At 40.7% G+C, this 288358-nt stretch overlaps 1 protein-coding gene across 3 annotated transcripts; it reads left to right on the top strand.

Annotated features, from left to right (window-relative positions):
- Positions 1-76242: 76242 nt before the first annotated feature.
- LOC126235712 (protein tramtrack, alpha isoform-like) lies at positions 76243-237598 on the top strand. 3 transcript variants are annotated; one of them, XM_049944475.1, is made up of 5 exons: positions 76243-76324; positions 76942-77908; positions 112840-112900; positions 174638-174703; positions 236527-237598. In XM_049944475.1, exons 2-5 carry the CDS (start codon positions 76997-76999, stop codon positions 237015-237017), a joined length of 1530 nt encoding a protein of 509 aa, XP_049800432.1. In that variant the 5' UTR covers positions 76243-76324; positions 76942-76996; the 3' UTR covers positions 237018-237598. The 3 variants fall into 3 exon arrangements, with proteins under 3 accessions (XP_049800432.1, XP_049800430.1, XP_049800431.1); XM_049944473.1 differs by lacking the exon at positions 236527-237598 and adding an exon at positions 195797-200799; XM_049944474.1 differs by lacking the exons at positions 76243-76324; positions 236527-237598 and adding exons at positions 76680-76723; positions 195797-200799.
- Positions 237599-288358: the final 50760 nt, after the last annotated feature.

The following is a 288358-nucleotide window of genomic DNA, read 5'->3' as shown; positions in this document are numbered from 1 at the left end:
TGTGTGTGTGTGTGTGTGTGTGCGCGCGCGCGCGCGCTGTGCACCAGACTCACAACGATGAGCTTATGTTCTTCACCCAGAACTATTAACTGCAGTCTTATAAATGAAGCGTAATTTCACGCAATTGAACGATCTGATGAGGTAAACAACTTTCATTTAATCATACCAACACCCTCCCCCCCCTCCCCGAGAGGCAAAACCTTCCTACCGGTTAACACTGGCATGTCACTTTTATGGGCAGCGTGCTGCTTTTCTACGTCCATGTAACGTATTATACTGCACTTTACGATATTACAGTGCCTGTCGGACTGGACACTGCATTGTTCTTAACATCATATGCATTGCAGTATCCTATATATCCGCCGATACCGGGCAGCGATTTACAATTAAAATGCCCTCCCCAGTACAGGAATTACGTAATGTGTGTACGAGGCACAGCTGTGACGCAGAACGACGGCATATGGAAGTTCGGATCTGGCTGTGAGTCTTCACGGTTAGCTAAAACAGTTACGGCAACCACTAGCGTTAAGACGGCAAATCCGGGTTCGAGTCCAGGTTGGCCACAAATTTACATCGAATCTCAGTTGATCCACCGTGGCCAGGGGACATCGGCTGGTTAAGTAATTGTCAATGTCAATAAATTCACCAACAGCCGTGCACTTTAAGGTATTATTTTATTCTGAAGGCAACCAGTTTCGGCAATTCATTATGCCATCTTCAGGCCCCATATGCTTCTATCCGAATAAACGAACTTCTCGTTCAGCGCCATAAATCACTGGATATCGTGAATTCAATAGTTATACAATTGCTTCAATCGAGGACGTGACAGCAACAGAGCTGTATTGTATAACGATTGAATTCACGATATGCACTGATTTATGGCACTATACGAATGCTGAAGATTAGATGGGTAGATCACATAACTAATGAGGAGGTATTGAATAGAATTGGGGAGAAGAGGAGTTTGTGGCACAACTTGACAAGAAGAAGGGACCGGTTGGTAGGACATGTTCTGAGGCATCAAGGGATCACATATTTATCATTGGAGGACAGCGTGGAGGGTAAAAATCGTAAAGGGAGACCAAGAGATGAATACACTAAGCAGATTCAGAAGGATGTGGGTTGCAGTAGGTACTGGGAGATGAAGAAGCTTGCACAGTATAGAGTAGCATGGAGAGCTGCATCAAACCAGTCTCAGGACTGAAGACCACAACAACAACGACGACGACAAGTTCGTTTATTTGGATAGAAGCAGATGGGGCCTGTAGATGGCATAATGGATTGCCGAAACTGGTTGCCTTCAGAAAAAAAAATAAAATAATACCTTAAAATACACGGCTGTTGGTAAATTTATTGACATTGACAACAAATTTATATTGTCATTCCCTTATATAGTTTATGGTTGTTCGTATCCGCAAATGCGAAGACGTCATGTATTATACATGACATTAATTGTGGCCAGGGCCAATATACTGTTTTTAATCCTGATGGTTTTAGTTATCTGTGCCACGTATGTTTAGAAACAACACAATGTATTTACATAAGAAAGAAAATACGTAGGTTGAAACAGCGCTATTATTGTCAGTAATATTAGTTGTCAAAACAAGCACCATTTTGGAAAATTAATTTACTTATTAAGCAGCTTTTGACCAGGAACGAAGCTGTGTCATCATGAGGAATGGCCAGTAATTGACAAAACACTGCACTCATATTCAGCAGCCTTTTTTTAGTCATCATTATGACTGTTTTGATATGTCAGTGTTTTTCATATGTTCTTTTTCCGCCGACTGTGCGGAGAACCACCTCATTCCTTACCTTATCACTCAATCCTTCTGTAGCACCACATCAGAAATGCGTCAATTTTCTTCTGTCGCGGTTTTCCCACAGGCCATGATTTACCACCATACGATGCTGTACTTCAAATGTACATTCCCACAAGTATCTTCCTCAAACTGATACCTACTTTTTTAATAGTACACTTCTCTTACTTGGCCAGGAATGTCCTCCTTTGCCTGTGCTAGTCTGCTTTTTGTGGCATCCTAACTCCGTCCGTCATAGGCTATTGTTCTTCCAAGGCAGCAGAATTTCTTTTCTTCTATTTCATGATCAGTAGCTTTGATGTTAAGTTTCTTGTGCGACGTGTCGGTTGATATGTTTAGATTATCCTTAAGATGCTGTAAGTTTAATCCGCTGTGAAATACAGTGAACGGAATCTCCCCATAAGATCACGAAATTTAAGAGAAATTATATTGCGCAAAGGACATTTTATTGAATGAAAATTACTAGGGGTGCCCCCATTAAGCATGAAAGTGCCACATCCCACTCCGATGTCTCAATGAAGAGGCTCGTCTAACTACAAAATGAAAGTAGCAGTCACTGTAACGTTACTACACGTATGTCTACCGTGTGTCCTGTTGGACATATGACAAGTGAAAATTTGTGCCAGGTCGGGATTCGAACCCGGATTTCCTGCTTCCCGCGAGCGGACGCCTGAAGAGCGTGAGCTATCCAGACACACTTCCCATCATGCCCACATTCTCAGCTTGTCACAAGTTAGTAGCGTCCACTGCCCATTCACACCTTTGTTCGCAGTTTTTGGCAGAGACCCGCAAGAGTTCGGGCGTAGTGTGCATACCCACAAAAATTACCGTGAGCCGTGTTATGCACACGTATATTACTATAAACAAGTGTAGTGCTTGTTCTGTCAGACACGCCAGATTGTCTAATTTTGCCCTTATGGTCATTACCTGAGCTAGAATAATCAGTGCGTTGCTTGGCTCCTAGTGGAACACTGCTGTCGTACAGCACGACTGTCAAAATTCTGAGAAGCTGAGTGTCAGTGAGCACTGTGCAACACATGTCGATCTAATTTCGACATCACTTCTGGAGTCGCATTACACTTGGGATAATTGTGCTTGTTGTCTCCAAGGCTACCCCCCCGCGTCCAGCCCGCCAAGGGATGCTGTGCCCTGCCCTACACTGCCATGCCCACAGAGTGTTGGCAGTGATATGAGGTACAGTCAAGATCGCCCTCCCCCAACCAATCTCGAATAATACGAAGGCTTGAAAAAGGAAGGAAAAACCTGGGCCAATAGGAATTAAGTTCCCCCTCCCCTGCCCTTTATTAAAAATAACCCATTGAGTGAGCTCCGTCATTTGAGGTCTGTACACCACAGTGAAAGGATCAGTATTTGTCCACCAATTATTATTATTTCTTTCTTTTCTCAGACGTTATGTCTGGTCAAAAATGGAAAGTGACGCGGACCTTGATCAAGCGTGACTTCCTTTTAACTGTACGGTATATGTTATATTGCATTTAGGAACTTTCGGGTAATTGAACATGTATCAATAATTACGGATTTATGTAGTTGTATATATAAGTTTGAATGTAGCTGTATTGCATTGATGTACTGGTGGATATTGTGTGGTATGACTCCTATAGTTGATTGTACAGGGTGATTCAAAAAGAATACCACAACTTTAAAAATGTGTATTTAATGAAAGAAACATAATATAACCTTCTGTTATACATCAGTACAAAGAGTATTTAAAAAGGTTTTTTTTCACTCAAAAACATGTTCAGAGATGTTCAATATGGCCCCCTCCAGACACACGAGCAATATCAACCCGATACTCCAACTCGTTCCACACTCTCTGTAGCATATCAGGCGTAACAGTTTGGATAGCTGCTGTTATTTCTCGTTTCAAATCATCAATGGTGGCTGGGAAAGGTGGCCGAAACACCATATCCTTAACATACCCCCATAAGAAAAAATCGCAGGGGGTAAGATCAGGGCTTCTTGGAGGCCAGTGATGAAGTGCTCTGTCACGGGCTGCCTGGCGGCCGATCCCTCGTCTCGGGTAGTTGACGTTCAGGTTTCATAACTAACCTTTTTCGTAGGACTCTCCATACAGTTGATTGTGGAATTTGCAGCTCTCTGCTAGCTCTGCGAGTCGATTTTCCTGGGCTGCGAACAAATGCTTGCTGGATGCGTGCTACATTTTCATCACTCGTTCTCGGCCGTCCAGAACTTTTCCCCTTGCACAAACACCCATTCTCTGTAAACTGTTTATACCAACGTTTAATACACCACCTATCAGGAGGTTTAACACCATACTTCGTTCGAAATGCACGCTGGACAACTGTCGTCGATTCACTTATGCCGTACTCAATAACACAAAAAGCTTTCTGTTGAGCGGTCGCCATATTAGCATCAACTGACGCTAACGCCTAGTCAACAGCGCCTCAAGCGAACAAATGTACAACTAAATGAAACTTTATAGCTCCCTTAATTCGCCGACAGATAGTGCTTAGCTCTGCCTTTTGTCGTTGCAGAGTTTTAAATTCCTAAAGTTGTGGTATTCTTTTTGAATCACCCTGTATAATTGGTATAATGTCAACTTTATCCTGATGCCACATGTCCTTGACTTCCTCAGCCAGTTGGATGTATTTTTCAATTTTTTCTCCTCTTTCCTTTTGTATATTCGTTGTATTGGGTATGGATATTTCGATTAGCTGTGTTAATTTCTTCTTTTTATTGGTGAGTATGATGTCAGGTTTGTTATGTGTTGTTGTTTTATCTATTATAATGGTTCTGTTCCAGTATAATTTGTATTCATCATTCTCCAGTACATTTTGTGGTGCATACTTGTATGTGGGAACGTGTTGTTTTATAAGTTTATGTTGTAAGGCAAGCTGTTGATGTATTATTTTTGCTACATTGTCTTGTCTTCTGGGGTATTCTGTATTTGCTAGTATTGTACATCCGCTTGTGATGTAATCTACTGTTTCTATTTGTTGTTTGCAAAGTCTGCATTTATCTGTTGTGGTATTGGGATCTTTAATAATATGCTTGCTGTAATATCTGGTGTTTATTGTTTGATCCTGTATTGCAATCATGAATCCTTCCGTCTCATTGTATATATTGCCTTTTCTTAGCCATGTGTTGGATGCGTCTTGATCGATGTGTGGCTGTGTTACATGATACGGGTGCTTGCCATGTAGTGTTTTCTTTTTCCAATTTACTTTCTTCGTATCTGTTGATGTTATGTGATCTAAAGGGTTGTAGAAGTGGTTATGAAATTGCAGTGGTGTAGCTGATGTATTTATATGAATGATTGCTTTGTGTATTTTGCTAGTTTCTGCTCGTTCTAGAAAGAATTTTCTTAAATTCTCTACCTGTTCATAATGTAGGTTTTTTATATCGATAAATCCCCTTCCTCTTTCCTTTCTGCTTAATGTGAATCTTTCAGTTGCTGAATGTATGTGATGTATTCTATATTTGTGGCATTGTGATCGTGTAAGTGTATTGAGTGCTTCTAGGTCTGTGTTACTCCATTTCACTACTCCAAATGAGTAGGTCAATATTGGTATAACATAAGTATTTATAGCTTTTGTCTTGTTTCTTGCTGTCAATTCTGTTTTGAGTATTTTTGTTAGTCTTTGTCTATATTTTTCTTTTAGTTCTTCTTTAATATTTGTATTATCTATTCCTATTTTTTGTCTGTATCCTAGATATTTATAGGCATCTGTTTTTTCCATCCCTTCCATGCAGTCGCTGTGGTTATCCAATATGTAATCTTCTTGTTCAGTGTGTTTTCCCTTGACTATGCTATTTTTCTTACATTTGTCTGTTCCAAAAGCCATATTTATATCATTGCTGAATACTTCTGTTATCTTTAGTAATTGGTTGAGTTGTTGATTTGTTGCTGCCAGTAGTTTTAGATCATCCATGTATAGCAGATGTGTGATTTTGTGTGGGTATGTTCCAATAATATTGTATCCATAATTTGTATTATTTAGCATGTTGGATAGTGGGTTCAGAGCAAGGCAGAACCAGAAAGGACTTAATGAGTCTCCTTGGTATATTCCATGCTTAATCTGTATTGGCTGTGATGTGATATTATTTGAATTTGTTTGGATATTGTGATTTTCCAATTTTTCATTACTATGTTTAGGAACTGTATCAATTTAGGATCTACTTTATACATTTCTAATATTTGTAGCAACCATGAGTGGGGCACACTATCAAAAGCTTTTTGGTAATCAATGTATGGGTAGTGTAGCGACCTTTGTTTAGTTTGAGCTTGGTATGTCACCTCTGCATCTATTATCAGTTGCTCTTTACATCCTCGTGCTCCTTTGCAACAGCCTTTTTGTTCTTCATTTATAATTTTGTTCTGTGTTGTATGTGTCATTAATTTCTGAAGTTAATATTTTGTATATTGTTGGTAGGCATGTTATGGGACGATATTTAGCTGGGTTTGGTGTGTCTGCTTGATCTTTAGGTTTCAGATAAGTTATTCCATGTGTAAGTGTATCAGGGAATGTGTATGGGTCTGCAATGTAACTGTTAAATAATTTAGTTAGATGTGAATGTGTTGAGGTGAACTTCTTTAGCCAGAAATTTGCTATTTTATCTTTTCCAGGGGCTTTCCAATTGTGAGTAGAATTAATTGCTTGGGTGACTTCATGTTGCAAAATTATCACTTCAGGCATTTGTGGTATCATCTTGTATGTGTCTGTTTCTGCTTGTATCCACCGTGCATGCCTGTTATGTTGTACTGGGTTTGACCATATGTTGCTCCAGAAGTGTTCCGTGTCTGTTATGTTTGGTGGATTGTCTATTTTAATGTGTGTGTTATCTATTGTCTGGTAAAATTTCTTTTGGTTTGTGTTGAATGTTTGGTTTTGTTTCCTTCTATTTTCACTTTTTTTGTATCTTCTAAGTCGTTTGGCCAATGCTTGTAATTTCTGCTTCTTTTCATCTAATTGCTCTATCGCTTCTTGTTGTGAGATTTTACCTAACCTTTTTCGTTTTCTTTCTGACATTTCATTTCTTATAAATTGTGTTAGCTGTCCGATGTCTTTTCTCAGTTTTTCTATTCTGATCTGTAGCCTGTGTTGCCATGCTGGTTTTGTGGGTTTCTTCTGTGTGTTGGTTGGTTCTGATCTCTGCCTAGTGTGTATATTTAGTGTAGTGAGTGCTCCTATATAAACCAGTAGTTGTAACTCTTCCATAGTTGTGTTTTCATTTATTTTGTTGTGTATGATTGTGTTGATAGTTTTTATTGTTGTTTCGACTTGTGGGTTATTTGGCGGTCTATGTAAGAATGGTCTAATGTCTGTATTTGTGTCTTTTTTATTCTATATATGTCAGCTGAAATTTATCTTCTATATCTAACATGTGTGTCACTTCGTGTTCTATTTGTGCTTGTTCTGGTGGCTGTCTTAAGATTTCGTTTTCCTCTGATTGTTTAATTAATGCTTGTTGTTCTTTGTTTGTTTGCTCTAGGATGTTTTAGTCCATTACTGTATTTTCTTCTTCTTCTGATTGCACATTATTTTGTTCAAGTATTTGTTGTACTTGTTGTTTGATGTTTTATAATTCTGACTGGGGTATCCTGATATTTTTGATTATTACACGGATCTGATCAGCTAGTCGTTGTTCTGTTAAGAATTTTAATTCTGGGTATCTGGTAATAAATGTTGTGTATACTTGTGATCTGTATCCAGTTGTGTTGGTTCCTAGGTTTGTTGCTTGGTAATAACAAAACATGAGGTCATGTCTCGATCCCCCAGTCAACAGATGGGGACGTTTGCAAGACAACAACCACATGCACGAACAGTTCGACGACGTTTGCAGCAGCATGGACTATCAGCTCGGAGACCATGGCTGCGGTTACCCTTGACGCTGCATCACAGACAAGAACGCCTGCCATGGTGTACTCAACGACGAACCTGGGCGCACGAATGGCGAAACGACATTTATTTCGGATGAATGCAGGTTCTGTTCACAGCATCATGATGGTCGCATCCGTGTTTGGCGACATCGCGGTGAACGCACATTGGAAGCGTGTATTCGTCATCGCCGTACTGGCGTATCACCCGGCGTGATGGTATGGGGTGCCATTGGTTACACGTCTCGGTCACCTCTTGTTCGCATTGACGGCACTTTGAACAGTGGACGTTACGTTTCAGATGTCTTACGACCCTTGGCTCTACCCTTCATTCGATCCCTGCGAAACCCTACATTTCAGCAGGATAATTCACGACCGCATGTTGCAATTCCTGTACGGGTTTTCTGGATACAGAAAATGTTCGACTGCTTCCCTGGCCAGCACATTCTCCAGATCTCTCACCAACTGAAAACGTCTGGTCAATGGTGGCTGAGCAACTGGCTCGTCACAATACGCCAGTCACTACTCTTGATACACTGTGGTATCGTGTTGAAGCTGCATGGGCAGCTGTACCTTTACACGCCATCCAAGCTCTGTTTGACTCAATGCCCAAGCGTATCAAGGCCGTTATTAAGGCCAGAGGTGGTTGTACTGGGTACTGATTTCTCAGGATCTATGCAACCAAACTACGTGAAAATGTAATTACTTGTCAGTTCTAGTATAATATATTTGTCCAATAAATACCCGTTTATCATCTGCATTTCTTCTTCGTGTAGCAGTTTTAATGGCCAGTAGTGTATTATTCATTTATTAATATATTCGTTTACACTTACATTTTGTGTTTATTTTCCAGCAACAAAATGTGGTCCTGAGGTGATACTAGCAGAACTGCTGGACTATGACATGCAGTCGTTCAACCTACTATTGTCTGCACCAATAGTACCCTATAGACAGATTTATCGGACTATTCTGTACCGTCACCACAGCCACAGAAGCAGTCGTCAATACTTCCTGGACTCACCGACCTTCAGTTAAGTGCCACGAGAATACTGCAGTTCGCCAGTACATATAATGTCACTGATAATAGATCTAAATGTGTCAGTGTAGGCCTAGGACCTGACAGTGACTTTGATGTTGTAATTGAAATTCAGAACGTTCAGCTTGTTAGTGCTAGGGAGCAGTATACACAGTACGAATGGGACTAATTGTGCATCATTGTGGACTACATATAGGAGGACATGACGACCCATACCATACACCTATTGATGTCCATATGTTTGGAAGGAAGGTGCCCATAATAGAGAAGCAACCCTGGAATTAACTTCTGGGGACACATGAATTTATGTAAAACATACAAGTGTTGCTAATTTACCTGATCTATACAGAGCATTAATGATCGCTACAGACAGGTTGAGCGGCCACCATCAAAATATTAGAGGTACATTCTGTGGCTTTGGGAACGATTTGTGCAAGCATAGTGTAAATATGCATCAGTTACAACAGCACACAAATGCTTGTGTTCATCTATTGGAATAGTCTACAAAAGTTCAGCCTAAAGTACAGAATTTGAAGCCATTTTGACTATTTTTCGAGCGTGACTGTCTCAAGAAATATGTAAAGGTATTTTTTTTAAAATTACCACTACCAGTAACAAATTTTGTTAACTATTGTATTACTTATTTATTTAGTGATATGTTTCGAGGGAATCCCTCATCTTCAGGCTAACCACAGCATTTATGAAAAGACTGTTTAACATCAGCATGACCTTATTGTAAACTTGTTTCTGTAATGCTATTTAGAGGGATGAAGATGAGGGGATTCCCTCGAAACATGTCGCTAAATAAATAAGTAATACAATAGTTAACAAAGTTTGTGACTGGTAGCGGTAATTAAAAAAAAACTCTACTAAAGTACAGAGTCGGCAAAAGCTGAATTTATAATCGGTACTACAGTATGTAGATGCTCCCACAGGGCTGAATGCTACACAGGCCGGATTAAAAACATATAGCAAAAAATATATATGTAAAATGTCGGAGAACAGAATGACTGTAAAAAATTGTGACAATGTACGTATACTTAGATATTTCCTACAAAATTATTCGTACTTTCATCCCTATCCCGTCACTCAAATGTTTTATAGGCATAACTCAATGGAAAGCAATGCTACTGATTTTGTCCAAAGGTGCACGTCTAACAGTTGACATACAAACTATTGCTGCTTACCAAGTGTCAGTGCTCATGCACAAGTCTCCAGCCTCTGCCGACGACTAGAATGCTGAAGTCATCATCGACGTCTCTCCAGCTCCCGGCCGCAGAAAAAAGGTGCAGCCACACCCATGTCGAGAGCCGCCTGTATGCATACCTTCGTAATGCTCTAATGGCCAAGCTCACCTCACACATGAGAGAGAGAGAGAGAGAGAGAGAGAGAGAGAGAGAGAGAGAGAGAGAGAGAGAGAGACGCACACTGCATCCTACTCTAATAACAGTAAGGATTCAAATGTGACTTGAGAGTTGATGGATACTCGTAGTTGGTGATGCTTACAGCTGGACTCAGAAATAAGCACATCACTCTTAAACTTAAACACATGGGGTAACTACTCACAGAGAGCTCTGACGTTAGCACCAGCAGCTACTGAGCGCTACGTTTTGTTTTGAATATGTTGCAGTATTTTTCAAAATTTCCAAATTGTGTCTGTTTAATACTGATGTTAAAAATATCATGCTTTCTTGTTTTTTATTCATTTAATGTATTGTGTGATTTAAAACTTACAAGGGAACCTCCCCATCGCACCCCCCTCAGATTTAGTTATAAGTTGGCACATTGGATAGACCTTGAGAAACTGAACACAGATCAATCGAGAAAACAGGAAGAAGTTCTGTGGAACTATGAAAAAAATTAGAAAATATACAAACTTAGTAGTCCACGCGAAGATGGACAACATCAAGGACAGTGGGAGCCTAGGTGCGCCGTGGTTCTGTGGCTAGCGAGAGCAGCTACGGAACGAGAGGTTCTAGGTTCAAATCTTCCTTCGACTGAAAATTTTAATTTTTTATTTTCAGTTTATGTGACAAACTCATATGTTTTCATCACTATTTTGGGAGTGATTATCACATCTACAAGAAAACCTCAATCGGGCAAGGTAGAAGAATCGTTTTACCCATTCGCTAAGTGTACAAGTTAGGTGGGTCGGCAACATATTCCTGTCATGTGACACACATGCCGTCACCAGTGTCGTATAGAATATATCAGACGTGTTTTCCCGTGGAGGATTCGGTTGACCTATGACCTTGCGATCAAATGTTTTCGGTTCCCAGTGGAGAGGCACGTCCTTTCGTCTACTAATCGCACGGTTTTGCGGTGCGGTCGCGAAACACAGACACTAAAATTATTGCAGTAAACAGAAACGTCAATGAACGGACGAACAGATCATAACTTTGCAAAAATAAAGAAAGTAAAATTTTCAGTCGAGGGAAGACTTGAACCCAGGACCTCTCGTTCAGCAGCTACTCACGCTAACCACGGGACCACGGCGCTGCTGCGCTCGCATTCTTCTTGATGTTGCATACCTATCGTACATATGGACTACTCAGAATATTTTACTAATTTTTTTCACGGTTCCACAGAACTTCTTCTTGTTTTCTCGATTGATCTGTGTTCAGTTTTTCAAGGCCTATCCACTGTGCCAACTTGTAACTAAATCTGAGGGGGGTGCGATGGGGAGGTTCCCTTGTTAGTATGTGTCTGTGGGGTGTTTACATTCTAGCGTTAGCGTCAGAGAGCCATTACTTGGTGTTTGGATACATTGTAGTGATTTTCATAATTTCCTGATAGTGTTGGTTTAAGATCATTGTTAAAAAATAGCGTACTTCTTAGATTTAATTCATTTCATGTCTTCTGCTACCTAAAGCTTACGTTCATCTAATATCTATGTCATGTTGACTTTCTCATGTTTTACATTTTAGTTGTGCAGGTAAGTTTTCGCTAATTCTTACTTTATTACAGTTTGAAGTGTTTGTCAGCGCTTTTTTGTTTATGTTAAAAGTTATTTATTATGGGTCAAATACGTTAGGACTGTGGCTGGTATTTCACTGAGGTGATTGTAGAGGGGCAAGCCAATAGAGTACCAGATGAGACTCCCCCCATGAAGTTGCGGATTATTTAGTCCAGCCAAGAGAATCGTGGAACGGGGAAGACAGTTTTGTGCCCTTCAGGTAGAATTTGGAAAGGCTTATTCTGTATTAGACATGGAATAGCGCAGTGGTGACTGGCATGTGACCCTAAACGAAAATAAATCTAGGAGTAACCACCTGGAGTGACCTAAATCGGAATAGTCACAACAAACTAACTGTAGGAAACGTTGATGCCAGGATTTCATTGGAAGAAAAGGAAATGTAATTCATAAATGGAAGAACGAGCTTATATGTTCGACCGATTCTTTAGTATTTTTGATCATTCTGTGAGATCTTTAACAGGAAAAGAGAGAGATTCAACGAAGAAGGGGGTTTTGTCACTAGATCGTTTAGCAAATACGAATGTGTTACGAAGATGTTCCACGAATTCCAAAGGCAATTGCTACAGGAGAACCGTTGTGAATCACAGAGAAATTTACTGTCAAAATCTTGAGAGCTTACGTTCCAAAAAGAGCTGTGCAACACATTAATTCCAGGCACATATGTCTCACGAAATGACCACGACGAGCAATTGTAGAAATTAGGGTCTACACGGAGGTTCATCGACTGTCGTCCTTCCCTGAACTATTCCCGGAAAAAAAGGGGGTGATAGTGGTACTATAAGTTCCTTTGGCTACACAACATAATGTGCCCTGTGGAGTGTAGATTAAGGTGTGTGTTATGGTGTAGATATAGATTCAGATGCAGATTTAGTTCCTTATCAGGGTTGTGAGCCATATACTACATGAAGCAAGTCATTCGTGACAATATATGTTGTTATAATTCAGTTACACAATAGAAACTGTGAGTACGCAACTTTTTTTAGTATATCTGCTATGTATTTTTCTGTAAGGTTCTTTTCCCCGCAGAATTCTGTCAAAATAAGAGAATGCGGAAACTTGAGCAGTGTATTTACACCAATTTTCAAAGCGAACAATGGATTACACCTATGACTGGAAAGAACGCTGTACTACACCTGCCTCTCCTTGAAGCTGGAGAAGCTATGAGTGTTGACTTCTTTGCGAATGTAAGACGCACTGCAGATTCCAGGTAAGACCGGATTGTTTTCTTGGTACTTCTATTCACATTCTGACTGCTATTCACCTGAATTACCTAATGAAAATGTTGATACCATAGCTGACATCCATTAAACATAATTCGTAAATTATTGGAGTAAGCCTTACGACTACCCACCGAAAAAAGTCGTTGAAACTCGAAATGTTTAGTTGGCTCTCTTAGTCGACATCTGCAGTTCCTGGGTTTTCCACGCGACGTGAAAACTATACTTCTAGAGATAATTATTAATTATTCCTAAACGCCAACGTAAGTGAACAGTGCAGGCTTAATGAGTATCACACCAGTGTCCAGAAGCTTCTTTTCCCATGTACCACTATTATCTCATCTCTGGAAGATTGCTTGTAAGAGGACAAGGGCAGACATTAATGATTTAAAAAACTTAACAACGTGCTTCATAAGAGTATTTTCTTTCCATAAAGAAAACCAGTATAATGAATGCTCTGTGCAGGTTTGTAATGTTTAGACATTCTATAACCTCCAATGTTAAAGATGCCTGTTCTCTACTCTTCTGTAAGATTTGTGTGACAGGGGTAGTCTACGCAAAACGTGAACTTCTGCTAGTATCCTATGAAGCATACGTTTACAAGAAGTCACAGGACAGGAAGTGAGTTGATTACCAGGTCACTTAATATATATTCATGACAAATATATTAGTAAGTCCTATCACTTTCTAGTCACTGTAATTTGAATGTTAGCAGAAGATTTTGTTATCCCATCACCTTCCTACATTACCCATAGGGCTTTGTAATATACGTCAAGAAATAGTTCTAAGCCCAAACTTTTTAAGTATTATAGGCAGGTGTTAATGATCTAATATCGGCTTCAAAAGAAAAGTAGCCGTAGTGCCTAAGCAAGGTCAGATGACCGTATTCACTAAGCGTAGGATAATTCCATTACAAATCAATATCCCTGAGTATGTCTACATTTTTGTCTCTCTTGAGCCGTGACTTTCTTCACAGAGGCACATTAAAGAACTCAACTCTAAAATCCTCAGGGACATAATATCTTAGAAAGTGCAGTTTTTCCTGATTGGAAATCACTTCTTAAGGCTCCTTACACACCTCAAGGTGGAAGATGGATGCATCCTGTGTGACTCCACCTCTTTTCTTCTGACCAAAGTGATATCTGGAGTTACCCAAAGAAGTGTTAAAGACGTTTTGCTGTTATTCGTCTACATAAATGATTTAAGAGATAATCTGAGCAGCCCTCATAGATGGTTTTCAGATGATGCTGTCATTTACCGTCTGATAAAGGATCAGAAGATCAAAACTAACTGCAAAATGATTTAGACAAGATATCTGACTTCCACGTTCCCCAGACCTTAATCCACTATATTTTTATTTGCGGGGACACTTAAAGGAACAAGTTTGTACTACTCCACCCACGGATGTACACGACCTAACAGCTCGCGGACATCCCGCTTCGGCAATCGTAAATTTGTGAATTGCAAAGGGTTCAGCAAAGTATGATCCAGCGAGTGACGAAGTACTTGCAAATCCATGGTGGTCGCTCTGAACGTCTTCTCTAAAGAACACGTTGCTAGTACGTGTACGCAGCGGCTCTAAGATGAGCCTCGACGTCAAGGGTACAGAGTGGAATTATTTTGCATAGCATAATGTGCAATCTAGTGTAGCCTATCTACTGTGTCTTTTGTACCTCTCTGAATGCAGACGATGGGCTTGTATCCACTTTTATTTTCTATTGGCTTTGTGTCCTGGACGAACAATGTGGTCGCTTACGTCTGTCAGTAGGTCGTGTTACATCTTAATGTTCAAATGAAAGTAGCAGTAACAGAAAGAAATACATAAGATACCGCATTGTGGAGGTGTAAATTGGATACAGTTCGATGCTTTAAGTGGAAGAAAAAAGTTTGGCGGGAACATGGCTCGAACAGCGGCGAGTCTGCATATCCGTTGCCTCGTCTCAGTGAGTTAATGGGACAACTCCGGCACTGTTGTGGATTGGCAGGAGACCAACCCACTAAATTGAGAGGAAGCCGAAAGGCACGCGTTTAAGCTCACGCAGGCTGGCGTGAGGTCTGGAACAGGACAAGGAAATGAGAACTTAGAAAAACGGACGCAGATGGTGGAATACTTAACTTTAATCCATTAATGTTGGACGTAGCTCTTGTCTGTACATTCTTTACAATATCAATAGCAACTGATAATGGCGCCTTGCTAGGTCGTAGCAGATGACGTAGCTGAAGGCTATGCTAACTATCGTCTCGGCAAATGAGAGAGTATTTTGTCAGTGAACCATCGCTAGCAAAGTCGGTTGTACAACTGGGCGAGTGCTAGGAAGTCTCTCTAGACCTGCCGTGTGGTGGCGCTCGGTCTGCAATCACTGATAGTGGCGACACGCGGGTCCGACGTATACTAACGGACCGCGGCCGATTTAAAGGCTACCACCTAGCAAGTGTGGTGTCTGGCGGTGACACCACAGGCACAGTGCTAAGAGTTCACGCTGCCTTTTCTTGGCCACACGGCACGCAGTTAAGCGTTGCCAAAGCCTTGTTTTTTTAAAATGGCATTTCCGTTAAACCTGTTGGTGGGAGTACGTATTGCTAGATACTCTTTTGAATTGGGATAAGGATTTGCATAATCACCGCCAAGTGCGCAATTTTTTTCTTCGCCCTTTTTACAGGAAGGCAATATTCTTAACTATTGTGTGAGTTTTCAAAGAAATGCTAATCGTTTGCATAACCAAGCACGGAAGTATCTCACAGTGCACACTTATTTCACCTTTGTTGACTTCTTGGTGTTGCAATTTTAATGTCCAATGGCGTATTACTTACCAGTCACCATTTTAAAATTAGGAATATTAATTATTTTTATGTCTTACGTTTAGTAGTGTTAAACTCGACTGAGATTATTCTCGTTCAGAGGTAATTTTGTCAGTCAGTCAGGAACCACTGCTATAATAATTCAAGAATCTCAAGCCAAACTAAACTAAATTACATTACTGTTGAAATTACTGGCACAGAGTGTTTACGAGTGTTACATAAATAACAGCCTCTCATCTTTGGTGGGCTAGTTGAGCAGGAGCAAACCTTCTTGCTACTTGTAGAAACATCCGTTCTGCCAAATGAGGTACTTGCTGTTTAATACCGCACACTCAGTGGAGCAGTTACAAAAGTCTACAGGGTCCTTAATTACACTGAACTCGTATGCGAACTACTGTCTCTTAGGAGGACATCGTTGGGGAGAACTGTATATCAACTGGCGAAGGGAACTTTGGGGAACCATAACGGATCGAACGCTCATGATACACTGTGGAGCCAAAAATCATTGGATAGCGATATGTACATATACATATGGCGGCAGTATCTCGTACACAAGGTACAAAAGGCAGTGGTTTGGCGAAGCTGTCATTTGCACTCACATGATTTATGGGAAAATGTTTCCGGCGTGATTACGGCCGTTGTTGTTGTTGTCGTTGTTGTTGTGGTCTTCAGTCCCGAGACTGGTTTGATGCAGCACTCCATGCTACTCTATCCTGTGCAAGCTTCATCTCCCAGTACCTACTGCAACCTACATCCTTCTGAATCTGCTTAGTGTATTCATCTCTTGGTCTCCCTCTACGAGTTTTACCCTCCATGCTGCCCTCCAATACTAAATTGGTGATCCCTCGATGCCTCACAATATGTCCTACCAACCGATCCCTTCTTCTAGTCAAGTTGTGCCACAAACTCCTCTTCTCCCCAATTCTATTCAATACCTCTTTATTAGTTATGTGATCTACCCATCTAACCTTCAGCATTCTTCTGTAGCACCGCATTTCGAAAGCTTCTACTCTCTTCTTGTCCAAACTACGAGGGCGGTTCAGAAAGTAACCTCCGATTGGTCACAGTGCGGGTTGTGGGGGGAGTAGCGACGCCATCTGTGCGTTCACGCACTCAACAGGTCAGTCGGCATCAAGTCGTGGTCGAGTGAACGTCGTACCTGCGCTAGTTTAGTTTTTGTGGCAGTTTGAAATGTGTGCTGCAATAGAAAACCCCGCCAAATGTGAAGTGCGTGCTGTCATAAGGTTTTTTACAGCCAAAGGATATTCTGCAGCAGCTATTCATCGTGAGCTTTGTGCCGTGTACGGACCAAGAGTTATGAGTGAAGGAGTTGTCCGTGAATGGGTACGTTTATTTAAAAGTGGACGAGAAAACGTTCATGATGAAGAGAGGAGTGGTAGACCATCATTGGTGACTGACGAACTCGTTCAGACAGTTGATGCAAAAGTTCGTGAAAATCGACGTTTCTCAATGTCGGAGTTGTCTACTGGTTTTACACAGATTTCTAAGACTCTTTTGTACGAGATAGTGACAACGAGATTGGGTTACCGCAAGTTCTGTGCACGATGGGTGCCCAAAATTCTTACCGACCACCACAAAACTCAAAGAATGGCCTCTGCATTAGACTTTCTGTCACGTTATGAGGACGAAGGAGAACCATTGTTAAACAGAATCGTGACCGGTGACGAAACCTGGATTAAGTACGTGAACCCTGAGACAAAAGAACAATCAAAGATGTGGGTACATTCAAATTCGCCTACCAAACCAAGAAAAGCCTCGCAAGATTTTTCTGCCAGAAAACTGATGGCAACGGTGTTTTGGGATGCCAAAGGGGTGTTGTTGGTTGAATTCATGGAACGTGGTACGACCATTAATCAAGACGTGTACTGTGAAACAATAAAAAAGTTACGACGGACTATACAGAACAAACGCCGTGGTATGCTGACTTCCGGTATCGTTTTTTTGCACGATAACGCCCGTCCTCACTCTGCTCGCAGAACAACGGCCCTTCTTGAGTCCTTCAAGTGGGACGTTATCAACCATCCACCTTACAGCCCAGACCTGGCGCCAAGTGATTATCACCTCTTCATGCATTTGAAGAAATGGCTCGGGTCACAGCGGTTTGATGACGACGAAGAGCTCAAAGATGCGGTCACAGGCTGGCTCCAGGCACAAGCGGGTGATTTTTATGCAGAAGGAATTTCAAAGCTTGTGAAGAGATACGATAAGTGCCTCAATCGCTATGGAGACTATGTAGAAAAATAGTGCAAAGATGTAGTTGTAAGATGTATATATTAAAATATTTTTATTTAACTTGGTGTATTTTTTTGAATCAACCGGAGGTTACTTTCTGAACGGCCCTCGTATTTATCGTCCATGTTTCACTTCCATACATGGTTACACTCCATACAAATACTTTCAGAAACGACTTCCTGACACTTAAATCTATACTTGATGTTAACAAATTTCTCTTCTTCACAAACGCTTTCTTGCCATTGCCAGTCTATATTTTGTATGTACAATGGGAATTAAGACTTTGAGCGCGGAATGGTAGTTAGAGCTAGAGGCATGGGACATTACATTCCGCAACTCGTTAGGGAATTAAATATTCCGAGATCCACAGTGTAAAGATTGTGCCTACAATACCACATTTCAGACATTACTTGTCACCACAGACAACGCAGTGGCCGACGGCCTTCACATAACAGAGCTGCGGCATTTGCGTAGACTTACTACTGCTAACAGATGAGCAACACTGCGTGAAATAAAGTAGAAATGAATGTGGAATGTACGATTGACGTATCCGTTAGGACAGTGCGGCGAAACATGGCGTTAATGGGCTGTGGCAGCAGACGACTGACGCGGGTGCCTTTGTTAACAGCACGACATCGCGTCCAGCGCTTCTCCTGGGTTCGTGACCATCTCAGTTGGACCCTAGACGACTGGAGAACGTTGGCCTGGTCAAACTAGTCCCGTTTTCAGTTGGTAAGAGCTCATGGTAGAGTTCGAGTGTGGCTCAGACCCCCAGGAAGCCATGGACCATGTTGTCAACAAGGCACTGTGCAAAGCTGGTGGTGGCCACATAATGGAGTGGACTGTGTTTACATGGAATGGACTGGATCCTCTGGTTCAAGTGAATAGAATATTGATTGGTAATGGTTATGTTTGGCTACTTGGAGACCACTTGCAGCCATTCATGGAGTTCGTGTTCTGAAACAACGATGGAATTTTTATGGACAACAATGTGCCATGTCACTGGGCCACAATTTTTCACAATTGGTTTAAGGATATTCTGGACTATTCGAGCGAATGATTTGGCCACCCGTTGAAGATTTATGGGGCATAATCGAGAGGTTAGTTCGTGCACACAAACTTTCACCGGCTACACTTTCGCGATTATGAACGGCCTTAGAGACACTATGGCTTAGTATTTCTGCAGGAGACTTCCAACGACTCCACGCCAAGTCGAATTGCTGTACTACCCCGGGCAAAAGGAGGTCCGACACGGTTTCAGAAAGTATCTCATGACTTTTGCCAACTCAGCTTATATCATTCCCTTTCCTGTGGGTAGCCGACCGCATCAACATGAGTGGCAACGGAGTGGCTGATCAATTTGCTAAATAAAAAAATTTTAAAAAAACGGCTGCAGTACCACATCATTACTTAAGCAAGCTGCTTCCGGGCTATTCGTCAACTCGTATTTCACCCGAGAGCGTTAATTGTGGCCTATAGCGGAAAATTGTGTCACCATTAACAAGTTAAGAGCAAGTGGCGAACAGGGACTGAACAAGAATATGAAAACACCGCGACAAATGTGTGCTTGAACATACATTACGATGCTAGCCGCGACTGCTGTTAGTGCTGTAGTACTGCTTCTATGCAGTGTCTTCAATACGTTCATAGTGTCAGTCGTGGTCGATACAGCGTTCTGTGTAGTTTTGATTACAATATTGTTACGACTTTTGCACCACTTGTTAACAGCAGACACAGTGGCTGCACCAAAGACTGAGACGGCGTGGAGTTTCAAAATTATTTATTGAACTTTCTTTACAATTTCTCCCTCGTCGTCGCTGCCCAGCCCTGCGGATCCCTCCGCCTGGCTGCTGCTGCTGTGTAGATTCTCCGACAATGCGGGCAACGCGCGCCGCTGATCGCACTCGCGAGCCTCAGGCCACCAGTGATCCCCTGAAGCCAGGATGCCCTGTGGTTGACATGAACTCGCCGCCGCTCGGCGCCCCAGTACGGGCACGCCCACACAGCCGCGTCGCCGTGAGGTCAGCTGCCGACGACTGCTGCACCGGTGGCTGGGAAGCCCTCAGTCGCGATGTCCGCGAGCTCCCGTCACGGACGGACCACGCGCCGTGGGGCCGGGTTGCCGTGAAGTCCGGGCGTCAGTCCCCGGCGGTGCCTGTGACCGAGACCGCGCTGCGGCCGGTCCTGCTGGAAGTTCTCGCTGTAGGTAGTCAGCCGTGGTGCCAACCGAACTCGGGCCGACCTCCAGAACTGAAGTTGACGTCTGGCGGTGAACAGATGACTCCTGCGAGCTGGAAAAGACTTCCGGAATCGGCACCTACGAAGATTGAACATTCGGACACTGACCACGTCCGTCCTCAGATCTGAACTGCTTCCTAATGGCTTCTGTCTGTTACTGCCTGCGCTCCACTATTTATATCCGGCAGGAGAACGTTTTTCACCCTCAGTGGTAGCTTTTTGTTATTACTCCCACAGTATATTGCAGTGTAACTTAGCGTGCTGGCCTCACTTCCCCTTACTCAGCACTCTCCAGGCTTCGCTCGGCGCTCGGTCTGTGTGCGTCCTTGCGTCAGCATGTCGGTAGACTGCTGCTGTCAGCAAGGCTATCTGTGCCGCATTTACTTCGCAGCGCCTCGGTCGCCGGCGTGGCTCTGTTTTGCCATTCTCCACTGCGTGAAGCAACACTTACTACATGTGGCCGCAACAGTATGTTTGAGCAAAGTGAGTTCTAACGTGGGCAAATTGAAGGTGCTCCTATGGTGGATGCTTCCGTAACTACGATAGTCGAAGTCTTTGGTGTTTTGAGAGACACTGTATCAAAGATTTATACTGCATGCAGTAAAACTGAAAAAACATCACCTGCGAAGTGTATGTTGAGTGATCGTGAGAGGTGGTTGTCGAAGAGGATTGTGACTAAAACTAAGAGGACGATAGCTGCGAAAGTTGCTTCAGAACCGAATGTCGCATCCGTGAACCCTGTCGGCACAACAGGAAGGGAGCTCCATAAGCAGAGAACTGCAGGGCGAGCTGGAATTTCAAAACCGCTCGCTAGTGATGCAGATAACCCCCAATAAGAAGAAGTGCTGCCAAAACCATAAAACTCGAACTACGGACAAGTGGAAGAAAGTCATCTGGTCGGGGGAGTCTCGTTGCACACTGTTAGCAACTTCTGGCCGAGTTTACGTACCGAGAGCGAAACATAGCGGGGGTCTGGTGGTGATGCGGGCAGCCATATCGTGGTATTCCATGGACCCGAAGGGTGTTCTGCAAGGTCTCATTATTATCAAGGATTATGTGACCATTTTAGCTAATGATGTCCATCGCATGGTACAATACTTACTTCCCAATGATGGTACTGTGTTCAGAGATTACAGGGCCCTTGTTCACGCAAGTCCCATCGTCCACGAGTGATTGGTTTTGCGAGCACGAGGATGAATTGTCGCGCCTCCACCACAGCCACCAGGTGTCAGTATTATTGAGCCTCTGTGGTCTACTTTGGAGAAATGGGCGCGTGATCGTTATCCACCTCTGTCATCGTTAAGATCTCGCCACTATTCTGTAGGAAGAATGATGCAGTATTCCCGTGAAAACCATGCGGAACCTGTATTTATCCATTCCGAGATGACAGGAAGATGTTCTGAATACCAACGACTTTTATACGCCGTATTAGATATGGTAAAGTGTAGTATTTGTGGTATATCCATATTTCTGACCACTCCCTATAGTTACTAAAAAAATAAATCACATGTTAAAGTTCATACCCTCTCAGATATGCAAAAAAATATTCTCTTGGAGAGGATGTCTTGCATTTTTGGGGATTGTGTTGTAATACACCACTTTCCAGTCCACTGAAACAATGGTTCGGAAAAAAATTGTCTCGTTCGGGTTTTAATAGGAGCAAAAGTTGTATCAAGTTTATTCCGCATACTCGTAATAGAGGGCTGTGCTATGTGGACTTACTAGTTCACTTATTAATGTGGTTTCTTCTTAACACACAAAGTGTATATACGAGGCGTGTTTTTTTTAAAGTAAGTACCGTTTTGAAATAAAAAACAGACGTGCTAAGATATCTCAATAACTTTATTTTTACATGAAAGCCTGTACCTTAATCTACGCACTGACGCTATTACAGTCTGATTCTTCCATGTTTACGTTGTGTACTGAGTGTTTAAGATGCCTCCGATAATCGTGAGTCACGCCGACTGTGAAGTACGGGCTATTATAAGATTTAGTGCTAAAGGCCTAAAAGCGATCGATATTCATCGTGAGATATGTGCAATTTACGGAGAAAACATTGAGTGATTGAATGCTAAGAAAGTGGGTGAGAGCATTTAAAGATAGCCGCACAAATGTGCATGGTGAACAACGGAGTGGGCGTCCTTCGGTCGTTAATGAAAGTTTGGTGCAGGAAGCGGACAATAAGGTGAGAGAAAACAGACGCTTTACGATTTCCTCCTTGCCGGATGACGTTCCTAATGTTTCTCTTAGTGTTTTGTATGGCATTGTGACCGAGCACTTCAATTACCGAAAATTGTGCGCACATTTGGTACCGAAAATGTTGGCGGATGTGCACAAAACCAAATGTTTAGACAGTGCATCGACTTTCCTTGAGCGGTACCACAACGACGATGATGATTTCTTAAGCCAAATTGTTACGGGCGATGAAACATGGGTGGCCTACGTCACACCAGAATCAAAGCAACAGTCCATGGAAGTTCAGCAAGGGCATTGTTTTGCTGCAAGACAATGCCCGTCCGCATGTGGCGAATCAGACCAAAGATCTCATCACATCTTTTCGATGGGGAACTCCAGATCATCATCCGTACAGCCCCGATCTTGCGCCCAGTGACTACCATCTGTTCCTGCACTTGAAGAAACACATGGGAGGTCAGCGTCTTCAAGACGATGACGAAGTCAAAACAGTGGTGATGCAGTGGTTAACAGGTCAGGCAGCAGACTTCTGTGACGAGGGTATTCAAAAACTGGTACAACGTTATGACAAGAGCCTCAATATTGACGGAAAGTATGTAGAAAAGTAGATTAAGGTACAGGCTTTCAGGTAAAAATAGAATTATTGAGATATCTTAGCATGTCTTTTTTTAATTTCAAAACGGCACTTAATTAAAAAAACACGCCTCGTATCTCCTAGGGAAAAAAACAATAATTACTGAGTTATGTGGTCGGTTCCCACCAGGCTGGGCTAAGTGTTAGGAACTTTCTCATGGCGTCAGGCAATTTTCTAGCACCTTTCAAGTTCCAAATATACTTAAAAGAACTCCGGATTGGAAGTAGTACATCCTAAAGGAGTGCTATTAATGAAAGGTACGACCAGCGAGAGTACATGCCTTCTGCCAGTTGTGCTTACTGGCTGAAAGACGTGAATCTTCAAACAGTTTTGGAAATTACTGAGAGCTCTAAACGTAGGATAGGCGACAGACAGCCCTTGGGATTATACCGCGCAAGACGTGGACCCTCCAGGGCAGAGGTGCTGCTTGATAGCATTACTGGTCTCTGACTCCGAAACTAAGCGATCCACAGTGATCGACACACTTACGGAAAAGTTATAAGAATTTGCAAGAATGTCCCCACGCACGAGTCTGGTATTCTTACTAGTTTTCTCCGGGGTTTTAGCCGAGTGTTGCAGCTTGGTCGCATAATTGGTCGGAAAAATTTGATTGCGAAGTAGTGGCACTGTTACCAGACGAAGGTGCTGTTCGTGGAAGAGACAAACTTGGCAATCCATGCAAACGTGAGTATTGTGAATTCGAGTGGTTTTCGACCTGCTTAACTTTCAGCTGTTACTATGTTACCGTTTTTGAGGACATTACCACCTAAGTTGAAAGAAGCCAGTTAAGATGCGGCGTGTTGTCTGTTAGCTGTGTAAGATATCCAGCTCGACGGTTGGATCTCGAAAAAATCTTTGTGATTGTTGTTAGATTGCATTTATCAGTGGTATTCTATCAAAGACTACTCTAACCATATCTGGCCGGCCATAGGTAGCTTGGCAACCCTTGTACAGCTACACTACTGGCCATTAAAATTGCTACACCAAGAAGAAATGCAGATGATAAACGTGTATTCATTGGACAAATTTATTATACTAGAACTGACATGTGACTACATTTTCACGCAATTTGGGTGCCTAGATCCTGAGAAATCAGTACACAGAACAACCACCTCTGGCCGTAATAACGGCCTTGATACTCCTGGGCATTGAGTCAAACCGAACCTGGGTGGCGTGTACAGGTACAGCTGCCCATTGCAGCTTCAACACGATACCACAGTTCATCAAGAGTAGTGACTGGCGTATTGTGACGAGCCACTTACTCGGCCACCATTGACCAGATGTTTCCAAGTGGTGAGAGATCTGGAGAATCTGCTGGCCAGGGCAGCAAGTGGAACATTTTCTGTATCCAGAACGGCCCGTACAGGACCTGCAACATGCGGTCGTGCATTGTCCTGCTGAAATGTAGGGTTCCGCAGGAATCGAATGAAGGGTAGAGCCACGGGTCGTAACACATCTGAAAAGTAACGTCCACTGTTCAAAGTGCCGTCAATGTGAACAAGAGGTGACAGAGTCGTGTAACCAATAGCACCCCATACCATCACGCCGGGTGATACGCCAGTATGGCAATGACGAATACACGCTTCCAATGTGCGTTCACCGCGATGTCGCCGAACACTGATGCGACCATCATGATGTAAACAGAACCTGGATTCATCCGAAAAAACGACGTTTCGCCATTCGTGCACCCAGGTACGTCGTTGAGTACACCATCGTAGGCGCTCCTGTCTGTGATGCAGCGTCAAGGGTAACCGCAGCCATGGTCTCCGAGCTGATAGTCCATGCTGTTGTAAACGTCGTCGAACTGTTCGTGCAGAAGGTTGTTGTCTTGCAAACGTCCCCATCTGTTGACTCCGGGATCGAGACGTGGCTGCACGATCTGTTACAGCCATGCCTGTCATCTCGACTGCTAGTGATACGAGGCCGTTGGGATCCAGCACGGCGTTCCGTATTACCCTCCTGAACCCACCGATTCCATATTCTGCTAACAGTCATTGGATCTCGACCTAAGCGAGCAGCAATGTCGCGATACGATAAACCGCAATCGCGATAGGCTACAATCCGACCTTTATCGAATTCGGAAACGTGATGGTACGAATTTCTACTCCTTACACGAGGCATCACAACAACGTTTCACCAGGCAACGCCGGTCAAGTGCTGTTTGTGTATGAGAAATCGGTTGGAAACTTTCCTCATGTCAGCACGTTGTAGGTGTCGCCACCGGCGCCAACCTTGTTTGAATGCTCTGAAAAGCTAATCATTTGCATATCACAGCATCTTCTTCCTGTTGGTTAAATTTCGCGTCTGTAGCACGTAATCTTCGTGGTGTAGCAATTTTAATGGCCAGTAGTGTATTTCAAAAGTGTACCAGAAGCGAGAATTGACCCGCGTGCGCTTATGTACGCTTCTTTGTGAATCATCGGTGTTACACACCTCGTAATCAGTTCGGCGCGTCGCACATCGGTAGGAGCGCGTTTTTCCGGCTGCGACCGGGAGTGGGCGTCATACCACGGCATATCAGCGGACCAAGCAAAGGAGTCTTTGTGTGTAAGGTCCATAGTACAAAACCGCTGCTCAATGTTACGGAAAATTGTGATGCACCACGGAAAAGAGCAGTACAAGTGTGTTTATCTCAAGACGGTCACAAGCATTACTGCAAGATTGACAAACATACATGATCAAGCACTGTGTGCAAGCATACTTGGCGCCCGTAGCGTAATTTTACGCAAGCACTATCACTGTTCAAGCTACCTGACGCTTGATCGGTTTTCAGTCAAGTAGACTTGTGAAAGTAAACCAAAGTGCATATGCTTCAGGGAGCGTATCGACAATGTGCAGGGTTGTGCAAGCAAACGCCAGTTGTGAGGCAGTCTTCGTAGAGGTCTTAGGTCGAGCGACACGACCCAAAACAGTAAGAAATTGCTGAATAGACATATTAAGGTGTACAAAAACACTCATTGTTTCAACAGCATTAAATCAAGAACCTATCATGGTAAGGCAAAAAGATATGTTGTGCGTTATAGGCCTACTTTTAACAAAATACAAAACCGTTGACCCTGTCAAAAACAAACGTCATTAACCACAAATTCTCGAAGAACCAATTATATGACGTATTTGTTTTCCCAGCCCCTTCAGTACATAAGGAATAGCAATACTGGTTTTAATATTCCGTGTGGTGCCACACTTTCTCTCGAGATTTTATCCTGCCTCTTAATTGCAGATGTTGTGAGTAGATCAAAAGGAGCTCCAAATACGGTTCTCTATTAATTTTTATATCAATCGTGTAGATTTATCTTCATCCAAGAATAACATAATATGAGAATACGTTTGTCGTTTCATTAACCAGTCTTTACTCAACATATCGCCTGTTTTTCTCTCATTTTTTTCTGTGTCACAAAGGCTGAGTTGGCCGAAACTAGCTAATCGTCTTCGTTCGAGTTCCATAAAGTCGAATCACACATTGTGTTTGTACAAGCATGCTTCGACTATGTGGGGACGAAGGGTACCTGTACACGCTTGCACGAAACGCTTGACCGTGCGTGCTAGTCAAGCTTACAGTAACGTGTGCGCCCACCTTCAGACATTTTGTCGACTATCTCAGTAACCACTACGTAAGAGCTTTGATATCGAGATTAAGAACTTGCACGCGTGACTCATTCGATTTTGTTACGTAATTTAGCACGACGCCCTGACCAAAATTAGGCTGTTGTGTGTTAACACATCCACAGATCGTGATATAAAACTAATAATTGCAGATAGCGATTCCATTAAAGATACTATGAAGGTTTTTTTATCCTACCGTTTACAACAAACTCACGCTGAAGTGCATCATATTTCCACAAGTTAATTTTTTCGTATGAATTGCTGCAGTTGAAAGCGCCAGAGTGACATTACTTAACAATTTTATTTATTTGGCCTTCGGCTCTGCTGCGACATGCGTCCATAATTTGAGTTTACGTCAGTGTTTCAAAAAACAACTGGGCGAGAAACTCTGGCAACTGAAGTAGGCATGAAAATAAATGAAACGAATTGGGTGGAGTTTGACGAACTGGAGTAATAAATCCCCGCAGTTCAAGTACATAACTGAGGTAAGACTCAGAATAATAAACATAGCAGGTTATCAGAGAGCGCTAATGCAGTGCTTCCTGGACTCGGGTAGGCGCGTCGGCCCCGGATCGAATCTGCCTGGCGGACTAACGACGTGGGCCGGTGTGCCGGTCAGCCTGGATGTGGTTTTTAGGCTATTTTCCACATCCTACTAGGTGAATACCAGGCTGGTCCCCACATCCCACCTCAATTATACGTCTCACAGACATTTGAAACACGGTCGCACTATTTCATGGTTTACACTAGATGCAGACAGTTGAGGTACACCGATTCCGTCCTAGGGGGTATGGGGTGGCGGCAGGAAGGACATCTAGCCACCCCTTTACATTAACCATGCCAAATCCGTTGTAACCACGCCGACCCTGCGGCAACTGCGGGACAAAGGCGCAAGCGAAAGAAGAAATCCTTTTAGGTTAATCAGTGAAGGTGATAATACTAACAAACACCAGGTAAAAAAAAAATATTGTTCTCATTTTATTTTGAACGACGTACCATTATGGCACAATTACATTATTTATATCGTGCTTTAAGATAATAGTTTCAGTCGTGATACGTAAAATTGCATTATGAGGGCTAGGTGTAAATATCTCGGTCTGCAGTGAAAGCGTCTTTCGTAGAAAAATGCTTTTATTTTTTAGACTTCGTTCCTTTCTAAATTAATGCACTTTGTAAATAGTTTTCTAGTAAATAGATACCATCCCTGAAGCACTGTTCTGGAAGATCTGAGAAATAAATCTCATCTACAAATGCCATTATCTCTTTGTTGCATTTTCTATTAATGACCTCAGGTGCTGAGGACCATAAGGGTGCAAAGCACATCGTTGTGGATCACACACACACATTTAAGTGAATATCAGAGAAACCAGTCGGACAGCTTTTCGTGAATGTTCATATATACAATGTGGGCCTGCAGCACTGATAAACCTGACTTATCATAAGATCAACAGATTCAGATACATGAAGAAATACTACAGTCTCACAATCGACGATGATGTGCTTTAGGCCCTTATGATTCTCAGCGCCTCAATTAATTTGGAAGTCAGAAAGTGGCAATTTAGGTAACACAGTAACTGTTACAACGATCCGTTCTTGATGTGTTTACTCATACCAAGATCAGTTTTGTGGGTAAGTGCATTGAATACATCAATAACTTCGTAGGTTGATTCTTACAAAGAATAAGACAGCAACCAGCCACTATTAATAATGCTATTTATTTAAGTAAATAGTGCCGTAACCTGTTTCAAACTGACAAGTTCATCATCAGACGGCTGTTCACAAGATTCAAAAGATGCACTTTACATAATCGTCAGTTTTCGATTTTTATTCTCCCACTGTAGCGAATATTCTTGGTGTGTTGGTACCATTGAAAATTCCGCGAAGTTTTGTTGCGAAGTTGAAGGATTGTATTTTTGAAATATTGCAAAGTATATGCAGCACTTACATGATTTGCATATCACCATATTGTGCAAAGCAACACGCGCGCGTGCGCGCGCGCACACACACACACACACACACACACACACACACACACACACACACACACACACACACACACACACACACACACACCAAAAAGTATTCGCCACATGTGAAGTTGACACAAAAGGCCTTTTGTGGTAAATACTTTTTGGTGTGTGTGTGTGTGTGTGTGTGTGTGTGTGTGTGTGTGTGTGTGTGTGTGTGCCCAATCTTCAGCATTTTCCTGTAGCACCACACTTCACGCGCTTCTATTCCCATCTTGTTTGAACTGCTTATCATACTCAAATCACTTCCGTAGAAGACGAAATCTTCCAGAAAAAAATCTTCCTAATAATTACACTTATATTATATTTGGGAATTATATATTTCTCTTTCTTGAGAAATGGCCTGTTGGTACTGCAAGTTTGCATTTTTATCTCTATACCAATGAAGAAGATTCAGGTGCATAGAAATTGTACTGTATTTAGAGGCGATAGGAAGCCTTATATATTTGTACCGAACATCAAGGCCTGAGATTGCTTTCGCCACAAATATTGTAAGCAGATTCTGCAAAAGCCCAAGAGAGAAACACTGAAGAGCCGTTAAAAGAATATTTAGATATCTAAAGTGAACAACAGACTGCTAACGAAGATATAGTTGAAAGGGAAATATAAAACTCGAGGGCTACACTGATGCTGATTGGGGAAGTAAGTTGGAGCGTAGACACTCCATTTCCAAGCAAGCTCATACTGTAACTTGGAACCATCCAGTGTGTATATAACCTTATACGTTTTATTATTAACATCATAAAGAGCTGTTTTGTCTCTTATAATATGCACTGATGCTCCTGACTCTAAAGCCATTCTGATTCTCTATTACTCGTTGCTCCAAAAGAGTAAGAAATAGAGATTGCCTTACGTTGATCAGCAGTTCTCCTCCGTGGACTATTTGCATCATACCATCTTTTTCCCTTTGTACGTGGCCTTTGGCAGCATTTTGATTAGATGTTATGCTTCCACGGCAAATGCCGATGTAGCGTAGTTCTCGCGAACTACAATTGCGCCACTCATCTTCACAATTACTTTTACTGGTAGTAAAGGCAGTATTAAACTACGCCACAATCGGCTCTTCCCGATAGCTTTCACTATACACTTCCAAGACTATTTAGATGGTATTTCCTTCGATATGCCAGAATGCTTATTGCGAAGGTATTCACTTGTGCCTGGGCCCATAACCCGTTCGAACCAGCTCAGCGAAAGGAGTAATTCTGAATTGGAAAAAAGCAGGAATAATACAAGCTATATTGTAACATCCATAGTTACATAGAACAGCGCATTGTTGTTGTTGTTGTTGTTGTGGTGTTCAGTCCTGAGACTGGTTTGATTCAGCTCTCCATGCTACTCTATCCTGTGCAAGCTTCTTCATCTCCAAGTACTTACTGCAGCCTACATCCTTCTGAATCTGCTTAGTGTATTCATCTCTTGGTCTCCCTCTACGATTTTTCCCCTTCATACTGCCCTCCAATGCTAAATTGGTGATCCCTTGATGCCTCAGAACATGTCCTACTAACCAGTCCCTCCTTTTTGTCAAGTTGTGCCACATACTCCTCTTCTCCCCAATTCTATTCAATACTTCATCATTAGTTATGTGATCTACCCATCTAACATTCAGCATTCTTCTGTAGCACCACGTTTCGAAAGCTTCTATTCTCTTCTTGTCCAAACTATTTATTGTCCATGTTTCACTTCCATACATGGCTACACTCCATACAAATACTTTCAGAAACGACTTCCTAACACTTAAATCTATACTCGATGTTAACAAATTTCTCTTCTCCAGAAACGCTTTCCTTGCCATTGCCAGTCTACATTTTATATCCCATCTACTTCGACCATCATCAGTTATTTTGCTCCCCAAATAGCAAAACTTTACTACTTTAAGTGTCTCATTTCCTAATCTAATTCCGTCAGCATCACCAGACTTACATCGACTACATTCCATTATCCTCGTTTTGCTTTTGTTGATGTTCATCTTATATCCTCCTTTCAAGACACTGTCCATTCCGTTCAACTGCTCTTCCAAGTCCTTTGCTGTCTCTGACAGAATTACAATGTCATCGGCGAACCTCAAAGTTTTTATTTCTTCTCCATGGATTTTAATACCTACTCCGAATTTTTCTTTTGTTTCCTTTACTGCTTGCTCAATATACAGATTTAATAACATCGGGGAGAGACTACTACCTTGTCTCACTCCCTTCCCAACCGCTGCTTCCCTTTCATGCCCCTCGACTCTTTATAACTGCCACCTGGTTTCTGTACAAATTGTAAATAGCCTTCGCTCCCTGTATTTTTACCCCTGCCACCTTTAGAATTAGAAAGAGAGTATTCCAGTTAACATTGTCAAAAGCTTTCTATAAGTCTACAAATGCTACAAACGTAGGTTTGCCTTTCCTTAATCTATTTTCTAAGATAAGTCGTAGGCTCAGTATTGCCTCACGTGTTCCAACATTTCTACGGAATCCAAACTGATCTTCCCCGAGGTCGGCTTCTACATTACAGTCCGTAATTAAAGTAATGCCACAGAGTACACAAAGCTCAGTCATAGATGTCTGTTGCATTGTGCAGAACACTTTGCCGCACACACAATCACATACGAAATATATAGTTGATATATCCCCAACAGTTCCTCTGAACTTGCTCAGTAGTGTTTCGCCTAAAGTACGTAGTCTTCCCTCCAGGGCTTCCCATTTGAGTTCACGGAGCAGTTGCTTAATACTCGGGTGTTGGTCGAACCTATTCATAACAAATCTTGCAGCACGTCTCAAAATTTCTTTGATGTTTTCCTTTAATCCGACATGGTGGGGACTCCATACACTCGAGCAGTAATCAAGGCTGGGTCGCACAAGTGTTTTGTAAGCGGTCTGCTTTGCAGATGAACCACACATCCCTAGAATTCTCCCATTTGCTTTCCCTACTACCAACCTGATGTGCTCCTTCCATTTCACATCGTTTTGCAATGTTGTCCTAGATATTTTCTCAATGTGACTGTGTAAAATAGCACATCACTGATACTGTATTCGAAAATTGTAAGAATTGTTTTCCCTACTCATCTGCATTAACTTAATTTTTTTTTTTTTACTTGTAAAGGAAAGTTCCATTCATTGCACCGAACAGAAGTATGACACTTTCCTGGCGCACTCATGTTACCCTTCTCCAGCCAATCAGATATCTGAGAACCTACGTTGTATACTAGTCCATTTTTTAAGTCCGCCTTGGGGCAGTGTGTAAAACTTTTTGGAAATCTACGAATGTGGACTCTACCTCTTGTTCTTCCGTGGTTCGGAAGATATCGTGTAAAAAAAAAAGGCAAGCTGAGTTTCGCGCTATCGATTCTTTCTAAATCCGTTCTGATTTGTGGTCAGAAGCTTTTGTGTCGCAAGGAAATTTATTGCATATTCGAACTCAGAAACTCCAGGCTGTGATGGCTTCGGTTACACAGCTTGAGGCTGCAGTGGATGGGCACCACTGTTGTGGGCTTTCTGAAATGCTTTCACAAAAGTCGAAGAAGTAAATATTCCAGAATTCGAATCAAGAACAGCTGCCAACGTAAGTAACGTAGAAGTAAATATCCTCGGAGAAGTGAAGCAACTTAAATCACTTAATAAAAGTAAGTCTTCTGTTCCAGACTGTGCTCCAATTAGGTCCCTTTCAGAGGATTAGCTCCAATCATATACAAACATTCGTTCGACGAAAGGTCCATACCCAAAGACTGGAAAGTTTCACAGGTCACACCAGCATTCAATAGTAGGAGTAATCCACAAAATTACAGACCCATATCATTAACGTCGATATGCAGCAGGATTCTGGAACATATATTATGTTTGAACATCATGAATTACCTAGAAGGAAATGATCTATTGGCACACAGTCAACATCGATTTAGAAAACATCGTTCTTGTGAAACACAACTAGCTCTTTACTCGCATGAAGTGTTGAGTGCTATTGACAAAGCATTTCAGATTGATTCCGTATTTATGGATTTCCGGAAGGCCTTTGACACTGTACCACCCAAGCGGATTGTAGTGAAATTGCGTGCTTATGGAATATCGTCTCAGCTATGTGACTGGATTTCTGATTTCCTCTCAGAGGGGTCACAGTTCGTAGTAATTAACGGAAAGTGATCGAGTAAAACAGATGTGATTTCTGGCGCTCAACAAGGTAGTGTTATAGGCCCTTTGCTGTTCCTTATCCATATAAACGATTTTTGGAGACAATCTGAGCAGGTCTTCGGTTGTTTGCAGATGACGCTGTCGTTTCTCGACTAATAAAGTAATCAGAAGATCAAAACAAATTGCAAAACGATTTAGAAAAGATATCTGAATGGTGCGAAAATTGGCAGTCGACCCTAAATAACTAAAAGTGTGAGGTCATCCACATGAGTGTTAAAAGGAATCCGTTAAACTTCGGTTACACGATAAATCAGTCAAATCCAAAGGCCACAAATTCAACTAAATACCTAGCAATTACAATTAGGAACAACTTAAATTGGAAGGAACGCATAGAAAATGTTATGGGGAAGGCTAGCCAAAGGCTGCTTGGCAGGACACTTAGAAAATGTAACAGACCTACTAAGGGGACTGCCTACACTACGCTTGTCGTCCCCTTTTATACTGCTATACGGTGTGGGATCGTTACCAGATAGGATTGAATGTGTACGTCGAAAAAGTTCAAAGAAGGGCAGCACGTTTTGTATTATCGCGAAATATGGGAGAGAGTGTCACTGAAATTATACTGGATTTGAGCTGGACTTCATTAAAAGAAAGGTGTTTTTACTTGTGACGGAATCGTTTCACAGAATTTCAATCACCAACTGTCTCCTCCGAATGCGAAAATATTTTGTTGACACCGACCTACATAGGGAGTAACGATTACCACGATAAAATAAAGGAAATCTGAGCCCGTACGGAAAGATATAGGTCTTCGTTGTTTCCACGCGCTATACGAGATTGGAATAATAGAGTTTGAAGGTGGTTCGATGAATCCTCTGCTAGTCACTTAAATGTGATTTGCAGAATATCCATGTAGATGTAGATGTTTGTATACAGACAGTTCATCCATTCCGGGAATCGAGTATCTCGACGATTTTTGCCTGTTATCAACATTGATACTAACAAGATATTGATCCCAGGGATTACAAGACTTTCGAGGTGTATTAATTTCGAGTATGAAGTCGTATAGCAGAAGACAAAAGTAATATTGTTTCGTGTGATGGAATTACTAAAAATTTTCTGTTTGTTTTTTCTTTTCTTTTTTTCCGCTTTACTTCTACTGTGAAATCTTTCCTCTTGCCAGATTTGATGCTTCTAGACCAATAGAAAGTACGATGAAGGTTTTGATGTGTGTGTGTGTGTGTGTGTGTGTGTGTGTGTGTGTGTGTGTGTGTGTGTGAGAGAGAGAGAGAGAGAGAGAGAGAGAGAGAGAGAGAGAGAGAGAGAGATCTTATGGGACTTAACTGTTACGGTCATCAGTCCCTAAGCTTACACACTACTTAATCTAAATTATCCTAAGGACACACACACACACACACACACACACACACACACACACACGCACGCACGCCCGAGGGAAGACTCGAACCTTCGCCGGGACCAGCCGCACAGTCCATGACTGCAGCGCCCCAGACCGCTCAGCTAATCCCGCGCGGCTTTTGATTAAGTTTGTATCAAAATAGGTGATATAAACGGCCGTATCGTTTTATTACATTGACTTCGAAGCTTCGCTTTCTTACACGGCCAAGGGACCGTAGACTTCAATATACGACATAAATTTCAACTTGATATATCTCCCCGTTCCTGACAAGGGAACCTCCCCATCGAACCCGCCTCAGATTTAGTTATAAGTTGGCACAGTGGATAGGCCTTGAAAAACTGAATCCAGATCAATCGAGAAAACAGGAAGAAGTTGTGTGGAACTATGAAAAAATAAGCAAAATATACAAACTGAGTAGTCAATGTGCAACATAGGCAACATCAAGGACAATATGAGCTCAAGAGCGCCGTGGTCCCGTGGTGAGCGTGAGCGGCTGCGGAACGAGAGGCCGTTGGTTCAAGCCGTCCATCGACTGAAGAGTTTAATTTTTTATTTTCAGACAATTATTATCTGTCCGTCCGTCCGTCCGATGCGAGGTAACTGCGCCGTAATATGGGGACGCCACACCTAAACAAACATCGAAACACAAGTCGTCAGTCGACTACAGCGCACGGAAGAGAGAGTATTCCTGCTAACGAGGCTCCCTGGCTGGCAGTTGACTGTTCACTACTTTGGACGAGAGTGCATTAAATACGTGAGATATATTCCGTGGGCAATATGAATCCAGCAAATATAGCTCGCGACTTCAATAACAATCGCACGGTTTTGCGGTGCGGTCGCAAAACACAGGCGCTAAACTTATTATAGTGAACAGAGACGTCAATGAACGAACGGACAGATCATAACTTTGCGAAAATAAAGCAAGTAAAATTTTCACTCGAGGGACGACTTGAACCAACGACCTCTAGTTCCACCACGGCCCACGCTAACCACGGGACCACGGCGCTCCTAAGCTCACATTGTCCTTGATGTTACCTATCTTGCACATGGACTACTCAGTTTGTATATTTTGCTTACTTTTTTCATAGTTCCACACAACTTCTTCTTGTTTTCTCGATTGATCTGTGTTCAGTTTTTCAAGGCCTATCCACTGTGCCAACTTATAACTAAATCTGAGGGGGGTGCGATGGGGAGGTTCCCTTGTGAGAAAAAGGGTTTTGAACAGACGGACGGACAGACAAGAAAGTGATCGTAAGGTTCCGTTTATACCGGCTGAGGTACGGAGCCCTAAAAAAATAGTGAAGTATGGAAAATTAATCATTTTACCTTGTTCTGACAGTTCTGTACTTTTTATTTCCGTCAGTTTACTTCCGTCAGTTTATTTCCTGTATAATCCTGAGCGCAAAGAAAAAAATTGTTGCTGGAACTGTTAGTATTCTATGAAAAGCTCTCAGATTTCCAGCCCTGGTGGCAGTGTTTTATATTTTCTAAAAATTGTGACTTAGTGGGAAAACGGGAACTTCAGAACGTTAAAACTACAGAAACAAATTAACAGAAAAAATGTCCTTGCTTTCCACGTGCGTAGTAATAACACCAGGTCGCTGTAGGGCGTATTTCACTGGTACATGAACGGTGACACTCTTAACTTTGTCTCCTGGGCCAAGGAGAGGCTAGCAGCCTTTGCTAACAACATTTTGAAAGAGCAACAGTGCCAAGAATTGCCTACAAAGGCGTGTCCGTTAATCAACGTTGTAATACGTCGCATTTGACTCGTGCGTCGTCCATCAATAGCAGTGTGTGTGGCACGTCAAATCGAGCAAAATTTTCCGCATACCCGAAGGCGTAAGTAAATTCACCGTTTTGGAGATACCGCCATATAAGACAGCCAATCAGCTGACGCGTATGGTATTGTGTACATTTAAACTAACTGCTCTACCTAATACATTTTATGCCACAGACCGCAGTCAATAATGAAATTAATGAAGGAAGTGGTTTCATCTGAACAGAGCTGGTTAAGATAACACAGAATTTTCTGTGATTTTTTACTGAGTAGGGCATGACTACTGAATCAGTTTTGCTAGAAGTACAGTAATACATTACTCTGATAATTTATGCTGCAGAAACAGCACAGCAGTAAGATACTCGACATGTGGTACAGAAATGCGCAGTGTTGTTAATAATGAAACATCAAAGCCACATGTTGTAATTTTTGCTAATATGCAGAGAACATGTAGTTTTTTATACTAACAAGTGCAATAGATCATTAAAAGCGGATCAAGACAACAGGGAGAAATAAAACAGAAATTAAATTTTAAATACTCTTCGTTTCTCAAATCACATTTTTTTGCGATAAATGCTCGAAATTACTGCTCTTACCAGCGCTACAAAATTAGCAAGTGCTGGGAAAACAATCGCTACAGCATAACACAGCAGCAGATTAGCCCAACAAAATCACACCGCAAGACACATCCAAACACATTCGTTTACTGGACAAGTTTGGGCGCTATGGTCGCTGATCGGTTGTCGTATTGTGGCCCTAACACCATATCGCTGCATTTGCGATCTGTGTGTATCTGCTCGATCCATCGTCATCTACCCTGCTCTCACCGTATCAGATTCTTTTTCTTCACCCAATATGTCAGCGAGATTGATTTTAGTTGGCACCTTTAGGATACATGTGATGATTTACCACACTCATGAATCGATTTTTTAGGAAGTGTTAAGTTTCATGATGTTTTAAACTAGTACCCTCACATACAGGGGTGTTAAGTAGTACGCTGAAAACTTCTGGGAAATAGATAGAGGAATTAAAGAGAAACAAACAAATTCATGTATACATAGGTCTTTTTTTTATTTTCTTAGTTACAGACTCTTCTTTGATGTCACAAGGTTCCTCTGTTTCTCTCCTTTTGTCTTCAGATTTCCAGCTTGCTTCTACAGCTATTTTCACTTCTCAAATGTTACTTTTTCGGGGAAGCGTTAAGTCAAAGCCGTCTTAATCTTATGTTGACCTTGCCATGGTACTAGCAAATAACCAAATTCATTTAGTACTGAGATATCACCTAAAACTAAATAAATTAAGTAATTAATTTTATGAAATAAATTATTGTTAATGGTGAACATCAACCAGCCACAAATTGGTTTTAGGTTACTTCATTCAAAAAGTACCGTTACCAGTTTAGATTTTATACAATTCATCAGATTGCTTCCATACTTTCGTCAAAACATAATATGATACCCTAGTTTAGTGGTAGGATCCTATGAATTGTCCATCTGGAGCATTTGATTTTGCAGTTTTCTTTCAACGAATTTTATTTGCAAAGATGTTTGTATTTTCACATCACATGCTTCGGTTTGCGTTATAAAACACTTCCGTTTGTTAGTTTAGGTTAGTAGCTTTCACCTCATGTTCTGGCTCACAACAGAAGTTGGAAATTTGTTTTGTGACTGAAAGAGTGTGTTTCATAATGCAAACATTTTTATGGATATAATTCGTTAGAAGAAAACTGCGAAAACAAATGCTCCGGATGGATGTTTCTGACAAAAGCATGAAAGCAATCTGATAATGAATTGTATAAATCCGAAACCGAAACAGTACTTTTTGAGCAAAGTAACCTAAAACCGATTTTAGTCTGTTTGTTGTACACCATCAACAGTTTATTTCGCATAACAGACATAATCGCCAACCATGTCTTTATCTGACAAAATTGCATGAAATAATTTTAGTGTTGAGAATGCAATTGGACTCTCGTACAGTTTGAAATGAACATTCGTCCGCCACCAGGAATCGAAACGGCTATTTCCAATAGGGGCGCTATCGAACTTGAATGCATTAGCGACTTGAGCTGGAGGGTGGTGTGTTGTGCATGACTTACAGTCAAGGCGTGACATCTGCTCGACCGTATTCATATTGAACTAGTGTGTACTGTACATTTATGGCTAAATGTAGTCTAATTAGCAAATTGCTGACATGCAACTGATCTATGGACTTGCAAACTACAATGCATCTGAAGGCAGAAATATGTATGCTGAGAGATTCCCCAATACACGTTTACCAAACAACAAGACCGTTCGTCCGCAGCTCGTGGTCTCGCGGTCGCGTTCTCACTTCCCAGGGTCCCCGGTTCGATTCCCGGCGGGGTCAGGGATTTACACCTGCCTCGGGATGACTGGGTGTTTGTTTGGGTTGTCCTCATCATTTCATCATCATTCATTCATGGACCGAGCAAAGGTTGGGAATTTGTATGGGCGCTGATAACCGCGCAGTTGAGCGTCCCACAAACCAATAATAATAATAATAATAATAATAATAATAATAAACCCCGTGGAGGCCCGGGAAAAGAATAGGTCTCCGGTATGTTCTGCCAGTCGTAAAAGGCGACGAAAAGAACAAACCACTAATAGGGCTAACCCCCCTTTTAGTGTGATTACTTGGTTCAGGACAGAACTAAAGAAGCCTCGGACAAGCGCCGTCATGGTCGGGGACGGCGCTTGAACCCTATGCCCGCCCACAATGGTAATGACACTGCTAGCCAACTGGAAAATGATTTAAATCCAAATAGAGGTGTTTTGCAGGATATGCTTCCTGCAACCACCCTAGAAGGAAAACAAAGACAGAGGATGAGATGGTCAGATGAAGTTAATCGACACCTCATGCTCTGTTATTACCAAGCAACAAACCTAGGAACCAACACAACTGGATACAGATCACAAGTATACACAACATTTATTACCAGATACCCAGAATTAAATTTTTTAACAGAACAACGTCTAGCTGATCAGATCCGTGTAATAATAAAAAATAACAGGATACCCCAGTCAGAATTAGAAAACATCAAACAACAAGTACAACAAATACTGGAACAAAATAATGTGCAATTAGAAGAAGAAGAAGAAAATACAGTAATGGACTCAAACATCCCAGAGCAAACAAACAAAGAACACGCATCAATTAAACAATCAGAGGAAAATGAAATTTTAAGACAGCCACCAGCACAAGCACAAATAGAACACGAAGTGACACACATGTTAGATATAGAAGAAAAATTTCAGTTGACATATATAGAATACAAAGACACAAATACAGACATTAGACCATTCTTGCATAGACCACCAAATAGCCCACAAGTCGAAACAACAATAAAAACTATCAACACAATCATACACAACAAAATAAATGAATACACAACTATGGAAGAGTTACAACTACTGGTTTATGTAGGAGCACTCACTACACTAAATATACACACTAGGCAGAGATCAGAACCAACCAACACACAGAAGAAACCCACAAAACCAGCATGGCAACACAGGCTACAGATCAGAATAGAAAAAATGAGAAAAGACATCGGACAGTTAACACAATTTATAAGAAATGAAATATCAGACAAAAAACGAAAAAGGTTAAGTAAAGTCTCACAACAAGAAGCAATAGAGCAATTAGATGAAAAGAAGCAAAAATTACAAGCTTTGGCGAAACGACTTAGAAGATACAAAAAAAGTGAAAATAGAAGGAAACAAAACCAAACATTCAACACAAACCAAAAGAAATTTTACCAGACAATAGATAACACGCACATTAAAATAGGCAATCCACCAAACATAACAGACATGGAACACTTCTGGAGCAACATATGGTCAAACCCGGTACAACATAACAGGCATGCACGGTGGATACAAGCAGAAACAGACTCATACAATATGATACCACAAATGCCTGAAGTGATAATTTTGCAACATGAAGTCACCCGAGCAATTAATTCCACTCACAATTGGAAAGCCCCTGGAAAAGATAAAATAGCAAATTTCTGGCTAAAGAAGTTCACCTCAACACATTCACATCTAACTAAATTATTTAACAGTTACATTGCAGACCCATACACATTCCCTGATACACTTACACATGGAATAACCTATCTGAAACCTAAAGATCAAGCAGACACAGCAAACCCAGCTAAATATCGCCCCATAACATGCCTACCAACAATCTACAAAATATTAACTTCAGTCATTACACAGAAATTAATGACACATACAACACAGAACAAAATTATAAATGAAGAACAAAAAGGCTGCTGCAAAGGAGCGCGAGGATGTAAAGAGCAACTGATAATAGATGCAGAGGTGACATATCAAGCTAAAACTAAACAAAGGTCTCTACACTACGCATACATTGATTACCAAAAAGCTTTTGATAGTGTACCCCACTCATGGTTAATACAAATATTGGAAATATACAAAGTAGATCCTAAATTGATACAGTTCCTAAACATAGTAATGAAAAATTGGAAAACCACACTTAATATCCAAACAAATTCAGATAATATCACATCACAGCCAATACAGATTAAGCGTGGAATATACCAAGGAGACTCATTAAGTCCTTTCTGGTTCTGCCTTGCTCTGAACCCACTATCCAACATGCTAAATAATACAAATTATGGATACAATATTACTGGAACATACCCACACAAAATCACACATTTGCTATACATGGATGATCTAAAACTACTGGCAGCAACAAATCAACAACTCAACCAATTACTAAAGATAACAGAAGTATTCAGCAATGATATAAGTATGGCGTTTGGAACAGACAAATGTAAGAAAAATAGCATAGTCAAGGGAAAACACACTAAACAAGAAGATTACATATTGGATAACCACAGCGACTGCATAGAAGCGATGGAAAAAACGGATGCCTATAAATATCTAGGATACAGACAAAAAATAGGAATAGATAATACAAATATTAAAGAAGAACTAAAAGAAAAATATAGACAAAGACTAACAAAAATACTGAAAACAGAATTGACAGCAAGAAACAAGACAAAAGCTATAAATACTTATGCCATACCAATATTGACCTACTCATTTGGAGTAGTGAAATGGAGTAACACAGACCTAGAAGCACTCAATACACTTACACGATCACAATGCCATAAATATAGAATACATCACATACATTCAGCAACAGAAAGATTCACATTAAGCAGAAAGGAAGGAGGAAGGGGATTTATCGACATAAAAAACCTACATTATGGACAGGTAGACAATTTAAGAAAATTCTTTATAGAACGAGCAGAAACTAGCAAAATACACAAAGCAATCACCCATATAAATACATCGGCTACACCACTACAATTTCATAACCACCTCTACAACCCGTTAGACCACATAACATCAACAGATACGAAGAAAGTAAATTGGAAAAAGAAAACACTTCATGGCAAGCACCCGTATCATCTAACACAGCCACACATCGATCAAGACGCATCCAACACATGGCTAAGAAAAGGCAATATATACAGTGAGACAGAAGGATTCATGATTGCAATACAGGATCAAACAATAAACACCAGGTATTACAGCAAGCATATTATTAAAGATCCCAATACCACAACAGATAAATGCAGACTTTGTAAACAACAAATAGAAACAGTAGATCACATCACAAGCGGATGTACAATACTAGCAAATACAGAATACCCCAGAAGACATGACAATGTCGCAAAAATAATACATCAACAGCTTGCCTTACAACATAAACTTTTAAAACAACAAGTTCCTACATACAAGTATGCATCACAAAATGTACTGGAGAATGATGAATACAAATTATACTGGAACAGAACCATTATAACAGATAAAACAACGCCACATAACAAACCTGACATCATACTCACCAATAAAAAGAAGAAATTAACACAACTAATCGAAATATCCATACCCAATACAACAAATATACAAAAGAAAACAGGAGAAAAAATTGAAAAATACATCCAACTGGCTGAGGAAGTCAAAGACATGTGGCATCAGGATAAAGTTGACATCATACCAATTATACTATCAACTACAGGAGTCATACCACACAATATCCACCAGTACATCAATGCAATAGAGCTACATCCAAACGTATATATACAACTACAGAAATCAGTAATTATTGATACATGTTCAATTACCCGAAAGTTCCTAAATGCAATATAACACATACCATACAGTTAAAAGGAAGTGACGCCTGATCAAGGTCCACGTCATTTTTCATTTTTTAACCAGACTTAACGTCTGAGAAAGTAAAGAATAATAATAATAATCATCAATAAGAAGGTTCAGAGAATATGTGAATGTCTTGCGGAGACAGGCTGAGAAAAGGTCATTTCGTTGTGGAAGACTAAATAGTGCTGGAACACCTGATTTAGAAGGTGGAGTACTTCATCATATTGATGACAATAATGGCACCAGTTCCAGAGAAACAGCAGAAACTGAGAACGTGTCATGTGACAGTGTAATAAGAGAGCAACGCCTTTAAGAGTGCAGGGTGTTACTGAATCACAATTCAATCCAAGAAAGCTTTTTGCACTTGCTTACTGCGGAAGTGTGCTCAGGACCAACACTTCCTATCAACCATACTATTCACCGATGAAGCAAAATTTGTCAGGAACGTTGTGTAGAATTTTCACAATACTCACGTATAGGAGGATAAGAATGCTTTTGTAGCTTTGGGAACAGGACATTAACAGCAGTTTAGCATTAATGTATGGGACGTTATTATTGGGGAAGGTTTAACTGGATCTTTCACTTTCCATGGAAAACTGACTAGAGCATTTTGCTGAAAAACGGTCCAATAGACTTATTTGAGAACTTGTGGTTCATGCGTGATGGGACACCGCCTCATCTTGCTCTGTAAGCAAGAACAATTTTAAATCAGAGTTTCCCAAATAAATTGCTAGCCAATAACATTTTGGTCTGCTCGATATCCTGATCTCGGTCCATAAATAATGTATTCACGGTCTATTGCGCATACTGACATAATTTGCCAGCGTATTCAAGGAGGATCTCAGCAGACATCTTGAGTATGGGAACGAGTAGCAGGATCCATGATGCAGCGTTTAGAAGCTTATATTAGAGTTAATGGTAGTATTTTAGCACTTCATTTAGCTATCACTAGACAACATTTGAAAAAAGAACTGTAGAATCAACCTGTAAATTTGAAAAAAAAAAACAGAAACGAAGCAGTCAAGAAACAAAAAGTGTCTGTAACTAAAAAAATAAAAAATGGGCTTATGAATGTTAGAACTTCTTTGCTTCTTTTTAAATCCTCTATTTATTCCCTAGAGACTTCCCACATATTAGTTAACATCCGGTATTAGGCTTTCACGCACAAACTGATTTTAGTAGTGGAATAGGCCGTCTGTTCGATTGTATTTGATGGCCAAATCTTCTGGATTAGTCTTCATAATTCAGGCAAATTGACACTCACATACAACAAATAAATTCACCCACAATACTAATTCCGATTGTCTGTTGTTGCTCTTTTTACACTTGACGGTGCTGGACTGATTCCATTAGTAAAGGGCCGCCCAGTTCCTTCCTCCAGTACGCGAAAAACTGAACCATTTGCAACGTCGTTGTTGTAGGAGAAAAAAGACAGTGGGTGTACAAACAACAAAAAAGAATTTAGCTAATAAAATGGGGAATTAGGTTTCTGCTTCCAAAGTAACTTTTCTCTTGTCAGCCAGCATCGGGTCCGATAGTCGCAATGTTAAACACAACTTGAGCTCATTGACAGTGCGTCATTGGTCAAAGCCATTCTTTCTTCTGCTTCACGAAAGCACTAAATTTAATAACACATCGACGCCCGTAAAGATGGATGTTTTCCTATGAAACGATTGCCGCGTCTATAATTGAATTTGTTTGTTGTGGTCTTCAGTCCTGAGACTGGTTTGATGCAGCTCTCCATGCTAATCTATCCTGTGCAAGATTCTTCATCTCCCAGAACCTACTGCAACCTACATCCTTCTGAATCTGCTTAGTGTATTCATCTCTTGGTCTCCCTCTACGATTTTTACCCTACACGCTGCCCTCCAATACTAAACTGGTGATCCCTTGATGCCTCAGAATATGTCCTACCAACCGATCCCTTCTTCTGGTCAAGTTGTGCCACAAACTCCTCTTCTCCCCAATCCTATTCAGTACCTCCTCATTAGTTATGTGATCTACCCATCTAATCTTCAGCATTCTTCTGTAGCACCACATTTCGAAAGCTTCTATTCTCTTCTTGTCCAAACTATTTACCGTCCATGTTTCACTTCCATACATGGCTACACTCCATACAAATACTTTCAGAAATGACTTCCTGACACTTAAATCTATTCTCGATGTTAACAAATTTCTCTTCTTCAGAAACGCTTTCCTTGCCATTGCCAGTCTACATTTTGTATCCTCTCTACTTCGACCACCATCAGTTCTTTTGCTCCCCAAATAGCAAAACTCCTTTACTACTTTAAGTGTCTCATTTCCTAATCTGATACCCTCAGCGTCACCCGACTTAATTCGACTACATTCCATTATCCTCGTTTTGCTTTTGTTGATGTTCATCTTATATCCTCCCTTCAAGACACCATCCATTCCGTTCAACTGCTCTTCCAAGTCCTTTGCTGTCTCTGACAGAATTACAATGTCATCGGCGAACCTCAAAGTTTTTATTTCTTCTCCATGGATTTTAATACCCACTCCGAATTTTTCATTTGTTTCCTTTACTGCTTGCTCAATATACAGATTTAATAACATCGGGGAGAGGCTACAACCCTGTCTTACTCCCTTCCCAACCACTGCTTCCCTTTCATGTCCCTTGACTCTTATAACCGCCATCTGGTTTCTGTACAAATTGTAAATAGCCTTTCGCTCCCTGTATTTTACCCCTGCCACCTTCAGAATTTGAAAGAGAGTATTCCAGTCAACATTGTCAAAAGCTTTCTCTAAGTCTACAAATGCTAGAAACGTAGGTTTGCCTTTCCTTAATCTTTCTTCTAAGATAAGTCGTAAGGTCAGTATTGCCTCACGTGTTCCAGTATTTCTACGGAATCCAAACTGATCGTCCCCGAGGTCGGCTTCTACTAGTTTTTCCATTCGTCTGTAAAGAATTCGCGTTAGTATTTTGCAGCTGTGGCTTATTAAACTGATTGTTCGGTAATTCTCACATCTGTCAACACCTGCTTTCTTTGGGATTGGAATTATTATATTCTTCTTGAAGTCTGAGGGTATTTCGCCTGTCTCATACATCTTGCTCACCAGATGGTAGAGTTTTGTCAGGACTGGCTCTCCCAAGGCTGTCAGTAATTCTAATAGAATGTTGTCTACTCCCGGGGACTTGTTTCGACTCAGGTCTTTCAGTGCTCTGTCAGACTCTTCACGCAGTATTGGATCTCCCATTTCATCTTCATCTACATCCTCTTCCATTTCCATAATATTGTCCTCAAGTACATCGCCCTTGTATAGACCCTCTATATACTCCTTTCACCTTTCTGCTGTCCCTTCTTTGCTTAGAACTGGGTTTCCATCTGAGCTCTTGATATTCATACAAGTGGTTCTCTTTTCTCCAAAGGTCTCTTTAATTTTCCTGTAGGCAGTATCTATCTTACCCCTAGTGAGATAAGCCTGTACATCCTTACATTTGTCCTCTAGCCATCCCTGCTTAGCCATTCTGCACTTCCTGTCGATCTCATTTTTGAGACGTTTGTATTCGTTTTTGACTGCTTCATTTACTGCATTTTTATATTTTCTCCTTTCATCAATTAAATTCAATATTTCTTTTGTTACCCAAGGATTTCTACTAGCCCTCGTCTTTTTACCTACTTGATCCTCTGCTGCCTTCACTACTTCATCCCTCAAAGCTACCCATTCTTCTTCTACTGTATTTCTTTCCCCCATTCTTGTCGATTGTTCCCTTATGCTCTCCCTGAAACTCTGTACAACCTCTGGTTCTTTCAGTTTATCCAGATCCCATCTCCTTAAATTCCCACCTTTTTGCAGTTTCTTCAGTTTTAATCTACAGGTCATAACCAATAGATTGTGGTCAGAGTCCACATCTGCCCCTGGAAATGTCTTACAATTTAAAACCTGGTTCCTAAATCTCTGTCTTACCATTATATAATCTATCTGATACCTTTTAGTATCTCCAGGGTTCTTCCATGTATACAACCTTCTATCATGATTCTTAAACCAAGTGTTAGCTATGATTAAGTTGTGCTCTGTGCAAAATTCTACCAGGCGGCTTCCTCTTTCATTTCTTAGCCCCAATCCATATTCTCCTACTACGTTTCCTTCTCTCCCTTTTCCTACACTCGAATTCCAGTCACCCATGACTATTAAATTTTCGTCTCCCTTCACTATCTGAATAATTTCTTTTATTTCATTATACATTTCTTCAATTTCTTCGTCATCTGCAGAGCTAGTTGGCATATAAACTTGTACTACTGTAGTAGGTGTGGGCTTCGTATCTATCTTGGCCACAATAATGCGTTCACTAAGTTGTTTGTAGTAGCTTACCCGCGTTCCTATTTTCCTGTTCATTATTAAACCTAATCAATACACTAAGCAGATTCAGAAGGATGTAGGTTGCAGTAGGTACTAGGAGATGAAGAAGCTTGCACAGGATAGAGTAGCATGGAGAGCTGCATCAAACCAGTCTCAGGACTGAAGACCACAACAACAACAACATATTAAACCTACTCCTGCATTACCCCTATTTGACTTTGTGTTTATAACCCTGTAGTCACCTGACCAGAAGTCTTGTTTCTCCTGCCACCGAACTCCACTAATTCCCACTATATCTAAATTTAACCTATCCATTTCCCTTTTCAAATTTTCTAACCTACCTGCCCGATTAAGGGACCTGACATTCCACGCTCCGATCCGTTGAACGCCAGTTTTCTTTCTCCTGATAACGACATCCTTTTGAGTAGTCCCCGCCCGGAGATCCGAATGGGGGACTATTTTACCTCCGGAATATTTTACCCAAGAGGACGCCATCATCATTTAATCATACAGTAAAGCTGCATGCCCTCGGGAAAAATTACGGCCGTAGTTTCCCCTTGCTTTCAGCCGTTCGCAGTACCAGCACAGCAAGGCCGTTTTGGTTATTGTTACAAGGCCAGATCAGTCAATCATCCAGACTGTTGCCCTTGCAACTACTGGAAAGGCTGCTGCCCCTCTTCAGGAACCACACGTTTGTCTGGCCTCTCAACAGATACCCCTCTGTTGTGGTTGCACCTAAGGTACGGCTATCTGTATCGCTGAGGCACGCAAGCCTCCCCACCAACGGCAAGGTCCATGGTTCATGGGGGGGGGGGGAGGGGGGGAGAATTTATAGTTTTATAAATGGCCCCACATTCTCCTGAACATTGATATACTTACAGGAAGTTTAAAGTGTATCTAGTACCACTAGTTTTCATCTTCTGTTGTAATGATTAAGCAGTTAGCGTTAGTAATAAAACTATAGTTCTGCTGCTCAAAGTTCGTAAGTCTTCACAACAGTGTATCACCTTTTCTTCTGCGTAAATGTATCACCCACAAAAAATTTTATACGCTATAACGGTTGAGTGATAAAGTATGAAGACAATTACACATTTATACTCACAGTTTTCACTGCTGGTACAAGCTATGCTCCTCATTTGCATTCATCGAAAATAATGTGATTTCGTAGTCCTCATTTGCGGTGTCCGTATCTTGTATGACGTCTACATCAACATGAATACTCTGCAAATCACATTTAAGTGCCTGGCAGAGCGTTGATCGAACCACCTTCACAATTCTCTATTATTCCGATCTCGTATAGCGCGCGGAAAGAATGAACATCTATATCTTTCCGTACGAGCTCTGATTTCCCTTATTTTATCGTGGTGATCGTTCCTCCCTATGTAGGTCGGTGTCAACAAAATATTTTCGGAGGAGAAAGTTGGTTATTGGAATTTCGTGAGAAGATTCCGTCGCAACGAAAAACACCTTTCTTTCAATGATTTCCAGCCCAAATCATGTATCATTTCTGAGACACTATCTCCCATATTTCGCGATAATACAAAACGTGCCGCCTTTCTTTGAACTTTTTCGATGTACTCCGTCAGTCGTATCTGGTAAGGATCCCATACTGCGCAACAGTATTCTAAAAGAGGACGGACAAGCGTAGTGTAGGCAGTCTCCGTAGTAGGTCTGTTACATTTTCTAAGTGTCCTGCCAATAAAACGCAGTCTTTGGTTAGCCTTCCCCACAACATTTTCTGTGTGTCCTTTCCAATTTAAGTTGTTCGTAATTGTAATACCTAGGTATTTAGTTGAATTTACGGCTTTTAGATTAGACTGAATTGTCGTGTAACCTAAGTTTGAGTTCCTTTTAGCAGTCATGTGGGTGACCTCTCACTTTTCGTTATTTAGGGTCACTGCCAATTTTTCACTATTCAGATATTTCTTCTAAATCGTTTTGCGATTTGTTTTGATCTTCTGATGACTTTATTAGTCGATAAACGACAGCGTCAACTGGAAACAACCGAAGACGGCTGCTCAGATTGTCTCCCAAATCGTTTATAGAGATAAGGAACAGCATAGGGCCTATAACACTACTTTGGGGAACGTCAGAAATCACTTCTGTTTTACTCGATGACTTTCCGTCAGTTACTACTAGATGACTAGATGAAACGCTACGCACACCGACAGGTAGCACGGACTGTCACGGATTTATGAGGCCGACAACAGCACCACCAGAATTCCGAATAATATGAAGGGGGAGATACCTATTAAAGACAGAGTATCTAGCGAGTAATTAGTTAAAAGTTCTCATCTGTCCACCCGGCCATTCACTCTCGTGTTCACTGTTCCCCATCACATGAAGGGGAACATTCAGGGGTGCGGAACGAATCAAGACAAACCATTTTCATTGTGAAATACACTCCTGGAAATTGAAATAAGAACACCGTAAATTCATTGTCCCAGGAAGGGGAAACTTTATTGACACATTCCTGGGGTCAGATACATCACATGATCACACTGACAGAACCACAGGCACATAGACACAGGCAACAGAGCATGCACAATGTCGGCACTAGTACAGTGTATATCCACCTTTCGCAGCAATGCAGGCTGCTATTCTCCCATGGAGACGATCGTAGAGATGCTGGATGTAGTCCTGTGGAACGGCTTGCCATGCCATTTCCACCTGGCGCCTCAGTTGGACCAGCGTTCGTGCTGGACGTGCAGACCGCGTGAGACGACGCTTCATCCAGTCCCAAACATGCTCAATGGGGGACAGATCCGGAGATCTTGCTGGCCAGGGTAGTTGACTTACACCTTCTAGAGCACGTTGGGTGGCACGGGATACATGCGGACGTGCATTGTCCTGTTGGAACAGCAAGTTCCCTTGCCGGTCTAGGAATGGTAGAACGATGGGTTCGATGACGGTTTGGATGTACCGTGCACTATTCAGTGGCCCCTCGACGATCACCAGTGGTGTACGGCCAGTGTAGGAGATCGCTCCCCACACCATGATGCCGGGTGTTGGCCCTGTGTGCCTCGGTCGTATGCAGTCCTGATTGTGGCGCTCACCTGCACGGCGCCAAACACGCATACGACCATCATTGGCACCAAGGCAGAAGCGACTCTCATCGCTGAAGACGACACGTCTCCATTCGTCCCTCCATTCACGCCTGTCGCGACACCACTGGAGGCGGGCTGCACGATGTTGGGGCGTGAGTGGAAGACGGCCTAACGGTGTGCGGGACCGTAGCCCAGCTTCATGGAGACGGTTGCGAATGGTCCTCGCCGATACCCCAGGAGCAACAGTGTCCCTAATTTGCTGGGAAGTGGCGGTGCGGTCCCCTACGGCACTGCGTAGGATCCTACGGTCTTGGCGTGCATCCGTGCGTCGCTGCGGTCCGGTCCCAGGTCGACGGGCACGTGCACCTTCCGCCGACCACTGGCGACAACATCGATGTACTGTGGAGACCTCACGACCCACGTGTTGAGCAATTCGGCGGTACGTCCACCCGGCCTCCCGCATGCCCACTATACGCCCTCGCTCAAAGTCCGTCAACTGCACATACGGTTCACGTCCACGCTGTCGCGGCATGCTACCAGTCTTAAAGACTGCGATGGAGCTCCGTATGCCACGGCAAACTGGCTGACACTGACGGCGGCGGTGCACAAATGCTGCGCAGCTAGCGCCATTCGACGGCCAACACCGCGGTTCCTGGTGTGTCCGCTGTGCCGTGCGTGTGATCATTGCTTGTACAGCCCTCTCGCAGTGTCCGGAGCAAGTATGGTGGGTCTGACACACCGGTGTCAATGTGTTCTTTTTTCCATTTCCATGAGTGTATAAGAACGTTTTTCTCAAATATAGTTGTCGTAGGTATCGTAAAGATAACAGAGGATTAGAGGCGTAGAGCGGTTATTCCTCCAGAGCTCTGTGCCTCAGTGTCATCTGGTCGTGTAGCATTATGTATTCATGTGCAAATGAAAGTTGGTAGACGGAACACGTCTGTCACCGCCCAAATGGAGTGTTTAGTTGAGACAAATAACACGGATGTCATCCGTTCGTGCACTGGTGGCCGGGGTGACAGGCCGGCCGCAAGACGGGCAGCTTGTGCGATAGCGGCCACATAGCGGACAGCTGACGCGTGAGCCACTCCGCCTCTGATGTCACGCCGTCACGCGAGTTCTCACGTACCACCTTGTAAAGAGCGTTCTGTGACTACCTCACACTGGCGAAAACTGCGGCCTCCAGTGCCGAAAACTGCGGGCAAACAACATGACTTACTCGGCGTAAACTATCGCTCGTTGTGACAGTAGATGGACGAGCCATAGTGCAGCTAATCTAGATCTGCATCTACATTAAGGCCAGGTTCTCATTGAAACAAGGAAAAAAATAATTTTTTTTTCATAATGCGGGGCCACAGTCATAATATATTTCTTTAAAGTAACTACCGCCGGCCGCGGTGGCCGAGCGGTTCTAGGCGTTTGTCTGGATCCGTGTTTCTGCTACGGTCGCAGGTTCGAATCCTGCCTCGGGCATGGATGTGTGTGATGTCCTTAGGTTAGTTAGGTTTAACTAGTTCTAAGTTGTAGGGGACTGATTACCTCAGAAATTAAGTCCCATAGTGCTCAGAGCCATTTGAACCATTTGAAAGTCAGTACCGCCATTAGATTGTTGTTTATCTACAGTGTTACATTTACGGTTACACAATCATGATTTCGTCTTCAAAGTGCCATTATCAAGTGTTTTAAGTGTTATAAATTGCCTCAGATGGCATACTGTCGTATTAATAGTGTATTCTAATACAACAGTATGCCATCTTAGGCAATTTGTAACACTTAAAACACTTCATAATGGTGTAAGTAGGCTGTTTAAATATTTTATGTGGGTAACGCCACGTAGCGCTCTATATGAAAATCACTGACTGTGCTGTGAGCAGTCTGTGGCTGGTTGGCATTGTTGGAATATTCGCTATTGTAGTGTTGGGCAGTTTGATGTGAACAGCGCGTAGCGTTGCGCAGTTGGTGAGCCACCAGCAGTGGTGGATGTGGGGAGAGAGATGGCAGAGTTTTGAGAGCGGATGATCTGGACGTGTGTCCATCAGAGACACTAAATTTGTAAGACTGGATGTCATGAACTGACATATATATATTATGACTTTTGAACTCTATTAAGGTAAATACATTGTTTGTTCTCTATCAATATCTTTCACTTGCTAACTACGCCTATCAGTAGTTAGTGCCTTCAGTAGTTAGAATCTTTTATTTAGCTGGCAATTTGGCGCTCGCTGTATTGCAGTAGTTCGAGTAACGAAGATTTTTCTGAGGTAAGTGATTCATGAAAGGTATAGGTTATTGTTAGTTAGGGCCATTCTTTTGTAGGGATTCGGCCGGTGTGGCCGTGCGGTTAAAGGCGCTTCAGTCTGGAACCGCGTGACCGCTACGGTCGCAGGTTCGAATCCTGCCTCGGGCATGGATGTGTGTGTTGTCCTTAGGTTAGTTAGGTTTAAGTAGTTCTAAGTTCTAGGGGACTTATGACCACAGATGTTGATTCCCATAGTGCTCAGAGCCATTTTTTTTTGTAGGGATTATTGAAATTCAGATTGCGTTACGCTAAAAATATTGTGTGTCAGTTTAGTGTTTATCAGAATAAGAAAAGAGAGAAATGTCTGAGTACGTTCAGTTCTGCTCAGCTGTTTGAAAATCAAATAACGTGAGGTGTTAACCAGCACAGTAATTTAAAATTTGTCCAAGGGGATGTTTCAATGTCACTTTGAAGCCGAAATCATGATTGTGTAAATGTAATTCTAAATAAACGACAGTCTAATGGCGCTACTGACTTTAAAGAAGCCAAAAATAGGCAAACTTCGGAATTTTTCTGAGACAATGAAAAGACATACAAAGGATCTGTTTGGGGATTACGAGTTATCATATTTTAAAATTTATTTCAGATTTTCCGTGCAAAAAACGAAGTGGCGCATGTAACTGTGGTTTGATGAAGGGCCTGCGAGTTTGAAGTACGCAAACCGCATGCAATGTAGCCCCTGGGGAGTTACCTGATACCAAAAATGTATAACGACAGTAGACACTACATTCAGTATATGGCTTTGTGTACCTAACCACAATGAAATAACCTTAAATTTAACGTTATGGTTTCAACTTTAACTTTTGTGTTGTTGTTGTTGTTGTTGTGGTCTTCACTCCTGAGACTGGTTTGATGCAGCTCTCCATGCTACTCTATCCTGTGCAGGCTTCTTCATCTCCCAGTACCTACTGCAACCTACATCCTTCTGAATCTGCTTAGTGTATGCATCTCTTGGTCTCCCCCTACGATTTTTACCCTCCACGCTGCCCTCCAATACTAAATTGGTGATCCCTTGATGCCTCAGAACATGTCCTACCAACCGATCCCTTCCTCTAGTCAAGTTGTGCCACAAACTCCTCTTCTCCCCAATTCTATTCAATACCTCCTCATTAGTTATGTGATCTACCCATCTAATCCTCAGCATTCTTCTGTAGCACCACATTTCGAAAGCTTCTATTCTCTTCTTGTCCAAACTATTTATCGTCCATGTTTCACTTCCATACATGGCTACACTCCATACAAATACTTTCAGAAAAGACTTCCTGACACTTAAATCTATACTCGATGTTAACAAATTTCTCTTCTTCAGAAACGCTTTCCTTGCCATTGCCAGTCTACATTTTATATCCTCTCTACTTCGACCATCATCAGTTATTTTGCTCCCCAAATAGCAAAACTCCTTTACTACTTTAAGTGTCTCATTTCCTAATCTAATACCCTCAACATCACCCGACTTAATTCGACTACATTCCATTATCCTCGTTTTGCTTTTGTTGATGTTCATCTTATATCCTCCTTTCAAGACACCATCCATTCCGTTCAACTGCTCTTTCAAGTCCTTTGCTGTCTCTGACAGAATCACAATGTCATCGGCGAACCTCAAAGTTTTTATTTCTTCACCATGGATTTTAATACCTACTCCGAATTTTTCTTTTGTTTCCTTCACTGCTTGCTCAATATACAGATTGAATAACATCGGGGAGAGGCTACAACCCTGTCTTACTCCCTTCCCAACCACTGCTTGCCTTTCATGTCCCTCGACTCTTATAACTGCCATCTGGTTTCTGTACAAATTGTAAATAGCCTTTCGCTCCCTGTATTTTACCCCTGCCACCTTCAGAATTTGAAAGAGAGTATTCCAGTCAACATTGTCAAAAGCTTTCTCTAAGTCTACAAATGCTAGAAACGTAGGTTTGCCTTTTCTTAATCTTTCTTCTAAGATAAGTCGTAAGGTCAGTATTGCCTCACGTGTTCCAACATTTCTACGGAATCCAAACTGATCTTTCCCGAGGTCGGCTTCTACTAGTTTTTCCATTCGTCTGTAAAGAATTTTACAGACGACTTTTGTGTTAGACTTTTTTTTTTTTTTTTTTTTTTTTTCTTCACTCGCACTGAAGCGCCAAAGAAACAGGTATGGGTATGCGTATTTAAATACAGATACACGTAAACAGGCAGAATACGGCGCTGCGGTTGGCAACGCCAGTCTAAGACAATAAGTGTCTGGCGCAGTTGTCAGATCCGTTACCGCTGCTACAATGGCAGCTTATCAAGATTTAAGTGAGTTTGGACGTGATGGTATAGGCGGTGCACGAGCGGAGAGACACACCATCTCCGTTACAGCAATGAAGTGGGGATTTTCCCGTACGACCATTTCACGAGTGTACCGTGAATATCAGGAACACTGTAAAACATGAAATCCCCGACATCGCTGCGGCCGGAAAAAGATCCTCCAAGAACGGGACCAACGACGACTGAAGAGAATCGTTCAACGTGACAGAAGTGCAACCCTTCCGCAGATTGCTGCAGATTTCAATGCTGGGTCATCAGAAAGTTTCAGCGTACGAACCATTCAACGAAACATCAACGCTATGGACTTCCGGAGCCAAAGGCTCACTCGTGTACCCGTGATGACTGCACGACACAAAACCTTACGCCTCACCTGGGCCCGGCAACACCGACATTGGACTGTTGATGAGTGGAAACGTGTTGCTTCGTCGGACGAGTTTCGTTTCAAATTGTATCTAGCGGATGGACGTGTACAGGCATGGAGACAACCTCATGAATCGATGGACCCCGCATGTCAGCAGTGGACTGTTCAAGCTGCTGGAGACACTGTAATGGTGTGGGGCCTGGGCAGTTGCAGTGATATGGTATCCCTCTGATACGACTGAAAGGTGACAAGTACGTAAGCATCCTGTCTGGTCACGTGGATCCATTCATGTACATTGTGCATTGCGACGGACTTGGGCAATTCCAGTAGGACAATGCGAACCCCATACGTCCAGAATTGCTACAAAGTTGCTTCAGGAACACTCTTCCGAGTTTAAACACTTTTGCTGGCCACCCAACTCCCCAGACATGAACATTATTGAGCATATGAGGGATGCGTTGCAACGTGCTGTTTAGAAGAGCTCTCGACACCCTCTTACTCTTACGGATTTATGGACAGCCCTGCAAGATTCATAGTGTCACTCCCCTCCAGCACTACTTCCGACATCAGTCGAGTACATGCGACGTCGTGTTGCGGCACTTATGTGTGTTGGCGGGGGCCCTACACGATATTAGGCAGGTGTGCCAGTTTCTTTGGCTCTTCAGTGTATTATAGGTATAAGTTCCCAAGAAAAGTGTTCACTATTCGGGGGTTCAAAGGTAGAAGTTAATAGGTTGAATCATTTTTTTATGCTGCACGCAGTTCTGAAAAATCGTTCCTGCAGGAAAAGCTATTTAGGGTTTAGGGAAAATGTTTTATATGTATTATTACCTCAATCTGCATAAAAACTACATGTTATATATTTTGATGTTGCTGAACACATATTCGGAGTTAGATTTTCAAAATTGAAAATGGATAAGCCAATAAGGCGGACCAGAAATTATATTTTGATCAATTGTGACCAAAATTTCAGCAGAAAAAACTATTTTCGTTACTTACGTTTAATATGCAATTCCAGGACCGAATGTCAACCCTTCCTCTAACTCGAATTGTTCCTGGAGAAAAATTCCCTCGTTCTTCCTGGCTAGAAAAGCCGAAATGGGGAAGCTGGATATGCTGCATTCGGCAGCCTGCACACGCTGTTCGTCAGCTTTGTCGGCGAATATGTTTGCCTGCACACTGCAATATAAATAATTTTGTGAACGTGGGCGACGGTACGACGAGTTTTCTATTTAGCCGGGCGTCTTCGGCTGTGAGCGTCCCACGGCGGCCGTGACACACACACACACACACACACACACACACACACACACACACACACACACACACACACACACACACACACACACCTTTCAAAAATGCAATAAAAAATCGCATTTTCGACCGTTTTGAATGAGAACGTGACCTTAATACTCACAAGGGAACCTCCCCATCGCACCCCCCTCAGATTTAGTTATAAGTTGGCACGGTGGATACGCCTTGAAAAACTGAACACAGATCAATCGAGAAAAACTATGAAAAAAATAAGCAAAATATACAAATTGAGTAGTTGATGTGCAACATAAGCCACATCAAGGACAATGTGATCTGAGGAGCGCCGTGGGCTCGTGGTTAGCGTAAGCAAGTGCGGGACGGGAGGACCTTGGTTCAAGTCTTCCCTAGAGTAAAAATTTTAACTTTTTTATTTTCTAGCAATTGACGTGTGTCAATTATCAAAGTTCAGGCACTCACACAATCAACTTCGCTCTCGAAAATTCCAGGACATGTTCAGATTTGCCTGGACATATGCGGGATTTGACGGTCTACACACGGAAAAAATTGGAAAACGTTAAAAACATATGTTTTGACAGAGCACAGGGAAATCTGTGTGACTGTGAAACTGTTGCATTCATTTGTTGCAGTTTATGTGACAAACTCTTATGTTTTCATCACTTTTTTGGGAGTTATTACCGCATTCACAAGAAAACCTAAATCGGGCAAGGTAGAAGAATCTTTTTACCCATTCGCCAAGTGTGCAAGTTAGGTGGGTCGACAACATATCCCTGTCATGTGACGCACATGCCGTCACCAGTGTCGTATAGAATATATCAGACGTGTTTTCCTGTGGAGGAATCGGTTGACCTATGACCTTGCGATCAAATGTTTTCGGTTCCCATTGGAGAGGATCGTACTTTCGTCTACTAATCGCACGGTTTTGCGGTGCGGTCGCAAAACACAGACACTAAACTTATTACAGTGAACACAGACGTCAATGAACGAACTGACAGATCATAACTTTGCGAAAATAAATAAAGTAAAATTTTCACCTGAGGGAAGACTTGAACCAAGAACCTCTCGTTCCGCAGTTGTTCACGCTAACCACGGGACCACGGCGCTCCTGAAGTGACAATATGCTTGATGTTGCTTATCTTGCACATGGACTACTCAGTTTGTATATTTTACTTATTTTTTCCATAGTTCCACACAACTTCTTCCTGTTTTCTCGATTGATCTGTGTTCAGTTTTTCAAGGCCTGTCCACTGTGCCAACTTATAACTAAATCTGAGGGGGGTGCGATGGGGAGGTTCCCTTGTCAGCAAGCCACGTTATGGGGGTGTCGCAGCAGGTACTTCCCCTTTTTTTCTAGTTTTTAGATTTGGTCTCACCCTTTTCGCCTTTTACTGTTTGTGTTTAATGTTCATTATTTTGTAATTTGTCTCCCCTTACTGGATCCGTCCACTTTCAGCGGACCCTCTTTCTTCTGTGACCAACTTCGGAATCGCGGGACTGATGACCATGGCGTTTGGTCCCATAACTCCTCTCAATTAATCCATCAGTCAAGCGTCTCTTCGTAAAGTATGCATGGGAGGAAGCAATATGTTGGCTGACTCTTCTGGGGACGTACACTCTAAGAACTTTAACGGTAAACCGAATTGTGATGGACAGTGCCTATATTTAGCAGTGGCGTACATCGTTCCAGTCTCTCACACACGGGAAGAAGTGACTTTAAGGCCACTGAGAATAGAGCACTGTCGTCTGAATGTTCAAATGTGTATTAATTCCTAAGGGACCAAACTGCTGAGGTCATCGGTCCCTAGACTTACACATTACGAGGTGCATTCAAGTTCTAAGGCCTCCGATTTTTTTTTCTAATTAACTACTCACCCGAAATCGATGAAACTAGCGTTACTTCTCGACGTAATCGCCCTGCAGACGTACACATTTTTCACAACGCCGACGCCATGATTCCATGGCAGCGGCGAAGGCTTCTTTAGGAGTCTGTTTTGACCACTGGAAAATCGCTGAGGCAATAGCCACGGAGAGTGTCTTTCATTGTTGGATAAAGCCAAAAGTCACTAGGAGCCAGGTCAGGTGAGTAGGGAGCATGAGGAATCACTTCAAAATTGTTATCACGAAGAAACTGTTGCGTAACGTTAGCTCGATGTGCGGGTGCGTTGTCTTGATGAAACAGCACACGCGCAACCCTTCCCGGACGTTTTTGTTGCAGTACAGGAAGGAATTTGTTCTTCAAAACATTTTCGTAGGATGCACCTGTTACCGTAGTGCCCTTTGGAACGCAATGGGTAAGGATTACGCCCTCGCTGTCCCAGAACATGGACACCATCATTTTTTCAGCACTGGCGGTTACCCGAAATTTTTTTGGTGGCGGTGAATCTGTGTGCTTCCATTGAGCTGACTGGCGCTTTGTTTCTGGATTGAAAAATGGCATCCACGTCTCATCCATTGTCACAACCGACGAAAAGAAAGTCCCATTCATGCTGTCGTTGCGCGTCAACATTGCTTGGAAACATGCCACACGGACAGCCATGTGGTCCTCCGTCAGCATTCGTGGCACCCTCCTGGATGACACTTTTCGCATTTTCAGGTCGTCATGCAGGATTGTGTGCACAGAACCCACAGAAATGCCAACTCTGGAGGCGAACTGTTCAACAGTCATTCGGCGATCCCCCAAAACAATTCTCTCCACTTTCTCTCTCATGTCGTCAGACCGGCTTGTACGAGCCTGAGGTTATTTCGGTTTGTTGTCACACGATGTTCTGCCTTTATTAAACTGTCGCACCCACGAAAGCACTTTCGACACATCCATAACTCCATCACCACATCTCTCCTTCAACTTTCGATGAATTTCAATTGGTTTCACACCACGCAAATTCAGAAAACGAATGATTGCACGCTGTTCAAGTAAGGAAAACGTCGCCATTTTAAGTATTTAAAACAGTTCTCACTCTCGCCGCTGGCGGTAAAATTCCATCTGCCATACGGTGCTGCCATCTCTGGGACGTATTGGCAATGAACGCGGCCTCATTTTAAAACAATGCGCATGTTTCTATCTCTTTCCAGTCCGGAGAAAAAAAATCTGAGGCCTTAGAACTTGAATGCACCTCGTACTTAAAATAACTTATGCTAAAACAATACTCACACCCATGCCCGAGGGATGGCTCGAACCTCCGGCGAGAGGGGCCGCGCAATCCGCGACAGGGCGCCTCAAACCGCACGGCCACTGTCGTCTGACACACAGGCATGCCGTCCATACGGCGGACGCGCCAGTGTGCTGCGCTTGTGGCTGACCAGTCTCTTCAGCCACATCTTACGCACTTTGTATTCTGAAAAGAGGACCGGTATTTTTCTTCATCATGATTTCCCAGCTGTTTTAAATGGCAGTGACATGGGGTATGGAAGAGATTTTAATATCTTGAATGAGATTTTCACTCTGCAGCGGAGTGTGCGCTGATATGAAACTTCCTGACCGATTAATACTGTGTGCTGGACCGAGACTCGAATTCGGGACCTTTGTCTTTCGCGGGCAATTGCTCTACCAGCTGAGCTACCCAAGCACGACTCACGCCCCGTCCTCACAGCTTTACTTCTGCCAATACTTCGTCTCCTACCTTCAAAACTTTACAGAAGCTCTCCTAGAGCACTTCCCAGCGAAAGGCAAAGGTCCCGAGTTCGAGTCTCGGTCCAGCACACAGTTTTAATCTGCTAGGAAGTTTTTAATATCTTGTTTGTTGCGAGGGATCCTGTCCAAATTATATGCTAGGTGTACCCTCAAATGACGAGAGGTGGAAACTTGTAATGCACTCACGAACGTTGTTTAACATGATAGTTTTGGTGGTCCAGGTGTTACGGTGTGGGGAGGCAGAACGTTTCATGGGCGTAAATCTTTGAACACCGTACACATGCCTATTCTGACACTGTACTCCTTCCGTAAGTACAGTGGTGCATTCAGCCTTGACTTCATTTTTATGGATGACAATGTGCGGCCACATCGAACAACGCATGTGGTGCAGCTCAGAGGATATTTGGCGAATACGAGGTAGACTTACCCGCCCGTTCCCGCGACTTACATCCCATCGAGCATCAGTGGGGTGAGTTGGGGAGAGTTGGGGAGGCGCACTGCAGCACGTGCGCATGCACCGATGACCACTCAGCGGCGGTCAGTTGCGACTATGGAGGAACTGATAGCCCTACCACAACAACCCCTTACCTACCAGCCTTCTGCCCAGCACGGGGACACGTTGCAGATCATGCACTGCCGTCTATTGTCATCACACACCCCACTGAGAACAATATCCCGCCTTTGGTAATGCCCACGGGAGCATAATGAATCGCGATGACTTCACTGTCTTTCAATGAAAGTGTCATTTCTTTTCGTCTCATTGCGCATTTCTTTCAGTTACCTTCTGCACTAGACCGTAGCCGTTCTTTCTGCGTATGGTCCAAGTTTATCGAGCTATGATAGTTGGCAGTACACAACTGTTATTCAACATTTATTTGTTCTCGCAGTGGCTGGTACTTCCCTTTTTTATTGTTTGTTTGTTTTTATTTTTTTACCGTTCCTTGAGTTGGTTTGTTTTGTTTAGCATTTAAGTCACAAATTCAAATAACCGTCAGGATCAGACATGAACGTGACTTTACTATCCGTTTTAATACACTGCTGGCCACCGTAAATGCAACACCCTGAAGGAAGCATCCGAATCAAGTGAAATTTACACCATGGGTTTGCAGCGATGAGATATGCAACTGATTAGAATTTCAGCGCAGACGCACATCACGCGCGCCTGTGGCGCCACCTCATAGCGCCATTTAAGGCTTGGCGATTTCGACGAGTGTACGTTCGGCACGTGTGTTTACCTTGTGGTTGTTTCACAAGACGATCAGTTATGCCTCGTAGACAACAGCGAACATCTTTTGATCAAGTATCCGAGTTCGACAGAGGAAGGATAGTGGCTTACCGAGATTGTGGATTATCATACAGAGAAATCGCTAGTCGTGTTGGACGAAACCAAACAACTGTAATGCGGATATGTGACCGTTGGATGCAGGAGGGTACGACGGACCGACGTGGTCGATCGCATTCACCTCGGTGCACCACTGCACGTGCTGATAGGCAAATTGTGCGCATGGCAGTGACGGATCGCTCAGTGACATCCCGAACCATAGCACAGCACTTTGCGTCTGTAACGCATCATCCAGTGTCTGCGCGTACCATTCGACGCCGTTTACAGCAGAGTGGTCTGTCCGCAAGACGTCCATTGCTTCGTCTACCATTGACTTAGAACCACAGACGTGGCCGTCGCCAATGGTGTGATGACAGACGGATGTGGACGGCAGAATGGAATGACGTTGTCTTTACTGACGAGGCACGCTTCTGTCTGCAGCACCACGATGGTCGGATTCGAGTGTGGAGACACCGTGGAGAGAGGATGCTGGACAGCTGCATTATGCACCGCCACACTGGTCTTGCACCGGGTATTATGGTATGGGGCGGTATTGGATATTACTCTCGCACGCCTCTAGTACGCATTGCCGGTACTTTAAATAGCCCGCGCTACATATCCGAGGTGCTGGAGCCAGTTGTCCTTCCTTACCTTCAGGGCTCGGCCACAGGCATATTTCAACAGGATAATGCGCGACCACACGTGGCACGCATTGTCCAAAGGTTCTTCGTCAATAACCAGATTGAACTGCTTCCCTGGCCGGCTCGCTCTCCGGATCTTTCGCCGATAGAAAACATGTGGTCCATGGTTGCTCAACGAGTGACCCAGATTACATCCCCAGCTGCCACACCAGATGATCTTTGGAAACGTGTGGAAGCTGCTTGGGCTGCTGTACCCCAGGAACACATCCAACGTCTCTTTGACTCAATGCCGAGACGTGTGGCAGCGGTGATCTCCAACAATGGCGGCTACTCTGGCTACTGATTCTGGCAGGAACCATATGTCACAGACGTCTGTAAACGTAATCATTTGATACTTGGTGAACATGTTATCTACAAAATAAATTTTGTTGTGCTACCTCTTGTCTTTCTTGGTGTCGCATTTACGGTGGCCAGCAGTGTATGTTGATAAGCATCTATGGTGTCCGTGATCATTGACAGATACTCCTTCAAGTGCGTAATATACATAAGACAATGCGTCACTATTACAAGAAAACTACTTGTGAGGAAATATTTTATTTTCAGTAAGAATTAAATTTGTATTCTGGAAGGGCGCCTGCAACCATGCTGTTGAGCGTCCTGAAACCAATGTCGTCATCATCATCCTGCGTGGGTGGATTATACATATTGAGGGTTCTTCCAATAAATCGCACACTCAGGCTGGCATCTGCCTTACCTACTATTACTTACTGCTTCCACTGACTGCTCGACAGTCCTATAAGGATAGAATAGGTCTTTCCGGCTATTTATGTGCACTGCGTCACGTTTGTTTATGTTGAAGGTCAACTGACAATCCCTACACGAAGAATCCATCTCCTACAGGTTTTCCTTCATTTGGCTTCCATTTCCTAGCGTTGTGACTTCTCTATATAAAACAGCATCATCCGCAAACACTCTCGTCTGTCTTCCGACATGATGTACAAGGTTATTTACGTATATTGTGAACAATGGTCCTATAACATATCCTTGGGATACGTTCCAAGTTACTTCTGCATCCGAAGTTTTCTCTCCGATAAGAATGACACGCCGTGTTCTATTTGCAAGAAAATTATCAGTCCGGTCGCTCAACAATGAAGTACTGTTCAGCAATAACCAGTGAGGAAGCATACCGTAGGTTAGCACAAGGGCAGGCCGGCCGCGGTGGCCGAGCGGTTCTAGGCGCTCAGTCCGGAAGCGCGCGACTGCTACGGTCGCAGGTTCGAATCCTGCCTCGGGCATGCATGTGTGTGATGTCCTTCGGTTAGTTAGGTTTAAGCAGTTCTAAGTTCTAGGGGACTGATGACCATAGATGTTAAGTCCCATAGTGCTCAGAGCCGTGTGAACCATTTGAGCAGGAGTACAGCCATTGGGTATTTCGAGCATTGAAAATGTCACATCGACTGATGAATGAAAGTACATAAGGTATACAGAATGAGATTTTCACTCTGCAGCGGAGTGTGCGCTGATATGAAACTTAACATGTTTCGATCTACCATCCACTTTATGTCAGTGCTACTCGCTAAAGAAGGTATTTTTATGTGGATAGGCCACGTTCCTGTCACAACTAGAATCCGCAGATATCGCTGTGGGCTTCGACAAATTCAGGAACTGGAATGAAATGATTAGAAGCTTGTACTTTTGACGATCCAGTAGAAAGACACCATCAGTTACAAATCAACATCGCAGTACTGATAAGAACCAAATTACTTCGGAAACAGATACGGAGCTTCTTCTAATCAGAATGCTTCTCTTGCAAGTAAGCTGGTCAAGAAATAGAAACTTTCATAAAGTATTAATTACTGTTTACAAGACTGGTAATTGTTGATAAAGCGAGTACGTCAGGCTGGTGAAAGCTACAGCTGTAAGCAAACATGCTGTTCCTGCATATTTTCTGACAATGAAATACGGAACCTATCAGATACGTGATTCAAACGAAATCTAACACCTGAACGTAACGGAGAATACGGAAAAGAAAACTTGCGCAACGCCAGAGTCTGATATTATCAGCTATCAGATAGCATTTTCGATACGTATTCGTTTATCTTAAAACATGTTACTACAAAGCAAATACGGAAAGCCATAACAGAATCTCTTCTGGGACGACAAGTCGTGATGCAGTATGACTGTGATTAAGAACTGTGCCAAAATTATTATTTTGCTTCTTCCGGACAACTTTAACTTCTCGCGTGAGCGGTAACGGAAACAAAGCGTAAATTGACCAATACAGGAATGATAAACCAAAATCATCATTCCACTGCAGGCCGATCAGTCTACATCTACATTTATACTCCGCAAGCCACCCAACGGTGTGTGGCGGAGGGCACTTTACGTGCCACTGTCATTACCTCCCTTTTCTGTTCCAGTCGCGTATGGTTCGCGGGAAGAATGACTGTCTGAAAGCCTCCGTGCGCGCTCGAATCTCTCTAATTTTACATTCGTGATCTCCTCGGGAGGTATAAGTAGGGGGAAGCAATATATTCGATACCTCATCCAGAAACGCACCCTCTCGAAACCTGGACAGCAAGCTACAGCGCGATGCAGAGCGCCTCTCTTGCAGAGTCTGCCACTTTAGTTTGCTAAACATCTCCGTAACGCTATCACGGTTACCAAATAATCCTGTGACGAAACGCGCCGCCCTTCTTTGGATCTCCTCTATCTCCTCTTCGGGATGGTTCCTTTGAAAGGGCACGGCCGATTTCCTTCCAAATCCTTTCTTAACCCGAGCTTACGCTCCGTCTCTAATGACCTCATTGTCGACGGGACGTTAAACACTAACCACCACCACCATCTATCTCCTCTGTCAACCCGATCTGGTACGGATCCCACACTGATGAGCAATACTCTAGTATAGGTCGAACGAGTGTTTTGTAAGCCACCTCCTTTGTTGATGGACTACATTTTCTAAGGACTCTCCCAGTGAATCTCAACCTGGTACCCGTCTTACCCGCAATTAATTTTATATGATCATTCCACTTCAAATCGTTCCGCACGTATACTCCCAGATATTTTACAGAAGTAACTGCTACCAGTGTTTGTTCCGCTATAATATAATCATACAATAAAGGATCCTTCTTTCTATGTATTAGCAATACATTACATTTGTCTATGTTAAGGGTCAGTTGCCACTCCCTGCACCAAGTGCCTATCTGCTGCAGATCTTCCTGCATTTCGCTACAATTTTCTAATGCTGCAACTTCTCTGTATACTACTGCATCATCCTCGAAAAGCCGCATGGAACTTCCGGCACTATCTACTAGGTCATTTATATATATTGTGAAAAGCAATGGTCCCATAACACTCCCTTGTGGCACGCCGGAGGTTACTTTAACGTCTGTAGACGTCTCTCCATTGAGAACAACATGCTGTGTTCTGTTTGCTAAAAACTCTTCAATCCAGCCACACAGCTGGTCTGATATTCCGTAGGCTCTTACTTTATCAGGCGACAGTGCGGAACTGTATCGAACGCCTTCCGGAAGTCAATGAAAATAGCATCTACCAGGGAGCCTGTATCTAATATTTTCTGGGTCTCATGAACAAATAAAGCGAGTTGGGTCTCACACGATCGCTGTTTCCGGAATCCATGTTGACTCCTACAGAGTAGATTCTGGGTTTCCAGAAACGACATGACACGCAAGCAAAAAACATGTTCTAAAATTCTACAACAGCTCGACGTCAGAGACATAGGTCTATAGTTTTGCGTATCTGCTCGACGACCCTTCTTGAAGACTGGGACTACCTGTGCTCTTTTCCAATCATTTGGAACCCTCCGTTCCTCTGGAGACTTGCGGTACACGGCTGTTGGAAGAGGGGCAAGTTCTTTCGCGTACTCTGTGTAGAATCGAATTGGTATCCCGTCAGGTCCAGTGGACTTTCCTCTGTTGAGTGATTCCAGTTGCTTTTCTATTCCTTGGACATTTTTTCGTTTGTGCGAGGTTTTAAAGAAGGAACTGCAGTGCGGTCTTCCTCTGTGAAACAGCTTTGGAAAAAGGTGTTTAGTATTTCAGCTTTACGCGTGTCATCCTCTGTTTCAATGCCATCACCATCCCGGAGTGTCTGGATATGCTGTTTCGATCCATTTACTGATTTAACGTAAGACCAGAACTTCCTAGGATTTTCTGTCAAGTCGGTACATAGAATTTTACTTTCGAATTCACTGAACGCTTCACGCATAGCCCTCCTCACGCTAACTTTGACATCGTTTAGCTTCTGTTTGTCTGAGAGGTTTTGGCTGCGTTTAAACTTGGAGTGAAGCTCTCTTTGCTTTCGCAGTAGTTTCCTAACTTTGTTGTTGAACCACGGTGGGTTTTCCCGTCCCTCACAGTTTTACTCGGCACGTACCTGTCTAAAACGCATTTTACGATTGCCTTGAACTTTTTCCATAAACACTCAACATTGTCTCGTACTCGTAGTATCTAAATCTGATTAAATTATTCATGAAAGGTTACGGTCCACTTTGCCTTCTAAACTCTACATTAAATAGCAACCAGGCTTTCGAAAACATTATAATATATCAACTGCAGTAATGATTTAGTAATGAAAATGTAAGAGTTGAATTTCTAAAACAGTGCAGTATTGTGGTTCGACAGACAGCTGAGAAAAAAAAAAGAAAGAAATTAACTAGTCGTCCGTAGCTCAGAGAAGTCGTCACGGAAACTTGTTTCTCAGAAGCTCCCATCGTTCATATCTTTCTTTTCTCCCTGCATGTCAGTTACATTTTATCTCTGTAACTTTCTTGTAACTATCACTTATATGCCGTTGGATCCAAATACTAGTACATGACTCCTTCCATAACAGGCATGACTGATGATGATGTTTGTTCAGTATCAAGATGGGTACAAACCTAGGCCTTCAACTGAAGTCCCAAGGTGTCACAGGTGGTCCTCTTGTCGACAGTAACGTGATCAGCAAACATATTCACTAACAGGGCTTAACCATGGATAAAGGTCCAAACTGGGAATAACTGTCAGAGCGTACAGAATACCTGTCTTGTTTACATACAATTTTTTAAAAAACCATAGAAACTTCACTTAAAATAAAACAACCATTAGTCCTGCCGAGTGTCTAGCTGTGCTGTAGTTCAAGACGAGACAAAGAACAAAAGCTCCATGTGATTCAAAAAAATGGTTCAAATGGCTCTGAGCACTATGGGACTCAACATCTGTGGTCATAAGTCCCCTAGAACTTAGAACTACTTAAACCTAACCAACCTAAGGACATCACACACATCCATGCCCGCGGCAGGATTCGAACCTGCGACCGTAGCAGTCGCGCGGTTCCTGACTGAGCGCCTAGAACCGCTAGACCACCGCGGCCGGCCATGTGAGTCGAGCTAGCCATTAATTCTAACATGTGGTTCACGTGTAACATTCGCTTGTTTGATCACCTCAGTCCTAACGCTTTGTTACGATGAATGCAACCGCATAGGTTAACAGATTTTCAAACACACTCGTTTAGCCATCGATTTCTTAATCGCTCCTGTCCTTAATCCCTTTCCTCGCTAATCAAATACCAAATATCATTCCATAACGGCTATACAAGATTTAATACGCACAGCGTTTTTTATATACTTACGGGTAAAACTAAATTTTTCTCCGCATCCTTCCCCGCTTCAGCCACCTGACTCTAGATTACATTATGCCGTAATTAGCGTCTGAAACGAAACCACAATTTATTCAAGCGGAGATTACAGGTTTTCTTTCATCGTCTTCGTGGATTCTGTCTCGGCATATACTAGCGGTCTCCCTTTCTGTCCAGCATCGAACCATTATTTGTGTCACTGTTTCCACGGAGTTGTTTCATTACGTTCCACTACTACCCATATCTGTTAGTCTGCTATTACTCCCGTACAGCTGGAACGTTACGTTGAAAAAATTACTGAACACAATGTTAATAAGAACGGTGTTACTTTATCTCCAGCTGCGTTATGATCACGAATAGAATAGTGATCCAGAGAGTGAGAATAAATTTCTTTATTTCCGTCTACGATAACAAACTTGTTAGGTCCTCAACTACCGGTTTCGGTCCATTATGACCATCTTCAGATCTGCAGCAAAACATCGGATGAACACAGATACAACTAGTTGATTGTTTACAGCCTAAAACGATAAAACAGGCCATAATGAAAAGCATTACTGACATAAATGTGAAAATTATGCGCTTTAAATGTGGCGTGGCATATCTGTTTTAAAATAATATCCTAATACAGTGGAGCCATAGCGGTATCGTCGAAAGATAAACACAAAATCAGCTAAGCATCGCCAAATATATATGACGTGTGGTATATACTAGAGTCACTTTGTTAACAGCGCTACTGTTAATAACAAAGTGCTGTACAGCATCCACAAAATGTTACTGTCGCAAACTCGGTAGACGTCGCTACTGTATGCGTACACATATTCTTCAATCAAATAATTTTACGCTATGGATGAAAAGAAGAATACAATCGGTGAAACTTGTATTGGGTTACTAGGCGTATAAGTCATTACAGTAATAAAATGCAATAACTAAAAAACACTACCAAAGTAAGATTGTTAGAATAGAAATAGTTAAGTGACAATAATTCTGATACGCTCTTTTGGCGAATTTTAGACAAAAATATAATGACATGCATAGGAACAGGCTTATGGAGTTCACAGAATAATATAAAATGAGAAAATAAATAGGAAAAGAAACCAAATGAATAAAAGCAGACTGTAGTAAGTAATTAGCCCCCTCTGTTGACGTGGCCGCCAGAATGCCTCATAGCCGAGAAGTGGTCAGCGGAACTTAACAGCCAGAGGGGCCCGGTACACCATTCCAAGAAAATAGTGATAGAACACCGTACCCTACGACTGACAATATTATCTACTAAATGAGATATATAAGCCGGCCGAAGTGACCGTGCGGTTAAAGGCGCTGCAGTCTGGAACCGCAAGACCGCTACGGTCGCAGGTTCGAATCCTGCCTCGGGCATGGATGTTTGTGATGTCCTTAGGTTAGTTAGGTTTAACTAGTTCTAAGTTCTGGGGGACTAATGACCTCAGCAGTTGAGTCCCGTAGTGCTCAGAGCCATTTTTTTTGAGATATATAAACGGAGAAGAAACAAGGAAACGCGAGAGTAATACACTCCGTGTGTGCTTATCTTTGTTGATGCCACTACGGCTCCATTAAATTACTTTTTTTAACGGATATTCCTCGCCATATTTAAAGCGCATATTTTTGACGTTTATGTTGGTAATACTTTTAATTATGGCGTATTTTATTGTTTTAAGCTGTAGACAATCCACTAGTTAGATTTGTTTCTCCCACGTTTTATTGCATATCTGAAGACGATCGTTGCTGGCAGAAATAGTCTGAGTACCTAACAAGTATGTGATCATAAACGGAAATAAATAAATTTATTGCTATATCAGCTACGAAATGAAATGATCGTGAGTCATTCCTGGGCGGGAGATCCCATTTGGAGCGCCTGATGAGAGTTTCTCTTTGACGTCACTTCGGCGACTTGCACGTCGTTGGAGACCAGATGAAATGAGAACAACACAGACACCAATTCCGCGAGCGAAGAAAATCTCCGAGCCGGCCGGGAATCGAATCCGGAACCTCGCGATATAGAGGCAGCGACGTTCATCGTTATACCACGACCTACGGATCTATTATTATTATTATTATTATTATTATTACTACTACTACTACTACTACTACTACTACTACTACTACTACTACTACTACTACTACTACTTAGCTCGTTTCGACCATTTAGGATCACGGATGACTTGCTTAGTACGTCGTCTTTCTTACCAATGAAAGTTCTTTTACTCCCCCTGGTTCTCTCTGCTTCCTGAATCTTAACTTTGATTCTGGTCCAGTCAATATATGACCTTCCACTTCACTCCTATTGCAGGACCTATGTTGCACTGCTACATACGGATTTTCTTCGCTTATTCAATTGATTACCAATTCCCCCCGACTTCTTTCATCCAGTTGGCCCCAGTGAAGCATGCTGCGTTCCATGTCATCTTCGTCAACGTCTTGTTCTCTATCCTCATGATGGGCCCGACAAATCTCTGCCATCCTTGAAATTCGTTCATTATTTTTCATACAGTTCCTGCCTTGATATATGTATCCAGAGTTCACATTGTTTTTTCGTGCCCTAGATGTCTGTCAAAATCTTTCGTCCCTCCTGCTCCAGCTGTATGCAGGCTCTCTTGTCCGAGGTGGTCGTTTATGCTGCGGTCCACTACATCTACACTCGTGTCCAGAATTAAAGCAACAATCGGAAATTTTGTGAGTTTACGCTTGTTTTGCCACAAAACAGTATAAGCATATGATAGTAAAGTAGAAACAATGAAAAGAATACAGAATGTAAGCAACTGCAACATGCATAATTGTAGCCAAAAACGTTCTTCGTTTGTCTCCAACTTAACGGATTTGTACAACAAATTGTGACAACCAGTTAATAAGCTCCGTAAGGTTTGTGACCGTCTGTGGAAGCAATACAAACTTGACAACGACGTGGCATACTGTGAATGATACCCTTCATCTTATGTTGAGGCAATAAAGGCCATTCTTCATGCGGAGCTGCTCGCAAGTTTTGGAGAGTGGTTGGTGAATGATGATGTGATGAAACCCGTCTCACTAGTGCGTCCCAGATATGCTCTATGGTATTCCAATTGGGAGAGCGAGCAGGCCACGCCACGTGTGCAACTTCTTCCGTTTTCAAGACGTGCCCTTAGCGTTAGGATTTCGCCCATTCACCCCCCCTCCTCGCCTATCCACAGTGTAAGGCCCTCCCCTAAACAGCGGCCAGTTCCGCAAACTGGAAGCTACATCAAAGTCGTTATCGTCACAGTCCAACACATATTACACTGAGATGAAATTCAGCAATGATTAGAAATTTAAGTTTTTTTGGATAATAATACAATATGAATCTGCATTATGAAAGAAATAAAAATACTTATAGAGAATTTAAAGCTTCGCCAGCAATAGAAGACAAAAATAACGTGATGTTATTTAAGGGCAATAAGGACAAATTTTGATTAACTGATTCACTTATTATAATACGTTTATTTGAGGGAAACAGCAGAGCAAACATGTTGTTGTTGTTGTTGTTGTTGTTGTGGTCTTCAGTCCTGAGACTGGTTTGATGCACATGTCCTCGGGAAAATTTACGGCTGTAGTTTCCCCTTGCTTTCAGCCGTTCGCAGTACCAGCACAGCAAGGCCGTTTTGGTTAATGTTACAAGGCCAGATCAGTCAATCATCCAGACTGTTGCCCCTGCAACTACTGAAAAGGCTGCTGCCCCTCTTCAGGAACCCCATGTTTGTCTGGCCTCTCAACAGATACCCCTCCGTTGTGGTTGCACCTACGGTACGGCCATCTGTATCGCTGAGGCACGCAAGCCTCCCCACCAACGGCAAGGTCCATGGTTCATGGGGGGAGAGCAAACATACAATGCGAAAACAATGGTCTTGAATATGTCATGTCGGTAGTACTGCCAACTCTGTTGTCTAAAATCAACGTTATATAGAAATAAGTGAAAGTAGTTTTGTTTATGTAGGCCCTTATAGTAGCTCACGAAAATTAAAGAATATAAGAATGCCATAAAGTAGAAATGCCTAATGAAAGCAGTAAGATATTTGCTTATATGACATATTTCGTTAGTATTAGCATGGGTAATGGGTGAATTTTAACTTGTAAATTCTTCCAATGCCATACCTGCGCATTATAAACGAGGTTATAAAGAATTGTGGCTGTTTCTGTGTGATTAGTGTCCTGTATGCTGCTGCAAACGTCTCAGGAAAATAATCTGTCGTTATTCTTTGTCCTGCCTGTTTTTTAACCAAAAGATTTATTAATTTCGTAAATGTCATTCAAATGAAGTTAAGAAAATTTTACTGAAATATTTCGTTAGAAACAATAAGAAACGTCAGCTGAAAACTACAAAACGAAATTTATTAAACGACTTCGACGCACAGAAAACTCCGAAAATAATAGTGAGCAAACGGTTCCAAAAGTTGTTAAGCCGTTATTTCGCCACAAACAGCACGAGACAACGTTGAAAACTACTTAATTTAATAATTGTATAACAGTGCACAAACAGCTATGTCAGAACTTAAGAACTGCTACAGCTGGAACCGCACGCCGCGAAATGTAAACACTCTGCTACGCATCTAATCTTCAGCATTCTTCTGTATCACACCACATTTCAAATGCTTCTATTCTCTTCTTGTCTAAACTGTTTATCGTCCATGTTTCACTTCCATACATGACTACACTCCACACAAATACTTTCAGAAAGGACTTCCTGACAGTCAAATCTATAATCGATGTTAACAAATTTCTCTTCTTCAGAAACGCTTTTCTTGCCGTTGCCAGTCTGCATTTTATATCCTCCCTACTTCGACCATCAGTTATTTTGCTTCCCAAATAGCAAAACTCATCTACTGTTTCAACTGTCTCATTTTCTAATATAATTTCCTCAGCATCATCTGATTTAATCTGACTGCATCCCATTATCCCCGTTTTGCTTTTGTTGATGTTCATCCTATATCCTCCTTTCAAGACACTGTCCATTCCGTTCAACTGCTCTTCCAAGTCCTTTGATCTCTCTGACAGAATTAAAATGTCATCGGCAAACCTCAAAGTTTTTATTTCTTCTCCCTGGACTTTAACTCCTACTCCAAAATTTTTCTTTTGTTTCCTTTACTGCTTGCTGATTATACAGACAGAATAACGTCGGGGATAGGCTGCAACCCTATCTCACTCCCTTCTCAACCACTGCTTCCCTTCATGCCCCTCGACTCTTAAAACTGCCTTCTGGTTTCGTACAAATTGTAAGTAGCCTTTCGTTCCTTGTATTTTGCCCGTCCTTAACCTATCTTCTACGAGAAGTCGCAGGGTCAGTACAGCCTAGCGTCTTCTTACATTTCTCCGGAATCCAAACTGATCTTCCCTGAGGTCGGCTTCTACCAGATTTTCCATTCTTCTGTAAAGGATTCGTGTTAGTGTTTTGCATCCGTGACTTACTAAACTGATAGTTCGATAATTTTCGCACCTGTCAACGCCTGCTTTTCTTGGAGTTGGAGTTATTATTCTTGAAGTACGGGTATTTCTCCTGTTTCATACGTGTTGCTCACCTGATGGAAGAGCTTTGTCATGGCTGTCTCTCCCAAGGCTATCCGTAGCTCTAACGGAATGTGGTCTACTCCCGGGATACAGGGTGACTCCTTCATGATGCAAACATTCAAAGATGATGAAGGATAAGTGTATCAGTCTGAGGTAAGGCTCCCTTTACTGGAAACGAACGAGTCGAAAGTTGCAAACGAAAACGGTTCTGATACTTCCGGCGGTGGAGTATTTGTAACAGTACTGTTATTGCTGATGATGTTGGGTATTCAACTTTCAGAGATGGAAGTGTGGACCAAGACAAGAAAAAGTGTCGAGTAAACATGGGCATTAAAAGCACACCTGAGGAATTGTAAGTACTTGTTCATCTTCGCTAGTGTGAAACACATCTCTGTTGGACAAGTACTCACAGCTGTTAAGGTATACATTTTAGAGCACATGCTTACTGGATATTTTTTCTTGTTTTGGTCCATACTATCAACTCTAAAAGTATCCTAACTACAGTCTTAGCAACAACAGTACCGGTACATGTATTCCACTGTCAGACCTTTACCCCAAACTGATACATTAATTCTTTTCCATCATCCCTGAATGTATCATCACCACCGTGTCACTTTGTAAATACATACATTTACAGGTGCCGGCGCCTAGAACTTTGACGCTCGTTGGAAGCCGCTTACGGACATAGGTTTTTATGTAAAACTTAATCTTCTAAGTACCATCTACAACTTCTAGAAATGTGTAAAATGAATTGTGAAACACCCTGTGTAACGGTTCAATTTCGCATTCCTGGACTGGTTTTCCTTTCCTTAGGTTGTCGTTCCGATATACCGTAGTTTCCGGGACCCGCCTCTTGTGCTCTTGTTGGTCTGTAACTTACCTGTTCCGATTTTCCACAGGGAACGGAAACTGTACACATTCCCCACTACTTGATCTTCACATTCCAGTTGGCCTCCCCATTCAAAACCTTCGTTTTACAACACACGCTGCTGCTGCTGCTACCACTGCTGCCGCAACAGCTCACGTAGACATTGCAGTGTTAACTCTCTAAGGAAGTTTAGTTACATCTAAGAGGTCCTGTAGGCACAAATCTTACCAGGTACAACAAATAAATAACATTCATCATTAGGTCTTCATCTTGCGCTTTATCTCACGTCTCGAAGTACCTTGGGCCATATACCAGCCATTACAATGGCTGCAGGGACTGATGACCTCAGATGTAAAGTTCCATAGTGCTCAGAGCCATTTGAAACATACTATGGCTGCATATTCCATCCGCCTGCATTTTTTCTCTGTCTTTCCTAGTAATTTCCACCGTGCGCCATTACTCATTACCTTCAGTTGCCCTAAATTGAAAAACTCAGCTGGTTCTATGACTTCACTGACAATTTGCACTTTTTAGATATACTTCAGTCTTCATTTAATTGGTTTTCACGCATACTCCCAAACTTTCTCTAGTACTTACTCCATTAGTTGCCCAAGAGGTCTACGGCAAAATTTCATCGCAAAACGAAGGTAGTTCAGTTAACAGACGAGTTATTTCTTCGTTTTTTTTTTTTTTAGTTTCAGGATCTGAAATTTTCTACAGGAGAGCTGAGGACTGTTTCTATTACCTACACAATAGGAACTTGAAATTATTGCATCGCGAAGACCTAGAAAACAAACCACTTAGTTTTACAATTGAGTGTACATTATGAATTCAAGAAATGCTTACCTGAAATAGATCCACTGATCAGTGACAAGAACCACTGTGCGCAAAATAAATGCAGACCAGGTCCCAGTTGTCCACCATGACATTCTGCACAACATATGAGTCTGGCTTTCGAATGAAGTGTCAGTAAATAAAATATTGAAATGCAAAGTCAAAGCGTTCAGAGTACTCGATAATAATGTCTCACTCTTGATCAATCTCATCAGAACTGTGTTGTGAGTGGCACTGTCAGGAAGCCATGGGTGACAATATTAAGAGGATAACGCTTTCCCATGAATGGAGGATGCAGTATCACCGTTCTAAAATAATTATACGCCTGAAGTGCATACACTCATCAATAGTAAGTAACCACATGCAGACGGCCTAACGTTGCCTGCAAATATAGGCTTAGCAGACATTTCTGTTCGAAAGTGGAGATTTAAATCAAGCGTTAGAGTATCCATCGATGTAAAAAGACGACAAATCCAGAAGAGACAGTGAACCTCAAATTCATTTGCATGATTTATCCGGAGGGTTATGATATAGAACACTACACGAAAAATACCTTAGCTACTCGTGATGCGCGAAGTGTTGCGCTACTTCAGTGTTCTGGTGTGCCTTTTTGTTTGTGCATGTGAATCAACAAACGAATAATGTGACATAGCCTGAACAGAGCTCACACTAAAAATATCTCATTCATATACGGAACTATAGCCTCTCCAACTTTTGACTTCTGTTGGGCTCCCAAGTGTAATAAGATTTACGAGAACGATGCTCTTCAATGATCTAGTCTGAAGGACATGATAGAGAGAAGTTTGCATTAGAAAAGGGTACTCAACGCGATACGAACTATGTGAAGGCGTGATTATCATATATCTGCCCAAGGCATCACGTACATATTCTCTTTATTACAAGGGCTTGCCTTACTGGAGTTGGGAAAAACCGCTAACCTATGGGCACTCAGTAACCTAAGCAACGACAAACTTAGGAAAGTGCTTGGTGATTCGCTGGGTGTAATTTTTACCGTATTTTTGCACCATCCATTTGGCGAAATTCGGAAACGAATAATTCCGCTGTTTTTTAGTTCTTTTCCCGAGCGCCAAACCGTAATGACCCCATAGTCCGGGACATTTAAAATACCAGAGGAGATTATAATGAGAGAAAGGCAGTCCTATTAGAGGAAAAATTAGTTCACTTTTTTATGAGCTACTTTCCGTAAGCAGCATGCTTGGTTTTCTTAGGCAATTTTGACACCATGATATACACATTCCACTTCCGTTGCAGTAGGAACTCTATCGAGATCGAAGTTCAACGACATAAATTACTTCGAGGGGTAAAACTATCTTCCAAATTTTTAATTAGAACCTAAATATCTTTCCCAGCCGAGCTGTTTTTTTCCCCCTCTGTTAACCAGACCACGTGCGTAAATGAAAAAATAAACAAACGGGATTTATTGACAGCACTATGAATAGCTTTAAAACAATACAGTACGCGTCCACCCCACTACATGTAGTACAACAAATTTTAGATATTTATTAGTTTTATGAACTCTCGGAATATCGTATTTTAATGAAACATCCCTTTCTCTGATGACGAGATTTACCACTGTTGTACGTATTATTGTAATTACGTAAAAAACAAAAAAACGCCTGGCTTACGGTTTTTTATCTGTACCAACTGTTCAATCTATTGAGTTCTAAAAATGAAATCCACTTTGTTTTTCTGAAAATCACTTGCTTTAAAATATTGCCTCATTTATAGATACAACTGAAGAGTCTGGGTGTTTTTTCGACAAGAACACTTTGCGAAAAAAATCCTCGCCGATTGTTTCTTCTGTGATCAATACATCGAAAGAAAATATTTCAGTGATGCGACGTTTTTGAGTGCAATCGAAAACAGGTTGGCTATTGTGAACAATGCTACAACAATACCAACATACAATTATATTCCCCCTCTGCGCTGCGCTTCTGCTCCTGCCGCGACTGCGCAGGCGCAGCGAGTTTTAGATGTAACCGTTGGCTACTTGCTGACATGGCGTCTTGAAGTGTAGTGTGGGATTTCGATCCTGGCAAGGATTTCATCCCTCTTCAATGCCAACGCTACTGAAATGCCCAGGTAGTGTTATTAGAATCTCGAACGTAGTTATTATCGTTCTGTGTACATTCTGATGTGAGGATGTGAAATGTCATTGTGTACTTGTCGATTTTGTGAGAAATATCGGCGCAGTGAAAATACGCAGTAGGGTCGACGACATCGCTTTACCCTAAGCGAAATCAATATTATACACAATAATTTGGCGATAAATCATGGAAGTTATCGTTCTATAAAGTGACATCGAAATAATGCATTGTGAAGTGTCTTGTAACGCAATTCAAATCCATTTCTCGTATTGTGTGGAAAGAGTGGAGAAGGGTTGCGTAAAAGTTCTCCGTCGGGTGGAGGGGTGGGGTAAAGCGCTTATGATAAGAACAACATGGCGGCAGGGCTGGGTCCGCCGTGACGGAAAAGGGTTGGGTAATACTAAATGTCTTTATAAAATACTAGTTATTTACATTTGAACTCAAGTGTTTTGTTTTTTAATTTTGTTTGAAATATTTTAAAGTGAGTTGAGTATCTGTGTCGTTATTGTAAATGTGTAAAGCCACCTGTATGATTCGATGTTTGTACGGTCTGTAGTGTGTACCATACAGTTGTTACAATGGTTTTTTAATTGTATGTCTTTCAAATAATAGGTGTTCGGGTGATGTACGGAATTCCACCACCTGCTAGCAACCACCATCGGTAGCCATGACGTCAGCACTGCAATCGCAGCGATTCTGCCTTCGTTGGAACAACCACCAGTCAAATCTTCTCTCCGTGTTTGATCAACTATTACATGATGAATCGTTTGTGGATGTTACGCTCGCAGTCGAAGGGCGTTTACTTCGCGCCCACAAAATGGTGCTATCAGCTTGCAGCCCCTATTTTCAAGCCCTGTTTGTAGGACATCCTGACAAGCACCCCATAGTCATACTGAAAGATGTACCCTATTGTGACATGAGGAGTTTATTAGACTTTATGTATAGGGGTGAAGTTAGTGTTGATCAGGACCGCCTGACTGCATTTCTAAAAGTTGCTGAATCATTACGGATAAAGGGATTAACGGAAGTGAATGAAGAAAGATGTGATATACCCTCCATAACCTCCTCTCTGCTTTCATCTGTTCCCCCACCTGTTGTGACTACACATACACCACCACCGCCGCCACCACCACCGCCTCCTCCACCACCTCCACATCTTCACCGAATACATCCTCCAACACCAACAGCACAGAAGCGTTCTGCATCAGCAGCGACTGTAGCAAACCCGTTGTTAGGATCAGCTCTTACAGCCCCTAAGAGAAAACGTGGCCGTCCAAGAAAACTGTCTGGCAGTAGTGGTGGCACACCGGCAAATTTACCTGGTGACACTCCTCCTGTTGCTGTTAGAAATCAAAGCCAGCCATTGTTAGATGGTAATGGTGAATTGGACCCACCTATAAAGATAGCTCAAGCTCCAGATTCAATAGTGCAGGGATCTCCAGAACTGTTGGAAGTGAATTTTCAACATTCACCTGCAACAACATCTGCTTCTTCATCAGTGCAAAGGCCAACCGAAGGAGAAAATGGGCATGGGCCTTCAAGTGCACCATCTCCGGAAGATGAAAAATTATCATCAAAGGTGAGTAGTATACGTCACCTAAGAGATAATAAGCTTGGTTTTGCTGACTGTGTTGTGACAAGATATTCTGTGTGTACAGCAACATTGTGCAATTTGTTTTAAATATGTTGTCTAAGGACATCATTTCAGTTACACTTTCAATTCCACACAATACTCATAATATGAGTATTTTTACTACTGAATGTCTATGAATGTAATTCTGAACTTAATTTATATTCAGATGTCATGCCAGTAGTAATCATTTTGAGTAAAAGTATTTCAAGAATAGAGCTCACGTATTTTGATTTCTGGGGCTACATTAATTTTTTCAGTTTTGCATGTGTGATGTATGTGTGTTATAAATTAAACTCAATGTCTACTTGATAAAATTATTCAAATTTCAATCAAAAAATTATGGCCATATAAAATGTATATCGGTGACAGATGGAGAAGTTAAAGGCTACAGCAGTTGTGTTAGGTGTTATTGACTTAAGATGTTCAGCAGGTGCCTGGGTATCAATTTTTAGACACACCAAGACATCTTCTGAGGGATTAATTCTGTCATCAAATACCTTACTCCACAAGCTGTTGACATGTAGCAAAGACACACAGCAGTAGAAATACAAACTTGTTTGCTTTTGTAGTAAATTAGATTACCTGAACACTGAGCAACTGAAGAGAGCATATTTATTTGTGTTTTATTTTATGTAGCAGAATACTTTTCACTTGTGCAAAGCATTTTATTTAGTAGTTCATTCTAGGAACCTTAAGCAAAGATAAATGCTGAGTTCATTACATTAATCCACTGCTGCCATCCTCATCTTTAATTTGTTGCAGTATTGTAAAGTAATGTTTAACTGCTGTGCTTGAAATTTTAGGCCAAATGTAGTACTATTCACTTATTATAACTGCAAACCAAATGCAGAAAGACCTGGGGGGTGGGGGGGGGGATGTGAGGGACTGCATCTACTCCTCCACTGCCAACTTTCCGTTTGAGAAATGCTAAAATGTATGTGTTTTATCACCTGTCTAATCTGTCGTAAAGTAGAGCAGTCGGAAAACATTAGCCAATGCACTTATGTATTGCTTTTATTGCAAATTACCAATGTAATGGCTTTGGTATGATTGTGATAAGGAATAGATTATGTATGTTTAGGCTGTAATTATCTTTGGGGTTAGACTGAGGCTGAAATATGAGCAACGTATTGAGTGGGAGATAATGCCTCTCCCCTTATAGGGTATATGCTCACTGAGCTTACAGTTTACATTACACAGGATATTGTCCTTGTTTTGTGTTGTTCACTGATCACATTGATGCAGAGGGTGTACACGTGATTTCAGAAATGGTATTGGTTTCCCATCTACCTCAATATAATTTACACAGAACCAAACAACACAGTGAAAGTATAATTCTAACTGCAACTGTTACATAATTACAAAATCTGCTGTTCAGGTATGTTATCAGTAGGTCACTGAAGGCTGGAGACAATGCTTTTTCTTTGTAGGAAATCATTCTCTTCTTTTGAAATTACCTGTATGTTACAGGGAAGATTCTCTTCCCTGTCAAGGAAATACTCCACAGTTATAATTTCATTGTTAAGGGTCACTCACAAATGTAAATATTTAGTCTTTCTCCATGAGTGGCAAGTTAGCAAGTCCATGTCACGCATGCACTGTGGCCTGTATCCGTTACTATACTCCTATCTGTCATTACAGCTACTAGGGTGAACTAAATAACTGGAAATAACTCGTTTAGCTCTTTAGGTAAAGTTGGTGAGGTCAAATGATACAGGAATTTTTTGTGTTGTGTTTTCTTCCTTTTAGCAAAAAATAAAACTGTTGGCTTGTCAGTGCAGGTTGAATTTGGTGTAAAAAAAAAGGAAGGAGACACTATCAAATAAACAATAATTTACCTCTTTCTGTGTTCCTTTTAATTGTTTCTTTGTGAGGCAAATATTCCCTTTCACTGCCATAATAACACTTCATCGCCAGAATAAGAAATAAAAGCAGCTGCTTCTTTATTGAGAAGGGAGGAGAAGTATTTGCATGAAGTGAAATTATCAACTAGTCCTCCAGTACCATGAAATGAACAACGCAAAACATTAGTTCATCGTCATATAAATATAGCTGAGGGATCCTAGGTGCTGTAAATACCAGTGAAGTAAAGCACTGGAATAATTAAGTAGTCCACAATAGAATAAATAATCATTGGCAAAAGAGACATCTAAAATATTGTGTTCGGTCGATTATCTATGTAGTCAGTAGTACCAATATGAATGGAAATGAGTTTTTTTGCAAAGAACGTTTTTGCTTGGCACTTCAAATTATTAAATGTAAATTTGATGTACTACTACTCAAATTAATTAGATGTGTGACTACAGCTGTCTTGTGGCTCTGAAACATTACGCAACTTGGTTCTACTATTGGATGGGGAGTAGCCACTTGAGTACATAAAAACAAAAAATGAACTGACTTATACAGATGAATTTCTATTATACGTAGTTCGACCAAGGAATTTTTGTGCCTAGTGACAGAGAAATATTTCATAATCTTCATAAACACTAGTTATTATTATGTAGAAAACTAATTAAAACTGAGGCAAGAAGTATTACACATTAAGTCTGGTAACTTGTTTATTTGGAGAACACAAAATATAAGGAGAAAACATGCACTTCCAGCAAGTTCCAAAATTTATTACTATCCTTCCACTTGGTTGATCTGTGTTAAACATATAATTGGAGCTAGTTTGTGTTTATAGCCATGTATCACTGAGGGAGCTGGCACACCAACAGCATTGCTTTTTCTGTGTTTGATCAGGGGTAAAAATTGTAGTGAGAGACTGAGGCTTGAATATAGTAAACAGGTTCAGACAGATGCAACCACCAGAGACACCTTTTCACTATTCTTCAAGATGGGTTATACCTAGCAGGTATCCAGTCTTCAAAGTCAGTTTCTTAGAAGTTTTTGTGAGGCAAATCTCACTCATTAACAGTATTGATAACCGATCTCTGATCTTCAAATCCTAGAAACATGAAGAAAATCCAAACAGGCTAGTCCGCAAGGTCTCGTTGTTAGATTTGATAATAGCTATAACTGAAGTATAGCATAAGTAATGATTGAGACAAATTCTTCGCGTAAAGGACTGTTGTGTAAGTGTATCAAACAGTGATTTCAAATGTGGTGATACTGATTCTATGTTGTTGGTTTTATTTCTCAAACATGAAATTGCATTGATGCATTTATAATAAGGTGTTTCATTTTGCAAGACAAAAAATAAAAAGTAAATTTTTTTGCGTACTTAGCTTAAATTACGCCTTGAGTCTCAGTGATGTAAAAGATATACATGTCAAATTTGAATAACATTTAGAGGTTGCACACTTAGATCATTTTTGTAAAGGTGGCAAAAAATACACTTATTAATGTTAATTAGTGTCATTGAGAAAACTAGAAATAGCAAGCTTAATATTAAAAATAGAAACTAAGATTAGTAGGCAGTACGAAAGGCAAAATGTTTTTCATTAATCAGATTTGAACGATCCTGTCCCTTCTTTTGTTCGCTTGGTGATGAGTTTTCTGTGATGCTCGACTACCCTTAACAAGAATTGTTTTATTGTTTATCCCCGACCAATTCGTTAAACTTTTTAATCAGAACAGTTCCTCTTTCTGTGGTATCACTGACCTTAAGAGCATTCAGTGGCTTCATAGAGAATCATTGCAGATTCTGTCAAATCAGGGTTCCCAGAAAATTCCAAAAAAGCATTTGTATTACTAGTTATGAAATGGCTGAGATCCATCCCTTCAAAAACTGCGTTTTTATCCTGTAATTGTTTCATTTCCTTTTTCTTTGCTGGTTTGGTTACTCAATTTTTGGTCAAATTTTCCTTAACAGCCTGAGTAAAAAGTTTGTCCATAAAACCCAATCTAACTGTTGTTTCTTACTGATAACCACACCAGTGCCTCTTAGCAATTGCGAGAGCACTTTCTCGGTGTCTGCATCTGGGAAGTGCTCAGAAACTGTAGCATATCTAAATCAGCCTTTAGAGGCCATTGATATACAATTTCCACATGCCAACAGCAGATGTATTTGAGGCTGATAAAATCTGCAACCTGTTTCATTCCTTTCAACTCTTGTTGATGAGTATTCAACTATTTAGTGAAGAGGGCAATTTTTAGTGCATCCACCTTACATGATGCAGAGCCTCTGGGATCCTGAAACTTAAGTTGTTTTTAGACCAGTCTCATAGGCACAGAAGTGATAGCACCAATAACTCTTTGTGGTTTTCTCTTGAGTGATTTCCATCTTTAAGGACATTTTGTATGTAGTTAACAATTTTCACTCATTGCTCTTCATGAAAGCCTTTATCAAGACTTCCTTCATCCAGCATTATCATATGTAACTTCTTATCAAGTGAAGCCCACATACTGTGTAAGTTCCAAAAAATCTGGCTGTCAAGACCACTTGAGTGTATGCCACAGCGCTCCCTCAAACAGTCCTTGTCAATATTAGTTCATGGCTGTGATGATGCAAGCCACACACAACATTAGTCCAAACTCCCTTTCAGCTGCACCACATGGCACATGCCCCTTGGATCGGTCCTGTTTTGGATTCTGTATTATCGAAAGACATACCAGTGATGTCGTGACTACTTCAACTATCTGCTCACCAGTACCATTCAGTTCAAAGGTGGTATGCCAAGCAAGTACTCAGAATTTTTACCAGTCACTAGAACTGCATATCTGTCTTCCAGGGCAATAATTCACTGTCCCAGTGAAAGATCAAATGAGGAGGATGTTCAAAGAGTGACTCTGTTTTCCTTTGCTATTTTACTTATATTAATTACCCAACCTTGGTTAGCGGTGGCTGTACATACAGAAATTTTTGAAACATCATGTTCAAGGCACTTTGCAGTAGTTATAAATAATAGAGAGCTGTTCTCGATCGCAAGCAGCCTTGTTCCTGATCAAAAGGTTTTAATCTAGGGCTTGAACATATTTTCATTGCTGGAAATGTACACTCAGCCTCTTTGTCACCATGTGCTGATGGCTTCCAGTATAACTATCTTATTGATTGAGCGATAGCTTTGTAAGGTTTATTCTTATATGAACTTTTTTCCCTTCCTCTGTAAACTAAGTTTTTATTTTTGAGGCAAAAACCATGTCTACTACACTCATTGATTAACTCAGTATGATCTTCTCTATGTGCCAAAGAAATTCTTTATCTTCTTGAGATAAGCTAGTAACGTCCATCACATTTTGCCAAGAGTTGTCAAAAAACTTGACAAGATCACCTTTCCAAATCTGCTGTTACACATTTACTTTGTCCCTATTTCTCGATTTATCTTTTCCCAGATTTTGGTATTCTGTGTACAGTTTCTGTATTGTGGCACAGATACTCTCCTGTCTCAATAGGGATAGTTGCTTTCCTCTACACATCCTGTTGTTTGGTACTGTTAGATTTAGCAAGCCAAAAGTGTATCTTGCATTTCCTTGTGATGGCAAAAGAAAACTAAAAATACTTGTTTCTTTTAAGGGAGCTGAGCTCCTAAAAACTTTCCACCAGGCAACTTTTCTTTTTTTCTGTTTCTGTTGAAGTCCTTATTAGAAATTTCACTGATTAGAGGTAAAAGTTATCAGTGTGTGAAACTCCCAACTATCATCTAATCTTCTTGAAATTTGGCATATATATATCTCGTACATCACTGAGATGTAGGGCGTATGCAAAATTGTATGAGAATTAAATCTTCGAAAAATGTGCATTGATCATAAACATCAAAAAGTTTTGGTTATTTTGAAAGAAAAGACCAAAATTCTGAATAGTATCAAACTCAGATCACAATTGTGAATTATCTTTCCTCAGTCACGGTATGATGCAAGGTACACGAACTGAATAATCCTACCTTCATAACAATTTCAGATCTTCCAAAATTGTCTCAGATTGTGCACCATACACCATTGATGATGATGAAAAGAGTAATACTGTTACACGAGCTACATTCCACATTTTTTCCAAGTAGTCAGAAATGTGAATGATGGATACTTTAAACTTTTGCCAATTTCCTATAATGACGTGCTAAAAGTGAAGTGAAGTGTGGTTATTTTTTATTTTATTTTTGAAGTTTTCCTATTTCACGCACAGATATATTCATAGCTGCTCCTGGTGTAATTTCTGTTGTTGTTGTTGTTGTTGTTGTTGGTGGTGGTGGTGGTGGTGGTGGTGGTGGTCATCATCGCAGTGCTTCAAAGACTGGTTGTTTGAAGCTCTTCATGGTAGTGTTATCATGTGAAAACCTCTTTGCGTAACAGCTGAAAACCAACTTCGTGTTGTCAAGCCTTGGTATTGCTCTTCGACTTTTACTGCCCACATTTCCCTCTATTACCAAATTGGCTATTCCTTGATACTTCAGGATGTGTATTGATAACTGATAACTTCCTTTTGCCAAGTTGTACTACAAATTTGTTTTCTTCCCAGTTTGATTTAGATAATCTTTATCAGTCATCCAATTTACTCATGTGGTCTTCAGCATTCTACTGTAGCACCGCATTTCAAAAGCTTGTATTATTTTCTTCTTGTCTGAAATGTTAATCGTCCATTTCTCTCTTCAATACAAGGCTACACTCCAGATACTTCAGAATGCTTTCCTAGCAGTTACATTTATTTTTAGTGTTTTTCCACTTCTTTCTTCTTTCTTTTTTTTTCTGAAACACTTTTCTTGCTGTTCCTGTCTGTCTTATATATCTTTCCTACTTTGTCTGTTGTCAGTTGTTTTGCCACCCAAATAGCCAAACTCCTTTACTGCTTTTAGTGTCTCATTTCCTAATATAATTCTGTGCACATCATCTAATTTTATTCAGCTACACTCTTATTACCTTTGTTGTATTTTTGTTGATATTCATCTTATAACTGTCTTTCGAGGCACTATACACCAATCCACTCTGCGTAGCTGCTCCTGAAAACGTTTTATGGTCTCTGATCGATGTATGGTGTTGTTGGTAAACATGAAAGTCTTTGTTTCTTTTCCCTGAACTTTAATTATCTTTCCACATTTCTCCTTGGCTTAATTTGCAGCTTGCCCAGCATACTGATAGAATAATGTCAGGCATAGGCCACAACTCTGCCCCACCTTTTCTCAGCTACTGAGCGTCAATTTCATGTTCCTTGTCTTTTATATTTACGGTCTGGTTTCTCCACAAGTTATAGTTAATATTTCAGTCCCAGCGTTTTGTTACTGCTGTCTTCAGAATTTCAAGAGTATATTCCAATTAACACTGTGTAAAGCTTTAGGCCTACTTAGTCTCCAGTAAATGTTCGTAGTTTAAAGAAAAAATTCTATTCTTCTGTAAAGTTTACTCATGAATATGTTTTGCTTTTCCAGTACCATTCGCAGCTCCCTTGTATAATTAGAATAGATTGTGTAGACAGAGGAAGCCAATCCAGAACATTTACATAATGCATATTTTCCTTGAACTTTCTGGCTGAGTATGCTGTCAGTTCTCAAATTGTCTTGTACAAAAAGATAAATTCAACAGTAAGTTTAATCAAGTGGAATATTCTCAGCAATTTCCTTCTCGGTACATTATCCTGCGTTGTTCCTACTTTTTAAAAATGTTATTTGCCAATGCTTTGTACCGATAATTTGTTTTCGGAAGAACTATTCCAAATGGTTATAACACCATAAAGGAACAGAAGCGGCAATATCCACATATTCAAGAAACCTTCAGATGCTTGAGATCTGCCAACAGGGAGAATATCATAGAAATTAGTTAAATCTCTGAGTACTTTCGTTACGTCCAACTGATGTCTATTACAGCTAAGAAGTTGTGCAGATCAGTAGAAATTATCACACTACATGTTAAATTGTAATTGTAGTGATAGCTGCATTGCTTGCACAGTGATTATGTACTTAATTTTCAAGAAATGAGGATCAACATTAGCATTTCAAGAAAATGAATATCCTTTTCATTTGGTATTGAGTACAGGGAACACTACAAAATTATTGTTAGTTACATTACTTAACTTATTTTTTTCTGTACAATATCTTATTTCCAAAGATTATCGTGTACAACAAGAAAGGCAATATCTAGCTGCCTATTACATGTAAAGTTGCAGATATCTGCTAACTGTTTTATGAACCTCTATTTGTTAGAGGAAGAGAGGATAATATCAGTAAAATTAATTGATATGTAGCATTGCTTTATGTAATGTTCACAGTGCAGGTAACAAGGAAAAGTGATAACAAAGCCGGCCGCTGTGGCTGAGTGGTTCTAGGCGCTTCAGTCCAGAACCACGCGACTGCTATGGTCGCAGGTTCGAATCCTGCCTCGGGCATGGATGTTTGTGATGATGTCCTTTGGTTAGTTAGGTTTAAGTAGTTCTAAGGTGTAGGGGACTGATGACCTCAGATGTTAAGCCCCATAGTGCTCAGAGCTTTTTTTTTTTTTCCATGTCGGACATTTCGAGATAAGACGACCAGCAGAGTGAGACCTATTACAATAGTGTAATGAATGTGACTTCATGAAGCAAACAAATTTTGATTCAGGAAAACAAGTTACAAGCAGTTTGAGAGGTGGTATATGTGCCAATTTCCAGTGATACATGTAAACTGGTAAATTACAGATGTTAGAAAAAGAAGTCTTCCTTTTTAAAGTGTTGGGGAGTGTCAGTTTTCTGAGAAATTGAATCATTTTACATAACAGCACAAATTTTATGGGCAAATAATTCCTATGCCAGTACATTTCTCAGTGCAATCGTAAAGTGTACTAAAGGAAAATTTTGTGGATGGAGTACTTGTGTGGCAGTGTTGCCTGTAAAGCGGTATGACGGTTTAAGTTACCATAAAGACAGGCACAGTCTACAGTCAGACAAAAAAAGTGGAGCATCCAGATGACATGGTTGGATGTCAATATAACTTTTTACACGTACAACGTGTCAGTGAGCATGGAAATTATTTAGAGTTGATGTTGATTGAGCTCTGCCGCATGCACACGTTATAGTGTTTATCAGCTCCTGACAGAAAACGATATCATTACGTGCCTCCATTTGGCTGGCTGGTCAGATCATGTAATATCCATATTTCTGCGGTATTTGAGTGTGACAGTGGCTTGATGAAATGCATGGGAACATAAGAGCAGATACACTCATCAAGGTTCCTGTAGAGCACGTCTTACAACCACAAGGGAAGGCCAGTGGGCGGGGGAGATTGCCGCTTTGTGCACCAAGCTCATCATAAGTCCATCACACCTGTACTTGCCGTCAGAGAACAAGTAATGGGCTCCCTGGCTCATTCCATGTAATCCTGCATCATTGGTCAGAGACTAGCAGCAGCTAGGTCAGTGAATTGCTATCTCATGTGCAGGCTGCCATTAACACAACACCACTTGACGGTTTGGAGTGGTGCCAAGACCAGGAAGCGTGGGCAGCTTGTAGAATGGTGTCACACTTTGTTCAGCAATGAATTGTAGTTCTGCGCTACCCTGGATGGCTAATGTCGGCAATTATGGTGGAGAGCAAGGTGGAGTTCCCATTCTTCCAATGTTTTAGGCACAGCATTGTGACACTCAGTGTCATGCTATGGGGAGCCGTTTGGTATGGCCACACGTCACAGTTGGTGCTGAATGAGGAACTGTGAAGGCACGACACAGTGGTATGTCACAGACATCTTGTGTCATCATTTGTTGCCTCTTGTGCATGATGACATTTTTCAACAGTATAATGCTCGCCCACATGTGGCCCATGACTTTATGAACTGCCTGGATGATGTTGAGGTACTCCTGTGGTCATCTAGATCCTCGAGGTACTCCTGTGGTCCTTAGATTTGTCCCTGACAGAACATTGTGAGGCCAGTTAGACATAAACTTTCTCTGTGCCAGTATCCAGCATATCAAGGACCACATTTGCGGGCCACCTTGCCTCAAGAGAGGATGAAACTGTTTTATGACACACCTACCCATCAAATCAGTACATGCAGCAAGGCCAGAGGAGGTGCAGTGTCATGCTGATAAGTGGGATCATACTACCATGTTCACCGTAAATTCGACTCAGTTTTGTAAACACTGAAATAACATCACATACTTTAGCAACCCATGAACTTTTCATTTTGTTTGCTCCTCTCCTCCTGGGTGTTTCACTTTTTTGTAAGGCATGATGATATGCTCACGGCTCCAATAGAGAGACCAAATTTCGTTTTAGTATGAGAGGTGTTCAATAAGTAACGCAACAATTTTTTTTCCCGGCCAATTTCAGTTGAAAAAATGCAGAATTTGTTGTGGCACTTTGTGAAAACCCACTCCAGCCCCTACACTTTGATGAAGTTACAGTAGGTGGCAGCACTATACATAGCCTTCAGAATGATTTCTGTAACAGTGGTCCATTCCAAGCAGAGATGTGTTATCGAGTTCCTTTTGGCAGAAAACCAGACCATCACAGAAATTCATAGGCACTTACAGAAGGCCTGTGGGAACCTGGCAGTGAACAAAAGCGTTGTGCGTCATTGGGTGAGGCGTCTTTGTCGTCATCACAACAAGTTCACACAAACCTGTCCAATCACTCGTGTGCCAGCCAACTGTACACAGCTGTGACTCGTGCAGTGTTCGAGAGTGCGGGTGTAGACACACACTCGAGGCGATCAACATGTCACAAACAAACAGTTTGCTTCTCAGGTGGAGATATCTGTTGGTAGTGTTGACATACCTGTCCACCAGTTGGGATACCCAGAGGTTTGTACACACTGGGATCGTCGCTGCCTAAAAGAAGACCATAAAGGGCAAAGGATCTTCTGTGCGGAATTTTTTACCTCACAACTTCAGACTTCCATCTGTTTGGCCCAATGAAGGATACACTCCACAGGAAACAATATGTGGGTTATGGGCACATAATTGATGCATCAAGATGTTGTCTCTAGCGTCGACCAGTAGTGTGGTACTGTACGGGCACACAGGCCCTCCCATTTAGGAGGCGTAAGGCTGTCTCATTGGACAAAGATTATATTGAAAAATAGGGTTTTCCAGTCAAAGTAGTGGAGAAGAGCATGATGTATTGGAATCCTGAATAAAACCAACCTGCTTTTAGAAAAAGTCTTGCACTACTTAATGTATGTTGATACTAAAGTCTCTGCTAAATGAATTTATTATAAAACCTGCATCTTCCAACTTTATTCTGTATCACCCAATTTTTAGCCCAGTCATTAAAAAAACCTTCAATAAAATATGGTATTGCAACTGAAATCAGAAATAATTTTGATCCAGACCTGTATTTCCTCTCGCCCAGGGTGCACATTAATCACTTCTCATGAGGACTTATGTCGCAAACATTTGTTTGTTTATTATGCTACCCTATTCACTATACTTCAGTATTGTGACACATTTTATTAAGTATAGTTGTAGATTTTATTGGAAATTTACAGTTTATTTCTTAACAGAACTATTTCAGAAGTTGAAATTTGCCTGATGGTGTAACATGCCTACATTATGGAATATTTGTGAGGGTGGCAAGATTTAAGATGATGAAGTTTAAAAAATTAATGTAATAACTGGACCCTTCCCCCCCCCCCCCCCCCCCCCCAAATGGTTCCCAACTGAACTCTTTAAACAGGCCTACTTCAAATTATGCTTTTTGTTTACCTCATCCCATACCTCACTTGATGATTTCTTGTAATAAATGAATATATCTTCTAGTTAAGCAAGAACTGCAGTTATTTTAGATGGAGTCTAAATGCAAATTGTTTAGTCTCTCCTCACTACTTTCTTTTTTTTATTTTTTAAAGTAGGCCTATTTATTTCAGTAAATATTGATAGAATTACAAATTTTCCACAGTTTTATCACCAACTATGAAATTTATTTTTTTAACTTAAGGCCCAGTTGCTTGGAATGAGATTTCACAATTTTCTTGGGCCTTTTATTTTTCCATCCACTTTAGTCTCTATTCCTCAGATAGCCACTTTAGGACCATTTGCTATATTGTCCTCTATCCTGGGTTGAATGTAAGATTTTGACAGGGGTCTGCTTGTCTTTCGGTTTTGGGAGTTTGCGTCCCACTCGCTTATTGATTATTATCATTGTCTTCTCTTGTTTATTCTTGTGGTTCATCTCCTGGGCTGCATATGGTTTTAAATTTGTAATCCTGAAAGACTGGCATCCTTTACAGTCATTGGTTGTGCAATGATTTAAATGTGTGTATACGGGTCATAACACACATCTGTAAATGAGCTCAACAAGTTAAATCAGAATTTTCCTATGATAAAAAAACACTAATGGCTTCTGTTCACTCACTGTATACTTGATTTCATGCTCCACCACCCTGCCCCACTGCCATTCTGCTACCAAAATTTGAGTGCAGCAGTCAGCATCCAGTTCTCGTGTCGAGTTTCCACTGACAGAGAGTAATACAATTTTGAATTGCTGTGATGCCGTGAGCTTTCTTAAAATTTAATGTAAATTTTTAGGATTGACATGTCATCTGCCTCTAATGCTCAAATGTGTGTGTTACTTCTATTCTGCAAAAGGTATTAGGAGTGTCCAGTTCTTTTTCATCTACTACTCCAGTCCACTGATGATCTCACTATCCTTTTCACCTCAGCATGTTGGATTGAAATCCACAATTCCTCCCAATTCTGAGTTCCCATCGCCTCTACTCTGGAAATATTTGGTCCAAATTTGTATGTGAAACTGCTCAATATTGGTTATCTCGAAAATTGTAGTTACCTCTTTTGACCATAAGTGAATCCTTATTTGTACCTCCTGCTACAGTGCTATAAATTAAAAGAATTCAAAATGTTAGTCTGCAGAGCTTAATGACCACAGAACCCATTCAGCATATGATTACACTTTCTTGGTGAAACTCTGTACTCCTTGGAACCAAGATTTCCATTTTTCACAAAGGTATGTGTTTACCGTAAGAGTCATTCCATACCTTCTCACAGGCGGTGATAAGGTTACCATTAAAACAATTTAGTCATGGGTATGTACATGTATTCACAGTAAAGTTAAATAGCACTGGCCTACCTCTAAACATTTTTGATGAATTCAGGTTTGATTGCTTAAGGGATCTGTACCCGATCATTAGTCAGGCACCAATTTCTCTTTTTTTCAGAGACCTACTATGTGGTAATGAATTGACGTACAGACCTTAATTTTTTTATATATCTAATGGCCTTGCCGCAGTGGTATTACCAGTTCCTGTCAGGTCACCGAAGTTAAGCGCTGTTGGGCCGGGCTAGCACTTGGATGTGTGACCATCCGGTCTGCCGAGCACTGTTGGCAAGCAGGGTGCTCAACCCTTGTAAGGCAAACTGAAGAGCTACATGACTGACAAGTAGTGGCTCCGGTCTCGTAAAGTAACATATGGCAAGGAGAGCAGTGTGCTGATCACAGGCCCCTTCATATCCACATCCAGTGACGCCTGTGGGCTGGGGACGACCCAGCGGCCGGTCAGTCTCATCGGGCCTCCGTGGCCTGATCAGGCGGAGTTTTAGTTTTTAGTATGCAGTCACTTTAAGTTGATATAATGTTTAAAAAGTAGGATACAATACATCAGCCAGGTTTTTTTTATCAAAAATGTTGAAACATACACTTTTCCATGCTGTGCTTTAAATTCGCGGAAAAAAAAAAGCAGCATAGCTTTGTACAGGAAAACGAAACAGACTTCAGCTTGTGCATTGTAACTCTTTAGCCCTAGTTTTAAGTATGAATAATAATGGAACATATTTGCCATTTCATGAAAAAGTGCTTTGCAGAATTTTTGTGTTTATATACAGTAGTATGTATGTAAAATAATAATAATAATAATAATAATAATGTCTCTCAATGCTGCTTGCATCAGTTCTTTTGTTTTACTGAAGTTGTCTTTTTAATGGGTCATTCCATGCCAAGTGGTCTAGAGGCTCCCACATGGATTTTGATGAAATTTTGTATGAACATTCACACATGTTCTCAATGAACACTGGTAAAGTTTCAGTTTCAAAAATTCAATACTTTTGGAGATACAGTCGCTTTTTTAAGACCATAGCACAGCTTTCTATAGTGCGTCCTTGAATTTTCAGAAACTTTGAGATATCTTTGTAAGTATTTGTATGAAAGAAACAAAACTTGGCCATCTTATACAACTTTTAGAGCTCTTTAAAGTGAAATATTAAGAAAAGCATTTCTGAACAATTTTCATATAGATAATTTGAAGCAAAGTTGGGCGAAAAAATAGCTGTTTTAAAAAAATGCGAACTTTAGTTTTTTATATCTCCAAAAGTAATTGGGGGATGTACATCAAACTGTGCACACCATAACTCACCAACACAAGGTCTTAGAATATAAAATTTCATTCTCCTATTGCTTTCCATTATTTCACAAATCTAGGGTAAAGTTGACGATTTTTCAAAAAGTGCTAAAAATGGGTATATTTAGTCAAATTTTTCAAAAAAGTGTTTTCTCCAAACTCTTCTAAACTATGGTCATTAGAAAGAGCATATTCTAAACTATCTAGAAAAGTGGATTTGGTTTTGCAATGCAAGCATATAAGGCCCTAAAAAGTAGCATCATCAAAGAGGCGCACTGTAAGTTTGAACACATTTTTCTGGCACTCAAATTATACCTGAAATCTTTCATTTTGCCTTATACATGTTTATTAATGTCTCGGATAAGTGAAATAAGAAGTCCTGATGAATAGGACCTAGCTTAAGTCCAAATAGTAAAAGAATAAAAATTGAAACAATGTTATCTCTTAATTGTCACCTCCCCCCCCCCCCCCCCCCCACTCACTCACTCACTCACTCACTCTCTCTCTCTCTCTCTCTCTCTCTCTCTCTCTCTCTCTCTCTCTCTCTCTCTCTCACGCACACGCACAATTATTATTAAGAATGAATGTAAATCGTAAAATTTATTTGCGTAATCATCTAATTATTAGTTGTCTGTTTAATGAACAACACCAGCTTACTGATGGAAAAGAAGTGTATAAGTGAGTTGCTATGGTCCATGGTGGCTTAACCACTGCTAGTTTCATTTCACCTGATAAAATCAGCATTCCCATTGCCATAGGGGCCACGCCCGATAGCTTATCAACAACAGCCACGGGTAGGTTTCTTTACACAGGTTCCCAAGCCTGATAGTAAAATTATTTAAGTGCTCTGGGGTTCCTTAGATTGTTTCCTCTAACCTATTTCAATTTTTGATATGCTACATTAATTTTCTGATGAATATCTAGTGGAATGGTGTATTGCCGGCCAGACGATTTTACTGATGGAGTTGGAATAACTACAATAATGTGGTGTTTCGGAACCCAGCACTTGTCACTTCTTCGTGGCCAATAAAATGAATTTGCTGGACCATGTGGGTGCATAAAGTTTATTAATGCATCCCTCTGCTCTGCGGAGGTCTCGCAGATATTCCCAATCCACCACACGTTTTCATAGATGCATGCAACATATTGTCCTGGTTGGAGAGCAGACATTAATATGCCTCCTTCATTACTGTGACCCATTTTAGCTAGAAAAGATGAACAACCATTTGAAACTGCTGACCTTAATTGTTGTTTCATCAATAGGTAAAAAGTGATGATTTTCTCTAGCGCCTGTTTGTTCAAGTTTAAACCTCTCTTCTTCTCTTCTTGGGACACAATATTTTTTTCAATTTCATCTTTACTGACGAAAACAAATTTAATTCCATTAATGTTTTCAGAGCAGAAGTGAAACAGATCTAGGGGAGTAAGAATTTGTCCATTAAGTGGCCGTTGCAAGCTTGCTCTTGCTGCTAACCGCTTTGTTGTACCTCCAATCCCATCACAAGGTGATTTCCTGTGACTAGTAGCAAAAAAAATTCCATTCGGCTGTCATTTCAAAATCACTCTTACGATAGCACAAATTTAGGAAATTCTTGAAATTTTTATATTGAGCACTGGAGCCATCACTGAAATAATGAATGTGGGATATCGGTGCAAACTGTGCTTTTATATATTTGATGAGCTCCTTTATAAAAACGTGAACTGTAATAGTGTCATGCCGCAAACAATCACTGATAATGCAAAAACTTAAAGATTCTACTTTCTCATTTTGATGAAAGTAGATAACAAATGGATGAATTGTTGCTTGACTATTGTCCACCGAGCGAGGTGGCGCAGTGGTTAGCACACTGGACTCGCATTCGGGAGGACGACGGTTCAATCCCGTCTCCAGCCATCCTGATTTAGGTTTTCCGTGATTTCCCTAAATCGTTTCAGGCAAATGCCGGGATGGTTCCTTTGAAAGGGCACGGCCGATTTCCTTCCCTAGCCCGAGCTTGCGCTCAGTCTCTAATGACCTCGTTGTCGACGGGACGTTAAACACTAACCACCACCACCACCACCGCCGCCACTATTGTCCCAGTGGAAGCCTTGCACAGCATCCTGAGTGATAAAAGAATAATTTTCTGCAAAATCCAGTGGGACAACAAGCTCTTCGTCTTTCAGATGACATTTAAGGCCTTTAAGTTGCAAGCTTTGATGCTTGGCAATGTAATGATGGCATGACAGACTCCATATTTTATTTTTTACATCTTCAATAAATTCATCCACTACCATTTGCTTCGTGTCCAGTGTGGCCCGATCGGTATGTATCCATTGCTTAAAAACAATAACTTCCTGTGGCTCATGATCTACGAAATAGCTGGCAATTCCAGATGCTATAGCTTTGGGCCCAGGACACCTTTCACAGCGATGTAGCATGCACTGTTTAGAGTTCAAAGTGCAAACTGCCTTGCTGAGAATCTCCTTATAATTTTCACATATACCAGCTCCGCTAAGTATAAGCTTAACATTTTGGTGAATTGCACAGATGCAAACTGCATGCATTCCAGCTGATCCTACTGTTACACACCATTTGGGTCTAAGTTCACAAAACTTTGAGAACCCTATTTCTGGACCATTTATGTTCATATAGATAACATACATTTCCCGTAAATTGCAAAGTAACAATCTTTTCTGCATGTACGTCTTTCTATCTAAAAGTCTAACTGAAATACTATCTTTTTTTCCAGGGCACACCCTACTATACTCATCATCTTCAAAAAAGTTTTGCACTCTACTAGCAACTTCTGCTGGTAATTTCCTGCTTTGCCTATTTTCTGGAAGTGCCAGAATGCCCTTCTCTGCCTTAAGCTTCCGAGCATTCTTCACCATTCTTTCAGGCACGCTGAACTGAGCTGCTGTTTGTCTGACTGTCCAACTTACAGGTGCCAAGGTTGAAATTTGCATCTGTTCTTTATGAATTGCATTCTGCATCTTGGCTTTCAGTTCAGTCAGCAAATGTGCATATTCGGCACAGTTTCCACATTCCTTAATTTCACTAGCATCTTCAATTTGTCGGTTTACTCCCATTGCATTTACAATTCTGTTTTTAATCACATTTTGAGCCTTTTGAATTTTCTTCTTCACATATTGGGGCTTATCTCTGTAGCTTACTGTTTTCTTCAGGGGTGAAATACTGATAGACAATAAGCTACTATTTAATTCTTCTTTTGGTGTAAAGTCCTCATCAGAATGTGATGATGAGGCTGATAAAGCTTTGTCCAAGTGTTTATTTAAGGTAGTCCTGCAAGCCGGACAAATTTTCTGACCTGGCTTTATGTTATTAACAAGCTGCTTCTTCAACATATCAGAAGCCTTATTAGCTGTTTCAGTATCAAGAGTGCGAATTCCTGCCTTAACATTGTGATTCACCTTCCCAAACAGATTGAAGCATTTTTTTGTAACCTCTCATATTGTGTCAATAACAGGGCTTCATGGTGTAGGTGAACTTCAGAGGTATTGTCCAGCTTTGCTTCAGAACGTCAGACCAACAACTCTCTTTTTCCTCATCACTAAAATCCGCAAACCATTTTAAAGCAGCTTTTTTGGCAAAGAAAGTGACATGACACTTTGTTCCACTATCTCCTTGTCCAACTGAGCAGGAAGGTATGCTGTTCCCTTCTGCATCCATCTCTAATCAGTAACTAAATAATGTATTTGACCTCTAAGTGCAAATTATAATCTGCTTAAATTTCAGACAAATTGCTACTGAATGAAATTACACACAATGTATAATACCAATGAAAAAATCTAATAAGAGATGTATGCTATAAAAGACACAATCAAAACTATTTTTTGTAAATTAGATTACAAAATTTGATGGTCTTACGAATCACTTAACAAGCCACACTCAGTCAAGAGAACCCACTCACTATGCTGCAAACACACCACTGAAATACTGATTGTTCAAACAAGGCTCACAATAATGAAACAATCTGATTGTTAAAGTAATTGTTGCCATTATATTTTGTATAAACAGTGAATCTTGTGAATTTTCTCTGTGAAACTAGTGGTTACGTATTTACCAAGGTAGTAGGCTACATTTAAGTGTGATTAAATACAAAATTAACTGTCTTAGATGTTTAACCAACCAATTTCACATGTTTCCCTAATAACTTTAAGACAAAAATTCACAGGTTACAACACCTCGGTATTAAAATCTCTGCAATATTGATTGGAAAATTTACATCACTTGATGCATGATTCAAGCAAACCGATTCTTTTTTGGAAAAATGTTTTGAATCCAAAAATTAGGTCTTCATTTTCCACTTGCAAATATTTACAATTTTGAGAAGTACAAAGAATATGAAGCTATTATTCATAGTTTTCAAGTTTTTCTGACAGTCTCATTGCCAGTTTACCAGATCTTTTTATTTCAATTATTCAAGGCACTAATAAACATTTATTAGGCATAATAAAAGGTTTCAGGTATAATTTGAATGCCAGAAAAATGTGTTCAAACTTACAGTGCGCCTCTCTGATGATGCTACTTTTTAGGGCCTTATGTGCTTGCATTGCAAAACCAAATCCACTTTTCTAGATAGTTTAGAATATGCTCTTTCTAATGACCATAGTTTAGAAGAGTTTGGAGAAAACACTTTTTTGAAAAATTTGACTAAAAATACCCATTTTTAGCACTTTTTGAAAAATCGTCAACTTTACCCTAGATTTGTGAAATAATGGAAAGCAATAGGAGAATGAAATTTTATATTCTAAGACCTTGTGTTGGTGAGTTATGGTGTGCAAAGTTTGATGTACATCCCCCAATTACTTTTGGAGATATAAAAAACTAAAGTTCGCATGTTTTTAAAACAGCTATTTTTTCGCCCAACTTTGCTTCAAATTATCTATATGAAAATTGTTCAGAAATGCTTTTCTTAATATTTCACTTTAAAGAGCTCTAAAAGTTGTATAAGATGGCCAAGTTTTGTTTCTTTCATGCAAATACTTACAAAGATATCTCATCTCAAAGTTTCTGAAAATTCAAGGACGCACTATAGAAAGCTGTGCTATGGTCTTAAACAAGTGACTGTATCTCCAAAAGTATTGAATTTCTGAAATTGAAATTTTACCAGTGTTTATTGAGAACATGTGTGAATGTTCATACAAAATTTCATCAAAATCCATGATGGTCATGTGGGAACATTTCTCGATATTAGACCACTTGGCACGGAATGGCCCTAATTCACATTAGCAGTATAAGGATATATCACCACATATGTGCAGCCAAGCCGTCTCTTGTAATTCTTTGCACAGAAAAGACATTTTACAGTGAAATAAAACATACAAATTAAGAAAACACATAAATCAAGAAAAATGAGTAGTAATTCTTTTCAGCTCTAAACTGCTTAGAGTTCAGACTTACTGTATACATCAACCACAAATATTTTGTATGTCATTTCTTCAAGGAATACACTTGGCTCTTATTTGTCATTTCACTGTAGTGTTTCATGTGTCGTATGTGTAAGAGGAAAATGTGTGTTTTAACATTTTTCATAAAAATTTGAATTATGCATCCTACTTTTTAGACATCATATTAACTATATACTAGATGGATTAAAAATTAGGTCTATAGGTAAACGTAGTACCAACTAGTAGATGTCTAAAAATAGCGAAATTGGTACCTGACTAATGACTGGGTACACACAACCTTGAGCCTTCATCTCATCCTTGTTTATTTACTTTCTGTAGTAGTTTGTCATGGGAAAATTTGCCAGTAGATACTGAGGTGAGACAGTGTGGAAAGGTGACACCTGTTCCAGCTGCGTGCGTTAGAAACATGCGCCCACTACCCTTCCTGTTGTGACTGAGCTTGAAGCATTGACTTCATCCTTACTACAGGCATTATTCGACCTTGTCTACGTGATCACAAGGTATTTGAACCATTGTGATGATAAAGGACAGAAGGAGGTAGCACAAGTGTAATGAAATAATAGTGGGCTGCAGACTGTTTTAAGTAGGTATAATTCCGAAAGAAAAAAACCATAATTACATCTGTAATGAAGTTCACGGAAGGTAAAAAGGCACTGAAATCTGTGGCAAAACTCCTTCGATGCAAGGTAGTGATTACATGGCTGGGAGACAATGCACAGTCTCTCATCAAAATCTGAACACCCAAATTGTTGAAGGACACTTACCAAAGGAAGGAATTCTCCTCAATTGGCAATGAATCCACAAACTTCAGTGTGGATGCACATTAATGTTAGACCTCCAGCAGGAATTAAAAATTAGTGAGCATGGAGGACATGGATGGGCACTTGCATATAGGTGGCACTAGGTGGGAATGTGAGACGGCCGGGAAGTGCGCTAAGATAGTTCGCATATTTGCGATAAACACTGTGTCCGGGTGGCACAGTGGTTAATGTAACTGCCTACTGAGCGGAAGAACCCTTATTTGAATTCCAGTCCACCACACATCTTCACTCGCCCTGCCGATTCAGCATAAAAGTCCCAATGCAACTGATATTAATAGTTCCTTCCGTTTTCTTTCCTTTCTCCCTCTTCTCCTTCAGTTTACATAAAATGAAGAAATACACACAATTAAGGGCGAGTGAAAGAGATGGTCTAATGACGGCACACGACAGTAGATTGAGGCAGATTAAGTTAGTGGCTTCATGGAAGTGTCAGTGGTCCACCTGTGTTCAGTCTATATTGGTCATATTGTCACAACTAGTGGGCAACAAGACCGTATATTGTTTCTGTGACAAACAAGTAGTATTGGATTGTCCTCCTGGTGCCTGTAGACTCAATTTAACTGTCTCTAAATGGCTCCTAAATGGTGGGATCATGTGGTTTGGAGATGAACTGTACCAGTAATGGGAGTATGTCTTGACTGAGAAAGAAGCTCGGTCTGAGTGAGACAAAGCTCTTGTTGTGGGTGTTATTTAACACCTCGGGTTTCAGAGAAAATGGCCAACTGCCTGGAAGACTACCTATCATAGCCAATGTAACAGTGCTCATATGCACAGTTGTAGGAATACAACAAAGTTAAGTTCACTATCAGTGCCTTCCTCTAACAGTCAAGATAGCTTCCCCGATGCCCTTGGTGTATACAGGCAGTTCAAAGCAAGCACGGGGGCGGGGGTTGGCACCTTGATGAAAGTTACAAACGCCTGAGTTATTAGCAACCACGAGCTGCGGCAAAATTTGGGGACAATAATCCTGTACCATGGCACTATCACTGTCTATTTGATGTCTCGTTTGTCATCACAACACACACAAAGATAATATTAAATACATCTTATTCAAATATCTTTGATTGTCCCAAAGTCTGGTGAGGCAGTAATAGTTTGCCGCCATCCGAACATTTGTTTGAAATGATAAATTACTAAAACACACCAGCAGATGAGGACCTAGGAAAGAATTTTTTATGTTAAATGCAAAAGACTTCTCACCGTACAACAAATATTTGGCACCAGTAAGGCATGAACCTAGAGATCAACTCTTCAACATATGTTCTTTACCAGAAAAAAATTACATTCCAGGACATCATTACCTCTACATCGAACGATTTCAACTGAAAATCTTCCAGGTTGTTAATGTGATTTGTTGATTTGACAGTGGCTGAATGGATTTCAGTTGAAATATCAGGTGATAAGGTAGTGATGTTCAGACCCAATCCTGTTGCTGGAAAAAGAGCTAGTGTTTGAAAGCTAATGCGAATGCTGTTTTCTGTTGTGTGTTACTATGCTCCACGCATCAGTCCACTACAGGTGAGTGGCTGCCTTTCCCTTACTGTATGCATTGCTCCATTGAGGAAATTCTGTGTTCATCAAAGACATTAATTCTTTGGTACATGACATCTGAGACTACTCATAGACACTACTATACACAGAGAGATCGTGTGGATAGAAAATTGCATTTCTCCTGATTCTTTTAAAACGAACTATCAGCAATTGGTGCAAAGATGGACAGCTAGTCTCAGCACCAACAAATATAATATAATGCAAGTGAATAGGCTGAAACATTGCTTTGTTGTGCTACCTGATGTAGCTAGTAAATGTGTTGCCTATCGCATTAAGTTGTATTATTGAGATGTTAATGTCAGCAGCAATGTGGCAGCTTTATGAAGGAATAGTGACCTAAATCTGTTAGTCATAAAAGCAAATCCTAGGTAAGATTAATTAGGAAATTATCAAATTGTTAACTTCTGTACAATAAACACTTTTAAGTATTGTTCCTATGTACAGAAATTGTAATAACTATAGTTGTGGGAAGTGCAAAGAAAACTACACAGTTATCAGGTTTGTCCAGTCTGTGCAAGTGTGTCATTATTGTGGTTCGCAATTGAGAGAGATGATGAAATAGTTGTTGTTGTTGTTGTTGTTGTTGTTGTAGGAGTAAAATATTTCAGTCTCTATTACTCTATTATCTCGATTAGTTCAGGCTTGCATAAAAGTGCACATGCTTTCATCCTTGCATCCCCTTGCAAATGAAACAGAGATTCCTGAAACTGCAGCACTGTGTGCTGTTCATTGCGGCTTGCAGAGTATAAGTTTAGATACAGGAAGTAGTCAGTCTGGCTCTTGAACTTCATTGGCCATTTAAATACTTACATCTACGTCTGTACTCAGCAAACCACTTTGTAGCGGATGTCAGTGGTTATGTCATGTTATACCAGTTATTTAGGTTGCTTTCCCATTTCATTCCAGTATGGAGCTTGAGAAGAATGATTGCTTAAATGCCTCTGTACATCCTTTAATTATTCTGATCTTTATCTCATGAACCTTCTGAGAGTGGTATGTTGGGTTTGGTAGTATATCCCTCAAATCATTACTCAAAATCATTCCCTGAAACGGTGTGTCCATTCATGCTGCTCTTCTCAGTATACATTTGATAGCCCTGTCAATCCTATCTGGTATAGGTCCCTTTCATTTTTTGAATTTCACAATTTTCCATTTCTGAATATTTAAAAGCAAGTTGCTACTCTCTACACCACTTTGAAATCTTATCAAGATCTGACTGAATATTTGTGCTGTTTCTTTCAGATTGTACTATTATAGATAGCAAAATCGTCTGTAAAAAAGTCTGAAGTTACTTTTAATATTGTCTGCTAGATCATTAATATATAATGTAAATAGCAAGGAACCCAACACACTTCCCAGGGGTACTTCTGGTGTTATCTCTACAATCTGTGGATGAGTCTGCATCCAAAAGAACTTGCTGCAACCTCCCTAGCAAGAAACCCTTAATCCAGTCACAAATTTCATTTGAGACTCCCTTCATCTCGTCAGGTTGTGCCACAAATTTCTTTTCTCCCCAGTTCTGTTCACAACCTCTTCATTAGTTTCCTGATCTACCCTCCTAATCTTCAGCATTCTCCTGTAGTACCACATTTCAAAAGCTTCTGTTCTGTTTTTGTCTAAACTGTTTATCATGAATGTTTTACGAGGGTCGGTCAAAAAGTAATGCCTCCCATTTTTTTTCTACTTAAAGAAATTAAGTTAAGTGAAAAACTTGAATTTGGCGCCATTCCTCAAACCTTCTTCTGCAATCCACTGCAGTAGTAACTTTCTGTGTCAGCAGGTGGCAGCACAGCAGAAGTTTGTACGATGGCCAACATCGATGTTCGTTTGCGACAGCGTTGTGTGATTGAATTCTTGAATGCAGAAGGTGAAACGCCCATACGCATTCATGAAAGACTGAAGAAGGTGTATGGTGTTGTGACAGTGGATGTCAGCACTGTTAGACGATGGGTTCGTCGTTGTAAGGAAGCTGAAGGGCAAACACCGTTGACTGACGAAAAGCGGAGCGGCAGGCCGGTGAGTGCAGTGACTCCACACAACATTCAGCAAGTTGATGACATCATTCGTGGTGACCGTCGGGTGACTGCAGATGAAGTGTGTCGCATTATTTCTCTTAGTAAAGGCAGTGTGATCACGATTATTAAACAATTGGGGTACTCAAAAGTTTGTGCACGGTGGGTTCCAAGAATGTTAACCGATCAGAATAAAGAGGCAAGGAAAACAATAGCCTCCCAACACTTGCAGCGCTTCCGTTTGGAGGGAGATCAGTTTCTGTAAAAAATTGTGACCGGGGACGAAACATGGGTGCATTTTTTTGAACCCGAATCAAAGAGGCAGTCAATGGAGTGGCGTCACACAAGCTCGCCGAGGAAGAAAAAATTCAAAACTGTGCGATCGGCAGGGAAAGTTATGGCAACAGTTTTCTGGGATACAGAGGGTGTGATTCTGGTTGATTTTTTGGAGCAGGGATGCACAATAAATTCTGTTCAATACGTCACAACCCTCAAAAAACTTAAAGCACGTCTTCAGCGAGTTCGCCCAACAAAATCAATGGCAGATGTTCTTCTTTTGCATGACAATGCAAGACCACACACCAGTCGTCACACCTCTGACGAGATTGTCAAAATTGGATGGGAAGTTTTGCCTCATCCCCCATACAGCCCTGACCTGGCACCATCAGACTTCCATCTGTTCGGGCCACTAAAAGAAGCTCATCGTGGGATTCATTTTGAAGATGAGGAGGCCGTCAAAACATCCGTGCGTCAATGGCTTAGGAAGCAGAGCTGTGATTTTTACCGTGCTGGGATACATGCCCTTGTTCAAAGATGGACCAAAACTGTAGAGATGGGCGGAGATTACATTGAAAAATGACAAAATGATCCTCAATGTTGTGGTTTTCAACCTATGTAATTGCATTTAAATTTCCTGACAATTAAACGTAGAAAAAAAAATAGGAGGCATTACTTTTTGACTGACCCTCGTACTTCTGTACAGGGCTACACTACGGACAAATATCTTTAGAGAAGATTACCAAACAATTAAATCTATATTCAATCTTAACAATCTTCTCCTCTTCGGAAACATTTTCCTTGCCATTGCCAGTCCTTATTTTATATCCTCTCTACATTTTATATCCTCTCTACTTCAGCCATCATCGGTTATTCTGCTGCCCAAAAAGCAAGCAGAGTAACCATGTAGATGTAGATGTACTTCAGGTGTCTCATTTCCTAATCTAATTCCCTCAGCATAACCTGATTTAATTGATTACATTCCATTATCCTTGGTCTCTACATCCTCCTCTCAAGACATTCTGTTCATCTGCTGTGCAGAATTCTTTGCTATCTCTGACAATTAGAATGTCATCGGTAAACCTCAAAGTTTTTATTTTTCTCCTAAAACTTTAATTCTTACTCCATATTAATATCAATATGCAGATTGAATAACATCGGCAGTAGGCTACAACCATATCTCACTCCCTTTTCAACCACTCCTTCCCTCTCATGCTCCTCAACACTTCATAAGTGTCGTCTAGTTTCATTACAAGTTGTAAATAGCCTTTCGCTCTCTGTACTTTACCCCTGCTACCTTCAGAAGAGTCGTAGAGTCATCAATATTGCCTCATGCATGTGTTCCTCCATTTATCTGGAATCCAAACTAAACTTCCCTGAGGATAGCTTCTACCAGTTTTTCCATTCTTCTGTAAATAATTCATGTTAGTATCTTGCAACCATGACTTATTAAACTAATAATTCAGTAACAATACGAGAGGAGGAAAGTTGCTACTCACCATATAGTGGAGATGCTAAGCCGCGATAGGCACAATAAAAAGATTCACACAATCATAGCTTTCGGCCATTAAGGCCTTTGTCATCAGCAGTACACACACATACATACACACACGCGCGCGCGCACACACATACATACATACACACACACGCGCGCGCGCACACACACACACACACACACACACTCTCTAGCGCATCTTGCACACACATCTGCAGTCTGAGAAAGCTGAAACAACACTGCGAGCAGCAGCACCAGTGCATGATCGGAGTGGCGACTGGGTGGGGGTAAGGAGGAGGCTGGTGTGGGGAGGGGAAGGGATAGTATAGTGGGAGTGGCGGACAGTGAAGTGTTGCAGTTTAGACGGAGGGCAGGAGAGAAGGTGCGGAGGGGGGAAGGGAGTAAGTAGCGGAAAGGAGAAAAATAAATAGACATTAAAAGACTGGGTGTGGCGGTGGAATGACAGCTGTGCAGTGCTGGAATGGGAACAGGGAAGGGGCTGGATGGGTGAGGATAGTGACTAACGAAGGTTGAGGCCAGGAGGATTACGGGAACGTAGGATGTATTGCAGGGAAAGTTCCCACCTTCACAATTCAGAAAAGCTGGTGTTGGTGGGAAGGATCCATATGGCACAGGTTTTGAAGCAGTCATTGAAATGAGGTGTATCATGTTTGGCAGCGTGTTCAGCTACAGGGTGGTCCACTTGTTTTTTGGCCACAGTTTGTCGGTGGTCGTTCATGTGGACAGACAGCTTATTGGTTGTCATGCCTACATGACATCTTTGCTATCTGGATTGAAGGTGAGGACACCTTATTCACATTCCTCCAGAACATCAACAACGTCTCCCCCATTTGCTTCACCTGGTCCTACTCAACCCAACAACACCTGCGTAGATGTTGACCTCCGCCTCAGAGATGGCTACATCAGTACCTCTGTCCATATCAAACCTACTAACCACCAGCAATACCTCCACTTCGACAGCTGCCACCCGTTTCCTACCGAGAAGTCCCTTCTGTACAGCCTAGCCACCCGTTGCCGTTGCATCTGCAGTGACAAGCTGTCCCTCTCTAAATATACCGAGGGTCTCACTGAAGCCTTCACTGACAGTAATTATCCTCCCATCTTTGTACAAAAACAAATCTCCCGTGCCTTATCTTTCCAGTCTCCCACCACCTCGCAAATTCCCACAGTCCGGCCACAGAGGAGCATTCCCCTCGTTACTCAGTACCATCTGGGACTGGAGCAACTGAATTACATTCTCCGCCAGGGTTTCGATTACCTCTCGTTGTGTCCTGAAATGAGAAATGCCCTACCCACTATCCTTCCCACTCTCCTACCGTGGTATTCCGCCGTCCACCGAACCTACACAGTATATTCGTCCATCCTTATACAACCCCTGCTCCCATTCCCTTACCTCATGGTTCATACCCCTGATGCAAGACCTGTCCCATACATCCTCCTACCACCCCCTACTCCAGTCTGGTCACTTACATTACCTATCACATCAAACCAGTCATGTGATCTACAAGCTAAGCTGCAACCACTGTGCTGCATTCTATGTAGGCATGACAACCAACAAGCTGTCTGTCCACATGAATGGCCACCGACAAACTGTGGCCAAAAAACAAGTGGACCACCCTGTAGTTGAACAAGCTGCCTAACATGATATCCCTCATCCCAATGACTGCTTCACAGCCTGTGCCATACAGATCCTTACCACCAACACCAGCTTTTCTGAATTGCGCAGGTGGGAACTTCTCCTGCAATACGTCCTAAGTTCCCGTAACCCTCAGGCCTCAACCTTCGTTAGTCACTGTCCTCACCCATCCAGCCCCTTCCCTGTTCCCATTCCAGCACTGCACAGCCGTCATTCCACCTCCATACCCAGTCTTTTAATTTCTATTTATTTCTCTCCTTTCCGCTACTTACCCCCTCCCCCCTCCACACCTTCTATTCTACCCTCCGTCTAAACTGCAACATTTCATTGTCCGCCACTCCCACCATACTATCCCTCCCCTTCCCCGCCCCAGTCTCCTCCTTCCCCCCCCCCCCCCCCAGTCGCCACTTTCATCATGCACTGCTGCTGCTCACAGAGTAGTTTCAGCTCTCTCAGACTGCAGATGTGTGTGCAAGTTGCACTTGTGTGTGTGTGTGTGTGTTTCTACTGCTGACTAAGGCCTTAATGGCCGAAAGCTATGATTGTGTGAATCTTTTTATTGTGCCTATCGCGGCTCAGTGTCTCTGCTACATGGTGAGTAGCAACTTTCCTTCTCTCGTATTGTTACATTCCATTCTGGATTTTCCATTGTTTAATAATTCAGTAACATTCACACCTGTCAGCAACTGCTTTTTTTGGTATTGGAATTATTACATTCTTTTTTAAGTCTGAGTGTGTTTCGCCTGTCTCATACATCTTACACACCAGATGATTGAGTTTTGTCATGGCTGGCTCTCCCAAGGCTGTCAGTGGTTCTGATGGAATGTCGTCTACTCCTGGGGCCTTGTTTCAACTTGGGTCTTTCAGTGCCATGTCAAATTCTTCTGTCAGTATCGCACCTCTCATCTCATCTTCACCTGTGTCTGTGTCCTCTCCAGTTCTATAGTTAGTTCTGTGATATTGCCTTCAGGTTCACCTCCCTTGTATAGACCATCTATATATCTCCTCCACCTTTCAGCTTTCCCATCTTTGCTTATGACTGGGTTTCCCATACGATCTCTTGATATAGATACAGCTGCTTTTCTTGGTCCAAAGGCCTCTTCAGTTTTCCTGTAGGCGGTATCTATTGTTCCACAAGTGAAATACGCTTGTAGGCGTGGTAACGAGTAAAATACTTTTCGGAAATAAAGGAATACTGTATCTACCTGACTGCCTGGATCCATGGCTTTAGAATAGTGCAAGTTGGGTTTCGCATGATCGATGTTTTTGAAATCCATGATGCTGGGCGTGGAGAAGGTCAGCCTGTTTAGAGATACTTCATAGAATTTGAGTTCTGAATATGTCCTAAGATTCTACAACAAATTGGTGTCAAAGATACTGGATGGGAGTTCTGTGAGTCACTTCAGCTATCCTTCTTTACGTATGTAGGTGTAGTCTGTGCTTTTTTCCATCTGCTGGACACATCGTTTTGTTTCACCGATCTGTGGTAGATTGTAGTTAACAGAGGGGGCTAACTCAGCTGCAAATAGGGGTATGGAATCTGATAGGGATTCTATTGGGCGTAGGGGCTTTATTCTGTTTTAATGATTTGATCTGTTCCTCAATGCTACTGACAGTAATACGTACTTCACTCATCTTTTCAATGGTATGAGAATTAAAATGGGCACCACTGCTGGATTGTCGATTGTAATCAAACATTTGAAAACAGAGTTAAGCATTTCATAGTCCTATGGTTAGTTTAAATCTATTACGCAGTACCCTCTGTTTCTTTAGAAGTTTCTTTGCAGTGATTGTATACTGTGGAGGAACCCTCTCATCATGAACTGTTCTGCTGGGTACAAGTGCATCATCAATTATTCTTTTAAGCTTGAGCTCCTCTTGTGACCTAAAAATTTCTGGTTACTCATTGAGATATGAGACTCTTGTTTCTGTGTTCTGTTTACAGAACATACATATCTTTCGGCGTATTTTAGTTGTTCTTGGTGCTTCGGTGTTCATTGTTGCTGTAACTGCCTCATGGTCACAGATCAAGTTTTGATATGGACACCATAAAAGAGGTCAGGTCACAGGTCGTCTTGTGTGGAAGGATATTTAATGATGATTTAAAGTTTCATATTGCTCTTCACATTTCATTGCCTCAAGTTACATGGTCTCGGAACTTTGTTCTTGGTGAATATCAAAGCAAAAGAATCCAAACGGAAAGAATATGAATGGTCGTTATTATAAGGAGCTCAGTTTAGGAACCTAAGATCAATATTGTAATACTGAAAATCAGAATAACGTGTATTTTGCAGTATCAGTTCGTTGTGAGACACACAAGGTGTGATAAAAAGCAAATAAACTTTCTCAGAATCAAAAAATCCTAATTTAATTTCTAATAGTAGTCTCCATTCAAGGCTACACATTTGCTCCAGTTACTTTTCATTCTTTTTGTTCTGTCAGGAAAATAAACTTTGCCAAGCCATGAAAAATATTCACTGGTTACAGTGATTGTGTGTTCTCTCTCTCTCTCTCTCTCTCTCTCTCTCTCTCTCTCTCTCTCTCTCTTTTTTCCCCCTCCCAATGGAAATAAAATTTTAATCTGAGAAATAGAAATGAGTCATTTACAGCTAAACAAGGTGAACAGAGTGAGTAAGGTACTAATTCAATAACCCATTAATGCACTTTCCACTTTTTCTGCTGTCTGCTGCATTGTGTGATCGTGCATTATCCTGGTGAAAGAACACATTTCTGTATGCCAGTGTGAGCCACTTCTCATTCAAATAGTGTTTCAGTCACTACTCCAGCAGTGGCCCAGTCACTTTAATGTGACCACCATCTACATTAGAATTCACTGTGCAATAACCACTCACAGACGACAGGTGGCAGCACTAGCAGTGGGGAGGTAGCCTCCAAAATTCAAGTGTGTCTCATACTCAAAATTAATGTAAATATGTCCAGTGTTTGATTTAAAATTTCTCAAGTCTTAAAAACGGCCATATATTTGATGCCGCGGAAAACCTATTTCTATCTGGGCAACATTGGATTCAGTTGATTCAATTGGCAGCAGCAGTGCACTGATGTGATAAATGTGAGTTGCAGTGATTCACAAGCTTGCGAAAACTCTCCCTTTTGCCCCGCCATTACAAATCCAGAACACTGTCTAGCCCATGATGTGTCACTGCAGTCTGCGGTGCCAGTGAACTGGAATTGAAAGTGCTTTGTACAACAGCATGATATTTTTGTTTGTAGCTGGTCTCATAATTGAAAAAAAAAATAAAAGGTATTTATATGATGCAAAGGTATAAGTTGAAAGTAACAGTATATGCAAAAAGAACATGAAACAGAGCAGCTGAGCTGCATATTGACCCTCCATTAACAGAAAAAAACATTCACAATTGGTGGGATGGTAAAGACGAACGGAAAAGAATGAGGAACGCTAAATGTGCAAATAGAGGTCTGAATGCAAAATGGTCAAAACTAGATGACCTATTGAAATGGATTTTCAAGGACACCATCAAAAAGGCTTTGGCATTAATACAAAAATCTTTCAAACACACACTGTAAGCTAGCACTACAGTGGAACTTGACAGACTTCAAGGGTGGAGTTGCTTGGTGCTACTGGTTTATGAAGTGTCACGGACTTAGCAGGCAAACCAAAACCAGTATGCCACAAGAGTATGAAGAGAAAATATTTTCTTTCCATCACTTTATTATTCAACATCGAAAGAAAACCAGTGTGGAACTAAGCCAAATAGTGAATATGGACAAAACTCCTCCGGCATTTTGATGTTGCCGTAAAACATGCTAAAACTCTATAAAAACAAGTAGACATGAAAAAATGCACTAAACTGATGTCCTTTCCTGTTGTGCTGATGGTTCTAAATTTAATCCAGTGATCATTTTTAAGTGCAAAACAATGCCAAAACCTGCTGAAATACCACTTACATGAAAAAGGTTGGAAGGACAAAACTGGTATGAAATTATAGATTAATAGTGCTGGGAGAGAAGAAAAGGTGCTTTATTGAAGAAGTAGTCTCTTCTTGTGCTACATCAGTTTAGTAGTCATTTGGAAAAATTCTGGGGAAGGGAAACTGAGACAGGGAAATACAAAGCTTGCTGTTATTCTGGAAGGACTTTCTTCACAATTGCAACCTCTTGATGTCTTGATAAGTAAACCACATAAAGTGTATACGAGAGAGGAATGGAACAAATGGATGACGGATGAAACCCAACATGAATTCATGCCGAAGGAAGCTTTAAAATGACCTACAATCAAACAAATGTGGTATAAGCAATTCTTTCAATGCCAGTGAATATGTTGTTATATATGAATAAGATAATGAGGACGATGAAGAGGAGGAGGAAGAAGAAGAAGAAGAAGAAGAAGAAAGTTCAGATGATGATTCTGAGGGGTTGTAAAGGTAAGTTTGGTTTTATAAACAAAGAACTTTTTTAATCTGGCTTTGCAAGTTAGTAATAGAAGATGCAAAAATTTATTTAAAAAAATTGCTTAATAATTAATGTGTGTCTTAAAGACTGTAAAATATGGTAAAGCATGTCAGAAATATAGAAAACAGTGCTGTCATTGTCATAAAGCAGAAGTGGAACAATTTGATGGCTAAAAGGGTATGGTCGTTGGCTTTTGGCCAACGATGGAAGTATTTCCGAAGTGACTTAATTTTGTTAGCTGTTTGCATGCTGCCGTGGTTGAAGTATACCATGCATGGCAAAATGGCACCATCCAGAACTGGTGTCGAGGCGAATTTGGTGCACCGTGGGCCATAGATGACAGGGGTAAACGGATGGCTGTGGGGATGGCTGCAGGCGAATAGGTGTGCAACTGTTGAGAAACTGGCTGGCAAGATGAACCAAGGGGCTACCAACAGCCTTCAGTGAATGTTGCAGTGTATGAGCTTCTGCAGCAGGAACCTGTATAATGTACCCTTGCTGACTGCTGTTCATCGCCAACAAATGTTGGTTGGTTGGTTAGTCAGTCAGTCGCAGGCAGGAATTTTTCATGCCAATACCACAACTCGATTCAGAGTTGTGCAGGTTGTCTTTTCGGATAAATCACATTGGACAAATGGCAGGTGGCATTTACAGTGGAATATGTCAGAAAGCAAACACCCTGCAACAATCAAGGGAGCGTTGTTGCCTGGGGAACGCTTTTGTGGCATTTCCTTTGTGCTCCTGTCATTCTGGAAGGCACAGTGCAGCAACACAAGTATGCATCTACATCTACATCTACTTCCATACTCCGCAAGCCACCTGACTGTGTGTGGCGGAGGTTACCTTGAGTACCTCTATCGGTTCTCCCTTCTATTCCAGTCTCGTATTGTTCGTGGAAAGAAGGATTGTCAGTATGCTTCTGTGTGGGCTCTAATATCTCTGATTTTATCCTCCATGGTCTCTTCGCGAGATACACATAGGAGAGAGCAATATACTGCTTGACTCTTCGGTGAAGGTATGTTCTCGAAACTTCAACAAAAGCCCATACCGAGCTACTGAGCGTCTCTCCTGCAGAGTCTTCCACTGGAGTTTATCTATCATCTCCGTAACGCTTCCGCGATTACTAAATGATCCTGTAACAAAGTGCGCTGCTCTCCGTTGGATCTTCTCTATCTCTTCTATCAACCCTATCTGGTACGGATCCCACACTGCTGAGCAGTATTCAAGCAGTCGGCAAACAAGTGTACTGTAACCTACTTCCTTTGTTTTCGGATTGCCTTTCCTTCGGATTCTTCCAATGAATCTCAGTCTGGCATCTGCTTTACCAACGATCAACTTTATATGATCGTTCCATTTTAAATCACTCCTAATGCGTACTCCCAGATAATTTATGGAATTAACTGATCCAGTTGCTGACCTGCTATTTTGTAGCTAAATGATAATGTATCTATCTGTCTATGCATTCGCAGCACATTACACTTGTCTACAATGAGATTCAATTGTCATTCTCTGCACCAAGCATAAATTCGCTGCAGATCCTCCTGCATTTCAGCACAATTTTCCATTGTTACAACCTCTACCCTTGGGGACCACATCAATCCTACAAGCAGCTTGTTTTTCCTCGGCACGATGGCATCTATCAACAGGAGAATGCAATAAGTGACACAGTTCGCAGTGTACATGCGTGGTTCAAGGAGCACAAGGATGAGTTTACCTTACTTCCCTGGCCAACAAACATCTGCCCCCCCCACCTCCCCCCACCTCCCCCCACCTCCCCCCACCAAACCCCCGTGAATTTAAACCCAATCGAGGATCTGTGGGACCATCCTGATTGAGCTGTTCACTCTGTGGATCCTCAAGCATAAAACCTAGCACAGCTGGCCACAGAACTGGAGTCAGCATGGCTCTGCATCCCTGTCGGTATGTTCGAGAACCTCATTGACACTCTTCCTGCAAGTCCGCACTGCAAGAAGTGGCATTTGACTAGTGGTCACATTAATGTGACTGGATTGTATAATATGCCCAAAAAGTATGAGAATAACACTTCTGGGGATCCAAAACATTGGTCATCACTTTTTCAGCAGAATAAATGGCATTACCTTCTGTAGTAATCTTACATCAGTCTTTGTCAATTGATTTGACTGTCTCAACTCTGGTTGATGTTGATGAATCTGTTTCATCCATGATTACAACACACACATAATCTGTAGAGTGCGACTAAGCATTACCGAACACTGAGTGGAAACATTCTTCTGGCAACATTTTCGGTCAGCACTCAGCCGTTGCAACTCGTTATCACATGTAAAGATGTTTTAATTTCAGATTGTTTTGCGTAGGACATTGAGTACTTATTCAGTTGAAGTCCTTAAAATTTCAGCTATCTCATTCACTATCAATGAGTGGAATCCCATCAACAGTATCCATGAATGTTTTCAGTGACTACTGTTGTGAGCTACTGACCAGCCGGAGAACTTTTCAAAATATTTTTTCTTTGCACAAAACTCGCCCATCCCCCACCCTCCCTCTCCCCCTTCCAGAGAGAGAGAGAGAGAGAGAGAGAGAGAGAGAGAGAGAGAATTCTGCTGCTATCATCTCTTCGTCTGTTACATCTTATTCAAATATTATTTAAGCTCGTTGCTAGAATCACATTTGGCAACAATGATATAGTTTCATGAGTCTTCAGAAAATTACCAGGCTTCCCAAATGATCTCGTACTCCAAAAAATCCTTTGCCACAAATAATCATTGATATTGATCATCATGCTTTATGCAATACAGTGTAATATTGTGTGTGATTTGACGTTTTAAGAAGATTCCACATGAGTATTTAACATTTTGTAAACCAGTAAGAAAACAATGCAAACTTTACTGAGTTGAGGTTTGACATGTTGTTGAGAGAAATATAATGAAGTTTAGTACTGAATTCGTTTAAATAATTATGAATTAGTATGCTCTTGACCCTACTTTAATACTAGCTGATTCATTTAGACAGTAATCTTACTACTATATGTTATTAAATGTCTCCTTTTGTCTCCAGGATGGTCCTGTCCAGCAAGTTAAAGAAGAGCCTGAACCAACTCCAGGACCTTCATCACAAGGTAATTTGTTGCGAACTACTGTGCAGATACTTTCACAGCATTTTTCAAATAATGTATCTGAACCTGCTTGTCCAACGAAGGCAGAAGTAAAGTAGCTAAATGCAGTTCAAACCATAGCTACATACTTTTGGTGCTGGTGGTGGTTTGTAGCTTCTGCAAAAAAGCTTGCATTGAATTCCTTATTTGTCCATCCATAACCTGTATAAATTAGTAGCTGAGTACCTGGCATTTCCCAGGTATGTATTGCTCCCAATTTACTATCAGTCCATCTGCTATAAACTGTTATATTTTACATATATTTCACTCATATTTGTACACACATTTCACTGTCTAGCGAATTCCACTTTGTCGTAAGTCGTCCCCACCACCACCAACGCCGAGCGCGCGCGCACCCCCCCCCCCAGCCCCCCACCCCCTTCACCCCCCAGCCCCCCCACCCACCCACTTCACCCCCCCACCCCCCACCCCCACCCCACACACACACACACACGCACACCCCTCAATGTTTATGATCTCGTATCTCTGGAACTGCTCGTGATACTATGGTATAATTTTCCAGGTACATTCATTGGTATTTGTGGACACTGCCTGCAAAATGTGCTGCTAATAGAGTTAGTAGTAATAAATTGAAATGTCATGCTTAATACAGCTTCACGCATCTCTGTATTTATGACGTCATATCCCCTGAACTGTGTGTTGTACGATTGTATGATCTTACTAGTACATTCAGTGAATACTGTCTGATAATGGAAATTGGAATTTGGAATATCCACAATGCTACAAAAGGGTAAATTGCTACTCGCCATAAAGATGACATGACGAGTTGCAGAAGGGCGCAGTGAAAATGCTGCTACACATTTAGCTTTTTGGCTAAAGCTTCTTCAGAAGGGAATACAGCTGTCATGGTGAATGAAAGCAGCAATCTGAAGTGGGGCGGGGAAGTGGAAGGTTTAGCAGGGTAAGGGTGCTGTCCTTCCCCCTTCCCTACACCTCTCCAGATTGCTAGTTTCGTTCACCATGACAGTTCCATCCCGGTCTGAGGTACTGGAGACGGTAGTTGTGTGTGTGTGTGTGTGTGTGTGTGTGTGTGTGCGTGTGTGCGCGTGTGCGCGTGTGTTTCCTTTACTGAAGAAGGCTTGGGCAAAAGCTAAATCTGTAACAGTGTTTCTCCTTGTGCCAGTCTAAAGCTCAATGTGCCATCTTTATGGTGAGTAGCAATCTATCTTTGTCCTAATATTGTTGAATATTACTTGAAAAATGTGTTATTAGTAAAGAAATAATAAGTAAAAAGTCATGCTTAAAGCAGCAGTATTACTGCACGAACAACAAAAATTTCGTAAGTGATAAACATTTTTGTCTTAAACATTATGTGGAGGATTGTTAGTGAGGAATTTTCTTTGTAACAGTTTGAAATTATGTGTCAAGTTTGTTGCAAGTCACTAAGTCCCCTCATTCTTGCTGGATGACTTACAGAACAGCTATTCTTGCATCATGAGCTACACAGCTTTCTCACCCTCACCCCACCCCTTTGATAGGTAGGTGGTTCTTACTCCCACAGTGATGATTTCCAGACAGTAAGTGATACGTGTACCAAGTTTAGTTAAAATCGGTCCTGTGGTTTAAGTGGTGGTGTGTTACATATGTACAGTCGTGGACAAAATGAGCGATACCACTCACCTTTTCATTATGCTGATCCGCACAGCTTTAAAGTCTGCTACACAGCATAACAGGCAAGGCAACAAAGTGCTACCAACATACTATGCAAAGCCGTGAAATTGAAAAACTGTCCTAACTTCGTCAGACTGTTTTCAATCATGTGTAAGACTATATTAATGCTGATTAGTGTGTTAAACACAACACGTAAATATAAGATATAAATGAAAGAAGAAATGCTAATTAGTATGAACTATACTAATACTAATGAATTTCAGCTTATCGAGATAACATAACTGTTTTAGCAAGACAAAGTACCCCAGATCGTTACGAATTAGCAAAATATTATGCGCAATCGGCCGCGAAATGGTCTGTGTCAATGTTCAGACCAGTCGTACTGGATTACCATTGCTGACCTACCATGAAAGTATGCAAATTTAGCAATGCGTGAAGATTCATAATGAAATTCAGTTAAAAATCATTCAGTGCCACACTTAAGTCAATTCAATTACTGACAAAAGTGAAACAGTAGGCAGTAACAAGTATGAAATTCTACAAGAGTTTCCTATTGGCATCCACAGGGCACTGGTACAGAATAAAGGTAGCAATAAAACGTATTGGGTGTGCGAGAATTTCTTAAAATAGCTTTACTGATAGTCTGTCTGCCTCCATCATGATTAGAACCGAAAACAAACCAGACCTCCCTTGCAGTAGCAAACACCTTTCACTATGCTAGCAGACGACCCAGGCAAACAGCCCTCTATTATTACCCCAGACATGAATAAGCCGGCAATTTCTCAATGAAAATCGCAAAATGATATGCAGTTTCTGTTGCATTGAACTTTTTGGACTGAAAAACATGAATTTTCAACCTTTATGTAATCGCTTATGTGACAATCATTTGGGATGTTTATTGGAATTAGCAAGTAAATTTAGTAGGATAATTCTTCACCAACCCCGGAAATAAACGACGACATAGCTGCCAAACGTATTCTACAATGTTTCGAATTGTCCATTAGATTCGCCACAGCCAGAAAACGTTCATTAGCCGAAGTGTTTCTTAAGCTAGCTAGCAATGGGAATCCTCGCACTTCTAAAATGCATTGGCATTAATACTGGGATCTGAATTACCATGTGTATAGGCAAATGGATTTTATTTGCATTCCTGTAAACATGATGTGGATCAAAAGCTTAGCTACGATTAATATGCTGATGTATCAGCTGCAACTATGACATTTCAAATAAAGAGTAGGGGGAATTATTTATGCGGCCCTCATCTTCAGTAACTGTCGTAGCTATTTTTTTTTGTTAGGATTTCGTCACCTAAATCGGTAAAAATAGAATCCTACTAGTCTCACTTTCTTGACCGTCTATCTGTCTACCCATCACTTAAAACCCATTTACCTCAAGTACGGGTAGACATAATAATCAGAAATATCTCACACTTCCTGTGGTATACGGTCCCTTGGTGGTGTAAAAAAGTGAGCTTTATGTCAACTCAATCTAAAGATATGGCTGTTTATGTAAAGAAAATTTTCATAAAAGGTCAAAAAATGACTCAAAGAACTATACGACAAAACTGCTTAGGTCATCAGTCCCCTAGACCTAGAACTACTTAAACCTACCTAACCTAACACACATCCATGCCCAGGGAAGGATTTGAACTGAAGGCACAAGCAGCTGCACTGTCCGCGATATGACACCGTTGAACGCATGGCCAACCCACGCCAGCAGGCTGTTCACTTCTGATGAATGATTTTCTGCACAGATCATTTAAGATAGAATAACAAAAATATATTTGATGTTACAGAAGAGGAAGGACACTTAATTCATTTTCCCTTGTCTTTATTTATGATGATAGATTCGCAATCGGAGCATACGTACTATCCATAATAACACTTTAGTGCCAAGTCATAGCCACAGATATGCGAATACAACACATTGGCTTATACTTGAGGTATTTTGTTTCCCACAAAGTGGTGGCAGACGATTCTGTGATGTCTTCGAAGCGCACCTCAGCACACCATCTGAGCAAACATTTTCTTCCTGCTGCTAGTGTTATGGACAATGGCAACACCGTAGAATGCTTTTGACAACCACGTGACCGTCGATTTACGTTCTTGAGTGGTTCATAATTATGTTAGTAAATCCACTTGATATTTTTATGTCCTTTAAATTACATTTGCTACATGATTTGCACTGAAGACGTAGGAAATACGTTATTTGGTCCAGGAAGCACATTCCAACAGAAATTGCTGCTTGTTGTTGTTGTTGTTGTTGTGGTCTTCAGTCCTGATACTGGTTTGATGCAGCTCTTCATGCTACTCTATCCTGTGCAACCTTCTTCATCTCCCAGTACCTACTGCAACCTACATCCTTCTGAATCTGCTTAGTGTATTCATATCTTGGTCTCCCTCTACGATTTTTACCCTCCACGCTGCCCTCCAATGCTAAATTGGTGATCCCTTGATGCCTCAGAAAATGTCCTACCAATCGATCCCTTCTTCTAGTCAAGTTGTGCCACAAACTTCTCCTCTCCCCAATCCTATTCAATACCTCCTCATTAGTTATGTGATATACCCATCTAATCTTCAGCATTCTTCTGTAGCACCACATTTCTAAAGCTTCTATTCTTTTCTTGTCTAAACTATTTATCGTCCATGTTTCACTTCCATACATGGCTACACTCCATACAAATACTTTCAGAAACGACTTCCTGACACCTAAATCTATACTCGATGTTAACAAATTTCTCTTCTTCAGAAACGATTTCCTTGCCATTGCCAGTCTACATTTTATATCCTCTCTACTTCGACCATCATCAGTTATTTTACTCCCTAAATAGCAAAACTCCTTTGCTACTTTGTGTCTCATTTCCTAATCTAATTCCCTCAGCATCTCCCGACTTAATTCGACTACATTCCATTATCCTCGTTTTGCTTTTGTTGATGTTCATCTTATATCCTCCTTTCAAGACTGTCCATTCCGTTCAACTGCTCTTCCAAGTCCTTTGCTGTCTCTGACAGAATTACAATGTCATCAGCGAACCTCAAGGTTTTTATTTCTTCTCCATGGATTTTAATACCTACTCCGAATTTTTCTTTTGTTTTCTTCACTGCTTGCTCAATATAAAGATTGAATAACATCGGGGAGAGGCTACAACCCTGTCTCACTCCCTTCCCAACCACTGCTTCCCTTTCATGCCCCTCAATTCTTATAACTGCCATTTGGTTTCTGTACAAATTGTAAATAGCCCTCCGTTCCCTGTATTTTACCCCTGCCACCTTCAGAATTTGAAAGAGAGTATTCCAGTCAACATTGACAAAGGCTTTCTCTAAGTCTGCAAATGCTAGAAACGTAGGTTTGCCTTTCCTTAATCTAGCTTCCAAGATAAGTCGTAGGGTCAGTATTGCCTCACGTCTTCCAATATTTCTACGGAATCCAAACTGATCTTCCCCGAAGTCGGCTTCTACTAGTTTTTCCATTCGTCTGTAAAGAATTCGCGTTAGTATTTTGCAGCCGTGACTTATTCAACTGATAGTTCGGTAATTTTCACATCTGTCAACACCTGCTTTCTTTGGGATTGGAATTATTATATACTTCTTGAAGTCTGAGGGTATTTCGCCTGTCTCATACATCTTGCTCACCAGATGGTAGAGGTTTGTCAGGACTGGCTCTCCCAAGGCTGTCAGTAGTTCTAATGGAATGTTATCTACTCCCGGGGCCTTGTTTCGACTCAGGTCTTTCAGTGCTCTGTCAAACTCTTCATGCAGTATCATATCTCCCATTTCATCTTCATCTACATCCTCTTCCATTTCAATAATATTGTCCTCACATACATTGCCCTTGTATAGACCCTCTATATACTCCTTCCACCTTTCTGCTTTCTCTTCTTTGCTTAGAACTGGGTTTCCATCTGAGCTCTTGATATTCATATAAGTGGTTGTCTTTTCTCCAAAGGTCTCTTTAATTTTCCTGTAGACTGTATCTATCTTACCCCTAGTGATATGCGCCTCTACATCCTTACATTTGTCCTCTAGCCATCCCTGCTTAGCCATTTTGCACTTCCTGTCGATCTCATTTTTGAGACATTTGTATTCCTTTTTGCCTGCTTCATTTACTGCATTTTTATATTTTCTCCTTTCATCAATTAAATTCCATATTTCTTCTGTTACCCAAGGATTTCTACTAGCCCCCGTCTTTTTACCTATTCGATCCTCTGCTGCCTTCACTACTTCATCCCTCAAAGCTACCCATTCTTCTTCTACTGTATTTCTTTCCCCCATTCCTGTCAGTTGTTCCCTTATGCTGTCCCTGAAACTCTGTACAACCTCTGGTTCTTTCAGTTTATCCAGGTCCCATCTCCTTAAATTCCCACCTTTTTGCAGTTTCTTCAGTTTTAATCTACAGTTCATAACCAATAGATTGTGGTCAGAGTCCACATCTGCCCCTGGAAATGTCTTACAATTTAAAACCTGGTTCCTAAATCACTGTCTTACCATTATATAATCTATCTGATACCTTCTAGTATCTCCAGGATTCTTCCATGTATACAACCTTCTTTGCTTACATTGACATTTATGTTGTGAATTAGTTGTCTTATCCATCACATGGGCATCGCAGATGCTCTGTTTTGCTACAGTTGTTTCATAGCTTAGTGGTATTGTGTGTTGGTGGTGTTGCCAGTTTACATACTGCACATGTAACCCGCAATAAAAGAGTTGGATGCCCACAGTGATCAGTCTACTTGAAAAACTCTTGTTGTCATCATAATTTATGTAACTTGCTCTTCGAATTCCAATTCAACGATTTGTGGAAAAATGTTTTACCTTGCTAGTCCTGGTTTCAAACATTGTCTGACTGTGAAAACATAGGCACAAAGGAGTCTGTGAAAGCAATTATTCGCTATTATAGCAAACTTTTGAATCCACTGGACACTTGAATTCTCTATGTTGATTCTGAGAGTTTACTTATTCCTCTTGTTATTTACTGTCTCAGTGTCATCCGTGAGAATAAAATTAAAGGCATTGGGATTATGTTCCTGATCTATATACTGTGTATTAATATTCCGTGGTGCTACGTAAATTTTTTAAAACAGAGTATCGGTTTCAGTCCTAGGATCGGCGAAGAAAAGATACATAATAATAAAATGAAATCATATATTAGAATCTCAGAGCATACTGTGAATGGTTAGGTATACATAATAATAAAATGAAATCATATATTAGAATCTCAGAGCATACTGTGAATGGTTAAAATGAAATTAATTAAAAATCATCTTCTTGTCTAAAACATGTTACTGTTCCAGAGAACTTCGGCACCTCTCAAAATTTTGTTACACCTCTGATGTTTAGCCACATGTGGGCAAATAGTGGGTCTCATGAAGTAGCACTGTTTAGCCGTCACAGAATAAAGCCTCAAAAATTAGTAAATAAAAGTATTCTTCTACTGTTGCTCTGAATCACATATGCCAACCGCCCTCTGCTGCGACGACGACTCAAAGTCTGTTGGGTATTTGATTTTTCTCTTTGTTTTTGGGCCCCCTTACCTTCCTTTCTAGCCAAACCTTCGCTCTCCAATTACGCCTTCATCGGCGAGCTTCTCCTCAATATTTTTCATTTGTGCTGAATGGCTTTTTACCCTTCTTACAGGTTTGTCATGTATTTTTTTAGAGACTGCATTCTTGAATATGTAACGTGAGTATTTCTTCTCTTACCAAATTAAATATTACGTGTCTTGTTGTGAATTAATTTGTTTGTCCAGATTCCACTTACTGCGTTTCCTTAAAATTATATAAAATATACACCTGAAAAAAAAATAAATAAAAAAACTGTTGCAGCTGATTGGTTATGGGCTGGAAAAAAAATAACACCTCTGCTGATGCTGCTTAGTATCACGTATAGCCTCCTTCGGCTTCCACAACGGCTCGAAGTCTGTTGGGCATTGAGCCCACAACTCTAGCCTCATAACTAGTAGATTCAAGTAACTCATTGCAAGCCCATGAATCACATCAGAAAGCTGTCGGCGAGTCGATGGTGACTGTCCCTTTTCCCGTATTACTCTGACCATTTCTGCCCAAATATTCTCAGTGGGATTCATGCCATTCCATTGCAGTAATACTACTATGGTCGTTGAACCACCTCTTAACCACACGTGCCATATGAATAGGCGAGCGATATTGTTGGAACACGATCTGATCATCGCCAAATCATGCTGTCACAGAAGGCAACATCACGTTCTCCAGAATTGATATGTAATTATGTGCATCGAGTCTTCCTTCCACGTCCTACAGGAGCCCACACCCTTTGGCCGATATCCATGCCTATACCGTTGCCGACTCCCTGCCACACCTTCGGAAACTGTAAATATATTTTCGATTATACCTAGCACCTTTCGGCCAGTAGACAAGAACTTTTCCAGTTGATGCTGTAGAGAAAACCTTTTCGTCCGTGAAAATCACTTCCCTCCAAAACTGGAGAGGTTTGTCAACATTTTCAGCAGCAAAAGCGAGGCATGCTTCTCTGTAGGAAACAGTCAATGTCTCTTTCACAGCAGCGCTTCTTGCTCTGTCCACCTTCCCTATGACGACGAGTGACGGTCTTACCGTTAACATTGAGACCCAAAGTCTGCTGAATTTGTCATGCGTTGACAAATGGGTGGTTCTCACTGAAATGGCGTATCTGCCGATCCTGAGCTGCTGCTGTTTTGCGGCGATGGTTGGGAAGACCCATAGTTACATAGCCATTTGAAAATCCCTCTGCATGGAGTGCTGTTATAGCGCCCTTGTCTGCCTCAGCCAGACAGGCCATTTAGCGTTGACTGAATGATTCGTCGCGGTTAATATCTGCTGCAAAAACAGCGCTAGTAGGAAGCAGACTGCCTACTCCACGACGGCAGCCACAACGCAATGGCCAAGTATGTGTAACACAGAAATCTATGGCATAAACGAGAGATCACAAGCCCGTACCTGTGTCATTACATAGTGGAGCAACTTAGAATCTGTAATTTTTCTCAGAAGGGACTGGTCCGCTCTTGTTATGTCTTATCCTGATAAATATTACATGAAAGGAAATGTTTACGTTTTGCATATATGGCAGGCCTAACGCAAGAAACATTTCTGAAATATCTGAGGCAACCTGAAGAACACACTTGTGAATTTTAGCTGTAGAAGGTTGCCTTATAAGAAGGAAAACGTGTTTATGCTCGCTCACCGTGTTTCCAAGTGGCGCAGTTTACTCTGAGGGATACGTAGTTCTTGCCTGGCGTAAGAAGCGACTTGACTAACGAGGGGAACTCGCCAGGTACCACATGCTGATTGTCCGGAAACTTTGCTCAGTGAAGGAGATGAGAAAATAAGCGAACACGTGTTTCGGCTTATCTGCAGACACTCAACCTTTCCGAAAAAACGACGGTCGAAGTCATCAACATACTGTTGCTATAGTGTAGATACCTTTTGCGCCCGAGAATGCAATTGAAGCGGTGGCTCATTGGCTACCGTCGTTCCTTCTTAACTTTGATTCCCGAGTTCAAGACCATATTTGTTTTATTTTCCCCTCTCTATCAGAATTATCTACTAATGTTTTTTTCTTTTTTTTCCCAATTTATGTTGAAATAATGTTGTCGTTATTCGTCTGTTAACTTTCTGTGTAATTAATGAATTTAAAAAAGGAAGAAACCTGTAAGGTTGCAAGGACATTCACAAATATTTCACATCAATTTCTCATTTGTTTTTTTAAACATCTTTCATTACACAGTAAATTAATTGACAAATAATGACAACATTGTTTCAACATAAATTGGAATAAACATTCGTAGATAATTCAGAGAGGTGTGTGTCTGTGTGTCTGTGTGTGTGTGGTATTCTGCCTTACAGCAGGTCTTGTCATGGGTTAAGCCTCTTCCACTTTTGTCTGTCCATAGCCAGTCTTTTCATTTCTGAATATTTGCATCCTTCTTTTTCCTCTTCCCCTTTTTTCCTCCACCATTCCTTCTATTCCTGCCTTCAATAAACAGTCCCTCCTCAAACATTGTCCAATCCAGTTCCGTTTCCTCTTTCTGATGACTTTCAGCATGTTTCTTTCTTCTCCAACTCTTCTTAATACTTCTTCATTCCTTACTCAGTCTTCCCATTTCACTTTTTCCATTCTTCTCCATATCCACATCTTTAGTGCCTCCAAACTTCTTTCATCTTCCTTCCTCAATGTCCAGGTCTCTGCACCATATAGTGCAATGCTCTAGATGTAACAGTTGGCAAGTCTTTTCCTCAGATCTTTGTTTAGTGGTCCACAAAGTAATTTCTGTTTCCTCTTGAATCCTTCTTTTGCCATTGCAATTCTTTTCCTAATTTCTGTTGAGCAATACATATCATCCATTATTACACTTCCCAAGTAATTGAAATTATTCACTTGCTCTATTTCCTCTCCCCCTATTTTCATACGGCATTTTCTCCCCTTTCCTCCAGTTACCATGCTTTTCATTTTCATCTTGTTAATCTTCATTCCATATTCTTCTAATTTTGTGTTTAGATCATCTGACATGTGTTCCATCTCTCTTGCACTCTCTGCCATCACAAACATGTCGTTTGCAAATCTTATACACTCCACTCTCCGATCCCCTATACAAACTCCTCTCCTTTCATCAAAACTTGTGAAGGGGACGAAAAAAAGGAACAACTGGGTTTTGAATTCGCAGCGCAATGTTCTGAAGTCGCGACGGTAGCCGCTGTGCCACAGCTTAAATTGTATCCTTACACGCTAAAAGGTATCTACACCATAGCAACAGCGCATTAAAAACTTTGACTGTTGTTTTCTCAGAAGCAGTAGAGTGTATGCAGATAAGCTGAGACACGTGTTCACTTACTACTGTAGTAGGTGTGGGCTTTGTATCTATCTTGGCCACAATAATGTGTTCACTATGCTGTTTGTAGTAGCTTACCCGCTTTCCTATTTTTTTATTCATTATTAAACCTACTCCTGCATTACCCCTATTTGACTTTGTGTTTATAACCCTGTAGTCACCTGAACAGAAGTCTTGTTCCTCCTGCCACCGAACTTCACTAATTCCCACTATATCTGACTTTAACCTATCCATTTCCCTTTTTAAATTTTCTAACCTACCTGCCCGATTAAATGATCTGACATTCCACGCTCCGATCCGTTGAACGCCAGTTTTCTTTCTCCTGATAATGACGCCCTCTTGAGTAGTCCCCGCCTGGAAATCCGAATGGGGGACTATCTTACCTCCGGAATATTTTACCCAAGAGGGCACCATCATCATTTAATCATACAGTAAAGCTGCATGCCCTCGGGAAAAAATTACGGCTGTAGTTTCCCCTTGCTTTCAGCCGTTCGCAGTAGCAGCACAGCAAGACCGTTTTGGTTTTTGTTACAAGGCCAGATCAGTCAATCATCCAGACTGTTGCCCTTGCAACTACTGAAAAGGCTGCTGCCCCTCTTCAGGAACCACACGTTTGTCTAGCCTCTCAACAGATACCCCTCCGTTGTGGTTGCACCTACGGTACGGCTATCTGTATCGCTGAGGCACGCAAGCCTCCCCACCAATGGCAAGGTCCATGGTTCGTGGGGGCAGGCTCATAAACATAAACATAAACAGTAACAAACCTCTCAATAATATTTGCTGCATCCTTCTATTCTCTCGAGGAGTTCCTTGAAAAATTTAGCTGATCCTGGCTGTATTGTTCATCATTCTTTCTTTATTTTTCAATCTTCTATCTTCTGAGAAAACTGTGCTTTGTGTTCATGAAACTTGTTTACTATTACATCTTCGCAGCCTGATGACAAATTAGAAACTACTTCAAACTAAACTGGTTCACAGTAGTCTCTGCATTTGCCAGTCTCTTACTAATATCTCAAATATCTTGCTCTGTCTGCTGTAATTGAGTGGGAAATAGTTCCTGTGCTTGCGAAAGTTGGGTAATCCCATCAGAGCTCTCCAATTTGTTGTTATTGTGGAGCTTTTAATAGATACATCGGGCTGGGCTCTTGACATTTCAGTTTGCTGAGATAAAACATTCTCTTGCTGAAATGCAGTATTCTCTGTACCTTAGTAGATGTATTCTATTTCAGTAGACATATTAGACTTCTCAGATGCTAAAAGCCTTAATTGTTTCTAAATTTCCAACAAGGGATCAACTACAATCTGGATTGAAACAGTTGCATCTTCCATTTTGGCCAACTCATCAATAGGTCGAATGTTTGACTGTTATTCTCTTGACATTCTGTACTGTGCTCTGTTATTCTCTTGACATTCTGTACTGTGCTCTGTTATTAACCATAAAATAGAAAAATTCCAGAACTAATTAATGATGTCCTCAACTTTGTTAGAATTCTTAATATGTACACACTTACACTTCACTTTCTACAAGTGTAATTCCTGGAAAAAAACAAGTGAATAACAGTAGTGCCTTTAATCTACAACTGAAGATATTACTGAACTACTATTTGTATTTCAGAAGAAAACTGTAAGTGGCAGGAGTGTGTAAAGACTGTAGTTGTGAGGTGTGCGTGCCTGTGGGAAGCTCTTGTTTGTTAGATTCATGTATGGTGTACTGTCACTTCACAACTGCAGATGCCCAAACTCCATCAGATCAGAAAACAAACTTTTTAAATATTCATTAGTACAGTATATTAAAGGGTCCTGTCGTCACAAAAAGAATCTGTTTAATGTTTCAAATTAGGTTTAAATCTCGTTGCAAGTAATTGGGTTTAGTTAATTGCAAATTAACTATTCTGTCTTTGAGTAATTAAAGCTTAATCTATTCTTTGTACAGGTATAAGAAAACTGGTAACTTGAATCAATTAGTTCGCAGAATTAAGAACGCCTTTTCAAGATTTATTTCAGTGGAAGTGGTGGTATGGCTAATGGCATGACTAGTTTCAATAGAGTAGAAAATTTCGTAGATTCGATGTGCTGTGCGCTGGGGAATCTGGTGGAGGACTCTCCGTTGAAGCAGCAGGTCTCGATGACACTGAAACTTTAAATAGTATTGATTCTTCTTGCATTAGATCCACCAAAGTCTGTCCTTATGCAATGACGGTCTATTAATGAGGAATGGTTGGTAGACCTATAGGGTTCCGTAATTCAAGATGAGAGAATAACTGAGTAGACCAGGTGCAAACACAGCTAAGTTAATGTCAAAAGATTTTGAGGAAAAGAGGGAAGATGTATGCATGCTCTCATGGCTGTGTTACAAAGATGGTTATTTTCTCAGTTAAAAGGAAAAAAACATAAGACCTAATGATAAAAGTCTTTACAGTCCTACATTAACTGCTGAATCATTACTTTTATATCAAAATTTATGTTTAGCTCATTTTGCAGCTCAATGATAGAGTTAGCCACTTGTACAACCGCATCGGTTACCATGATGGAAATTCACTTGGTTGCAGAACTGTTCGCAAAAGTAATTTGGGTGCATGTTGGCTATGTCGGGAAATAGGGTAGACTGCAGTAGTATTTTAAAATAATGCACAACGGAGAAGCTTAAATGAACAAAATGCTGAAATGTCATTTATTTTAAATCTTTAAAGAGGTTTAAACTTTTATACAAGAAAATGAAACTTGAACTATTACAAGGTACAGTAATAGTCTGTCAGTCATAGTCTTAGTTATTCACTTCAGACTTAATAACACCTTTCATGAAAATATTTCAAAGAAGGGATCACAAGGTAAAATGACTTAAATAACATTTGGAGGATCATCATCCAAAAGCTCAAAGTCAAACTCTTTAGCGTCGCAATTTTGATATTTGCCTCTTTCCAGGAGCTCGTGCTGCTCAAGAACTTGGGTGGAGGATTTTAACTTTTCCAGCTCTCTCCAGTGAAGTGCTAGGGCATGCTTGATGTCCATACTTTTAGCTGTTTACAGTGGGATCCCATTTGGAATCTCCTCAGGAAGATGTTTTGCCATGAAATGTTTGTGTCTTTTAAAAAGAGACTTTGGCTCTTCACTCTCAAAATTGAAGAATGGTTGTCCTTGCACAAGACATGGCTTTGTTTGCTGTCTTCCAGCTGATTGTTTTTTTTTTTTTTTTTTAACTGGAAGCAGAAAGATCCAGGTTTGAGGAGATAATCGGTGAGTTGCTTCCAGTCTCTCACTTTGCAGTCATCCGACCCCAGTGGCATTACCGAGGTGCATTTCTGCATTACGCTGATGGTCTTTAACAATGTACCGTAATAAAAGATTCTCGCCATCAGGAAACTCAACCGTCTCGAACACTGTTTTGATTACAAGTGAATGCTGATTACCAGCTTAAGATTGCATAGCTAGAAAAGAAAGAATGAAAAATTGATTCTTTGATTATTTTCTTGCACTGCTGAGTGAGCATGAATGTATACTACAGGCTCACACTTGCGTTCTATAAGTGGTCTCCTCTACCTATAAATCACACTTTCCTAAAATTCTTGCAATTAACCAAAGTTGGCAATTCACCATGCCTACCACCGTTCTTACATGTGTGTTCCATTTCATATCACTTAGCTGCATTATGGCTAGATATTTAATTAACATAGCTATGTAAGCAGCACACTGCTAATGATGTATTCAAACACTATAGGATTGTTTATCCTACTTATATGTGTGTTAACTGAATTTTTTCTCTGCATTTAGAGCAAGCTGCCATTCATCACACCAACTAGAAATTTCAAGTCATCTTATAACCTACAATCACTTAATGATGACACCTTCCTCTACACCAAATTGTCATCAGCAAACAACCACAGATTTCTACTTGCCTTGTGCATCAGATCATTTTTGTGTGTGTTATATATATATGATTATAATAGAGGGAAACATTCCATGTAGGAAAAATATATCTAAAAACAAAGATGATGTGACTTACCAAATGAAAGTGCTGGCAGGTCGACAGACACACAAACATACACACAAAACTCAAGCTTTCGCAGCCAACGGTTGCTTCATTAGGAAAGAGGGAAGGAGAGGGAACGACGAAAGGATGTGGGTTTTAAGGGAGAGGGTAAGGAGTCATTCCAATCCCGGGAGCAAAAGACTCACCTTAGCGGCAAAAAGGGACAGGTACACACTCGCTCGCGTGCGCACACACATCCATCCACACATACACAGACACAAGCAAACATTTGTAAAGGCAAAGAGTTTGGGCAGAGATGTCAGTCGAGGCGGAAGTACAGAGGCAAAGATGTTGTTGAAAGACAGGTGAGGTATGAGCGGCGGCAAATTGAAATTAGCGGAGATTGAGGCCTGGTGGGTAACGGGAAGAGAGGATATATTGAAGAGCAAGTTCCCATCTCCGGAGTTCGGATAGGTTGGTGTTAGTGGGAAGTATCCAGATAACCCGGACGGTGTAACAGTGTGCCAAGATGTGCTGGCCGTGCACCAAGGCATGTTTAGCCACAGGGTGATCCTCATTACCAACAAACACTGTCTGCCTGTGTCCATTCATGCAAATGGACAGTTTGTTGCTGGTCATTCCCACATAGAATGCATCACAGTGTAGGCAGGTCAGTTGGTAAATCACGTGGGTGCTTTCACATGTGGCTCTGCCTTTGATCGTGTACACCTTGCAGGTTACAGGACTTGAGTAGGTGGTGGTGGGAGGGTGCATGGGACAGGTTTTACACCGGGGGGCGGTTACAAGGGTAGGAGCCAGAGGGTAGGGAAGGTGGTTTGGGGATTTCATAGGGATGAACTAAGAGGTTACGAAGGTTAGGTGGACGGCGGAAAGACACTGTTGGTGGAGTGGGGAGGATTTCATGAAGGATGGATCTCATTTCAGGGCGGGATTTGAAAAAGTCGTATCCCTGCTGGAGAGCCACATTCAGAGTCTGGTCCAGTCCCGGAAAGTATCCTGTCACAAGTGGGGCGCTTTTGTGGTTCTTCTGTGGGAGGTTCTGGATTTGAGGGGATGAGGAAGTGGCTCTGGTTATTTGCTTCTGTACCAGGTCGGGAGGGTAGTTGCAGGATGCGAAAGCTGTTGTCAGGTTGTTGGTGTAATGGTTCAGAGATTCCGGACTGGAGCAGATTCGTTTGCCACGAAGACCTAGGCTGTAGGGAAGGGACCGTTTGATGGGGACTGGGTGGCAGCTGTCATAATGGAGGTACTGTTGCTTGTTGGTGAGTTTGATGTGGACGGACGTGTGAAGCTGGCCATTGGACAGGTGGAGGTCAACGCCAAGGAAAGTGGCGTGGGATTTGGAGTCTGACCAGGTGAATCTGATGGAACCAAAGGAGTTGAGGTTGGAGAGGAAATTCTGGAGTTCTTCTTCACTGTGAGTCCAGATCATGAAGATGTCATCAATAAATCTGTACCAAACTTTGGGTTGGCAGGCCTGGGTAACCAAGAAGGCTTCCTCTCTCGACCCATGAATAGGTTGGCATACGAGGGGGCCATCCTGGTACCCATGGCTGTTCCCTTTAATTGTTGGTATGTCTGGCCTTCAAAAGTGAAGAGGTTGTGGATCAGGATGAAGCTGGCTAAGGTAATGAGGAAAGAGGTTTTAGGTAGGGTGGCAGGTGATCGGCGTGAAAGGAAGTGCTCCATAGCAGCGAGGCCCTGGACGTGCGGAATATTTGTGTATAAGGAAGTGGCATCAGTGTTTACAAGGATGGTTTCCGGGGGTAACAGACTGGGTAGGGATTCCAGGTGTTCGAGAAAGTGGTTAGTGTCTTTGATGAAGGATGGGAGACTGCATGTAATGGGTTGAAGGTGTTGATTTACGTAGGCAGAGATACGTTCTGTGGGGGCTTGGTAGCCAGCTACAATGGGACGGCCTGGATGATTGGGTTTGTGAATTTTGGGTAGAAGGTAGAAGGTAGGGGTGCGGGGTGTTGGTGGGGTCAGGAGGTTGATGGAGTCAGGTGAAAGGTTTTGCAGGGGGCCTAAGGTTCTAAGAATTCCTTGAAGCTCCGCCTGGACATCAGGAATGGGATTACCTTGGCAAACTTTGTATGTTGTGTTGTCTGAAAGCTGACGCAGTCCCTCAGCCACATACTCCCGACGATCAGGTACCATGGTCGTGGAACCCTTGTCCGCCGGAAGAATGACAACGGATCGGTCAGCCTTCAGATCACGAATAGTTTGGGCTTCAGCAATGGTGATGTTGGGAGTAGGATTAAGGTTTCTTAAGAAGGACTGCGAGGCAAGGCTGGAACTCAGAAATTCCTGGAAGGTTTGGAGAGGGTAATTTTGAGGAAGAGGAGGTGGGTCCCGCTGTGACCGAGGACGGAACTGTTCCAGGCAGGGTTCAATTTGGATAGTGTCTTGGGGAGTTGGATCATTAGGAGTAGGATTAGGATCATTTTTCTTCGTGGCAAAGTGATATTTCCAGCAGAGAGTACGAGTGTAGGACAGTAAATCTTTGACGAGGGCTGTTTGGTTGAATCTGGGAGTGGGGCTGAAGGTGAGGCCTTTGGATAGGACAGAGGTTTCAGATTGGGAGAGAGGTTTGGAGGCAAGGTTAACTACTGAATTAGGGTGTTGTGGTTCCAGATTGTGTTGATTGGAATTTTGAGGTTTTGGAGGGAGTGGATCTGGAAGTGGGAGATTGAGTATTTTTTCTCTTTCTGTTTTTGCCAGTAGTTTCACTTTGTATTCACCTTCTCCTTTTTACCGTAATCTACTATACAATTTTATCCCGCCTATGTATACTCAATAATACGTAACCCACTTCCAAACGATAACCAAAAAATTTTTTTCCGCTTTCAACACTACCGCTGCTATAAAATCCACCATTTCTAGTTCACAAACAGTTCCTTTCACCTATTAAACAACCATTTCGGCTAGTTCTAATAACTTTCACTTTATTTACATTTCCGTTTTCCCCACATCACTGATAATTTTTAACCGCTTCCCACAGGTTTTAACGTCATTATTTCTTCGTCAGACAATTGTTAGCCTCATTTTCATAATCTGCCACCACAAAACCACTCCTTTTAATATATTTATACGCAGTTTTTTCGAAATTTTCCCGAATTTCTCCGTCCTCTAACATGTTTTGGTGGCAACACAACCACCTAACCTTTGTGCACATCGTTGTCTACCAACCCAAGTCCAACATAGCCCAGCTGTAACCAACACTTTTTCGCCTTTTTTCACACCAGATCTCCAGTTCACTTTTATCTCTCCCCATATATTTTTATCTTCATTTTCATTTCAGCCTCATGTTACACTTTCCACCTCCTAATACCATGTCACCCTCACAACACCCCCACAACGACCCCATTAAGTTTTATTTACATTCCCTCGGCAAACATGCCTTCGCCCTAGCCAGATTACGCTCCCATATTCTATTTTCTCAGGCTTGTCTGACATTTGGCATTACCTCCAAAGGCCTCACACTTAAAAGTTCCCATCTCTGGCTGCAACCCTTCTTTCCATCAGTCCCTATACCAGTTCCAAACTGAACAATCCATTGCCCTCACCCACCTAATCCTTCACCTACACATCAACTCAGCCAATGAACACACCCGTCAACTCCTATCCTTAATAAAAGTCCTCAATCTTTCCTCTCCCACATACACACCAGCTGTTCAGAGCATCCTCCTGCAGGCCAACCGCAAATTAGAACAGCATGCCACCCTCCACATCAAAAAACTATCCAATCTCTTGGTTTCCCACCTCCGGAAAGGCAACTCACTCACCCTTCACAACCTTTCCAGTAAACCTCAACCTCCTCTCATTGCACACAAACCCAGTCTCTCCCATCTACTCAATCTCCCACTTCCAGCTTCAATCCCTCCAAAACCTCAAAATTCCAATCAACACAATCTGGAACCACAACACCCTAATTCAGTAGTTAACCTTTCCTCCAAACCTCTCTCCCAATCCGAAACCTCTGTCCTATCCAAAGGCCTCACCTTCAGCCCCACTCTCAGATTCAACCAAACAGCCCTCGTCAAAGATTTACTGTCCTACACTCGTACTCTCTGCTGGAAATATCACTTTGCCACGAAGAAAAATGATCCTAATCCTACTCCTAATGATCCAACTCCCCAAGACACTATCCAAATTGAACCCTGCCTGGAACAGTTCCGTCCTCCGTCACAGCGGGACCCACCTCCTCTTCCTCAAAATCACCCTCTCCAAACCTTCCAGGAATTTCTGAGTTCCAGCCTTGCCTCGCAGTCCTTCTTAAAAAACCTTAATCCTACTCCAACATCACCACTGCTGAAGCCCAGGCTATCCGTGATCTGAAGGCTGACCTATCCGTTGTCATTCTTCCGGCGGACAAGGGTTCCACGACCATGGTACCTGATCGTCGGGAGTATGTGGCTGAGGGACTGCGTCAGCTTTCAGACAACACCACATACAAAGTTTGCCAAGGTAATCCCATTCCTGATGTCCAGGCGGAGCTTCAAGGAATCCTCAGAACCTTAGGCCCCCTGCAAAACCTTTCACCTGACTCCATCAACCTCCTGACCCCACCAACACCCCGCACCCCTACCTTCTACCTTCTACCCAAAATTCACAAACCCAATCATCCAGGCCGCCCCATTGTAGCTGGTTACCAAGCCCCCACAGAACGTATCTCTGCCTACGTAGATCAACACCTTCAACCCATTACATGCAGTCTCCCATCCTTCATCAAAGACACCAACCACTTTCTCGAATGCCTGGAATCCTTACCCAATCCGTTACCCCTGGAAACCATCCTTGTAACCATTGATGCCACTTCCTTATACACAAATATTCCGCACGTCCAGGGCCTCGCTGCGATGGAGCACTTCCTTTCACGCCGATCACCTGCCACCCTACCTAAAACCTCTTTCCTCATTACCTTAAGCCAGCTTCATCCTGACCCACAACCTCTTCACTTTTGAAGGCCAGACATACCAACAATTAAAGGGAACAGCCATGGGTACCAGGATGGCCCCCTCGTATGCCAACCTATTCATGGGTCGCTTAGAGGAAGCCTTCTTGGTTACCCAGGCCTGCCAGCCCAAAGTTTGGTACAGATTTATTGATGACATCTTCATGATCTGGACTCACAGTGAAGAAGAACTCCAGAATTTCCTCTCCAACCTCAACTCCTTTGGTTCCATCAGATTCACCTGGTCAGACTCCAAATCCCACGCCACTTTCCTTGACGTTGACCTCCATCTGTCCAATGGCCAGCTTCACACGTCCGTCCACATCAAACCCACCAACAAGCAACAGTACCTCCATTACGACAGCTGCCACCCATTCCACATCAAACGGTCCCTTCCCTACAGCCTAGGTCTTCGTGGCAAACGAATCTGCTCCAGTCCGGAATCCCTGAAGCCTTACACCAACAACCTGACAACAGCTTTCGCATCCCGCAACTAACCTCCCGACCTGGTACAGAAGCAAATAACCAGAGCCACTTCCTCATCCCCTCAAACCCAGAACCTCCCACAGAAGAACCACAAAAGCGCCCCACTTGTGACAGGATACTTTCCGGGACTGGACCAGACTCTGAATGTGGCTCTCCAGCAGGGATACGACTTCCTCAAATCCTGCCCTGAAATGAGATCCATCCTTCATGAAATCCTCCCCACTCCACCAACAGTGTCTTTTCGCCGTCCACCTAACCTTCGTAACCTCTTAGTTCATCCCTATGAAATCCCCAAACTACCTTCCCTACCCTCTGGCTCCTACCCTTGTAACCGCCCCCCGGTGTAAAACCTGTCCCATGCACCCTCCCACCACCACCTACTCAAGTCCTGTAACCCGGGAGGTGTACAGAATCAAAGGCAGAGCCACGTGTGAAAGAGCCCACGTGATTTACTAACTGACCTGCCTACACTGTGATGCATTCTATGTGGGAATGACCAGCAACAAACTGTCCATTCGCATGAATGGACACAGACAGACAGTGTTTGTTGGTAATGAGGATCACCCTGTGGCTAAACATGCCTTGGTGCACGGCCAGCACATCTTGGCACAGTGTTACACCGTCCGGGTTATCTGGATACTTCCCACTAACACCAACCTATCCGAACTCCGGAGATGGGAACTTGCTCTTCAATATATCCTCTCTTCCCGTTACCCACCAGGCCTTAATCTCCGGTAATTTCAATTTGCCGCCGCTCATACCTCACCTGTCTTTCAACAACATCTTTGCCTCTGTACTTCCACCTCGACTGACATTTCTGCCCAAACTCTTTGTCTTTAAATATGTCTGCTTGTGTCTGTATATGTGTGGATGGATATGTGTGTGTGTGCGAGTGTATACCCGTCCTTTTTTCCCCCTAAGGTAAGTCTTTCCAGTCCCGGGATTGGAATGACTCCTTACCCTCTCCCTTAAAACCCACATCCTTTAGTCTTTCCCTCTCCTTCACTCTTTCCTGACGAAGCAACCTGCCGCCGTTGGATAAGCAGCTGCAGCAGCAAGTCGTATACTCCTAGCTCACTCATTTGTTACATAGTTTAATTCTTAATTTCTTTGCGTGTTTTTGGTACTTGCATTGTTTAATTCATAAATTTTGGGCGTATTATAGTATTTGAGAGTTGTAGCATCGCGTTTTAGTACCTGAATAGCGTAAAATCGCGTAGTCTCCTTCCGCCGCCGAGCAGTGTGTCAGCAGTGCGCAAGTAGCAGCATTACTGTGTTTACTAGGCAATCTTGTATTTTAATAACCGTTTAAATTTTGTCGATTTGTTTGCGCTCTCTGTAGATTAGTTCAGATGTTCTTTGCACAACAGTTTTTAGCATGGATAGGGACTGCAACTGCTGTGTTCGGATGCAGGCTGAGTTGGCATTTCTTCGCTCCCAGCTTCAGGCAGTGTTGGCTTCGGTCACACAGCTTGAGGCTGTTGCCAATGGGCATCACTGTGTGGGTCCAGATGGGGGTTTGTCGGGGACGGCCAGCTCGTCCCACGCATCCCCCGATCGGACTAAGACTGTGGTTGCCCGGGATACTGCCCGCATTGAGGCTGATCCCTCACCTGTGGTAGAGTGGGAGGTCGTCTCAAGGTGTGGCAGGGGGCGAAAGACATTCCGGAGGGCTGAACGGAAGGCCTCTCCAGTTTGTCTGACGAACCGGTTTCAGGCTCTGTCTCAGGCTGATACTGATCTTCGGCCTGACATGGCTGCTTGTCCTGTTCCAGAGGTTGCCCCTCAGTCTGCAAGATCCAGGTGGTCGCAGAGGGTGGGCTTACTGGTAGTTGGGAGCTCCAACGTCAGGCGCGTAATGGGGCCCCTTAGGGAAATGGCAGCAAGAGAGGGGAAGAAAACCAATGTGCACTCCGTGTGCATACTGGGGGGTGTCATTCCAGATGTGGAAAGGGTCCTTCCGGATGCCATGAAGGGTACAGGGTGCACCCATCTGCAGGTGGTCGCTCATGTCGGCACCAATGATGTGTGTCGCTATGGATTGGAGGAAATCCTCTCTGGCTGCCGGCAGCTATCTGATTTGGTGAAGACTGCCAGTCTCGCTAGCGGGATGAAAGCAGAGCTCACCATCTGCAGCATCGTCGACAGGACTGACTGCGGACCTTTGGTACAGAGCCGAGTGGAGGGTCTGAATCAGAGGCTGAGACGGTTCTGCGACCGTGTGGGCTGCAGATTCCTCGACTTGCGCCATAGGGTGGTGGGGTTTCGGGTTCCGCTGGATAGGTCAGGAGTCCACTACACGCAAGAAGCGGCTACACGGGTAGCAGGGGTTGTGTGGCGTGGGCTGGGCAGTTTTTTAGGTTAGATGGCCTTGGGAAAGTACAGAAAGGGCAACAGCCTCAACGGGTGCGGGGCAAAGTCAGGACATGCGGGGACCAAGCAGCAATCGGTATTGTAATTGTCAACTGTCGAAGCTGCGTTGGTAAAGTACCGGAACTTCAAGCGCTGATAGAAAGCACCGAAGCTGAAATCGTTACAGGTACAGAAAGCTGGCTGAAGCCATAGATAAATTCTGCCGAAATTTTTACAAAGGTACAGACGGTGTTTAGAAAGGATAGATTGCATGCAACCGGTGGTGGAGTGTTCGTCGCTGTTAGTAGTAGTTTATCCTGTAGTGAAGTAGAAGTGGATAGTTCCTGTGAATTATTATGGGTGGAGGTTACACTCAACAACCGAGCTAGGTTAATAATTGGCTCCTTTTACCGACCTTCCGACTCAGCAGCATTAGTGGCAGAACAACTGAGAGAAAATTTGGAATACATTTCACATTAATTTCTTCAGCATGTTATAGTCTTAGGTGGAGATTTCAATTTACCAGATATAGACTGGGACACTCAGATGTTTAGGACGGGTGGTAGGGACAGAGCATCGAGTGACATTATACTGAGTGCACTATCCAAAAATTACCTCGAGCAATTAAACAGAGAACCGACTCGTGGAGATAACATCTTGGACCTACTGATAACAAACAGACCCGAACTTTTCGACTCTGTAAGTGCAGAACAGGGAATCAGTGATCATAAGGCCATTGCAGCATCCATGGATATGGAAGTAAATAGGAATATTAAAAAAAGGGAGGAAGGTGTATCTGTTTAGCAAGAGTAATAGAAGACAAATTTCAGACTACGTAACAGATCAAAACAAAAATTTCTGTTCCGACACTGGCAATGTCGAGTGTTTATGGAAGAAGTTCAAGGCAATCGTAAAATGCGTTTTAGACAGGTACGTGCCGAGTAAAACTGTGAGGGACGGGAAAAACCCACCGTGGTACAACAACAAAGTTAGGAAACTACTGCGAAAGCAAAGAGAGCTTCACTCCAAGTTTAAACCCACCCAAAACCTCTCAGACAAACAAAAGCTAAACGATGTCAAAGTTAGCGTAAGGAGGGCTATGCGTGAAGCGTTCAGTGAATTCGAAAGTTAAATTCTATGTACCGACTTGACAGAAAATCCTAGGAAGTTCTGGTCTTAACGTTAAATCAGTAAGTGGCTCGAAACAGCGTATCCAGACACTCTGGGATGATGATGGTATTGAAACAGAGGATGACACGCTAAAAGCTGAAATACTAAACACCTTTTTCCAAAGGTGTTTCACAGAGGAAGACCGCACTGCAGTTCCTTCTCTAAATCCTCGCACAAACGAAAAAATGGCTGACATTGAAATAAGTGTCCAAGGAATAGAAAAGCAACTGGAATCACTCAACAGAGGAAAGCCCACTGGACCTGACGGGGTACCAACTCGATTCTACACAGAGTACGCGAAAGAACTTGCCCCTCTTCTAACAGCCGTGTACCGCAAGTCTCAAGAGGAACGGAGGGTTCCAAATGATTGGAAAAGAGCACAGGTAGTCCCAGTCTTCAAGAAGGGTCGTCGAGCAGACGCGCAAAACTATAGACCTATATCTCTGACGTCGATCTGTTGTAGAATTTTAGAACATGTTTTTTGCTCGAGTATCATGTCGTTTTTGGAAACCCAGAATCTACTATGTAGGAATCAACATGGATTCCGGAAACAGCGATCGTGTGAGACCCAACTCGCTTTATTTGTTCATGAGACCCAGAAAATATTAGATACAGGCTCCCAGGTAGATGCTATTTTTCTTGACTTCCGGAAGGCGTTCGATACAGTTCCGCACTGTCGCCTGATAAACAAAGTAAGAGCCTACGGAATATCAGACCAGCTGTGTGGCTGGATTGAAGAGTTAAAAACAGAAGACAGCATGTTGTTCTCAATGGAGAGACGTCTACAGACGTTAAAGTAACCTCTGGCGTGCCACAGGGGAGTGTTGTGGGACCATTGCTTTTCACAATCGTATATAAATGACCTAGTAGATAGTGTCGGAAGTTCCATGCGGCTTTTCGCGGATGATGCTGTAGTATACAGAGAAGTTGCAGCATTAGAAAATTGTAGCGAAATGTAGGAAGATCTGCAGCGGATAGGCACTTGGTGCAGGGAGTGGCAACTGACCCTTAACATAGACAAATGTAATGTATTGCGAATACATAGAAAGAAGGATCCGTTATAGTATGATTATATGATAACGGAACAAACACTGGTAGCAGTTACTTCTGTAAAATATCTGGTAGTATGCGTACGGAACGATTTGAAGTGGAATGATCATATAAAATTAATTGTTGGTAAGGCGGGTACCAGGTTGAGATTCATTGGGAGAGTCCTTAGAAAATGTAGTCCATCAACAAAGGAGGTGGCTTGCAAAACACTGGTTTGACCTATACTTGAGTATTGCTCATCAGTGTGGGATCCGTACCAGATCAGGTTGACGGAGGAGATAGAGAAGATTCAAAGAAGAGTGGCGCGTTTCGTCACAGGGTTATTTGGTAACCGTGATAGCGTTACGGAGATGTTCAGCAAACTCAAGTGGCGGACTCTGCAAGAGAGGCGCTCTGCATCGCGGTGTAGCTTGCTCGCCAGGTTTCGAGAGGGTGCGTTTTTGGATGAGGTATCGATGAACCATGGACCTTGCCGTTGGTGGTGAGGCTTGCGTGCCTCAGCGATACAGATAGCCGTACCGTAGGTACAACCACAACGGAGGGGTATCTGTTGAGAGGCCAGACAAACGTGTGGTTCCTGAAGAGGGGCAGCAGCCTTTTCAGTAGTTGCGAGGGCAACAGTCTGGATGATTGACTGATCTGGCCTTGTAACAATAACCAAAACGACCTTGCTGTGCTGGTACTGCGAACGGCTGAAAGCAAGGGGAAACTACGGCCGTAATTTTTCCCGAGGGCATGCAGCTTTACTGTATGATTAAATGATGATGGCGTCCTCTTGGGTAAAATATTCCGGAGGTAAAATAGTCCCCCATTCGGATCTCCGGGCGGGGACTACTCAAGAGGATGTCGTTATTAGGAGAAAGAAAACTGGCGTTCTACGGTTCGGAGCGTGGAATGTCAGGTCCCTTAATCGGGCAGGTAAGTTAGAAAATTTGAAAAGGGAAATGGATAGGTTAAAGTTAGATATAGTGGGAATTAGTGAAGTTCGGTGGCAGGAGGAACAAGACTTCTGGTCAGGTGACTACAGGGTTATAAACACAAAGTCAAATAGGGGTAATGCAGGAGTAGGTTTAATAATGAATAGGAAAATAGGAACGCGGGTAAGCTACTACAAACAGCTTAGTGAATGCATTATTGTGGCCAAGATAGATACGAAGCCCACACCTACTACAGTAGTACAAGTTTATATGCCAACTAGCTCTGCAGATGACGAAGAAATTGAAGAAATGTATGATGAAATAAAAGAAATTATTCAGATAGTGAAGGGAGACGAAAATTTAATAGTCATGGGTGACTGGAATTCGAGTGTAGGAAAAGGGAGAGAAGGAAACGTAGTAGGTGAATATGGATTGCGGCTAAGAAATGAAAGAGGAAGCCGCCTGGTAGAATTTTGCACAGAGCACAACTTAATCATAGCTAACACTTGGTTTAAGAATCATGATAGAAGGTTGTATACATGGAAGAACCCTGGAGATACTAAAAGGTATCAGATAGATTATATAATGGTAAGACAGAGATTTAGGAACCAGGTTTTAAATTGTAAGACATTTCCAGGGGCAGATGTGAACTCTGACCACAATCTATTGGTTATGACCTGTAGATTAAAACTGAAGAAACTGCAAAAAGGTGGGAATTTAAGGAGATGGGACCTGGATAAACTGAAAGAACCAGAGGTTGTACAGAGTTTCAGGGAGAGTATAAGGGAACAATTGACAGGAATGGGGGAAAGAAATACAGTAGAAGAAGAATTGGTAGCTTTGAGGGATGAAGTAGTGAAGGCAGCAGAGGATCAAGTAGGTAAATAGACGAGGGCTAGTAGAAATCCTTGGGTAACAGAAGAAATATTGAATTTAATTGATGAAAGGAGAAAATATAAAAATGCAGTAAATGAAGCAGGCAAAAAGGAATACAAACGTCTCAAAAATGAGATCGACAGGAAGTGCAAAATGGCTAAGCAGGGATGGCTAGAGGACAAATGTAAGGATGTACAGGCTTATCTCACTAGGGGTAAGATAGATACTGCCTACAGGAAAATTAAAGAGACCTTTGGAGATAAGAGAACCACTTGTATGAACATCAAGAGCTCAGATGGAAACCCAGTTCTAAGCAAAGAAAGGAAAGCAGAAAGGTGGAAGGAGTATACAGAGGGTCTATACAAGGGCGATGCACTTGAGGACAATATTATGGAAATGGAAGAGGATGTAGATGAAGATGAAATGGGAGATATGATACTGCGTGAAGAGTTTGACAGAGCACTGAAAGACCTGAGTCGAAACAAGGCCCCCGGAGTAGAAAACATTCCATTGGAACTACTGACGGCCTTGGGAGAGCCAGTCCTGACAAAACTGTACCATCTGGTGAGCAAGATGTATGAGACAGGCGAAATACCATCAGACTTTAAAAAGAATATAATAATTCCAATCCCAAAGAAAGCAGGTGTTGACAGATGTGAGAATTACCGAACAATCAGTTTAATAAGCCACAGCTGCAAAATACTAACACGAATTCTTTACAGACGAATGGAAAAACTAGTAGAAGCCGACCTCGGGGAAGATCAGTTTGGATTCCGTAGAAATACTGGAACACGTGAGGCAATACTGACCTTACGACTTATCTTAGAAGAAAGATTAAGGAAAGGCAAACCTACGTTTCTAGCATTTGTAGATTTAGAGAAAGCTTTTGACAATGTTGACTGGAATACTCTCTTTCAAATTCTAAAGGTGGCAGGGGTAAAATACAGGGAGCGAAAGGCTATTTACAATTTGTACAGAAACCAGATGGCAGTTATAAGAGTCAAGGGGCATGAAAGGGAAGCAGTGGTTGGGAAGGGAGTGAGACAGGGTTGTAGTCTCTCCCCGATGTTATTCAATCTGTATATTGAGCAAGCAGTAAAGGAAACAAAAGAAAAATTCGGAATAGGTATTAAAATCCAGGGAGAAGAAATAAAAACTTTGAGGTTCGCCGATGACATTGTAATTCTGTCAGAGACAGCAAAGGACTTGGAAGAGCAGTTGAATGGAATGGATGGTGTCTTGAAGGGAGGATATAAGATGAACATCAACAAAAGCAAAACGAGGATAATGGAATGTAGTCGAATTAAGTCGGGTGATGTTGAGGGTATTAGATTAGGAAATGAGGCACTTAAAGTAGTAAAGGAGTTTTGCTATTTGGGGAGCAAAATAACTGATGATGGTCAAAGTAGAGAGGATATAAAATGTAGACTGGCAATGGCAAGGAAAGCGTTTCTGAAGAAGAGAAATTTGTTAACATCGAATATATAGTTAAGTGTGAGGAAGTCATTTCTGAAAGTATTTGTATGGAGTGTAGCCATGTATGGAAGTGGAACATGGACGGTAAATAGTTTGGACAAGAAGAGAATAGAAGCTTTCGAAATGTGGTGCTACAGAAGAATGCTGAAGATTAGATGGGTAGATCACGTAACTAATGGGGAGGTACTGAATAGAATTGGGGAGAAGAGGAGTTTGTGGCACAACTTGACCAGAAGAAGGGATCGGTTGGTAGGACATGTTCTGAGGCATCAAGGGATCACCAATTTAGTATTGGAGGGCAGCGTGGAGGGTAAAAATCGTAGGGGGAGACCAAGAGATGAATACACTAAGCAGATTCAGAAGGATGTAGGTTGCAGTAGGTACTGGGAGATGAAGAAGCTTGCACAGGATAGAGTAGCATGGAGAGCTGCATCAAACCAGTCTCAGGACTGAAGACCACAACAACAACATCGAATATATTGCTTCCCCCTACTTATACCTCCCGAGGAGATCACGAATGTAAAATTAGAGAGATTAGAGCGCGCACGGAGGCTTTCAGACAGTCGTTCTTCCCGCAAACCATAAACGACTGGAACAGGAAAGGGAGGTAATGACAGTGGCACGTAAAGTGCCCTCCGCCACACACCGTTGGGTGGCTTGTGGAGTATAAATGTAGATGTAGATGGTTGCGAAAGCTAGAATTCTGTGTGTATGTATGTGTTTGTTTGTGTTTCTATCGACCTGCCAGCGCTTTCGTATGGTAAGTCACATCTTTGTTTTTAAATATATTTTTCCCGCGTGGAATGATGTGACTTACCGAACGAAAGTGCTGGCAGGTCGATTGACACACAAACATACACACGAAATTCAGCTTTCGCAACAAACTGTTGCCTCGTCAGGAAAGAGGGAAGGAGAGGGAAAGACGAAAGGATGTGGGTTTTAAGGGGGAGGGTAAGGAGTCATTCCAATCCCGGGAGCGGAATAAGAATCTGCAGCAAACTGATGTAAAGGATACTGGCCTGTAATTTTGCAAGTCTTTTCTCTGGCCACTTACATGAGAGTTACCTGAGCTGCTTTCCAGTCCCATGGAACTTTGCCATAGAGTACTCCTTGTAAAACTTAACAGGTATTCCATTTGGACCTGGTGACTTATTTGCGTTCAACTCTTTCAGTTGCTTCTCCTCTCCAGGGATGCCTATTTCTGCCCTCCATATGGGAGGCTGTCCGCCAATCAAATGGCAGTATGTTCATACAATCCTCCTGCATGAATGAGTTTTTAAACATGGAATTCAAAACTTTAGCTTTCTTGTTGCTGTCTTCTACTGCCACACAAGACTGGTCAATGATTGACTAGATAGAAGCCTCCAACCCGCTTAGCAATTTTACATAGGTTCAAAATTTTCTGATTCTCATCAAGATTTTTTGCTACGGTGTGACAGTGGTAGTAGTTGTGCGCTTCACACATCAATCTTTTTACAGACCGATAAATGGCTACTCGCTTTTGCCTATTGTTTTGAACTAAGAGTGCAAAAATCTTTGCTTCCCCGGCATTTTCTGGAGTCTGATATTGTTCCATAGTTGGTCTTTTCCATTCTTAATCCACTTACTCAGCACATACTTCTCCTGAGCATGATTTGAAATCTGTTTAAACTTTGCCAGTAATTCCTCACCTCCCATCATATTGGAACTAAATGTCCACACATTGTGTAAGTAGGATGCTAATAACTATTTACCTATTTTTTATAGCAAAATACTCTCCTAGCCTTCATGATGGATTTATTAACTTCAGTAACCATCGTCACTACGCTGACATCATTATCACTAATCCCTTTCTGTAGGTGGACAAAATCGATAAGGTCAGCAGGGTGTATACTACCCGGGAGATCCGGGAAAAACCCGGGAATTGCTTAGAATTCCAGGAATTTTTCATTGTTTTAGTTTTTAGTTAGATTTTTGTGATTTTGAATGGTAAGAACCAATAACAAAGGGTATTACTGTATCCCGCTACTGCAGAATAATACTGCAGCAACAAACAGGAAAAAAAATAATAATAATAATAAATAAAACTAAGTTGCAAAGGAAATGCGCCGTATACAACAACAAAACACTGTGCTTATACAAGCGTCTGCCAACAGCAAAGTGTGTCAATGGCTTTAGGAAGACTATGCAATGCTTCATAACAACAAATTGCCTCCGATGAGCGTGATGTGACAACTGTTTAAATTAGATTCTTTGGAGCAGTTGCGGGTGGGCTCTTGTGCATGTGCAGTTGGGTCACGTATGAGTAGTAACGTCTCCTGCTTCTGGTTACAGAAGTGTGGCTGGACGCCACTACCAAATATTGCCCCGGTTCGGAAATAGAGTATATCGGGGGCTGATGCACAGAACAGTTTTGAGTTGTGGTGGGGAGGTGGGTTGTTTTCCCGTGACCTGTGTTTACATTCAGTGATTTTGTTTTTTCATCTTCGTTTATTGCTCTCAAATGATAAGAAAATGGATTTTTGTGGCCAGGAGCTACCAATGAATTAAAATACGTTCGCATAATTACGGAAGGTAAAATATGTTATTAGTTTCAGATTTTATTTCCACCTTCCTGGCAGTCAAGCATTGATAGCCTTGCAGAACAATGAAGTTATTTTTGTCGGTTTGTTAAAGATATTTGGCTTTTATTAATCTTTTCTGCTAAGGCAGTCAAATTATTTGAAACGAAGTATTTAATTTCACACTATTGACTAGTTTCAACTGTTTGCTGCATTTCGAGTACATGTATGGCATTATGCCATAATACAGAACCAAACATGAGATAATACCATACTGGTACTCCAAGAAAATTTGCATCCGAATCTGGACATACGAATGTGCACTTTAAGCTGAATTATGCATTTTAGTATGATTCACGAAATTCCGATGCTCTTGAAGTATCCTCTGATGTCTTGTTTCTTTTATGACATAATGTAAGATCTTTTAATGTTTTACACGTACGAACTTATGAGCTTCCTGCATCATCGTAGCTGCGCAAGCACGGTGATGCCTGTTATCTGGCACTCTCTTGCAACTGCTGAAACGAACCTATTTCTAAGCGGCCGCGGGAAAATATTGCGAATGGTGGTTTGAAAAGCGTTACATTCAAAGCAAATTTCTTTTAACGCAAAATGAACTATGTGCGAGAATGTATGATGAATTTCTTAAATCACAAAGCGTTTGACTCTCATTTAAAAATCAACTCTTTGAGGATGACCATTTAGAAGAATTTTGAGCCCAGAAGGTCAGACATTTACGTCGTTGTTAAAAATTTTACCAGCACATTTGTGTGATGTATCTTAAAGTGTAACACATGCAAAAAAGATCAACATTATATGTGGAAGCTCAGCTTCTCATCCAGCTTATTAATCTTAGAGACCATATTATATGTGAATGCTATTTATATTAACTTAAACCATTAACTTTTCATTTTTGTGTGTTCGCGCCATTTAAGGGTGATCTTCCTATTGACTGACTACGTCATGTGTCCTACGCTGTCATCAGCTGGCGATATCACGTGACATGAGCTATGACCGGCTTACAAAAGCGCATTGCAATCTCGATTTCAATGCTTCGGAAAGTGACATGCGGTGTTTGGTGGAATTCAAGTAAATATCCTAGTAACACGAAAATATGCAGCGTACATGTTGCTGCACATAAAAAAAAATGTCCCTCCCTCCACCTCCCCCGAGTTTTGTTTTCTAAAGTGCCGGAAAATGCTGTGTCAGTATATAAAACCATAAACATTCAAAGGTTTGATGAGTTTTACAGTGCCGAGGAAGAGTATACTGTCAATTAACACGGAAAATGTATTTTCACCCGAGAGAAAGTACATTTTTAACCGGGAAATCTGGGAAATGTTTTTCCTTGTCCACGTATACAGGCTGGTTTGTAGCAACGAGATCTAAAATACTTCAGTGTACCCTTGTACTTGTTCCAAAGCTAAATGTGGTATTAAAGATCATAGCACCGTGTAGGGTGTGTGTGTGTGTGTGTGTGTGTGTGTGTGTGTGTGTGTGTGTGTGTAGGGGGAGGGGCGGGGCATGCCATGCAACTAAACAGGATGGTTCCCAGTTGCTGAGCACCTTATTGTATACAGCGTGTATGAAGTTAATTTGTACACTATTTCCAACTCATTTTCCCACAAACATTTGCTATCTGTGCGTCATTTACCTTCTCCTCCAGCTTCAATGTTGAGTTGACAATACAAGCATCCATTATGTTCAGTCTGTTTCGTTACATCACAAAACGTCGATCTGCATATTGAATCCTGAAAGAGGCTCTTTTTGATTACTTCACTCTGTTCAGTAAACAGTTAAACTGTTTTACTCCTTTTATCATCTTCAGATATACGATAGATGCTCTTGGAGCCCTGCAGAATTTTAAGGCTCACAAACATTGTAAGCTACACATGGATTTTTCCACATTGATTTTTCCAGAAGCATCTGTAGAATGAGTGTTTTGCAAATATCATTTTTATTCCTGAGTGTCTTGTGCATTTCTATGACACTATCTTACTGATTGAATCAGTAATCTACAAATGTAGCAGTATGCTGTAATCTGAACTGATGAGTATCTCCGACACTCAAACTAATGGATAACTCAAGAATAAGTTGCATAGGAGGCTTCTGAGCAACCTCCTTTCCAGTTGGACTGCATTTTTCAGAATTTTCCAGTAATCTACATTGCCCATTTAATCTCTCTGATTTTTCGTGTGTTCACCTCACTTCATACAGCTCTGTAATGTTATTTAATGTATGTAATTATGTGTAATTGCATACCATTACACTGTACTCAAACCTGCTGCTTTGTGTCTTCAATTCATGCACATCTTTTTTTTTTTTTTTTTCACTCCTGAGGCATGTTGCTATTGATTGCCACAAATTAAACTCAGAATTTATCTGCAACTGCTCAACAAAGATACTTTTCTGTGCACAACTGCACCATGAGCATTCTTCATTGTGTTGCTTTAGGTGCCCTTTCAGATAGTACTTGAGATTACGGAACTATACAGATTCCTAGGTTTTGCAGAAGCAAGTAATCTGTATCTTACCATTTGGCAGCAGCTGCTGGCAGTGAATTATTTATAGAGATCAGTTACTGCCAGCCAGCATGGAGACATCGGAAGAATTGCTATAAGCCACAGAGCTTGTTGGTGTCGAAGTGAATTAGCCCCTGAGGGACTCAAAGTAGATGAAATGATACGTAGAAAAATAAAATGTGAACTCTTTGTGGATGATCTTGAGTATGATGTTAATTTTGGCTAACTCGGGCACAAACACCTGTCCCCGGACTGTCAGCGGTGTGTTCTTGCCATCTTCAACCGCATATGGGGCGATGGTGTCTTTCCGTCTCAGTGGCGGGAGAGTACCATTATTCCGGTGCTGAAGCCTGGTAAGGACTCGCTTAATGTGGATAGCTATCGGCCCATCAGCTTGACAAATACTCTGTGCAAGCTATTGGAACGCATGGTGAGTCGACGGCTGTGTTGGCTGCTCGAGTCTCGGGGTCTTCTGGCTCCGTGCCAGAGCGGCTTCCGTCAGGGCCGTTCCACCGCCGATACTCTGGTCTTTCTTGAGTCTGCAATCCGCACTGCTTTTTCCAGGCGCCAACACCTCGTCTCCGTCTTTTTCGATCTCTCCAGAGCATATGACACGACGTGGCGGCACCATATTCTCGCCACGTTGCACGGGTGGGGTCTCCGGGGCTCTCTCCCCATTTTTATTCAGAATTTTTTATCTATTCGGACATTCCGCATTTTAATTGGCACATCCCATAGTTCACTTCATATCCAGGAGAACGGCGTTCCACAGCGCTCTGTATTGAGCGTGCCCCTTTTCCTTGTGGCCATTAATGGCCTTGCAGCAGCAGTAGGGTCGTCTGTCTCACCCACGTTATATGCTGACGATTTCTGTATCTTTTTCAGCTCCTCCACCATTAGTGTTGCAGAACGTAGGTTGCAGGGAGCCATACACAAGGCGCAGGCATGGGCCCTAGCCCATGGGTTTCAATTTTCTCCTGCGAAGACTTGTGTTATGCACTTTTGTCGGCGTCGTACTGTCCATCCCCACCCTGAGCTCTATCTTCAGGATGCCATGCTCAGGGTTGTTGACACTTACCGTTTTCTGGGATTGCTGTTCGATTCCCGGCTTACTTGGCTTCCACATATTCGTCAGTTCAAGCGTCAGTGCTGGCGGCATCTGAATGCCCTCCGCTGCTGCAGCTCTACAATGCCCTCGTGCTGTCCCGACTGGATTATGGGAGTGTGGCGTATGGCTCAGCGTCGCCCTCAGCGTTGCAACTGCTGGACCCCATTCACCACTGTGGGCTTTGACAGGCGACAGGAGCATTCCGTACCAGCCCTGTTAATAGCCTCCTTGCTGAGGCTGGGGTTCCTCCACTTTGTATTCGGAGTCAACAGCTGTTAGCCAACTATGCTGCCCACGTCCGTTGTTCGCCCCGTCACCCTAACTATCGTCTCCTTTTCGCTAATGCGGCAGTCCATCTCCCACACCGGCGGCCGTGATCAGGCCATACAATTGGGATCCGTGTTTGGTCACTCCTTAATGAACTCGAGTGGTTGCCTCTTCCATCTGCTTTCCAGGTCCGCCCACATACACCACCTTGGTGTATTCGTCGGCCGCAGCTTCGGCTGGAACTTTCCCGATGGCCAAAAGATTCAGTTCCTCCTGCAGTCTTGCGCCGCCAATTCCTTGCTCTTCTAGGCGCATACCATGCTTCAGAGGTTATCTATACCGATGGCTCGATGGTTGATGGCCGTGTGGGGTACGCCTATGCTCATGCAGACTATGTCGACCAGCGCTCCTTGCTGGAAGGCTACAGTGTTTACACCGCAGAACTGACAGCCATTTTTCGTGCCCTTGAGCATATTCGTACCAGCACTGGAGAGTCCTTTGTCATTTGCAGTGACTTGCTCAGTAGTCTGCAGGCTCTTGACCAGTGCTACCCACGCCATCCCGTTGTTGGTGCCATCCAGGGCTCCATTCACGCTCTTGAACAGCGTGGTCGTTCGGTGGTGTTCATATGGACCCCGGGACACGTTGGGATCGCGGGAAACGAACTCGCCGACAAGTTGGCCAAAGAGACTACCCGCAAACTGCCGTTGGAGATCGGCCTCCCGGCAACTGATCTCCCAACGGTTTTGCACCGTCGGGTCTTTGGGTTGTGGGGAGACGAATGGTGCACTCTGTCTGCACCCAACAAGCTGCGGCAAGTAAAGGAGACCACGACTGTGTGGGGTTCCTCCATGCGGGCCTCTCGCAGGGATTCTGTTGTTCTGTGTAGGCTCCACAGTGGCCACTCTTGGCTGACGCATGGTCATCTGCTGTGTTGAGAGGACCCCCCTCATTGTCGCTATGGTGCGAATATGACGGTGGCCCATATATTGTTGGACTGTCCTCTTTTAACCGCCCTCAGGCGAACTTTTAATCTCCAGGGTTATTTATCATCTCTTTTAGGTGACAATGTCTCTATGGCAGATCGTGTTTTAAGTTTTATTCGAGCAAGTGGGTTTTATAGGTCCCTCTAATTTTATTGCGTCACCCTCTTTTGTGCTGTATATTTTACTTAGTTTTGTGTTGTCATCCGACTCCACCCTAAACTTTCAAGCTGGAGGTTTTAACGTGTTGCAGGGTGGCTGGCTCATCCTATTATTTTCGTGATCAGCCAGCCTCAGTCCTCTGCTGTACAGTTTTACTTCCTTCTGCCTTTCTTCTCTGTGTTGTTTTGGTTGCTGTGCTCCGTTTTCCATGTTTCTTTATTATTGACCTTGGGGATTTTCTTCCCCTGGAATTTTTATCTTGTGCTTCGAATGACTAATGGATGGTTTCCCTTTGCTCTGTGTGTTTATGAAACAAGGGACCGATGACCTCTGCAGTTTGGTCCCTTTAATCCTCAAACCAACCAACCAACCTCAGGCACAGCCCACACACTCGATGTGGCTTTTATTTTATGTTAAATCAGCACAGGGAACCCTTTGTGGGTCCGGGGATTAGAATAGGCCCAAGCTTTCCTGCCTGTTGTAAGAGGCGACTAAAAGGAGTCTCATGCATTTCGGCCTTTATGTAGGGTTTGACTTCCATTTTTCAAAATTTTCCCGAAGAGCGAGCCAATTGGGTGAGGGCACCTTACATGGTGCATTGTGTCCATCGTGCCTTGAGATCTTAAGCCCACTTTCTCGTCACCACACTGCAGTCCAGCTCATTCTCCATCTCTTGGGCGAGGAAGCCTTCCTGGGTGCATTTTCCACCATGCACTATGCAGTGTCGCTTTTTGCGCTGACAATGGCCGTGGACTACTTTGCACCTCATATGCAGCACGGTAGCCAGTCCATTGTGGTGGGGCCGCCATGTACCCTGTTGGTTGTAGCCCCCTGACCACACAGGGATCACTCTGCTGATGCCTGCGTTGTTAATTCCCCTTGTATGCCAAGGAGTAGATGCCCATCACCCTAGGGCATCTTGACTCCCAGCAATGGCCATCGTGTCAGGTGGCCTTTCCTGCGGCTGGGTGGCACCCTTGGGGAGGGCCCCTGGTCGGAGTGGGTGGCATCAGGGACGTGCGATGAAGTGTACCGCGTCATGACTTGCTAGTGATAAAAAACCAGCAGTCTCTAAGCATTCCAAGTCTCAGTACAATGCGAGGAAGTATGATCCTAAATTGTTCCCCTCTCTGGCCACACCATGGGAGGAACACCAGACGAAGGATGGCAACGAACCTTATTCACCCCGGTACCTCATATGTGCGAGAACTGCTGGGGACTCCGTTGTTTTGATGAAGCCACAGTTTTCTGTAGAGCATTTAGAGGACAAGTTTGGGGGGTGGAGGGCCTGTCCAAAATGCGATCTGGGTCAGTCTTGATAAAAACAGCACCCTCTGCCCAGTCACAGACTTTACTTGCTTGTAACAAGTTGGGAGATGCTTCTGTTACCATCACGCCATATAAGAGCTTAAATATGGTCCAGGGTATTATCTTCCACAGAGCTGAGGGATAATCAGGTTGCCACCGGTACCTTCACCTTGGCCTTCGAGGGTGACACCTCACCTGAGAAGATCAAGGTGATGGTCTACCGCTGTGATGTCAAGCCATATATCCCTCCCCCAACGCGATACTTAAGTGCTGGAAGTTCGATCATATGTATTCCCGCTGTACTTTAAGCGTCACTTGTCGAGGTTCTGTATGTCGATCACGTCCCAATAATCCGTGTGCCCCACCCCCCATCTGTGTCAACTGCGGAGACCGTCATGCACCTTGCTTGCCAGACTGCAGGATTTTACAGAAAGAGAGGAAAATCATGGCATACAAGACCCTGGACTGACTGACCTACACTGAGGCAAAGAGAAAATGTGGGCATCTACATCCTGTGGCTATGACTTCCTCATACGCCGCCGCTACGAGAACAGTTGTAGCCCCCATCAGTTCCGCGAATTCCAGTCGGCTCTCAGAGCCAGAAGGCTACACCTGTCCCCCTGATGGTGAGGGCACTTCCCCCCTGTTGCTCTCGCACCACCTACCTCAGGAGCACTGCCCCCCCCCCCCCCCCCCCCCCAACTATCGGGGACACCAGTCCCCACTTCTCAGCCGGAGAAGCGTAAGACTTCTTCGGCTCCTCTCACTAGGAAGGGGTCCCTTGGGCACTCCCTTTGCAGGTTTGTGCTAATGGGAAAGATATGCCCACCAGTGGCTGAAGTGCCCAAAAGTAGCTGGTCATAGGGCTTCACGATCATCCTCTATCCCAGGGAAGCCCTCCCAGCCAGAGAAACGCAAGGAGCAGTGAGAAAAGTCCAAAAAGAAAACCGTTAAGACAAGGAAATTTGGTGGCACCCACCCCACCGCTACCTACAAGCTCTGTGTCTGGGGATAAGGTGGAGATTCTAGCATCCATTGAGGACCTAGATCTCGCCTTACCCTCAGACATAATGGATATAGACTGCTCAGGCAATAATTTTGTGGCAGCAGGTGACCCTGAGGCATAAACTGCCTCATTGAATGTTCCATGCCTTCCCAGTCTCATGACGACGTCATCCTCCAGTTTTTTCCACCACCTGGCTGAGCTACGGCAACTGTTAAGCTTAACACCTGCTTTCTGCATTGCCCTCCAGGAAACCTGGTTCTCGGCAATGGGGACCCCTACCCTCCGTGGCTATAAGGGATACTACAGGAACTGTAGCGACTATATAATCAAGTGCAGGTGGAGCTTGCATTTATGTCCTAAACTCAGTCTGTAGTGAAACTGTGCTGCTTAAATCCCCTATTGAAGCTATGGCTGTCAGAATAAGGACATCACAGGAAATAAATGCGATGTATATCTTCCTCCGGATGGTGCAGTACCCCTGAATGTATTAGCTGCACTGATTGATCAACTCCCTAAACCTTTCCTACTTTTGGGAGATTTTAATGCCCATAACCCCTTGTGGGGTGGCACTGAGCTTACTGGCCGAGGCAGAGATGTTGAAACTTCACTGTCTCAGTTCGACCTCTGCCTCTAAAATACTGGGGCTGCCAGACATTTCAGTGTGGCTCGTGGTAGTTACTTGGCCATTGATTTATCCATTTGCAGCCCAGGACTTCCCCTTCTATCCACTGGAGAGCACATAATGACCTGTGTGGTAGTGACCACTTCACCATCTTCCCGTCACTGCCCCGGCATCAGGCCCACAGATGCTTGTCCACATGGGCTTTAAACGAGGCAGACTGGGAAACTTTCACCTCTGCGATCACCGTTGACTCTTCTCCACACGGTAACATCAATGTGATGGTTGACCAGGTAACTACAACAATCGTTACTGCGGTGGAAAACGCGATCCCTAGCTCTTTAGGGTGCCCCCAGTGAAAGGCGGTTCCTTGATGGTCGCCAGAAGTCGCTGAGGCAATTAAGGAGTGTCAGTGAGCTCTATTGTGGCATAAGCGGCACCGTTCCCTGGAGCACCTCATAGCCTTTCAGCAGCTCCGTGCCTGCGTTCACCAGCTTATCAAAAGACAGAAGCAGGAGTGTCGGGAGAGATACGTCTCGACCATTGGGGCCATACGTCACCTTCCCAAGTCTGGACGAAGATCAGACGTCTTTTTGGGTACCAGACCCCAACAGGTGTCCCTGGCATTAACATCAGTGGCGTTTTATCTACCAATGCAAATGTGATTGCTGAGCACTATGCTCGAGCCTCTGTGTCGAAGAAGTACCCCCCAGCCTTTCGCACCCTCAAATGGCAGATGGAAAGGAAAGTCCTCTTGTTCGCTACACACCACAGTGAACCCCATTTACAGAGTGGGAGCTCCTCAGTGCCCTTGCACATTGCCCTGACACAGCTCCTGGGCCAGATCAGATCCACAGTCAGTTGTTTAAACCTATCTCGTCTGACTACAAGCGACATCTCCTTCTCATCTTCAACCGGACCTGGCGCGAAGGCGTCTTTCCATCGCAGTTGGGAGAGCACCATCATTCCGGTGCTTAAACCCGGTACAAACCCGATTGATGTGGATAGCTATCAGCCTCACCAACATTCTTTGTAGGCTGCTGGAATGTGTGGTGTGTCGGCAGTTGGGTTGCGTCCTGGAGTCACGTGGTCTACTGGTTCCGTGTCAGGGCAGCTTCCGCCAAGATCGCTCTACCGCTGGTAATCTTGTGTCCCTTGAGTCTGCCATCCGAACATCCTTTTCCAGACGCCAACACCTGGTTGCCATTTTCTTTGATTTACAAAAAGCATATGACAAGACCTGGTGACATCATATCCTTGCCACAGTATATGAGTGAAGTCTCCGATGTCCGCTCCCGATTTTTATCCATAATCTCCTGTCGCTTCGTACTTTCCGTGTCGAAGTTGGAGCCTTCCATAGTTCCCTCCATATCCAGAAGAATGGGGTCCTGCAGGGCTCTGTATTGTCCCTCTATTTTTAGTGGCCATTAATGGTCAAGCAGCAGTTGTAGGGCCGTCCATCTCACCTTCTCTGTATACAGATGACTTCTGCATTTCGCACTGCTCCACCAGTACTGGTGTTGCTGAGCGGCGCCTACAGGGAGCCATCCGCAGGGCACAGTCATGGGCTCTAGCTCATCATTTCCAGTTTTCGGCCATAGTCGTGTGTTATGCATTTCTGATGGCATCGTACTGTTCATCCGGAACAAGAACTTTACCTTAATCACAATCCACTCACTGTAATGGAGACATATTGATTCTTAGGACTGGTTTTCGACGCCTGATTGACTTGGCTTCCCCACCTCCATCAGCTTAAGTGGAAGTGCTGGCAGCACCTCAACGCCCTCCGCTGCCTGAGCAACACCAACTGGGATGCAGATCGCTCTATGCTGCTGCAGCACTACAGAGCCCTTGTTGAATCCCACCTTGACTACGGGAGTGTGGTTTATGGTTTGGTGGCACCCTCAGTGTTGCGTTTACTCGTCCCATTGCACCACTGTGGCATTCGCCTAGCGACAGGAGCTTTTAGGACGAGTCTGGTGACCAGCATCCTGGTGGAGGCCGGAGTCCCTCCATTGCAGGTTAGGCATGCACAGTTTCTCTCCAGTTACCTTGCACACATTTGTAGTTCTCCTGCACATCCTAATTACTGTCTCCTTTTCTCGTCCATGGCAGTTCATCTACCTCATCGTCGGCCCAGGTCAGGGCTTACAATTGCAGTTCATTTGTGATCCCTTCTCTCCGAACTGGAGTCCTTGCCTTTACCACCTATACTTAGGTTCATTCATGAACACCTCCATGGTGTACACCTAGGCTGCGGCATCGCCTGGACCTTTCACATGGCCCTAAGGTCTCAGTTAACCCTGCGACTCTCCGTTGTCAATTCCTCTCAATTCTCAACATGTACGGGGGCCATGAAGTGGTTTACACCGATGGCTCGATGGCTGATGGTCACGTTGGCTTTGCCTATGTTCATGGAGGACATATAGAACAGCACTCCTTGCCAGATGGCTGCAGTGTTTTAACTGCAGAGCGGACAACCATATCTCATGCTCTTGAGCACGTCTGGTCATGCCCAGGCGAGTTATTTCTCCTGTGTACTGACTCCTAGAGCAGCATACAAGCTATCTACCAGTGCTACCCTTGTCATCATTTGGTAGCGACCATCCAAGAGTCCATTGTAGGCCCTGGAATGGTCCAGTCGTTCAGTGGTGTTTGTCTGGACCCCAGGTCACATCTGAATCCTGGGCAACGAACTTGCCAACATGCCGCAAGATTTTGCGGCTTTGGGATACGGAATGGCAAAACATCAGTACGCACAACAAGCTGCATGCCGTTAAGGAAATTACGAATGTGTGGAAGATCTCCGTGTGCACCTCTCGCAGGCACTCTGTGGTTGTCTGTTGGCTCCGCATTGGCCATATATGGCTGATGCAGGGTTACCTCCTCCATCGCAAGGACTCACCTCGGTCTCGCTGTGGCTCACGAATGACGGTTGTCCATCTTTTGCTGGACCGCCCACTCTTAGCCGCTCTGTGGCGGACTTTTAACTTTCCCAGCACCCTACTTTCGGTGTTGGGCGACAATACCTCAACCGCAACTTTAGTTTTATGTTTTATTTTTGAGGGTGAGTTTTATCATTTTCTCTAAGTTTTAGCACTTGTTCTTTGTCCCTGTGTGTCTTCCACCCTAGTGCTTTCAGGGTGGAGGTTTTAATGTGTTGCAGAGTGGCTGGCTTTTCCTTTTTATCCTCATGGTCAGCCAGCCATGGTAACCTGCTTTCTTGTTTTAACCTCTTCTACCTGCTTCTTGCGTCTTTGTTGTTTTCTTGTCCCCTTTTGTTGCCCTTCAGTCTTTGTTGTGGTTTTTCCTTTCATTCTGTTTTGTGTTGTAAGTCTCATTGTCTTATTCTCATCCTTGTGGCATTGTTTCCTTAGGAACAGTGGACCAATGACCTCGTAGTTTGGACCCTTCCCCCCTCTTTTAAACCAACCAACCAATCAGCACAGTGAAGTTTTAGCAGTGTTCACTGATGGGTCTAAGGAAACGGATTGCTTAAGTTGCTCTGTTGGTTCCAGTATGGAGTACGAAGAGCATACCTTCCAAGGAGATTGTGTGTGTATCTTTGAAGTAATACAGTAAATAATATGTGATTACTATGTAGTTCTGAGTCTGTCCTGATTCCATGCACAACCCACAGGTTGTCCACAGTGAATATCCTGTGGAAAAACTTTTCCTAATCCTATGGGACTCTCTGAGCTGCACTAAAAGACTTGGAAGATAAATAAACAGATGTGGGGAAACAAAGACAACTTGTGTGAAACATAATGTTCAACAGTGCACCATCTTCTCACCCCTGCCCCTGCAGTGACTTTGCTGTTGAGTACAGGATTTTGAGGAAATGAAAGAACAAGCACTTAGGAATGACTGGTAATAAACTATGATTATAAAATGAATGCCATGGCTTGGAGCCATTAAGGTGAGACAAAGAACAGGTATCCATTTATCTCCTGTGGACACTTTAATACGATGGTTGAATGAAAAATAATGCCTCCACCTTCGTAACTCTTCAACAGTTGGCAGCATTGGTATGCGCCAGGTATTGGCTTGTTCCATAGCTGCTTCTCTACAGCTCCAGTTGGCGGGAAGCCTTAGCAGTGAACAGTTATGTTGTTACAGTGTAAAGTATGGAACCCTGTGCAGACGGTTGGTCAATGCAATTTAAGCAGCGTGCAGTCACCCCAAAGGAGTTTCATCAGAGAATGAAAGCAGCTTATGGTGATTGTGTTGATGTGAGTACTCTGCATCGTTGGGCGAGTAAGTTTAAAGATGTTGAAGCGAGACTATCTGACATGAGTGACAAACAAAGAGTTGGACGTACTGTGACAGCAACCACCGAGTTTCACAAGCGAAATGTTGACAGATTGATTCAGGATGATCGTCATATCACTCAGAGAGAAACTGCAGTACATTCGGCATTTCACAAGAACATGTAGGTCACATTATTGCTTTGCTTGGCTATCAGAAGATCTGTGCATGATGGGTACCCCAGGTGCTGACTCCTGAAATGAAAGCGCACAGACTTGAAATTTGCCCTCCTCTCACGTTACGAGAATGAAAGTGATGCCTTTCTCCAGTCAATTGTGACATTAGACGAAACGTGGGTACACCATTACAACGTGGAGACAAAACGTCAGTCTATGGAATATCGACACAAAGACTCGCCCTAGAAAAAGAAATTCAAGATGCAGCCCTCACCTGGAAAAATCATTGCAACAATGTTCTGGGACGTAGATGGTGTTGTCCATGTTGATTTCCTTGATCGTATAACAACAATAAATTCAGAGTGTTACATCACAATGATGTGAACTCTGAAATGACCCCTAACAAGGGTCCAAAAGGAAAAGGGAAATGTGTTCCTGCAGCATGACAGTGCCAAAACATACACTTCACGTGCCACCACAGCAGAACTTCAGAGACTGAATCTCACCACCATACAGCATCCTCCATACAGTCCAGTTTTAGCACTGTCTGACTTCTGTCTGTTCCCGATAATGAAAGGCGATCTGGGGGACATCATTATGCTTCTGATGAAGACGTTGAGAGAACTGTGAGACTGTGGTTCTGGAAACTGTGACAGCTTCAGAAAACTTGTTCATCGTTGGCAGAAATGTATTCAATTAACTGGTGATTATGTGGAAAAGTGAACATTGGTAATTAAAGAGCATGTTTTAAGAATTATTTCTGCATTTGATTTCTTAAAATATTGCCATCCAAACCCAATTAAAGAAGGTGGAGGCATTACTTTTCATTCAATCGATGTAGGTTACATTCAGCTGCGAATGTGTTTAAGTACACCATCATGACCTTCCATCAATTCACAAGTACTAGCCTGGTCCCAAAGAACTATAGACTCATTCAGAGGCACTACTGCCCAGACACCTGTGCATTGTTAATCAGTGACACACACAGCTAAAATTCTGCTCTTTTCAAACTTTGGGTCTCTTAAGCAAAATGCATTGCTATGTGCACAAGGTACATGAATTTTGAGAGTAGAAGTCAGTGCTCAGCCCAAGCTTCTTTGCTTCAGCCAAAAGATAAACAAATAATGAACTGCTATTTGGCACATTAAATCCTGTTCTTGTAAGAGAACCGACCTGGGTGCGACATTTTTCTCCTGCGTAGTTTGGTCTTCAAAGCACATTTTCAGATATGTGCCTAGAGTACGTATTTGTCTGTATCCCATTTAAAATATGAAACCACTGTTTGTACTGTCAAAAGCATTCATAAAGGAGCACTTACATAAGTACAACTCTCCAGAATGGCCTAACCAGCTGTTGGCCAGTACAAAGATGGTGAGAGGTTACAGATTTGCGTAGTTGTTTTAAATGGAATGCATTACCTATGCTCTACATGTCTTTTCTATCTAAACAGGTTCAGTCTAACCCTTTGTCAGTTTATGTCTAAGGCCATCTATTTACTACACATTTTTCTAAGAAGAAAGGATTCTCTGGGATATTGTGAAGTAAATTAATAAAGTTTTAATTTATTTATTTACTTTTGTTCTCATCTACTGTCCGATGTACACGATGCATAGTTTTCCATCTCTTCATTTCTTTCTGTATGTAGCCACGGCAGTTGCATCACTCGCTGGCAGCACCTTCTTCTGCAGTGCCTCTTTTACTTCACCTTCCTTAGTCTTTCTGACCCATTCTACTCTACATACATACTCCGCAATCCACCATACGGTGCATGGCGGAGGGTACCTCGTACCACAGCTAGCATCTTCTCTCCCTGTTCCACTCCCAAACAGAACAAGGGAAAAATGACTGCCTATATGCCTCTGTACGAGGCCTAATATCTCTTATCTTATCTTTGTGGTCTTTCTGTGAAATGTAAGTTGGCGGCAGTAAAATTGTACTGCAGTCAGCCTCAAATGCTGGTTCTCTAAATTTCCTCAGTAGCGATTTATGAAAAGAACGCCTCCTTTCCTCTAGAGACTCCCACCCGAGTTCCTGAAGCATTTCCGTAACACTCGCGTGATGATAAAACCTACCAGTAACAAATCTAGCAGCCCGCCTCTGAATTGCTTCTATGTCCTCCCTCAATCCGACCTGATAGGGATCCCAAACGCTCGAGCAGTACTCAAGAATAGGTCATATTAGTGTTTTATAAGCGGTCTCCTTTACAGATGAACCACATCTTCCCAAAATTCTACCAATGAACTGAAGATGACTATCCGCCTTCCCCACAACTGCCATTACATGCTTGTCCCACTTCATATCACTCTGTAATGTTACGCCCAAATATTTAATCGACGTGACTATGTCAAGCGCTACGCTACTAATGGAGTATTCAAACATTGCAGGATTCCTTTTCCTATTCATCTGCATTAATTTACATTGATCTTTATTTAGAGTTAGCTGCCATTCTTTACACCAATCACAAATCCTGTCCAAGTCATCTTGTGTCCTCCTACAGTCACACAACGACGACACCCTTCCCGTACACCACAGCATCATCAGCAAACAGCCGCACATTGCTATCCACCCTATGCAAAAGATCATTTATGTAGGTAGAAAACAGCAGCGGACCTACACTTCCCTGGGGCACTCCAGATGATACCCTCACCTCCGATGAACACTCACCATTGAGGACAACGTACTGGGTTCTATTACTTGGAAACCAACCCAATATGCTCGTACCTTAGTTAGGTGTCTGCAGTGGGGCACCGAGTCAAATGCTTTCCGGAAGTCAAGGAATATGGCATCCGTCTGATACCCTTCATCCATGGTTCGCAAGATATCATGTGAAAAAAGGGCGAGTTGCGTTTCGCAGGAGCGATGCTTTCTAAAGCCGTGCTGATGCATGGACAGCAACTTCTCTGTCTCAAGGAAATTCATTATATTCGAACTGAGAATATGTTCGAGAATCCTGCAACAAACCGATGTTAAGGATATTGGTCTGTAATTTTGAGGATCCGTCCTTCTACCCTTCTTATATACAGGCATCACCGGGGCTTTTTTCCAGTTGCTCAGGACTTTAGGTTGGGCAAGAGATTTGCGATAAATGCAAACTAAGTAAGGAGCCAATGTAGTAGAGTACTCTCTGTAAAACTAAATTGGAATCCCATCAGGACCTGGCGATTTGTTTATTTTCAACCCATTCAGCTGCTTCACAACCCCAGGGATGTCTATCTCTATGTCCTCCATACAGGAATCCGTATGAGACTCAAACGGCGGTATGTTTGTACGATCCTCCTACGTGAAAGATTTCTCAAATGCTAAATTTAAAATTTCAGCTATCGTTTTTCTGTCTTTCATTGCCAGGCCAGACTGATCAGTGAGTGACTGGATGGAAGCCTTCGACCCACTTACCGATTTTACGTAAGACCAGAATTTCCTTGGGTTTTCAGCAAGATTTTTTGCTAAGGTATGACGGTGGTAGTGGTTGAATGCTTCACGCATCGCTCTTTTTACGGCAGCACGAATATCTACTAACTTTTGCCTGTCCTCATTCTCCCGATCTTTCTTGCACCGCGAGTGCAACTGCCTTTGCTTCCTGAGCATTCTCCAAATTGCGCTGTTAACCCATGGTGGGTCTTTTCCGTCTGTAACCCACTTTTTCGGCACATACTTGTCCAATGCGTGATTTACAATGTGTTTAAAATTTGCCCATAATTCTTCCATGTCCATCGTACCGAGAGTAAATGAAGTCGATTCATTTACTAAAAACTGCTTATCTGCTCTTTCTAGTAAGAATACTCTCCTAGCCTTCTTCACCGACCTTTTTAACTTTCATAACCATAGTCGTAATGACAACAACATGATCACTAATACCTGTCTCAACACTGACACTATCGATGAGGTCTGGTCTTTTCATGGGTGCCAGATCTAAAATATTTCCACTATGCGTTGGCTGTCGATTTAGCTGCTCAAGACAGTTTTTGTATAATGTGTTCAAAAGTAATTCACACGACTTGTCTGTACCACCTGTAATGAATCCATAGACATCCCAGTCTATACTAGGTAGGTTGAAGTCCGACTAATATAGCATGATCCGGGTACTTCTGCGATACAGAATGTAGACTCCCTTTGAGTGATTCTATAACTGCCACTGTGGAACCTGGTGGCCAGTAATAACACCCCACAATTAACTTTATTTCCCCTAGCCCTGTTAAACGTGTCCAGATAATTTCACAATCACACTCTACTTCGACCTCAGTAGACACAGTATTTTTGTCAACTGCTATGAAGACACCACCTCCTACGGTGTCTAATCTGTCTTTCCGATACACGTTCCAACCCTCACTAAATATTTCAGAACTTCCTATCTCAGGGTTCAGCCAGGTCTCAGTCCCGAGAATAATTTGCGCGCCACACGCTTCCTGGAGGGCAGTAAATTCAAGAACTTTATTCCGAACACTCTGAAAATTTACCGTTAAAATCTTGATAGCTGAAGTGTCTTTACACTGAGCGGGTTCTGATTTCCCTGCCTGAATGTCGACTGGTGAGTGTTCATCAGGACACCTCGCACTTCGGCCTAGCCTAAAAAAAACCACGTACATGCCACAAGTACTCTGCTACCCGAGTAGCCACTTCCTTTGTGTAGTGCACCCATAACCTATCTAGGGGTGTCCTACAATTCACCACCCAACAGCGCAAGTCTATAAATCTGCAGCCAAGACCGTCACAGAGTCGACAAAGCCTCTGGTTGAGACCCTCTACTCAGCTCCAAACCAAAGGACCCCGATCCACTCTGGGAACGATGCTGCAAATAGAGAGCTCTGCTTGCACCCCGCGTGCGAGGCCTGCGGTCATCACCAAATCCGCCAGCCGCCTGTGCAAACTGAGGATCGCCTCAGAACCCAAGCGACAGGCATCAGTGGTGCCAACGTGGGCAACTACTTGCAGACGACTGCACCCCGTATGCTCGATAGCCGCAGGCAAGGTCGCTGCCACATCTTGGATGAGGCCCCCCAGCAGACAAACAGAGTGCACATTGGATTTCTTTCCAGCCCTGTACGCTATTTCCCGCCTAACGTTGGAGCTCCCAATAACCAGCAAGCCTTTGCCCCCATGTGCCTGCTCGGGCCCTGCTGACGGAGCGGCCACCTGCCCACTGACAGGATGAATGAGCGAGGCCAGCCTCCACATTGGCCCTCCGCCTCGAGCGACGCGAACGTGTTGCTGTCCGCCACTCACACTGAGGTGAGGGTGGCCCCAACGTGCCAGGTACACTAGAAGGTGCTTCGGCGGCTGAGTCAGTGGACGCAGCAAGCGACACCTGGGGTGTCTCAAGCAACGCGCCAGACCCTCCGCCGTTGCTGCACCTCGAGGCAGCAGCCTGAAGGCAGCTGACCGTGGCCAACAGCACGCTCACCTGCTCGCGAACCGCAGCCAGTTCCTCCTGCACCCGCACACAGCACGCACACACCCTATCTATCCTACTGCTAATATCTGACGACTCCACGAATTTATACTCTACGGCTATCAATAAGCAATATCACTCCTCTCAAATACGAGAATACGCAAGGGTTTTATGTAATTAAATATGCAAGCGAACAAACTCTCTTTCATTTTTACCAACTATCTTTATCTCATTGATTTACACTGCCTTCATATCTTCAAACATTTTGTGGACATAACCAGACTACTTCAGTAACTGTTCTTGGTCACACTCTCACAACTGACTTTGCAGTCAGTGTTCTCTGTATGATAGTGGTTGACGATCCAGCACCCACATGTCAACATCATCATCTTCATCATCATCATCATCTTCATCATCATCATCATCATTTAAGACTGATTATGCCTTTCAGCGTTCAGTCTGGAGCATAGTCCCCCTTATAAAATTCCTCCATGATCCCCTATTCAGTGCTAACATTGGTGCCTCTTCTGATGTTAAGCCCGTTACTTCAAAGTCATTCTTAACCGAATCCAGGTACCTTCTCCTTGGTCTACCCCGACTCCTACCCTCTACCACATGTCAACAGTGTTCCAAAAATCGCTCGCACTGTTCGGGACTGATATGGTGCCTTGGAGTGTTGTTGGTGAACCAATGGACACATGTGAGTAGACAAAGTTACTGTGTCACTCATCAGTGAAAAACACAGCAGCCATATCATGGGACCCATTTCATTCCTAGTGTATATAATCTACACAAAAATACTTCTTTCACCTGTCTGGAAGACACAGCATTGCCAAGCAGGATGCCTAGTGCCAGGTGGTTTTTGACTTAAGTAGATGTACACTGTTCGTAAAAATCTCCATGACACAAGTGAGCAGCTGTAGGTGTGTAGGGCATTGACTTCTATATCTCATAGATAGGTGGTTATTGTTATTGGTAAAGCTGCCAAGCAGTTTATGTTCAGTGATGATTTTGGAAATGACTAGATGCTGTGTGACCTACCTATCTGCTATTGCAATTCACTGTAATTGACAGGAATCCTTATTATCAGCGTAGTTGCCAGTGACGATATGTTAGCCACAATGTTCACAGGTTAGATGTACTTGTCTGTTTCATTGCATTAAATAGCTGGTATGCTACACTGAAACTTTTCATTCATTTTCTCAAGCCTTCTCCCATGCTCTCATTTGAACTGATGATTGGGTCTTAAGAATGTCAGTTTTGCTACCTGTTAAGTTTAGTCATGTAAGAATATTATAAATGTTAACTGATATATCCAGGTGCAAAACTTACACTGATGAGCCAAAAACATTATGACTAAATATGCTACAATTGTGAACATCTATGGAAAGTGGTTGAAGGATGGTGACTCAATGAGTAGGTGACAGCTAGAAGGTGTTGAATGTCCTCGCCTAATCACAAAACGTGGAGATTAGAGGCTTTATTGCTCTGTACAGCAGAATAGGCGGCAGTCTGTGGTAGACCTAATAATAAAGAACAATGATGGTTCAGGCAATTGTTTTGGAGCTCACCATCAGCACACATTGTTGAACATGGTGCTCCACAGCAGACAATACCTACAATGTCAGTTATTGCAGTGGGCATAGAATCATTGGGATTTAAGTGCCAATCAGTAAAAATGTTTCATCTGGTCATATGACTTACATCTATTTTTACGCCAGGTCAGTGGTCGTGTCCGGATATGCTGGCATCCTGGTGAACAGTGCTTGAAACACACCATGCCATGGGCACAGACCAGTAAGGGCAGTATTAAGCTACTGGGGGCATGCAGCTTCTCTTCCATGCTACCTGAGGTAGTGATCAAAGGCCCCATGCAGTGATGGACTGTGTGAACATTATTGTGGGCCAACTACACCCTACTTCATGCTTTGTCTTCCCCAATGGCAGTGGCATTTTCCAGCTGGATAAAAGGATCACTGTCTGTGTCAAGCGGCCAAAACCATGCTACATTGATTTGAGTAGCATTAGTGTGAACTCGCGTTGATGTCTTGGCTGCTAAACTTGTCTAATCTAAACCTGACAGAACATGACTCTGTGCCTACAAACTACCGACCCGTAATGTACAGGAATTACATGAGGGCAGGTAGGCTCCAGCTCTTGCCCGTTACCCACCAGCAGACACATCAAATTATGTGTGTGACTTCTTCTTGTTTTCTTCCTAGTTTAATTCTTAAATTCCATGCATGTTTTTCAATTAAAGAGGTGAATATTGCATTTTTTGTAGCTGTGAAATGCAGATTCGTGCAGCCTATAGCACAGTTGTCATTTCTTTAGAATGATCAGCTGCACAGTTCAGTATGAGGCAGCCTTCTTGGGTGACATGTCAGGAGCATAGCAAGTTGCATACCTGCACTGCTTTTATAGTTTACTTCTTCAGTTAGTCGTGCCAGGATGGGTAAGATCTGTGCAATACTGCGTGTTGCAGGAGCAGGCCAAAGTTTACAAACATCTGAATGCACTTTCGGCCACGGTGAGCCATCTTCAGGCTATTGCCCCAGGGTATAGCAGTGGTGTAGAATCTGATGCATTGCAAGGGGCGCCTCAGGTGTCACATGTTTTGGCCACTGGCTCTGCTGCCGAGGTATTTTCCATTGTACCTGATGTAGCGGATCCGACCCACCCGCAATGTGAGTGGTGGATGATAATGTGTTCAGTGCCACTTGAGTTGGAGGGGCAGTGTGCAGACTAGCTGCCTGGCATCGCGCTGTGAGTGGATGGGTACAGTTTCAAGGGTCTGCTATTTATCATGAGCTCCAACATTAGGCGAATTATGGAGAGTCTTATGGAAATGTCATTCAGGGCCAGAAAGGAAGCCAGTGTGCACGTCGTATGTCTGCTGGTGTGCCTCATCTGTGATGTGGAGGAAACCTTGCCTCCAGCTATCAAATGTGCTCGGTACATTGTCCGCAAATTGTAGTTGACATTGGCACCAGTGATTCATTTCACTTGGGTTCTGATGCCGCCCTCAATCGTAAGAGTTGTCAGTAAATTGTCGAAGCATTTGTAGGCAAGTTATCGTATTTACTGCCCTGCACAAAATTAATCAACCTCAAATTATCCTCAGGGCTGAGAGCTAGCTGAAACCCTAAGTAGAAAGCCCTGAAATATTTAGTAAGTCATGGTCACATGAGTCTACGGTAATATCAACAGCAGCAGAAAATGGTATAATGGGAGTAGGACAGACAGATTACACACCATGGGAGGGGGAGCATTCATTGCAATCGACAAAAATATCTCTCTCTTGAGGTTGAATTTGAGTAGGACTGTGAAGCTATTTGGACACTTATGAGCTTTATGTAAAATCAAGCTGATTGTTGGACGCTTCTATTGGCCACCCAATTCCATTATGACAGTTCTAGAGTCATTGAAAGAAAGTCTATGTTCTGTGGTGTGGAAATACCCAGATCATGCTTTATTAGCAGCGGCGACTTCAACATTTCTAGTATAGACTGGGACAACTATGGATACATTGCAGGGCAGTCTTGTGAAGTACTTTTGGACATAGTTTCCAAAAACTGCCTTGAACAGGTAGTTGGACAACCTGCACACAGTGGAATTATACCTTTAGCTACAAACAGGCCAGACCTTATCAACTGTGTCCGTATAGAGATGGGGATTAGTGATCACAATGTCAGCATAGTGAGGATAGTTACTAAAGGTAATAAATCCACTAGGAAGACTAGGAGAGTATTTTAGGTATAAAGAGCAGATAAGTAGTTGTTATCATCTCACTTAGACAAAGAGTGGACATCATTTAGTTCCAGTAAGGGCAAAGTTCAGATGGATTGTAAATCATGCTCAGGAGAAGTGTGTGCAGAGTAAGTGGATTAAGGAATGGAAAATACCCATCGTGGTTTAATAACTGAGTTCAGTAAATTTTGGGGAAGCAAAGACTGTTGCACTCTCAGTTCAAAACATTAGGCAAAAGTTAGTAGACATTGGTGGGACTGTAAAAAGATCGAAGTGTGAAACACACAACTACTGCAACCATCATACTGTGGTAAAAAATCTGCCAAGAATCTGAGAAAATGTTGATCCCACGTAAAATTGCTAAGTAGGTCAAAGGGTTCTTTCTAGTCACTCGTTGGCCAGTCTGGTGTGGCAGTAGAAGACAGCAAAAAGAGTGCGAAAATTTTGAATTCCATGTTTAAAAACTCGTTCATGCAGGAGGGTCATACAAACATACTGTCATTTGATTGGCGTGCAGTCTCCCATATGGAGGACAGAAATAGGCATCCCTGGAATAGAGAAGCAACTGAAAGAGTTGAAAACAAGTAAGTCACCAGGTCCAGATGGAATACCAGTTCAGTTTTGACACAGAATACTCTACGGCATTAGCCCTTACTTAACTTGAATTTATCACAAATTTCTGGCCCAGGCGAAGGAAGCATGAGGTACAACACTTGTGAGATCTTTTTATAAACTTGTTTGATTTGCTCTTCCCAGCTGAGTTAGTCATCAATATGTGTTGCTAAGCCTGTGGCACATTTATTATTTACATTCGGGGCACTCCTAATAAAAGCTTTCAGCTTTTGTCTGTCTTACAAAAACGTTTATTGGCTGCAAACCAGTGTAATGCAGTGTCAAGAGTTTCTTGTGTAATCTATAAAGGGCTGACATGTCATAAGGTGAAGTAAGGAAGGTTGTTCAATCAGCAAAGCAGATTACACACTGTAATAAGCAATGGGGCAAGTCATTGATAAGCACATTGAAAAGGAGGGGACGAGGGCAGAACCCTATTGAACACTTGTACCAGTTTCTGATATAGGGGAATGTCTATTTCTAGTTAAGATAAATTGTCTTCTGTTATTCAGATAGGAAGAAATTATTGCTAATGTAGATTTGTGGACACCATAATATTCCACATTCGTTAGCAATATTTTAAAAGGAATGCCGTCGAATGCATTACTTATATCACATAGCACAATCTTATTATTTTCGAAAGCTTTTAAGTCAGATGAACAGTTTCCAGAGCAGCTGCAGTGTTACTTTTACCTGGCCAAAATCCATACTGATGGTTGTAAAGGAGATCATGCTTTTCAAAATAATTGCTTTGAATGCACATGAGTGATTGAAATATTTTTGAGAATATTGGCACAGTAGATTTGGTTGGTAGTTCAGGGGCAATTGTTTATCACCCTTTTAGAATATGGGGATAACTTTTGAGATTTTGGGTGAATCTCAAAAAACTCCTTAGTTTATTAAAAATAAAACTTATGGCTTACTTATCATGTGAAGCAAATTCCTCGCAGATGTGTGTGTGGCTTTAATTTTGTCTCGGAATTCTCTGATTGATGTGACAAAGTAGTCATTCAATTCTCCTGGATCAGGCAGAACTTTAATATACTTGTCTGGAAGAATTCTCTTATCTAATAATTTCCCACACAGCCTTACACTTATTTGGAGCATCTTGTATGCACCTTTCACATGCTGGGTCTTTTGGCTTGTATGAGCTTAGCTTTGTAATACTTTTTACTTCTGAGGTAAACGTTTCTAAACCAAACCCCCTGCTCAGCCCTTTCAGTTATCCTCATTTTTGTGTGTTCAACAAAGTATGATGATGCTTTCTCTAATTTCTGTCAGTTCTTTTGTATACCAGTTAATTTTTGCATTTTTACATTTACTTGAGGAGCCAATTTTTATTAATGGAGAACACGAAAGCTACATATCCACATATTTTTTTAAAGTAATCAAAATTTATTTCAACTCCAGTTTTTTTCAGTTTGACACTCTACCATCTAGTGAGCAAGATGTATGAGACAGGCGAAATACCCTCAGACTTCAAGAAGAATATAATAATTCCAATCCCAAATGAAGCAGGTATTGACAGGTGTGAAAATTACCAAACTATCAGTTTAATAAGCCATGGCTGCAAAATACTAACAAGAATTCTTTACAGACGAATGGAAAAACTGGTAGAAGCCTACCTCGGGGAAGATCAGTTTGGATTACGTAGAAATATTGGAACACATGAGGCAATACTGACCTTATGACTTATCTTGGAAAATAGATTAAGGAAAGGCAAACCTACGTTTCTAGCATTTGTAGACTTAGAGAAAGCTTTTGACAATATTGACTGGAGTACTCTCTTTCAAATTCTGAAGGTGGCAGGGGTAAAATACAGGGAGCGAAAGGCTATTTACAATTTGTACAGAAAGCAGATGGCAGTTACAAGAGTCGAGGGGCACAAAAGGGAAGCAGTGGTTGGGAAGGGAGTGAGACAGGGTTGTAGCCTATCCCCGATGTTATTCAATTTGTATATTGAGCAAGCAGTAAAGGAAACAAAAGAAAAATTCGGAGTTGGAATTAAAATCCATGGAGAAGAAATAAAAACTTTGAGGTTCGCTGATGTACAGCATAGGACCTCGAAGAACAGCTGAACGGAATGGACAGTGTCTTGAAAGAAGGATATAAGATAAACATCAACAAAAGCAAAATGAGAATAATGGAATGTAGTCGAATTAAATCAGGCGATGCTGCGGGAATTAGATTAGGAAATGGGACGCTTAAAGTAGTAAATGAGTTTTGCTGTTTGGGGAGCAAAATAACTGATGATGGTCGAAGAAGAGAGGATATAAAATGTAGACTGACAATGGCAAGGAAAGCGTTTCTGAAGAAGAGAAATTTGTTAACATCGAGTATAGATTTAAGTGTCACGAAGTATTTACTAAAAGTATTCGTATCGAGTGTAGCCGTGTATGGAAGTGAAACGTGGACGATAAATAGTTTGGACAAGAAGAGAATAGAAGCTTTTGAAATGTGGTGCTACAGAAGAATGCTGAAGATTAGATGGGTAGATCATATAACTAATGAGAAGGTATTGAATATAATTGGGGAGAAGAGGAGCTTCCGGCACAACTTGACTAGAAGAAGGGATCGGTTGGTAGGACATGTTCTGAGGCATCAAGGGATCACCAATTTAGTATTGGAGGGCAGCGTGTAGGGTAAAAATCGTAGAGGGAGACCAAGAGAGGAATACACCAAACAGATTCAGAAGGATGTAGGTTGCAGTAGGTACTGGGAGATGAAGAACCTTGCACAGGATACAGTAGCATGGAGAGCTGCATCAAACCAGTCTCTGGACTGAAGACCACAAAAACAAAAACAACAACTCATATGCAGAGTTCCAATTTGTGTTCTTGAACTTGTCAATCAATAACATAATGTGCTCCTTTCTCTGACCTCTTACCCATAGCACATGAAATTCATTTGAATAAGTTGGTTACAATAAATTGTTAAAAACAGTGGAACATGATCTGCAACTTTTCCATCACCCACCATATTTGTGAATTGTTGATAATATTGTCTAGACCGGCATCAATGAGTAGGACACTTGGCATGCAGAGTAAGTTTAAAGACCTCAAAATGTTAAAAACATTCTGGAGTCTTGTATTGAATCTCGCATTTCAGTATTAAAATCTCGATGGATAACAACCTTTGCTTTAAACTTAAAAAGTATGTTAAGCACTATTTCAAACTTTTCAAAAAATACATTTATATCAGCATGTGGAGACCAGTACAGGCTAACAATTGTATTTTCTTCAGTCAGTCTTGTACTACTAAATGCAGCATTTATTTATGAATAGTGTGGTGTAATCTATAATTATTTAAATTTTAGACCATGCTTGATGTAAATTCCTGGACATTATGCCTGCTTCAGCATATCATTGTGGAAGAAAACTGTCAACTTGATTTTCTGTTGCCAGTTTTCTAATACAAACATAACGTCTACATCTTTAGTGCTAAAAGAGTGTTCCAATTCTGTTTATTTCTTATACAACAGAAATTGACTTGCACCAGAGCAAATATTTTACAACAGTTTTCATTCGCAAGTTAGCACTCAACTGCATGTGGTATATCCAAGGTACACACACACTGTAATTGTTTAAGTTGGAACTGCTGGAATATTTACTGGCTAAAGAAAAGTGTTTTCGTCATCACTCTTCATCTTGTAGATACCACTCCTGACAGTGTTTCATCATGTCGCAAACTAGATTCTATACACACATCACTTTTGCCTTTGAAAGGTATAACTTGCTTAATACCTCGCTAAATGTTTGATTTCAAGTGATCTGTATATGAGATCTTATGACTCTCTAAGGCCTTTCGCAATCTGTTGATGTGTAAACCATGTGTAGTGTCACTGCAAGGCACCACACTTGCTAGGTTGTAGGCTTCAAATCTGCCGCGGTCTGTCAGTACACATCGGACCCGCGAGTCGCCACTGTCGACGCTAGCAGAGTACGCGAAAGAACTAGCCCCCCCCTTCTAACAGCCGTGTACCACAAGTCTCTAGAGGAACGGAAGGTTCCAAATGATTGGAAAAGAGCACAGGTAGTCTCAGTCTTCAAGAATGGTCGTCGATCAGATGGGCAAAATTATAGATCTATATCTCTGATGTCGATCTGTTGTAGAATTTTAGAACATGTTTTTTGCTCGCGTATCATGTCGTTTTTGGAAACCCAGAATCTACTATGTAGGAATCAACATGGATTCCGGAAACAGCGATCGTGTGAGACCCAACTCGCTTTATTTGTTCATGAGACCCAGAAAATATTAGATACAGGCTCCGAGGTAGATGCTATTTTTCTTGACTTCCGGAAGGCGTTCGATACAGTTCCGTACTGTCGCCTGATAAACAAAGTAAGAGCCTACGGAATATCAGACCAGCTGTGTGGCTGGATTGAAGAGTTTTTAGCAAACAGAAGACAGCATGTTGTTATCAATGGAGAGACGTCTACAGACGTTAAAGTAACCTCTGGCTTGCCACAGGGGAGTGTTATGGGAGCATTGCTTTTCACAATCGTATATAAATGACCTAGTAGATAGTGTCGGAAGTTCCATGCGGCTTTTCGCGGATGATGCTGTAGTATACAGAGAAGTTGCAGCATTAGAAAATTGTAGCGAAATGCAGGAAGATCTGCAGCAGATAGGCACTTGGTGCAGGGAGTGGCAACTGACCCTTAACATAGACAAATGTAATGTATTGCGAATACATAGAAAGAAGGATCCTTTATTGTATGATTATATGATAGCGGAACAAACACTGGTAGCAGTTACTTCTTGAAAAAATCTGGTAGTATGCGTACGGAATGATTTGAAGTGGAATGATCATATAAAATTAATTGTTGGTAAGGCGGGTACCACGTTGAGATTCATTGAGAGAGTCCTTAGAAAATGTAGTCCATCAACAAAGGAGGTGGCTTGCAAAACACTGGTTCGACCTATACTGGAGTATTGCTCATCAGTGTGGGATCCGTACCAGATCGGGTTGATGGAGGAGATAGAGAAGATTCAAAGAAGAGCGGCGCGTTTCGTCACAGGGTTATTTGGTAACCGTGATAGCGTTACGGAGATGTTCAGCAAACTCAAGTGGCGGACTCTGCAAGAGAGGCGCTCTGCATCGCGGTGTAGCTTGCTCACCAGGTTTCGAGAGGGTGCGTTTTTGGATGAGGTATCGAATATATTGCTTCCCCCTACTTATACCTCCCGAGGAGATCACGAATGTAAAATTAGAGAGATTCGAGCGCGCACCGAGGCTTTCAGACAGTCGTTCTTCCCGCGAACTATACGCGACTGGAACAGAAAAGGGAGGTAGTGACAGTGGCACGTAAAGTGCCCTCCGCCACACACCGTTGGGTGGCTTGCGGAGTATAAATGTAGATGTAGATGTAGCAGACCGAGTGCCGTCACTTGGCTGGTCTTACGAGACAAGCTTGTGCACTGCCCAGTTCTACAGCTGGCTTTAATAGGAATGGTTCACTTGTTATAGCTTCAGAGATCTCATTTGCAGAGACACTAGTTAACACAGCCTTCAGTTAAGTCAGTAGCTACGACCTAGCCAGGCGCCATATACAGTTTATGCATTGACAATTGAACTATATGTGTGAAGCAATCAGGATTGTAAAGAAGTATTCGCAGTTCAGTCTATAACTGTACTTGTAAATATTATTGTACAAAGTCAAGATCGACGTTCACCGCTGATGCTGAATTAAAGCTAAGTATTTAATTGTATTCCTGTCTACTAACGTTCTAATCACCTAACATGTTCCAGATACATCCCGTCAAGTATAGTTCATTGATCCTTACGTCAGCCTACGTGATCAGTGCGTCCAATTAATGGCCACACCTCGTGACCATACTAAGAGTCAAATTACGTGACTCAGCTGGGTTACCCTTTTTCCACAAGGCTCATAGTTCCTACTCGTACATAACATCATGTGCTATATGAAATCGTTTCCCTAGTGTGCTCACATCAATATAAGTTGCATTTTTACATTCCCAGCATACGTTTTGCACAGCTCTATTTGTTTTTTTGTACTTCCTTATTCACACAGGACCAGTTATGTAGGTCTGATGGTGGGATACAGAAAATATGATCAGTCATATTTCTGAATTCATGCAGCCTCCATTTAAGAGAAAGCATGAAATTTTTTGAATTGTTCTTTCCTGCATCATTTGCCCCCACAAGAAAGCAGAAAAATAGCCGCTGTTTAGTCTTGAAAATTATGTATCTTACTGACTGCAGTTGCTGCCTTGAAATGTGCTCCTGGCTTTACCATGCTGTTGATCTCCTGTCTATATGCTTCACAGTTCAGAAACTGTTCCTCACCCTTGGCTATTGCTGTAAATGTCAATTTTACATGTACTTGTTGCGGGGAGACCATTGTTTTTGGTCTATAATCATGACAGGTATCTTTGGTGCCTTGAATCACATTTTCCACATAATTACTGTAGTCGACAACAGATGATGATGCCTTCAGAAAATTTGTGACTGCTAGTAAATAAATACTGTTCAGTGACGTTACATTGGTTTTGATTCTTGAGTTTCTCCCGGCGTATTTGATAATCAAAATATATACGGGTGTACTGCCGGTCTACAGTGTCCAACGGGCACAATATTTCGGCGATCATACATGTCGTCATCATCAGGCGAACTGACGGACTGAGCTCCTGTGTACATGCCGGCACTGAGATCCGTACGCTATGGCTGCTCAGAGGGAACTGAGTTCGGTCGCGGCGGCTCAGTCCGTCAGTTCACCTGATGATGGCGACATGTATGATAGCCGAAATATTGTGCCCGTTGGACACTGTAGACCGGCAGTACACCCATGGATATTTTGGTTACATTGGTTATTTTTCTGCGGAGAAATATCTTTCTGTCTTGTCTTGTTTGGGCTGTATTTGATCTTGCCATGCAGTTCACAGTTTTTGCACAGTCCATATTAGAAAGTATTTTAAAACCATTATCATTCATTAAATTTTCGTGTATTACATGTTTTCACCATGAGCCACATTTTTGGACAGTGTGCGTATTGCACATCGAATTAAAGCACAGTTAAAGAGCTTTAGAAGGGCACCAGAGTCAACTCAAGAGCATCAATAATTTTGGAATTATACTACGTTTATTTCTCAATATGTTAAAGTCTGGCATATTTTTCTGTTTTTGAGCCCTAAAACAGAAGAAATTAGTACAATAAAAAGCTGTTTATAAAAGGTGAGACATCTAGAATACTGAAGTCCACAAATTTACTAAATTTGGTTGACTTGATACGATATGGACTTACTTGGAATCTCTGCTGGTGAATATCTCTCCATTACTAAGAAGAATTTATTCTACAAAATAGAGGGAAGTTGGAAAAATATGTTGAATATATACATAATTACTAGCTTCAGTGAGATGCATAGACCATAATTTCCACTAATATTGGCAGGAAATGTACTGAAATATAAAGCTTGTGATACTCTTAGACTATTATGTAAATACAGAAAAAGTTTAGAAGTATCTGTAATGAAACATCTACAATTTAACATTTATGCTTCTTGAGTGCGTAAGACAGTCAATGGAAAGAACTGGTTCAAAAACAAGAACTGACATTAATCTAGTATAGCTATCGTACACTGTGTGATCAAAAGTATCTGGCCACACCCAAAAACATACATTTTTCATTATTATGCATTGTGCAACTACCTACTGCTAGATACTCTATATCAGTGACCTCAGTAGTCATTAGACATCGTGAGAGAGCGGAATGGGGTGCTCTGCGGAACTCACGGACTTTGAAAGTGGTCAGCTGATTGGGTGTCACTTGTGTCATACATCTGTACGTGAGATTTCCACACTCCTAAACATCCCTAGGTCCACTGTTTCCTATATGATAGTGAAGTGGAAATGTGAAGGGACACGTACAGCATAAAAGTGTACAGGTCGATCTAGTCTGTTGACTGAGAGAGACTGCCGACAGTTGAAGAGGGTCGTAATGTGTAATAGGCAGACATCTATCCAGACCATCACATAGGAGTTCCAGACTACACCAGGATCCACTGAAAGTACTATTATAGTTAGGTGGGAGGTGAGAAAACTTGGATTTCGTGGTTGAGCAGCTGCTCATAAGCCACACATCACGCCGGTAAATGCTAAACGATGCCTCACTTGGTGTAAGGAGCGTAAACATTGGACGATTGAACAGTGGAAAAACATTGTATGGAGTGATAAATCACAGTACACAATGTGGCAGTGCGATGGCAGGTTGTGGGCATGGTAAATGCCCGGTGAACGTCACCTGCCAGCATGTATAGTGCCAACAGTAAAATTCGGAGGTGGTGATGTTATGGTGTGGTCGTGTTTTTCATGGAGGGGGCTTGCACCCCTTGTTGTTTTGCGTGGTACTGTCGCAGCAGAGGCCTACATTGAGGTTTTAAGCACCTTCTTGCTTCCCACTGTTGAAGAGCAATTCAGGGATGGTGACTGCATCTTTCAACACTATCGAACACCTGTTCATAATACGCGGCCTGTGGCAGAGTGGTTACACAACAACAACATCCCTGTAATGGAGTGGCCTGCACAGATTCCTGACCTGAATCCTATAGAACACCTTTTGGGATGTTTTGGATCGCCGACTTTGTGCCAGACCTCACCGACCAACATCGATACCTCTCCTCATTGCAGCACTCCGTGAAGAATGGGCTGCCATTCCTCAAGAAACCTTCCAGCACCTGATTGAACGTATGGTTGTGTGAGTGGAAGCTATCATCAAGGCTAAGGGTGGGCCAACACCGTATTGAATTCCAGCATTACCGATGAAGGGCGCTACAAACTTAAGTTATTTTCAGCCAGGTGTCCAGGTACTTTAGATCACATAGTCTATGTGGTTTGAACTGAGGATCCCTGTGTACCTGATAAACATTTCCTTGGGCTAAATTTCAGCTGTTTCTTTGGAAACCATAATCTTCTTCCAGGAGAATCTTGTTTGTGAAAACAGTGGACATGTATGATTTGTGAACTTCGGTGTCACCGTTTCCCGTATTGTGCTGTGCAACTCATGATCAAAACTGATTTTGTCTCTCAGGAACAGTATTGCATGGTAAAGATTGGTGTGGTATGGGAAAGGTCTTGACTAGCACTAGATATAAATGCAGTAAAAATTTCATTAAAGTTTATTTCACAGCCCCTCAAACATCAGATTAGGCTGCCTTGATGAGATGTGAATTATTTTGCAATTTTTTGGGGGTATTGTACTAAATTCATGCAAGAAAGCACAGGATTTTAATTATTTTTTTCCTCCTTCCAGATCCAGGCCAAGCATTTACGCAGTCCAGTGATGGAACAAGAGATCCAACTGAAAGTTTTGCACTTGGTAAGTCACATGCTGTATTATTTACTTAAAAATAATTGTTGGTAGAGTCTGCAGTTTACCTGTCCTAATTTCATTTTATGTTAAGTAAATCATCTCCTACACTGTACATTGTGCAGTATTCTGCATTTAAATCGGCTGTGTTGTACGATATTTCTTTTCTCAACAAAATTAATTCAAAACAGCAGTGAAGTTAGTGGCTTGAAATTTTCATTTCACTTTTATATTTTGGATTGTCATAATGCACTTATTTTGGGAGAAATATGTAGTAATGTAACCAACATAGAACACTTTCTAAAACAGAAGGACTGACATTTTTGGCTTCATTTTGTGTATAAGAATACTGCATCAGCTAATATGTCCCCTTTGAAGGAGAAATTGTTTTTATTAACTTACAGATGTAAAACTTAAAATAACCTTGTTGCTTTTGCTTTGTTTGTAATACTGGTTTATCAGTTTATTTTACAGCAGCAGTTCATCATTGTGATATTTTATTGCAACTGTTGTATTTCACTTATTGATATAGTTTTATAATTTATTTCTGTATTCGGTAATTTTGTGTTTACGAGTAGTGAAACCTCTGCTTAACGAATCTGTTAAAATGCTGTGTACGATGATATATATATAATTTTTTTATCATCATAAAATGTCTACTGTTTGTCGTGAAAAATTACAAGATTTATATACTAAAACACTGGTGGCAGGTTGTGTGTGTTTTATGTTGCTGTGTCATAGCTAAGTGTGTTTTTATTTCATAACATCGTGTTATGATCAATAGACATTTCCCACAGTTTTATCTATTTTTGTTCTGTGGATGTCTGGGTTGAGAACTGCTTGCCTCTATTTTGGGAATAAACACAACTGTCTGCCTGGAATGTTCAGAATGTCTTCTGCCAGTGAATAGATGTTGATGCTTTATTCTGTGAAACTTCCTTTAAAGGAGAGTTTATTCATCATAAGTGTATTTTGTGATTGTCTACTTGTCAGATGTGGTATTCTGTAGGATAATTTTATTTTTTATTCACTTATTTCTTTATTTTCATTTTTTGTATGTGTAGTGAAAACTATGTTGATCTCCACATGTAAAATACATTAAATGAAATTGTGTCATTAATAACATACCCCGTTTCGCTCCACAGACGAAGTAATCAGATTTATACTTAAAAGATCAAATGAAAATTGAAGTACGTGTGATAAATAGAGTTCATTTCTGCTAATTGTCACATGTCTAATTGCAGTATGTGTTTGAGCTGTAAGGTAGTGATTACTTTGCTGACACCAAGCTTGCTGCCAGCTTATGCAGTGGTCCTCGTGCCCTGTCAGCTGGTTTTAAAGATATCTTAATACCAGACTGATGAAGGTAAACCAACAATAATTACGTGTATAGAGTTGGGATAGGAAACCACATACATTAAATTGAACATATGCATTATTAATTTGTATTTTCAGTGAAACAAGGAAATAAAACAACCGCGAAGTCATCGTAGTGTACTTGATCTGAGTGGAAGATTTCCTTTGTCAGTCAGTCATGCATGTCCCTGAATGCTGTTGTGTGATACATTAAAAATGCCCATCAGACGGTTGAGTGAGGTGTTGCTGCCTGCAATGAAAGGTGAAGTTTCCTGTTTGTAGTACCAGTGGTGTTCATTGTCACTCAAGACTGCGAGGCTGTTGGGCTTACTTGTCACCATCTTGGTGAGAAGCGTTTCTGCAAAGTATGGCTGTATGCCAGTCATTGAACAACTACCAGTTAACAGTGATGCATGTGACAATCTTTGATAAATGCACAGATCCACAATGACAGAGACCAATAATATTCTTCTTTTACATGCAGCCTTGTTTTAATTTGGTCTCCCCTTTACTATATGTAATGGGACATTAGCTTTTGTCAATTTTGTGCTTTAGTCAGTAATAATATTTCCTACCAGTGAAGGCAAGCTTATACTGTTAGTTCAAAGCTGCAGCCAGTAAAACGTTGGCTGGGTGTGCACTGTACCTCACATCATCTGGCATCCTGATAACTGCTGACACTAAAAGCAGCTGTAAAAGGCTGAGGAGTGCAGCACATGGTGATTGCAAGTTAATCCAAAAGGTTGTTTGGTTCATCAGGTACCAAGGAAAGAGTGCTTGTGGGCAAGTGATGACTTTTAATCACTTTTTGATGTATTGATGAAGAGGGATTTAATGCCTGCCTTGCTGAAAGCTGACCTCACCCTTCAAAGTGGGCATCACAGTATCAGCTAATTATATGTATTTGGAGCTCCTGTTGAATTTGTCTACAATATTGGTAACAGGTTTTTTTAATCTTATAGTGGAAAAGTTTTATATTCCAAAAGGTGAGTTACTAGTAAGTTTTAGTATGTCATTGCCTGTCTGTTGGAAGGAACAGATAACAGTAACTTACATGAATTCAACAATAGCATACTTCTCATTGAACATCTTTATTGGACTCATCTCTTCTGATTTCAGTACAAAAAGTATTTCGCAACTTGTAGTACATCTCCCTTGATAGGAGAAATGAATTGCCTGGTTGGGATAATCTTAACGTGACACAAATTAACTGTACTTGAAACTTAATCTTAATTGTTTAAAATTTAGAAATGTAGTATTCTGTCCTTCGTGATAGTAGTCTGAAAGTGTTTATTTCAAAATGGTTAAAGAAGACTACCTTTAACACGTAGATTGTTAATTTTAATCTGCGATTGATTTTCTGCATGTATATATAGAAAATAAAGAAGAAAATATCCCTGGTTATTTTTGGCAAATCATAAATGAAGATAACTTCATTTGTTGATGTTGTCTGGCCACTTCAATAGTTAATTTCCACCTCTACCTCAAAATGGGGAGGTTAGGAGGTAGCAAGCTTTTTTCACCCTGGTCATCATTTGGAATAGAGAAAGAATATTCATAGATTGTTATAACAGAAGTTAAAAGAGGAGGGAAGATTTTCACTGTTACGGACAGGGTGTTTCAGAAACTTACAAACTTCTTACACCAGAACAAGAAAAAAAATTCATATAAACACATGCCCAAACTCTTACAGAAGAGGCAATGTTTGGAAGAAATGGAATAACAAATTACCGTGACCAACATATATGGACTAATAGCAGTCTTCATGCTGCAGTACAGTTCTTCCTGCACATCTTACAGGTGCTGTTTACAAGGATTTTTTTTCCAGAACACTCTCCAAGGCATACTAGGTAGAAAATGTGCTCCTGCAAATAAGAAGAAATGTGGTTTACGCATGATTGAGCCCCAGAACATTTAAGTCTCGGTGTTAGATATGTACTGGCTGGTATTTACCATTGATATATGGGTAGGTAGAGGAGGACCAGTTCCATGGCTTGCACATTTCCCCAGTCTAAGTATTTTGGATTATTACCTATGGGAGCACCTTAAAGTACCGTATTTACTCGAATCTAAGCCGCACTTTTTTTCTGGTTTTTGTAATCCAAAAAACCACGTGCAGCCTAGAATCGAGTGCAAAGTAAGCGCAAGTTTTGAAAAATGTTGGTAGGTGCCGTCACAACTAACTTCTGCCGTCGAATATATGTAGCGCTACACAGGGATGCTTTGCAGGCACAAAGATAAATGCTGGCAACAAAACCTCTGCATTAGCAAATAAATTAAAAGAGAAGGTAGAAGAATGTAAACATTATGCCATGTATTCTTTCGTGTTTGCTGCTATCGCATTTAAATCCTGTCTGCCTAATAAACTAAGAAACTAGAGTGAGACAACAGCAAACGTGGAAGAATATACATATCATGTCATGTTTATATTTGTATTAATCTTGTGCTGAATAGTGATACACTCAGAAATGAAGCACGGCAACTGACTAGATTTTTAAATCTAAAATGTCTCTTAATTTCTGTGCAGATTGTAATGTACTAAAGAGGCATCTGCAAAGATTTTCAAACGGAGAAAAATGTTCGCTAAACTCTCGTTCAGAACATCTTCTATCATACACATCTTATCATTTGGTTCTTGTTGATCACTATCAAAGAAAGCAGCAGTGTAAGTAACAACAAATAGCAGTCTATTGCTTTTGTTTTGCTTATGAGAACATTCCTCTCTTTTTTTATTGTAAGTGGCGGTAGCGTGCACAAAAGCGAGCCATGCCACGAGCGGCGACCGGTCGTAAACACGCATTATCAGAGTGTGACAAACAATACATGACATCATCATGCATTTTCAGCCTAGAGTGACGTAAACACCTATAACAAAGAGAACGGCACTTATCAGACCAAAGCAAAATAAGCAATCGATTCAAACCAGACGAAGCACGTGAAAAAGGAACACATAGCAATGGCTACTTGGTAAATCTTAACTGTTAAGCTTACGACTCGAACCAAACTACTGTAGCTGTATCTTCATCCTTTCGACCTAAATTGTGTCTCATGCTACGATGGACCAACTTCGCTTCGATTTCGAGGTGCGGTCTAAAACTTTTCCCTACCCTCGAATTTCGAGTCTCAAATTTCAGGTGCGGCTTAGATTCGGGAACATTCCCTCCCCCCCCCCCCCCCCCCCCCCCCCCCTTGATTTCGAGTCTCATTTTTCAGGTGCGGCTTAGATTCGAGTAAATACGGTATTGGTCTATGCAGTAGACCAAACAAATGCAGAAAATCTTCATCAACGTGTCATGGAAGCATGTGAAACCAGTTGAAACTGACAGGCCATTTTTGAAAGGGTGCGACAGTCCGTGATTCAACGGGTGCATGCAAGTTTAGAAGCAAGAAGAGGACTTTTTGAGCATTTATTATGAGTTTCTGTTCATGAGCTCCAATCATTTATAAATGGCTCTGAGCACTATGGGACTCAACTGCTGAGGTTATTAGTCCCAATCATTTATATTGTAAACTTGATGAGCTCCAGTCACCAGTATTGCAAACTTTTGTTAATTACTTAAAAATGAAGGATTTTCAGACATTTGTGTTGAACTTTCTCCTTGTTTTGATGCAGGGAGCCTGACCCCAAACTTTCAGACGGTATTTTTGAAATACCATGTATGTAAGGCATATTGATGAAGATGTTTTCTGATAATTCTCTCAGAATGCTTTGGTGGAATTTACAGAGATCCAATATCTACATCCACATGGATACTCTGCAAATCACATTAAAGTGCATGGCAGAGGGTTCATCGAACCACCTTCACAATTCTCTATTATTCCAATCTCATATAGCACGCAGAAAGAATGAACACCTATATCTTCTCGTACGAGCTCTGATTTCCCTTATTTTGTTGTGGTGATCGTTCCTCCCTATGTAGGTTGGTGTCCACAAAATATTTTCGCATTCGGAGGAGAAAGTTGGTGATTGGAATTTCGTGAGAAGATTCCGTCGCAACGAAAAACACATGTCTTTTCATGATTTCCAGACCAAATCTTGTATCATTTCTGTGACACTCTCTCCCATATTTCGCGATAATACAAAACGTTCTGCCTTTCTTTGAATTTTTTCGATGTACTCCGTCAGTCCTATCTGGTAAGGATCCCACACTGCGCAGCAGTATTCTATAAAAGGACGGACATGCGAAGTGTAGGCAGCCTCCTTAGTAGGTCTGTTACCTTTCCTAAGTGTCTTGCCAATAAAACACAGTCTTTGGTTAGCCTTCCCCACAATATTTTCTGTGTTTCTTCCAATTTAAGTTGTTCATAATTGTAATACCTAGGTATTTAGTTGAATTTACAGCTTTGAGATTAGACTGATTTATCGTGTAACCGAAGTTTTGAGTTCCTTTTAGCATTCATGTGGATGACCTCACACTTTTCATTATTTAGGGTCAACTGCCACTTTTTGCACCATTGAGATAATTTTTTATATCGTTTTGCAATTTGTTTTTATCTTCTGATGACTTTAGTAGTCGATAAACGACAGCGTCATGTGCAAACAACCTAAGACGGCTGCTCAGACTATATAGTGTTTATGTAGATAAGGAACAGTAAAGAAATCGCTTCTGTTTTACTCGACCACTTTCCGTCAATTACTGCGAACTGTGACCTCTCTGACTGGAAATCACAAAAGTCACATAACTGAGACGATATTCCACAAGCACCCAATTTCACTACAAGCCGCTTGTGTGGCACAGTATCAAAAGCCTTACGGAAATCCAGAAATACGGAATCGATCTGAAATCCCTTGTCAGTAGCACTCAGCACTTCATGTGAATAAAGAGCTAGTTGTGTTGCACAGGAACCATGTTTTCTAAACCCATGTTGACTGTGTGTCAATAGACCGTTCTTGTCGAGGTAATTCATAATGTTTGAAGACAATGTATGTTCCAAAATCCTGCTGCATATCGACGTTAATGATACGGGCCTGTAATTTAGTGGATTACTCCTGCTACCTTTCTTGAATATTGGTGTGATCTGTGCAACTTTCCAGTCCTTGGGTACGGATCTTTCGTCGAGCCAACGGTTGTATATGATTGTTGAGTATGGAGCTAAAGCATCAGCATACTCTGAAAGGAACCTAATTGGTGTACAGTCTGGACCAGAAGACTTGCTTTTACTAAGTGATTTGACATCTTCAACTTTTATAGTCCTGTCTTCCTCAGTTACGTGTAATATTACGGTATATTAATAATTTTTACTTATGGACCGTCTGACAGCAACTGAATAAAACACAATTTTAGTGCCATATGCGTTTCGCCTTTATTTTCTGCAAGGCATCATCAGTGGGCCGGCCGGTGTGGCCGTGCGGTTAAAGGCGCTTCAGTCTGGACCCGCGTGACCGCTACGGTCGCAGGTTCGAATCCTGCCTCGGGCATGGATGTGTGTGATGTCCTTAGGTTAGTTAGGTTTAATTAGTTCTAAGTTCTAGGCGACTGATGACCTCAGAAGTTGAGTCGCATAGTGCTCAGAGCCATTTGAACCATCATCAGTGGCCTGGAATATTTCTTGAACCTGTTGTACACGTTGACAGGGAATGCTTGATATAGCTGTATTGACATCTTCAACTTTTATAGTCCTGTCTTCCTCCTGAGATCGTCAATCTTGGGGATTTTGCGTCTGTTTAAATTTGGCATGTTTGTTTCATTGTTTCTGCAAGTGTTCTAAACCGTTTTGTGTACCAAGGAGGATCAGCTCCATTGTTTGTTAATTTATTTGGCATAAATCTTTCAATTGCTGCCAATACTATTTCTTTGAATTTTAGCCCCTTCTGGTCTACACTTAGATTATTAATTTGGAATGAGTGGAGATTGTCTCTTAGGAAGGCGTCAAGTGAAATTTTATCTGCTTTTTTGAGTAGGTATATTTTTCGCTTATTTTTCGAGGATTTGGGGATTGCAATATTCAATCTCGCTACGACAACCCTGTGTTCACTAATCCCTGTATCCTTTTGATGCTTGTTATTAACTCAGGATTATTTGTTGCTAAGAGGTCAAGTGTGTTTTCACAACTGTTTACTATTCGCTTTGGCTCACGAACTAACTGCTCGAAATAATTTTCAGAGAATGCATTTAGCACAATTTCGGGTGATATTTTATGCATACCTCCGGAATTAAACATGTATTTTTGCCAACATAGCGAGGGTAAATTAAAGCCACCATCAACTATTATCGTATGAGTCGGGTACGGTGTTTGAAATCAACCTCAAGTTCTCTTTGAACCTTTCAGCAACTATATCATCTGAATTGGGAGGTCAGTAAAAGGATCCAATTATTATTTTATTCTGGTTGCCAACAGTGACCTCTGCCCTTACTAACTCACAGGAAGTATCTACTCCAATTTCACGACAAGATAAACTACTTCTGACAGCAACAAACACGCCACCGCCAACCGTGTTTAGCCTATCCTTTCGGAACACTGTTAGGTTCTTCACAAAAATTTCAGCTGAGCTTATATCCGGCTTTAGTCAGCTTTTAGTGCCTATAACAATTTGAGCATAAATCTATGAAAAAGTGAGCCTTCTGTCCAGAGCAAAAATGGTGTGGGCATATCCAGACATGACAGCTGTACCCTAACATCAAGAATGTAATCAAGGAAGAAAATCATTGTACATTTGAGTCAAATCTTGTTGCCCTTGTGACCATCATGTTAACCTACAAAATCCTTTGTTAAATGCACTGGTAAACGATCTTTTTTACTTCGTATAACTGAAGATGTAGAGTGCTGACATAATATATAGGCACCTGCAACTGTAAACGAGGCAGTAAGGGTAAATCAGCAACAGTTGCCATTGGTTGAAGGGACAAATGAGTTTCATCGTAGCAGACACTTAGTCCCTTTCTAAAGGCTCCATGATATCTTCAGTTGAAAGAAAGGTTTAAACAAGGCAGTTTTGGGATGCCCTTCCAAAGCTTCCAAAGATTGAATTTAGCCTGAGAGACCTAATTTTTTTTTTCTCTTCTCTAACCACCATTGGAGAGAAAAGACAAAAACACCATCACTGATGTATCTAAAAACTTGTTTTTCCAATAAATATGAATTCTGCCTCAAAATGTAAAAATGTGAAATTATGTAATAGATGCTGTTTCATAGCACATTGTATCCATATGAAGTATTTTATCAGAGACAGTTTGAAATAGCTTTATTTTCTGCCTATAAATATTGAAAAGTAAGCAATTTTTTATTACTGGTATTCCGTATCATCTCTTCAAGTCAATTTGCAAAGCTAATGTGCATAAGAACGCATTTGCAAAATAAAAAGTACATAAACACAACAATGTATCAATGCACTCATTGCTGTGGTGCCATGGTAATTGTGAGCAGTTGAATGGCCCAGTTTGTGTAACATTCCATGCTGAGCAACTTACAGGGTGACACAGAAAGACGGGAACATTTCCACAATCCAATAAAACTAGGAAGTGATGCAGGAAAGAAATTGCATTCATAGTAATCGAAACCTTACAACTTTGGCATTTATGAAACATTGATGGCATTTATCATTTTTTTTTTTTTTTTTTTTTTTTTTTAAATTACGTCCTTTAGATGGCATCCTCCTGTACGAATACATTCGTGAAATCTGCTGTTGAGATTCCTCATTGACCGCTGCAGTATCTCAGCTGGGATACTGTGAATTGCATCCCGAATTCTCTGTTTTATCACACCCAGACTTCTTGGTCAAGTCGTGTAGACTTTGCTCTTGAAAAAAATCACAAACGGATAAATCTGATGATCTAGGGCGCCAGGGAATGTTACCGAACCTTGATACACAGTTGCCAAACAATTCTCGCACCTATACCATTGATTGCCATGCAGTGTGTGATGTCGCTCTGTCCTGTTGAAACCAGGCTTCCCGAACGTTTGGAAAGTTGTTCAATGCAGGTGTAATGAAAGTTTGTAACATCTCCACATAACAATCGGCATTGACAGTTATTGTTTTTCCCTGTTCATTTGCGAAAAAATATGGTCCGATAATCCCATGTGTTGAAACACCACATCATACTGTCACTTTACGATAGCGTGTAAAGGGCACTCGTGAACATCATTAGGATTTGTGTTTGCTCAGTACTGGTAGTTCTCTTTATTTACATAACCTGTGAGATGAGATGAAAATGTGCCTCATCTGACATCCGTAACTTGTTTAGAAATTCATCATTGTTTATTTTTGTTATCATTTGTTGACAGAATCCTAATCAAGGGTGTCTACGACCTGGGACAACCAGGAAATCTGGGAAAAACCCGGGAATTTTTTCATCCGGGAGAAAACAGGGAAAACCCACGGGATTTTTTTTTAATTCCGGGAATTTTTCATTGTTTTTGTTCTCAGTTAGTTAGAACCAATACTCCAACAAAGGATATTACTGTATCCTGCTACTGCAGAATAATACTGCAGCCATAAAACATGAACGAGAGAAAAGACTAAAATAAAACTTAAATTGCAAAGGAAATGGGCCATACACAGCAACAAAACACAGTGCTCGTACAAGTGTCTGCCCACAGCAAAATGTGTCAAAGGCTTTAGGAAGACTATGCAATGCTTCGTAACAACAAACTGCCTCCGATGGGCATGACGTCACAACTGTTAACATTAGATTTGTTTTAGCAGTTACGAGTGGGATCATGCGCATGCGCAGTTGAATAGTATCTTCTTCCGCTTCTGGCTACAGAAACGTGGCTGTTGGCTGTGTAAGCAGTCGCAGGGGGGGGAAAAAAAACCAACGGGGGGGGGGGGGGTGTCTAGGTGCCACCGGGAAAAATTTTACTGGCGCTCCCAAGCTGCCAGATTGCGCAGCAGCCCTGGATCTAGGAGTGGGGGGGGGGGGGGGGGGGGCAGATTAATATGAAACTTGTTTCGCAAAGCGCCTAGCATCCAGTGCACTTTGGTCTATCGATTATTTGTATGGCTTTGAAACGTGTCCCTGTCAGTTTTTGAACATTGTTGAACACATTCTAAGTTGATTTCTGAATGAATCATAAGTTGATTTCTGAATGCGTGCATAGTGTACATGATGTCCCTGTCAGTGGAATCCTCGTCATATATAGAAATAAAGTTTCCTGCAGACAAAAGGGGCTATACGAGCTGAGCAGAGTATAGCCGAACGAAAGAAAGCCAACCACTGTCTGATAATGTGGTTGTTAGGGTTTGCAAATGATGAGTGTTGTTACGATTACCAGCGAAATCCATAGGTTCAGACTACCAGAGTGCGAATAAACGACTAACAGGAATAACAGGTAAGAAAGATTACGTATTATCTTCTCAGTGTATCCAAGAAAATGAAATTTTGACAGAAAATTTTTGGCCAGATCGCTATACTACCAAGGGCCAGTTGCACAGTCTCCGGCTAGCAGCCGCTGTAGGGTCTGTTCTGGAAGTAGCATGGAAAACGCATTGTATGAACACGTAACAATGCCTAACCAGAGAATAAAACGGGATAACTAAACTGGTGATTGTGGCAGAGTTAGTGAAATTAACAGGCGAATAAGCTTTGACATTGGCAGGAATAGATACAGAATTAGTGATGACAAGATTGTTTGTTAGAATGAGGAAGGAGAAGAAATGGGGACATCACACAAATTATGGAAGAATAAAACGATTCCAAATTTCTATAAAAATTTCGCACTACTACTTTTTGATCCCATGCTTGAGAAACTGGAGCGTATGAATGAAGTGTAAAACTATTTCCTAACATAAAGCTTTTTGCTAATAAGCATTTGATATTGGTACTTTTTGAATTATAATCTGCCGTGTTACAAAAATGACCATTTCTGCCAAAACAGTTGCATTACAATTGTTGCAGTATTATAAAGGCCTATTTTGTTTTATCTCGCAGACAGTGACAAAATATAGGTAATCAGGTCGAGAAACCACACCAGTCTTGGGCCTATTTGTAATGACAGGTTTTTCAGTATTAGACAACGACATTTCAATTTTTCATGTGGCAAAACGTTTGACGAACTGTCTTACAATTCCTCAGACACTTATGTTTTGTGTATCAGTCTTCAGAAAAATGTGCGCTACAAAATGTACATATTTTTGAAAATTTGATTTTTTAAAGTTTTTGATGTCCTATCTAAAACGCTCAAGGGACGTCACTATCTACTATTTCCCTAGTTCGGAAATATCGTAGATACGGGTCTGATGCACAGAGCAGTCTGAGCTATAATAGGGAAGCAGATAGTCTCCATGTGACCCGTGTTAGTGATTTTGCTGTTTCCTCTTTGTCTACTGCACTCACGTCAAATGAAAACAAATTTGATTTCTTTTTCCGGGAGCTATTATGTGAATTAAAAACATTCACATAATTACGGAAGGCTAAAATACGTTATTAGTTTCAGATTTTATTTTATTTCCACCTTTCTGTCAGTCAAGAATTAATTGCCATGCAGAACAATGACGTTATTTTTATCGGTTTGCTGAAGAAATTTTCTTTTATTAATCTTTTCCACTGAGGCAGTCAATACATTTGAAACAGAGGGTTTAATTTCAAGCTTTTGGCTAGTTTCAACTGTTCGGTGCATTTCAAGTGTACGTTTTCATCTTCTAGCACATATGGCATTATGCCGTAACAAAGAACCAGACATGAGATAACAAAGTATTGGTACCCAAGGAAATTTACATCCCTAAACCACATTGAAAAGCTTAATATCCGGTCGATGCTTACTTCACTGGGAATCTGGGACTCGTTTAAAAATCACCTTTTTGATGACGAGCCACTTAGAAGAATTTATAGCCCAGAAGACCGCACTTTTATGTCATTATTAAAAAATTTACTGGCACATTTGTGTGATATATCTTAAAATGTAATACATGCATAAAAGACCAACATTGTATGTGAAAGCTTAGCCTCTCTTGCGCTACTTAACAGTGATGTTGCTATTGGCTGACTACACCACGTGTCCGAAGCTCTGTATATCCGCTGTCATCGGCTGGCGAGATCACGTGACATGAGCTATGACTGGCTTACAAATATGCATCGCAATCTCTATTTCAATGCTTCGGAAAGTAACATGTGGTGTTTGGTGGAATTCGAATTTATACTTCCGTAATACGAAAATATGCAGCGTACATGTTACTGCACATCAAACACCTTTCCAAAAGGTGTTTCGTTTTCTAAAGCGCCGGGAAATTCTACGCCCATGTATAAAACCATAACCATTCAAAGGATTGATAAGTTATACAGTTCCGAGAGAAAATATACTGTCAATTAACAGGGAAAAACTATGTTTCAACCCGGGAGAAAGTGTACTTTTAACCGGGAAATCCGGGAATTTTTTTTCCTTGTCCGCTTATACACCCTGTAATCGTAACCGGTAATCATTTTCTGCCAGTTGTTGTACCATCTGTAGTTTGTACAGATGGAATTTTAAATCAAGATTAATTCCGTGAACACTCTCCCGGGACGTTCCAACCACTGCTACTTGCTTACGAATTGAACGCTGTCGGTCCCAAAAGACAGACTCGTGTACAACATCAATGTTCGCTGGAGAATGCACAGTTCTTGGTCGTCCTGTTGGTTTCTTCGTGAGGGCAGATCCAGTCTCTTCAAAGTTATTAATTCAAAATTTAATCGCGTGTTTTGATGGAATGGCATCATGACGTCCTAAATTATAAAAACTATGAATGTTTTTATAAAACATTTTTATGGCTATCACATGCTGATGTCAATTCCACTGATCCGGGATTACTGAAATGGCGGACTGTTTTCTCGCTAACTGTCACGAACCAGTAGTGCTGCCACCTGCCCATGGCTACCACTAATCATTTCAAGCATTCTCGTTATTCTGTGTCACCCTGTGTTACTCAGCAATGGGACCTAGCACCTTAGAGCCAAGAAACACAAACTTTAGTCTCCTTGCTAGCGTTGAAAAGTTTGTTTATTGCGGACACATTTAACGTGGCAGTTTTTAGGTGGTGGGTGTTTAGAACAGTGGTTGTGTCTAATGCCAGTAAAGATCAGGCTATAACTACTTCATTTATAACACTGCCACCATCGGCAAGCAATTGCATGGTAGCCGTTACCCAATGCTCTGTGTTGTGTGTTGCTTACGGTTTTCTTCCTGCTCCATCGTGGAGTTCAGTTCTGACCCTCACAACACCGGAAAGGATCAGCAGTCCCTGTGACAATGTCACTTGTGCTTTTGCAGAAATGCAGAAGGTTGTAGGCTACTGGCCTGCAAAAGCGTGCAGGGCCTATTTCCCCACACCAGTTCTCATCTCTCTGTTGGTCGTAGCCTCTGGGTGGTCATAGTCTCTTGACTATAGTGACCAGAAAATGAAACCTGTCAATGTATTTCAATGTCTGTGCACTGTTGCAGCCGGAAAATGAAACCTGTTTGTGTATTTCAACAGAGCAGATTTTCCTTCCCTAGCGTGCAAATAGAATTATTTTTGATTCTACTGCTGCGCCAAGTGGCTTTCTGGTTCTGTCTGGCACATTGTCAGGTATGGTCTCATAACTATGAATCCCCACAGAATGTCGAAATTGATCTTCTACAGGTTTTATAATTACCAGATTTGGTGGAAAAATGAAAATAATATCGGGAAACACCTTAAATCAGAGCAGCACTCCATACGTTGGCGGGAAAATGTTGCTTCTCAACAGAAACAGTCCTGTGTTGAAAGCTTACCTTTGCTATTTTCCGTGTTTCTGGAACTCTTCCTCGATAACTGTAAATATTAAAGAAATCGGTAAGTCTTTCATTGAGTTGTATCCTACCGTATTTTTATTAATTCTGCATAAATATTTTTGTATCCATGGGACCTTTTTGTTCTTAGATTCTTGAGGTAGTCTTTTAGTTCTGACTTTGCCAGAGGGTCTACTCCCTCAGATTCCATAATAAACTCTTCCTCAACTTTTACCGATTCGTTATAGTTAGTTTTATTTAAATGCAAAATATTATATGGAAGTGAATTTTGGACTGTGAGGAAACTGAAAATATATCATATATCACACTTTACAAAACATTTATCTGTTTTATTTATATATGACCTTTCATCTGGATGGTCTTACATAAATGTGTCTTCTTGTTGTCGTTGTCATTGTTGCTACGATATTCAATCCGAAGTCTACTTACTGTATTCATCTCTTGGTCACCCTCCATAATTTTTACTGCTCACACTTCCCTCCAGTACTAAATTGGCAATTCCTTGATGTCCCAGATGTGTCCTATGAACCGATACTTTCTTCTAGTCAGGGTGTGCCACAAATTTCTTGGCTCCCCAATTCTATTCAGTACTTCCTCATTATTTACAAGATCTACGCATCTAATCTTCAGCATTCTTCTGTAGCACCATATTCCAAAAGCTTCGATTCTCTTTTTGTCCAAACAGTTTATTGTCCATATTTCATTTTCATACCTGCCTACATCCACTATCTATATTCAGTGTTAACAATTTCTCGTCTTCAGAAACTCTTTTCTTGCCATCACCAGTGTAAAATGCTACATAATGAACAAATGGGTATAGTAGATCATACTTTTAGTAGATACTACTAAAAAAATCCAAAATTATTTGTTATTTCAATTTTTTATGAATTTTCCAATATGGTTTTCAAGTTCATAAACACAATGGAAAGCTTCAACTTGTACGTCTACAGGAGAAATAACAATATTATGAGAAGGAAAGTTGCTACTCATCATATAGCGGAGGTACTGAGTCGCAGATAGGCACAACAAAAAGACTTCCACAATCAAAGCTTTCGGCCATTGGCCATTGCATTTGAGGCATCAGCCATTGCTGCTACACGTCCAAGTAGGAATAATCCAGTGACAGTGCTCTCGGTGAAGTGCGCTCACACCTGAACTCACCATGTTTGCAACTAGCACTGACTATTGGCAAATTACCAAATCACGCTGTGGTGGTATACAAAAAAAAAAATTAAGTGTTTCTCTTCAAAATGACGTATGTATGATATTTGTACAGTATTTAGTTCTTGTGCAATAAATAATTGAAAGTGTTCCCGGACTTTATGTCCACCTTGTCCATCCTGGATTTTCCATTGTTTGATACAATAGAAATAATTTTTTTTAATTGTCTTCACTGTTGCATTTACATCTGCATAAGTAGGAATCCCAGTGGCATCATCACTATCACCTCCTGTACTGTCACATTTTTCCTGCATGGATAAGTCAATCATATCTTCAACAGATAAACTTTCCTAAAGTGACAACATTATTGTCAACATGTAGAAAATCTTGCGCTGGATGCTGCAGCTGCAGCTTTTCTCACACTGAAGCAAGTATAATTTCAGTGTCGTCATCATTACTCAGATCTGGTATATCATATTCATTTCCTTTGTCTGCTTGAACGAATTTCACTTTTTGAAAGCAGTTGGTGATAGTAGAGTTCTTAAACTCTGTCTGTGCCTTGGCAGTGTAGTACAAAGAATCTAAAACTGACACTTTAAAGGATGCTGTCTCTAAGTTCTGTCCATACCTTGGCAGTGTTTTGCAAAGCATCTAAACCAGTTCTTTAAAGGGGACTGTCTTTTCCAGCTTCTATCAAACTTAATGCTTCCTGCACAGTGATTTTTCTGTAAAAAGTGTTGGAAGGCATGGGTAAGCCCCAAAGCCAAGTGCTGAAACTATAATAATGTGACTTACCAAACGAAGGCGCTGGCAGGTCGATAGACACACAAACTAACACAAACATACACAAAAAATTCTAGCTTTCGCAACCAACGGTTGCTTCGTCAGGAAAGAGGGAAGGAGAGGGAAAGATGAAAGGATGTGGGTTTTAAGGGAGAGGGTAAGGAGTCATTCCAATCCCGGGAGCGGAAAGACTTACCTTAGGGGGGAAAAAGGACGGGTATACACTCGCACGCACACACATATCCATCCACACATATACAGACACAAGCAGACATATTCAAAGACGAAGAGTTTGGGCAGAGATGTCAGTCGAGGCGGAAGTGAAGAGGCAAAGATGATGTTGAATGACGGGTGAGGTATGAGTGGCGGCAACTTGAAATTAGCGGAGATTGAGGCCTGGTGGGTAACGGGAAGAGAGGATATATTGAAGAGCAAGTTCCCATCTCCGGAGTTCGGATAGGTTGGTGTTAGTGGGAAGTATCCAGATAACCCGGACGGTGTAACACTGTGCCAAGATGTGCTGGCCGTGCACCAAGGCATGTTTAGCCACAGGGTGATCCTCATTACCAACAAACACTGTCTGCCTGTGTCCATTCATGCGAATGGACAGTTTGTTGCTGGTCATTCCCACATAGAATGCGTCACAGTGTAGGCAGGTCAGTTGGTAAATCACGTGGGTGCTTTCACACGTGGCTCTGCCTTTGATCGTGTACACCTTGCGGGTTACAGGACTGGAGTAGGTGGTGGGGGGAGGGTGCATGGGACAGGTTTTACACCGGGAGCGGTTACAAGGGTAGGAGCAAGAGGGTAGGGAAGGTGGTTTGGGGATTTCATAGGGATGAACTAAGAGGTTACGAAGGTTAGGTGGACGGCGGAAAGACACTGTTGGTGGAGTGGGGAGGATTTCATGAAGGATGGATCTCATTTCAGGGCAGGATATGAGGAAGTCGTATCCCTGGTCCTCTCTTCCCGTTACCCACCAGGCCTCAATCTCCGCTAATTTCAAGTTGCCGCCATTCATACCTCACCTGTCATTCAACAACATCTTTGCCTCTGCACTTCCGCCTCGACTGACATCTCTGCCCAAACTCTTTGTCTTTGAATATGTCTGCTTGTGTCTGTATATGTGTGTGTGTGTGTGTGTGTGTGTGTGTGTGTGTGTGTGTGTGCACGAGTGTATACCCGTCCTTTTTTCCACCTAAGGTAAGTCTTTCCGCTCCCGGGACTGGAATGACTCCTTACCCTCTCCCTTAAAACCCACATCCTTTCGTCTTTCCCTCTTCTTCCCTCTTTCCTGACGAAGCAACCGTTGGTTGCGAAAGCTAGAATTTTGTGTGTATGTTTGTGTTAGTTTGTGTGTCTATCGACCTGCCAGCGCCTTCGTTTGGTAAGTCACATCATCTTTGTTTTAGATATATTTTTCCCACGAGGAATGTTTCCCTCTATATATATATATATATATATATATATATATAATATGTGCAGTGCAACAGGAGTATTTTCCTTTCATAGGTTCCTGTTCTTGCATCAAGGCTATGCAATTACTTCTTGGATCACTTCATTATTACCACTGCAATTCAATTTGTGGACAACATTTTTATATTTTTAAGCTGTATACAGATGTAATTTTATTTGCCAATCATGAATGGTTTGATTTTTTCAGAAATCGTCAGCATTTACGCCTGGAAATATTGTAAAGCTATATTTACAGTGTTTCCTTTTCCTTCCGTGACAATTTTTGTGGTGTTCTGTTTGGAAGGATGCTGGAAAAGAGATCAGTAATCCATGTGGAAAATGTCCTTGGTTTATAATGCTTCATGAGTTTTTGTTATCTATCACTCTGTCATTCACTAACAGTTTTTATTTTCACACAGTTTGCTTTGCCACAAAAGTTTTGCACACCATATTATACCGCTCCTTGAACCTATCAATCCACCCATTTTGCTCTTTCCGTAGTAGTCTTTGTTTTTGATGATGGTTTTCAGTATAGGCACAGGTGTTTCTAAACCCTCAGCTAATTCAGCACGTGTTCCATGGTGGATTTCAACTCTCCCAAAAATCAATGTGTTCACTAACTAAACAAAACTGTATTATGAATTACAAATAGTGAGAACTGGATGTCATCTGCACGTGATCGTAGTGCGAGAGTGAAGTTAACACTGAAGTAATATGTTTACAATAATGTCCGCATACCAAGTTTTGCATGGCATACAGTGTTGAAAGTTAAGGTTAGTAATGACAAGAAACAATTGAATGTTTGTGTCAAGTCTCATCTTCTTCCGACTTCCATTGAAATAAAAAGGTTCGGAGAAGAGCTTCTGTGAGGTTTGGAAGGTAGGAGACGAGGTACTGGCAGAATGGAAGCTGTGAGGAGACGTCATGAGTCGTGCTTGGGTGGCAAAGGTCCCAAGTTCGAGTCTCGGTCTGGTACACAGTTTTAATCTGCCAGGAAGTTTCATATCAGCGCACACTCCGCTGCAGAGTGAAAATCTCATTCTGGTTCTATTGAGATAGTTAATCTCATCAGCTTCCAAGCCGAGTAGATCTTGACCACAGCAAGAGGAAAAAAACCCTACTGTCATGAAGTGTTCCAGCTTTAACCGATTCAGATATGCTGAGTAGAGAACCCAGCCAATGCCATGCCAGCATCATGTCATATAAATTACAACAGTTTTTTTGTCACGAACTTTGCATCATAAAGTGTAAACTGCAATATAATTATATATATGTTGACACAAAAGTGGATACAAATTACAGCTTTTAATGTAGGAAATTTAACAGAAGCAATAAAAAAACATTGTAAATGGTGGGAAAATTTTAATTCTGGGAATGTAAACATGGAGTTATACTGTAAAAGTGACTTGTAACATAACTTCATAAGACTTCCCAATATTGATGAAATATTCCACAAAAATTTTCAGTAAATCTGGTTCAGTAATTATGACAGAAAGTTGCTACTTAAGAGGCATATCAAGAATGTACGGTCATAATTGAGCATCTACGTTCTTAGTCTATGGAATGAAAATGTTGAGGTCGGACTTAAGCAAATTAAAATTGAAACCAGGTGCAAACCATCCATTAGAACCTCCAACATACTGAACAAGTTTTAAATATTTTAATATCTCCATATGCTGATGATGAACTTGGGGTTGTGGATAGTACTTCTCTTATCCAATCAGACGTTACCCGTATTTAGTTAAAACAGTGTAAAAGTGTATCGGATACTCATTTTTCTGTATATATTGTGTTGTAGTAGTGTAAGAAGTAGTGTTACAATAATTTTCCAAGAATGGTAAAGATAAATATTTTATGGTAATTATTTTTGTTGCAATATTTTACTAAACAAATTAGTTGTAACGCGTTTCTCAAACTTACTCCAAAATTATTTTCAATTATAAACACATGTTGGTTTTTAAAAATGAATTAATTATGCATATACTCTTCTGGCACTGACACTTCTAATTTTAATTTTTATGTGATGGTAATGTATAGAGTATTTTAAGTAATGATTGATTTCATACAAGACTACACCAAACCAAAGCGCAACTGGACAATTTTGCTGTGTAGGAAGAAATTTTGCTAATTTTTCTCTGGAATGTTACTTGATTGTGTTTTGACTTGTTGAATGGAGCACATCTCATTCTCATCTGGTACAGTACTATAAAGCCCAGACCTATAATTCATTGCATTAACATCTTAACTATTCAGGAGTTGGCAAGCAACTGGTAGTTGATGGCTGATTGTTGGAAGCATAGCTTTACGTAAATAGCTCTTTCAGAGTTGACTAAATAATTTAGTTTCAAGACCATTTATACATGATGTCTATGTAGTTAAAGTAGGTTGAAGAGTGCTTAATGCAATAGAAATGTTTCCACATTTGCGATCACAGACTCATATTTCCACAAAGAAAAGAAAGAGAAGCTCAAGACACCAAGAAGATAATTTGTACTTGACTAGTTGGAAGTTCTTATCTAAAAAGAGAGAATGAAAAATCATTTCTAAAGGTAAGTGTCTGAACCTTTACAAACTTGTTAAGTGCTCAATATCATTGCTAGCACTGTCCTCACCTACTTAATGTATTGCATATATAATGATGCATTTCGTAGATGTGTTACACACACCAATTATAGGGTAAGGTAATGAGATTTTTAACTTTTCACTGTTGTAATTTGTATGTTTTAGTTAAAATTAACGTGCCCTTCCTATAATGCAATATCGGTATTAAAAAAAAAAAGAAAAAAAACCCTCAGATTTGATGCATTAACGTACATTCTCTTTGAAATTGTGTACTTATCAGTTATTTTCTTGCACGAAGAATACACTATAATGGAACAAAACATATTGATTATACATTCCATTCATCAGAATGACAGTGAAACAACACATGCCAACCTACATTCTGTTCCTGTTTCCACATGCATCTATATATTTAAGCCTGCCCCCCCCCCCCCCCCCCCTCTCTCTCTCTCTCTCTCTCTCTCTCTCTCACACACACACACACACACACACACACACACACACACACCTTTTTCAGTACTGTTTCCAGTTATGGGGATAAACTTATGCCATTCTTCCATCCCCTTTCAACTTGGAATTTCTTCATAATATACAAACAATTAGAAAGAGTAAATTGCTACTAACCACATAATTTACCATTTGCTGAAATATGATGCACAAATTATACTGGTAATGATAGTAAATTTGTTTTTCAATTTACTAAATCCACATAACTGAATTTTTTGTAACCATTCCATCACAGCAACATATAGTGAACCAAGGGATAAATAGTTGTCCTTCGTGATTGTCGTGTGGTTTGTTCTTGAATGTTTAGACTAATTTGCTTTGTGCTTGTAGGGGGGACAGTGCTGCAGTATTTGAATTTTTGTGTTAAAAGTAATGCATAGAGTAAAACTTCTGCTGTGTTGTGTTTTTTTATTTTTATAGGACCTTGCTCCAGCCTGTGAGTCTTGTGTGCTATAAGAAAAAGTATAGTTACATGCCTGCTACATACTTGCTGCATTAATTATGGCATCACGTAAATTCATTAAGCAGAGGTTTTACTCTATCTTAGCTGTTTATTAATTGATGACAAGTATATTCATCTGAATTATTTTTCAGTTAAAATGGAGAACGATGCTGACAGACAGGAATATGAATCATCCCTTCCTGATGATGAAAATGACTTGATCACATTGTCTCCATCATCGAGTACAGCTGAAACTGCTCACTATGAAGAAAATAATTCAGAAATTAACAGTAGAAACCCTAACTATGAGAATGGAATGTTACTTAGAGATGAAAATACAGATGAAGTATTAGGAGCTGGTAGTAAATACAACCCCTACTCTAAATTTCATTCAGTACCTATTTTTGCATTTGATAGCTATGATGTTTCAGGAACAGATAACATTGAGTTTTCAGGAAATGTTAGACGAAATGTACAAGACTCCTTGGAAGAGGATGGGGATAATTCAGGAATGGGCTCAACGCGGCAGTATTGTATACGGGAAGCAGAAAATGTGTACCGTTGCAAAATTTGTAATAAAACATATACACATATTAGCAACTTTTGTAGACACTATCTGACTACACATAAACAAACAAAGCAGTATTTTGTATGTCCACTATGCAGTAAAGAATTCACTCGCAGAGATAACATGATGACACATCTTAAAGGTGTACATAGGCTTTCATGAAGGCTGTAACTTCTCGCTCCTTAGCTCAATGGTGAAGGTTGTACATTTGGTAGTAATCTATGTTCTTGCCCACTTATAATGTCCTATAATATGTTTCTAGTTGAATTATCTTTGCTCTAGTATTTTGTTGGAAGCAGTTCACTGTATCCTGTGTAACAATTTCTGTGCATAGTAAAGCAATGAAAGAGGGGATGTTCTGCTGATGAGTCCTTGTAAGCTGTTAATTTTGTAAGGCTTAGCAAAGTTCTCAAAACGTACTCTCTCAGCGAGAGAGAAAGAGAGGGGGGGATCATTTTCTGAATTATTGTATGGGAGCAGCCATATCATTAGAATATCATTGTAATGTTTATTGCGGTAGCATAAATTCCAGAATGGAAACAAAAAGCAGAAATGAGAAATGGCAACCATTCACCTATAGCCGATTGATGGAAACCTACTGACCTGTCAGATACACGCTGTAAACTATATCCATCTCAGATGTCTTCGGTTTCAACAGGTCATTAAATCATAAATATACCTCCTTTTGTAAATTTTACACAGAACAACAAAATTTAAAAATATTACAAGCTGGAATATGACTTTTAGAGATTTCGTGTATGTATAGTATGTGTATTATTTATGGGAAAGGTTTCAAAGAAGGAGAAAAATTTTGGAAAATCTGGCATTCAATTAGTTATCAATCATGTCCAATGTTGAATTCAGACACCAATATCACTGCTGTCTGTTCTAGTGTCCTGATTTTATTATTATTATTATTATTATTATTATTTCTACCTTCCGATTGTTAACATCACAGCTGATACCAGTCTCCAATGAGATTGCTTTGAATGACTCACTTGTTGCAAAAACTATCACAACTATCCTCAGTAGTCATTACCTGTTCAAATAAGATTTTCCCAATATGTTACACAATCCCTACTACACAACATACTATTCTTCACTTTCTTGTCTCTCATATTGACAACAATTACTAACTTCAGTAAGATAACTACTTTACTTGTCGTAATTCCCATTGTGGCATAATGCCTGAATTTACAGCTTCCTGTTGGTTGTCCACCACCTGGCATAGTGACCATATTTCCTGAATGTTAGTAACTTCCATATTAGTTATGTGATAGCATTCCAGTCACACAATTCTTCTTCTGCTCCTGTTCTTGCCCATATTTTGGACTACATTTCAGTTGGTCTTTATTCATAGTCATTTTTTTATAATTTGCAGCTTGCATAATTTCAGCACCTTATTCCTCAGCCCAAACAAACAAAATGTAAATTACTGAGCTGTCAAGTGGGTACCTCATAATTCTTCTTCTTCTTCCATAAGTCTATTTTATGATTACTAGTTGCTTTGAGTAACTCTACAAAACAGCATTGAAGTAGGCTTCATTTTCTCTTTCCAGACATGATAACTGGGTGAAGTTTAAATTAAATGAACAAGTTGCAGTAGGGCATAGTTCATACTCGACAAATGTTCATTTGGAAATTCACTCACGTGACTTACAAGACTCTATCATGCAAGTTTACTTGAAACTTGATACTGATTGTATACGTTTGTATTCTGTGTTACCTTGTAGAGTGATGATACTTCTATTTTATGTGGTGGAATTTTGTGTGTGCTCTTTTCATCTCCAGCAGTTGGCAAAGCCCACAAAGAACACTCTGGGAATTTAAAATTTGTGATAAAAATATTTCATAAACTACAGCAACATGTTATTTTAGTAAAAGTATACATTTTTGGAAACAGAATATCTGGACTATAAGGCAATATCACTGAATTTTTGAAAAGATTATATTTTAAGATTCAGACCACCTAAAATTCTTACAATGACAATAATTTTGAATGGTTATAACTTTGTAATTACACTGTTTTCAGGAAAGACAAGACACCTGTAAATGTAAATTTTAGAAGATTGCAAATTGAGTAAGAGTTTTGGAGATTTCATATATGCATAGTATGTATATTGAGGGTAACAACTCACTTAATAGTAGAGGTGCCGAGTCATCAACAGGCATGTAAAAGAGACTGAGAACTTTGCTATCTTTCAGACTTTTCAAGCTAGAGTATGCTGCCCCCCTCCCCCCTTCTGTATGATTATATTTTGTGACAGCTGGTTTTGTGTGTGTGTGTGTGTGTGTGTGTGTGTGTGTGTGTGTGTGTGTGTGTGTGTGTGCGCGCACGCGCGCGCGTTTTCATTTTCAGCCTTATTTATGCATTTGGTAACAATTCAACACCTCCACTGTTTGGTGAGTTGTTACATTCACTACAAATTATTTGCATTCTACCAGAATTTTCAGTTAGTATAATAAATGTATTAAGCATGGAAAATAGGTCAGAAAAGCAAAAAGTAATAGCCACATTAGAAATGGTGATATAGCAAGTGGAGCTGTTCCATCTTACTATGTTTCTCAACGTGTGGTTCATAACACCTGTATTTCATGTGTATGCACCACACATCATCCAATCATAGGTGAGGGATTAATTGCCTTATTTTTGTTTGTTATGTTTATTTTGGTTTCCAGTGTTGCAGTCTGCTAATATTGTATTAAGAGTATTTCCTCGTGGTGTACCATGTCATTTACATTTTATAACTTGGTATCTAGTCAAGATTTTATTTGAGTTACGCCCAAATAAAAAAGAAAAGCACTGCCTAAGATGTGAGCTGATGACACTTCTTATAAGATGGATCACTTTTTTTTTTACCTGATCCATTATAGTGAAAGCCTGTAGCTCATACATAATTCCAGATACACTGTTAGGTATCGGGTGCATATCTGAAAATTAGCTTCAGTTTTATCCTTCGTTGTGGACGTGGATATGGCAATAATGAAAAGTAATGAAAATTTCGAAGATTATTTTGATCTCATGTGATTAGCTATGGACAGGTTACACACATTCCCAATAATTTGTTTTCCTGTAACTTTTCATTGGGAGAAATTATCAATGAACATCATTTCAATGCTACCCTGTACATTCATTTCTTTTCTTCAAAATGTTCAGTATTCTTCTACTTGAATGGGTAGTAATTTGGACTATTTAAAAATAATAACAATTTTTGACAGTCAGTTGTGTAACTGTCAGACTTTCCTATTCAGCTATAGATTGAGTTGTTATTTAGTCTTTCCATGTTTTATATTCCTCCCAAGGCTTTCCATTATCATCTCTCTTTTTATTTTGCTTTGCTATTGAAAGTGCGTTAGAAGTCCATATACTTCAAAAAATATAAATCATTGCAGTCCAAAGATTCAAATACCATATTTGTCTCCCTTGAGACATGTAATTTACTCTAACCATGACATTTTGGCTTATAAAAAATGAAATATGTTACTTCTCTGCATATTCTTGGCACGCCATGACCAGAACAACAAAAAGAAACCCAGTAGCTGCATAATGTCAAGGAAATATTATTTGTAATTTTTTTATTTTTTAAATTGTGAAAAATGTTAGGTTGTGATATTAGAACCAAAGGTTATATATTAACAAACACTATGGCACCACATTATTTGTGTACTTAACTATTGATTGAAAGCTGACTGCAAATGCTATGCCAATCCAAACATTGTTTATTTTTTAAGTCTTCAATCTGTGACAGACTCAGTGAGTTGTAATTTTTTGTCGTTTTTGAATATAATTCATTACTGTATTTGTTTAGGTTGTGATTGCTTTTATGTATTGTTTACTTTGTTTCACATGTTTGATTTGGGGCAATTTAAACATTTATTCGTGTCGCTTAATACATATCCTTTGTCTGTGATAGCTATATTCATTATTATTAGGAAGATGTTGGAATTTTATCTTTAGTTAGGTGGTTACATTTTTGGTTGTACGTGTTAAATTTTTATTTATTTATTTATTTATTTATTGCTAATAGAATATGATTCTGCCAATATTAATTAGGCAGAAATGTGAGATGCACAATGACCTGTTCCATTATTGAAAGCACTGTATAATGTTATCATATTTCTACATTCATGTGTGTGATAAAGAATTGTTGTGAGCAGGTTAAAAGAATCTGCACCACATTTGCAGTGCAGCACTCTTTGAACAGAAGCCATATAAATTTCTAGTGGTCACTGATATCTGTGACATGTTTGTAAAACTTAGGGCTGTGAATTGTGATTGTTAGTCATATTACCCTCTTTTCATGGGTAAATTAATGACAGCTTTATTGTAAGAGTTAGGTGAATGTAAAAAATAGTTAGCAACTTTTTTGTTGTTGGCACTTATTTTTAAACTGATATTTTGCTCTCTACAAGGTTATAGAAATTCTCAAAGTGCCTTAATTATAATGAACATTAAAGTGTCATTTAAAAGCTGTAATTGAAACTATGTTTAAGTTAGATACGGTCACTGTATTTCATGTGCCACATATTGGAAATCAGTGATTTTTGAGATATTTTGCTTTGTTTTTGTAAATTTTAGTGAGTGGTGATAGATTACTTTTAAACACTTTAAAAGTATAAAATTATAATTTAAAACACATGTATTGTAATTTGTCATTTTGGGTGTATTATCCTTAAATCATACGGAATGTTCCTGTTTTGATTGTTATTGTTGATTTCAAATAATAACTGTGCCAAATATGTACCTGTTGGACTTTCATTTGGTTGAAAATAAAGAATTTATGAATTTTACAAAGTTTTATTATTACTTTTATCATCAGTGACCATTAAAAATGTAGCAGAGAACCTTCAGAAATAGGTCACATATGTAGTGAATAATATGTTCATGTAGGCAAGAACTTCATCTGTTTGTTGACCAATAAAGTTGAATAAATGTTTTTATTCATTTGTTACTAGTGGGAAAGTATAATGGTGGTGTTTAAATCACATCACAAGCACTAGTCCTTACACCCTTGCTTGCTCTCACGTGTGTGTGTGTGTGTGTGTGTGTGTGTGTGTGTGTGTGTGTGTGTGTAGGGGGGGGGGGTGCAACATTTTAATTTTAGGTAGTTTTATGCATATACATATTCAGTCCTCCTTTCACGTGTTACTGTGTGCTGTGTTTTGTGGTGATGTGTATAATCACTTTATTTTATTAAGATGCAGAGCAGCAACCTGCACCTGATGTTATTCTCTTGTTTATTTTACTTGTGCTTTTTCTCTTGCGTAAAATATGTTTCATACTAAGGTGGGATTAAGGACTTCATGTTTGCGAATAAGAGAGATGATTAATGGTAGTTTTTAATAAGTGAATGTTTGTTAACATGTTACCAGCTAGTTTATCAGGCTTAACTGTGTCTTACATTGTAATGACAGGGAACATTGTGTTAACTGACAGGGGGCATAGGCATAATGTTGAAGAGAGGAAACACAGACACTATGTGATCAAAAGTATCCCGACACCTAGTTGAAAATCGGTAATGCTAGAATTCAGTATGATGTCTGCCTTGATGACAGCTTTCACTCTCGCAGGCATATGTTCAGTCAGTCATTCTTGATGGAGTGTTGCACTGAGGAGAGGTATTGATGTTGGTCGGTGAAGCCTGGCATGAAGTCGGTGTTCCAAAACATCCCAAAGGTGTTGTATAGGATTCAGGTCAGGACTCTGTGCAGGCCTCTCCATTACAGGGATGTCATCGTTGTGTAACCACTCCGCCACAGGCTGTGCATTATGAACGGGTGCTCAATCGTGTTGAAAGATACTGTCGCCATCCGCGATTTGCATTTAAACAGTGGGAAGCAAACACATCGTTTTTCCACTGTCCAATTGTCTAATGTTTATGTTACTTACACCAAGCGAGGCATCGTTTGGCATTTTCCAGCATGTTGTGTGGCATATGACCAGCCACTTGACCATGAAATCAAAGTTTTCTCACCTCCCACCTAACTGTAATAGTTCTTGCAGTGGATCCTGATGCACTCTGGAATTCCTATGTGATGGTCTGGATAGTTGTCTGCTTATTACACGTTATGACACTCTTCAACTGTTGGCCATCTCTGTCAGTCAACAGACAAGGTCAGCCTGTTCGATTTTGTGCTGTACGTGTCCCTTCACATTTCCACTTCACTATCGTATAGGAAACAGTGGACCTAGGGATGTTTAGGAGTGTGGAAATCTCGCGTACAGATGTGTGACACAAATGACACCCAATCACCTGACCACTTTCGAAGTCCACGAGTTCCGCAGAGTGCCCCATTCTGCTTCCTCACGATGTCTGATGACTACTAAGGTCGCTGATATGGAGTCTCTGGCAGTAGGTAGCAGCACAATGCACCTAATATGAAAAACGTGTTTTGGGGGGTGTCCAGATACTTTTGATCACATAGTGCAGTTCTCCAGTGATCATCCAAAGTTACTGTGACCTTCTGTTTGTCATGTATGCATATGTAGATCATTGCCCAGAATTCCTGGCCATAGTGAAATGATTGATTCCTAAATGAAGTGAACATCAAGTATCACTCAGTCAGCCTCCTGAGATATTAACAAGTAATATTTCTGTGTCTGTAAACTGAATTGAAATACAACTGGGAGATAATCGATTCAGACTTCTCACTGGGAACAAGTATACAAAATCATTAAGTATAATACTCCCTAATTCTCCCTCCCTCTCTTTTCTACTCCCTATGATTCTCTCTTCTGTTTATCATTAATATTGTGCCACAGTCAGAATAGTAGAGTGAGATCTACAAATACAGTACAGGGCATTTCAAAATGAACATTCTGGTTTTAAGGCGTTGTAGCATTTATTATGTTCAACTTACAGTTGTAAATAATACACCAAATGAAAGAGCAACTCAAACAGTTTTGTGTGTGTACCTGGGTGCAATGGAGAGATTTTGGAATGACAAAGAGTGACTGAAAAACATGTTGAACGAATGTAAGTTTTTCACTCTTAGCTCCAAGAAATATCCCCGCGGAAAGTTTATGGGCCTTTCTTTTTCAGTGAATCAACTGTAACTGATGTTTCTTATCTTGATGTGCTACAGCTATGGCCCATCCCTGAATGGGAAGAAGCTGAACAACATATTTTTATTTGGGAGCAAGATTGTGTATGAGCCCACGATATCAGCTGATTTATCTGACTTTAGAAACTGTTATTAAAACTGTTACTCCTGACACATTGATCAAAGTTTCGGAACAACTCACCTATCGACCCGATGTGTGATCAGTGTTCACATTGAATGATTGTAAGAGAAACTGTTTGTGTTTCTCTTTCATTTGGTGTGTTATTTATAATAGTAAGGTAGTGCAATATGTGCTACAAAACCTTAAAACCCCTATATTCATTTTGAAACACCCTGTATTTGGACGAAAAGTACTTTCATTGCCCTCTTCATAACATATGGGACAGCAGCAAGTGAATTACACTTCTGAAAACCTTTGAGCAGACTAATACAGTCAAACAACTTGATTAGCTACTACATCATTGATAATTTAATAGACTGTAGTTATTGTGTGTAATTTAAAGACACACACAGCTGTAATTGTCAGTATATTAAGAGATCTTCACTGTGTATTACTCATTTGGCTGGTTTTATTGAATCCAATGCTGTTTCCTTAGCATAGTTTGTTGCTGTTGCTGTTATGGTCTCCAGCCCGAAGACAATTCTCCATGCTACTCTATCATGTGCAGGCCCCTTCATCTCCAAGTAGCTAGTGCAACCTACATCCTTCTGAAACAGCGTACTGTATTCATTTCTTGGTCTCCTGCTGTGATTTTTACCCCACACTCTTCTCTCCAGTACTAAATTGGTGGTCCCTTGACTCCCGAGTAGTGTCCTAACCCCTTCTTCTAGTCAGGTTGTGCTACAAACTTCATGGCTCCCCCATTTTATTCAGTACTTCCTCGTTAATTACTTGATCTACCCATGTAATCTTCCACATTCTTCTGTAACAACACATTTCAAATGCTTCAGTTCTATTGTTTAAATTGTTTATCATCCATGTCTCACTTCCATACCTGGCTACACTCCATACAAATACTTTCAGGAAAAAACTTCCTAGCACTTAAAACTATGCTTGATGTTAACAAATTTCAGTTCTTGCTATTGCCAGTATACATTTTATATCCTCTCTACTTCGGCCATCATCAGTTATTTTGCTGCCCAAATATCAAAACTCATCCACTTCTTTTAGTGTCTCATTTCCTAATCTAATTCCTTCAGCATCACCTGACTTAATTCAACTATGTTCCATTATCCTTGTTTTGCTTTTATTGATGTTCGTCTTATATCCTCCTTTCAAGACCTTATCCATTCTGTTCAACTGCTCTTCAAAGTCCTTTGCTGTCTCTGAAAGAAATACAGTGTCATCGACAAACGTCAGAGGTTTTATTTCTTCTCCCTGGACTTAAATAATTCCTACTCCAGATTTTTCTTTCGTTTTCCTTACTACTGCCCTTTCATGCCCCCCAACCCTTTATTAGTGCAGTCTGGTTTCTGTACAAGTTGTAAATAGCCTTTTGCTCCCTTACTATCCTCAGAGTTTCAAAGACAGTATTCTGATAAACACTGTCAAAAGCTTTCTCTGAGTCTACAAGTGCTCTAAATGTAGGTTTGCCTTTTCTTAATCTGTCTTCTATGGAAAGTTGTAGGGTCAGTATTATCTCGTGTGTTCCTACAGTTCTCTCGAATCCAAACTGATCTTCCTTGAGGTCAGCTTCTACCAGTTTTTCCATTCTTCTCTAAAGAATTCCTGTTAGTACTTTGCAACGATGACATATTAAACTAATAGTGCGGTAATGTTCATGCCTGTCAGCAGCTGCTTTCTTTGGAATTATTTTATTATTCTTGAAATCTGAGGGTATTTCGCCTGTTTCATACATGCTCACCAGTTGGAAGAGCTTTGTTGATGCCGGGTCTCCCATTGCTATCATTAGCTCTAAGGGACTGTTGTCTACTCCCAGGCCCGTGTTTCGACGTAGGTGTTTATTAAGTGCTCTGTCAGATTCTTCTCACATTATCATCTCCTTCTGAATCCTTTTCCTTTTCTATAATACTGCTCTCAAGTACATCTCCCTTGTATATACCCTCTATATACTCCTTCCACCTTTCAGTTTTCACTTCTTTGCTTAGCTCTTGATATTCATACAGCTGCTTCTCTTCTCCCAAAGACTTCTTTAATTTTTCTGTAAGCTAAATCTATTCTCCTCTGATGACATATGCTTCTCAATCCTTACATTGATCCTCTAGGCATTCGTGCTTAACTTCCTGTCATTCTCACTTTTTAAACGTTCATATTCCATTTCACCTGCTTCATTTACAGCATGTCTATGTTTTCTCCTTTCATCTATTAAATTCAGTATCTCTTGTGTTACCCAACAATTTCTACTAGCCCTCGTCTTTTTACCTACTGGATCCTCTGCTGCCTTCACTATTTCATCTATCAAAGCTACCCATTCTTCCTCTATTGTATTCCTTTCCCCTGTTCTTGTCAATTGTTCCCTAATGCTAATTTTATCACACTTCTGTGGGGCTACGCTGGTGATACTCTTGGCTCTAATGAGGCCCTCTTCATAAAAAGGTATTCGATATATTTGAAAACTCATTCTGTATGCTTGGACATTCGTTAAGTCTTCAGTGGGACATTACGTTAAATGCTTTTTGAAAATATAGAAATATGGAATCTGCCTGTAGCCCTTCATCAATAGTTCAAGGGGTATTGTATAAGAAAAAAGCAAGCTGAGTTTTGCATGAGCAGTGTTTTCTAAATCTTGCTGTTTTGTGAAAAGAAGCTTTCCTGTCTGAAGGATATTTGTTATATTCAAACTTACAGCATGTTCAATAATTGTACAGCAAGACCACTCTTTTTTCCCCTGTTATCGCGATAAATGCTAGCTAAGTAAGTGGCCAATGCTGAAGAGTACTCTTTGTAAAACACAGTTGCTTTTCAATGCCAGCCACCATCTTTTGATGGTCATTTCAATCAGTGATGACATAGACAGGGTGTTTGCATTCATCCGTTCCTTCTTTTATTAGTTAAGTTTTCTACATGCAATGTGTTCCTTCAGAAATGTTACAAATGTGTAAGGGACAGTGAAGGAGGAAAGGAGCATCTCTTGAGAGCCACACCTTTGTACTGTTACTGTTAAGCCATTGTTTTTAAAAAGACAACTGAAGTAGGCAAAGAATCTTTATTCATAAATACAACCATAATATGTCAGCATTGCAGTACGTTAGTGTTATCTGCTCAAATGTATTTTGAATAAAACTGTGTGCTGGTCAGGGACTTGAACCAGGAATCTTGTTAGCCACGTGATGATTCTGTCCAGGCATGATTCACAGCCTCTGCCGACTAGTACCTCTGTGTTACATGCAAGATTCTGGATAGGAGTCCCAGTCCAGCACACTGTCTTTATATGCTGGGTGCTTCAAAACTGCGCACATTTTGCTGCATAATGAGATATTTATTCTGGGTACTTAAGAGTAATTTGGAACATCCCATTGGAAGGTATGAATTCTCAAGAAACCTTTCCCCATTATACGTAATTTAGCTGTGTACATTTCCCATTACTTTGATGTCCACACGCGCAGCACACACACAGCGCGTGCAGCACACACACAGCGCGTGCAGCACACACACACATACACACACACAGAGAGAGAGAGAGAGAGAGAGAGAGAGAGAGAGAGAGAAAGAAAGGGGGGGGGGTAGTTTTTTAGTGCAAACTCTTAATTTATATACTCATGACCACCATTTGTAAAATGGGCTGAGAAATACTTTGAATCTCACATTATGAACATGTAACAGTATAGGAGTTTGACACAAGAGAATGAGGAAAGGAAAAGGAAAAATAAATATTTAGTATCTTAACACTTTAAATGGGAAGTGTACATTGGGAATGGTGTGGGTCTGGTCACATAATAGGAGATATAAGATTCAAAAAGAATGAATGGACAACAAAACTTTTACGTTAATCTCCTGGTAGTAAAATATTGTAATGTTGGCCTTTATTATGAAAAACCACTGTGAACTAGACTTAACTTTGCTAAGGAAAAGAATGATTTAGGGACCTTATTGAAGAATTGTGATCATGCACTATTACAGCAAAGCCGTATGTATACAATATTGTACGCTGTTTTGTTTCCCTCCATGAAAAGCCATTCTGAGCTTACATTTCAGCAAGATAATGCCCACATGCACACAGTGAGAGATTTTTACTGCTTGTCTTCGTGCTTGCCAAACCCTACCTTGGCCAGCAAGGTCACCGGGTCTGTCTCCAGCTGAGAAAGTTTGGGATGTTGTGGGCATGGCTGTCCAACTATCTCTGGATTTGACAAGCTAACATACCAGTTGGACAGATTTTGGCACGATATCCCTCTGAAGAACATCCAACAACTCTTATGACTCAATGCCAAACTGAATAACTGCTTGCACAAGGGCCAAAGTGGAACCAACATTTTGTTGACTTGCTCAATTTGTGAAACTCTTACTATTGAATAAGGCATCCAATTTCTCTGATATTGAAGTCATTTATTTGTCGGTACATTTACGTAACATTTACAAATTTCGGTTTCATTTGGATAATTCCTTCCTGGCACTTCTTTTGCATCTTGAGATTAGTATTATTTTCAAAATATGTGAACAATGTCACAACTGCAAACAATTCGTTCATAGTGCCAAAAAGTACAACCAACTACAAAGATGGGTAACATATGGGCAATCCCACAAAACAATGGAATGCACAAAGGCTTCAAATGTAGTGCCAGTCTGTTCAAACTGTAAAGGCAGTCATACTACTAACTACAGAAAATTTCCACTTTGCCTATAAGTACTCGGTGACTACAACAAGCAGAAAGTCAAGGTGAAAATAAAAAAACACCGGCTCAGGACAGATTACAAAAGCAAGCACCACCTTCCGATCTGTAACAATTTTCAGCCCTACGACCTAAAGGCATAATGCCAAACATCCTACTTGTCCTTGGCATCGTCTCTAAATTCAATTTACCAAAACTCATTGGCACCATTGAAACCACAGCTGAGCAACTCTTGACAAACTACAGACACTTTCACCCAGTGAAGAATCATCTGCAATGTAGCTTTCAGTTTCTTCAGTGGAACAGTTAAATAAGGCAGTCAGTGTCATGAACTGGAATGCCAACGGCATTACACCCCAACATCTTCAGCTTGAGGACTTTGTTGACACTAACCGCATCGCTAATGCGCTTATCAAGGAAACTAATCTCCATCCTGACCACTGTTTCAAAATTAGAAAGTATGTTGCGCACAGATGTGATTGTATTGATCGTTCAGATGGAGGAACGTCATGAAATAACCTTACCCAACCTTAAAAGAACCTAAACAGCAGCAGTATAAACATGCATCAATGGATGACAAACAACCCATTTGCAGTACGTCTTCCACTTAGGAGCAACCTTGAATAATTAACTAACATAACCCATAGCATCATCATAGGCAGAGATATCAATTCAAAACACGCTTCCTGGCATTGCAGGACCACCAAAAGGAATGGCAAAATCCATCACTCCTTCATCAAAAATTTAGAAACACTACAGTTATAGTGCCAAACACCACAACATATTTTCCTCACAGTCACCTACTGGGGCCTGATGTTCTCGACTTTTTCATCTCTAAAAACATTCCATGGCAACCTGAAGTGTAACAGTAATATGTCATCTCTATTCACATCATAACCCTGTTCCCCTTCATGAAAATTAAATGCATCACCAATTGGACGGAGTTATTTGCACCTCCACACAAATTGGGGGATTTTCAACAAACTTTCTATCAAGAAAACTCCTTCACAATCTGAACTCTCAGTGCGAGGCAGCATAGAGCATGTCATTCAAACTATCACTGATATCGTAATTGAGAGTAGCAAGAAAGCAACATCTGTTATTGTCCACCATCTGCTAGTCATCTTCTGCCACAACATATACAAGATCTCATCTCTCAAAAGAAGTGAATCAGACATCAATGGCAAACCTTTTGTGACCCTGAAGACAGATAATGCTTGGGTCGACTAAGTCCACATATTTGTCATTTACTCCAACCACAGAGTCAATTGTAGGCTAAAACACTACATGAAGATGAACAGAAACAGGAAAAATTCTGAAGGATCACGAGATACAGAAAACAAACTCCAGTCAACCAAGAAACATCTCCATATGTCTAATTGTCTTATCTACAACCCTTATGATAAAACCAAGGCAATGGCAGATTCACTTGAACGTCAAGTCACCACACCCAATACGAATGACCAGGAAACTGATGATCATGAAAAAATGGTCAGTAGGGCTGTCAGAAGAAGTCTATGAGCAAACATTACTACTTTATTCCTCTAATTATTTCCGTTGTAGTGTGCATGTATATCAGTTCCCTTGGTAACAAAAAGGAACCAGGACCAGACACTGTAACTCTGCTTGTCTCAAACAATTTTACTTTCCCAATTCGTGGAAACTTGCAAAAGTCGTAACTCTCCCAGATCCAAGTAAAGATCATCTTTTCCCATAAAATTATCAGCAATTTCGTTATTAAACTGTCTAGGAAAAATTTTGGAAAAAATATTCCTCATTTACTTTGTACCTTTCTTGCAACAAGAAACATTATCGTCGAACAACAGAACATCCATCAGCCTTTAAGACTCGCTGAAAATGCATGCTCAGCCACACATTAAACACAGCACAGAAGTTGTGTTTTAAGATGTTGAAAAAGTTTTCAACAAGTTTTGGCATTGTGGGCTCATTTACAAGTTACTAGAGATTGGTTGCCCTTGGCATCTCAAATTCTTGGTTGTTCTTCACCATGCAAAAAACTAACAGTCAGCTAAGACCAATTGAAGCTGGGTTCCGCAGGGCTCCGTCGTGTGTTGAATCTTGTATTCAATCTACACCAGTGGCATCCCACAACAGCCTGGTGCTCAACTCTCCTTACTTGCTGATGATACAACAATTTATAGCAGCAGCTCAAACTTTAAATTCATCACTTGTAGTCGAAGTCTTTCTACCAGAAAGGCCACTGGTTGCGGCTAAGCCATGTCTCCACAATACCCTTTCTTCCAGGACTGCAAGTTTATCAGAAGAGCTTCTGTGAGGTTTGGAAGGTAGGAGACACGAAATATTGGTGGAATCAAAGCTGTGAGGATGGGTCGTGAGTCTTGCTTGGGTAGCGAGTCTTGCTTGGGTAGCGAGTCATGCTTGGGTAGCGAGTCATGCTTGGCTAGCGAGTCATGCTTGGGTAGCGAGTCATGCTTGGGTAGCTCAGTCGGTAGAGCACTTGCCCACAAAAGGCAAAGGTCCCGAGTTCAAGTGTTGGTCTGGCACACAGTTGTAATCTGCCAGGAAGTTTTGAACTCTTTTCTACTTCCCACAGTCACTTATGACTCTGAAATCTGGTCCCTAGCAGCTAACACAAATTTCAAGAACATTCAAATTGTACAGAATAAATTTCTTCATATTGCAGTAGATGCTCCCTGTTACTTACCAAATTCAGTCATTCACACTAACTTCCAAATTCCAAAAGGTCATACAGTCATTCAGCAACAAGCACAAAAATGTTATGAAAAAGCTCAGATCTCTCCCCACCATCTTATTAATTTGTTAGGTCACATTCCACTCAACCCCCCATCAAAATCCCCAGGTTGATCATGCACCGCCATTTGGACTTCTAACTCTCACTGATATTCAACTTCATACTTCATTCATTTCAACAAATATTCTGCGATCTCGTAACAGGAGGGATATCAGCGAAGTGTGGTAAACAATGGCCTGCAATGAAAACATTTCTCTCATGTGTACACATTTCATGCATTCATTATTTCATCTCCATAATATTTTGATCTTTGCATTTTTGTGCTATCTTGTTTAGAAATATTGTAGAAGTAGGAAATGGTCACATAATTTGTTAGTTTTTCTGCTATAATCACACTTGTTTCCTTGGCAGTTGAGTCCCATAGGATTTCGCATACATTTGAACTTTTTTTTCCCCATGAAAAAGTAAGATTAAAACTACTAGAGTAATGAACAATCAAATGTAATCAGTTAGAGTGGAGTGTCGAGTCTGATGTCTGATGAGGCAGTGGAAACTAGTAGCAGGTGAGCTGCAGCAGGCTCACCCAGTCCCTGCCCCTCATTGTGGCAGCTCTATGCCTCTCATTCCGTAAACAAAGACTTAGACAAAATGAATGGAACCCTGCTATTCCGGCCTTCGTCACATTGAGTGTAGGACCTCTCACGTCACTATTGGTCAGTCGGACTTTCACCCTCTGAGTTAATTGTATCTAGTGATGTTTCGTTCATTTTCATATTTACAACGCATTAAAATTTATTCATGGTTTTAGTAATGAGTACCACTGGGCTTGATATGACTTCAGGGTAAGTTTCATTTTGTTTCTTGAACGTAATATTTATGAAAATAGAACAATTACTATTATGTTGAACAACTGTAATGTATGTTTTTATGTTAGTTTGTTAAAATATTGCCAATATACCCAGTGTGACTTACTTGGGGTATACATGACCCCAGTTGGGAGTGGTCAAATCCAACATATCGAAACCTACCCTGAAATTATTCATAGAGGAAGAATACACCGAACAAAATTCAATGTCAAAATTTCAGCTGCTAATGTGCACTGCAAGTATTCTTTTAAAATGTTAAAGCTAATCATTTTTGCTGCACAAAGAAACACTTCTAATGGCATTTTATAGAACATTTCCTGCCTAGCAGGTGATCGATGAATAAAGCAGACGGAGCCATGACATGAGAACATAGTGCCAAGTAAAGCAAAGTTCGAAGTGCAGACATGCAAATTTTAAGCACTTAAACCATACTGAACAAAGGCATTAATTTTTTGATGAATTGTAGTTTATTGCAGCAGCTAAATTGTAGCAGATTTATTTCGTACACAAATCTCAGGGAATTCCACGAATTTCGCAAAATCTCAGGGAATTCCACGAATTTTGCAAAATCCCAGGGAATTCTGTGTATTTAACCTAGCATTGGAATTTAATTTTATTTGAGTTTAAAGTATTTAATATTTCGAAGTGTTTTAATTATTTGAAGATTATTCCGTATAAAGTACCAATGTTTAAATTGCTGTCAAACTACTGCTTATGGCCAGTGTACCTCAGCCGAGAGGAAACAAAAGTCATTATTGTGCATTGCACATCTGAAAGTGCACTCCATCTCTCGTGACCTTGTTGCTGATTGGGCATTAACACTAGAATGGCAGAATTTCTGACATTCCTAAAACGGCCAAAGTGTGTCATTTTGACCCCGCATAAAATACTCCCATGATCATAACAGCAATGGTATTTTTCATAAAATCGATTCAAAATGTTGCTAACATTAGCATACTAGATTCTGCCACAACTTTTATAATATCCCCAGCGTTTGCTAAGAATATCACAAGTGGCTAAAATCTTGCCAACTAAGTTTATAACTCTATCCACAGGTAATCTCCTCTAATCCAGCACTGAGGAATTGTTGCACTGAGATGGTCACAAGCTTCCACATTGATAGGAGGTGGTGCCTTGTCATACTGGTTACACTTTCTCTCGTGGAAATCTTAACAGTTGAGGTGAAACATTTTGCAGAAATCCGTTCTTGGGGTATCTATCAAAGCAGTGGAGTAGGAGATATGGTCTAGTGAGATGGTCATTTACAATACCAATCCAGACATTCACTTAAAACTGTACTTATCAATGTGACATAACTGTGGCAATAGGATTCGTTTTAATTTGGCTGACTGTTCTTTCTGTTCATAATACCATTGCGAGTGAAAGAGGCCTGTCTATAAATAGCACAAAGTGGAGGAAGTCTTGTGAAGCTTAAACTCACTGAAGTTATCACGGGCAGCACTAGACATGTGGAGTTAAGTATGCCCTGTCTCAAACCACTGACCTGTTATGGGTACTACACTTGAAAAAGTGGTACATGTATTGCACACTAACCTATGAAGATTGTTATGGGTACTCAGGAATAGCCAGTACGTCATCAAACTTGGGTTTCCAGGTCCCTCTTTTCTTAGTTACAATGAACCATTCTTTCTCAGTCATAGGTCTACAGATGTAAACACTTGCACGGATAAGTAACGTCTGTTGGTAATGTCTTACTTCTAATGCCTTTCAGCAACATGGGCATTGTTGTGAACTTCTCTATAAACAAGATTAATGCCAGTGAGCTCTGCAAAACTGTAACCGAAAGTTCTGTTATTCGATCAACAGAACAGAATGCAGTTTGGGTGAAATGTCAACACAAAACGTAGCAGGAGGGATTGATAACATGTAATGACAATTAAACAGCCAGTACTTGATGATCCTGAACTGTAGGCAATAAGCCACACATAAAGAAAGTAAGAAGGCTAGGTGGATCCAAAAGTTTGAACAAAGCAACACCTGTGTGCTCTGTTTAGGAGAGCGATGTTTGCCAAAGCATCCCCTTTATCCCATTCATGTGTTCCATCTCTAATGATCTTGTCAAATGGAAATCAAACCCTTCCTTCTTTTAATACTGTTTAATTTTTGTACGGCTTACTAAATTGCCTATTATATAAACATATTGATAACCAATTGATGAAAGTATTCACACATTGAATTTATTTTTAATTACTGCAAAGAGACAACATCCTACAGACTCACCTTTAGTACTCTGCAATTTAAGGCTATCTACAATGATGGTTTAAGAAACTAGCTTACCTTGGCGGTAGTGTGTATTTTTGTTTCCATATGTGAAACTTTCTCCTTTTTGAACTTGGAATATTTTTTTTTGTACTGGGCTATTTACTTCCATCCACCAAGTAACATAATGCATTTGACATTCTTTCTCAAACTTCGGGCATACTGTGTAATCAGTATGTAGCTATTCCCTACCTTCGTACTATGGATTTTCTGCTTCTGTGTCCATTAATTATACTGCATCTGCAACTTACCAGTTAAATGATATCCAAATCACGTGCATCTTCTTCATTAGAGACATGGATTGAAATTTTATGCACAGAGAAAATAATTGGGTTAAAGTACATAAATCTACATCAAAACTAAGCAAGAAATATTGCATTGATATCTGAGCCTGTTTCTAGCGACCGTTGATCCGGTCTATTAAAAGGTCAGTATCATGCACAATGGTGATCCTACTATGGACTTGCTGTTTGTAAAGATAGTAAAGACTATAGTGCTGAATATGCAGTTTAGTAAAAATATGAATGCTGGTTAGTAAAGGATATCAATACACCCATAAAGAGATATTGTGTATGTAGTTATAGTAACAAGGATATCTTTTAATCACCAGTGATATAGAGAATACTAAAAGATAAAATGAGCCCAATAAGAGATTTAGTGAAAGTAAGTATAAAACCTTTCCAGGAAAAAAGAATTTGTAGTTTGATAACAAAACATGAGAACAACTATGATGATTGTCATAACATTCCACATGGGAAAAATATATCTAAAAACACAGATGATGTGACTTACCGAACGAAAGTGCTGGTAGGTCGATAGACACACAAACATACACATGAAATTCAAGCTTTCGCAACAAACTGTTGCCTCATCAGGAAAAGAGGGAAGGAGAGGGAAAGACGAAAGGATGTGGGTTTTAAGGGAGAGGGTAAGGAGTCATTCCAATCCCGGGAGCGGAAAGACTTACCTGAGGGGGAAAAAAGGACAGGTATACACTCGCGCACACACACACACACATCCATCCGCACATACGGATGTGCGGATGGATATGTGTGTGTGTGCGAGTGTATACCTGTTCTTTTTTCCCCCTCAGGTAAGTCTTTCCGCTCCCGGGATTCGAATGACTTCTTACCCTCACATCCTTTCGTCTTTCCCTCTCCTTCTCTCTTTTCCTGATGAGGCAACAGTTTGTTGCGAAAGCTTGAATTTCATGTGTATGTTTGTGTTTGTTTGTATGTCTATCGACCTGCCAGCACTTTCGTTCGGTAAGTCACATCATCTCTGTTTTTAGATATATTTTTCCTACGTGGAATGTTTCCCTCTATAAAAAACATAGACTACTACTTACCGTAAATATGACATGTTAAGTAGCAGACAGGCACAGTTAAAATTGCCATTTTTACTGTAAGTAGCAGTCTATCTTTTCCTACATTGTTGATAATCCTACATGGAGTTTCCATTGTTTAATACTAAACATTCTTAGCAAAAGAGGTGAAAATGTTCATTGACCGTTATACATTTTAAATGTGTCCTTAAATAACACTCAATTGCACGAAGAACATCAGATCTTGTAACTAATCTGAAAAAGATTTGCATAATATTGCATCATATAAGTATGATCAAAACATAAACAGATAAGCAAGTGGAAGGTAGTCTACAAACGAGTTGCGTGAGAAAGATAATTATTCGAAAAAATGAGAAAGACATAAAAGCTATAAATATATTATTTTATCATACCATCATAGACTACGCAACCTCTCGATGTGTAGTTATTCATACAGAACAAAATTTACGCAAGGAGAAAAATAAACAATATTAATCTCCCAGTATACTCCTACAAAAATTAATGAAATTTGCTTCATCCTCAAGTTACATTATAATGTAAGTGGACAGATAAAAAAATCTACTCACCAAGCAGCGGCAGGGGAACACTCTTCTGCCAGAAGGAGCCACTGGTTTTGAAAACTTGTAAACATTAAATCCTTCTGTGTGTGTGTGTTTCCCTGCCACCGCTTGGTGAGTAGATTTTTTATCTATCCATTTACATTATATGATCTGAGTATTATTAATTACTTTCCTTGTTTGTTGAATAACCAAGGCGTAAGTCTACTGGTCTGTTGTCTACATTACTGTCCCTCTTTTTATATACAATATTCCAAGTTGCTTTTCATGTTCAGTTTTTAATAAAAAGTTTTACATAGTAGTTAGAATTAGTATTCTTCTCTAGTGTACATTTTTATTACATTCCTTATCTTGCTAGATGAAGTGCTGTATGATGATACCATTTTCTTTTTACAAATGTGGCAATGCCTGCCTCAGAATTGTGCCAGCTAGTGAAAAACTTCATTGACTTGAATATGTCGATTCATACATTATTTTCATGACATAATTAAATTGAATATACTTAGTTCTGGGGGGAAAAGACAGGTGTGTTTAAATGTGCACATGCATACATACACTTTTTTTATTTATTTATTTAAGAAATTTCAGGGCATGTTGATGCAAAACTCTTTCCTTTCCAGTACAGACATCTGTGTTAGAATATGTAAAATTTCTGTAGGTCATAATAATAAACAGGTATTATTTAGTTTGCAGGGAACTGTTTTTGCTTTGAAGTCAGACTGCAGTTGTGCCCTACACTGTATCTGTATTGCGTATTTTGAATTCAAGACGTGTTTAATCATAAAGATTTTGACACTGATTCAATAAGTGCTTCACTTTTCTAAGTTTAACATTGTGAAATTACTGTTCTGGGAGTCTGAATGGAATTCTGTCTCACTGCAGAGTTCTAGCTTCCTTTTGTTGTTCTTACTAGAAACATTTGTATCACATACTAACAGCATTTTAACTTGCAATAAGCCCTTCCAATTACGCAGATATTGGAATGGAATTTGATCATGAAATTTTGTACTTCAATTCGAAGAATGTTAAAATGCTCAAGATCTCATAAGAGATAAGACAGCACTTCGAAAACTGAAGATACCTCCGGATCCATTCAACCGAAGGTAATATCAATGAAACCATCTTTTAAATAGAAATGTATTGCATATTCTGTTCATACGTAGTTCAGCTTCTTTCATTTCGCTGGCAAATATTTTTTAAGTACATTGTGGCTAATTGTGGAATGAACTTATTTTGAGATGCATTAAAATGATAGCTACAGTCAAGTAATGGAGCAGTTTTCATAGTTTTTCTAGTTTGTGCATTGTCAGCTGTTGTATGTAGATTAGTAATGTAGCGATTTAATTGTCAGTTATTGTATGGATCTCGGTGAGTTTTTGCTTCACTATATTATAAATTGCTTTCATTGACAGTGTTAAATTTGGTCCACTGCACAACTTCAATTATATTCAGATTATTGAATGAGGGCTTACAGTGCATTGTGAACCATCCTTCGTGGTTTCATTATACCAGTTTGAGATTCTTAAAATTGTTTTATGTTTGTGTAATAGTTCTTAACAGTTGGAATGATTCATACTATCTTCTTTTTTTTCTAAAATTTTGAGTCATCCCATTGACAATAAATTACCAAAATAGGATAATGGTTGGTTTTTGAGTATCCAGTCCATTTTGTGCAAATAATATTTTAATGACTGCTAATTTTGGCTTTCAAGATGCTCTGAGCGGTGGTGTTAGGTGTGCTTCCTGCCTGGTGTCCAATCATATTGTCAGACAATATTGTTAGTGTGACACCCCCATTTATAGCTTAGTTTGACTTATGATAGCTACTACACTCGGAGGAAAGGGAAGCATCTGTATGAATATCAACAGCTCACATGAAAAACCAGTGCTAAGCAAAGAATGGAAAGCAGAAAGGTAGAAAGACTATACTCTCAGAAGAATTTGACAGAACACTGAAACACCTAAGTCGAAACAAGGCCCCATAGGAGTAGATTACATTCTGTCAGATCTACTGACAGCCTTTGGAGAGCCAGCTATGACAAAACTCTTCCATCTGGTGTGCAAGATGTATGAGAAAGGGAAATACCCTAAGATTTCAAAAAGAATGCGATAATTCCAATTCCAAAGAAAGCAGTTGCTGACGGGTGTGAATGTTACCAAACTATCAGTTTTATAAGTCATGGTTGCAAGATTCTAAAGTGAATTCTTTACAGAAGAATGGGAAAACTGATAGAAGCCGACCTCTGGGAGATCAGTTTGATTCTGGAGAAATGTAAGAATACACGAGATGGTACTGACCCTATGACTTCTCTTAAAAGATAGTTTAAGGAAAGGCAAATCTATGTTTATAACGTTTGCAGACATACAGAAAGATTTTAACATGGTGAGTGAAATACTTTCTTTGGAATTCTGAAGATAGTAGGAATAAAGTACAGGAAGCAAAAGGCTATTTACAACTTTTAAGGAAACCAGATGGCACTTTTTGATTTGAGGGGCATGGGAGGGAAGCAGTGGTTGAGAAAGGAGTGAGACACAGTTGTAGCCTATTGCCAATGTCGTTGTCTGTACATTGAGCAAGCAGTAAAGCCAACAAAAGAAACATTTGGAGTAGTGGTCAAAGTTCAGGGAGAGGAAATAAAAACTTTGAGGTTTACTGGTGACATAGTAGTTCTTTCAGAGACAGCAAATGACATGGAAGAGCAGTTAAATGAAATAGACAAGGTCTTGAAAGGAGGATATAAGATGAACATCAACAAAAGGTGAATGTAGTCAAATTAAATCAGGTGATGCTGAGGAATTAGATTAGGAAATTAGGCCCTTAAAGTAGTAGATGAGTTTTGCTATTCGGACAGCAAAATAACTGATGATGGCCAAAATAGAGAGGATAAAAAGTGTAGACCGGCAGTGGCAAGAAAATCGTATCTGAAGGAGAGAAAATTGTTAACATATAGATTTAAGTGTTAGAAAGTCTTTCCTGGAAGTATTTGTATGGAGTTTAGCCAGTTATGGAAGCGTAATATGGATAATAAACTGTTTGGGCAAGAAAACAATAGAAGCTTTTGAAATGTTGTGGTACTGAAGAGTGGTGAAGATTAGGTGGGTAGATCACTTAACTAATGAGGAGGTACTAAATATGATAGGGGAGAAAAGAAATTTGTGGCACAACCTGACTAGAAGAAGGGATTGGTTGATAGGACACATTCTGAGATATCGAGGGATCGCCATTTGGTATTGGAGGGGAAGGGGAGGACAAAGATGGCAGAGGGAGGCCACAGATGAGTACAGTAAGCGTATCCAGAAGGATGTACATTGCAGTAATTATTTGGAGATCAAGAGGCTTGCACAGGATAGAGTAGCAAGGAGAGCTGCATCAAAGCGATCTTCAGACTAAAGACAACAACAACAACAGCTAGGATGCCCCATTACACACATTGTTGTTTCCCAACATCCACATCCTTATTCTGTGAAATGTATGTTTCCTTGGTGTTATCTGGCTCTGTTGTACGACACTGCCTGTGAGATCATAGAGTGTCAGATCTGAAGTCTTACTCAAATTGCAACATTTATCCATGTGTATAAAGCTCTCTTACATCCTTATTTTGATATACTTAGTTATTATACTGCAGGCAGATTTCAATGACAGCTGATTCTCTTAGCTGTTTCAGTCAGATGTCTCAGATGATTCTTTCATATAGTGGGCACAGGGAATCAAAATTGCTTTAAATAGGGATGTGGTGGCAACAGCACTTCTGTTAGGAGTACAGGCAGTGATTTCCTATAAGATTTTGCCAGTAGAACATCTTGCACAAAATAATGTGGCACTTGCACAACAACACAATAAGTGCAAGGATAGTTATCCTTTATCAGACATGTGATATTATATGAGATGCCAGTGAATTTTTCAGAACAGGCAAATAAGGAAGCAAAAATTTCATTAAAAGCTACCCTTGAGAGGGTTGCAGGAACCGCTAGCTATTCCAGTTACAAAATGAAGAGAATAAAGGAGGAGGAACTATAGCTCTAAGTACAGTGTTCAAGAGAATTAAACGAGCACTCTCTCAAAATCCCATACTTGTCTCCCATTCCAAAGTTTGAAATTTGGTTCAAAGGTGCCTACTACCTTCCACTGCAATGGTGAAAAATCATGGCAACCTGCAGTGTCACCCTCGGGCTTGATGGCACTAAGTTTAACCACAATTCTGCCCAGCGCTACCCTGGACATGTCATATTATGTGAAGATTGTCACAGGCCCTCTTGCCTACATTTCACGATGGAGGTCAGAACTGTGTCGCATAGAGCAGTTTTCTGCAGACACACTGGCACTCAGAACAGAAGCGAAAAGGCCTGAGGGTGGCATAAAGTGCATCAATGACAGCACCCATTTACTTGAGATGTTGATTCCCACACATGGTTGACAGTGGTGTGAGTACCAGGAAGATGTTCTTGATAACCTTTGTCACTGCCAACACCCCGTTTCAGCCCTTTTCTATGGACATTGTGAGGCTGCATGCCTATTTGTCGTGATCATACCCCTTTGGAGTGAAGCACAACTTCAATTTTTGCTCTCGTGATCACGTTGGAACCACTTGGAACCATTCAAAACCATTTTATAAAATCTGAATGTGATCTGAAGCAGCGAAAGGTCCTTACGCTTTCTCAGTGCAGTTTTATGGCCTCCTACGGCATGGAGGGATGTGACTTTGACACATGCAAGAATAAAACTTCAAAGGATTCCTGTAAGGCCCCATAATTCCGTAAAACTCGCAGTTGCAGGTGCCCACGTTGGGTTGACAATTTTAAAAATGTACCTTTACAGAGAGAACCAACAAATGGCACCCACAGGTAGGCAACCACCTCATACACCTTCAAAGCCAGTTGCCTGCCTGCAAGCATCTAGAAGTATTTCCCAGGTCTTCGCATTAAAGCCACATTTTTAAAATACTCAATAGTGGACACGTGCCACCAAGGGTTTAGCCATACTGGGGTGTCTTGGAGGGACACCTTGTCATTTTATTCACACTTGTGTCAATGGTCCATCCCTCTGTGATTGCTCCACAGGAGGGCATGAAACAGGAGCACCAAAAAAGTGTAAGGACCCTTTACTGCTTTGGATCGTGTTGAAATTTCATCAAACAATTTTGAACAGTTCCTAGTATTTCCACCTGACACACACAGCAAAATTTGCTGTTGTCCTGCACTCCAAAGGGGTGAGATCATGTTCAATGGAATTGAAGCCCTGTTGTGTCTGTCAAGAAGGGCCAAATTGCCCAGGAGGTGTCAACAGTACCAAAGTTTGTCAATAATGTTGTCCTTTTGCTCTTCACTCTGAGAACTGTCGTTTTCAACTGCGAAATGTGTGGAAATCAGCATCCCAAGGATATGGGTGGTTTCATTGATGTGTTTTATGCCACCCCCTGAGGCCTTTTCATTTTGATTGTGAGTGGCAGTTTGTTTGAAATATTTTCTTTGGCCATCCATAAGAAAACCACATCATTTCAGCACTGGGCATCACGGTTCTGACCTCCATCTCAGAGGCATCTAAACAAGGGGTGAAATATGGGTAAGAGAGGTTGTGACAACGTTACCATCAAGTTACATTTCCACGGTGGCATTGGGCAGAATAGTGTTGAAATTTGGTGCCAGTATGACATCATTAACCCGCTTTATACATCACATCAAATTCTGAGCCATGGTTCTTTTTGCATGGGCTTACAATTTTTTGTGTGGAGTGTCATCGAGCCCGAGGGTTAGATTGCATGCTTTTGCACCTGTGCAAAGGCACTTTTGAGCCAAATTTCAAACTCTTGCATTGAGACAATTGTGGTGTTTCGAAGAAGTGTTGCATAGTGTACTTGTAAAGGCTTAACTACTTCCAAAAGACATGAAAGAAGAAGAAATTTTTAATTTTAGGTAATATTTCTGAAAGTGTCATAAGGGTAGTGACACACAATTTTCATGTGACCCCTGTTCTTTATTTTACTCTGTCAGTATCGCAGAAAGCAACGTTGTCTCCTATGCTACATTTTTTTAACTTTCTTTGTTTATGACATTTCATTTTGACAGTTGATGTTCAGTCTTGTTACACCTTGGTTAATCCTTTGTTTATGTGAGTTCTTTTTTATTAATGTAGTGAGAAATTATTGACTTTGATTGCCTATATTTGTCAAATCAGTGGATGTTCTAACATGACCCGTTAACACAATAATACGCAGACATGCTATCTGTAGGGTACAAGGTACACGAGACAAGTGCTTGTGCATAGGCTTCAACTGTCGATCTCCACCTCCACCACTGTGTGGTGGTCGTTGATGCCACTTGCACCCCTCCCCTGCTATGACATGTGTGCAGATTCATACTAACTTATTTTGTGTGCACTCTGCCAGAAGATGATAACTAAATCAGTCATTGAAATATTTTGTGCAAAAGTGGTATCTACAACTAGGCTGGAAACCCAAAAGCATCAATTGGTTATGTCAAACATACTTCAGAAATAACACGAAATAAATGTATAACAAAAATAAAACATTGATGTGGAACAGAAAAACATTGCTACTATTTTTTTTTATCCATTTGGCTTAGCAAAATGTTGGGTCAGGGTACCAATTTTCATTTGTTTTGGTTAGAGAAAGGGAAGGATGCGGGTATAATTTTTGTTTATTTATGTATTTGTTTATATGATTTAAGGCAACACATAAATTGAAATAACTGTAGTGTTTGGTCTGTTTGTTCATATACTTAAACACACAAAACTTTCTAGAATGCATGTAATGTATTTGTGCTTAAAAATTTCATATTAGCACGAAGTTTTAGGTCAGTTATACCAAAAAGTGGAATCCTTCGTGTAATAACTTGTATTAATGAAAAATTAAATACTTTTGTGTCCGTGGACATATGAGAAGGGTGATCATGGCTAGCATTGTCACCATTTGAAATATTTTATTAATTTACTGAGTACAACTGGAAATACCTTCATTAAAGAAATGGTATGCAGATTTATCTACGCTAAGTAATGTGAGAGTTTTTATTTTGTTCTTTTTTGTTTTGGCTAGTGTGGCGCAAGTTAACAGTTGTTAAGCAGAGGTTTTGCATTTAATGCAGGTGCCGTGGAAAACTTTCCGTTTTTAGTTGTTGTTTGTTTTTTGTAGCTGTTATAATTTTATCATTTTTACATCATATTCAGCTTCACTTTATTTAAATTCTGCAAGATCTGCATGAATTATTTATATATGTTATGTTTTAAACTTCATTTATAATTTTTCTGATGATTATAAAAATAAACTACCTTTTATTATGAAGTGTTCCACTCTGCACGACATTTATTTTGTTTTAAATTATTGTGTTTGTTAACTGTTACTTTGTTATTATCTTGGGAAAAACTGCTAAATTGAGACAAGACTTATTAACTGTTACCATATTTGGAAAAGAGTATTTTTGAATAAACATTTAATTAACTCACTGTTTAATCTTATTTATATTGTTCATGAGAGAATTAATTTTTTCTTCATTGTTTCCAACTTTCCTTTGTTGGTAAAGTAATATCTAGTTCACTCTTGGAACAAATCTAAGTTGTCATCATTTGTTTGGACATGGAGATCATATTTCAAGAAAGGGATTATTTCTATGCCCAAGCGTATTGTGAGGCATGATAATGCAACAAGAATTCAACTGCCATTTCATTGATGCATAATGGTGTGACTTTAGCTGTATATGATGGCATTTATAGTCAGTGAAACACGTGGGCTGCTTCACTACAGCACCTATCAGCTATTACTGTTGACTATATGCCTACATAACAACAAAACTACAAGTGATGCAGCAGCTGTGAATTATGCTGATAATCGTTCAATATAATGTTTTGTGTATGTATACAGTGTATCATTTTCTGATTATATTTTATGCAGTTTTCTTTCATCAACAGAATACAAATTAGGATTAATAGCGCTCACTGAGCCCTTATTCACTCCAAGTAACTCATTAATTAGACACAACAGACCACATGCTAGTGACAAACCCCTGAGTCATATTCTTTTTGTGTTGCTGTGGGATGTCCATTTGAAAGGACTTGTGACTAGCTCACCATTCTTCCATCTGTTAATGTCAGCTTTCCGACTGGAATTGCTACTTACTCTTCAGGCTGAGTGAGTGCCCCTCTTTCTAGTCTTCCTTACAAACCAAAGACCTCAACATGAAGCTGGATATCCTCCATGTGAGAGAGAGTTGGATGCACAAACAGCTCACTGACGGAGATAGAGATGACTTAATACACCGCAAAAAATTTAATAACTTGCACACCATGTCATACATACTATATTGTATTTATTATCTACAGGGTGTCTGGGCTTAGAGATTTTCACAAACAAATGTTTTCAACAAAAGAGCTCAATATGTTATGTTGTTGAGTAAATAAGCAATCAATAGACACACTCTCCAAGGTTTAATGAACAGTGCTGAGTTGTATGACACATGCACACAAATATTTATTCAGCAGCAAGCAGACATACTCCTGACAGTCAACATATGGGTGCCACAGCAAAAGGTGCAGTATGTGCTATGGTTAGCAGAGTTAAAATCTGCAACATATATTCAGTGGCGTGCAAGAAGAGAATGGAACATGGATCCTCCCATACAAGATCAGTTTATTAGTGGCACATAACTCTTTGAGAAATTGGAAAATTGATTTCAAATGCTGGAAACATCCCAAAATCCATGTGAAGAAAAGACCATGAAACGTATGCACAATGCATTTGCCAGAAGTCCATGTAAGTCTATTAGACAAGCTAGTACGGGATTAGCCTGATTACAAACTCCAACTTTTGCACATTAAGCCTGAGGATCTCCACAGAACTGTCGAATATGGGGAAGTGAGACAATAGGAGAAGTGATTGAGTGTGAAAGGGACACACAAAAAGTTAAAGTGTGGTGGAGATTACAAAACAGTGAGATGGTGGCTACAGTGGCAGAGCACACCTATGTCGACAACGAGCTGCAAACGGTGTCCACATTGAACTATACCAACATGCATAAAAATGTTTGACCTCCTTTGTACAATCCTGGACAAATAAGTTATATGCCGTAATAAGTAACGAAATATAAACAAATGTTTTTTATATGTATAGCCCAGACTCCCTGTATTAAGAGTTTATTGGCGAGACTGTACATTCATGGGGAATGATTATGTATTTGAAAGTGACAGTGACATCAAAAGTGGTCATTATTAAGTATAAATTTTTGTTCAGTAAAATAAAACCTTGCTAGAGAATTTTCATTCAATAAATCATAGGCTGTGGGACTAAGCACAAAGGAAGAAAACTTACTTAAAGAGCTTTAATATCAATAAAACTTTACTATGGAGTGCAGTAGAAAACAACTCTGTTACTCTTGAGACGAGATTCTAATTTAAAATATGACAACCAATTACTCAGATTTGTTCAGTTACTGGAAAAGATTGAAAATTGATAGACAAAGAAACTAAAATAACTCTTGTTTCTCACAAGTATGGAAAAGAGGGAGAACAGAACTGTGGTGTGTAGGTGCACTACATGTAATTGATGCAGAGATAGCTCTTACAATTTTATCATGTTTGAATTGACTTCAGAAAGTACCCCCTCATAAGTAGCAATACTAAATTGAAAAATATTTTAGTTATGCTTCCTTTGCAGAATATCAATACTCATGCTGAGATTTACTTCTTTGAGTAGGCACTTTCAGATTTTTGACTAGTCGTATTAGAACTCCTGTTACTGTTGTAACCCTTTTTCCAAGTGCAAATAGTTCCTGTTGATCCGTGCATCTATATATGTGAATACTTTTCATGGGAGACAATTAAATATTTGAGCTATCACCTTAATTTTGTGCATTTGTATTGTAGATTTCCATCACTTTCTAACATACTTGTTCGTGTATTGTCTCAGTAATATGAGGGCTAATCAGAAAGTGGGGAAAGTTTTGGCTTTAAAAAAAGGAAACTAAGTACAACAAATACATTTTATTATATACATCTGAAAGAGTGACTGACATACTACTTTTCCACAGTCACCAAACACATTGAGGCACTTATCATAGTGGTGGACAAGCTTTGAAAGTCCTTCATCGCAAAATTCTGCCATCTGAGACTTCAGCCAGTGAGTCACGCCCGCCTAGAGTTCCACGTCGTCATCAAAGCGCCGCGTTGCAAGCCAGTTCTTCATCTTGAGAAACAAATGGAAGTCGCTTGGTGCCAGGTCGGGGCTGTAGGGCGATGAAGGAAAATTTCCCATTTGAATGAATCAAGGAGTTCTTTAGTGCGGTTTGCTGTGTGAGGTCGGGCATTGTCGTGCAAAGACAAAATTTGTGGTAGCCTAGCTTTTGAGTTACAATTTCTAATAACAAAGTCTGTTGAACTTGTGGAAAAGAAAGCGAAAGCTCCGTTGTTGTGAAGCGATGGTTTTCACGAATTGTTTCATCAACTTTAGCTACAAGATTGTCAGTCACAATGCTCAGGCGTCCACTCTTCTCTTCATCATGAACGTTGGTTCGGCCATTTTTAAACCGAATGCACCATTTCTGGCGGAACATTTACTCATTACGTTGTTTCCGTTCACTTCGCACAGTGCACTTTAAATTTCTATAGGTTTTAGGTTTTATGCCAACAAAAACCGAATCACAGACCGCACCTCATGACAGGCGCACATTTCAAATTCGAATATTGAAAAAACCAGATATGCAGAGACACTCCCGCTGTCACGGATGGGTGCCGACTGAACAGCTGTGCACGCTTATACCAAACAATATGCGATTGGCGCGCGCATAGTGGTGTCAGATGGAAATGTTCCCTACTTTCTGAACAGCCCTCATAGCTAATTAATACCTTAATGCAATAATGGATAATGCCCACGGGAAAAGTCAAATTAATGCTTGTATGTCACTACATATACTATGAAACGAAACACTGAAAAGAAAAAAAAGTTGGGTAGGGATGGAGTCTGAAGAATATTAATTTGGTATTTATGAAACAGTTTCACTTTTTAAAATATACCAAGGCTTAAATTAATGTACATTTATTGCAGTTAATGATTGTCCTTCCTTACAACAGTTACTAAATTGTTCAGTACCTTTTACTTCATTTGTTTCAAATCGCTATTGGAACTGAAATGGCATATAAAAACATTTGAAATTTATGGCATTTGCAACTAATTATGATGGAAATAAGTCATTAGGTTTCAGACAGTATAATTGTATCAAAGACATAAAATCACGTCTGTGCTAAGCCATCTCAAATTTCAGTGAGATTTTTTTACATACTTTTGTGCAGAATTACTGCAGCAACATGCCACATCATGTTATAAGTCCCTTCAGTGTAAGGCAACATGCCACTACTTCTATTTACATTGACATGCAGTTGCTAGGAAGTTATAGTTCAGCAGATCACTTGCCTGAAATTACTGTTGTCAAAGAGTTGGCAGATTTTTCTGCAACCTAACTGGAAAGATGACATGGGCAAAATAATAAATGTTCAGTTGGCAACATACCTGGGAGCTTGGAGAATGGGTGAATGGACGAGAAGCAATATAAAGTTTGCTAAGTGGGGTATGATATTGTGGGAGACACCTGTGTGGCTGCACCATTTTTGAAGTACAGTGCGCACCTTTGATAACGTGCCTGGCAATAAGACATTGTGAGTCTGCGCAAAACAGTAAAGTCACTGATGTGCCTGTAAAACCAAGCGCTTACAGTAAGGGTGGAAAGAGAAGTAGGTGATGTTAAACAATTTTTTTGTGGTGATCAACACCACACAAGATGACTGAAGAAAAGAGATGTAAAGAATAAACTGGTACAGACAAAGAAAATGCTCAACAATCCTGCAGATGACCAGTATTGATTTAAAATTGGAACTGAGCACAAATAGGGAAAAAGTAGATGAAAAGAGCTGTGCCATCTTGGACCAATTAATTTGAGAATTGCAGGGAAAATCTGCGATGAAAAGAAAAATATTGAAATATGTAAAAGAGGTTATTAAGTATATTTGATGTATGAAGTATGGAGACTAGTAAAGGAAAGGAAGAATGTGGGATGAAACCCACCAAAAGATTAATAACTGGAAAGGTTGTTGTTAATCTTCCATGATGACCTGTATCGCAATTTATTTTTTCAGTCTAAAATAACTTGTAAAGAAAAGAGCAATCCAAGTTATGCAGTAAAACTATGACAAAATAAAAGTTCATTCTACTTACCAGATGCTTGGAAAGGAACTATGTGAGATTTGATAGCTTTCATATTTTTTTTTATTATGAAGGCAAATTGTAGTGTGTGCATCATCACTCTCTCATACTAATCAATCGTTTTACCTTTTCAATTTTGTTCTCTGGTACCCCGCCTCTCCCCGCACTCCTCCCCTCCAAACACATATTTTGCAATTTTTTTTCATTCTGGCTTTTTTGTTCAGTTTTTTGTAGATTTGTCCGAGTCTGCCTTCATTCTTTCCCACTGTTCTGTCTTCTTCTCTGTTCTGTTCCCTGTCTTTCCTACCCTTACAATCAGAAGTCAATCTGCCGTTTTCTCCTCCTCTGTCTTAAGATTTTAAAAACACATGTGTAGTTAGGATTTCATTGTTGAATTCTTTCTTGTCCTGCCCTGTAGTTTCTCTTTAGACCTGATATCTATTGTAACTTCACACTTTATCATTCAAAGCTCACTTTCCTTGCAAGCCTTTCTAATTTCTCTTTTCTTGTGAAGACCGCTACAGATCTGAAACAAGTAGACACATCAGCTTTTTTATGTATTTACCAATCTGCCAGTAGTTGGTGTGTGTGTATGGGGGGGGGGGGGGGGGGCAGATAGAAATACACAATTGCACACATTAATCTTAGTCACTCTTCCAGTAGTGTGCAGTGTGTTTAAAGTAAAATTTCATTTTGGCATCATCGTTTCCTGAGAAGCATGGAATTACATAATGTTTTGGCCAACAGTGTATGTGTGCAAATATACACTAAGTGATGAAAAGTATCAGGACACCTGGCTGAAAATGACTCACAAGTTCGTGATGCCCTTCATCGGTAATGCTGGATTTCAGTGTGGTCTTTGCCCACCCTCAGTCATGATGACAGCTTCCCCTCTCGCAGGCATACATTCAATCAAGTGCTGGAAGGTTTATTGGGAATGGCAGCCCATTCTTCTTGGAATCTTGCACTGAGGAGAGGTATTGATGTCAGTTGGTGAGGCCTGGTTCGAAATCGGCATTCCAAAACATCCCAAAGGTGTTCTACAGGATTCAGGTCAGGACTCTGTGCAGGCCAGTCCATTACAGGGATGTTATTGTCATGTGACCAATCCGCCACAGGCTGTGCATTATAAACAGGTGCTCAGTCGTATTGAAAGATGCAGTCGCCATCCCTGAATTGCTCTTCAACAGTGGGAAGCAAGAAAGTGCTTAAAACATCATTGTAGGCCTGTGCTGTGATAGTGCCACACAAAACAACAAGGGGTACAAGCCCCCTCTATGAAAACCATGACCAAACCATAACACCACTGCCTCCGGATTTTACTGTTGGCACTACACATGCTGGCAGATGACATTCACAGGGCATTCACCATACCCACACCGTGCCATCGGAGGGGAAGGAGGTTTCCTTCTGCTGGGTGCCGGGGCACGTGGGTATTAGGGGAAACGAACTGGCGGATGTGGCTGCCAAAGATGCGTGTTCCCTCCCTCACGTTGTTGCATGTGCCGTCCCCCTCCATGCTGTTACCTCCCTCCTGCGTTTTCGCGTTCTGCGTCAGTGGGAAGAGGAGTGGCTGGCAGTCGGTGAAAATAAGCTGCGTCTGGTCAAGGCCACCACGCGGCCATGGCGTACGTCCTACCAGTCATGCAGGTGGGATGAGGTTCTCCTCACTCGCCTCCGCATCGGGCACAGTCCCTTCACGCATGGTTTTTTACTCCGGCGGGAGGACCCACCAATCTGCAGTGCTTGTGGCGTCCAGATTACTGTCCGCCACATTTTACTTGACTGTCTTTTATTCTCTGACCAGAGGGCGGCGGTTTCTTTGCCCCCGGATTTGCCCTCTATTTTACAAGATGACGCAACGACTGTAGTTAAGGTCTTACGGTTTTGTGTCCTGTCCAATTTGTTGCCTCGGATTTTAGGGAGAGGGTTTTAATGTGCTGCTAGGTGACTGGCTCACTCAGGTTTTAGGTAAGAGGTCAGCCAGTTGATTACCTCTGTATGTGAGGATTTGAAACTGCGTCATATCTGTGTCTTTTAGCCGTTCTCCTTGTTCCCTGTCCGTCTTAGTCCCTTCACTGCATGTGTTCCTGTTTTTATGCGTTTGGGCGCTGATGACCCAGCTGTTTAGCGCCCGTAAACCTCAAACACACACACACACACACACACACACACACACACACACACACACCGTGCCATCGGATCACTACATTGTGTACCATGATTCATCACTCCACACAATGTTTTTCCACATGTTTTTCCACTATTCAATTGTCCAATGTTTACGCTCCTTACACCAAGCAAGGCGTCATTTGGCATCTACCGGCGTGATGTGTGGCTTATGAGCAGCCGCTTGACAATGAAATCCAAGTTTTCTCACCTCTCACCTAACTGTCAGTAGTACTTGCAGTGGATCCTGATTCAGTTTGGAATTCCTGTGACAGTCTGGACAGATGAGGCCGACATGTACGCTTTTCTGCTGTACGTGTCCCTTCATGTTTCCACTTCACTATCACATCAGAAACAGTTGACCTAGGGATGTTCAGGAGTGTGGAAATCTCACATACTGATGTATGACACAAATGACACCCAATCACTTGAACACATTTGAAGTCTGTGAGTTTCGCGTAAGTCCTTATATTGCTCTCTCATGATGTCTAATGACTACTGAGGTTGCTGATATGGAGTACCTGGCAGTAGGTGGAAGCACAATGCACCTAATATGAAAAACGTATGTTTTTGCGGGCGTTCGGATACTTTTGATCCCTTAGTGTACCTCAGAAGCACAATACCCTATTTACCCAACTGTAAGGTAAGTTTTTTTCCCAGATTTAGTTTTAAGAATTTGTAAACATTGAGGTCTAATAGTTACACGAAAGTGGCCAAGCAGTGGTATGAATGTGGGGAGGAAAGTGGTGAGCGGGCAGCAGATTTCAGTGTGCTGCCAACCAAGGGAATACGGAGCGTGGATCTTGGCTTTTTATGAACATATACCACATTTCACTAGCAGTAGCAGTTCACATTAATCCATTTTTAGTCAGAACTGAATTGATTTGACTTTAAAATTAAACAAATACTTAGCAGTAGTATACATTTCTATAAGAGGCAAGTTAATACTAACAAACACTTTGAACACGGCACAAAATATGAAACATAAGCATCAACAATGCTGCTAAAGCTGCTACTGTTCTGCAGCACTGTTGATTGTAAAGGTTGGCAATAATGTTAATCTGAAATGGTAAGGTTTCTGCCGATTCAGCTGTAAGGGGTCAAGAAAAATTGTATTGTTTTTGGGCCATTGTATATTGTTGTCATTCAGTTTTTAATATTGTCAGCACAGCATGAACTGTAAATTATAGCAATCGACAATGGATACAAATTACAGCCATGTCTCTGTTAAGAAACATGGATCTAAGAGTTCATGGTTCACAATAGGTTCAGACAGACAATTGTGATTCTTGAAGTGGAGACCACAAATAACTGCAACAGGAAGAAAATTTGGTGTAACAGAAGTTAAATTTCATAGGTGGTGTCAGATAAAGAATAAATTAAAGAACATTAGTTCTATACACCAAATATTCAGGGGCTGAAGCAGGAAATGTTTCTGAAAGTGGGGCCAGCAGGTTGTTTTGTACGTCCAGGAGAAACACAGTGAAGGCTTTCTGATTACTTGAAATATCCAAATGAAGGCACTCGAGGTAAAGAGAAACTTTCCAACTGCGTGCATCATGGAATTCAATACATACTGTGTAGTGTGTGAGGATGATGATGAGAGTGGGGCTTCTGTTAACAAGCAGAGCACCACTTTCTCAACCTCTTCATGTAGTGCTTGGTGAAAAAAACTGGCATATCAGCATCATACCAGTAACCCACCAATTTTTTAAGGAATAGAACTCCCTTTTTTGCGCTGTCATATCTATGAACTATGCATTATATAATGATATAATTTTTGAAATAACATTCAGTGGTATACGTGGATACTGTCTGGAAAATGTAAAGACGTAAATTAAAACATCATGCCTGATGCTGAATTTCTGCTACATTAACAGTGAAAATGCAGTAAGTGTTAAACTTTTTACCTTTCATTATTTTATCGGTGGTATTGGTGAGAAAAAGTTTTGAAATGCTTGAAATTAAATGTGTAAACTTTGTTCGAAGTCACTAAGTGTTCTCATTCTCAAATACTGGATGAATATAGTCTGGTTATATAGCCCTGCTTCAGGACATAACATTGTTTCTAACTTTAATATATGCCTTATTAAGCTTTAATGTGAGCATGTGAGCTACACCTCTTAAGAAGGAGATTGACAGTGTTTTAAATTTTTAAATTCAGTCAGTAATTATATGAAATACTGAATATCAAATTTGTGTTGCCGCTGGAAACTGTTGGTTAGGCAACCTGCATTTGGGTTTGGATAACAGTAGCTGTTTAGTAGTAAACATAATCAAAGGAAGTGACACAACTGTTTAGTAAGCCATAACAGCAACACTGATCCAGATGAATGTTTAGTTTGATATGTCATCAAATATTACTGTCAATATGAAGGGTGTTAAGAGTTCTTATAAGAAATTCTAGATAACAGTAATGCTAAGTACACTAGCAGATGTAAGGAAGCCCCCTCCCCCACATTTGAGTTTCTTCATAGGGAAACGATATCAAAAGAAAAACTGCCTCCAATACTTATCTTTAGATGCCAAGAAAAGTGATAGATGGGAGATTGGTTAAAAGTTGTTTGGGACAGAATACTATGTATGCACTTTGCTTGACAGAAAGAAAGATGTTGGTGCTGGATTATTTCAGGGGCACCTCATCGAGGTAGTTAAGCCTTTGACTGTTGAGAACAGCACAGACCTGCTTATAATTCCTGGTGGCATGACCTCACAACTTTAAGTGATGAAAGTTAGTGTGAACAGACTTTTTAAAGCAGGAAAGTTACAGAAACCCTCAGTATCCATGCTGGGCTAGAGGATACTTACTGCCTGCAGCAGAACATCATGTGATTCTGTAAAAAGAGGGGTTGTCTTATAATTCAATAAATACTTTAGTCGTGAAGATGAATCTTCTTCTCTGCAGCAGTGTGTATACTGAAACTTCCTAATGAATTAAATCTATGTCAAATTGGAAAAGTAGGGTAGAGTATCTGTCAGATCGAAGCTGTTTACAGGGATTGTGAGGTTTCAGCTGGGTAGATCATTCAATAACAGCATAACCTGCAAGTCCCTGTACAGTACACATTTTTAATTTGTCATGTAGTTTCATTGTTGACTTTCTCTCTCAAGTTCCTCATCTGTTAAATGATCATCCCCCAATGCTTCACATTTTTTGCTGGCATGACCCTGCCTTTGGTTAGGTTTGCTATTATACTTTATTATCAGTGGTAGAAACAGTTTGAGTTTTACCCTTGATATCTGCGGTATACCAAGCACTCTCTCCTCCTCCCTCTCTCCCGACTCCTCTCCCCATAACTCCTCATCTTTTTCCTCCAAGTTAGCTAAGAAACATTTTATTTTCCGTGTGTTCCAAGAAAGCCCGCAAGATGGTAACTAGTAGCCCTTCATGACAGTGAAGTACTAGGTGGCACTATAAAGGTGATAATCTGCTTAACTCTGCCTCCACAGCGGTCATGACTAAGCGAGACAGCAGACATGTTTCAAGAAGTTTTTTGATTTTAATATTGCTTTGCCACAAGCTTCAAAATATTTTCCACACCCTACTGAGTAAGTGTGTAATGGGACAGTTTCTGTACTAGACTGCATAGAAGCTCTCATTCTATACAGACACAAGTAATCTGAGCTCACCAAGACCTGTATTAAAAGAAAAATCCACTCAAGAAAGCCATAACATTATGAAAAAGTATTGCTGGCCAGTACTGAACCTTCAGGAGATGAAATATTTAGTTCTGCTGATAGGCAAATATAAAAGTACACATCACCATTAAAGCTTTTAGGCTTATTAGTTCCTACCTTGGAAAGGAGAGAGGGATTGGTTGGGAAGGTAAGAAAGAGAGGGCTGTTTGTAAAAATGGTAGCAGAAGCAGGGATTGTTGAATAAAAAATAATTAAATAACAGGAGAAATTAGTGTATACTGATGTTCAAGGGAAAAGCAAGTACTTAGAGAGTGAATTCAAATTGCTCTGCAGTGAAGCAAGCTTCATTACGCCTCTCATGTTTTTTTTCTAGTGTTTGTTCTTCATGGCAGTAGAGTGGCTCGTTAAATGATTTTTGTCAATGGTCTTGGGCTCTATTGATTGCTAGTCTATTAATTTACCTATATGCTACAGGGTGTACATAAAGTCCGGGAACACTTTCAATTATTTATTGGATAAGAACTCAACATTGTACAGATGTCATACATATTGCATTTTGAAGAGAAGCTCTGAAAGTTTTTTTACAAACATTCAATATGCGAACCATGAGTGACCTGGCAGACGTCAGTATGGTAATCAAATTCTTGCCATACCCGTCTCTGCATGGCATCGTAGACTGTGGCAGTTGCTTCCCTTATTCTCTTCCAGAGTTCTGCTGCATCACGTGGTAGAGGTGGTACATACAACAGGTCTTTAATGTGTCCCCACAGAAAAAAGTCACACGAAGTGAGATCTGGTGATTGGGGAGGCCGTGTCATAAAACAGCTATCCCCTTCTGTAGCACAGCCGATCCGTCGATGCAGCAGCTCCGTGTTCAGGTACCCACGAACATCACAATGAAAATGGGGTGGAGCCCCATCCTGCTGAAAGATGAACGGAGAGTCTGATTGCATCTGAGACGTCAGTCATTGCTGCAACATGTCCAAGTAGGAATATCCAGCTCTCAGCGAAGAAGAATGGCCCGTACAGTTTTCGACATGACAAGGCACAAAAAACATTTACCTTTGGGGAATCACGCTCAAATTCAATGCATTCATGTGGATGCTTTGTACCCCAGATTCGACAATTATGCCTGTTCACTTTCCCATTAGTGTGAAAAGTGGCTTCGTTGCTAAAAATTAAGCGATCAACAATGCCATCCCCATCCTCATTCAATTGTTGCAACTGCAAACAAAACACGCTTGTCTTTGTCGTCGTCATTGAGCATCGGCACTAGCTCCAATTTGAATGGTTTCGTAGCGAGCTTCTGTCGCAGCACGTTCCACACTGTCATTGGAGCCATTTCAAGTTCGCGGGATACACAACGCACCGATTTCTTTAGACTCTTTATGAATGTCTCTCGCACGTGCTCCATATTCACTTCACTCACACTGTGCCGTCCGCTTCTCTTCAGTGGACACAAGCAACCCGTTGTAACAAATTTGTTGTGCCAGTGGTAAGTAACCTGTCTTGTTGGTGGCTTGTTTTCTGTACTTGGTGGCTTCTTATCGTACTTGGTTCTAAACATCTGTTGAACAGCTGTAGCACACTTGTTGTCGAATTCCAACACAGAGAAAGCTCGCTCAGCACCTGCACTCGCCATGTTTGCGACTAGCGCTGACTATCAGCAAATTACCAAACTACGCTGTGGCGGTACACATGAAGAAAAAAAAAAAAAGAAAAAGACTTTCAGGTTTCTCTTCATAATGACATATGTACGACATATGTACAGTGTGTTTGGTTCTTGTGCAATAAATAATTGAAAGTGTTCCCGGACTTTATGTACACCCTGTACTTCTGTTCTTGGATTTGACACAAATACATTCCTGAGCATTTTTAAATGGTATCAGCAGTAATGCAATTAGAATATATGATACTGTAGTACTGATACAGGCAATGGCTGAACATAGGCGATCCCACAGGACCAAATAACTACATGTTAGTATTGTCACGTAATCCTTTGTTACTTGATGAATGGTGCAACCGTTTTTCTCAAAGCCACGACAAAATTAAGGAACCATTGCCATTTTAACATTATGGTGTTTTTATACTTCAGTTTTCAGGCATGATTAAAGATCAGATATTTAAGAGAATTCTATTCTTTTGAACCCATGCTGTTATGAGTATTTCAAAGTCAACCATTCCTGTTGTAGCAAATTGTTATTTTTCAAAATTTAGAATTTTTCTGTACGCAACAGGTATTACATGCAGAATTTAGTGTTATTGAGCATCAGTTTGAGGGATTAATTCTTTGTGCGTAGTGGTTACAATTTTTGCAAAATTAAATACATAAGAATAAAGCTGCATTGTATCATCACATTTGTATTTCGTGTTAAGGATTTGCAGAGAACAGAATACTTGCATGAAACTTAACTAAATGTTACATTTTGTTTTACTGATGTTATTATGTATATAAATTGCTGGCATGCTGTTCAATAACATTTAATTTTCAGATGTATTATGCATTGTCTGTTGCTTAGAATATGCTACTCAGTGATGTAAAGAATGCATAATTAAGTAATACGTAGATTAAACTTGAATATCATCTGCATGAAATTTATTTTTCTGTTTGCTTTGTCTCCAAACTTTTAGGCGTGCCGGAATATTTATTAACACGGTGTGTTGCTCACAGATCCACTGCTGACACCAAAGCTTGAACGGCCACAGAGCAGGGAAGATGGATGGAGTGAGGGACCAGAAGACAGTGCAAGCTCTCCCTCTGTACCACCAGCACCTGCGTCTGCTCCACCAGCAGCTCGGCCACCTGTCAAACGACGAGCGCGACGTCGAGCCACTTCTGCCAGCCAAGATCCTGCAGAACAGCTTACAGAGATGAGTGTGCGAGGACTTAATTTGTTTCGATATGCATCCATCTCGGAGGGTGTTTACCAGTGTACAGAATGTGCCAAGGCTGATGTCCAGAAAACATTCAAGAACAAATATAGCTTCCAGCGACATGCCTTCTTGTATCATGAAGGCCATCAGAGAAAAGTCTTTCCATGTCCAGTATGCTCAAAAGAGTTTTCAAGGCCAGACAAAATGAAAAATCACATGAAAACTGTACATGACTGTTTCATGCCTAAAGATTGTGTATTTCCACTCGGATTCTTCTTGCCACCATAACAGATAGCATTCATAATGAGCAGATGTTAATTGTTTATTAAGACTTCAAAGTTTTGTATGTGACAGATCTTTCTAGATGTTATTACACAGTAGTGTATGTTGATTTTTTATTTGGATGTGTCATGGTATTTGTGGGAACAATTGTTTTTTCATAAGAAGTTGGCAGCCTGTGTGATACACAATTCAAGAACTCTCAGTACTCAGTGCCTTGATGAAAGTGATAATTCCCAAGCCCAAATTGCACATATGCTTGAGGTTAGGTAGGGCATTTAGTTGTGCAAAAAAAAAAAAAAAATGCTTTCTTTTTCATTTGTTGTGGTTGGATGTGCCCTACATATAAACGACTTTTTAATCTGTTGTAGAGAGCATTTCATTTTCCTGCCTTGAATTTATAGTCTTCGAAGACTTTCTCTCTCTTTTCATTTTTAACTTGTAAGAGTCCCAGGTTTATACATGTTGCATTAGCTGAATCTTGTACGTAATAACTGTCAGTTTCATACTTCAAGAAAGTACCACATGTGCATCGGCTTTATCTCACAGCTTCTAACCTTCTGTACCGGTTTAAGAAAAATTTGATTGAAAACACCAAAACCTAAATAATAATAATAATAATAATAATAATTACTATTATTATTATTATTTCTTTTAAAAAAGATGAATCCTTATGAACATTTGGTTGTTCAGCTACTGACAAATGTATTGACTTACAAGGCCTTTTTTCATCGTAACAGTTTCTTTCAGTCTGTCTTTCGTACTTCGAAACATTAATCATTATGTCTTTATTTAAATTTGTCAAGAAAACTCAAAGTACTGTATACTTTCTCCTGCCTTTTTTTCGTGTGTTTCTGTTTGTTTGCAAATAGTACTTTGAATATGTGATTCACTGATCATGCTGGTGATTTTGTCTTTGGTAAATTTTCTGCAGTAGTCAGACACACTTGAAGTTACATGTGTGAAAAATGGGGAAGTTCTCTTTATAAATTAGTATTATTCTTTCTCCTTTCCATACATTTGCCAAAGGACTTTCCAGTAGTTGTGAAGTAATCTAATGACAAGTACAAATTGTGATGTAAGAATAGTGTACTTAATAGCGTAATGAAATCACATATTACAAACTTTGATATTCATTTGTTCTACGCAGTCTGATCACCTGTATCTGAACTGTTTGAAAGTGTAAAGTCAGGCTCGCTCTCTCTGTCTTTCCTATTGTCTTGTCTGTTTATCTGGATACCTACTCCCCACCCCCTGTTCAAAAAAAAAAAAGTATTTTTGTACCAAATAACCATTTTTCACTTTGTATTGGGTGTGGCTGTTAAGATTGACAAATACCAAATTTGTCACTATTATTTGTGGCCAATTCTTCTCCTTTAACTGTTGTCTTTTCATGGTGCTTTTGCCTTTATCACTGCCTATAAATATTTATATACATTATATATATACACATATATAAAATATAACTTTCATATAACATGATTTATCTACAAATTAGAGTTAAAAATTATTGTTTGTTCGTACACTGTATTTACGGTGTTGTGAAAATATAAAGAATATATTGTTGCATGTACATATCTCTAGAGTTGGTTTGAAAACATAGGTGGCTAAATGGTTGCAACTGCGTCGTCTCTAATCTTTGGAGAGAAGTAGTTGCTGAATATCTGAAGACATTTCATAACTGACAATCTTGTAGAACAAATATTCAACTTTTATATTATGGATTAATGGGCAAATGATTCAGTGGTGCTGAACATATTTTGTTAGTCAGAATTATTATTGCACTCATTAGATATGCTAGTATAATTCAAAAGAACAGAAACTGAATTGAAACATACGTATTTATATTACTTGTGTTCTCTTTTTTAAAACTCTTTGAAAACATTTTTGCCCCATGAAGTAATGCAGAGTTTGCCTTCAAACATCAGTTTGTCTTGCATTGGCAGATTTGTTGTAGTAAAAGATTTTGCTGCTTTGTGATATGCTTTCAGTTTTTGTATTTCTGCTGTATGGTGACTCTTTCCATATTCATCATTTACTTTCCCATCACTGCTAAGAGGAGCACCTTTTCCCAGTAAGAATTTGTTAATGTATTTTTAAGTAACAATTTAAATTTTTATATAGAATGGTGTAAGTTCAGGTGAAAAAATATTTGTTTTTAACACACATTAAATTTTACTAATGTGGCAAAATCAGTTTGATATTAATGAAATCTAGACAACACAAATATATTCATTTCAAAAACTTATGTTTTGAATTTTGGATAGGAAGTGACATACATCTTTCGCTTTTGAACTTGTCACTGCTTTTTTATCAATTGAGGAACATGGTTTCTCACTATCGTGGATGGTTAGGTTTGTCATATTGTTGTTAGCACTGGGTGAGGAAATGGATGGAAAGATGATAAGGAAGATTTCCTATAAATAAAAAAGCATGATCTATTTTCAGTGTGGGGGAAATGATTATTCAGACAGTCAAATGTTACACATGTTTTATTATCAAAGGTACTGTGATTCAAAATTGAGAGGAGCAATGAGAAATCCACAAACATTAACTACATTTATGAAAGTATGATGACAATTATGAGAGCAAAGGTTTTTAGTGAGAAATAATTTAAAAGTGAGCCATTTCTATTGAAAACACTGAAGTGCCTTTCTGAATAGACTAACTGTCAAGACTACATTTCTTGCTTTTTAGTTGTAAGATCATTCAGAATTTCACAATATTAAAATCTGTTGGAAACACATTTGTACTCAATAGATGTGTATTAATAATTACTGTAGACTTTCTTCCATTCAATTAAGCTTTACTATTACCCTTTGGAAGCTTTCTTCTGAATTTTATGAACTTAGTGTTTCAGTCTTCAGTCGCTATTGAGTCATGCTTTCTATTTTATTGCTTTGCTACTCTAATTCATATTTCCTTTAATTTCATCACTATTATATGTGCTTTCTTACTTTATGTTTATACTTCCTATACTGTTATATTCACATGCTAACTTCGCCATCCGTATAACTTAGATTTTTTGTTGTTTTGAAGAAAGCGTCATCATATAGGTTCAACAACATTGAAAGTCTCTTTTTGTACTTCATTCACTAGTGGATATCCAAGTTTTAAAACCAAAAGAAACAATGATTCTGTTCAGGGAAGAGCTCACCCTTACTCCACTGTTCTTTCAAATCTTGTTGCTGTTCACTTTCGTCTCACTAGTTGTGTTTCGGAATAAAGCTGATAATCTCCATGAAGCAAGAAATTATATCATATGTTGCCTATCCCTGTTCTAAAAATTTTAATCGTTGGACTAACTTCCTCACAAAGTCGTTTTGTTTGTGCGATGTGATAAAGCTGACTTCATTTATTTTTGAACAAGCACATCTGCTGTGGTATAGTTTATTAATTGTTGGTAGAAATGTCCAAGTGTGTTAAAAACAGATGTAAATTAATGTTGTTCAAAACTTCATCATGATTTACCGAGTGCATAAGGGGACAAAACACACACACACACACACACACACACACACACACACACACACCCTTGAAGACAGTTGCCATTGAATCATGTTCATCATATTGGAAATATTTGTAAAAATTCCGGTGAATATACAGCAGTTAATGACTTAATTTTAAAATAAGAGAGTTTTAAAGTAAGAATATATAAAAGTTAATCACAGTGAAATGTAATATTATATACTTGCGAACATGTAGTTTTGTACATAGTATTGTCTCCTTCAGAAGGTGTTTAATATCTTTGTTATTTAATCGGTGTTAATTATTTCTGCATAGCAGAGTTTTTCTAAATAGATATTCTATCACATTACAGCTGGGATTAATGTATGGATTTTTTTTCTTTTCCCTACTTTCTTTGTTTTTGTTTCCCATGTTTTCAGTCTAAGGGAAGTTGTTTTATTTTTCAGAGGGAACGTTTCGGTTTTATTTACATCCCTTGAGAACACGTAATATTTTTATAGTGATATAATGTTGAAGTTTTTAGGAACTCGGAACTCTTCTTTGTTAGAAAAAATATTTATTGAAATTATCATTAAGCTTCAAGCATGCAGGAATGGAATGATGTTTCATTGGTGTTGGACTTCTGTTCTTGCTTTGTTTCAGTGTACTACTTGAATATTGTACACATGGTAGAGCTTTATTCAGATTTCTTTGTGATAATATTTCCTGAAGATGATTGGGCTGTCATTGGACAAATGAATATGTATGTATTCATACATGGCTGGCACAGATTTTGTAGTTCATGTTGAGTTTAGTGCATAGCATCTCAACAATTTATATGTTTTAAATAATGTTACCATAGAATTATTGTAAAAGATTTGAAACTACAATTGACACAGAGAACCATCACATTTGTATTTATGTGTTTACTTTATAGTTTAGTAGTTAGCATGCCTCTAAGTTTGCGTGATGTAGCAGACAGTTTCTATTGCTATGTTATTGGAATGATCTAGGAACAGTGACCTGCAGTATCCTGTCAACATATTTTGAGTGTGGAAGCTGACAGGGTGGCATAGTGCCTTTGACTTCTAAATAGCAAAATCTGTCATTGGTTGGAGTGACAGCAATTGTTTTTGTTTCTTTAGTTCCCATTCAGTACTCTACGCTAACACCAAAAAAATTAATTTGTAACTTCATTCCAACACACTATGGCCCACTGCAATCACCATTATTATTAGTTTTTAATATTTTGTACTGTATCAGTTTATTAGTTATTTGGTTGTTTCACATAGTTGCCCAAGAGTCATATGAAAGTCACAGTGAGGCTTTTGAAAGTTTAAATTAAAATTTTGAACAGTCTTATTATGCCCTAGTCATATTAGGTAATAGATGGAACATTCCTTGACAGTGATAAACTCAGTTCATGTCTTTAATTATACCAAAGTGAAACTTTGTTGTATGATGTGGCATGAACAGCAATTAACCAGCTGTGCTTAAAGCAAAGTGTTATAAGATTTAAAATCTTGGATCTGTTAAAAGTATAAAAAAATTAAACACACATACTGTTGTGTGATTTTATTTCTAATTGTGATAGAGTATGGTTATTGTTAAAAATCTGCAAGTTGTTTTTAGTGACTTCATTAAGTTTTGGGACAAGTTTTAGTAGCAAGTATTATGTTACTTGGGCATCATTAGATGATTATTTGTGATGTTTCTGTTAGGTGATGTGTATCATGTTCTAAAAGTGGTGCTTCCTTGCTTTACAGTATTTGTTTCTTTTATTGTTTTGGGTACTTTAATCTAAGAAATATTTTGGTAATTTTGGGAACCATGTTGCTCTAGCCCCTGAACTGTTACAGTTTCATCTGCTACAAGCTGTTGTCAGTTATATCATTCATTTTTCATCAGTGCCATCAGTGTTTTAGCAAATTCTCTTTCCGTATCAAAATATTACAAAATTGTCTGGTTCTTGTAATTTGTATTTTTGATCAGAAATTGTTTTTCATAACTTTTACAAAATGTAAATCAAGTCAGCTTTTCACATAGATATTTTCTGTCAAGTAACTGAGTTAGTTTCATCACTGATAGTAGGTCATAAAACAGGCCAGTTATGTGAAGATATTTTCCGCTATGAATTGCTGTTATTTGGCACCTTTTTTCTGTTTTGAATGTATATTTTTGCTTATACAGTTTGTTGTCTTTGTTTTCATTTAGAAACATATAATACTATGTGCAATCATTTATATTTTAGTGCTCATGAATAGGTAATAACTACTAACCATAAGTTTTAAAGAGTTTGTATATTATATGTTGTATATAAAGTACATTATTATTATTATTATTATTGAAAGTGAATATTGTAATACTGGTGATCCGGAGTTTTCTTTTATTATATGAGAAAAAATTTATTGTAGTTACTTTAAAAAACTTTGCAGTTATTTGAAAGAAAGAAATTGTTTATAATTGAAAATCTCTTTTGTAATAAATTTTCTGAAGATTTTATTGGAGGAGGACTAATTTTGATATAAAAGTTTTTGTTGGGTGTGATTGTATATGTGTGATTTCATATGATCACATTTAGATTGTCATGATGTGCCTGAAGAAATCAGTAATAAACCTGTCTGACAAATTTTCTGAAAACGTTGTACAAGTGGCATCATCTGTTGCTGTAAAAAACAAACTCTCTCTCTCTCTCTCTCTCTCTCTCTCCCTCCCTCCCTCCCTCCCTCCCTCCCTCCCTCCCTCCCTCTCCCTCCAAAAAAATATATATTCTCTAGTGTCAGGGTTTTCTTTAAATTACTTGCTAGTTCAGTTACATCATGAGAACCATTGTTTGCACAATTCAGAACACCTTGAACCATTTGCTTCACTTTGTTCATTACAATTATTACATCAGTTCATAAACTGTGTTGTAGGTACATATCTGTGTAGTGTTCCTCCAGTTAATTCACTTCTTCCACATACCACTTCTCTCTGTCCTTCATGGAACCCTAATTTTTTGAAATGGAGATAATTTTTACAGATTATTTGAATACTGCAATGTAATATTTTGTCTTCCCTTCCTACTTTATTTGTATCTTGAGTACTTATCGTTCTATGATATCTTGAATTAATCTAGTGAAATGTAAGAAGCTGTAACAACTTTTAAACGCATTTTTAATCAGTCTGTCAGGTAATGTTAGTGCAAAGAGCCTTGTAAATAAAACTTTTTTAAAATGGTTTTTAGACCGTGTAACATTTATTGGTCCTAACCAATATAAAGTGCCTGAGATCATCTTCTGTGATAGAAAGTGTAACTTTTGAGAGTCATCCCTCTTTTAAGGTTCTTGACACCGAGAAATATTTTGGTAATTACTGGAAGCAAACTCAAAACTGTTATGTGTGTTTACACTTAATGTTCTTTCATTGGTACATGTTTCAGTAGCTACAAATAAGTATCTGCGCGTTATGACAGAATCTTGCTTTATTGTACACCACATAGAGAGGAAAGCATTAATTAGCTGTTCAGAAACGTACTGAAAGCAGCAACATGTTTCTATGCATATTGCTTTAAGCACTACACAATCCACATCTAGATATAAGCTTAGCAAGCAAAAAAAAATGTACATGTCTTAAGTGGAGGGCATTCGTGCCAGAATTAATCACTGCCTGTTCTATTCACTTCTTGATGAGGGAAAAATGACTGCCTGTATGCTTCCAGGTGCTACCTAATCTGTTTACCTTACTCTCAAAATTCCTCCATGAATTATTTGAAGGCAGTAGAGTTGTTAAACAAATTAATGCAAATATCAGTTTTGTAAATTTATCCAGCAGTGTTGGGTTGGAACAGTATTGCATTTCTTAGTTCATTTCATGGAAATTACATTTAAATGTCAAGTGACTTCCTTACAAATTAAAGGGTGTGCACACATGGATGAGAGATGCATTAAAGTTTTACGCTTCTTATTTACAGTATCCTCATACTTTTTACAGTGCTGCTTGTGTTATGACATTTATTTACTATTGAAACTTTTATTTGAGTTGTGATACTCATGAGAGAGAAGTCATTCCATGAATAATGATCAAAGCTGCTTTATAGATTTAAAGAACTGAATTACAGTCAGTTTGTGATATTACTTGCTGATAGCTCCCCGAGCACAATGTGCTACATTTCCTCTCTAGCTCTGGTGGTACAGGATGAGTGATGGCATCATGTTCTTGCAGTTTATACCAGCATTACATCTATTTCCTCTACACTCTTATATCCTGCTTGTCTATGCAGCATTTTATTTCACTGCACAGTGACTAAAATGATTTCTCAGGAGTGTCAGAGTCTTAAAACCAAACAAACTGGGAGTGACAGTGCTAGAGATCAGTTATCAAAACACAGTTAAACTTCAGTGCCTACAAATAAAAAAAAATGTTTATACAGTTTTTACTGTTATTGAAATATGGTATTCATTAAGATTAATTTTAGCAGAGTTGTGTTCTTGTTATTACTGCTGTTGAGAAAATTTAATAAAACATTTCAGAATTTGTAATATTTTTGCTGCTTCATATAAATGTTTAACAGATTTGTTGTACTACGTAATTTTGTCTTTGTTACTCACTCATAGTGCTTTAGAAGTACAGCATGCAGTCCCATTTTGATTAGTGGATGACATTGTATTTATATATTTAGTGTATAAGAATCCACAGAAGCCATCTGATTTTGTAAATGGCTCAGAAGTAATGTGAATCATATTACAAAACAGTCAGTGCATATTGTTATTTACAACAATTACAATGGTTTTGTTAGAGAGTTTGCTTTATAATTATATTTGTAATACCAGAAACACTGTAATTTTTCAAATTAAAAATATTGAATAAATCTACCTCCAAGGACATAATATTTCATATTTAATTACTTACTTTTAAAAATTCGGTTACTCCATTTGTGACTCGTAACGTAACTTCTTCCCTTTCCACATCCACCTATTCCCCATCCTTAAGAGAATTTTTTATGTATAGATGGCCTAAAACTAACTCTCTCTCTCTCTCTCTCTCTCTCTCTCTCTCTCTCTCTCTATATATATATATATATATATATATATATATATATATATATATATATATATATATATATATTAGAGGGAAACATTCCACGTAGGAAAGATGATGTGACTTACCACAAACGAAAGCGCTGGCAGGTCAATAGACACACAAACATACACACAAAATTCTAGCTTTCGCAACCAACGGTTGCCTCGTCAGGAAAGAGGGAAGGAGAGGGAAAGACGAAAGGATTTGGGTTTTAAGGGAGAGGGTAAGGAGTCATTCCAATCCCGGAAGCGGAAAGACTTACCTTAGGGGGAAAAAAGGACGGGTATACACTCGCACACACACACATATCCATCCACACATATACAGAGGCAAAGAGTTTGGGGCCCCAAACTCTTTGCCTCTGTATATGTCTGCTTGTGTCTGTATATATGTGTGTGTGTGTGTGTGTGTGTGTGTGTGTGCGCGCGCGTGTATACCCGTCCTTTTTTCCCCCTAAGGTAAGTCTTTAAGCTCTTGTGCACTGTTACATAATTTCCGTATTATAGTAATCTCTGATGGATCCCATTGAATTTTATATAAACATCTTGATAATAGAGACTTAAGCCAACAATAATATATTCTGCTTGACTATTTACAACAGTTTGCCAATAGTGGAGTAACTTTTCGATTCGGTGACTGCAGAAATCACATGGTTTTGAGGCAGAGAACTTGTTAAACCATGTTCAGAGTGCATTTTCATGTGGAGAGGGGGAGGGAGTGGGAGTGGGAGAGGTGAAAATCTGAGGGTGCAGGATCATGTGAAAAAGGTGGGTGCGGAATGATTTCCCAACCCAGCTACTCTGTAGTGTTTTTGTAAGTCAAGCAGAAAGTGGGAAGGTGTTATCCTGGAGTAGCATCACTTCATGCAGTCTTTGTGGTCATTGTTCTTGTATGGTGTCTGCAAGACGTCTCAGTTGCTGACAGTAAATGTTAGCAGTGATGATAATGCCTCGGGGAAGCAGTTCATACTACACCACGTGATTGCTGTTCCACCAGTTGCATTACGTTACCTTCTCTGGATGTGTGCAGGTCTTTGTACGGGGACTTGCTGCTCTGTTTGGACTCGGCCGTTCCTTTCTTTTCCTTATGTTGCCATAAAGACTCCATTTCTTGGCACCAGTAACAATACAGGATGGGAATGGTCGGTGTTGTTCACAACATACACCCGATTTTTGAGCTGTCCCCATTGTACACAAATTTCGCACGATGGTGAAATGATCACAGTTCGTCACATTTGTCAGTTCTTGAGTACACTGACATGTATCATTGTGGATTAATGAATTTAAACGATCATCATCATGCCATTTAAGATCTTCTTGAACATGGCACTAATGTTGTCAAAATGATCCTGCTTACAATGAGAAAACCATTTTCTTGCACTGCTCTGTCCAATGGCATTATCCCCATACACAGCACAAATGTTTCTGGCTGCCTCCACTGCCGTCACCCCTCTGTTGAACTTAAACAGAAGAGTATGTTGGAAATATTCTGATTTCTCAACTTGGCGGCCCCATTTTCTATTGTCCATAGCTCCATTCACTATCTCCAGATAACAATATGTAAACTCAAATCGCAACACAGAACTACAAATAAAAATGATAATTGGTAAATAAACTCATAGCAACTGGAATACCAACATGGGGAAAAAAAAACTACAGACTTATGCACCAACCTAGCACAAATGTGCAATGTCATTATGGACAAGGTTATAGCAGGGGCAACTTGCTGTTGCCACCTGCCAACCTTCTTCAGGCCCCTAACAGTATAATGTAAATGTTTATGTAAGTACAATCTGTACATAGAGGAAAAGGGAACTGTGGTGGTGGTGGTAGGGGGGGGGGGTGTCAAAGTTTGCACATCTTTGATAGAGTACATGTATTTAGCTCACCTTGAAGCAACAAAAACTTTTTTGATGGTAGGATTTGGATAGTATAACAAATGAGGTGTTATTGTAAATTCATTCTTCACTAATACCAATTATCTTGTTGCTTACTGTTCACATCAGACAGTTTATCAGACACAAACTGTGGAGAATTCTGTAACCTACATTGTGGACCAACTGCTAGTCATATTGATATATTTCTTTAACTGCATAATTATCTATAATTAGTTACTCAAAATTAAACTAAATACACTTACATGGACAAACAATAATTTATTTTTTGTTTTGGCATTTGTGTCAGAAGAAACAAAATTTAATAGCAGATTTGTGTTAGCATACACTTTGAACTGGTTTATATTGTCACATTCCACTCTGTCCAACGCTACCCAAATATTATACAGTAAAAAATATTTTTTGGCTTGTAGTGAGCAAGCTACTGTTCTACTGATTCAGCTGAACAGTAGAAAACTGAGTTCATGGTCTAATGATTATAAGATTGTGCTTGAGGCCATGAGAAGGAAATTCAAATCATTCTCAAGTAGTCAGCCAGAGTTTTAGTGCTTCTGTTCAAAAGAATGCTGAGATGGTTCTTTCAGCAAGGTTTCTGCTGCTTTCGCATGTGATTGGTCCAACTGCTTTTATTTTTAATACTACTTTGTAATTGTTGGTTGATTTTCAGTGTTTATAGATATACAGGGTGATTCAAAAAGAATACCACAACTTTAAAAATGTGTATTTAATGAAAGAAACATAATATAACCTTCTGTTATACATCATTACAAAGAGTATTTAAAAAGGTTTTTTTTCACTCAAAAACAAGTTCAGCGATGTTCAATATGGCCCCCTCCAGACACTCGAGCAATATCAACCCGATACTCCAACTCGTTCCACACTCTCTGTAGCATATCAGGCGTAACAGTTTGGATAGCTGCTGTTATTTCTCGTTTCAAATCATCAATGGTGGCTGGGAGAGGTGGCCGAAACACCATATCCTTAACATACCCCCATAAGAAAAAATCGCAGGGGGTAAGATCAGGGCTTCTTGGAGGCCAGTGATGAAGTGCTCTGTCACGGGCTGCCTGGCGGCCGATCCATCGCCTCGGGTAGTTGATGTTCAGGTAGTTACGGACAGATAAGTGCCAATGTGGTGGCGCTCCATCCTGATGAAATATGAATTGTTGTGCTTCTTGTTCGAGCTGAGGGAACAGCCAATTCTCTAACATCTCCAGATACTGTAGTCCAGTTACAGTAGCACCTTCGAAGAAAAAGGGACCAAAAACTTTACTGGCTGAAATGGCAAGCGAACAAATGTACAACTAAATGAAACTTTATAGCTCCCTTAATTCGCCGACAGATAGTGCTTAGCTCTGCCTTTTGTCGTTGCAGAGTTTTAAATTCCTAAAGTTGTGGTATTCTTTTTGAATCACCCTGTATATTGTTATTTAAGTAATATCTGAAGTAAATACTGCACATGTCATGTAAACTCCAGAATTGTATGTTCCACTTGTTCACTTTCTTTGACAGTTGAGAGTACCATGATAAGAAATGAATAATCATGCTGTTAAACTTATCTGTTTAGCATAGCGTAAGAAAATTCCTGTACCGTGCTACAACAGATATTATGCCCAAATAGTTTAACTAGAATGATTGTAAGTCAGTTAATTTTTTATGAATTCTCCATACTTCAGGTTTGAAAAAATTCATCTCCAAGTTGATTTCCCATGTTTGTTTAACTACCTGTGTGCTACACGAATACCTAAAATGAAATATTTCAACAGGAATAATCCCATTTTCGAAAGTATAATATAACTGGATAGATAAAAAAAACCTACTTGTCAAATGGCAGGAGGAGAACACATATATAAGTGTGTTAAAGTTTCCAAGCTTTCAGAACCAGTGGCTTCTTCTGGCAGAAGGGTTGAAGGGGAAGGAAGAGGGATGAAGAAAGAGGACTGGTGAGGTTTACAAAAAAGGGGTAGTTTTTGGAAAAGTTGTGCGCAATCTTACTGGGTGGGATGAGAAGGAAAGACTAGAGAGTCTTTCCTTCTCATCCCATCCAGCAAGTCTTCTGTGACCCAAGGTTGTGGGCGACTAACGAACTCTACCCTTTTACCTAAAACTCATCAGTCCTCTTCCTTCATCCCTCTTCCTTCTGCTTCAACCATCCTGTGAGAAAAAGGAGACACTGGAAGCTTGCGAACTTAAAAGACCTTTATGTGTGTGTTTTCCTGCCGCCACTTGGTAAGTAAATTTTTTATCTATCCAATTACATTAAAATTGAACACTTCAATAGTGGTCTGCCTTTGTTTAGTTCAAACTATTATTCTACTTAATCAGATGGTCTGTTATATGCGAATATAATGTGTTGCATTTCAACTGACAACATTATTCATGTTCTGCTATACACTATAGGATCAACTGTTTTGTGAGAATTTGTAGCTCGAATCCTAATGGTAGCTGAGAATGTTTTAGAGGTTAATCCGCTTCACATTTAGGTGCATGATAATAACCAGTAATTTGGAAGTATTGTTTAACAGGACCATGAAAATGTATTAAATTGTCACATCACAGAGATTACAAAGACTCATGAAATTTAAGAATTTGTTCTGTGATAAGATAGTTATCCTCCTTCGTAGGTTGAGTATTAGTCACTGTACATCGTAAAGCTCGAATCTTGTGTTTGATTTATACATTTCTATCCCAGAATTTATTTTATTGTTTGTGTTAGTACCAGCAAAGGCTTCCTCAGAATGATTAATTCTTTAGTCTTGCTATTTAGCTATAAACTATTTTATGTATTTTATATGATTGTGTAGGTACTGGGTCTATAATTTTTTGATTCACTTTTCATTATTGATAATTTATCTTTTAGATTCAAGAGTACAAATATTCAGGTATTGTCATTGTTAATGCCTTATTTCTTTCTTTTGTGCTAGATTCCAGCTTTGGGAGCATTGATGAGCAGCCATCTGTTACCTTTGAACTCTGCAAAAATAATGCTGCCTTCCATCACAGTGGTGGTCATGTCTCAGTACGAGAAACCGAAGCCATATCCCAAGAATTACAAATAAGTTGTCTGGAAGATACATTGCCTGAAGCAACAGCAGGAGTACATTTTCTGAGCAGTGAAGGTGCCGATGAAGAAAGCCATGGATGTATTGTAGTTACAAGGTGTGACGAAACGGACACTGATGAACTGCTGTCCGAGGCAGCTGTTGCAGTAGCAGCTGGAGTGAGTTTTGGTATTGGTGCAGGAGGTGGAGCTATGCGTGGCAAACATGATCTGTTGGAGTATCAGCCACAAGATGATGGGACTGTTGTCTGCAAGTGGTGTGGAGAAGTGCTGCCTTCACGTACCCATTGGTATAGGCATAAGTATAAGATGCATGTCCCCACCACTGTCCCATCACCAGCGAATCTCTTGAAGTGCCACCGCTGCAATGTGTTCTTCAAGTCACGCAGGGGCTACGCAGGTCACTTGGCTGCTAGACATTCTGAAGAGGAGAATGCTTCAGGAGGAGGAACAGAAGGAGTTACGGAATGTAGTGATAGTGGTGATGGCAGTGGCAGTGGTGCTGGTGGCAGTGGCGGTGGCGGTGGTGGCGGCAGTGGCAGCACTGGCAATGCAGGGATGACAAGTCGCAGGAAAGGCAGTAAGTCTGAAATAGATGTTCCCTGGGCAGCTGACTACAAGAAACAAAGAGAACGTGAGGAGAAGCTGGTGGCCGATATCATAGATAGGGTGCGTAGGGAATGTGAAGCTCAGGGTGCAACTGTAACAAGGCGTGGTTATTCACGTCGCACTACTGTCATGAATTCCTGAGAAACAAGATTTGAGTTAATATTTGGTCAATAATTGCAATGTGATGAGCTGTAGATGACTCCCTTTCATTTTACTTTTTTGTCGCTCCAGACATTGTATGATCCCCATTGAGCTGTACCAGTATAACATCTTTGACTTATTCCATTGTCAGACAATAACCTGTCAGTGGTTATAAAACTGAGCACTTACTTGTACTCCACATATTTTACTTGTTGGAACTTATGATCACTGTAAAGATTTCTTTTATTGTGTGTGATTGTCATCTCGTGCAACTGTTTTTAATTTAAAGTTGTATGAAGTTTATATAAAATGTGTTAGTTACTACTTTTATGCAATGAAGAAGGAACTAGCTTTTCGTTGCTGCTGCATGGTGTCCATTCCATTGTTAATTTGTTTTACGTAGTGCAATAACTATTGCCTGTGGCAAAGAATGTTGTTTTTACATGTGTAGTTCAAAGTTTTTTGAATTTCAAGTACCTTTTTATGATTACTGAGTATACTGTAAGTTCTACCTACAAATATTTTTCGTGACTAAGGAACTTAAGTTATGTGTAGTGATATCATTGCTCATAACCATTCCCACAGTCACTTTCACCATCATCACCATGTTCATTTTTTTTATAGCTGTATAGTATGTCTGCATTAATAGTACCACCTAACGAAATATGCCTCAAGATACATATGTACTTTGTCAGAAATACCTCTGCTATCCCACTTGCAAATTGAATATCTCTCCTACCCCACTTACAAATTGTATGTGTGTACAGAGATTGCCCCCGCTCTCCCTCCCGCCCTCCCCCTCCCCGAATTGTGTGTGTGTGTGTGTGTGTGTGTGTGTGTGTGTGTGTGTTTTGTGTGTCTGGGCCGTGGGGGGCTGTCTATTACTGTTGTCCAAGGTCTACTACATGCTGTGTGGAAGGTAGTTGCTTTCCTGGTATTTCAAGAGCTGTTCTTTCATGAAGCTCTTTGTGTTTGTTTTATCGTCTCCCATTTTACTTTAGCACATATATAACAGAATGAGTGGTTCACTGTGCAATGAAGTGTGCAGAGGGTCTCAGTGTGTCAAATGATTTTAATAACTTGAGTTTTCCATAGTTTCATATCTCACTGTTTGTGGAAAACAAAACCCACAATCATTTTACAGCTGTTCCTTTAATCTGCTCAGTTTCATCTGTCAATCCCATCCAGACTTAGAAGCAGCAGTCCAGTTTAGATAAGATGAATATGTATTAAGCAACCAGTTTCAAAAGTCAGTTACCCTTTTAAGAATTTGTCCCATTTTACTGCATTTCACCCATTCATTTTACTGCAGAGCATATTACTGCTAGTGACAATCATGCACTTTAAGAATCCTTTTGAGGCTTGACAACCATCAGTATTCTTTCCCAGGTTTATGTGAACAAACCTAGTGGATTCCATTATTCTAACAGCAAATCGAAAAAAAAAATTATTGATATATCAACGGAAAAAATTATTGATATATCAACAGAAAAAAATATTGATTCACCAGCCAAAAAAAATATGTCATGCACATTGTAAATATACTCCCAGTTTTTGCTTATACCCTTAGAGCAAGAATTGAAAGGAGAAGGGTGCATGTTCACACTTCGCAATAACCATTTTGCTAACAATGGTAACTGCACAATAAAAGGTGTCTAATGGATCCATAATGCGATTTTGACACATATAGAATTAATCTAGAACACTTCACGTCAACTTCCCTGGTTTCTTTCTTTTTTTTCCTTCTTCTTCTTTGTCTCTTTTTTTCCCCCATTTCTGCAAATGCCAGTGACGTAGCAGTTGTAGCGTCAAAATTGTGTGGTGAAGTTAAAAGTTGCAGTTTCTTTTGGTAGGACTGAATGCCAATTACATCCGCATTTCCCCTCACGCGTCTCTGCACACCACAAAGACCAATCTTGTTATTTAGATTATTGTTCATCAGTTTCAGCAACTGTTTTTGAAGAATGCCAATGTGAAGAAATAGCACACTAGTTGCATTAAAAATTATTATTTTAATGCAGCTGGTGTGCTGTTTCTTCATATCAAATATCCTGTTATTCCATTCACACTAAAACCGCCCAGTGCAATCAGGCTACTACTTTGTGCCATCTATACGTGCTTCATGCAGTCAAAGAGAAAGACTGAACACGATGAAAGGTAAAAAAGTAGTAAGACTCCTTCAAACAGTGAAAGTAAAATTATGTTCTACTACAATTGCAAAAAGTGCAAGATTCATGTTAGTACTGTAAATTCATTATGGAATAATATAATGCAACATTTGTGACTAGAGGTGTGAATTCAGTCCCCCTTGTGTAAGTAGCATAACAAAGTGGATTGTGACATATAAGGACACACTCTGGATTCACATCAGTCAGTCTCTTTCAGGGGTTGTCCAACCAGTCATGCTGAAAAATTACTTCATTCTTCAATGAAATACATGTTTACACACACATCTGCAGCAGAAATGTGCTAAACATGCTACAAATGTTGAGCACTGCCTTGCAAAAATCTTTCATGAACTGTACAAATTTTACAGGGATTCTAGTATTTCTGGGAGACAGGTTATTGTGGAGAGACTGATTTTCCTGTGACCACAGCAGACTCAATAAACTGAAATGACTTATTTCTGGTGACTCTTAATTTTCAGTCAGTTCAACTGAATACTGGTTTGTTTACCAGTACAGGAGACAGGGCAGTAAGCATGAGGTTATTGGGTTATCTTCTATAACCATGTGACAGAACACCATTGTATCTATCTATCAAATTAAACACATTTCATAGCAACAGCAAAAGATTAATGTACATACATTGGCATGTTTTAAGTTTTTTTTAAACAAATTCAAAACTATATACTGTTTATGCAAGCTTAAACAGAGACTCATGAAGAAACAATGAGGGAAATCTTCCATGTAGGCAGTAAATGTGAAATGATGGAAATAATTTTCAAAAATTATGCCACAAAATACTGAAGGATGTAATGAAATCAAAGAACTTGTAAATTTCTCACAGATAGCACATGCTTTTACCAGCATAAATGTTTATCTCTGCTGTAAAAGTACAGTAAATAAGCAAGAGACAAAAAAGAATGTTGGTGACTATTTCATATGATGACAACATGTGGAGCTGAAACATGACTACTCTTATCAGTAATTATTTATATGGGCACGCTTGAGTGTAGGAAAAAAAGAACTAAACAAACGGAAATCTGACAAGAAATAAGAGGAAACTGTGGTAAAGACTATATTTTCACTATGAGTCTCCTCGTTTATACTATAATAGTTTGAAGCTGTTGGTAGGGCTGTTGATAAAAGTTTCAGGCAGATTAAAACTGTTGACTGGGCTAGGACTCAAAGCCTAAGTCTTCAGTTATGTAGGTAACAATTATACTACCAAATGTGTGTACCAGGCACTACTTTTGATACACACTTACAGCTCGAATTTTGTCTTTACCCCTATTCCACTTTCCAAACTTCACAGAAACTTTAGCATACATAACTGAGGTAGTATTCATGGAAAGAAGGATATCGCAGAGAAATAGCTTAGCTATATCATAGAGGTCATTTTTAGAATAATGCTTTCACTCCAAAGGGAAATGAAAGGCTAATTGTGTGAATAGTTCATTTGGGAAGAAAATTTCCCCTAAAAGACAAAGAGTCAGGGTTAATGCCTGGGATCAACATAATTTTAATCTGTTACAAAGTTTCAGTTTCCAGTTCAGTTGATGATAAGCTTGTTATGAAGCTATGAAGTGGCAAGTGTATTCTAAAGCTCAATACTGTTTTCCTTAAAAACACTTCCAATGAAATGAAATAATTGTATGGCATTATTGGTCTGGATACCTCATCTAGTGTTGTTTGGCCACCTGGTACAAGTCCTTCGGTTTGATGCAACTTTGGTGGTTTACACATCCTTGTGATGAAGACAGGATGGAATGATTAGAACAACAACTACACCCAGCCCAATGTGACAAAAATCTCTGGACCTGCTGAGAATTGAATCTGGGATCCTGCGATGCTAATGCCTAGGCCATGAGCTTCAAACAGTACATCCAATATCGATAACCGATGGTATTTAGCTGGTATAGCTCGCATAGATTGATATTATTCTTGTGACAGAATTTTTCTAGAGTACATTAATGACTACCATCAATAGGTTATTTCTACCCAATACAATTTGTTGTAGGTCAGATTTATACATTTCAATTTAATGAACCTGTCAGCTGCATTGTTGTACTTGACACTTCTGAACACATCTTTCCTAAGATTAGTGTTTTCCAGGGAGGTTAACCCATGTGGTAAAAGAAGGGGTTGGTTTATACGACATTTCCTGAGGCATTAAGAAATTATCAATTTGGTATTGGCAAGAAGTGTATGTGTGGGGGTGGGGGGACAGGGGTTTAAAAATTGTAGTGTGTCCAAGGCTTGACTTCAGTATGCAGCTTCAGGTGCATGTAGGATGCAGTAGTTATGCAAAGATGAAGAGACTTGCCCAGAATAGACTAGTGTGGAGAGCTGCATAAACTAGTCTTCACGCCGATGACAACAACAACTTGTACCATGTCAAAAACCTTGTTTCTTAACTGCAGTCATCATTTCTTATGATACTTGATCAGTTTTTGCAGTTTTTGTTATTTTTGCAAAACTGATGTACTAAACATATCAGTTCTTTTACCCACTTTGTACAATAATTTTCACGTTTATGCCTGCTAATAATTTTTGTCATATGGAATTATAGTAGATATTCATATACAATTAATGGTGCTAAACTAAATTTCTTATATTCACCTGCGTATTTTTCCTGAGAGATATTTACATGACAAAACTTGGGAAATAGCTATTTATGATAAGAACTGTTTCGTTATAGACAGAATGGAAGAGAGCTTCATGTAATTGTTACAGATACCTGAATCAGAAATAAAACATGTTCCGTAAAATATAGTGGTACTTGAATTTAAATGAACATGGGTTCAAATTAATATTCAAACACCCAGACTTTTGTTCTGTTCTCTATCCACTCATCTCTTCCCCTCTTTTGTAATATACCTAAACCACTTAAAATGACTGGTGGCATGGTTTATTTTGAGATCATTTGGTTGTTTTGACCTTTGTAAACCTTGAACAGGTGCTCCATCTCTATTGAGCATAGTGTTGATGACATTAAACACATCAAAGAAAGAAACAGTTAGAAAGAGAGGAGTAGAAGATAAAGAAGTGAATAAGGAAAAGATAAATGTAAAAGGGGGAAAAATTAAAAGGGAAATGAGAAAATTGGAAACAGCTATGAATCAGCTTATTTTAGTAATGAAAAAAATAGAAGAATGGTAATTTTTGGCCCTTAATTTCCAAAAGAATTATGACAATATGAAGTTTGAAATCTTTAACCCTTCCTGCCCAATGGAACTTAAAAGCCCCTTCCTCTTTCTAGTCTCATAAAAATAGAACAAATTTGAATTCATACATCAGGAGATCTCTGTCCCTCTGGTGTACCACAGGAAATTCTTTGGCTGTGATTGTTCAACATCTGCCCACAGATGACAGTAAAAGTCAGACTTTTTTACTCCTCCGTTATTCATTATGGCACACACACACACAGAGTGTGTGTGTGTGTGTGAGAGAGAGAGAGAGAGAGAGAGATAATTTATAAAAGAACTTGGGACATTAAATAAGAGTTAACTATCACAGTTTTTTTAAGTTTAATGTTATTGTTGCAGCTTTTCATTTAGCAGCAGTATTTGTAAATGTTTGATTGTTTATGAAGTACTGTTATTATATATCAAAAATGGAAGGCAGTGCATAACTGGTAACTGTTGACACTAATTCTGTTTGCTAGACAAAATTATCACATACATTGATTTACCTTGGCTTTCAGACAGATTTCCACACCTGTCACTGAGCAATGTGGCACAGTGAACATACTGTAATCACATGTGGGAGAATGGTAGTTCAAATCCCCATCTATCCATCCAGCTTTTAAGCTTTCTGTAAATTTCTGAATGCAAGTCCTGGGATGGTTCTTTTGAATAGGACACAGCCGGCCTCCTTCCCCAATCTGAGCTCGTGCTCCATCTCTATTGACCTTGTTGCTGAATAGACGTTAAACCCAAATCTTCTTTCCTTTCCCACATCCAAGGCAGCTACAAGCTATTTACCAATTTCTGTATTAGGTACACAAGATGTAAACTGTTAAAATATGGAACCACTCAGAACATAACTTGCAAAAGTTTCACAGATGTTAATTATGTCAAGTTTCCTGGATAGCTGACATAATATGTAGTTTGGCAGAAAAGGTATTTCGCCACAGAAGAATCTGTCAAGCCCGTACTCAGCAAATTCCTGTGTTACACAAACCCTCAGAACTGAGAACATTGGCAGAAAAGAGAGAATATGATTTTACTATCAGTTATTGTTTTTTTTTTCTATTTTTCTCCATATGTTTTGTGTAAATTAAGTGGTGCAGAGGGCAGCACATGAAGTGCAGAATTGTACAGTTCCTTAATTTAGAAGCTACTATTGATCACAACTCTGCCTTGCAGTAACCAAATATGATGAATCTGTTGACTAAAGAATATTCATCTTGGCTCAGTACTACTTGAACATTATGAAAATGTAGTCCAAAATCACCTTAAAAAATTGTTTCATCTCTCAAGAAAAAAGAATTTGTGGGAACAGTGACTGGTCATGCAGTAATTATGTAGCCACATAGTGCCCCTGCTTGAGGAAGACACAATAGGACCTAAAATTCTGAGTGAATTTCTGAATTATTTTATGACCAAGTCTTTTTCTACACCCGTTTGTCAGACGAAGGAATGATTGGTTCTGAAATAAAATAAATTTTTATCTATCTGTGTATGCATGATAATGCTGCCCTTTTTTATTCCTTTTTTATTGTTACATTTTGCAGATAATATTGCCTTCACATATTCATGGTTTACATTGATCAGTGGTTTAACAAGTCATATTAAAGTACCAATTAAGTAGTGATACTACTTGTTTGACTAATATTATGATTGATTTCATCTCTATATGTGTAAGGCTACTCTTATGTGACATTTTGAGGGAAGACTTAGCAATAATAAAACTGTAGGATAAGTTTGAAAATACCATTGATGGAAAGTAGAGTGCACACTGATAATACTGTAGGTTCATAACTGAAGCAACTGTGGTCTCTTGTAACTATTTTTTTGTGACTGTATGCCAGAGGACATTGTTTTGTTACTATACGACAATTTAAAACTGTTTGCCAGGCTCAGGCTCAAACAAAGGTGATCATATTTTGTAAGCGATTCTCTTAACTGTTGAGCTGCACCTTCAGCCTCCATCCTTCCTACCTTTCTCCATCTCTGTAAACAGTGCTTTCTCACTTACTTTACTGGTTTAGTACATCTGGGAGAAAGGACACTTTTTTTCCAGAATGAAACTTTCACTCTGCAACAAAGTATGTGCTGTTTATAACTTGCTGACAAATTAAATCTGGAAGGCAGGGATATGAGTTATGGTTATGGTTGGCTAAACATTTTTAATCTCATGTAGTTTCACAACAGTGTACAATCTGCTGAACACTGAAAGACTCATTCTGCAAACAACCACTGGGCTGTAACTAAATATGAGTGTGGTGCTAGCAGAATTAAAGTGGAGTCAAGCCTAGATAGCTCAGTTGCCAGCAATATTTATTGCCTGCGGAAGGTATTGGTATTGCAGATTTTCCAGTTTTTCCATGAATCAGGTCAAGGCATGGATGTTTTATTGTGCATGGTTTCATCAGACACCTTTTTCCAACCTTTCTGCAACAGGATGCTGCATCTATAATTTCCCTAGTTTTATTTCTATGTTAATGTGTACCACAAAATACCAAAAATGTCTACCACAAAAAACCCAAAAGCCTATGTAACTGACCATAAATTATTCTTATGTGGTTGAAGTCAAATGGAATACATTTTTTGTCTTCTATGTCCTCTTTACTGTGTAGATTCCCTGTAGATTATAATTTATATTTATAGGACATAACTGCTATCTGAGAGTCATCTTCATTTATGTTTGCAAAACACCAAAGCTTTACTAGGGTCTTGACACATTTACCAGATTTATTAAGTCATCATATTTCTATTCTGGAGATTGACAGTTTCAATTAACATAAACATGTGTAACTTTTTTAATGATATGTTAACTGTTGGCACTCATCTCAGGATCTTTGGCTGAAGGTCTTTTAGCGGTGTTCCTGACATTTGCCAGCACAAATGGGTAGCGCTGTCAAAGATTCACTGTGAATTGGGACTGGACTCAATTTGATGGCCTAAGGTTAAGTGTAACTGCTGCAATTGTCTTGAGGGCTTATTGTTCTCCCCTCATTACCTGCAATGGTTGTTTGTTGCTATAGAGAAAGTTATCTTAAGACTTAACTCTTTCCTGTAGAAACTATTGTCACACCCTTGAATTCAGATGACATATCCTGAACAAATGCGAGTCAATAATTCTAACCGCTCATAAGGAGCTGTCAGAAATGTCACTAGACAACCATCACCCATAGGTCCTAAGATGAGCACCAACAGACAACACGTCAAGAAATGCCTGTGAAAGTTGAAGTCATGATTGCTATGTCTAACTCAAATACTCATTGCTTAAAATCTGATGACATTTTGAGGTTTCTTTCATGTCTAAAATTACATTCACAGTGTAGTTTTAGTAAATGTAAGGGTTCATTGCTGTATACTTGCAAGAGGGGATTATAGCAGTATGAACTGAGAAAAAGAAACTGAGCAAGGTGGTAAGACTAGACTTGTATTCAGGATGACAATGGTTCGAATATGTTTCTGACCTTCCAAATTTAGATTTTCCATCATTTCCCTTAATCACTTGCAGTGCATGTCACAATGGAACTTTCATAGTGTGTGGCTGATTCACTTCTCTAGTCCAGGCTTGTGTCCCATCTCTAATGATCCCTGTCAAGAGGACCTTAAATCGGAATCTTCCTATCCTTTCTTATAGAACTGAAAAGAGTTGCTGTGCATATTTTGTCAGATCATTTCAGATGAATATCTAGATGGCTTCTTTGAGTAGCTCATAGCTGTTTTTTCAAGTGCTGTGCCTCTAATATATAGCTTGTCAAAAGCAATGCGGAGAATCAGAAACCTGTACAAAAAGTGCCTGAATTGTGTTATAATAGAATGCAAAAAATGAGAATGGTTTATAATGGATAGAAGCGTTTGACAAGGAAGTGTGCTCTCACCAGCACTTTTTAATATTGTCATGGATAACTGCAGTAGCCACCAGAAAGATCGCGGGAGGCGCACATCAGCACGGCGCGTCACGGACGGTAGTTGCCGCAAGTAGAGTCCTGTCCACCAGAGGGCACGCGAGAATTCGGACACGACCTCTGCCGGCGTAACAACAACAACAACAACAACTCAGGCAGCACGGGCCGTGCCCAGTCAGTTAACATCGAGCATGCCTAGGGCACAGTCCCGGTCTACGCCAAGTGAAGTGCAACGTAAACGTGAACAGTGTTATTACAATAACGTCATAAGGAAAGTTTTCCAAGGGTCAACAGCAGATGATGTGATGATTTGGGGAGGAAGTGAGCAGAAATTGGAAGAACAACTAAATAGCTGGGATAGAATAATTCAAGACGCAGGTGAGGAAGCTTAACAAAAAGTGAAGACTATATATGACGGTAGTATCTGTTCCTGAAAGAACAGTTACCGTCAATGACCATGCAGCTGTGCTAGAAATGAAATGATAATTAAATAGACACCCTAGCTGCAAGCAGGCATTGATACACTTAATTGGGGACATGTCCCCAATGAAGTGTATCAACGCCTGCTTGCAGCTAGGGTGTCTATTTAAAAAGTGAAGATCTGAGCAGAAATCGAGCAACAGACAAATACTGTCCACGAGAAACAGATTAAGGAATGAAACACACTGCAGCTCAAACCCCTAAAAGAAACTATGGAAAGTAATAATCTTAAATGGTGTGTGCACATTAAAAGAAAAGGACCAGAAAGGCTTTTGAGAATAGCCGTAGAATGGACAGAATCTGGATGAAGACCTATTGGAAGACCACGAACAAGGTGGAGAGACCAGGTGAAGGATGATGTGAAACAAGGAGGACTGCAGGAGATGCTAAATGGTAGACCATGAGAGGAAAGAGAAGTGTGGAAGAGGCTCTTCGAATGACCTGCATTAGTAGAAACTTGTACTGATCTCTTGTGAGAGTTACACAACCTTACCAGACGTGTTTCATTACTTATTTTTGTACCAGTGACCTCAAATATTGACATTCAATTGATATTTACAGCATTAGAAAAATTATTGCTTGCAAGCTTTTTGTATAGTTTGTCTCTGTGTTTCTTACCTAAGCAGAACATATATAGCCATGTAATATTTATAGCAATATTATGAAAAGGATAGTGCGCACACACACACACACACACACACACACACACACACACACACACACACATACGACCACTGTCTCTGCTTGGCCTCAGCAGCCAGAGACAGTGCTCATGTGTGTCAGAGCTGCATTTGCGTGAATATATATATATATATATATATATATATATATAAACAAAGATGATGTGACTTACCGAACGAAAGCGCTGGCAGGTCGATAGACACACAAACAAACACACACACAAAATTCAAGCTTTCGCAACAACAGTTTGTTGTCGGTAAGTCACATCATCTTTGTTTTTAGATATATTTTTCCCATGTGGAATGTTTCCCTCTATTATATATATATATATATATATATATATATAGTGGGAAAAATATATCTAAAAGCAAAGATTATGTGACTTACCGAACGAAAGTGCTGGCAGGTCGATAGACACACAAACAAACACAAACACACACACAAAATTCAAGCTTTTGCAACAAACTGTTGCCTCATCAGGAAAGAGGGAAGGAGAGGGAAAGACGAGAGGATGTGGGTTTTAAGGGAGAGGGTAAGGAGTCATTCCAATCCCGGGAGCGGAAAGACTTACCTTAGGGGGAAAAAAGGACAGGTATACACTCGCACACACACACATATCCATCCACACATATACAGACACAAGCAGACATATTTAAAGACCTGTCTGCTTGTGTCTGTATATGTGTGGATGGATATGTGTGTGTGTGCGAGTGTATACCCGTCCTTTTTTCCCCCTAAGGTAAGTCTTTCCGCTCCCGGGATTGGAATGACTCCTTACCCTCTCCCTCAAAACCCACATCCTCTCGTCTTTCCCTCTCCTTCCTTCTTTCATATATATAATAGAGGGAAACATTCCATGTGGGAAAAATATATCTAAAAACAAAGATGATGTGACAAATGTCTGTTTGTGTCTGTGTATGTCGGATGGATATGTGTGTGTGTGCGAGTGTATACCTGTCCTTTTTCCCCCCAAGGTAAGTCTTTCCGCTCCCGGGATTGGAATGACTCCTTACTCTCTCCCTTAAAACCCACATCCTTTCGTCTTTCCCTCTCCTTCCCTCTTTCCTGATGAGGCAACAGTTTGTTGCGAAAGCTTGAATTTTGTGTGTATGTTTGTGTTTGTTTTGTGTGTCTGTCGACCTGCCAGCATATATATATATATATATATATATATATATATATATATATATATATATATATAATTGAATATCAAACTCTTGGCCTTAACAAATGTCTGCCTGTGTCTGTGTATGTGCGGATGGATATGTGTGTGTGTGCGAGTGTATACCTGTCCTTTTTTCCCCCTAAGGTAAGTCTTTGTGCTCCTGGGATTGGAATGACTCCTTACCCTCTCCCTTAAAACCCACATCCTTTCGTCTTTCCCTCTCCTTCCCTCTTTGCTGATGAGGCAACAGTTTGTTGCGAAAGCTTGAATTTTGTGTGTATGTTTGTGTTTGTTTGTGTGTCTATCGACCTGCCAGCACTTTCGTTCGGTAAGTCACATCATCTGTGTTTTTATATATATGTGTGTTGTCTCTTTCAGGAAAAGGCCTTCTGGCCAAAAGCTTACATGTTTAGTAGTCTTTTTGTTGTGCCTGTCTATGATTCAACATCTCCCCTGTGAGGTGAGTAGCAATCTATCCTTTTGCTAATATTGTCATTATTTCATCCTGGATTTTCCATTGTTTCATCTAATATTTATTTTATTTTTAGAAACTAATCATCCCAGACTTGTAAGTGTGTCTTCCTTTGAGCCTCTAATCAATTTATGAAAACTGTACTATAAGCAGCTCTTGAGTCCATGTACTCAGTTTCAGTGCTAAGTCTTTATCCATCAACACTCTATTCTTACTATACATTAGTCAGTGCATTCACCAGTAATTTGAATACCATTGATACTGGAAAATGTGTGCACAAACAGGACCATATGTGTGACAAGTGCATTCATCTTGAACTGCTTAACATGACCACCTTTTTTAACAGCAGCTGTTAATATATTTGAAGGGCCATATGAAAGTGAGTTGTAGTCCAAAATTAGCTAAAAGGAAATAAAGAATTATAGCAGATTGTGATGGTTTCTGTCCATGAGGGTTACTGGAATCAGGAAGATGTCAAAGGCTGCAGCAAAGAGGCTGAGGAAATTGTTGTTACCAGTATTGCAGTTACTTTTGTAAAATGTTAAATTTTCCAAAACATTATTCTTAAAGTATTATATTTATCTCTGGAATGTAAGTAGTCATTTACAGCTCATTACAGAGAGATTCAGATTTTTAATGTGTTTGTTCATGTATTTGCTCACTTTTAAGAAATAGCTTACCAATTACTGTAATTTGTGAGTGTCAATCTAATTACAATATGAAGTGACTTTCAAGTATGAGGTCCACAATTAGTAATTTAATTATGTATTTACAACTAAATTCTTGTGATAAATGTGAAACACTTTTTGAATATAATTATAATTTTTGAGCTTTCAAAAATAAGTGAAAAATATAAGAGTGTATAATTGAAATTCATTTTTCTGTGATTTTGAATTTCATATAATTTTGTGACTAAGAAATTTTTTAAATCTGAAACAACCTTTGTGTACATTTAACTTAAAATTATTTTCAGTGAATAGCTTCCAACTTTCTTGAGAGAGATATATATATGTGCCAATCAAAGGAATTTTGTGGTTTAAAATAAAACATGTTTTGCAATGATTTAGGGGGAGGGGGTAGTTTATTGTTTTGATCTGAGATATATCTTCCAAGAATTTATAGTTGAATAGATAGTTTGTCTACCTTCCATTCCAAAGGAAACAAGATTATTAAATTCATTTTGTGTTCTGAAATTGTTAATCAAAAGTGGAGCATGATTAGCTTTTGCTGCAAGAAGTCAATTTTCTTAGAATTTTACTAAAAACCCACACTTACATCAATGTAGAGGATAAATTATGTTTGAACTTAATTCAACTGTTACTTTCCTGCCATACAAAACATGTCACACGTATTGGTCATATTTTACTTATTTTTTTCTTGCTGCTTTATAAATATTTATATAATCTTTCATTTGGATTTATGTTGTCTGGTGCTTGCTATGAAATTTTAAGTAGGCCGACTCACACATGCAGATCATTTGTGCTACTGTGATGCCCAAGTCATTTATAACTTATTTTAAGAATTTTTGATTATTTTAATGTTCAAGCAGTGCCTGAAAAGTGATATGACTTTTAGTAATTCAGCTGGAGAACAAAAGCATGGGCTATCAAGTAGAACAGCAAGAAAAGGGAAACATGAAAAAATCTTTCATCACATTTTAAAACATATTTACCTTTTCTTTGGTAACTAAAACACTTCTTATGAAGCTGACTTCATCTCAGTCCTTGCTTGCGTACATTTGCATTGCTCACCATTTAACCAACTACATTTTGTGGATGTTTTTTTCACTAAACAGAAAGCAAAAATGAAATGTGTATGGAGATGGAAAGGAACTTAAGTTCTCCTTACACTATTTCCTTAAATAGTGTCATTGATTACCACAGATGTTTTTCAACAAAGATGGCAGTTCAGCATATTCTTAAGGCAGTAAGTTATATCATGTTGCTTCTATTCTGGAGCTAACTCACTGCCTACTAGTAAACTGATTATCACTGCACATCGCTTTTGAACTGATAGTTACGTATTTTTTGTAACAATTTTTGTTAATGAACATTATAGTGTGTGTTTTCAGTAAATGAATTGTTTTAATTTTTTTCATAATTTATAAAATGTTAAGACTGATGCTGTGCTTTCATAAGTAATTCTGAAATCTGTATACTACAGTTTTGTTCATGTGGATTTGATTGTATCTTAGTCATAACCACTAAAAGTATTGCCAATCTGAGACTTACTTAATGATATGCATGGAATTTCAGGAATTATATAGAATTAGGGTCATTATTACTAATGACAGTTATGGTCTCAGGAATAACAATTTACCATTCCAGAACATTACTCATTTTTTCAACACGTCTGTTAGTTACAACATTGTTTCGTACTTTGTACGACTATATGGTTTATTGAGCCACAGAATTAGTTTGGTAAGGGATTTGGTAATGGATGTAGTAAGATTATTCTGTCTTTTTATAAATGAATTTTGCTTCAGATGTAATGAAATGTTCTCTTTTCACACTGTAATGTTTCCTTCCAGAAAAAAAATTATTTCATGTAAGTGCTGAATATATTGAGACATATAAAATTCTTATGTATGATGAATATTGATATAAATGTTCTTTATTGCCTGAAATATGGTATTTTATGATTCCTAAAACTTATAAAGTATTAAATAAAAGAAAATATTGCCATTATAGTGGTATGTGTATTTCATTAAATGAATGCAATGCATAATTGACATTTCTACATACATGAATGACTGTTAAATTTATTCCACTTACTATGTACAGTGTATTATAAGTCCTTTTACGTTTTGTCTGCCACTTGTACGGGTCAGAAGTGTGCTGGAATTGTTCCAGTGAATTATGAATTCACATCACTGACAGCATGAAAAAATCAGTGCATGTTATTTCAATGCATGTGCTATAAATCATTATTATTATTATTACTATTATTATTAAATACTACTATTATGACATATCTGTAAGATGATCTGTTATTAATAAAAATGTTATTGAGTTTTAATATTTTAAGCGCACTTATTATTTTTCTCCTAATATTGAATGATAAGGTTGTAAGAGGAAACACTGCCTGAGGCACTGAAATGTTGACAGTCAATGATTGAGTATAAATTATTTTGACTTTTTCATTATGACACTGGTGACTGTTTAACATGTATCTCAGCTTTTTCATACACAGATTGTTGCCAGAAATGAGACTCTCCTTGAGTGCAAAACAGACTGTGGACTGAGTATGCAGTCATTCATTGTCATTTATACACCATGTTTTGTAAGACAGCATAATGAAGGAAAATCTTTGGGCATGGAAAATTTAAACAACAAATACTCAAGAGCTGCAGCTATGATGAAATACTTTTGTTGATTCCATTAATAACCATCTATCATGGAACATAAACGAATTGTGAATTTGTTTGCCATATTCTACTGATAGACCAGTACTTACATCATTAGCAGAGAAACTTGTACTTAAAATAATCTGCTTCTCTAAATAAACTATTTTCTGCTGTTCACATACTACAAACTAACTTAAAATTTATCTGCACATTCTGACTGATGTACCACATTAAAGAAAAAATTGTGTTATGTAAAGGTAAAGAATTCATAGAGTACCAAAGAGGCCATTTGCATTTTTTCAGCCATACGGAAAGTACTTATTACAAAGTTTTGTACAGTAACATTTTTATTAATTCTAGCACAAGAGAACAGGGAGTGGAATTTTCTACATCTACATCTACATTTATACTCCGCAAGCCACCCAACGGTGTGTGGCGGAGGGCACTTTACGTGTCACTGTCATTACCTCCCTTTTCTGTTCCAGTCGCGTATGGTTCGCGGAAAGAACGACTGTCGGAAAGCCTCCGTGCGCACTCGAATATCTCTAATTTTACATTCGTGATCTCCTCGGGAGGTATAAGTAGGGGGAAGCAATATATTTGATACCTCATCCACAAACGCACCCTCTCGAAACCTGGCAAGCAAGCTACACCGCGATGCAGAGCGCCTCTCTTGCAGACTCTGCCACTTGAGTTTGCTGAACATCTCCGTAACGCTATCACGGTTACCAAATAACCATGTGACGAATCGCGCCGCTCTTCTTTGGATCTTCTCTATCTCCTCCATCAACCCGATCTGGTACGGATCCCACACTGATGAGCAATACTCAAGTATAGGTCGAACGAGTGTTTTGTAAGCCACCTCCTTTGTTGATGGACTACATTTTCTAAGGACTCTCCCAATGAATCTCAACCTGGCACCCGCCTTACCAACAATTAATTTTATATGATCATTCCACTTCAAATCATTCCGTACGCATACTCCCAGATATTTTACAGAAGTAACTGCTACCAGTGTTTGTTCCGCTATCATATAATCATACTATAAAGGATCCTTCTTTCTATGTATTCGCAATACATTACATTTGTCTATGTTAAGGGTCAGTTGCCACTCCCTCCACCAAGTGCCTATCTGCTGCAGATTTTCCCGCATTTCGCTACAATTTTCTAATGCTGCAACTTCTCTGTATACTACAGCATCATCCGCGAAAAGCCGCATGGAACTTCCGACACTATCTACTAGGTCATTTATATATATAGTGAAAAGCAGTGGTCCCATAACACTCCCCTGTGGCATGCCAGAGGTTACTTTAATGTCTGTAGACATCCCTCCATTGATAACAACATGCTGTGTTCTGTTTGCTAAAAACTCTTCAATCCAGCCACACAGCTGGTCTGATATTCCGTAGGCTCTTACTTTGTTTATCAGGCGACAGTGCGGAACTGTATCGAACGCCTTCCGGAAGTCAAGGAAAATAGCATCTACCTGGGAGCCTGTATCTAATATTTTCTGGGTCTCATGAACAAATAAAGCGAGTTGGGTCGCACACAATCGCTGTTTCCGGAATCCATGTTGACTCCTACAGAGTAGATTCTGGGTTTCCAAAAATGACATGATACGCGAGCAAAAAACATGTTCTAAAATTCTACAACAGATCGGCGTCAGAGATATAGGTCTATAGTTTTGCGCATCTGCTCGACGACCCTTCTTGAAGCCTGGGACTAACTGCGCTCTTTTCCAATCATTTGGAACCTTCCGTTCCTCTAGAGACTTGCGGTACACGGCTGTTAGAAGAGGGGCAAGTTCTTTCGCGTACTCTGTGTAGAATCGAATTGGTATCCCGTCAGGTCCTGTGGACTTTCCTCTGTTGAGTGATTCCAGTTGCTTTTCTATTCCTTGGACACTTATTTCGATGTCAGCCATTTTTTCGTTTGTGCAAGGATTTAGAGAAGGAACTGCAGTGCGGTCTTCCTCTGTGAAACAGCTTTGGAAAAAGGTGTTTAGTATTTCAGCTTTATGCGTATCATCCTCTGTTTCAATGCCATCATCATCCCGGAGTGTCTGGATATGCTGTTTCGAGCCACTTACTGATTTAACGGAAGACCAGAACTTCCTAGGATTTTCTGTCAAGTCGGTACATAGAATTTTACTTTCGAATTCATTGAATGCTTCACGCATAGCCCTCCTTACGCTAACTTTGACATTGTTTAGCTTCTGTTTATCTGAGAGGTTTTGGCTGCGTTTAAACTTGGAGTGAAGCTCTCTTTGCTTTCGCAGTAGTTTCCTAACTTTGTTGTTGAACCACGGTGGGTTTTTCCCGTCCCTCACAGTTTTACTCGGCACGTACCTGTCTAAAACGCATTTTACGATTGCCTTGAACTTCTTCCATAAACACTCGACATTGCCAGTGTCGGAACAGAAATTTTTGTTTTGATCTGTTACGTAGTCTGAAATTTGTCTTCTATTACTCTTGCTAAACAGATACACCTTCCTCCCTTTTTTTAATATTCCTATTTACTTCCATATCCATGGATGTTGCAACGGCCTTATGATCACTGATTCCCTGTTCTGCACTTACAGAGTCGAAAAGTTCGGGTCTGTTTGTTATCAGTAGGTCCAAGATGTTATCTCCACGAGTCGGTTCTCTGTTTAATTGCTCGAGGTAATTTTTGGATAGTGCACTCAGTATAATGTCACTCGATGCTCTGTCCCTACCACCCGTCCTAAACATCTGAGTGTCCCAGTCTATATCTGGTAAATTGAAATCTCCACCTAAGACTATAACATGCTGAGAAAATTTATGTGAAATGTATTCCAAATTTTCTCTCAGTTGTTCTGCCACTAATGCTGCTGAGTCGGAAGGTCGGTAAAAGGAGCCAATTATTAACCTAGCTCGGTTGTTGAGTGTAACCTCCACCCATAATAATTCACAGGAACTATCCACTTCTATTTCACTACAGGATAAACTACTACTAACAGCGACAAACACGCCACCACCGGTTGCATGCAGTCTATCCTTTCTTAACAACGTCTGTGCCTTTGTAAAAATTATGGCAGAATTTATGTCTGGCTTCAGCCAGCTTTCTGTACCTATAACGATTTCAGCTTCGGTGCTTTCTATCAGCGCTTGAAGTTCCGGTACTTTACCAATGCAGCTTCGACAGTTTAAAATTACAATACCTATTTCTGCTTGGTCCCCGCATGACCTGACTTTGCCCGCACCCGTTGAGGCTGTTGCCCTTTCTGTACTTGCCCGAGGCCATCTAACCTAAAAAACTGCCCAGTCCATGCCACACAACCCCTGCTACTCGTGTAGCCGCTTGCTGTGTGTAGTGGACTCCTGACCTATTCAGTGGAACCCGAAACCCCACCACCCTATGGCGCAAGTCGAGGAATCTGCAGCCCACATGGTCGCAGAACCGTCTCAGCCTCTGATTCTGACCCTCCACTCAGCTCTGTACCAAAGGTCCGCAGTCAGTCCTGTCGACGATGCTGCAGATGGTATGCTCTGCTTTTATCACCAAATCAGATAGCCGCCGGAAGCCAGAGAGGATTTCCTCCGATCCATAGCGACACACATCATTGGTGCCGACATGAGGGACCACCTGCAGATGGGTGCACCCTGTACCCTTCATGGCATCCGGACCCTTTCCACATCTGGAATGACTCTGCCCCGGTATGCACACGGAGTGCACATTGGTTTCCTTCCCCTCTCTTGCTGCCATATCCCTAAGGGGCCCCATTACACGCCTGACGTTGGAGCTCCCAACTACCAGTAAGCCCACCTTCTGCGACCGGCCGGATCTTGCAGACTGAGGGGCAACCTCTGGAACAGGAGAAGCAGCCATGTCCAGCCGAAGATCAGTATCAGCCTGAGACAGAGCCTGAAACTGGTTCGTAAGACAAACTGGAGAGGCCTTCCTTTCAGCCCTCCGGAATGTCTTTCACCCCCTGCCACACCTCGAGACGACCTCCCACTCTACCACAGGTGAGGGGTCAGCCTCAATGTGGGCAGTATCCCGGGCAATAAATATTTTATTTTAGCTGTAAAACAAGACAATGAGAGATATTTCTAAGTGCAAAACAGGCTTGCTGGATTTTTTTTATCAACTTATCAATGTGTTGACTCTGTTTTCACTTTAAGTCCTTGATTGCAAGGAATGTTTTGTATTAAGCTGCATCTAGTAAGTGGCATTGACATTCATGGTTATAACACCTACTCCATTCAGAACTGCCTACCATCGGCTATTTAAGAATTTTCTGACATAATAAATAATGCTCAGCCATGGACTTGTACCCTCCAGTCTAAGAATCATTTTGTGATGCAGGTGGAGAAAAATTTGTATTTACCTCCCCTAGATGTATTGACAATTATATTCAACTCAACCAGTCCATCTTTTCCAACTTGACTGCTTCAAGTGAAAACCACTTTGTCTGTCATAACCTAAGTTCTTTGTAATAAAAGTGGTTCTGGTGTAACTTAAGATACATCTGGCCACAACACAAAATTGCTTGAAATTATCCACCTCTTTTCATATAGATGTTTTTACTTGTATTTACTTTATCAAATTTCTTCACTTTGTTAAAGTTTTTATATTTGTTTTCTCTTTTAGAAATTATCCCCAGCTTTACTGTCACGTTTTGCAAGTCAGAACCCCTCTTATTTTCAGTGACATAGTCGATTTCATATGGTGTGGCTTCCATCAACTGGTCATGCATAACCTGATATTAGAACATTGCTTGTCATACTTTTGTCACTTATTTCGAAAAGCCTTTTGGAGCAGTTGAGGTACTACAGTTGAAGCTGGTGGTCAAAATACCTTGATCAACACTACTAGTTTAACTTTTAAAATGTGTTATTTTCTATTAGATGCTTAAGACATCGATAAAGATCTATCAGTAACTGTCATAATACTTTGCCTAAACAAAATCCAATTTCAGTTTGGTAATCTTTTGATCAAATGGAACCCTTTGATTTATACTGCAATGGTATTTTTTGATTTTTGTGTTATTCTGTTTTTTTAGTAATTTTTGTTATTGTATGTTCTTAGTCCTTTCAATCAGTTTATTATTAACACAATTTACATGTCACCAGAACCAGGTACTCCCAGTGTCATTTGGATACAGTCAACTATCTTCATAATTAGCCGTCAACATAATCTAGTTTACATGATACTTAACAATAAAGAAATTCCTAGAGGGAGCAGTACATAAAATAAGGGAAAGTGAACCACTCACTTATAGCAGACTGATCTATGGAGCACAGAAACACTTAATGGAAAACAGCATCCACTCTAGTTTTCTAGCAGTACCTCTTTTTCTAGCAAAAGTACCCACATTCACACAGACCCCCAAACACTGGGCTATGGTCATGGCTAGACTAATTATTGATACTCTGTTACTACAAGCAGGTACCTGAGATGATGGAGGCTGTAGGGAAGGTTGCAAGGAGTGGGTAGCAGTAAACAGGCAGGTCTTTGGACAGATGATTCTGCAGCTGCGCAACAAGACAAAAAGAGATGTAAGAAGAGAGAGGGGTGGGGGGAGAGTATGGAAAAAGAATGGAAGGTGAAGATGAAAAGGGAGAAAGGAAGAGGTCGAAAAGGGGGGGGAGAAAGAGAGAGAAGGGGCACATGGTTGGGGGGGGGGGGGAGTAAGAGTGGTAGGAGAAGGCAGTGTGCGATCTGCACAGAGGAGAAGTAGTGTGGACACAAGAGAGAAGCAAGAGAGAAGGGAAAAGGCAAAGTGAGGCAGTGAGAACAGGTTAGAGGATATGAAAGCCTGAGAGATTGCGAGAGCACAGGATACGCTGGAGAGAGAATTCCCCTCTGCCTATTTCAGAGAAACTTGCACTGGAAAGCAGTATTCAAATGGCCCATGAAGTGAAGCATTTGTTTGAAGTCTTTGGTGTTGTGGTCTGCAGCATTTTCAGCAACCGGATGCTCAAGTTTGTGGTATGCCTCAGTTTGGCAGTGGCCATTTGCAAGTAGACAGTGGGTTACTTGTCAACACAGAATACTGCACAGTAATTACAGCATAGCTGATACATAACATGGTTATTTTCACAGGTGGCACTGACATCTGTTGGGTTGGAGGTGCCTGTGACTGGATTGCGGCAGGAAGTGGGGGGTACGACACGCCTTGCACCTGGGTTGAACACAAGAATAACACATTGCAATGCAGAATTGGAAGTAGCATTGGACTAGGGGTAGACAATGATATTCTGTAGGTTGGGTGAGTGGTGGAACGCTACTCTGGGGTAGGATATCCCTCATCTCAAGGCATGATGGGAGGTAGTCAAAGTCCCGGTGGACGATGTGGTTGGGTTTTTCAAGGCTAGGATGGCGTAGGGATCAGAGGAGTGCTGTGTTTACTGGTGTCAGAGGAGATTTTTTGTGGGTGAGCTGGATTGGATATTGTTTCTCAGTAAAGTGTCTGGTAGGGTTATTGGTATATTTTTAGAACTCCTTCATTCCACTACAGATGTGGTGTACACGGATGGAAAGGCTGTATGGAAGAGACACTTGGATATGAAACTGGTGACAGCTATCAAAGTGGAGGTGCTGTTGGTGGTTGGTGTTCCTGATGTGGACAGACATATTTATGGAGCCATCTGAGAAATGGAGATGGACATCCAAGAAGGTGGCTCAGAGAGCTGAGAATGACCAGGTGAAGCAGATTTCGGAATACATGTTGACGTTATGGAGGATGCTTGCTGTGAGTCCAAATCATGAAAATGTCATTAGTAAATTTAAACAAGACAATAGGTTTCAAGTGTTGACTAAACTGAACGCATTACCATTCCTCTAATGACATGATTATTATAAATATCAGCCTGCTACAGGTATGGATTTTAATATGATAGACCAATATGGGGAACTTTCTGAAATTTACGGAGCATCTGTTGATGAAAATATGTCAAAACAGGCTCATCATGAGTGATTTGTAAAATAAAAACCATTTAAAGAGCAGTGTAGCTGGCTGAAATTCGTAATAATCATGCCATCATAGGACATAGTTTACAATGTGGGTCCCAAAGAAAAATATTCAGGAGTAGCATGTTTCACTGAGTGTGGATAAAGTTTTTGGCTATGTGGAAGAGCTATGAGGGGTTGACAGTGATCTTGTATCAGACTGGTGGGGTTTTTCATGGCTATAAATAGTCCCATGTGGGCAGGAGACAGGAATAGCTGGGAAAGCTGCCTCGGGTAGTGCTGGGAATGCTGTCCCAGCTGTTGAAGGGCAAGTGTTTCAATTGCAGTGGTGGATTTCAGGAGGTTGGGCTAACATAGTAAAAGGATTTTGCAAAAGGAATACAGGCTTGTCAAGTATGATTTGAGCTAAGATTGTAGGATTATGAAGGACTAGATTGGTGAGGGTGAGGGACTGATGGAACTGTAAAAGGTGAGGGTTCTTTGTGGTAGGATGGATGACGGCCTGAGATGCCAAGCAAAGAAGTTTGAATTCAAATTGATAAGTCCAGCAGTAAGAAACACGCACGATCGCAGTAAGAAACACGCACCATCATACAATGAGATTGTAAATAATACACATGTCGGCTAAAAGTCAAGTTGAGCAGCATGAGCTGGGATAGGAGAGTATGTTAAATAACAACATTGGAATTAAATATTCAAAAAGATGGTGTCACCACGAGAGCAGGGAGTTGTAGCATGGCACTATTTATTGGGGTGGGCTGTTACAATGGTTGGTGTTCAAACTGCACATCAGAGGGTGGACAATGTGTGTTTTGAAGGTAAATACTGTAGGGGAGAAGGAAGTATAGAAATATTACAGAATAAAGAATGAAATGAGTTGTAAATGAGTACAGAGAGACAGTAACATAGGTGAAAGGGTATGGGAAGGAAAATAGAGGAACAGGAAACATATGACAGCAATGGATATTCCTGGATGGAGCAATCAGTAAAATAAGGGAAAGGCAACCACTCACCAATAGTGGATCATTGCGTGGAGCACAGAAACATGTAACAGAATACAGTATTCACACCAGGTTTCAAGCACTGGCTCTTTCTCTAGCAAAAGTACACACAGTAATACACACATACACCCAAAGGCGCACTCATATGGTAGCTGCAAGACTAATTATTGCTACTTAATTGTAGGACAGAAAGAGATGTGGGAAAACTGGGGGCGGGGGGCACTATTGCACACGCGTTTGGGTACCACTTTATGTTTCGTCGTTCACTTTGGTGTGAGAATCACTTTTAGTCCTTGAGGTTTTTCCCTTTTAAGATAGTTCTTCAAGTTCATCATTTACATATGACTCAATATACACAAAAATTCACATAAATATTTTTGACATAACAATGCATATTCCAGTGGCTTACATCTATAACTGACATTCTACCCATTATTTGCATCAAACAGAAAATTCTTAAATATTAAAACATTACAATTTTCCTTCTTCAGTTATCGTTACTGGTTAGTACAGTTTGTTAGTTAACCTAAATAAAATTCCTATGTACATAAATACAAATTACTTATTTACATTTCATTAGACTCCGTTGCCATATACACATTTAATCAATCAATCAGCCAGTCTCTTTATTCATCTCTTAACAATATACATTGTATGGATGTAGTCAATTACAATATAGTTTCTTATCTTAAATTTGTTTCAAAAACTTGGATAATAAATACAAATATTTTATATCAGTATATATAAATAATATTACATTTTCATATTCAGATATTCTTCAATGTTATAAATCTATGTGTTAGTAAAAATTGTTTAATGTATCCACATTTTATTTTCATGTCATGCATACATCAGTCATGAGAGTTTAATATTTTCCTGGGGAAGAAACATGGAAAAGCATTTACATCATGATTCTACATTACGCGTTGCTGGCCTAACTATGCTTTGGCGTCGCCTCCTGTATTGGAGAAAGAATAAGGAATTCTACTCTACTGGTTTATGGATTACTAAGGAAATGTTGTTCGCCCTTTCTTATATCACTTGTCAGGAAACTCCTGTTTCATGGAAACGAAACGCATTCATGGAAACGAAACGCATTAACGCCTCAGGTAATATATATATATATATATATATATATATATATATATATATATATATATATATATATATATATATATATATATATATATATATATATACAAAGATGATGTGACTTACCAAATGAAAGTGCTGGCAGGTCGACAGACAGACAAACAAACACAAACATACACACAAAATTCAAGCTTTCGCAACAAACTGTTGCCTCATCAGGAAAGAGAGAAGGAGAGGGAAAGACGAAAGGATGTGGGTTTTAAGGGAGAGGGTAAGGAGTCATTCCAATCCCGGGAGCGGAAAGACTTACCTTAGGGGGAAAAAAGGACGTGTATACACTCGCACACACACACATATCCATCCACACATATACAGACACAAGCAGACATATTTAAAGACCAAATATGTCTGCTTGTGTCTGTATATGTGTGGATGGATATGTGTGTGTGTGTGTGTGTGTCCGAGTGTATACACGTCCTTTTTTCCCCCTAAGGTAAGTCTTTCCGCTCCCGGGATTGGAATGACTCCTTACCCTCTCCCTTAAAACCCACATCCTTTCGTCTTTCCCTCTCCTTCCCTTTCCTGATGAGGCAACAGTTTGTTGCGAAAGCTTGAATTTTGTGTGTATGTTTGTGTTTGTTTGTCTGTCTGTCGACCTGCCAGCACTTTCATTTGGTAAGTCACATCATCTTTGTATATATATATATATATATATTTTACCTGAGGCCCCAAACTCTTTGCCTCTGTATATGTCTGCTTGTGTCTGTATATGTGTGGATGGATATGTGTGTGTGTGTGTGTGTGTGAGTGTATACCCGTCTTTTTTTCCCCCTAAGGTAAGTCTTTCCGCTCCCGGGATTGGAATGACTCCTTACCCTCTCCCTTAAAACCCACATCCTTTCGTCTTTCCCTCTCCTTCCCCTCTTTCCTGATGAGGCAACAGTTTGTTGCGAAAGCTTGAATTTTGTGTGTGTGTTTGTTGTTTGTTTGTGTGTCTATGGACCTACCAGCGCTTTCGTTCGGTAAGTCACATCATCTTTGTTTTTAGATTGTTGTTTGATATTACTTAGATGTTGTCTCAAATCATACATATTGCAAGAGCAGAACAGATTTGTCAGTACATAGATGTATTTTATCATATTCTTCGGTCTGTTTACTAATTTAAATGTTCCTTTACAACAATGTTCACTATAGGAATGCATACACAAAATAAACTAGTGCCAAAGTCAGAGTCCCTAACCATAATTGCTTATTTCTTGTAATACAGGGTGTTCCATATAAAACTGTTACGCTCACGCCCAATATTCAAGTGACAATTAACTAACTAAAATAGCATAGATAGTGGTAACATTAAAAAACACGTAGTTACTTGTTTATAAGAGATGCTGGTAGTGGTGGCTATGGGCATCCAAGCATCTCTGACTTCGTGTGATGACGTTACCAGCAAAATGCTGTAATTCTGTAGGCAGGATGTTGTTAACTACTCTAGTAATGTTCAGTTTAAGATTGTCCGTTGTACAAGGATTGTCAGCATACACTTTGCTCTTTAGTGTGTCCCATAAATAGAAACCATACAATCTTAAATTCCAGGACCTTGGGGGTCAGAGGCCTCTACTGACAAATGTGTCTTTAGGGAACACTTTGGTGATGTGGGCCATACTTAGTTTGGATGCTCCACCTTGTTGGAATACTGCACACAGCTTCTCTGCAGTGTTAATTATCCATAAAGAGTCAAAGATCTCTAGATATCTGGCACTGTTTAAGGTGTAATTGAAAAATGTGGGGCCAATAATGTGTATGCCAGAAAGCGCACACCAAGCAACTATCTTCTCTGAGTGGAGAGGTTTTTCAGGATATGTGGGTTGTCCTGTGACCAATATCTGAAATTCTGGGAACTATGTAAGCTGAGAAATGAAACCAGGCCTCATCTCGTATGAGTCCAAATAACCACTAGCAATTGATGTTAACAGCAAATTACAATAATGAACAATTTTTTTCCTGATCCCCAAATTTCAAGTCTTGCACCAAACTCACATGATAGTCTTCTAATTTCATATCTTTTAATATACGATGACACAATATGTGAGATACACCATCCTGCTGTGGTAACTTCCTTACAGACTTGCAGAGACTTCTTGTAATGTCCATGTAGATTCTGTCTATATTTTCAGTTGCCTATGCCTCTGCACATTCTGAACAGATTCTACCTTCCATTTCTAGTACAGATCTAGAATAGTGCTGGTCCTGGAGAGTTTCCTACTGGGATACTTGGCTTTACATTCTGTATATACCTTGATGGAGCCTGTCTTTATGTAACACTCCATAATATCAATTCGCTGTTCTAATACGAGCTGCCCCATTTCTGTAATGACTCAGCAATACAAGCTTATCATAACAGCTGACACACAAACACACAGCTGCACTCAAGTTTCTGATAAAATACAATGTAACCAACTTTTGAGACAGTGATGCCTCTTCACAAGCAGTTTTACTAGATATGATTAACAGGCATGTAAGGCATGCCAGTTTTGTGTGGAACATCCTGTGTTTTGTCACACCATTTCATGACTACAAATACCTCATTATGCTTTGTCACTTCATTCATCATTTCATTATTACCTCATTACTTCCCACCATTGATGTATCATATTCATTATTAAACATGAGTCTCCCTGCTTTGCTTCTTTTACAACAAATAACTGTACTCCATGTAACACCACAGCAACAAACAACCATAAAACTTCATCTTCCTTACATATTATAGGCAAAACATTAATTCAATTCAAGCATAATCTTCATGGGAAGTTTAAGTTTCAGATGAGAATATTATTCTACTTCTAAACAATGTACTTGCTCTTGAGCTGTATGCTCGGGTGAGATACACTAAACAACACCTTATAATCAGGAGTTCATTTATTCACCTCTTCACACAAGTAAGGCTTACACAGAACTGGATGCGGAACTACACAAAGATAATGTTTTGCTCAGTTCGAAGTTGATGCTCAGATCGATACTGGTGTCGATCTCATCGGCGCCACAAAGTCCCCCCCCCCCCCCCCCAACCCCACAGAGAGGCCGGGGCGAGGGGGGGGGCGACTATGGTGTCGGCAGACAGGGTTGGTCCGCAGGAGCCAGACCACGGTCAGCTCGACAGCGTCGTCGGGGAGTTGTGTGGGTAGATGTCGTGAAGGTAGGTCTGGCCACCAAACCTGGAAGTCGTTGAAGCATGCCAGGCGTCGTACTGGGCTGCTGGTCGTGCAGCGACAGGTAGGCCAGCGGTTTGTGGGAGGAACAGAGCGAAGACGACGATGTCTCCGGTGGGCGTGGCGTACACACGAAGCATGTCCAGGTCGACGTCGGGCGAGAGGGGAACACATTTCACAAGGTGGCAGGGAATGGCGGAGGTTGTGTCATGAGCACCAGATGAAGGGAAACACACGACGAACAGTGTGTCATCGCGTAGTATTATAGAGATGTCGTGGATTATGTCCAGGGGGACAGGCACAAACACCTCGAGCGAGGGCACGTTCAAGAAAGGGCAGCATGAGAAACCTCAACAGGGCGAGGCAGGCGACGGGGTAGAGGTCGAAGGGACCGGAGAAGGGCCCGACAGCGAGGGCGTGATCGTAGGTAAGCTCGATGTGGGGAGCATGTGATCACTCAACGGAGTGTGTGAAACTGGAGTAGAGGGCGAGGTCGGAGAAGAGCTTGACGATTGGAGCTGGAAGTCACTCGACTGAGTGAGTAAGTCCGATGTGGAGGGAGTGGTTGGAGCGTCGTGAGCCACAACAGTGAGTGGCGTGGGCATGGCCTGAAGGGGGGTAGAAGCGGGCTCGACATGAGCAGGCTTTAGTCTGTTGAGAGAGACTGTAACAGCTGAATAGTTTATCTGGATGTCATAGGTGTTGGCTGAGCGCCGGAGAACTCGGTATGGGCCGGTATATGGGGGTTGGAGGGGAGCACGGACAGTGTCATCTTGGAGCATGACGTACTCGCAATTGTTCAGAGATTTCGGGACGTGAACCTTAGGGCGGGAATGGCTGGTGTGCGGAGGGATGTGGAGGTTGATGAAGTGGCATCTGATGCAGTCCACGAAGGAAGGGAAGTCAGACTGAGGGAGAGAAGCGGAAGGGCTCACAAGTTCGCCAGGGAGAGCAATGTTCTGGCCGTATACGAACTCGGCTATTGTACCTTTGAGGTCTTCCTTATAGATCGCATGAATGCTGAGTAGCACAAGGGGAAGGGCCTCCGAACAAAGAGAGTCGTGGCATCGAAGAGCCACCTTGAAAGTGTGGTGCCAACGCTCAACTAGCCGGTTACTTTGCGGGTGATATGCTGTGGTAAGCGCTGGATGCTTCAAATGTTACAAATCTCGTTGAACAGGGCCGACTCAAATTGTCTGCCCTGGTCAGTCGTGATGATAGCTGAACATCCGAAATGCAATACCCATGACTCGATGAAAGCTCGAGCAACAGTTTCTACCCTGATATTGGGGAGGGGGACAGCCTCAACCCAGCGAGTTGTTCGGTCGATAGACGAGAGAACATAACGAAAGCTGTTAGAGGGGGGCAGAGGGCCGACAATGTCAATGTGAATATGCTGGAAACGCCCAGGAGGGATCGAAAAGACGCCGAGGGGGGTGAAGTGTGTTTGTGTACTTTGCAGCGTTGGCATGCGACACAGGAGCATGCCCATTGCTGGCAGTCTTTGTTGACATTTCTCCACACAAAGTGCTCCGCTACAAGGCGGGCAGACACACGAACACTGGGGTATGCTAAATTATGCAGTGCGTTGAAGACAGCTCGACAGAGCATGGTTGGGAGGAGGGCACGTAATGCGCCCGTACTGTTGTCGCACCAGATCTCACCAGAAATGCCAGGAAGGTGGTGTGGACAAAGTGTAGCGAAGAGGTAGAGTCTGAAATCAGGTTTTGTGTGTCCTCATCAACGGGTTGGAGGTTAGGCAGTTCAGAGAGGTCTATCAGCGAATGAACGGCTTCGACTCTTGAAAGGAAACCAGCAACTGTATTGTCAGCACCCTTTATGTATCTCAAATCGGTGGTGAGCTGAGATATGAAGTCCACATATCTGAAATGGCGAGGAGGCGGGTCAGCTGGCAGGCTTGAAATGGCCGCAGCCAGGGGTTTGTGGTCTGTTAAAACATAGAAAGGGCGACCCTCAACGTCGGTCTTAAAATGCTTGATCGCTTCATAGACTGCGAGCAACTCCCTGTCAAACGTGGAATATTTCCACTGTGCATTGGTGAGCTTGTGCGAGAACTGCAGAGGCGAAGTTTGGCCATCGACTGTCTGGCTAAGGACAGCGCCGATGGCAGTATCGCTCATGTCTGTGGTGATGAAGAGCTGCGCATTGGGATGAGGATGCGCGATGGTGCAGGCCTCGGCAAGAAGATTTTTGAGGGCAGTGAAAGAGTCAGTCATAGCAGGCGTCCATGGAATGGGCCGAGATCCAGAAGTGTGAGTGCCTGCCGAGGCATCTGTCAGTGGAGTCTGAATCTCCGCAGCCTGAGGTAGATGTCGGCGATAATAATAATTAACTGCCCCCAGAAAGCGCCGGAGCTCTTTGAATGATGAAGGTCTGGGTAGGTTTAGTATTGTTTGTACTTTCTCAGGCGGCAGTGTAATGCTGTCGGCAGAGACCCGAAAACCAAGAAAAGTGACAGTGGGTTGATGTAGCTGCAATTTGTCCTGGTTGGTCTCAATGCCTGCTGCCGCGAAAGTGTCCATAACAGTTTGCACATGTCGAATGTTGTCCTCGACGGAGGAACACAAGAATGTCATCAAGATATGCAAAGTAGAATTTTAGTCCGAATAGCATTTCGTTGATGAAGTGTTGCCAGCTCTGGGTTGCGTTTTTTAGACCGAAGGGCTTGAATCGAAACTGAAATAACCTGATTGGGGTGGTGATTGCTGTCTTCTCAATGTCTTCAGGAGCCATGGGGATCTGGTGGTAGGCCCGTTTGCAATCAATGACAGAGAACGTGGTCGCACCTGCAAGGGAACTGGTAAAGTCGGCAATGTTGGGTATGAGGTAGGTGTCCATAATTGTTCGTGCGTTTAGTCGACAGTAATCTCTGCACATGCGCCAGGACCCATCTTTCTTCGGCGTAGACCAGCTGCTGGCAGAGGATTCGATGATGCTGGAGCTTAGAAGTTCAGAAATCTGCTTTTTAAGGTTGGAGAGGTGCTCGGGGCAAAGTCGACGTGGTTTACTGGAGATCGGGGAACCTGGCGTGAGGCGAAGCTTATGAACCGTGCTGTTGGTGACGATGGAAATGTTTCCGGCGGCACAGGATGCGGTTTGTTAACAATGTGAGGTGGGCGGGGCAGGTGAGCCGAGGTTGTGGTGCTCGGAGCCACTCGGCGCATCCGACGCGAGCCGAGGTGGTGAAGTGTTAGAGGGGTGTCGTCCTGTGGAACTGTCAGTACGCGTTATGGTAGACTTGATAGCACAGTTGCGAGGGGTAGCGGGAGGTAAGCACATGGAGTCTTGGTTCTGGGACTGCAAGCAGATTCGGCACACTTACTGACCTTGCTTTGTCCTTGCTGCAATGTCTGTAATTCCTTTGCTGCGTCAGAGAGCTGGAGCTGAGTTTCGTGGAGCCAGAGGGAGAGCTCGAAGTTTTCCTTGCGTAGGCGAGCAACGTTTTAGAGCTCTACAACGCACTTATGCGTGGTTTCTTGTAACGTCGTCGACGGAGATGAGCACGTACGGATGAGATGAGACCGTATCGATTTATCACGGGTGGGTTTGCTCGATAGGGCACAGGGGAAGTGAGTTTTGGACGGGTGATGAAATACGGTGTTTCGCATTAGGTCCGGTGAAAGTTTGTGGTGTCGCAAGAACTCAATGCCGAGTATAGGTTCGTCAATTTCGCACACTAAAAGAGTCTACTCGAGTTTGCAGTTTGTGGAGAGTGAGACGACGTGTGAAGTTGAACCCGAGCATTGTAGTTTAGTTGAATTCAGGGCTTACAGTGAAATATGATGAGGACGGATGTTCGACGACGCTAAGGACGTGGGCAGCAGTGAAACATTGGTGCCTGTGTTCACTAGGAAAAGGTATCTCGATGAAATGTCTTTAACGTAGAGTCGTCCACAATAATCCGGTCGTTCCCGGACAGAATGTAGCATTGGGGGGTACCTGTCACGTTGTGGCATTGGGGGGTACCTGTCATGTTGTGCGCAGGAGGAGTTTGGGAAGTATCAGGGTGGTCTGCAGTTCCGTGCCGCCTCACCAAACCATGTGTGGAAGTAACAGTACGGGTGGTGCGGTTGCATTTCCTGTGGAACGTTTATTGCCAGTGGTGGTGGGCGAGGTTCGGTGGTCACAGCAGGCTCAGTTGAAGGAGGGGGCATGACCGTGGGTGGAGCCAGTGATGTCCCAGTAGCTTGTTTACTGCTTCCCGGAGCGAGCGGAACGGTCGGCACAGTGCGGCCCCGGCCGCGTCCGGCCACAGGATGATGAGCCTGAACCTGAGACTAGTCGGGTAGGCAGTGGCTGATGAAATAGAGCAGTGATGCATCGTGTAGCTTGTCAACAATTGTCACTGTTTGCCCGACAGGTTCGGGAGGCCTCTGAGCCAGAGCATAGCGGATGTGAGGAGATAGTTTATCTGACCAGATGGCAAGGACAGCTGTGTCAAAGAGTAGATCGGCGCTGACCAGGGTGCGTAGCCGTCTCCAGAGTTGGGAAGGTTTGTCGTTGCCTAGTTGCTCAACGTGGAGCACTTGCCATATTGCTGCCTCAGTTGAGCAAGCAAGCCGACGTAGAACAGTCTCTTTGGCTAGAGTGTACCGGGTAGCTCAGTCTGGGGCATCGACCGGGTCAGCACCGAGTCCTCCTGGTCGTTCAGGTGGGCGATGAGGCACAGAAACCTGGCTGACTCGTCAAGTGTATAATGGTTGAACACTTCGTCCACAATTCTGAACCAGGTTGTTGCCCTGTCGGGATTAAACGGCGGCAGCGTCGGAAAGCATTGTAGAATGTTCAGAAGAACATGTTGAGTTGAATTTGCCGGGGCACTGGCTGAAACAAGATGTTATTGCTGTAGTATTCCAGGAGAGTGTGCTTCCCAGGGATGTGGCAACGACAGCTGGTCGGGTGGCAGCGTGAAGGTGACACGTTGTGGTTGAGCGCGATCAGCCGCGATGCAGAAGGCCGACGCGGGTGAGACACCGTAATGTGTCGATTGCGGTTGTGGAACCTCAACACGTTGCAGTTGTGTTCAGATTGACGTGTCGCGGAAGACCAGCGTGTATGAGGCACTGGGATGTGCCGAGAACGGTAGCGGAAGCTCGACTGGTGCCAGCTATCCAGAAGCACAGTGTGGAAAATGATGTTGAACATCGGACGGAATGTGTGAATGTTCACTGTTCGTAGTCACTCCACGCAAAACGGTGTGCAGATAAGGTGAACATCATGACACAAAACACTGAGGCGTAGCAGTGGCACAGAGATGGAGATCAGGCACAAAGAACAAGTTATTGTTCCTGTTGCAGACCGAGGTATCAAAGCAGGAAGGCATGTGCTGATGCTTAACTGAGGCAGGTGCAGGCGGTGCTGTATGCTGAGGAGGTTGACCTGTGAACAAAGCAGTTCTGGCCACGTGGCAGGAATCCATGTGGTGCTGCACGGATTGCGATGGCAAATCGTTCTGGTGGTGGTAGGTTGTCCAACGAAGCATTTGCAGAAATCAGCAGTAGTCCCGCACTGCACAGTTGATGAGGGAGGGCACTTGTGGTAGGAACAAAGGTGTCAGATAGCTGGAGTCATGCACACACCTAACCTCACTTTTGGACTTTTTGTTGCAGGCTCGAAAACGTCTGACGAAATCGGCGTAATCGTCGAGTGAGAGGGTGAGAGGCATCGTGCTGCAGTCCCGGCGGGTGTACATCACCCGCAACATGATGCATGTCGATCACAAAGTCCGGCGTTAGGCCTTGGGCCAAAGTCATTGTTCGAATGCTGTGTCGAAGTAATACACGCGAACATAACTGATGTGGAGGCCGCGGACACAGTAAGACGGCGAAAACGGAAGACGTTACAACTTGGGGTCACCAGTGAGGTGCATGCTCGGGTGAGATACACCAAACATCACCTTATAATCAGGAGTTCATTTATTCACCTCTTCACACAAGTAAGGCTTACACAGAACTGGATGGCGGAACTACACAAAGATAATGTTTTGCTCAGTTCAAAGATGATGCTCAGATCGATACTGGTGTCGATCTCATCTGTGCCACACTCTCAACTCTTTCCTGAAGAGCCATTCAACAACAAACACTGTTTGACTGCAGGTAACTGATTTTACTTCAGTTTCCTTCATGGTGTCTTGAAGGGCTATAACATGGCACACTTATCTACAAAACACACTTTATGATTATAAATTGATTTTTGTTGTGTTTAAAAAAGTGACTTTAAATTTATTTCTACTGCTGCTGTATTAATAGCTTATGCATTCTTAGCTTCATACATTAAGTTAAAATAGGTTCTGTAGTTATTTCTACAAATGTAATTGCTGTTAAATTCAAACACAGACAAAATATTTTTCATCACATTGCAGCTGGTCTATCATTTAGGAATATGATTCCATCCTCTTGTATTCTACCAGTATGCCTTACATACGGTTGCAGGTTCGAATCCTGCCTCAGGCATGGATGTGTGTGATGTACTTAGGTTAGTTAGATTTAAGTAGTTCTAAGTTATAAGGGACTGATGACCTCAGAAGTTAAGTCTCATAGTGCTCAGAGCCATTTGAACCATTTGATTGATACATAGTAAATTTCAACTATTGATATGCCACATATTTATATACACTTGACTTGAATATAGTAGGAGATGATTACTTTTTTCTCTTACAAACTATGGATAGAATAGAGTAATGAGTGCATCAAGAAAGGAAACATAAATTCACTTGCCTGGGGAAGACACCGAGAAAGTGCTGTTAACCCCCTACCTATTCATGGATTCCCAGTGACACTGATTCCCTGTTCCTCCATTTAATTTTGTGATACTTGTTGAAATCTTACATTTATTTTACAGACCATTAGCCAGTCTAATGTAATGCTCAACAAAATCTTTGAAAATGCCACAATTTTCTAATAATAGGTACTTTAATGAATATCATATTCAAAGTAAAAATTACCCTGTGCACATTTATATTAATGACTAATTGTTGCATAATATATACTGCCTGCCAAATTCAAAATTTTTGTCCCCATTCAATACTGAGCATTTATCATCAGTATGATTTACATTGTTAACACAATGTAACCCTTTTCCAACATTTCTTTTCCTTACATGAACACACTTCATAAGAACTTTGCTTGCATTAACCTTTACTTGATGTATTTTATTTACCTTATTGCTAATAAACACAACCTTTGCGCTTCCCTTCAATAAGATCATTAACTTTATCGGACATATCATTTACTACCAGTAGAAACTCTATCTTCATTAAGGGTGTCAATATTTACACCAACACTTTTCCTGAACTGCACCCAGATCCTGAATATCAATATTATCTTTCTGCTTTGCATTATGAACTACTTCCCTACTATCATTACATGTTTAACTTACTTCTATTAATTCACTCTGACAAGGATCAGCAAAAATTACTTCCATCTCCTTTTTACTTCCATTTTCAGTTACATTTTCACTTGATAGCTTGAACTTAATACTTTCCTCCATAACTTTCATCATCCTCATGTCACTGCCCTGATCCCTTACTTTAACATCACTTTAATCATATTTGGTATTCAAAAGTTCCATAGTTGATGCCCTAGAGATTTTGTCAATAATCTGACTAACAGTTCTGTTATTACAAAAGGCTGCTTCTTCTAATTTTACCCTGCTATCATCATAAGTTCTCACAATCTACTCATAGTTCTTGCCCCCCTATCTTCAAACTACACTGTCTTCACAAGGTTCACTTTTAATCAGTATTCTTTCTCTATATACAAAGACAGTAACTTGTTCTCGAAAGAACAGTTATTGTTGATGACCGTGCAGCTTTTCCCTGAAATAAATGATGACTAACTGACAACCTCAGCTGCTGACAGGTGTTGGTGTTATACCTCGATGTGGACAGCTGAAAATGTGTGCCCCGACCGGGACTCGAACCTGGGATCTCCTGCTTACATGGCAGACGCTCTATCCATCTGAGCCACCGAGGACACAGATGAATAGCGCGACTGCAGGGACTTATCCCTTGCACGCTTCCCGTGAGACTCACATTCCCAACTGTCCACAATTCTACATATGTATTTTACCTTATAGACATCTGTGTCCTCGGTGGCTCAGATGGATAGAGCGTCTGCCATGTAAGCAGGAGATCCCGGGTTCGAGTCCCGGTCGGGGCACACATTTTCAGCTGTCCACATCGAGGTATAACAACAACACCTGTCAGCAGCTGAGGTTGTCAGTTAGTCATCATGTATTTCAGGGAAAAGCTGCACGGTCATCAACAATAACTGTTCTTTCGAGAACAAGTTACTGTCTTTGTATATATAGTTAAAGGCTACCCAGCCATTGACCTTTGTCTGTGCGAATGCGCACAGGTTGCCCAAACTCTTACGGGAATCGCCAACGCGTGCGCGAGTAATGAGTGGGTGGGCAAATGTCTATAAGGTAAAATACATATGTAGAATTGTGGACAGTTGGGAATGTGAGTCTCACGGGAAGCGTGCAAGGGATAAGTCCCTGCAGTCGCGCTATTCGTCTGTGTCCTCGGTGGCTCAGATGGATAGAGCGTCTGCCATGTAAGCAGGAGATCCCAGGTTCGAGTCCCGGTCGGGGCACACATTTTCAGCTGTCCACATCGAGGTATAACAACAACACCTGTCAGCAGCTGAGGTTGTCAGTTAGTCATCATTTAGTATTCTTTCTCATTTAATTTCTGTCTCCTTAATTTTCTCTGAAATAAATAAAACAAATAAATAAATCCCAGTTGCTGTTGCTGTCTCACCTACTTTCATCTGCTTGCTACTCCTGCCCTGATTCCCACATCCATCTGCACCCTTGATTACTGTTGGGCTTCATACTGATTGGCTGTGGTGTATGAAGTATGGCTGATATGCTCTTAATCTCTTACAGCTGGCACAACCTTCAAAATGACAGCAGTCTCCAAATTTTCTGTTGGTCAGTTCCCAAAATGGCACCTTTCTATATTGTCTGGAACTAGTGTGATTCATTTTGTCTTTGCCATTAGTATCTTGTGTACTATTCTAAAATTTTTTGGCATTATTACATCATCTGAATTCTTCTTTGTACACAGTTCACTGACATGCTGTTTTTAATTCATAGTCCCCACATTCTAAGTCACTTTTAACCTAAACATAACTGTCCACAAGTTCTACCTATATAACTGTCCTTAAATGAATGTGCTCTTTTTGCCATGCCAAAACAGGAAGATGTACTTTGGAAAGGCACCACATCGATGGACATCCAGTGTCCAAACTGCAAATGGTGTCTCCTTGAAGAAAGTTCATCAGATTGTTACAAACTGGTTTCAGGAATTGCTATAATAATGTACATTACACACTCTTTTGTTAACTGTTACTTTTCCAGATTTATTGTCTCTGTCAACCCTGTGTGGCGTAGAGTGCCATAAATATCGACATTTGTTCTGTGCGCAAGTGTGCTGTCTTTGAGGAGAGGGCTTTGGGGCAGGATGTTGGACGCTAATGGCAGTT

This window comes from Schistocerca nitens, chromosome 2, assembly GCF_023898315.1.
Source record: "Schistocerca nitens isolate TAMUIC-IGC-003100 chromosome 2, iqSchNite1.1, whole genome shotgun sequence".
Lineage (NCBI taxonomy): Eukaryota > Metazoa > Arthropoda > Insecta > Orthoptera > Acrididae > Schistocerca > Schistocerca nitens.
The sequence above is the reverse complement of the archived record's forward strand: the minus strand, read 5'-3'. Positions and strand labels throughout refer to the sequence as shown.

Coding starts and splice junctions, on each gene's coding strand:
- LOC126235712 (XM_049944473.1), top strand. CDS start 76,997: ATGACGTCAGCACTGCAATCGCAGCGATTCTGCCTTCGTTGGAACAAC. Junction 77,909..112,839: donor ATGAAAAATTATCATCAAAG/GTGAGTAGTATA, acceptor TTTTGTCTCCAG/GATGGTCCTGTCCAGCAAGT. Junction 174,704..195,796: donor AACTGAAAGTTTTGCACTTG/GTAAGTCACATG, acceptor ATTATTTTTCAG/TTAAAATGGAGAACGATGCT.